General features: G+C 41.6%; 6 protein-coding genes across 12 annotated transcripts; 3 read left to right on the top strand and 3 right to left on the bottom strand.

Annotated features, from left to right (window-relative positions):
* The first annotated feature begins 41,024 nt into the window (after positions 1–41,024).
* On the top strand, positions 41,025–104,589 carry LRRK2 (leucine rich repeat kinase 2). Of its 3 annotated transcripts, XM_040061722.2 has the most exons (51): positions 41,025–41,226; positions 41,319–41,404; positions 45,691–45,797; positions 48,927–49,015; positions 49,422–49,556; positions 51,234–51,368; positions 54,813–54,944; positions 57,258–57,377; positions 58,488–58,612; positions 59,132–59,211; positions 59,961–60,067; positions 61,702–61,831; positions 62,382–62,521; positions 64,122–64,255; positions 65,784–65,928; positions 66,196–66,335; positions 67,669–67,797; positions 67,883–68,053; positions 69,296–69,551; positions 69,778–69,966; positions 71,394–71,515; positions 72,269–72,338; positions 72,782–73,002; positions 73,522–73,772; positions 74,872–75,020; positions 76,769–76,862; positions 77,905–78,091; positions 78,470–78,651; positions 79,169–79,398; positions 80,495–80,622; positions 81,688–81,906; positions 84,056–84,257; positions 84,881–84,969; positions 85,543–85,730; positions 86,626–86,780; positions 87,679–87,825; positions 87,977–88,168; positions 88,902–89,048; positions 89,397–89,497; positions 89,682–89,872; positions 90,537–90,697; positions 91,483–91,653; positions 92,809–92,909; positions 93,364–93,558; positions 94,566–94,759; positions 95,082–95,154; positions 95,955–96,139; positions 96,905–97,057; positions 97,784–97,992; positions 101,078–101,152; positions 102,957–104,589. In XM_040061722.2, exons 1-51 carry the CDS (start codon positions 41,067–41,069, stop codon positions 103,076–103,078), a joined length of 7,614 nt encoding a protein of 2,537 aa, XP_039917656.1. In that variant the 5' UTR covers positions 41,025–41,066; the 3' UTR covers positions 103,079–104,589. The 3 variants fall into 3 exon arrangements, with proteins under 3 accessions (XP_039917656.1, XP_039917657.1, XP_039917658.1); XM_040061723.2 differs by lacking the exon at positions 45,691–45,797 and having other exon boundaries at positions 41,191–41,226; XM_040061724.2 differs by lacking the exons at positions 41,025–41,226; positions 41,319–41,404; positions 45,691–45,797; ... (6 more) ...; positions 59,132–59,211; positions 59,961–60,067 and adding an exon at positions 60,643–60,779.
* Positions 104,590–112,475: 7,886 nt separating this feature from the next.
* ERGIC2 (ERGIC and golgi 2) lies at positions 112,476–136,305 on the bottom strand. 5 transcript variants are annotated; one of them, XM_040061924.2, is made up of 15 exons: positions 133,330–133,423; positions 132,229–132,349; positions 130,940–131,085; positions 128,217–128,325; positions 126,697–126,743; positions 125,638–125,708; positions 125,032–125,072; positions 124,244–124,345; positions 122,699–122,794; positions 121,900–121,955; positions 120,880–120,978; positions 119,671–119,768; positions 116,195–116,357; positions 115,240–115,319; positions 112,476–114,429 (listed from the first exon to the last, which is right to left on the bottom strand). In XM_040061924.2, the coding sequence occupies exons 3-15, from the start codon at positions 131,043–131,045 to the stop codon at positions 114,364–114,366; spliced, it is 1,134 nt and encodes a 377-aa protein (XP_039917858.1). In that variant the 5' UTR covers positions 131,046–131,085; positions 132,229–132,349; positions 133,330–133,423; the 3' UTR covers positions 112,476–114,363. The 5 variants fall into 5 exon arrangements, with proteins under 5 accessions (XP_039917858.1, XP_039917861.1, XP_039917857.1 ...); XM_040061927.2 differs by lacking the exons at positions 132,229–132,349; positions 133,330–133,423 and adding an exon at positions 136,167–136,305; XM_040061923.2 differs by lacking the exon at positions 132,229–132,349 and having other exon boundaries at positions 133,330–133,459.
* Positions 136,306–142,700: 6,395 nt separating this feature from the next.
* SF3B2 (splicing factor 3b subunit 2) lies at positions 142,701–146,924 on the bottom strand. The gene is given in 8 exon segments (XM_040061501.1): positions 142,701–142,892; positions 142,894–143,193; positions 143,195–143,496; positions 143,499–143,594; positions 143,597–144,202; positions 144,205–144,408; positions 144,441–144,758; positions 146,744–146,924. Coding segments are annotated over 8 exon segments (2,199 nt in total).
* An 8,618-nt stretch (positions 146,925–155,542) lies between these two features.
* Positions 155,543–195,750, top strand: LAMB4 (laminin subunit beta 4). Its single transcript, XM_040061416.1, has 34 exons — positions 155,543–155,576; positions 157,453–157,610; positions 160,633–160,768; positions 162,397–162,470; positions 163,098–163,286; positions 163,435–163,498; positions 164,037–164,251; positions 165,253–165,373; positions 165,987–166,175; positions 166,780–166,959; positions 167,666–167,775; positions 168,237–168,316; positions 169,269–169,419; positions 170,337–170,468; positions 171,204–171,389; positions 172,558–172,679; positions 173,350–173,470; positions 174,393–174,570; positions 175,904–176,047; positions 176,217–176,448; positions 178,042–178,199; positions 179,719–179,943; positions 181,026–181,246; positions 182,386–182,482; positions 182,808–183,183; positions 183,549–183,709; positions 186,859–187,064; positions 187,943–188,146; positions 189,715–189,859; positions 191,711–191,912; positions 192,523–192,661; positions 192,897–193,073; positions 194,074–194,227; positions 195,592–195,750. Exons 1-34 carry the CDS (start codon positions 155,543–155,545, stop codon positions 195,729–195,731), a joined length of 5,421 nt encoding a protein of 1,806 aa, XP_039917350.1. The 3' UTR covers positions 195,732–195,750.
* Positions 195,751–200,374: 4,624 nt separating this feature from the next.
* LAMB1 (laminin subunit beta 1) lies at positions 200,375–242,405 on the top strand. The gene is made up of 33 exons (XM_040061415.2): positions 200,375–200,521; positions 200,700–200,869; positions 203,003–203,138; positions 205,124–205,197; positions 207,043–207,231; positions 207,337–207,400; positions 208,895–209,097; positions 210,380–210,500; positions 210,653–210,841; positions 211,117–211,296; positions 211,716–211,828; positions 212,672–212,751; positions 215,071–215,206; positions 217,317–217,475; positions 218,208–218,335; positions 218,778–218,901; positions 219,434–219,638; positions 219,797–219,940; positions 220,037–220,268; positions 220,782–220,945; positions 221,395–221,619; positions 222,474–222,691; positions 222,798–222,894; positions 231,612–231,981; positions 233,635–233,819; positions 234,996–235,237; positions 236,665–236,868; positions 237,260–237,404; positions 238,141–238,348; positions 238,516–238,657; positions 239,499–239,675; positions 240,911–241,070; positions 241,962–242,405. The coding sequence occupies exons 1-33, from the start codon at positions 200,485–200,487 to the stop codon at positions 242,096–242,098; spliced, it is 5,358 nt and encodes a 1,785-aa protein (XP_039917349.1). The 5' UTR covers positions 200,375–200,484; the 3' UTR covers positions 242,099–242,405.
* A 3,020-nt stretch (positions 242,406–245,425) lies between these two features.
* On the bottom strand, positions 245,426–260,249 carry DLD (dihydrolipoamide dehydrogenase). The gene is made up of 14 exons (XM_040061418.2): positions 260,133–260,249; positions 259,122–259,197; positions 258,348–258,427; positions 254,748–254,816; positions 252,835–252,904; positions 252,374–252,474; positions 251,922–252,065; positions 251,666–251,767; positions 250,394–250,584; positions 248,936–249,106; positions 248,372–248,561; positions 247,855–247,992; positions 246,520–246,609; positions 245,426–246,419 (listed from the first exon to the last, which is right to left on the bottom strand). Exons 1-14 carry the CDS (start codon positions 260,169–260,171, stop codon positions 246,354–246,356), a joined length of 1,527 nt encoding a protein of 508 aa, XP_039917352.1. The 5' UTR covers positions 260,172–260,249; the 3' UTR covers positions 245,426–246,353.
* Between the last annotated feature and the right edge of the window lie 988 nt (positions 260,250–261,237).

Genomic DNA, 261,237 nt, shown 5'->3' with positions numbered 1-261,237 from the left:
TTCTGCTGAGGAGCAGAGAAGAAATAGGGATGAGAGGGGTCACAGAGCACTGCTTAGGCTGTGGGGGATTTGTCACAGGCTGCAGCAGTCGTGAGGTGACAGGTGTAGCAGAGCCAGGAAGGAAGCAGAGCAACAAGAGTCTGGGTGAGCAGATTGACTTATTCAGGAAATAGCCTATGGGAAGCAGCTGTGAAGGGGAAAAGTCCCTAGAAGAGCTAATTGGTTTTTAAAGAGAACCTGCTGAGAGCTCATGCATTAACTGTACCATTGTGCAGGAGCACAGGAAGCTGCAGCTGACAGCCTATGGGCTAGGCAAGGACCATTCAGATGAACTACAATACAGACAGGGAATATGCAGGAAGCAGAAACAAAAAACACTGCTTAGGCACTGAGGAGTAAAATCAGGCAAGCTGAAGCCCAGCTGGAACTAAAATTAATGAGGGACATAAAGGGTAGTAAGGTAAAAAGAGATAGCGTGGGTATAACATGGGTCTACAGGTGGATGGGAGAGACAACACAGTGAAGGTTGAAGTAATCAGCAGCTTTTTTTGCATTAGTTGGCACACATGAATCGTGCTGTCTGGCCTTTGCATGTACCAGCACAGGGGGAACAGAAGGGCACTGGGGAAGCAGCAGTTAGGGAGTGCTGAGACGTATCGTGGGCATTCAAACCCATGGAGTCAAGTGGTGGTCAGTCAAGAGCATTGATATTGCTGGCCAGCAAGGTCACTGTCTGTCATCTACAGAAAATCATGGCAGGCAGTCTGCTGACTGCAAGATGGTTATAGTTACATTTATTTTTAAAGGCAAGACAAGATACAGGGAACTGTAGGTCAACCTGAGTGATTCCTGGACAGGTCATTCTTTGTTACTCCTGGACACTTACCTGAGGGAGCACAGGGGTGCACTGGATAAGAAGACAGCTTTGCCCTCTGCACAAAAGGTGTTTGTTCATTATCAAGAGCATATTACATTCATTACATTTGGCATGAGTAGTGCTGAGACTGCACTGGAGGACTGTGCGAGACAGAAAGCCACAACTGGTGCAACCAAGTTCATACTGCCTGCTGGGAACGGTCCCAGGAGCAACCTATCCCCAGCCACTCCCAGGATTTGTCTCAGATCCTGCTGATTACTCCAAAACAGAGACCGAACTGATCTACAATCTTGCACTTAGACCTTTTATGGATCAGCACTGGGCTTCTCTCACTAGTGCTACTTCATTCAGCAGAGCAGAAGAGCCTCTCTGCTGACCATCTAAGCAGCTGTAGCTCCTGCCTCAACACTTCTCCTTACATGCTGAAAGAGGATGGTGTGAATACCCACCTTGATGTAGACAACTGGGCATGCTGCCTGTACTAAAGCATTTACCACAGAAAACAATGTCCCTGAGAGGCGCAGTCCAGCATGTAATACAGACAGGAATGTGAGGTCTTGGCTTACAGAAAACAACATATGGTATTGCCAAGAGAGACTAAAGCAATGTGCACTTTATGTATAATGTGTTAATATGAAATATATGAGGTAAGAAAGGATGGTGTAGCAGTCAGTCTCCTCTAAGACATTAACAATGCAGCTTAGGATATGTGGCGCCTCTAGCTCAGATAGTAACACATGTAGGTGACATTAAGTGATCAGCTAACACAGAAAAGGCAAATACCTAGTGTTAATCAATAGTAGAGGTATCCCCAATATATCCTAGGGGAGCCCAGCCAAACAGCCCAGTGGGAGGCATGTTAAGTGTACAGGTTTGGGGAGGTAGCAAAATACATTAAGAGTTGTGCAATGACACTAGTATTTTTCACAAGACTGTGAGAATTTAAGCACATTAAGAAAGTGTGAAAGGTTTGGCTACATTGAAACGTGTGTGCTCACTCTCAGCACTTAGATTACTAAACTTACATTATTGTTGCAAATCTGCACCAGTAAGCTAATCTTTGTGATCATTTGATTTCAGGGGAAAATACCTAATTAAGTGGGAAATTAAGTGGACTTTATTTTCCTAATGGTAAACAGATGGACCTTTTCTAAATGAACAAGAACTATTCAAGGAACACAGTTTGGTGAATATACTTACCACTGTTATCAAAGATACAGTTCTGTGAATAATGGGGTGGTTATTTATTAGGACCAATGGTAAGTGAGAAAGAATCATCATTGTATCGTCATTTGTCTTACACTCATCTCTCCAAAACTGGCAATTAGAGAAATTTGCATTGATAGCAGTATTGTAGATAACATAATATAAGAGTGAGAGGGAAAAAAAATAAAAAGAAACAGAAGAGGTTAAAAATGGCAGAAGAAGAAAAAAAGAACTTAAAGTACCAAAAACCAACCAAACAAAAGAAGAACAAAAACCAACCAAACAAACAAACAAACAAAAATCCCCAGCTAAATAGGTCTGTGGGCTTCTGGAAACTTTAAAGTAGTGAAGATGGAAAAAAAGAGAGACAGGGAAAAAAAAGACATGGTGAGTAAGCAGGTGGAAATCTAAGTTTTAGACACTGATTCCAGCTGAGTGGGGTTAGGTCAAGAGAATCAAGCTCTTGAGGCAAAAAACTCTGAACATCAATAGAATTTGAAGAAAAAGGAGTAAATAAACAACTGTTTGTGGCACGATCCCTCCCTCTACTCGCTCTTGCTGTTGGGATTGACATTGCTTTAAAAGCCCAACACCATGTGTTTGTAATATGCTGAAGCTGTGTATCGAAGCGCTTCCAGGCTGGTATTGGTTAAGAAAATCTTCTGCTGAAGCACAAGAGAGCCCTTTTCTAGGTGTCTTTGCAGGAAGAGTGTTACCCAGAGTCCAGGTGGGTGTTTTTTAGATCTGTGTCCAAGTGTCAACCCTAAATCCAGCTGGTTTGTGGCCTCCAGACTTGTGCCCCAGTCTTTCTATGAGGGAGGGAAAATTTGGTTTTTTATTAAAAATTTGAAAGAAAATAATTTCCTTTCAGGAAAAGGAATGAAATCTTGAAATCAGAGAACAAAGTCTAACAATTGCTTTGGAAAGGAGATACGATCAAATAAACTGCAACTGAAAAAAAATCAGAAAATTTGGAAATGGGTTGACTGCAACCAAAAGGACTGAGATGAAATAAAAAGCAGAGAAAAGGACAAAATCTTGCCAAAATTACTGTAATTGAAATCATAAAATCAGGGAAGAAAGATAAACAAAGAAAGAGGAGAAGAAACTAAAGAAATGAAATGTTAAAAATAAAAATCGAAAAATCTGAAACCAAGTGAAAACAATAAAAGTGAATGGGATGACAAGAAGTGCAGGGAAATGGACCAAAGCTTGCCTAATTAATCCTCAGGGAATTCACAAGATTTCATTCTCTTTCCTGAAAAAGTCCCGATGGGTGTTTTTTAGATTTGCCTCCAAGTGTCAACCCCACATCCAGGTCTACAGGGGGTTTTCCAGTAGGATCTCTCCCAAGCCTTTATGTGAGTTGGGCCCTTTGTGAGGCACAATACAACTGGTTATTGCTCTCCAGGGTTGTGCCCCGGGCCCCAACTTTCTATGAGGCGGGGACAAGGGAACGGAAACTTCTACTTGGAACCTTCTTTCTCTAAACATCATCACCATCTTTTACCAACTCAAATAATAGCTTGCCTCAGGAACAGCATTTATTAGTGCCCTCCCAGCTTGAGAGTCCAACCCATGCCTGAAGGCTGAAATTGCTGGAGGATACCGATACAAGCTGGCTCAGCACCCACATGCCTTCTTTTTGGAGCCATTGCAGAGCACATGGGAGCAGATCAACTCTTCCAGTGGCCATTTGTAGTTAAAGACTTACCTGCTCCTGCCCCACTCCTTAATGTGGGTGCAAGGTTCAGAGCCCATTGGAAAGGGGCAGCTCACCTGGCCTGTGTACCTGTTGCAAATCCCTCCATCCTGGACCTCCTACCTGCCCTTTCAGCCCTCTCTTGCTGCTGGAAGAGGGTAGGGGACCACCAAACCAGTCTTGGGTTTCTGCAACCATTATCATTAGACACAGAGATGGAGCCAGTTTGGGCTTGTTCCTCATGAAGACAGCTGTGAGCTGGGCTCTGACCTCTCTACAGGGATCAGCCTCCTCATGAGAAACGGCTTTCCTCAGCTGCAGCTTCCTTCCAGCCAGATGCACTTTGGTCCCTGCAGACCAGGCTGTCTGCTGCTCTCCACACAGAAATTACCTCTCCAACAATGCCTTGTTCTCTTCTGTTCCTCCAAGCAGCACATTTTGCACAAACCGGTGTGCTGACAAATTCTGTTTGAAAAGGAAATATTACTTCAGCATCACAATGATCTCAATTTTCCTTAGTAATCTTGCTGTGTGCATTGCATTGTGTTTTGAGGCCAGCAGAGCCTCAAAACACTGTTAGGTTTTTGAGCAAATAGCAGTATTAAAAAACAGATCCTGGTCTGAAAGTTTATCATTTATACAAAAGCAGAAATAGGGAAAATGGAGTTTGCAGTTATGTTAGCTAAACTGTACTCCTTGTTCCTCACCAGGGGAATCGAAGGGAAAGTAGCTAGTCTGTGAGATGGATTATATTTTACAGGCATGCTGATTCCTCAAATTCCTTCATGAAAAATGATCAGGGAAGAAAGGCACAGCATTGAAGCACTGCAAATTACACTGGAATTTTCTGTAGTACTAATGCATCAGTGCCTGTCATTTGAAATTTCTGCATCAGTTATTTGGTAGTTACATGAATGGAGAAAAAAGTTGTGTTTAGTCATCAAATTCTTATAACTGATTTGAGTAATAGGGTTGATCAACAAACATGAAAAGAGTATCTGACACCTAGGATAAGAGAGGAGATGAGGGGATCCCCATGAGTGTGGGGAACCTTCAAGGAAAAGAATTACTAATGAAAGAAAATAAATCTTTTAAAGTAGACCACTGATTTGTTGTATGGGGGAGGACTTCAAACGAGCAATGTTCTTTCCTCACAGGTATTACATTGTCTGTGGCCATCAAAGCTGCCACTGTCAGCCTCTGCCTGACAATGATCCTTGAACGTAACTCACTAGACTCAGAGGAAACATGTTCAGGACTGGTACCGTGGGACAGGACCTGACTCTATCCCCTATTATATTGGGTGGACAGCTGGAGCTCTTCTGGGGGATGATCCTAGCTGCTGAGATGCCTGTGTGGGTACACTGCTCTCTAGGAACCTCCATTCCCTCCCCCTTTCTCATGCAACATTAAGAACCATTACCCTGTTCTAGCTTTTTTTTCTAATTGGTCACCTCAGTGTGTTGGACCATTGATTTAAGGTCTCTTCACTGATGAAAGAGATGAACTCCCCATTCTAGGGAGACTTTGACCCACTCCTTGAGAAAAAAAATTAATTTATGAAAAGCACCAAAGCAGACCTGTTGCCCAGGAGCAATACAAATGCCTGCTTTAGGCCTCACTTTCTGGACTAGGGCATACTCACACCAGGTTCATCTTCTGAGCAGCTGAGAATCTCTCACTAGACTCTGTTATAATCTTTTTTCTCAACCATTTTTCCCAAAAATTTTGTCTCTTTTAAAAAATCTCAAAACAGACAGCTATTGGCCTGAAGTTGTGTCAGGGAAGGTTTAGATTGGAGAAGGTTCTTCAAACAGAAGGTGGTCAGGCACTGGAACAGGCTTCCCGGGGAAGTGGTTACAGCACCAAGCCTGACAGAGTTCAAGAAATGTTTGGACAACACTGTCAGGCACATGGTGTAACTCTTGGGATGTCCTCTGCAGGGATGGGAGTTGGACTTGGTCTTCTCCATCCTAGGATTTTTGGGATTGGGTATGTGCTTACTGACATGGTCAAATCAACATATTTTTCTATAATTTTCTCTTTGGAAAAATTTACTGACATTTTCAAGAAAAAGTCCAGACTGAGACAAATGTCAAACTGAGGTCTAACAGTTACAGCCATGTTTTATTTCCAGTGGGCAGCGCTGAACAGCTTTAACTGTGGCTGGCATCTGAAAAAGTGAGAATACATCCGCAGCACGTGCTGCAGCTTCAAGCACATGTATCTAAACTAGAGCAGGGCACACTCTGCCACCAGAACACAGAGCCCTGCTCAGGCTAATTTGTCCTTCAGACAGAGGCTTTGGCAGTGTAGTGCTGAACACCACATTAGTGAAGGCAGGTTGAATAGCCCAGGTACCACTAAATCTCTAGATATTTAGTAGCGTATCTGCACTGGTTCTTGTCTCGTGTCCTTCCATTTATGGTACTTCATGTAAGCCACTCAACGCACCCCAACTTCAGATAAGCAACATGAGATATCTTCTATTAATAAGCTTTGCCTGAAAATAGTAACAGTTGGTCCTCAAATTTCCCTGTGCCGGGAGAGTAATTTATTAGTTTCTTTTTTATTCAGTCATGAGGGACGTTGTGGCCCCAAACTATATTTGATAAACCAGAGTAAAACAATTGCACAGGGGATCACATGTGCTGTATGCAGTGATGTTACAACAGTGAACTGCCACACCAGATGTGTTCTGTGGAATTCATCCTTTAAATGGGGACTGATCCCTTTAAAATATTCAACCAAGAATTCACAATTGCTTCAAGGGATTCTGCTTATATGTATGAATATTTAAAGGTTCAGATTTACTCATACCGGCTCTCCTGCAGGAAAAAAGCCCTGGGGTTTTCAACAAGGCTTTTAAATGTTTGGAAATACACTTGGATACAATAATGGGCCAAAGGAAATACTGCATTAAAGGAAAGTATTAAGTTATTTAATCAGATAGGCATTCACCAAAGAAAAGTAGAGATGAAGGCATTGCATTTATGCTGTGAGAAAAGTTTTAGCCCCAGATCCTTGGGGAAGGGGAGACCAGACCAGAGGGAGAGAACAAGGCAAGCACAATCAGGAACATCATAGCCAAGGGTGCTGTCCCCCAGTACTTGAGCAAGATGAAGCAAGCAGTTTGAGTGGCAGTAACCACAGTCAGCCAAGGGTCCAGAGTGTCAATCCACCTATTTAAGGAGGACAATCAAGTCAGAAAACCAGGGTCAGGATCAGTTCCAGTGAGCCAATAACCAAGACAGCCAAGAGTCACTGGTAGCTAGACAAGTTCATGATAATGATGCTGATCCAAGGTCATGCCAAGAAGTCAAGTGCAGAGTGACAGGGGACATGGATATGGTTGTGACATAGCTCAGGCACAAACAAGGGCAGGGGCCTGAGCTGAAATGCAGCTCCAGACTGCAGGAGCTGCTGCTCACAGCTTTCTCAAACAACTCACTTAAAAATAATTAACCTGATCCAAGGTTACGCAGAGGCAACAAACCTGAGCACAGGCACACAACCCACCAGTGATAAGGGTGCTCAAGGCCTGACTACGAAAAAGAACAAGATGAAAAAACCCCCTAACTGGTGTGGTTTATGCCCCATTTGTCATATATTCTCAAATATAACTGAAAAAAACCTTCTCAAACATCCTTCAGATGGGACTCCAAGCACCATGACTGAGAGGGAAGGAAGCGACAAATGGAGATAGCTTTTTGTAACTCAAGTGCACATTTCTTTAGTTGTAGCATGTGGTAGGACTTTACCTGAACAAAATTATGCAGGCCAAATATAAACTTAACTATCCTCCAGCATCCTAAGCTAGTAAAACAAACACAAAAGTGTGCCAACAGTTTTATTAGCTAAGTTCTAGAAGCTGTTTTATAAGAGGTTTTGAATGTGTAAACTGCTGTAGACCCTTTGTGCTACCATCTATTACTTTCAAGGCTTGAAAAACAGTAACACCAATAATAACACTAATAATGTTGACACTTAAGTATTACTAATCCTTAACAGCATTTTCCTTCTTGATTCAATGTAAGAATATGGCATTACAGCTGCTATTTTGATATCAACATCTGCCATATGGAGATTCTGACTTTAAAAAGAAAACTAACCTAGTGTATGCCAGATACCAGCATGAATGAACAAGCAATAAAAGCTGATTTAAAATTGCAATATATGAATGAAAAGTGTCAGGTGATGAAAATAGAAAAAAAAAAAAGCCATGAAATTCTGAAATTTTATTTACACATAATTAATTTGTAATGCAAAGCCCCATGACTTTCAAGTCAAGTTAAACTTATGGAAGCCATTTGCAGGTGTGGTGGGTTAACTGAGCATTTTCAATTACAGAACACACAGACAAATGCCAGAGGGGGCAATTCTGCTCTTTTAGACTTCCTTGCACTGAGCAGTCAAAGGAATTTTAAAATGGTTAGAACACAATAATTTTTTGAAAGCTGTCTAATCTCATTTTAAGTCCCTAGACAGTGCACACACATCAGAAAATTTACCTCACGTGGAGATTTTCATCTACTAGATTACAGCTCCCACCTGGAAACTTCACCTGCAAGCTATTGTGCGTTTTTCTAAAACACTGAGAAGTTTGTAATTTCTCATTCCCACATGTAAGCATTTATATGACATTATCAATCACTGAAGAAATCGCTTTTCTTACATTTCATATTGAAAGATTTATTTTAATTTTTTTTTTCCTGGCTTTTATTGTTTCTGGCAATAACACAATTCTCAGTCTATACACATGGATGCACTTCTTATGTATAAATATTTTTCCTCTACTTACACTTCTGTCTGAAGGTGACACTGAAAACATGTTGGGAGGCAGCATAGCCAAGAAACTGGGAATAGGTGTGTACCTTTAGCAGCATTTTAAGATAATATTTAGCCGTGAACTAAATAGTGGAACTTTCAAGCAGCCCTAAATAGATATTCTTGAGCATCCTGTCCAGCAGTTTGAATGTCCTATTGAAAAAACAGAGCATTCTCATGACACTCAATATCTCACTGTCGTACCCAGTAAGAGGCACGTGATGCCTTTCTACTGTGTGCTTCACTTTGCCATTTGAAAGAGTTGTTTTGAATGAAAGGCTAAAAAAGAAACAACTGAGGTCAGGGCAACATTTTTGTTGCCGGGAATCAGCACCAAGATTTGAGGCCTTGAACCTCTACCTTCTCGACTGACAGCCTTCAAAGACAGCTGTGCTGGCTGGTTGTGAACGCAGGGACTCGGTATGGAGCCCTGGCTACTCCCAGGGGCTGGAGTGAGACTCAAGATAGTGCCCAAGGGCAGTCAGACAACCGTCTTAGGGCCTACTTCTAAGTTTGGCATTTCTTTGGGAGTACAAAGGAGGTGCTACACCTATAATGTATACCCTTTTCCTTAAAGAAAACCTCTGCCACCCCGTATCATTTTCAGTACAGCTGTTGGGTCTGGCAGGCTCGGAACCAGGGGTGCCAGCTCTTGTGTGAAATGCAGCATTCCTATGCAGCTGCTAAAATTATCATAAGGACTGAAAGGAAGAGAATGGAAATAGCAATTAACAGCTTACAGTTCCCCAAATGCTGATCAGAATTCTGTGCAGTGCAGAAGAGGCATTCCTGGAGCACAGTGCATTTACCCTGCTGGACATCAAAACCCTGTTACAAACTGAAGAATTATGAGAAAGAAAAGGCAGCAGCAGCCCTTAGAACTTAAATCTATTGCTGGTACTCATCTTCCCATCTTCCCTCCTCTTCCTCCACCTTCCTTAATAAATGCTTGAAAGCATTAAGTGTTTGAACATACAAAGCATTACATTTACACTGAAGCCACTAGGATTATCTTCCTTACAGCCAGAACTGCAGCAAAGGCTCCCTGGAAGCAAGCTTTCAGACACCAGAGAAAATTACCCACAGGTTACAAACAAAAGCACCTTCATGGTACGTAAAACCTCCTCCTAACCTCCTAAAGGAGACTTTGCAGTGTGTTCATAAGGCAAGGTCTGGATCTTGCAGACAAGCTGAGGGATCTATTTCAAATCATAGGATTTCTGTAAGACAACCTGCTGTTTCAATCTCTTTTATAGCAGGTAATTTCTAACTCACTACTTTGAAGAATGGCTTATCAAACAACTCAAACAAGGTGATTTCACGGAGTAATACTGTCTCATTTGCATTCTCTTCAGCTATTCAGAGCATGGAGTTCACTTTGCTGAACTTACACTTGCTTTGTAACCTTGCTCAGCTTCTTTCAGGCAGCTATTAGTGACAATTAATCCTTGTCAGCCTCAGGCATAAACCCAACACCTGCCATGCATCCACGTGCTTCCTTGTGCCTTCGCAGGTATTTCTACCTTTTGCATGGCTCTGACAGACACAAATACCGTTCACATCACGTAGCTACAAAAATATCTCAGGAAATAAAAGAAGCTCTTAAGTAACATGTTTGCAGTTTGTGAATAGTAAACTACACAAAGAGAAAAAACAAGTATAAAAGGTGTGATATATGTGCTAAAGTTAATTCGTGTTATCAAATTATAAAGGGTAAATGTTCACTGTATAAATATGAGTGTTAAAGATTTGTTCAAACTAATATGGGTAAAAGTAAAATGAAAAAACCAAAATAAAAGAATTTCCTCAACTTGGGAAGCACGGGAGGGACACGAGGAAAGTATGATTGGAATTACCAGAAAGGGGGCCTAGAAACTATCGCTGCCGGGAATCCCTGAAAGGATACAAAGGACAACGGAAAACGGAGATACAAGTCCGGAGACCAAGATAATCACTTCAGATGGATATCTCTACTCGTCTCCGTCAAAATTAACATATCCACGACACACCCGGGCCCAACCATCAGCTGCATTGTTCCACCCTACCGGTCCATTCAAACTCCCGATACCGGGACTTGCATGATTAATGAAGACGCCTCGGAGGGAAGAACGTCGGAATCCCGGACTTCACTCCACGATCCAGTGTATAAAAAGGGGCGGCTGGAGACCGAAGTTGTGAACTTGGGGGGTAACAGACTGGCAGAGTCTGTTATCCGTGTTCACCCAGCGGCGATCCCGGGCTCGACGCTGTCCTTTTAATTGTGGCTTTCTGAGACTGATATTTTGTCTCACAATAAAATTCTAAATTTCTGATAAATCGAATCTGGTCAATTTTATTTATAACAGAAGGAAACCCATATTTCTTCTCCCATTTTCAAGTTAATATTTTTCTTCAAGGGAGGAAAGTATTGATAGGAAAAGTTTGTGAATATTGCTTGCTCTTTAGTATACCTGCCAAGATATAGATTGTCTATCTCACCCTGAAATGATACATTGCCTTCTAAGTGCCTCATCTTCTGAATACTGGGAGCACAGAGAAATAGAAGCAATAAGGTGCAAGTGCTTTATGTCCCAGCCTCCTGGAAACCCAGGAAGACTGCTGGTGAGAGGAGGAGATGGTCTGAAGGCCTCATAGGGGCCAGCAGCTGATCCCCTCCTGGCAAATGTCTTGTGGAGGCCTTGCTGGTGACACATGGAGTACATTAGCCAGGTATCTTCATCCCAGGGTTTTCAGGGCCTGGGTCTCCCACTGGATTCTCTTATATTCCTCTCCTTCGCAATACGCCTTCCAAGATCCAATACTGCCTGGTCCTTTGCCATTTGCTGTATTAATAGGACCATTTCTGTAGAAGAGGCCCTATGAAAGCAAAGGCAGGTTTGATGTGGGGTTGGAAATGTCTGTGCAAAGAAGTGTATAATCTAGCTTTGCAGTAACATGGCTCTAGGGATAAGATGTTTTTCAGAATAAAATATCCATCATTATTTGTGGATAAATGTTAATGAAAATCTTGCAGCAGTGACTGAGTATCTTTAGGTTTCAGTTTCTGGTCATGTAAACTGTTTCAGCCTTACTGATTGCTTCTTAAAATCTGGAAGTTTCAAAAGCAATTGATATTAAAGTAAATTCTAATTTGGAACACAGCCTATGATGCAAAGGAATTAAACATTTTATGGAAGAAAAATATGAAAATCAAAATAAATGGTGGGATTTGATATACAGTCAAATACTCATTGCCAGAAATAAGAAATTCCCTCCCTACCCAGCAGTGTAAACAACCACCAGGCAGGAGCCACCACAAGCAGGATTCTGGGGAGTCTTCTGGTACCCCTGTGACTGTGCCAATGTAATCCATGGGGAATCATTATGGTCCCCAACCCTGTCTTGGTTTGGAAAGACAGGTATCTGCTAAGGAAAACAGGAGCCTCCCTTGAAGATGTAAACCCCTCCCTCCAAATTATTATAATTTTGAAATTAAGGGGCTCTCAGGCAAAGATATGGGAGTAGGAAAACCAGTTCTTTACTAGGAAAATTTTAAAAAAATGCAGTAGTACAAAAAACCAACCAACCAACCAGAAAACAATGACAGAGTCAGAATACAACCTGACACTCTGTTGGTCAGGGTGTTGGTAATGATGCCTTAAGTTTTAGCTTTCATGTTTTTCAGATTCTGTGCTGCCTAGGGGTGTAGTTCTGAGCCTCAAATTAAGTGCCAGTAAGGTCTCTTCACAGAGTAGGTAGACAAAACAAATCCTTTTTCTGCTGAAGACCAAGGATAACGAGTACAGCTTTCAGGCCCAAAAGCACAAACAGCAGTGGACTGAAGACAGAAACAAGAAGGATGAGACCTCACAACCTGAAGCTGTAATTGGACAATTGGGCCCCAATATGCAAATGGACCAAAACTTATAAAAGTGTAAGACCTCGTGACTGGTGGGACATTTTGTGACCATTCTAAGTACACCTTGAGTGTAGCCCTGGTCAGGCTCTTGTCCTGCCCCAGGTGTACCCTAAAAGTCTTTCAATAAATATCTACTTTATTATCTAGCTTTGTCCAGTCTGTTTCAGGTCAGCCTTCCCAAGGCATCAGTTTTTGCGACTCTGGGACAGTGAGGCATCTGAAAAGTCCAATTAAATTGTGGCTGCAGTCCTCCTGGAGTGACCTCCTGCTCTGCCCGAGAGAAATCAATGGTGAGGGGTATGTTAATCCTATTGTGAAATACATAGTAGCAACATCACCCCAACTATACTATCTGGCATTGCCCCTCTCCTCATCTCAGTTTGCTGCATCAGTTTCTCTTTCACCTCTTTTGTTTAAGAAAGTAGCTGACATGATCTTTCAACCAAGTTTACTCCTTCGCAGCTGTAAGTAAAGATTTACACACAATGTGAACCTTATGTTCTCAGTCCTATGCCATGCAATTGTTCTTCTGTGAGTTCTTTCATCATCAGGTAGGGTATAGTTTGGTTTTAATTTTTGTTATTTTAAAATTCTTTCTCTTACTCTGTTTTTTAGTAGTTGTTTCTCCTTTTCCAGCCTAGGTAGACACAGGTCCCAGGCTCGTCATTCCGAAATTACTAGACTGTCTGTACCACTACAGCAACTCCTTCACTTTTTCCTTTCCATGATGATTTTTCATAGCCCTCTCCCAGCTACATGTCTCCCTGGATGAGCCACAGGCTGTGGCCAGAAGCCTCTATTAGTATTCCAGGTCTGGTGCTCATTTGCCTCAGCAGCAATTAGCTTAGCCTAAGGCAACAATATTTGCAAGTTTATAAGGACAGCTCACACTCTGATGCCTCTCCTTCATGCTCAGAGAGCTGCCTGGATTTTTGACTGAATGTAGAGTCAGTGAAATATGTTTATAAACAATGTAGCATATTATAAATGTATTTTGTATTGAACTGAATTTATATTTTACTTACTTCCTGTAATGTTTATCTAACACTGTCTTTTATAAATACCATGAAATACACCTGACATAAAAGGCAATAGAAAGAGAGACAAAGGAAAATTAGTCTCTCCAATAAAATTTAAAGACACAATGCAGATCCTTAATTCACTCTTATTTATTTCAAACTGCCCAGAAGGTCCACCCAACTTGCCTATATTATTAGTCATCACTGTAAAAGTTATTTTCTATTGGTACTATGGTGGCCTCATCTGCAAACCCAGCTTTGGAGTGAACATTAATAATCATTATGAAAGCAAGTGATCTTAGTCATTCACAGAGCTACTTGGAACTGTGGAGATTAAATATGGTATTTACAAAAGAAGTATGCCTTTCCTTTAAGCTGAGTGTCAGAAGGAAAGTTTAATTCTACACTTGACTTGCCTCATTAGAACATTAATAAAATTTCATAGTACATGAACCAAGAGATGGACCTGACAGAGCAATGCTTGGTGTTACAAGCAGTCTGGTTCTCAATATTTGGAGCCCCATGTGCTTTCCATACTATGAAACCAAACCAGTAAGGGATACAAGTTCGCAAGGTTTTTTTGGTAATAAGATTTTCTTAATCCAATCATTTTATATTTACGCAATGCAATACTATTTGTCAGATATTAGGATTTTGCTATGAGAAAGCCTTTATTTTATGCTTTATTTTAATCACATGTCATTTAAGAATAACAGACATGAACAAGTGACTTTAAGCAGGAGAAATTACCATGCAGAAGGGCAAACCCTTTTTTAAAATCTTGTTGCCTGGTGAGAGGGTGAACTTAAACTTTCAGAAGTTTAAGTTAAAATGAAAAACTTAAGAAACTCAAAAACCAGAATCTCTCATTATCTACTTTAATGCACAGTCATAGCCTGAGCTAGTTTAAGTGCTCAGGAATTATGCTTCCATCTCATTCCAGATCAATAAATGGGAAAAAAAAATACTAATCAAGACAGCAAGATGATTCAAAATCAGGTTTCTGGTATATCAGCTGATGTAGGTAACATTTAGCCTAAGATAGCTCTTAGATTTTCACTTGCTATTGTTTAATGGTTTTGTTCTGCCACTGACAGATATTTTAGATTACTTTAATTTTAAGCCTTTGAAGTATGCTATTAAGAAATAACTCTGACAGCAGCAGTAGCAAAGAAAAGATATGACAAAGTTATGCTACATGTTAATAGAAATAGACCTAAGGTCACACGTTATCTTTGTGCTCTCGTCCTTCTTAATACAATGGTTCAGGAACACTGAAAGTAGCAAAACTGAAAGGAAAGAAAAGAATAGGGAATATAAAATGCACATCATGGCAGGATAATTCATCTGGATTTTTTCTCACCTTCATAAGTACTCCAGCAATTTTTCTGCCAGCTCTCCATCCATTACAGAAGAGATGCAATTCACCAAGAAAAAGGGCTGTATACTGCCTGTTAAGATGGAAGAAAAGACTACAAGAGCCATGCTTGTATGGCTGTAAATCACAGGGCTTTGATATGAGCTGTACAAGTCCTATCAAAACCTATGCTAGAAACCATCTTCATAGGAAAGGAAACAAGAGGAAGAAAGGAAGGAAAAAACTACAACCTAAATTTCAGTGGTCTCAATTGCATTTTTATTTTAATATTTTCTCTTGTACATCCAGTCAAACATATTTTGTAATAGAAGAACAGAATTCTAAAAATTGTAGTTTTCTGTCTACAATAAGTGGGTAAGAATATGAACACAGACTATCCAATTGGATTGTTCAAGGTAACCTGTACATCAGCAAAAGTAATTTTGTGTGATTAATCTGAGGAATAACAACAGCTGCACTCCATGTTCTAGCAATACAATTCATTTACCAATTTACAATCTATTGATAACACCTGAACCTAACAGCAACAACCAGAAATCAGTGTGACTGTAAATGATTTGAATTTGACCTGGCAAGGATAGTATTTACATAGCATGCAGGAGACTATTAGTTAAATCATGCAATCAAAATACTGACAGAAATGGTGTATTTCAGAATATATTGTGTTAAGGCATGGCAAACATCTTCTTCTGTGTCTAACAAGTCCTGTGCAAGAGTACATGCTTCAATATCTGAGGTCTTTTAACAAATCCAACTAAAACTCCATTAGTTTTTGTACTTTGAATACTCCTGAACTAGGCCTTAAATTGAGCAAAACACCTCAAATGAAAAAGTGTAGTTTTCCTTTTAGTACTTAATTCACCATTCTCTGCATGAAAAACATCATATGTTCACAAGTACCAGAGTTTTTCACAGTAAAAGACTGATCCTTCACTTTATTTCCATTCACTTAGTCAAAAGCCACACATGAGAACAGATTCACCAGAAACATTTCAAGTGGCAATAGGAGCCAGAAAAAGTCCTAAACAAATGCAAATGGGCGACTGTAGTGAGGCAGATACTCACATTTAGGAATTCTGTCATTATATCTACTTGGAAGTGGTTGCTTTTATAATGTCAGCAGTTAACCACAATTCAAACAGAAAGACTAAAAAGATATTTAGGGTGGTGACAGCTTCAGATTCAACAGATACAGAGATATATGGTTCCATTTTCAGCTGTGATTGTTGATGCAGATAAGACTATTGCAAGCCAAATTACATCTTTAAAAAATTATGCCCAAGCAGGTTCAGAAATACCTCAGTTCACTCACCCAAACTGAACAACATCCTCTATGCAAATAGTGCAATTAATAATGATGATGCTTTCATCAGCTCATTGCTAAGGCAGTATACTTCTGTGCTCTATACCACATTACAATCTGCCTTTTAACCTGACATTAAGAAGAATCTTTTCTTAAGTTTTCTTCACTGTCCTGGCGAAGTCATAGTAACAAACAAAACCACTTGCCGTTTAGACAGTCCACTCTTCTATGCATGATAAATATGTTGTTTCATTACAGATTATTTTGTCAAGTGAAGGAATCCTCCTTTGACATACATGGCCCTAAGCACTAACATCAGACAGAAACGTCTGAACAGACAAAGGCTCGTAATGTGCCATCACTGAAAACTAGATGTTTCCTCTTCTAGCTGAATTTCCAGGATTGGGTAATTCTGCTCAATTTTGGGCTCCTTTCAAAGAGTAGGAGGAACTCAGTGCCTCACAAAGGTAGAAAAAGGGGTATCATTCAAAGGCTAAGGCTTAAATTCCCATTCTTTATCTCCCTACACAAGTAATGTTTTATCATAGCAACCTAGCATTGCTGCCTTCTAAGTAGGCGCAATGCTTCTTCAGCAACAAGGAATGTCACAGACTCTGAAAAGAGGTTTCCTGCTTTGGTGCCACAAGCACAGTTCTTGCACTGCACAAACTACCCAAGTGGTCTGTGAGACCAATTTAATAGCGAGCTGAAATATGATCGATCTTCATCCTGTGCATACTTGCAGCACCATGTGCCGTATATCACTCCAAAACTGGTACCCCACTCATTAGTGTGATCTGCTATTGTCCTAATGAGTCCACTGGCTTGTCAAGAACCCTGGATCCTCTGTTATCTCAAGCATAAAATAATTGTGTGCTTTTCAAAACTGCTCTCTCAAGAGTACACGAAAGTAGAAAAGCATGGTTCAAGATGATTAACTCACAGTGAAAACATTTGAGCAGTACATTTAATAACCTAGAAATTCTCAATTTATATCTACAAGGAGACAAAACCATAGTCAACACTTCCAGGAAGCAAAGAAATTCTCAGGTTTTATCTCCTTCTAGTGGATTTCAATAGCCAAAATTCTCAGTTTCCCAAAGTTGGATAGTTCTGTCACACTGTCTGCCAAAGTTCCCAATGCAATGCCAGTTTTTTTGATCAAGTTGAAGAATAGTCCAGCTGACGCTGACACATAACAATAGTTTCACCAGCTTTAAGCCCACAATGTTACTTCACTAAAACAGGATTTTGCATCAGTCTAAAAGTAATTGCTGCTGCTTTTTGGCATCAGTATGGTTTTAACATGAGCAAACTCAGTCCTGTATCCTAGTTTGACACAGAACATGTGGAACTTCTCAAATTAAATTTGCTATTATGCTTCAACTGTGTCATAGAAATTTTTAGTGTACTTCAGAGAATCAAAGAATGGCTTGGATTGGAAATTACCTTAAAGGTCATCTAGTTCCAACCCCTCTGCTGTGGACAGGGACACTTTTCCATTAAACCGGGTTGCTCAGAGCTCCATTGAGTCTGGCCTTGAATAGTTCCAGAGATGAAATATCCATGCCTCTGGGCAACGTGCTCCAGTGCCTCACCACCCTCACAGTAAAAAATTTCTTCCTAATATCTAGTCTAAATGAGATATTCAAACTGGATCAGTTTGAACCATTCCCCCTTGTCCTGTCACTACATGCCCTTGTAAAAAGTTCCTCTCCATCTTTCTTGTAGGCTCCTTTCAGGTACTGGAAGGCCGCAATTAGGTCATCCCTAAAACTCTCTTTTCCAGGCTGAACAAACCTTATATTTATACAGACTTTCATAAATATTAATGCTATTCTATTACTATAGTAGTAGTTAGCATTTATATGTCTTTGCTATAGTAAAATTTTGCCTTATGAAGGAATTCAGAGTTCAGGAAGAATAGTATAAAATAGGATAGAAGAGTTCTCTCAGTTTGATTTATTGGCATGCAAAGCTTAGGCTCTAACCACAATTAGCTAGCTAATATCCTTCAGAGTATACATTTGCTTTGAAAAGATAAGAAAAACAGAAAATTATTACACATGCTGATGGGTAATTTCAAACCGTTTCATCATGACAATGCACAGATTTATAGATTTATCCAGTTCTCCTAGTTGTCTTGTCTGGCTCTAATAAACCAAAGATGTAACTGTTTTCCCCAGCAGCAGTATCACAAACAAGTACTCTAAAATCTGTCTATATAAGGCAGAGAGATAAAAAGGAAAAGGGAATAGTTCTTAAGGGAAAGCTTTCCAATAATTTTCCAATTAAATCCTAGCCTTGAAACAGTTCAGAACTTAGAAAATGAGACTTACTAAGGCAAGCTGTTAATTACTTTTTATTTCTGTGAAAATTGCAAGATATTTTGAGCATAATTGGTACAGCTCCTCTACAATATTACTCCAAAGGCACTAGGAGGAGCTCTAATGGTTCCCCAAAAGACCCTAATTTCCACCTAATAGCTATTAAAGTAGACCCAGTTTATTGGGTTTTTTAACACAGATTTTGCATAACAAGCATGCATACATACATAGCACAGAAATGCAACTTTATTACTAGAGCTAATAAAGACTTCCATCAGAACAAATGTTTCCTGTTACTGCGATCTTTCTCTGTACATATTTATCTTTATGTCTGTTAACACGGTTCGTCCTGTACACAAACATTATACTCCTTCAGGAGCTGAAAGGTGATGGCTACATGTGAGTTGGCCTACCAGGCTAGTAATACTGCCTCCGTGGATATATAATAATGTACATGTATTATATACAAATTTCTTGTTTGGAAGAGCACTATGATGGCCAGAAGTAAAAGGCAACTCTCTGTAGAAACCTGATTTAAAACAGACATTCAAATAATGCCTTTAGCTCATTAGACACACATATTTAAGCTGGATGTGGTTAGGTACCAAGAACTGCATTACAGTTACCTTAGGTTACATCTACATGACCACAAACATCTCCCCAGGCAGCGATTTCCTCTTTGCAGCCCAAAGAGCACCATACAGCACCACATCTGCTGTTATGTCCACTCTGCTCTTGCAGAGAGACAGGGTCTCTGGCTTCCAGAGGGTCTTCTCTCTCCAGTTTGTGGGCCTGGTTTTTTCTGCAGATGGGATCACAAGAATTGCTCCTCACATCATAGGTTTTACTCCAGGTCAAGGGCCTGAGCTGACCATTCAGATATATGGTACTGCTGTGGTAGGCCAGCTCACCTGAACCATCACCATTCTATTTCTGATAGGAATGACTAATTCCTATTAACACAGGTTCCTATCAGCACACAGGTTGAACAGCAGTGGGACCACAAATTTCTGGATATCAAGGTGCCTAACATTTTCTATTTAGCACTAACACTGTGAGGGTTTTGGCTTCTTTTCTTCTCTGCCAAGGTCAGGATGAATAACACGGGAAACATAGAGCTTGAGTTTGGACTTGGAATGTTTATTATCTCTTATCTATTTATAGTATTTACAGGCTCACGAGCTGTGAGCTTAACTAGCAAGCTAGGAAAATGAGGTAAAATTGAGTGCTTCTAACTCTTTCCAAGGTCTTTTAAGTGATAATTACCCAATACCAAGGTGACACCTATATTATTTATAGTTTTGACCCAATAATGACCACCCAAGGCCTGCAATGCAGATCTTTCCACCCAATTACAGAAAAACACCTAAACCCATGAAGAAGAAGGTGAAGAAGAAGGACAAAGACAACACCCAAAATCCTCCATCTTGACTCATATGTATTTCTATACACTGAAATCTTAAATCTAACTTTCTAGCATTCCAACATAACACCCCATTTTCCAGGACACTATACTGCCCTCCAGTGCGATGCCATTATTAAAAAAAGCGAAACAAACTATGCAAGTCCACAATGAAAAAGTTTGGTGGGGAAGACTGAGTAATTTGAATGTTGGAGGCTCCATCACCCTTGAAGACCACTGAGAAAGATGGATACAGCAGCTGCACTTGAGACACCAAGGTCAGAAAGGTAAAGCCAAGATCCTTTTCCCAGGCACAGACATACCAACCTACCACCCACAGTTCAAGTACCATGCTAAGGCTTGGCAGACACTGTGTCTCCTAATATAAATACACAAGCACTCACTGATGCACTCCCACTAGCCTTGAATCACCTCAATACCTTGACCAGCGTGTGCGTTTGTCAACTGACTACACAATGGGAAACCTTAAGGGGCCAGATGAATACCAATAGGCCCAATCCCAGGAGTGTCTGCTTCCCCAAATATGCAAAAGTTCTGCAGCAGTTCCTGGGATAGTTTCCTAAAGGAAATTACTATGATTTCAATTTGAAAGGTCAGTTTCATGAAGAGAAGATCCATTTGCACACAATTCTAATGCTGAAAGAAGCAGTTGTCACAAGGAGAAAAAAACAGTTTCAGATGCCTAGCTCCAGATATAATTTGTACCTTGAAGATTAAATACTCTGCAGCTGGCATTAGTAACAGTCTGGCAGCCATGAAAGCTGCAGAGAATCCTGGCAGTCCTGAGGAGACTATATTTCTGCCTACATTCAGAGGCAGAAGATACTGCTATACACATCTGTGGTTAGGAAAACTGAATTTTAAATAGACAGCCTAGGCAGGCTGAGACATCAGTGAGGCCAGTGTCTGCCCATGCAGTTTGAACAGATCATCCTAGACAGCTCTAGGATGAAAAAGAATCTCCTCTCCAGTTGTTGTAGCATCCATTTTTGGAATTTACAGCACAGATCCAATCACCTCTACCTTGAAAGATGGTGTCTCAGCACAAATCCAGTCACCTCTACCTCAAAAGTTGGGCTCTAAGACATTCCATCCTGCATCGAAGAGAAGCTTAGGGGTGCAGTGAAATGCCAGCATCAGTACCCACTGTGATATATGTGCTAAAGTTAATTCGTGTTATCAAATTATAAAGGGTAAATGTACACTGTATAAATATGAGTGTTAAAGATTTGTTCAAACTAATATGGGTAAAGGTAAAATGGAGAAACCAAAATAAAAGAATTTCCTCAACTCAGGAAGCACGGGAGGGACACGAGGAAAGTATGATTGGAATTACCAGAAAGGGGGCCTAGAAACTATCACTGCCGGGAATCCCTGAAAAGATACAAAGGACAACGGAAAACGGAGATACAAGTCCGGAGACCAAGATAATCACTTCAGATGGATATCTCTACTCGTCTCCGTCGAAATTAACATATCCACGACACACTCGGGCTCAGCCATCAGCTGCATTGTTCCACTCTACCAGTCCATTCAGACTCCCGATACCGGGACTTGCATGATTAATGAAGACGCCTCGGAGGGAAGAACGTCAGAATCCCGGACTTCACTCCACGATCTAGTGTATAAAAAGGGGCGGCTGGAGACCGAAATTGAGAACTTGGGGGGGTAACAGACTGGCAGAGTCTGTTATCTGTGTTCACCCAGCGGCGATCCCGGGCTCGACGCTGTCCTTTTAATTGTGGCTTTCTGAGACTGATATTTTGTCTCACAATAAAATTCTAAATTTCTGATAAATCGAATCTGGTCGATTTTATTTATAACACCCACCAATACACTATTATTCTCAGTGCCCAAGACATAAACATTTTATTCCTTGCATGCAGCTGATGATCACTAAGTGCTACTGACATAGAAGTGCAGGTTTTCTGCATTCTACCTTGACCTTCATCTTACTATCAGGTAACTCACCTCTGCATATACCTTCAGTATCCAGAAGGAATCTTCTCATGCATGAGTGACTTGGATATTTTGTCCAATTCTATGTTATCTCTGTGTTTTTCTAATCTGCCTCTACTTTGGCTAGATAAGGCTCCAGAGAGACTATGGCTTCTGTTTCCACTAGCTTAAGTATCTTTGTCAAGCTCAACATTTCCCCCCAAAAGCAGCATGCTAACATGCCACCTTGTCATGCATTGTTGTATTTCTCCACGAGACTAGACGACTACCAATGGCAAAAAGAAAGAGCCTGCTCTTTGTCTGGGGGGAAAATATTGCTTTATTTTCCAGTCCTGCCCTGCTTGGCTGGAGATCTTCCCAATAGCTCGATGGTGCCAGAGAGCTCGGCCCTGCCCGTCCGGGGGCTTTTTCCCCAGGGGGCAGGGCCCAGAGGCAGGGACAAGACACCACCCAACCAGGGAGAAGTGGCTGTGGAAGAGAGTTAGGTTACAGCTGAGTAAAGACAAACCACATGATACAGATTACAAATCCGATAAAACACAATATAAACCCAATTAATGCATTACAACAATGCATCAAGGCAGCATTCTCCTCCTCCTTTGCTACAAGTCCTTAAAGTAGTTAACCTGATGAATATCTACAAATTCAAGCTTAACTGCTTAACTATATTGAGTAGACACTCTCCCAAGCTACACTCCTCCAATAATCTGGGAAATATATGCACAGGAGAAGTTAGTCTTTACTTACATACCTTGGAGTCAGTGGATATACTCTAATTCTTGCAGCCTGCTGCTTTCATGCTTGTGGATCTGTTTTTGCAGCATCTGGAAGAACATGGCCATTACCAGAAGTCAGGAGTTAGCACAGTCAGTGGTTGATGCAATTTTTTTTTTTTTTTTTTTGTCAGCTGAACTGTCATCTGTGGTAGCACAAGGTAAAGCTGAGAAAGCAGAGAAGCAGTACTTCTCTTAAGAAATATTGCAGATGTATTGGGTGCTTGTGACACTGAGGAAGAGCTGGAGGAAGCGAATTAGAATAACTTTGTGGTGTCAGGGCTGTCACCCAAAACTGAATTTCAGGTAGGAGAATTTAGGAATGGGAAAGATAAAGAGAGCTGTTTGTGGGCAGGTCAAACTGAATAAAACTCAGAATACCAACAGCATGAAACTATAAAATGACAGCCTTTGCTTCCATCTGTCCAAACAGATTACTCTGTTAAGTTTGGTTTTGGCAGGGAATAAAAATTAAAGAGCTTAGACAGGACTCTAGTATGAAAACCTTTTCTCTTAAGTCAAGAGCTGCACTTGAAGTCTGTTGACGAGCAGAAGAGGGTAGCTGTTCGCTCCAGAGTGTCATTGTGCTGTCCTTCAAAGCCAAAACTTGCTGCAGCTGGCAGTAACATAATTCATGCATACAAATCAAGCTAAAAAGGCCAACTGAATGAGTTTTCTATATTGTCTACCCATATCTTCAGTAACATCCAGGAATTCTACCTGCTGAACTGCTGATGGTTTTGATACTATTTATTAACTTCAGTAGTGATTTTAGCATAAACATTGCACTTACCAATTCCAGTTTGAACTCATTTGTTATGTGTCAGTAATTTTCAACCACTAGCAATAATCTCCCACTTCTCAGACTTGCTTCAGTGTTGCTTGTTTCCTGCTTCATCTTACAAGACAGAGCTGCTGCTAGAGTTCCCTTTTAGATATTGGATGGCCCAAATATCATGAAGTTCTTCCTGGGGATGGATAATGAACTGGAGAGAACTGCCTGATGCCATTGTAATGCTACTCTATAATCCTTGATTCCTCACAAAAATTGGGAGGAGTGCCTGAAAACTAGAAAAAAAACAAATGTCATCCTGTCTTCAAGAAGGAAGACCCAGGGGACTACAGGACAGTCAGATTCAACTTGATCCCTTGGGAGGTGGTGGCATAGCTAATCCTGGAAACCATTTCTAAGCACATGAACAATAAGAATCATATGGAAGAGTCAGCATGGATTCACCAAATGCAGGCCATGCTTGACAAACTTGACAACCTTCTGTGATAAAATGACAATCCTGGCAGGAAAGGGTGGAGCACTGGGTATTTAGTAAGGCTTTCCAACACTGCCTGCTAGAATATTCTCACAGGGAAGCTGCTGAAGTATAGGCTGGATGAGCAGCCAGGGAGGTGGAGCAAAAACTGACTAAATGGCCAGGCCCAGAGGGTGGTGATCAGTGGCATGAAGTCAAGCTGGAAGCCAGTAACTGGCAATGTACCCCAGGGGTCAATACTAGCTTTAATCCTGTTTACCACCTTCATTAGGTGGTGGTGCAGAGTGTATGCTCAGCCAGTTTGCAAATGACACAACACCGAGAGCAGGAGCCAGAGAGCCAGCTGCCATTCCAAGGGAGCTTAACAGGCTGGAGAAACAGGCCAACAGGACCCCCAGGAAGTTGAATAAGAGGTGCAAAGTCCTGAAGCTGGAGAAGAAGACCCCCCATGCACCAGGACATCAGAGGACCCCCAATTAAGAAAGCAGCTTTCAGAAAATGATCTGAAAGGAGTGTGAAAAGGGGATAGAGTCAAACTCTTTCAAGATGTGCCCATTGACAGGCAAGGGTCACAAACTGAAAGACAGGTGACTCTATTTGAACATCAGGGAACATTTCTGCACTATGAAGATGACTGAGCACTGGTACAGATTGCCTGGAGAGGCGCTGGAGTCTCCCTCCTTGGATGCAGAGTCATAGTGCTGGGCAACAAGCTCTAAGTGGCCCTGCTTGAATAGGGTGGATGGATCCCAAGACTTCCAGAGGTTCCTCACAATCTCAACCATTTTGTGATATTTATTGCTTTCCCCTCAACTTCACTGAGCCATTGGGAAATTTTCTCATTGTGATGACACCTTTCATTTCTTCAGCTGCACTGATATTTTGGGACAAATTTCTCCCCAGCATTTGCACAGTAGAGCCCCGGGTGTTGGATTACAGAACCACACATATGAGTAAGAACAGACCTGCCAGATGGTAAGGTTTGACCTGAGCAGTGCATACTTCAGCACTGCTTCCAGGAATCATCATGTCAGGGACTTCCTGAGTCAAAAGTTAATCTTTGTATTTAACAGTAATTGAGATATTTTTCTTGCATGAATTAATCCAATAGTTTTTGGAACACGTGTATCCTTAGCTTCCACAATGTCCTGTTCCACTAGTTCCACAGCTGAATAGCATGTCATGATAATTATATTTTGCACCCTACCCTGGGCTAGGTGGCTCTGACACCCACTAACTCCTGCACAGAATGAGAGTGGAAGAAGTTCCCTACGTCGTTTGTGCCAGTCACAGCTTTACATATGCGTAACCCAGTTCTCTCTTTGAGACCAAAGAGCCTAGATGAGGATTCAGCAAACTGTCCCCCCCACCCCAATGATTCAATTCCTTGATCACAAAATCAGCCACATATAAAGCGGAAACATAGAATATTTCCAGTTTTACTATATTCTTCTTGAGATAACAGGACAAATTATAAAGTGTTCAAGATGTCAGTACACCACAGATTTATACAGCAGTGTATCCATTTAGTGATGAACAGCTCAGGACAGGAAAAAACATGAGTAGACAATATTGCTGAGAGAGGATGATGGTAATTGCATCTAAGATTTGCAATGGAGCATGATGGCTTTAGAACTGTGAATAAGCCTGGGAAATGCAGCATTTCTACACAAGGCAGTGAAAAGGACTCTTAGAACAGAAACAGCAGCTGCAAGGAGAGGAACAAGTAGCATCCACAGAATGAAACTATTCATGAGATAAGTCATAGCTACAGTGTTGATGTTCAAGACCATAGAAACAAAAGCTAGTGCTGAAATATGCAATGACTTTTTGACTGTGTGTATAATAAAATAAGAACATACAAAGACCAAGTGAATTTTTTGTCCTCTGTGTAGAAAAAAAAAAATAGTACAGTCTTTTTTCATCAACAAATATATCAAACAAGAGGCCAATTACTTACTTTTATAAGCAAGAAGGCAGAAAGGCTTCAGATTTTTGTGAAGACATTCATAAAACCTCCCTGACTCTACCACAGAATACAGGCATGTCCCATTCATAAAAATGCTGGCTACTTTGGTCTGTAGCAGTATTAGGTTTGCTTAAAATTTGGAAACCACTCAAATTTTTACTTATTTTGACTCCAGAAGAACAGTTCTTCTCACAAAATTTACACATTTCTTTTATTTTCAGACTGCTACCTTCATCAGTTTTATGCTTCCACTGTTTGTCAGAGCAATTGAAGCCTTTAAAGGATCATGATAGCATGGAATGGCAGCAGACACTAGAATTTCATGGTAACTATCTCCAAAACAAGCTCATATTATTCAAAGATGTATTCATCAGCAGGAAATGCGGCCTGTCAGCAAATATATGGTGCTTGAAAGCTCTTGCAAATAAACAATGATCTTAATTTTCTAAAGATAGTTCAACATATTTATGTAGCAATCTCACAAAGCAATACACTGATTATTTTCAGCAAGTCCTGCAAGCAATGTGCCCGGTGAGCACTTTTGCCCTAATAAACACTTTCAGAAGTAGAACAGAAAATCTCAAAACAGAACCATGCTTAAAATAAAACTTCAGGTTTACCTCTGATGTTTAAAGAAGAAGTGAAAAAACAATGTAACATTGAAAAATAAATACAAGGCTAAATACAGAAATTATGGCAGCAAGTGTAGTGAGGCTGATGAATGAGGATGAATGGCACAAACATTTTGTTAATCCCCTCTGCACTAAGAGGATAATATGGATATGTTAACATGGCATGTTTAAGTCTCATCTGTGAATTTTTCAATCAGCAAAAAAAGGAGGGAACAGTAATAATTTTGGCATCAAAACCAGACTTTATATGTTTGGTTTTTTTAAATTCCGAAAGAAAAGCAATCTGACAGAAACAATGCTAATGTCAAATCACTGCTAGTGACAAACAATGCTAACGTAATACTTACATCATAGATATCTAACACTTTTTGCAGCCCTAACCTTGAAAAACCTTATATTTGAATACTGACTATATTACTTTTTTTAATTTGTGATAATGACTAGATTTAGTATTTACATGATTGTTAGAGAGATTTGGACAATCTAGACTGTTAGTCCACAGCCTGTCAGTCGTACATACAACTGCTGCCCTGCTAACTAAGTTTCATCTGCAGCAAAGAGATCTTTTGTATATTGATTTACTTCTAGCAAGCTGGAGCATATTTGTTTTCTGTGATTTCTGACTTCATAAAGGGCAAACAGTGCCTGACTAACCTAGTGGCCTTCTACAATGGGATGACTGGATCAATGGACAAGGGAAAAGCAATTTATGTATCTACCTTGACTTCTGAAAGGCCTTTGACAAAGGAAAATAATCAATATTTACATGTGTCACGATCCAGATTTGGATATTTCTGTAGTCTATGTTCCACTACAAATATTTTGTCCTATATACTTGATTTTCAAAAAATTCCATTTGTGTTGGAATGATGAAAAAGACAGCTAATTACAGCTTCTTTAATTAAAATAACTCTGTAACAGATATTTTGAAGGAGCTGATTGTGATACAAGTGCTTTACAGTCTCTCTTTATGACTCTGTCCCAAGTCAAAATCTGATTAATTGTACAGTAAAAACCTTGAACAATCTCCAGACAGGCAGAAAATAGGATATGCTAAAAATGGTTAAGTCCAAAATCTTCCAGTGCTCATACTTCAAAATAGCTCAAAGGACAATTTTTTGGCTATAAAAAGACTAAATAAAAGCACAATTGATCAAATAGGAATAACATCTACAGCCATTTGTAACCAATGTGATCAAAGGCAGAAAAGTAAAGCTATAGTAGCAGTACAAGGAATTCAAACATTATTTCACTGCAACAAGCAATACAGTCACACGAAGAAATATATTTGTAATAAGAGTGAAATAATTTCAGCTCATGAGTATTCAAATGAACTCTCAGCCTCAAAGACTTCTTAATGATTGCAAATCCATTGACATAGTACATTCTATCCACTGTTTTGTGGGAAAAGGTTAGCAAAATACAACTGCAAGGAGCTCCACAAAACAGTGGATTTAATTTAATACATGACAAAAAATGAGCAAAATAGTTTTCCAACTAGAAATTAATAACTTAAAGACAATGCAATATAATTTGAAACCTCTGACAGACTCCAAAGCAATGCCAATCAGCAAGACTGGACCAGGGATGTTGGATATTGTTGCCTGGCTGCTTACCCTGCAATTTGGGTGACTGGCACAAAACTGCACAGAATTAAGAAGTGATACTAAATCTTTGAGTATAACACAAGTGGAGATTAAGACTTACTGAAATTTGTCAGCCACTAATACACACGAAGTCAGCATAAAAGAGGAATTTTTTCTGTTCAGTGATTTTAATAAATATTTTAATACCTTATAAAACTTGAACTCTTTTTGCTTCACTAATACTTTAAAAATAGTCCTAACAATAATAATTCATACTAATCATCTATGTTAAAAATTTTGCTCATGTCTATTTTGTTTTTGCATGTGGACCGGACATAAGCCCTACTGTTCATGAATCCTGAGAGATCAGAAAGGAAATGCAAATAATTAATGAAAGACCAAGAGTTTTTAATCTACAACTAAGGGATGAGATTATCCAGATGGAGTTTGGGACTGACCTCTTTTAATAGAATGGATATATTTGAGATTTGGGCTTTCCAAATGAGCCATAACTAAGAAAAGAGAACTTTTGCAGCGAGAGAAGAGGGTTTGGTGAGGTAGCTGCTGTAAATGAGACTCTCTCCAGCACTGGATAAATTTTGTTGGGACTAAATTATTCTGTGCAGAAAAAATGAGTTATTATCTGAGAGTATTTATGAAGGTTTATCTTACGGAAAGTACAGCTACTGGCCAATATATTGATAACACGGGCATTCACTCCTGTCACTATACTCTAAACTCATGCATCTAAATATGGCCTAATTTCAGCTTTGCAATAGACATGTTGAGACAGTATTCATCAATAGGTTGAGGGAATACATCAACAGTGAGTCCCACTTCAGTGATTACAAAAAGTTATAAAATAAATTGAAAGTCTTATTGCAGGAACCAAATCTCACTTTTTACCATAGAGGGAGGAGGATGCCAGACCTCCTGCAACTGTTAAACACCAAGATCAAACACCCACCTGGAAACTCTTCAGGGAAATCACCATGCTTTGAATAGTAAAAGAAGTCTGTGAGTCCTTAGTATTTGTCTATTGCACACAGCAGACAAAATCAGCTCAAATAATACTGTTAAACAGTACTTGTGACTGAGAAATTACCTGCTGGTTTGTGTTGTGTGGTACTATTGGCTGACTATCCAAGTGAAAGCAATGGCACATATGTCTGTACCAACACATACCTTCTAAAACCAGTGGTGTTTAAAGACACTGGCTACATCAAAACTGTGTCTGATTCTTCGAGCAAGTCCAAAGAAATTTGCCAAGTAGTCTACAAATGGATTTCATGACCCAGTTGGAAGGAAGGAAGGAAGGAAGGAAGGAAGGAAGGAAGGAAGGAAGGAAGGAAGGAAGGAAGGAAGGAAGGAAGGAAGGAAGGAAGGAAGGAAGGAAGGAAGGAAGGAAGGAAGGAAGGAAGGAAGGAAGGAAGGAAGGAAGGAAGGAAGGAAGGAAGGAACATCAAATACAGACTTGCTCTTTTGGGGGATGAGGGGAGTAGAAAGGAATAGCTCTGCTTTTCTCCTAATCTTTAGAGGAAGAAGAGAAAAATAACTACGAGGTACTTTGTCACTCACAACCTCATTCGCCTTGAATGAGACACATCGGAGTCTCACATGAACAGCTGCAAACTGCTGCTGGTTCAGAAAGCTGAGTGTCACTTTGCATCCAGTTGCAAGAACCCCCAATGGATTAAACCATTCTCCCAAAGGTAAGAGAAAAAAGTCCTTACAAACTGTGTTCATGTTACAAAATAATCCTAAGAAGCAAGCCTGGGAGTAGCCAGACACCTCATCTACATATTAAATACCCAAGAAATTCAAGTGGCTCAGTCTAGAATGAAAGCCCAGAGTGATCAGGGTAAGATAATAGCAGGGATTGCTTTTCAGAGGTTGCATGGACAAGATCTTGCTAATATCACATCACCGTGTCTGTGCCAATAGATTTGTGGCTTCCCAAGCTCTGATATATCTCAACATCATAGTCTAAGGCATCCTATATTCCTTCTTTCCTTCTTGAGTCACCAATTTAGCAAACTGCAAAGGGCCTTACCCATTACTTTGCAGCAGAGCCTTTCTCTGCAACCATAGCAGGAGACCATCAGAGCCCAGTGCTGCAGTCTAAACCAGCATCACACAGAAGAAAACGAATAGTGAGCTACTAACCCACCAGGAAGGATGGTCAGATGCCTTTCCCTGCTGTTTAACTGCAAGCAGATGCAGAGGCATTTGACTGTGCACGGCCCCTGGTCTGAGGCCTTCTGCTACTATTGAAGCCCAGGACTGGAAAGGGTGACATGGCCTCTACATCAGGCCCTCAATTTGACCATGGTCTGAAAGGAATCATGTCCTCCAAGCCAGGCCTGCCTCCCTCTCCTCAGAGCAAAGCCTCTGGGTTTCCACAGTGCTAAATTTCTTTGGTCCTCACATCTCTTTGTCAGCCATCCACAGATATCGTGTGGGCCAGGACTTGAGCAGTGGCTGGGGAACAGTCACCCCTGAGGCATCACTGCTTAGGCGGACAGGGCAATGACCAACACATATGGAGGCCTCATTTTCCTTTCTATTTAAGAACTCATCTGGGAAAAAGCTTATTTAAATTACTATTTTTCCCTAGTGAACATATGGCTAATTTTTTTCTCCTTTAACAACACGACTGAAAAAGGACCACTCATTTATTCCAAATAAATGTTTTGTTCCTGTGATCTTGCAGAGCCTATTGTTCCCTTTCTAGCAGGTACTGCTGGAAGCTGGTGGACAGGTCCACTACTGCTGTAAGTAGCCAGTCCCTGATATGACTTAGAGGGCTGTTCAGTGGCTGAAGTAAATGCCAAATCAATTCTGAGAGAGGCTTAATTACACTGGCAATACTGAGTAAAATAATAAGGACTTTGTACTCAGTACTCTTGTTAACAGACTGCAAGGGAAAGAAATAAAATTGTACCCTTTCATTTCCAGAGCTGGAACATCACCCACGGATGTGGTAGGGAGCCTGCCAGAAAGCCATCCACAGCCAGTATTACCAACAGGCCAAGATAAATGCACATTAGAGCAAGCAGCTGTGCTACTGGATGTTGCACCCTTGGTGCCAAAGGCTCAGTTGTCTTTCTTATGAGCACTTTGATACACATACCTTCTTTGGAAAGAGGCAAAAGCAAGGAGGATTTGGCACACTTGCAATAAACATTAACTGAGATATCTGACTGACTTTGTTGTGGCTCATGGTTTTTATCTCACTGCTAAGATAAGAACAGCCAGAGTAAACAGCCTTTGTAGTCTATTACCACAAGTACAGGAACTACATAATTGTGCTATGTTTACATGCTCAGTGTCAGTGACAGCATGCTGAGTATTACAGTATACTGTTCACGCAGCAATGCATTTACTGAAGTGATTGAAGTAGTTTTCTAGCAACTGCAATGTAATTTCAATACTGCAATCATTTACAGACAGTAGATGGAATTGTACCATTAGAAAGTTTATACACGTTAATGCTTTTCAAATCAATTTAATAGTGCTATATCACAGTATTTGACAGTGCCACAATAATTTCTTTTTCTTGTATCAGCATTGTGGAAGATCCAAGACAATCAGTATTAGGAGTAGCAACAGAGATGGCAAGCACCTGGCCAAGCAGGAAGAGGGAGGGCACTGATGCTGCAGCCAGATGTGGCAGTAGGGCTTGACCTTCTTGCCACACGGATGCCTGGCACAAATCCTGGCACTGGGGCAGGCACCACTTGTGCTTGCAGCAGTCTGGTGAAGGACCACAGGAAACAAACTTGGAAAAGTCAAGAAATGTCTTAGGTAATAAGGAAAGTCCTCTGAGGGACAAGAACAGGAGTAGAAAACAAAGATGAGAGAATCTGCTGGAAGCTGGACTGAGAATATGCAGAGACTTTCTTTGAAGAAAAGAGGGATTCTGACATATCCTTGGAAAATGATGAACTGGGGCTAAACCAGAGGACTATTCCTTTCCAGTCCTGTTATTTGCTTCACCCTTGATTCGCTACTGGTGATAGAAATTAAGAATTGCTGTGAAATTAGAATAATGATATTGCTTAATCTGAGCAGCATGCTGGTACACAAAACCTTGCAAAAATAATTATTGTGTTTGATACAGTAGGTAATTTGTCAAAAGATTCACGCAGTTCAACTTATTGGTGCTAAAGCTGTTCCAATTACGAAGAGAGAAAATATTGATTAGAAGCCTCTTGCAGTGACAAGAAACAAGCACTTAAATTCTCAGTTTCTCAAGAAAATGAATGAATTTAACACTAGTCCTGCTACTTTAACTGAGGAAATAATGAGGACAGGCCTTACCACTGTCACTGCTGAGAAAGGCTAAACCAATTTTAATATTTTAAGAAAAGTACTTGGCTAATTAAGAGCACTACTAACTAGTAATCCTTTATGTTACTTTGAGAATGTTAGTAGATTCAAATTTTTTTTCTAGTTTGAAAAAGGCAATATGTAGATAAGCAACTAATTCAGAAAGAGGTCCACTTGGTAAAACAGAATGGGAAGTTTTATGCTATTTCAGTGGTAAGCTAGGACCTGCTATGTGATAGCTCAGCTATCATGTATCAGTTACTTGATACAGCACCAGGACACTTGGACAGACATAGGAACTGTCTGACTGTGTCTAGTTGTCTAACTGTCAATCATTTTAGCTACTTGCAAATCCAGTGAGTGCTGCTTATAACAATTTTTACATTCAAACTAAGGAAATAGGCTGTTGTAAAGAATCATAGAATCAAAGAACATTTGGGGTTGGAAAGAGACCTTAGAGACCGTCTAATTCCAACCTCTCTGCTGTGGGTAGGGACATTTTTCTGCTAGATCAGGTTGTGCAGAGCCCCATCCAACCTGGCCTTGAACACTTCCAGGGATAGGGCCACCACAGCTTCTCTGGGTAACCTGTGCCTCACCACACTCACAGTAAAAAATTTCCTCCTAATATCTAATTTAAATGTATGCTCTCTTTCAGTTTTAAGCCATCCTCCCTTACCCTGTCACCAAATACTCTTAAAAAAATCTCTCTCCAACTATTTTGTAGGCTCCCCTCAGGTATTGAAAGGCTGCAATTACGTCACCCTGAAGTCTTCTCTTTGTTCTTATAAAGAAAATTACTTTAATTTATAACCAGTGCAAAAACATGTACTGGACAACAATGCATTCTCTGGAAGAACTAAAAAGATCTAGTAAATCTGAAACAGTTTGTAGGAATTAGGAAGTTTATATTTTATCACCGGCAAACCCAATAAGAATTTTTTTCTATGAACTGCCAAAGTAAATAATTAAGCCATATGAATAACTTTCCATATAACAGCCAAGAACCTCCTTCCTTACTAAAAACAGTGTGTTCAATCCACTAATAACTGAACAGCCAGAGAGGGGAAAAATTATATCGCTGGATTATGATTTACCTTGGCACCACGTTCTTGAATTCTGCTTCAGGGATTTACACTCATTTGCATTACCATCTTTATTTGTACTCTTTATAAAAGCTGATGACAGATAGACATTATGGTACAATGAAAGAGACCCATAAAAATTAAATTAGAAAAGATATGCAAAACCCTAGACACAGGCAAAATGCATCATACATGGCCCTGTAAACCCGCTGGTGCTGTATAGTAATAGCTACAGTTATTAAGAAAATAATTTAAAATTAAACAAGTAAGAAGTAAAATAATCCCAAGATGAGCCATGCTACCCAGGTCATACACAGTGCTGGTCTCTATCTGGTGAGCAGATTCAATTCTGTAGGCATTGTAGTATCTATGCTATAAGGAAGGAGTATGAATAGAGGCAGTACCCTCTAGGAGAGTTGACATTATGAAGTTCACCATATTGCATAAACCAATGGCCTTTATTATATCCTATTATATCCAAGGTTTGTCACCAAGACACACAAAGCAATCACACGCAGACAAGAGATTTTCGCAGAGGTTCTTCTGATCCAGCTCCCAGCTGAAAGAGCGGAGAGAAGAGGAACCCCTTTGTTTATTTTTTTACTTTTTATACATTTCTGGGTCTAGCAGAAGATTGGCTTTTTGGGGTTTCCACCCCTCAGCCTCAGTGGCCAGACCAATTGTCAGTTACAATTGTTTTCAGGTTAGAAATATGCAAACAAAGGACAGAGAATGAAAAACAAAGGATTTATGTTACATCTGTGAGAAAGGTAGAAAACTGCTCTTAATATTGTACAATAACTAAAAAGATCTGACTCCATTTAAGAAAACCAAAAGGCTCAGAAAAACCAGGGTAACAAAGGTTCATATATTTCAGCCACTTTAAAAGTGATGATTGTTTCATACTCTTTTTTTTCAAGCAGTCAGTGCTGTTTTATCCTCAGCTGTGGAAGCCTCCTTTTTAAACCTACATCACTTTGCTGGTTGTCATGGCCAAGTGCTACATACTCTGGGATCAGGCAGCCCCTAACGTTCCTTCTCGCAGCTCTCTTTAACATAACCTTGAAGCCAGTGATCCAGAAATTCAGGCTTTCTATTACACCTCCTTAGAGACCAGTCACAAGTCCACTTCATAACTTTACAACTGAGGGGTCTTTTTTCCCTTAAAGGCCTGATCATCTTCAGGAAAGTAAACACCAACTCCTCAAGGAACTCATTAATATAATCGCCTGGGAAATTTTCTTCAGGGACAAGGGAACAGAACAGAGCTGGCAAATTTTTAAGGACATCTTCATGGAGCACACAAATTAGTGATCTCTATGCACAAGAAATTTGGCAAGGAAGGCAGGAGATGGGAATCACTGAGTGTGGACCTGCTGGTCAAGATAAAGGGCAAGAAGTATGTATGCAGGGAAAGGAAGCAAGAGTGGGTAACCTGGGAAGAGTATAGGGATGCAGTCCAGTTGTACAGAGATGAGGGCAGAAGGCCAAGGTGAAGTGGGAGCTAGACTTGGCAAGGGATGCAAAGAATAACTGGAAGGGATTCTACAGGACTGTAGGGACTTTTTTCAAGAGCATGTAGTGACAGAATAAGGGGGAATAGCTTCAAGCTAAAAGAGGACAGGTTTAGATTAGACATTAGGAAGAAATTCTTTACTGTGAGGGTGGTGAGGCACAGGAGTAGGTTGTCCAGAGAAGCTGTGGATGCCCCATCCCTGGAAGTGTGCAAGTTGGATGGGGCCCTGAGCAACCTAGTCTGGTAGAAGGTGTCCCTGCCCATGGCTGGGGGGGGGTCAGAACTTGATGGTGTTTAAGGTTCCTTCCAGCCCAAACAGTTCCATGATTCTATGAAGTGAAAGCTTTGTCCCTTTAACAGAAGCTGTTTAATCAGCTGGATACTGGCAGAAAACATCCTGAACATCTCCTTCAGTTTCTAATTTAGAACCACAAAGTGCATCATCAGCTATTCAGCAGGAAACAGCAGGAAAGCTTACTTAGGCTTTGAAGTACTCATCTGCTCTGTTAACATATAGACCATACAGGGTGTATAGCAATGCAGTGTACCCCAAAGGATGATGAGAGGGGAAAAGCAGGCAGAGGGAAGATGATTTATCAGGAAAGATAAAGGGCAGGAACGCCAGGGACAGCCCTTCTTTTGAGGAAACCAGGTCTTCTCTGGCCTTCCTAAGAAAAACATAGTTTCAAGGCACCTTGTTTAACTTAAAATACCTACAGAACCAAAGGAACCATAGACCATTTACTCCTTTAGTAGAAGTATTCCCACCACTAGGTGTCAGCCTAATTTAACATATGCACAAATTTCTTTAAACAAAATTCACTTTTGTTTTACTTTAATCTTTTAACTATATAATGGAAATGTTCATGAATATTTATATAATTCATATGTACACTTATAACACTCAAGCTCACTTTATGGAACATACCTAATGACAATTTCAAAAAAGCATGTTGAATACCTAAAATCTTTTTTCAAACTCAAGTAGAGCACCTGCTTTCAGAAAGGTACATTGCATAGAATCATTTAGTGTGGAAAAGTCCTTTAAAACCATTGGGTCCAATCTTTAACCATGCCCCTAAGGATCACATTAACAGACCTTTTAAATATCCCCGGGGATGGTGTATTAACCACTTCCCTGGACTGCCCATTCCAGGGCTTGACAACACTTTCATGGAAGAAATTTTTCTCAATTTCCCATTTAAACCTCCCCTCACACAACTTGAGGACATTTCCTCTTGTTTTATCACTTGCTACTGGGGAAAAGACACTGACCCCCATCTGGCCACAGCCTCCTTTCAGGGAGTTGTAGAGACTGATAAGGCGTCCCCCGAGCATCCTTTTCTCCAGGCTTAACACCCCCAGCTCCCTCAGCTGCTCCTCATAAGAGTGGGTGCTCCAGACCCTCCACCAGCTTCATCACTCTTCTCTGGACTCCCTCCAGCATCTCGGTGTCCTTCTTGCAGTGAGAGGCCCAAAACTGAACACAGGGTTTGAGCTGCGGCCTCACCAGTGCTGAGTACAGAGTAATCACTGCCCTGGTCCTGCTGGTCACAATATTTCTCGTCTAGGCCAGGATGCCATTGGCCTTCTTGGCCACTTAGGCACACACTGGCTCATGTTCAGTTGCTGTTGACCAGCACCCCCAAGTCCTTTTCTACTGGGTAAGTTTCCAGCAACTCTACCCCAGCCTTCAGCATTCCATTATTGAGGGGGTGTTGAGAGTAAGGACTCAGCACCTGACCTTGTGGAACCCCACACAATTGTTCTGGCCCATCAGTTCTGTCCAGTGTCCTCTACAAAGCCTTCCTACCCTGCAGCAGATCAACACTTCTACTTTGGTCCCAGCTTGTTGCAAACTGACAGGAAGCACTGGATCCCCTCATCCAGATCATTGATAAAGGTATTAGACAGGGTTGGTCCAAATACTGACCCCTGGGGAACACCTCTTGTGACCAGCACCACCTGGATGTATCACCATTCACCACCACGCTCTGGGCCAAGCCATCAGCCAGTTTCCTACTCAGCAAAGAGAGTGCCTGCCTGAGCCCATCCATTTGGAAGCTGTGAAGATGATGCACCTTCACATACAGAGAGCAGTGAACAAGTATGGGCCTATGGACGGTACTTAATCTTTTTAAAATTTAAATCCCCAATAGCTAAAATGAGAACTGAAAAGGTCGAGGTAGAATACCTGCTCTGCCACTGTTTTCTGAAGCAATGAATTCATTAACACCACAGAGCCCCTGCTGGTTATGACATAAAAGCAGATGGACCATTTATCAGCATTTTGTCCAGGGGTGAATCGAATAACTGTCATATCACTTCTGAACAGGCTCTGTCTGAGCACTTTCTGTCATTCAAATTAACACCACCCCTTCTCTAGCTGCAGGGTTAAAACACACAGAATGGGGATGTAACACTGGAAAGAATATTTATTCAGAGTATTATGCCTTCAGCGATAAATATGCATGGGTTCTTCAAAGCAGATTTCAAAACCAAAAAAAAAAAAAAAAAAGGTGGTTATAAAGGCTCATGTAATTAAATTTTCATTCTCCTCTCTAAGGGAAGCATGATTAGACAAAACTGAATATGAAAAAATGGACCCAGCTGACATTGCTCTCAGTCAGAAATAGCTTGCAAAGGAGAGTCCCCAGGCAATACCTAACGTAGCTTCTGCAGGCTCACCAGGTGGTGTAAATCTCTGCAACTAAAATAACGGGAGAGCAGAAAGGGGTGGGGGGGGTGGGAGGGGACACCAACAAAAGACAAACAAAACAAACCCTCAGAAAAAACCAACCAAACAAACAAAAAAACATTCAGAACCTCCCCCACAAAAACCCAAACTCATTCTCACATACATTCCCCCCTGATAAAACTAAACAGAAAGAAAATCCAAAGAGAGTTCCACCCCCAAAAATCCCAACTGAACTAGCAATGATTCAGGGAAAGGAACTGTTCCAGAAAAACACCTTCCTTCCCAGCAATGCAGAAACAACAGCCTACAGTCTTTCCTGGCACACAGCCTCCCTCTCCTGTCAAAAAGATGAAGTTTCAGTTCTGAAACCTGCTTGTATCACACTGCAACATACAGTCCTTTCACAGCTGACCCAGAATATCTCTCTGCATCCTGATATCTCCCCCTAGAAGCACCATAGAACATTTAAATCAGTGTCAACACCAAAGGTAGGAAGGGTGAAGAAATGAGGGACCTGCTACACAGCTGGTAGCAAAAGCCAGTCAAAGATGGCTAATGTCAAGGACAGACTGAATTAAAACTTGAAGCAGAAAATTTTATTCCAAACATGAAAATGTATGTAGCCAAGAGAGGGAAATGGGCCCAAGACAAGAAAATTACTTTCAGAAGAGACATTAGAGATGACTGAGAACAGAAGGCAAAAACGGCCCCTTTACAACCCAAATAATCCTGGAATTCCAACCTAGATTTCATTTCTAAAACAATTCTGGGATGAGCCTTCAGGCCATAACTCAGACAAAAAAAGCTCTTGTGGGTCTTCTGGTGTGTTTTCCAGCAGCTTGCCCCTTCCTCTGGAGTCCTCTTTGCAGCCTTACTCCAACAGAAGCTCCTACCCCAATCAACTAAAAACTAAAACAAAATACAATTACAGTAGACTCAAATCTAACATTGTGTTCACTTAGAAAGTTTCTGTAAGGGTAAATGCATCCTCCATTCATACATAACATTACACTGATTTCAAGAAAATATAACAATATGCATTATACACTGGATGATGCGGCCATGGAAATTGCTATATCAAACCAGAAAACTGTACAACATGGAATAATAGCCTGTGGCCAAAAAGAAATCAACTCCAGGTCCTTGGAGGTGTTCAAAAGAAAAAACTTGATGTGACACTTAGTGCCATAGTCTAGTTGACAAATTGGTGTTAGTAATAGGTTGGACTCAATGATCTCAAAGGTCCTTTCCAACCCAGTTAATTTTGTGTCTCTGTACAGTCTTTTCAAACTATGTGCATAGAACAACACAACACGCTACAGCTGGTAGAGAACAGAAGACATGGAATAAACACTCTGAGACCCAACAGAAAAAGAACAAATTATTTAAATTAGTTAGAGATCTGGGGCCCTTCATTGTGGTCTTCATGGTAAGACATTCACACTCATTGAAAGAACATTAGAAAGAGGTCAGAAACATATGAAACTTCCAGAGCAGAAAAACGTTTAAGAGGTGCTCCAGAGGTGATGTCCTTTGTCCTTTTCTCATGCTCTGGTAAGAATGACATTCAGACAACTATAACTTACTATCAGAGATCAATTTTCCTGCCAGACATCAGCACAACTCAGCTCAGTCACAAACTCTAATCAATGGTTTGGGTTGGAAGGGGACCTTGAAGACCATCTTGTTCCAGCCTTCCTTCTGTGGGCTAGATACTTTCCACGAGACCAGTTGCTCAGAGTCCCATCCAACTTCGCCTTGAGCACCCCGAGGGATGGGACATCCATAACTTCCCCAGGCAGCATGTTACAGTGCTTCACCACCACCACAGTAAAGAATTATTTCCTAATAATTCAATCTAAACTTACTGTCTTTGAATTTGAACCCATTCTCCCCATTCATTGTGGTGAAGATATATTGATATCTTCACTGGATTTTCCTAGAAAAAATCCAGGAAAACTACAACACAGATTCTTACCAAGACTACCACATTCTTTCCATTCTCCTTCTATTAGCTAGTTAATACACTTCTGAAGACTTTTGTCAAACTTCTACCAGACTTCCAGAGACTTAGCAGAAGCTGGCACCCTCTCCTTCCAGCACTCCAGGGAACTGCTACCTGCAGAGGAATGAACCTTGGGAGACATGGTGCAAGGTTAGTGTTTGAGACACTTGATCTCTAGAAGCTAGTTCCTGTATTTATTCAGGAACTTCAGAAATACTAGCACAGTTTTTTTGTTGTTTTTTTTTTCTTCATCAACGTTAGTGGAAAGAAGAGAAAACATTAACTCTCGCTCAAGCTGTCTAGCTCAGGAATCTACAATTGCAACAAATTATTTACTGAAGGTACTACAAGTGATCCAGGACTTTGAGCCAGCTGGGAGCTGGAACAAGCAAAGAGAATTCAACTACACAATATTTATGATCAAGGTGGGTAAAAGATACACACTGAGGATTTCAGACATCTGTGGTTTCAGCAAAAGTAATGTGGTGGGGGCCAAAAAAGGATTGTGGTGGGTTGACCCCATCTGGACATTAGCTTCTCAGCAAAACCACTCCCTAACTCGCCTCCTTATCTAGAGGAGAGAGAGAAAACATAGCAAAAGGCTCATGGGTCAGGATAAGGACAGGGAGAGATCACTCACCAATCATCATTACAGGCAAAACAGACTCAACTGGGGAAAATTAGTTTATCTCCAAACAAATTAGAGTAAGGCAATTAGAGATGGAAATGAAGACTTAAGACACCTTCACCTCACCCTTCCCTTATTCCAAGTTCAACTCCACACCCTTTCACAGGAATAGCCTTTCAGGAACAGGCTGCCTCAGTGGAGGTATCCCGCGGGGTCACAGAACCTCGCCCCCTAAAGCTCATCCAGCCCATAAACCAAACCCCCCGCCACGGCCAGCGTTTATACCGGGGCACTGCTGGGCGGACCCCGGCTCCAGCTCGGCAGCTCTATTGGGCAGCTGCTTCGTCAGTCACTGTGAGGGGGAGCTGCCCGCGGGTCTGCTCCCTTTGCCGGGCGCTTGCGCGAGGCCCTCGGGCGTTTCCCAGGGATTCCCGGGGCCGCCCGCCCGAGGGGGCCGGTCCCTGGCCGTGTCCATGGAGCAGCGCCGTGGGAGGGGCCGGAGGCCGCGGCAGGGGCGGCTCGGGAGGGCCGTGTGACGGCGGCCGGGCGGCGGCATTGCGGGGCTGCGGCGGCGGGACAGGCCCGCACAGCCCGGCCCGGCCCTGCGCTCGTCCCGCCACCGGCGGATGGGCACAGAGAGGGCAGCGGGTCGGCCATGGCCAGCGGCGGCCCCGAGGAGGGGGAGGCGGTGGCGGGGGAGGAACAAGCCCTGAGAAAGCTGGTCGTCCGGCTCCAAAACGTCCAGGAGAGGAAGCGGCTGGAGACGCTGGTGCAGACCCTGAGCGACCTGCTGGAGCTGGCGGCCCGGCAGAGCGGTGAGCGCCCTGCCCTGCCCTGCCCTGCCTTGCCTTGTCCCGCCCGCCGCCGGTCGCTAACGCGGTCTCTGTCTGTCTCTGTCCCCTCGCAGCTCCCCGGCTCTTCAGCGGCAAAAACGTCCACGTGCCCCTGCTGCTGGTGGTGGATCTGTACCCGGGAGCGGCGGGCGTGCAGCAGGTCAGGGGCCGGGGCCGGGGCCGCTTCCCCCGCTCCGGCTGCGCTCCGCGGGATGAGCGAGCGCGCGGCCTTTCCCGGGATAAAAGTTCTCGTTCCGCTTGTTGATTTCTCCTTAACTTGCTGTCTGCCTGCTGGGCCGCTTCATGAAGTGCTCTGAGCTGTAGAAGGGCGCTGTCACCGCTGGCATTTAAAGGGACCAAGCGTTCCAACTTATTGCAGACGCCACTGGCTGCGTCTCTGTTTTTACCGGCAGAAGGAGGCGAAATAGAAAATAAAACTTAAGCCATATGAACACTGTGTCATGTAGGGTTCTAAATTACCAGTAATGTTATCTAGTGTAATTTTGACGTGTCCATATTGAATTTTGCCGTGCTTAGAAAAACTTCCCAAAAGCACTGGTTTTTTACTATTAATTCATATATATATGTAACCATATCCTTGAGACTTGTGCCAGAACAGTTTTTTAAAGGCAGGGGAGAATATTTTAGCTAAGGGTAAGTTCTGCAGTTTGAGGTTCTGCCTGCCTGCTCCTGTAATTCAGCATTGGCCCATTTGGACTAGGTGTGGCACTTGCACAATTTGATGTTATACTTATGGTACAGCTGCCAGACTTGTCATACAAAACAGGTCCTTCCTGGCAGGCATATATTAAATTTCTGACTATGCTGTGCGTAGAGGCTGTTTATAAGCTCCATATTTCTGTACAACTCACTTGATTTTTTTTTTAATTATTATTATTAAGCTTATTTATATAGTTATGATGTTTTGGGCATTTTGGGGTTTTTTTTCAATTCAGCTGGAAGGCAAAACATTAATTATATTGCAAATTCCTCTTAAATAATAATATATTTTAAGGGTTTTGGTTTGAGGGTTTTCCTATGTACTAGACCTTAGCTAGAGGTCAAAAGACCAAAATCCAGATTAAGTATGAAATTGTATTTCTGTAGTGATTAATCTGAAAAAACAATGATCTCGGGTTTTCTTTGAAGGCTAAATATTTGTACAGTGTCTCAAGGTTTTACTTTACTATTTGATTATCAGGTTGTTAACAAATACAGGAATATGAATCAGCAGCTTTTTCAAGAAAAAGCACATTAGATATATAACAGCTTATAAAACCTCTGCCCAGAAGTCTACATTTGGGAGTAAAACATTTATCACAAGAAGTAGGGGTGAAATGATAGCCCAAGGCTCTCAGGATTGCATAAGGAAGATAGTGATTAATTTTCGTTGTAACTCTCTTAAAATACTTCATTCTAATGCAGAATTTTAATATTAATTTTAACCTTCTACCTGCCTACACTTGCAGTCATACAGTGTTTCAGTTTAGAAGTTCTGGACCTCCTTTGCATTACTGTATCTGTGTCGCAATGGGAAATTCATAGCCAGTGCAAAGCTCAAAACCCATTCCTCGTAAAATGTCTTGGGCAGCTCTTCTTTGACATTCAGTTTTAATGTTTACAAACATTCACACTATGTAAGTAGAGCTCTGTCTTCTTTCTTCATTCACTGCTATTTGTTTGTAATCTTTATGAATAAATTCTTACTTTACAGCAGTGGCAAAGTAATGAGGTCCTGATTTCAGTGCAGTCTCTTTGCACTATTAATGATTTTTTATTGAATAAATAATTAATCATGCTCCTTTTACTTCTGGTTTTGTAAAAAATTGACTGACATAAGAGAATAAACACAGTCCGAAACATACCTGAAATGAGGATTTTCTTTTACCTCCCCTCCTTAACTGGTTACAAAGCATCAAGGGTTGCTGCTGTTCCACTAACTTGTACAGGATTAATTTGCCTAGTAGATCAATATTGCAAGTACTGGCCCAAGTCAGACTGCAGGCAAAAACTCTGCAAGCTCCTTCAGAAATAGGAAAGTACTGGTGTGGAAAGCCAGTAGTTCCTGTAAGTACAATATATATCTTTAAGTAAATAGCGTAGTTTTTTGCAGTTTCTCTGGCAATGATTGGAGCAGCTGAGAAACTCTAGAGCAAAATATGAGTGCACTTGAGTAAAGAGCACTCAGCAGAGCTTTATTGTCTAATGTAGATGGTGGGACCTAATGTAATATCAATTAATTACATGCTAGCAACAAAAAGGGTCTGATTTAAAAATGATGAGTTTCAGTACTGCTACCAACTGCTTCTGTATCTAGGGACCTCTTTAAGTCTTTATAAGGACATCTTTGTTTGCTTTATTTCCCTTCCCTGTAACCTTTGGGATTTTTGTTATTTAGAAGACCCTTGCTTTCTTACTTAAGAAACAACTAATAAGCTCTCTGTTACCTCAGGTTGTGATTTTAATATTGCAAAATAGACCACATATCAGCAGGTCAAATGTTTTCATTGGTCTTCTCTGGATCTGCAGTTCTGATAAATGTTTGTCAATTCTTGGAATCCTAACAATCCAAATAAAAATTTCAATGGGAATATAAAATTCATCAGAAACAGTTAATACAGAAAAAAATTTTCTAAAGTAATTAAGCAAGTTTCCGTCAGATTCTAAATTTTATGAGAACAGTTAGGATGATCTTACAAAGTGGGACTTCTAAAATAAAATGTTTTCTAAGGAATAAGCAGTTCATCAATTAATAGTCACCTCTATAATGTTTTTGAAATTTGTACTGATTGACTGTTGCCAGGCAATCAGTATTTTGCTTGGAACATGGAAAACTAGGGAATTATACATCCTCATCTTGGACTGATGGTTACTAAGACTATTCATTGTACCTACACTTGGTTAGGACTGAGTTACACAGGCCAGCCTTAATGTCCATAGTAAGTGACTTGTAGTCTCATGCAGAGCAAGGCTTCCCTTCCCTATCCAAGGAAGAGAAGTACATGGCAATTGGCTCATAGTCAAGTTCAATCTGCAAACATTAAGATTGTAATGGCTTAAAACATTCGTCTCTGCAAATCTAAACTGCAACAGAAACAAAAGTACTGCCGATATGGGCTATGCTCACACTGCAGCCGAGTATGTGAAAGAGCAGAAGCAGAATTCCGGTCCCCAGGGAGCTACATCCCCTTTTGCATGCTCTACAGAGCTGTCAGAAAAGCTGTCTAGGTTCAAGCTTATGCTGTTCCTGTGGGTGACTCTACACTGCCAGACTTGTAATTCCGTGTCTCTAGTCTTACTGATTGCAGGGTTAGGCATCATGCACTTTATATGAACTTAGCTGTTAAACTCTTTGGAGGTAGCCATTTACATTCCTCTCTTTGGCTGTCCCATCTTGACCTCTTTGCTTTACATAACTCTTCTGTGAAAAAGTGATCCAGTTATGCATAGAGTCTTTGTGACTTATTATCTTCTGCCTTGACTCTATTCTTAAAGCACAGAGTCCTGCTTCCACTTTATTATTTACGTATAGTCTCAAGGAAAATCACATGCCTTGTTATAATTCCTTTTTGTAAAATCTGCTTCATCTTGACTTTTGACATTTCACAGTTTACGAGTTTTCTTTCAGTGCAAAGGGATTGTCTTTCATCAGTTATTTCTTTGTACAGATTTTGCTTACTGCTTCCTCACTGCAGCCTATTCAGTCATATCAGCCTGTAAACATTCTTAAGAGAGCAGTGTTCTCCAGTACAGAAGATCAAAGAGGAGCATTTTTAGCTTTTGGCATTATTTACAGATGTTTGAAAGTCAAAGACTTTGCATAGGATGGAACAGATAGTTATTAAGAACAAATACATTGGGCTTAGTTGTCTTTCACTCTGTATGATCTCAAAACTTCTGGTGCCTTCGTTACATTTTGGAAGCACGCAGTACTGAGGGTTGATGGCAAGAATATGAAATGTATGGTAATTGTTTATGTGCCTCATCCCCATCTAAAATATTGAAGACCTTTAAAAACGTATACTTTATCCTTACAATTTGCAATTAAATGGCAAGTTCTTCTGAAAATGCACATTTTTTAATTAAAGCCGAAGCCCCTGTAATAGTGCAGGGGTTTTCTCTGGTCAGTGGTAACATAGTATGGATCACATTATATGTTTCTGTCTGTCAGCAGCTCATTTAACTGTGTGTCCTTTATCCTCAAGCAATGCTGAAGCAGATTGAGAGTGATGTGTTCCTGCAAGCAATGCAGCAGAATCATTAGCATATGTTCTACTTCCATCTTTTTAACTTGCCATGCCATTTGTCTTGTGTTAATTAATTTTCCCTTACTGATTTAGCTAGGTAGCAGAACAGCTGTCTTGCAAAAGCCAAGGGTATTAGAAGACAATGTAGAAGTTCTAAGCAGAATATCTATTGTAAAAGAGCTGCATTTTTGTTTTACAGATGGGCTGGTCACTCCTTTGTAAATTAATAGAAATTTGTCCAAGTACTCTACAAAACATAGCTCCTAAGGATGTTGGGAAGGACTGGGAAGTACTGGGTGTTCACCAGTAAGTATTTTGAATACAAAGAGTCTTCCTGAATGCTTGGTCATTTTGACAGCATATATATGCAATGAAATATATAAAGTTATTACATCAACTTTTTTGTGCATTTTTTTAGCCTTCAGAATGTGACACACAAACAGGGATCTTATCTGTGTGTTAAATACCTGGTGCAGAAAGTAAAGGAGGTTGAGTCAGGCCTTTTTTGGTGACACTTAGTGGCAGAATGAGAAGCAAAGGGCCCAAATTGAAATATAGGAAATTCCACTTACATCTTTAAAAAAAAAATCCTAAGTAACCTTCTTGGCAGAAGCAGTATTACCTGAATGCTCGTCTGTGTTTTTTTCAAATGTGAGGAATTATATCCACAAACCTAAAGTAGTGTAAATCAAGAAGAGGAGGTTTTGTCACAGCTGTTATTATCTTAAAGTATTTACACTAATCACCTGAACTACCTGTGAATGCACTGAATAAATTAGCTTTAGAAGGGGTGGTTGGTTCTGTCTTTTTAGTAAATGGAACTAATTGTGGTTTGGACTTGCTCAGCTCTCATCCATCAGCTGTCAGGGGAAACCTAAGCAAGTGTTTTCTGGATGTCTGTGGTTAGATGGCATGAGCACCCACACAGGTTGGCTGAGTTGCTGCCCGATAGCACAAATGCTAATTGTAGATGCAGGCACGATGCACATGTGGGTTGGTTTGGGGGCTTGGTTAGGTGTTCTCACCCCGGGACAGATTGCTGCCTTCAGGGCTGATAGTGACAGCAGCAAGCACTTACAGCCTTATAACCCCATGAATCTGCCTCCATAGTCCTCACCACACCCTTCCTCAGAAAGACTGCTGTTGAAAAAGAGCATGAAGATGCATTTTCATTTTGTGGGAGTTTGTTTATTTTATAGGAGCTAGGATACATGGTCAGTAAGGGAATGAAATCCCTTGAAAGATGTGTTGGCAGTTCTTGTTGGAAAGGAAAAGTGATTTGGGTTGCTTTTCTTAAGGAAGAAATAACTGAGCTGAAGCTGCACATGTTAGTTACAATTTCTTTGGCAGCTTAAAAGCTTGTAAATTGACTGAAAGTTATCCTGAGAGCTGGAGATACTACTGCTCATTCTCAGGTCCCTGAAAAATTACTTTCTGGGACTGATCTTTCCCACAGCCTCCTCAGCACCCACGCTGTGTGTGTGGTTAACAAAGCATCCTCTTCAAGCTCAAACTTCACTAAAGATCTGATGATAGCCTTACTGTACATTATTCTTTCTCAGTACCGATATTTTAGCCTGTCTGACATGTTGCCAGTTTTCCTTGCTGAGGAGAGACTTAGTGGGGGAGTGGGCTCAGGCATTTCTGTCAGTGCCAAAACAGAACAAGCCAGCTAAATTATGTTTCATGTTCCTTGAGCATGGATTGTACAACAATTGTAGTGAAGTAACACCATAATGAATACATGCTGTTTACAGCAAGCAGGAAACAGTTACAATAGAGAAGAAAAGGTCATTTTTTTTTGGCAGGAGATTTTCCCTTTTGTGTGTGTAACTATTTTAGGAGAATAAGAATATTAGACTAGAAAAAACATTTCTTTCTTTTGTCTCTCAGCTATGATTTAACTTGACTATGCTGCAGTTATGTTTACAAATGGTAGTTTGCTATTGATTTAGGTCTTTTTGACAGACAGTGTAATAAATAATAGTTGCTATCACTCTGAGGAGAGAAAGAATTTCCTTCAGTGTATTTGCATTCTTTCCACAAGCTTAAATAGACTTCATGAGATGTTTTGTAATCTCTTACGTTAAACTCTCCTACAGCAGAAAAGGTTTAGAAAGGTTTACATCCTTCTTGGTTGTACTTGAAATGGTAGGATATATGGGAGGGAATTCTCTAAAGGTAAATTTAGAAAATCGATGTTATAACTGATGTTGTATCTCTCATCAGATTTTGCCTCTCATGTCTACTTTGGTCATCCTAGCTACAGTACTAGTGCTACAACAGAGGAGAGAAAAACTAGTAGCATCATAGTATGAAGGGGAAACACTGATACATTAATTCCAGCATATAAATTTAGACTTCAGCAAGGCAAACAACATCCTTGCCAGAGCTGGGATATGAATTTTGGATGAAACTTCAAATGCTGCTTATGTTTTTCAAGACAAGTCAAGAATATCAACTAAAGTATCACAAATTACTGCACAATCTATTTTTATTAGATAGTATATATGCAAAGAGTCACATTTGAAGATTATTAAAAATTGCAGAATTGAGCTCTCCAAAATAAAGAAAAGTTTTAAAAAAGTTTCTATCATTTTTTGTGTGTAAATGTATGCATTTTAATTTAGTTTTTAATGACAGTTCCCTCCCCCATTTTGAGATACGCTTCATTCAGTGTTATATCAATGCTTTTAAAATTTCATTTTTTTGAAGCGGTGTTACAGATTTTTACAGATAGTATTTTGAGTAAAGTATGTTAAAAATACCTACAGATTTTTAAGTGCCCAGTTTGATACATGACCTGAGTTTTGCAGTACTTTGCATTGTTTGGCTCTCTCTGTTTAACAAGTCAGAACAGACAGAAAGTAGAGTGTACAACTGGCACTCTAGGAAATGTTTCTTTTTAGTGATTTGTCCAACATCATGTAAGTGCTGTAGGGCTGAAAAGTAGCGTAGAGTTCATCAAGATGCTGTTCAAGTTCTTCAGCTGGAAAACCGCTGCTTCTCTTCCACCAAACCCTTGGCTGTTCAGTGTAACTGAGCTCTTGCTGCAAGCAGAGCAGTGCTTTACTGTCCACGCTCCGTGGTGCTCCACAGCCCGGTGCTCTGGAGAGTAACCACCTCCTAAATGACCCTGCAGAATTAAGTTATGTAACTGACTAAAAATTAAAGTAAATTGGATAAATTATATATCAGTATTTTAATGAACTATGACCATATGTGAAGTTCCAATATTACTTCATTGGTAACTTGAAAAAACATAAACTGAAATAAAAGGGGGTTTTTTAAATTATTTGAGAGCTTTTTAAGATTTTGCTAATTTCTGTAACTACCTCTGTTTTCAAAGTAAATATTTGATAAAAAATTGTGTGTGCCAATATTAGTTATAACTCCTTTTTCCCTTTTTTTTTTTTTTTTGTCTTTGATTTTTAGGCAGATTCTTAAAATGCTTACGGTTCACAAAGGAAATATAAATCTTTCAGTAATAGGACTAAAAGCATTAAATCTACTCCTCATGTCAGGTATGATGTGCTTTACTTTTCTATTTTATCTAAGCCTTTAAACACAGAGCTGATACGAAGTGTGTGACTGTACATGGCAAACTGGATTTTTCTGTTTACTCCGTGAAGTCACTTGTCATTTATGCGTGTGTACAAAATAATAAGAGCACTATTTTACACCTTTTTTACCAGGTAGAAATGAACTGTCTATTGGTGGTAAAGTTTTAGAATATCAGTACAATTGTAAATATTTTACTATTGTAAAATGCTTCCTTAAGAGATGACTTTGTCATGGGTTATACAAAGCTGGATTTGAACTGTCAGAGTAAATTTTAAGGACAATATTAAAGAATTTTGGATTTTATTGTGTTTCAATTAAAATGTTGAGAAATAATCAGTGCGACATGTAATCTCTTCTGCTGTTCAGATATAATTGCTTTTCTGCTCTTGGAAGAAGAAGTGGATGTGTTTTCCTTGGTATTTCATGCCATGCACACCTTCCCTAAAAATGAAGAGATCCAGCAGTATGGATGTAAAGCGTTACACAAACTTTTTGAGAAAGGTATTTTATCTTGTAGTTTATGCCATTAGAAAAATGTATCGATTGGGAGAGATGACTGATAGTAATTTAAATGCAATAAACAAACTTTTGCATTCCACCTTGGTCTGTGAATTATGTCTGTTCTTAAATGAGCCAGCACAAAACAGACTTTCCAAGCAATATCACAAATTCTATAAATTAGAGCAATGAATATGACATCTTTTAAAAAAATCAAAATGTCCCTTTATTTCTAACTCCAGACTTAACTGAAAAGATGGATTTAACATTGTTCAGTAACTGGAATAAAGAATAATGGCATTTGATTTTAATTCTCAAAAACAGGGTTGTGTATTTAAAGGCTGGTAAATTTTAGTAATGTGAACAGTTCTAAAATCAAGCCATTTTTTTTTTGCTTTAGAAAAATACTTGACTCTGCTTTTTACCCTGACAGTGCTAAAAGGTGATCATGTTTCCATAAAATATTCACATTTTTTCTGAAAAATGAAGTCACCGTGTATTGAATTTTTGCAGAAATCTCAGGAACTGTGCGTGTTATGGTCAGAAGTCTCCTTGTTGTAGTCCCCTTGCTTTGAACTGAGTTTTCTTGATTCAAATTAAATATTGAGAAATGCTATCGCTCCACTGTACTCCTTTGCTTCAAATATAGTCTTCAGTTCTTCAGATTGGTCTTTTTGGCAACATTCTATATTGCTTTTTTAAATCTTTCTCCCACATGTGTGCTCAGAATTATCTTCTTTGTTCATTTCCCTCTTCCTGTCCATAAATACTTTTGCCCTGCTATATTTTCTCTTAAGTCTCCACAAAAGTCTGAACTTCTTATGTCTTCTGTGCATGTTTAAGTGCCAGATTTTCACAGATCTGGCTGCAGGTCACAGACCTGCATACCTTCTTCTTGATGGCAGCACCAATGTGACAACTTCCTAGGCTGCTCCTGCCTCGTTTTCTCTACCTCTGAGCCACCTTGTCAGTTTTAGTTATAGGGATGTTTGCATTGTCTTCAACCAGATTGAGAAAACATTTCTGCTTGTGAAATTTAAAAGGTGCTCTTTCTCATCCTGGGTCAGTTCCCTTATCTGATTCATTTCACAAGCCACACAGTTATGTCAGTATGAATAACAGGGGCCAGGAAAGGAAAAACCTTAAGCCATTAATGTAAGATATTATTAAAGCATGGCTTTGTGGAACAGAAGTCCATTATAAAGAAAAAAGAATAATTAAATAAAACCAGAGTATGCAAAATGGCATTCCCTAATTTTTTTTTTTTTTTTTTTTTTTTTCACTGTATGCTTAGCTTTTCCCTCACTTATATACTGTCTTGGTTTGGACTATCTGTGGAAACTTGGTTTGGACTACCATTTTCTGAAAAAGTCTAAAAGACTTCTAAAATACAGATTCATAAGGTAGCATCTAAAAGTCAGAACTCTATTACATAAAATGTAAGCTAGAAAAAGGTGTTTATAAAGTGGGTCGGTTTTTTAGTTAAAAAGGCCATAACCATTTAGTTAAAAAAACTTTTAACTTTTTTTTTTTTAGTTAAAAAAGGAGAGTAGTTTACTTTGTTTGAAACATAGAAAATAAATATAAGGAAACTTGTAAAAACAGTTGTCTTTTCTCATTATGTACCAGAATAAGAATTATTTCTTCAGCATATACTGTATCTCTTGCTTTTCAATTTAGTTCCAGAAGAGCAGCTGACTGAATTTGTTGAAAGCAAAGATCATATGATCATACTGAAAATATTTAAAGAGTTTCCAGAGAAAGAAGAGGTGATTCTTCCTGCACTTTATTCATTACATTCCTTAGCTGGTCCACGTAAGTATTAGAAGTTATTTTCAATTCCTTTTCTCCCACAGTGTGCATCAGCTCATGCTTTCTGTGATTGTAAAATGTAATCTTTGTGTGATTGCAAAAAATCATTGACAACTGGTTGGGAGTTGCCAGACAGATCACCTTCCTTTTTTATTCGGGAAATACCTTTTTTTTTTTTTTTTTTTTTTTTTTTTTTTTTTTTTTTTTTTTTTTCCCCCACAGATATTTTTATATTTAACTGTTAAGGCAGAAATCTCTCCTAAATGACAGAAAAATACTTTCTTCCACTTGGAGTAAGTGGTAGCAAAGATGCTTATCATGGTTGTAGAGACTGAAGTTCAAGACCCTGCCCTCTCATCTTTCATTACTTGAAAAATGAGATATATTTATTGACCAAATAAATCTTCAATGAGTTTAGGTTACAGGTAAAGAATATTCTTGGCAAAGTCTGTCCCACAAAGGGAAAATTGCCTGTACAAATTCAGTGGCCAGGCCTGGGAAAAGATATCTGAGTTCAGGCACCTGCTGTGGTCATTCAGTGGTGGCTGCAATGGCGAGCTTTGGTAGCATTGTTCATGTGGTAGTGTTACAGTGTCCTCAGTTGTTATGCAGTAAAACTGGAAGAAAACATCTTTGTTATTTCTTGTCTTCTGGTAACAGAATTCCCTGTTATATGCAAAATAAGAGCCTGAGAAATCTGTTTGATGATTTGTGTCAATTTGTTGACAGGATCTGATCTTGTTGACACAGAGGCAGCTTTTGTCAGCTTCCTGCTGACAAACTTTGGGAAGCATAGAGCAGGGTTCTGCTCTCCATGTCTTTCATGAGGTGCATGATGTTGTACCTCCTGCAAATGTGTTTACTTATATCCTGTCTGGCTCTATTGAAACTGTGCTGGCCCCATGAGTGCCCACTGAACAAAAACTAGATGGAGTGTCCTGCATTTCATCAGACCCCAAACTATGTAGTTCCTGTTTCTCAAAATTCTTCCTGTTCTGATTTGTGTTTAAGAAGTTTAGTATTCCCTGAGTCAAACAGTAAGTAGTTATACAAAGTGTAACAAGAGAAGGCATGAAAAAGACCTGCTCTAAAGTAGGTATTTAATACTCTTATTTCTAATATGAAATATTGAAAATAGCCAGAGGAACAGCGACTACTTGCACATGAATGTGCAAAGCTGGTGTTCATACTTTTGGTTGGTGACATCCCTCAAGAACTTAAATATATTCCTTTAAGGCCACCACGGAGAAGATAATTCAGTGTAAGTACACACTATAACTTAACCAGCAGCAAAATGTCTCCTCATACCCTGAAGTTCAAGTCTCTGTACTGAATGAGTACCTCACTATGCCTTCTTTCATTAATACATACTTAGACTTGTTTCTGGCTCATGTCATAAGAAAATGTAGGATAAGGATTTATTTCAGCGCTGTACAAGAACTCTTAAATCTCGGTAGTATTTGTGGCATGAGAAAAATGCTTTGCTGCTGGCTGTCCTCCAAAGTGGAGTGGTGGATCACAGAATGTTACCCATCTAAATGGCAGGCACAGGGAGCCCTGTTCAGTAGGGAGAAATAGTCACCTCAAGAGGAAATTTACCTAACACTAACCCTAAACCAGCTGGGATGATTTGCCATACAGAATGCTCAGATCTCATCATCAATTGTTGAGAGAACCTAGATGACCAAATTTTGGTGGTTAAGATTAAATGAGATATGTTCCATCTCCTTTTCTCTAACTTGCTCTGGGAAATGGTGGCTCCCTGCAGATGTGCCATTGCTTGGATCTTGCAGATTTCAACATGCAGTTCATTATGCCATCCCCGTAGTGATCAATTTTGGAATTGTCTGGCAGTTTCACTATATTCATAAGTATCACCTTTGAAGTCATAACTTACTGTGGAGTGCTGCAATACTGTCCTGTGGAATGTGTGTTTTCAGTTGTGAATGACACGATAAATCGCTGTCCTGTTAAAGCATTGTGAAAGGTACCTGCCTTCACTATCAAATAGAGTGCTTCAGAAGTGCTTCCCACTCAGAGCTTGCTTTTTCATCCAGTAGGTTGTCATTATTTAATATTTAGAGATGTATTATTTTAAAGATTTGCTGCTCTTTTAAAAAGGGTAATTATCTTTAATAATGCAGTTGTGAATATTTCTCTGATGTTGTATCCAGGGAAGCCAAGCTGTTGAAAGAACAATTAAAAAAATTTATAGACCTCAGCAGAATAATGCTATCTCCCTTGAAGTCAGTGACAGAGTTCCCTTTCATTCATTTGGGCCAGGCTGTTGGCCAGGATTTCTTGGGTTCATTTTCTGTCTCATACCCTGGATAGAAATACTACAAGGATGCTTTCATACACTCAGTTTTAACTACCATGATGCTGTTTTGCCTGAAATTACTGCATGGGGATCACTCTGTCCTCAGTTGGAATGGATACATTCTGTCTTTGTATGGACTCACGTGATTGTCCTGTTGGTTTCTGTATCTGGCCTGAGAATAAACAGTAAACAAGGTGAGAGTGACCAAGCTCTGGCACGGTTTTCTTGGAGGGGCTGTGACATTTCCACCCTTGGAAACTCAGAAGCCATCTGGACAACCTGCTGTAGGCAGCCCTGCTTGAACATGTGGGTTGAATATGGTGACCTTTTAGCTGTTCTTTCCAACATCAGCCTTCTGTGATTCTGTGAAACACAAGGTGTGCAATGGCTTTCAAAATATTGCAGGAACATTAGATGAAAATTTCAGTACCCTCAGTATACAACAAGTGTACAGTAGAACTAATTTATATGAAAATAATAACTTCCTAACTTGCCCCCTAAAAAAAGAAGGAAAACTTAGAAATGCATTATTAAATCAAATACATTCCTACAAAATAAATTTTATGAGAAAAAAAAAATCTAAAGTGTTTCTTAATTTTATGCCCTGGGGATATTACTTAAATACTGTAAAATGTGTACTTGATCAGAGTCACGTTAGAAACATCATTTATAAGATTGATAAAACAAGTTTGTTCACATTTAAGAAAAAAGTTAGCTAAGATTAGTTTGGGAGGAGGTTTCTGTTACATGGCCTGGGAGAAATGGGAAGAAAGATTGAGGGAAAGAATGGGAGAAAGCCAAAAATGTTAATCTGAATTTTGATTGCACATTGAAAACCACTGGCTAGATAGGAAGAAAAATCCTAGCAGTTAGATTACCATTTTCTAGGTGAGAAAGCATTGTTTTAATGAATAATTTCCAAATTTACATTGTCGTGTGTGTCTTTTATGGCCGTATCAAGAAATAAAGCTAACTTTCTTTGAAGATGCAAGATAAAAACTGCAATATAGTCACAGTTCTCTAAATAAATCTGTTTAACTAAAGTCTGAATTAGCATCCAGTCAACTTTTTTTTTTTTTTTTCCCTCTCCCTTGACAAGCAGTTTTTGTTTCTGTTTCTTTCTTTAGCCAGCAATGTTGAAGTGCTCATGTCGGGAAATGTGCGCTGCTACAATGTTATAGTGGAAATGATGAAAAATTTCCCCAGTAGTGAAACAGTTCAGGAAGTGAGTTGCTGTTTGTTGCACAAGCTTACATTGGGTAAGTTTGCAAAGTTGTTTATATAAAGTTGGCTTATTCTGACTGAGTTGGAGTTAACTGGGAGTGTTACAGGCAACAGCTGCTATTCCAGTAAATCCTCAGGGTGCTGCATAGATCCTTGTGTCTAATGATGCAAAACCCAGGCCACATCAATATAGTGTCCTTATGTGCTAAATATAAGTAACAACGAGAAGCTGCCATAAAAGACTCAAGTTAGGGGGAAGTAATGAGACAAAAAAGGGTGAGAAGCACAATGCGAGAACAGGAAATCAGTAGGTCTGATTCTGTATAAAAATTCTTACTCTTCTTACTATAGAAAAGAAGAAAAATACTTAGAGATTTCATTTTTTGTAGTGCCAGTGGTGAATGTATGAGAAACAACTGGTGCTACAGAACTAGTTGAGAAGGGTTCTCCAAAACTCTGATTCTCCTCCTTGCAATGCATTTATCATCAGACCTGTGCTGCATTTCTGGCAGCGATGATGCCTGTACTGCAGCAGTGAATGTATCACTGGGCCTTGAGCAAAGGAACTTTGGTTGTCTGGGCTAAAATGGGCTGATGTCACATCAAGAGAAGTTATGTCAATGGCAAAAAGCCTCTTAGCAACTGTTCTCACACTTGCAACTGTAATGAGTCCATTTGAGCACTTGCACGCACAGTAGGAAGTTCAAATGAAAACAAAGATATTTTTCCCCCACTGCATACAAACCCACTGTGAGCAGCTGCCTGAGCAGCTCTGTGGCTGGTTCTTCTTCATCAAGAGTCAGACTTCCAATTTTTGCAGGTGGTGACCACAGGCTACTGCAGATGCTGGTACCAGTGCATGACTCACCAGAATAAAGTCGGTCCCATCCTTTCACCATCTGTTTCCACTTCTTCATGCGGATATGGTAGAAAATACAGATCAGACCTGAGTCTGCAACTCAGAGCAGTTTCCCATTCCCCTTCAGAAAGCCAGATATGATTTTTAAGAAAATATGGTGGCTGCTGAGGTGGTAATTGCAGGGGCTTTTGACAAGAGGTGATGCTAACTTTGAACAGTTTGCTGGGCAAGGCTAACTGAAGACAGTCAGGGAAACCAAGCACTTGTGGGGACACAGCAACTTAGTTGACTGCCTTGATCTTGCCATGAGTGCAACCAGCCTGGTTTCAATCAATGTTTGCCCTGTGTTTATGCTGACCAGCAATGAAGAGTGGCAGAAAAGCAGCCACAAGATCCATTTCTCCTGGAAAGAGTCTGGAACATTTTCATTTGTATAGCCAGTGCTGCTTCCCAGACTATGCTGATGGACACAGTTTTCCTAAACCCGTGTTAACTGGCGGTGTTACAGTAACGTCAGCATCTACTAGCTTCAAAAATCACCATCATGCATTCTTGCTAATCTGGTAATGACTGTCCTAGATTTGACTGTCTTTGGAATTTTTACTGGCCAATACCTGTTTGGCCAGCCACAAGTCCGACAGAATTACTCATCACATGGACTAGGTTTATTAATTTCTTTAGGTAAGTAATGCATTTACACAGACATACCTTTTCCATTAAAATATGTTAAGAAACAGCAATGCTGAGATAACCACACAACTGATCTTTCACATTACTACTCTGATTCTTATTTTTGCTAATCATGATTTAAATGAAATTGAATATCAAAATAGAAGCCATAGCTATCAAACCATATTTGACAAAGTGAGTCTGTTATTTGGTCTGTTATTTTCTGTATGATACTTCCAGTCAAGGAAGTTTGATTTGAATTTGCTTGCTTTTTGGAGAGTGCCTTTTATTCAGCCTATAATACAAAATACTGTACAACTTATAAGAATTATTATGCTTTAAATATACTTATTATCCAAAGGCTTTCTTCTGTTCCAGAAGGAATCTATAATGGAACCTTGATTTATTTATGAGGAGGGCAAAACCGGAGAATAAACTAGGGTTAAATTACTTGTGTCACAGGATAAATCAAATCATCACAGGAATTCATGACCAGGACTGCATTTGCTTCCTGGCAGGAAGTCTGCAAGTGGTACACCAACTGTATTTTTCTTATTTTGATGGTAATGTGTGTTTCATTTTGCATTAAACCTCTGTCTCTTGAAAAAAAAAAAAAAGCCCACAAAGAATGTACATCTCAACTATTTTTTGTCCTTAACTTCTTCTTTCCACAAATAAAAATTTGGTGTGTCAAGCCCTGTAATAAGAAAACCAACATTCGTTACAAAGTTTGTGCATTGTGTGCTGAGAAATTTATGTTAAATGCATGTAAAGCTCTAGATATGTGTTTGTATTAATTTGATATCTTATCTGGTTTCAGGAAATTTTTTCAATATCCTTGTATTACATAAGGTTCCAGAAGTCATTGTGAAGGCTGTTACAACATATCCTGAAAATGCAAAGTTACAAGCTGCAGCTCTCAGTTGTTTAGCACTTCTAAGTGAGTAAATCTCTGTCTACTTGTTAACTTTTTCATTCTAGTAATTTCCTGTAATAATATTAAACTCCATTTCTTTAACACAAAAGCCTGAGGCGTGACAGCTTCAACAAAGCTGGGTTTCCTACATGATTACAGTTTCATTATGATAAGGCTGTGTTCATATCATATGCCCAATATTTGCAGTGTTCAGAGCTGGACAGATCTGTACAGAGCAAACTGTTTATTCATAGACAAATTTTGGACAATCCCTTCTTAACATAAAGTCTCCAGTGATAACAACACTGATTTGATGTTGTGTTTGCCAGGTATGACAGAACTCGTATTGTGGCAGTTGATAGCGACACAAAATCAATGCTTGTGCTTGACTTCTGAAATCAATTAAAAGATGTGCACTTTTCCTCAAGTACAGTTCAGACAGAAATTAGGTGGCTAGTAGGGAAAAGCTAAGAATCTGATCCTTTTTGTCCTTGAGTAATTGCTCCATATAAAAGTCAGTAGAAATGCTGTTTAAGAGTCCCCAAAATAGCAAAGATTAGAAATCAATACACTTTCCATTTTGCCTCACATATTATGCTCAGTGTTGGTATCTTCTTCTTTCCCTTAATTGCTGAAAATTCACAGGTAGAAAATTATGTTTCAAATTCTGTTGCACTTTCAGGGACCAGATATTTCTCTCTTAGCAACTGCAATTTGCATTTTGTTTTTTGATGACATTGCTTCAGAGTGTAGATGGCTCTGTAATAAGTGGTTCCATGCAAATGAGTCACGGTTGTATTTTTTGTCAGTGGTATTCTGTACGTAAATACACAACAAAAAGAGGCACATGCAGCTCTTTTCAGAGCCAAAGCCTAGACTGATCTGTAACTATATGATTCATTTACTACACTAAACTTAAGTTTTTAACTCCCTTTATAACCTTGCAGACATTTTACAAGTCTGTCTCAGAGTTTATATCAAAAGATTTTTCCCTTCCCAGAAAAGGATTATCTTCCCACTGATTTTCACACATTGCCAGTGTGAGTGCCTCTATGACTACAGAAAGGTTAAGACATTTGTTTAAGAGGTTTGTTTTCACAGTAAGAATTTATTGTATATATTTTATATTTCAAGCTGAAACAATATTCTTGAACCGGGACTTAGAGGAAAGAAAAGAAGAGGAGGAGGAAGAAAAGTTATGTTGGTTGGAAGCATGTTACAGAGCATTAGAACTGCACCGAAAAAATACAGATGTGCTGGTGAGAAATTATGGATGATGGGAATATGGAAAGGCTGTATTATGTATTGAATAAAATGTTCAGAAACGCACTTTTCTCATCTGTCTCCTCAGGCAAAAAAGGCCTTGATGTCTCTGGATTAGATTTAGAATAAATCTTACCTTTGTTACCTTTCTTTGTTCATCTAGAGAGGTTTTAGTTCTTCAGATCAAATGAAACTTTGGCCATGTAAATTTTGTTGTTTACAGACCTTCTTTGTATCCAACAGCCAAACACAGGCCCATCAGCAGAAGAATTAATCTTGGCCTAAAACACATATCAAAATGCAAATCAAATCATAAGATTGCCATACATGTTTGTAACTTGGGCCTATCTGAGCTATAAAGAATGTTACAGTCTACATTTTGTTCTATTTCTACATAAAATACCTTGTACCTCTTTTGTGAACTGAAAAGCAGTCAAACTATTTAAGTTTTTTCATATATTTTTAATCTTCTAGAGGTATATTTTTGTAATCTTTTTGCCTTGGCTTCTATTTAGGAGGCTGCGTGCTGGGCTTTGAAGAATCTCTTTCTGTATCAACGCGACCTTCATGAGAAGATTGGAGATGGAGATAATCAGTCAGTCTGGTCTTAAATTGGATTTTTGGAAATGAGAAAATAATGAGTGCCTGTTATTAAGCCATTTGATATTTCACTTTTCAATTATTTTTAGTTTTGTAGTAGATGAAATGCATGATGATCAACCACACCTGGGAAACTTTCTCCCAAAGTGTGCTAACCTTGACTTAGGAAAATCTGCTAGTGTTTTCATAAAGGGTCAGAACACAGCCTATTAGAGCTAATTTTTACAGTTCATAAGGAATTTTGTCTTCACTCGCAACAGGGATAAAGAATGTAAAAATTGGGAAAACAGACAAGATTAAGATACCTAGCATGTAAGGAGTATAGAAAAGTAGTGCTCATTTTCCCACAAATCAGATGAAAAGGTATTGTAGGGGAAATGCTGCCTCATTAGGGAGAATCTGCTGGGCAAGGATAAGACATAAATTTCCATTTTACTTAAACTATTTCTCAGAGTTCCTGAAAATTATAGTCACTCAATTTTTGTAAGCCTGTTCATACCCCATTCTGGACCTCAGGTCCTTTGGAAAATGTGGTTCCAAGGAATTCAGTAAGACTCAGACTAGACAAAGTTGCATAGGTTACAAAGGATTTTCTATCAGCTGTTGCTCTGGAAACATATTAGAGACCAAGAGCAATCACTCTTTTCGTTATGTTACGTAATACCTTTTTAGGAACCTGAACTGCAGTTCTGAAGTAAATGCTGTAATACAGTCTGTGTGCTGTGATTTGTTTCTCTCTGAAAGGTTCCCAATAGACAGGGCAGTGATGCTCTCCATGCTGATGCACTCCTCTTCAAAAGAAGTGTTTCAGGCAGCTGCTAGTACCTTGGCAATTTTGTCACAACAAAATGGTAAGGGACTTTAATTATCTTTTCTTTCTCATTCAGCAGAAAGTTATTGCAAAAGTATTAAAGAGAATTTAATGTACTTTTGAATGAATACTCCCTGAGATACAATACTCCCTGAGATTAGAATATCATGTTAAGTAGGAAGTTTATTCCTTGCTTTGAAAAAGTTATTGTTGGCTAGTATAAAAAAATACGATGAAATAAAGAGCTCTCTGCCAGTTTATGTGTTGCAATTGCTACTTTTTGCAGCAGGAGATGTGAAAAAAGTGTGCTCACTTTGTATGCTTGTTTAAATATTTATCACATGTTTGAATTTCGTCAAGAGCAGCATTTGTCGAAAAATCACATGAATAAGGAACACAGCCCAACAAATACCACTTTCTTGCTTAACACAGTCCTGTTGACTTCAGTGATCAGATTATGTAGAAACTTAAGCATGTGCATGACACTTCTCAAGATTGCTTTGCTCCTGATCGTGTCCCTAACGTGGTTTCCTAACTTTTTTCAATTTGCAGACCCCCTCAAAATTTTTCAGTGGAGGTGTGGATCCCTGAGTAGAGTATTTAAGCCTACTGACAGTTGGCCTGCTTTTATTAGATAACTTTCACAGAATCCTTTGAAATGGTCATGGACCTCAAGTGGTTTGCAGACTGCACATTGAAAACCACTGGCTAGATAGGAAGAAAAATCCTAGCAGTTAATTACCATTCTCTAGGTGAGAAAGCATTGTTTTATCACCAGTTTATTGAGCCATCCAAGTACATAAAACCTAACACAGAAAGGTTTTATAATTATTTATGAGATCAGTATGTATCTATACAGAGAAATAGATCTCATAAATGTATGCCTACTATTGTCATATCCCAGGTACTTTCATAACATGTTACTGACAAGGAATCAGAATTCCTTTTGAAAATCTAAAGCAAATTTTTCTTCTCTTTTTTTAATTATTGTGTTGTTTTGTTTTTTTCCTGTGAATGAATGTGCTTACAGCAAAAATGATAGACATAAAGAAACTTAGTAAAACCTTCTGGCATAATGCACTATTGCTTGAACTAACCATCTGAAATGAATGTACTGAACTGGGACTGACAAGATTTGCTAGTAATTACTATGATAATTTTAACATTGTTCTAATTTTTATTAGTTACAGTTAACTCTACAACATGTGCTTGAATATTTTAATTTGCAAAAAATGAATTAATGAAGTAAATTGAATGAAAAATATAAGTTCATTTTTTAAGTTTAATTTTGGAAGTTAGAAGGTTTTTTAAAGTTTTAAGCTCTAGCTTTCTTACATGATCACAGAACGCAACTACAAGGAAAAAGTTTAAGAATAAACATTTCTGAAAATATAAGTACGGCTATACATTCTCCTTCCCATATGTTAACTTTACCTAAGTAAAAATAGTAGATGTATAGAAACTTACTAGACAGTGAGAAATTGTAATATGTTTGATTAAGCTATGCAAACAGAAGTCAGCTTCATCTCAAATTATTTCCCATTTTAATTTATACTATTATGTCTGTTTGGTGAAGCAAAAACATTGGAGAAAAAAAACAAGAAGGAAAAAAGTTGTTTTTGAGAACTACACAGAAAGATTTACTTACAGGATGCTTGCTATTTTGTGTTTTAGTAAATATTAGGAAGACACTTCTGGCAAAAGGCATACATATGAATGTTTTGGACATACTGAGGAAACATCCACATTCTCCTGAAGTGGTTGAAAGTGCCTGCAGGATTCTGAATCATGTTTTCGAAGGAAGGTAATTAAATTAGAAATGTATGTCCACTTCCATAATGAAGGGTTTTGAGATTCTTTGCCATGAGTGATTACATTTAAATTGTTGACTGATAGTAAAATTGACCACAGACTGACAGCCCTGTTTAAGGCATGGAATTTTGTAAACCCTGTAGTCAAAAGCCCAAGTGGGTTTGTGTAGGGAGCTGCATGTTGTTGCCTTTGTGGTCTTGAGCAGTGAGATTCAAATAGACAATCACTGGGTGGCCTCCCCTCCTGTTAGCCACACTGAATTCTGCTGAGAGATAAGAAATTTCCCTCAAAATTACCTCTGATTATTAAAATAGCATTTTGTTAATACTACTTTCTTGTTGGCTAGGATGCAATTATTTACATAGACTGAATTAATGGAATGGCATGAAAATAATTTGCTATGATGAAGAAAAGTACCACAGTTTAATTTATGTTTCAGATTTAGTGTTCCAAAGGGTTATCACATGGTGTTAATTAAGGACAAAAACATGTAAAATTTGGAAATGCATTTTTAAAATTTAGTTTATAAAAATTATTTTCAGTTTCCTTCATCTGGATGTAATGACAGTAGCAGTATCAGAAGTTGTAAAAGCCATGAGGAAGCATGAAAAATCACTCTCTGTACAACTGGAAGCACTTCGAGTCCTTTTACACTTCATGATGCCCAGTAGATCATCCAAAGGTATACACCAAATCAGAGAATAGAATCAGATAGCAGGATTTTAGTCTTTCTTATCTAATGAGACAGTTTTAAATGGGACTTCAAAAAGTTATTGCAGTTCTGTACATAGCAGAGGACAGCTGTAAATCTTTAGGAACGTACAACATGGGAGAAAATATTTGAGGTATTGAAGGTAACAGACCAAAATGATCACTGCTGATTTCCCCTTGATTTCATCAGTGAAGAGTTAGCTCCATTACTTCTAAGGAATTCAGGGAACGAGTGTGGAGCTATCAGTGTCAATGTGGTTTGCATCATCAATTCCCTTTAAATGGGAGCAAACCATGAGTATTGTTGTACCACAAAATATAATTGTTTTGATAATATCTCTTGGAAGGAACATAAAAACTGGATAGTGATCTTTATATTTAAAGATATAAAATATACAATTATGTACTACTTTCTATCAAAAAGGAGAAAACAAACTGACTAATTAGAAATTCCTTTCCAAAAAAACCCTCTTCATCAGCAATTCAGAGTGGGGAGAAATGCTCTTTATTAGTTTTATGCCTTTAGTAGAATTTTGGAAAATTTTTAACTCTTTTTGTCAGTGTTCTGCTATTTATGCTGCTTTTTTCCTCTGATATTGAGTGTAGGAGTACAGACATGGGGTACTGATTTTTTTTTACACAGTAACTTCTTGCAAGCATCTTTCAGCAGTTTTAGTTGAACATTTACAAAACTAATAAATGAATAGTAATCTACGTTAATATGCAGACTGATTGGAGATTTTCAGTTTCCTTCTATTATTTGAGTTCTAATCCTAATAATTTCCTCTTTTTTCAATGAAGAGCAAGATTTAGACTTGATATATGTGTTCTAACATGGAGGCAAGGCACTTTGGTTGCCAGTATCCTGGAGGCGAGGCCCTTCTAAAGTGTAATCAAACACAGAGAGCACCAACTGGATGTTGAAACTTGCAGGTTAATTAGGGAATAAAAAAGTAATTCATGGGAAAAATACTAATCACAATAAATATGAATGCTGAAGTGACTTTGAAAGGATCTCTGGTTACTTTCTGTAGTGTCACTTGACTGCAAGTGCCAAAAACTACAAGAAGTGTAAATCTGAGTGACCTTTCTCTGTTTTTTTTTTTTGTACATGCTCACATTCCACTTAATGTCATCTGTGTGTAAAATTTGTCCTATGATGTGCTGCCAAGTGAGCAAGAACAAATAGTTTATAGCTTCTCTATCGTGTCTCCCTACCAGAAGGAAGAGGCATTCTGAAGTGGCTATCAGAAAACTCCATAGCTCAAAAAAAGGAATATATTGCAATGTACCTTAGAACAGAGTCTTTGGCACGATTTTGTATTTTCATAGTAAGCAGTGAGCAAATATGTGGTGAAATTTTCCTTTCAAACATAATGTACTCACATTACAATGTAAATCTGGAAGGATTCCAGTCTCTGCAATAAGAGTTCTGAAGGTACCATAAGATCTGAAATGTGCTCTCTGAGTCACCTCAGTGTTCATTTGATTGTTAGAGAGTGTTATTGGGGTAATGGTGGGGAGAATATGAAATCTGCTGTTCTGAAAAAGGCTGTTTTCCATTGTTGCAGATACAAAGAATGAACACCAGAATGGTTCTTCCAGAGATGTGGGAGATGCTGCTTTTGCACTTACAGGAAAAGTCATTAAAAGCCAGTGTCTGTTGGAGGGAACTCACTCATTGGTGCTTAATGCTTTAAACAGGGTATAGTTAAAGTTTTATTTTAATGGATTTTGTCATTATTTTACACTTGAAACAGTGAATCATTTGAAAGTTTTAGTTCTGCATTGATTTTCCTACTGATTTGGTAGAATTAATCTTAACTCCCAAGTTTCATTAATCTTTACTCCCAAGTTTCATTAATCTTTTAGGGTTTCTTTTTACCTTTTTACTTCCTTTTCTGGAGTGTATTAGATGATTCTTTATACCATAGTTCCAAAGGATATTTAAAAAAAAAAAAAAAAAAAAGCTGTGTTCTTTTCAAAGATACAGTTTATTTGGTTTTTTTTTTTTTCTTAAAATGGACTAGTGTATTTATGAATAGTGTCCTCATGCCTCAGCTACACATAGAACTGAGTGGACAGCTCTGTTGTCTGCACTCTTTTCACTGTTCCATTTTTTCCAGCCTCTGTAAAATAAAATGATCACAGCGTCTTGAAGGAGAAACTGAAGAAGGAAAGGCTGCAGCAGACTCAGTTTATGCAAAGGAAACACTGGGAACTTTGCAGAGCAAATTAACTTTAAATCCTAGTGATCAGAAATGTTTAACTTCATGGCCTTCAGAAGAGTCCAATCTCTACAAGGTTTTCAAGGTTCACATGAGCACAATCAAAATGTAGCATTTCCTCATTTTTAGAAGTCCCTCTCAGGGATTTTACACTTGCCAAACAGATTCAGTCAAGGAAGTTTATCTGTTACATTTATTATAGAAGTCAGAGTAAGTTATGTATCAGTGAAGTAGTTCTAGAGTGTCTAAAGGACGTTTTGACCCAGAGATATCAGATATAGGAGCTAACAGAGGAGGTAAAATAACTTTTGCTTCAGAAAGTCTTCAGTATTTCGTGATCATCCTGATTGTGTTTTCCAGTGCAGCTGGTTTGTGGTTTGGGATACTACAATATCAGCCACAAGTGCTAGAAATTGATACATTTAATTAAAAACTAGAGACAGAATAAGGAGGAAGGTGGGCATGACTCCATTGAAATAATTTTGCAGATTTGTGATGGCTGTGACACTCTCAGATCTAGGCCTTGTCTAGGTTTCCTCCATGTAAAAGTGGGGGTGGTAATAGGTATGTTGCTTCAGATCTTCTTCTTTTCATATTTTTTCAGTTGCCAGCATGTTTATTAAAAAAAAACCCACATATTTTTTTCATTTTTAACCTCAAAGGAAGTACATTTTCTCCCTCTGCTTGACCTAGGAAAATGGTGTAAACTTACCAATGGGAATTTGAGGGAAAAATATCCAATTTTTCATCAGAAAAGTAGCTAGGGAATATTTTCAGAATCAAAGATGAAAATCTGGAGAAGTTATGAGCATCTCAAACTGATGGTTGATAAGAAAATCTTTTTGGAATTGTGATTGTTGTTATTTATTGCTACATCAGCTGTAATTTCACATACTTAAGAGCAACATTCGCTTGTTACAGAGCAGCTTTGAGAACAAGCAACTCTTCTGTTGCCATTGTAAGCAGAACAATCTTGATGTGATTTTATCTTCCTTCCTCCATTAGTTTATTGGAAATCCTAGCATTCAGAAGTGTGGATTAAAACTACTTGGTTCTGTAGCTGAGTGCACTGGTGCACTAGAAATTTTAACCCAGCAAGGAGCTACTGACACTGTGCTTCACACCCTGCAGATGTATCCAGATGAACAAGGTAGGGAAGGTCAGCAGAATGAGAATGACATGGCTGGAGGGTTTGTAAAAGATCTGTTGCTCTCTTTAGTGCTGGATGTGATGTAGGTTGCACGGCGAGAGAAGGCTGCAGTGCTGCACAGTCCTCAGATTCACCCACGTTTGTAGTTATGCCTGGCCCTATAATAGCTTGTGCAAGTAACTTTCTGGAATGTTACTAAAAGACTACTTTATTCCACTCAGAATGTCTGATTTATTGGTGTCTGAATAATATTTATTTTTCTTCTAGACATACAGTGTTTGGGTTTGAGTCTTCTACGCTCTTTGATTACAAGGAAGAGTTTGTGTATTGCAACTATGCATGTCCTGTCAACAGTTCTGGTTTCTACTCTGCGACGATTTAAAGAAGTCATTGAAATCCAGATGCATGTATGTGTCGCTTCTGTCTATGAAGATGAGAACAAAACTCAAAACCGCAGAAAATTATTTTAATATAGTTATATTTGAAGTATAATTCCATATTTTACTTACTTGATTTTGATTTTATTGAAATTACTAGATTAGTATAAACCTTTGTAATTAAACTGAGACATTGGTTGCAGCGATGGTTTTCTTGGAGGCATGTGTTCTATCCAGAATGTGTAAGCATAGGTTGTTTATCTAAAACTTCTGAGATCTGCAGACTGGAAAAAATTTCTCAGTCATGATCCATTGTTCTGTCAATCTCTTAACCATTTCATGAAGTAACCATCATTAGAGTACTGATTGCCCTTCTTTGAGAAGTCATGGAAGATAACTTAGTTCCCAGCCTTGTTGCCAGGAATAAATGTAGTGTAGGAATGCTGTATTTAAGAAAAGATTCTACTGAAATACTATCAGACTTTGGACCCACATCTGTATATGGCAGAAAAGTTTTTTGTCTGTAAACACACCTTTAATCCTTGTGTAAAGTTCTGTTTCCTCTGCTTCAGAAGTTTTCCCTATTTGTTACCAATTTCATTTTTCTAGTGGGATAGGGTTTGCATGTGACATCAGCTTTCTGTGAGAGTTTCTATGTTTGTCTTTCAGATGAATATGAAAATAGCAAGAACAGCCTCCCTTCTTTGCTGCTGCTTTCCCTCCAGCCTTCCCACATTTAGCTTAGGAACCGATGTAGAGAGAAATATAATAATTTGCTGGAATTAGGAAGTTGCTTTAAGTGATTTAGTTTCAATTGGGTTTGGACAAAGAGTCCATAATTTACTGAGTTCACCAGAATCCCAGAATCATGGGATAATTTTGTGTTTCTTCTTAGTTTTTAGATAACACCTGTTAATTTTTCATTTAGTCTAATAGTTCTTTTCAAATTCAGGGATTACAGAGCAATACACTGGAACAGGGGATGTATCTTCATTCCATATCCTTAGAAGGGGATCATTTCCTCTTTACATTTTCAGGAAATCACAAGTACATTTGTCACTGCCGGGCAGGACATTGTCAGATATTACAGTGCATTTTTGACTTTTCAAAATGTCAGTTAATATCTGTTAAAGTGGATCAGCTAAACAAGCATGAAACTTCAGCTATAAAAACAGAGATACCTGCTACTTCTGCCTTCTCTCCCAAACTTCTCCTGTTTGTTAACTATTGCATGTTTAAAAGTTAGACAAAAAAAAGTTAAGGCATGAATCCTGTGGTTGAAATTTGATTTTGTTGCATGACCTGTTTTAAAGTGACACTTTTTAACACTGTACTTCTTTCCATGTTCTCATTGTGTTCTTAGGGTTTTCATGCAATCTTGGCAATTCTTGGTTTGTCACCATGTTTTGCAAAGCTGCTGGTAAATGAATCATTTGACACAGTCATTTTCTACCAGATGTCTATGTGTTTCACTGACCAGCGAGATCAACAGGTATTTTCTTTCTCTGACAGTCCACAGCTGAAAAATATTAGTGGTTTTTTTTGTCCTAACTTTCATTGTTTGTCTTCCCATTCAGTTTCAAAGCCTGTGTTGTAAATGTTTTGCTAAAATAGCTGAAAATGATGACTTAAAAAATACTATGCTGGAAAAAGCATGTATGGAATACAATAGTATTATGGCTGAATGTTTACTTCTGCTGGGAGCTGATATTAATAAGAAGACAAAGACAAACTCTTTGATCTATCAGGTAATACATGGAAATATATATATATATATATTTTTAATGCTTTAAAACTTGTGCTTTTGGGTTCCTTTCTGTTGTCATTGTAATATTTATTTGGCAGAACACTGAGAGCACAGGCTGCTCCCACTTGCCTACAAGTGCATCTTTCTAACTGTGACCACCTTTAATTTTTTTTTTTTTTAAGTGATATGCATAAACACTTCTTTATTTTGGTTCAGTGTCAAAATTTTAAATAGTCTGGGAGGACCCCACTAATACTGCCTGAAGGGAATTAGGAAGTGTTCAGTTCTGCTGGTAGAACTGTCTGGGGGATGAAGCACAGTTGGATTTGGAACTGACCATCCATTCATAGAGTGTGAGGTAGGCAAATCAGTGTTAGCAAGCCACAGTGGACATATTGAAATAACTGAAAGTATTTGTAGAAAATATTTTTAATATTCACAGTCAACCCTGGTCTGTGTAGCAATGCAGACTTGGAGACTGGGAGGAGCTGACTGAACCATATAAAGGTTGGAAAAGACCTTCATGATAGTGAAGTCAAGTTTTGGCTGAACACCACCTTGTCAACTAAACCAGAGCACTAAATGCCACATCCAGCTGCTTCTTGGACTTTTCCAAGGATGGGGACTCCACCACTTAGGGTTTCAATGCTTAACCACCCTGTCAGTGAAAAAAATTTTTCCTGATGTCCAACCTGAACCTGCCCTGGAGCAGCTTGAGGCCATGTCCTCTTGTCCTGTCACTGGTTGCCTGGGAGAAGTGGCTGATCTCTACCTAGCTTCACTCTCCTTTCAGGTAGTTAAAGCCAGTAGAGCTGAGCTCACTATCATTAGGCAAGGCTTGATGAGACTGACTCTTGTTGCCAGTTCATTAAATACCCAGATGATAACCCTTAAGTGTCTGTTTTCCACTAAACAGATAAATAAATGGAATTGCAATAGATCACATGCAATAACTGAACTAGATAAATTACCATTCATTTCTGCCTGAAAATTGTGTGCACTCATGATAAAAATTACAATTGCAGATCTAAAGCATTTGATACATTTGGGCAAAGCCTTCATGAACGTGGGAATTGATACTCAGACAACTTAGGCATATGCTCCAAGGAGTAAGGAATTGCATAACTGAGAGACACAATCCTTAAAATAAAGTCACTCTGAATTTGAGACAAGTGTCTTAATGTAGTCTGAACTGTTTAATGCTTCATATTCTTGGCTTGTTTTAATTGCTTTTCTCTATTAGGTTTGTGAGAAAGGAGCTAATCCTAAATTGGTGGAATTGTTACTAGCCAATGGTGCTCGAGAGCAGGATGTTCGGAGTGCTTTGACCATCAGTATAAAGAGAGGAGATAGCCAAATCATCAGCCTGCTCTTAAAGAAGCTTAGCCTTGATGTCACCAACAGCAGTATATGTCTTGGAGGATTTGGTTTTGGCAGATTAGAGCCTTCCTGGCTCATTCCTTTGTTCCCAGATAAGCTTACTCAAACAAGAAAACAGAGTGAGTATATATGGAAATTGCTGTACAAAATGTGTCAATATCTTTTGATGATACAATGAATGTGTTTTAGGTGAAGACTTTCAATTGAGAATCTCTTCATAGCATTCAGCTTGCTATAGAAAGTTTGTCAAAACTTGTAAATAAGTCAAGTTATTTCTGTTAATTTTTTGAAGCTACTTAGATTTCTTGGAGATTATTTTATCTTTTCTATTTCTTGTACATATAGATGCAGGTTCTGCACTGGCAAGGATGGTGCTCAAATTCCAGATGAAGAACACTTCAGAAGATAGATCAAGAGCCTCCTCTGATCCAAACTTGCCTGAAGATGGCATGGATAGAAACTATGATTGGAATTTCATACCTGACCCATTAGTGGAAAGTATTTTTCCTTTGAGTGATGATATTGATAGTGAAGGTATTTGGGGGTTTTTTGTGGTTTTTTTTTTTTTCTTTTTGTAATCCCGATCTAATGTACTAGGGCTAGACTATAGCCATAAATCAGTTGCTTATTTGTATTTGAGATTTAACACCTTCCATGAAGAAAAAAAACAAGTATCTAAAATTTCGTTTGGGGTAACATTAGGAAATAGTTTATGCTGAGTATGTGCTTCCTCTACAAAACTAAGACCTTGAAGAATTTTATTCAGTTATACATTTAGGACTAGTTTGTCATGCATTCAGTTTTTTGTAGAGAAAAAGAGTAAGATTCTTGCAACTGAATTTAGATTTTGACTTTTTCTGTCTGCTTCTGAGCTGCCTTTATAGTCTATCACAGAAAGCAAGAGCTTCAAGAGCCTGATTTATCTCATCTTGAAGTCAGTTGTATTGTGATCTAGAAACCCTTCTGTTCCCTGGGTAGTCTATAAATAAAGTTCATACAAGCAGATCTGGTGTAAAGGACTATGTTATTAACAAATAAATTAAGTGAAACAAGCCCTATCCCAAAGATAACTAATTGATCAGAAAGTGTAAATGACAGATTTATCTTCAGCCCAACACCATTCTTTGTCACCAGGACATTTGAATGCCTTTAACTTATAGAAAGACAGCATTTCTGTCTATAGTACCAGCAACTTAATAATTAAAGTAGCCTTAATTTTTAACATATCTTTTTTGTTGTTCAAGTGTTGCTCTTGTTTTAGAACACCTGGTTACTTTAAATCATCACAGATGAAGAATTTGAATTTTGGAATGAGAGAATCCTAAGGAACTTTTTGATTCTGCTTTTTTCTTTTCCTTGTATCATTCAGCACCACTTTCAATTTCTGTAGGTCAATTTGTCGCCCCATGTAGAAAAGTTGTTGTCATAAAAAAAAAAGCAGCAGTGATTTTAGGAGTTTTAAAAGTAGCTTTGAGAAGGGGGTCATCAAATGTTTCCAGATAATGAGACCAAAAGTCTCCTAAATCACCAAATCCAGAGTGCCATTTGATGTTTCATTCTCAATAAATGTGGGAGTGCAAATTTATCTATTGAAATGTAACCCCTTTCTATTTTAAAAATTTATAAAAAATATTAAAAATTCGAAGTAGCAGAAAGATGTGCTATGAAACATGCATAATAATCCCAACCCAATGGAAATTTTATATCAAATCATCAGTGCAGGTCCTGCAATCACCTGCATGTCCGCCTTGAAGAATGTCAGGTGAGTATGGCCCCTCTGCTCTGAAACACCCTGACAACATTTCTGGCTTATTGCACACAGAATTGACCAGTGAGATCCTGCCAGTATTGATGCTTTTAAAATGAATCTCTTCTTTGTATGTGAGCATCTGTATTACAGTTGAATTCTGAGCCTCATCTTTAAATGCATTTTCTTACCTATTTCTGCTCCTGTGTTCAAGGAAGTGAAGGTTCCCTTTTTACAAAAAAGAAGTCCAATTCCATTGCAGTTGCCGATTTATATTGTAGGGAAATGGCAAGTCAGAGGGGTTCTCCTACTTTGCTGCGACATTCCTACTCTGTGGTAAGTCAGATCCGAGCTCCTTCCCAGTTTTTAAGTCCATCTACATAGCCTACTCCAAAATTGTTAACAATCAAGTGTTAGGAAAGGTCATGTAAGCATATGGGCTTTGGCTCACTATTGCCATTCATTTTTGTTTCCTTCTGTTGTGGTACACTGTATAGATGAGTTTATGTCAGCAAAAATTGATGATCACTAAAAAGTAGACACCCTTTTGAAGTGCTTGAATTTCCAGTCTGGTGTTCAAATGGAAATTCAGGGATCATAGGTCCATTCACAAAGACCTAACTTCCCCTTAGAGAAGCTGATCCTCAGTAATGATCAGTGGAGAGAGACTGATTCCCTAAGAAGACATAAGAGGACAAATTGATGGAATCCAAGTCAGGTTCCTTTGGTAGGAGCTTGTCTCTTTCCATTGACTGTAAAGGGAAACTGGAGAGACTGGCTTTCCTAGAGAAAGTTATGTCTTGTAATACTCTGCTCCATCCTATTCCTGCACCCTAGTGAAATTCATTCTGGATTGCCAGAAATGCACTACTTCCATTGCACATTAAATCTACCATTCTTTCATGTTGCATGGATTAATATGTTTGATAAAGATGTGCCCTATTGTTATTTTGAGTTCAAGTGTAGTTTCTTTGTGTTCTCCCTGTAAGCTCTGATAAAAAGAAATCACAATAAAAAGAGTTTTACTGAATTTGGATGATTTCAGAACATGCATATGTTCCTAAATGCTTTTTCTCTTTGATTTTTCAGGGACCTGGCTCAGATTATGAACCATTAATGAAACAAAGACGAAAATTCTTGCTCTCAGATGAATCCCCCAGTAAGTATACAATTTAAGGTATATAACAGATTTTGCATTCTTAGTGCTTTCACAAGCATGGCATGCAAAGATATGAGACAGATTATATATTTGTTTAACAGGAGGATGCATTTTGGAAATACTACAGTGAAGTAAAAATAACGCATATAAAGGGATTTTTTTGTTTCTTGGGCTCCACAAATAATTTATGTAGGCAATGGAATCTCATCAGTGCCCTTATTAGCTTCCAAAAGCTCCTTCTGTTGTGCAGTGCATAAACATTCACCTCTTCCCCTTCCTGTCTTATAAATTTCTCTGTCTTAATAGAATTCTTATGGATTTGGATCTTAACCAATATCCAAATACTCAGTCTCTTCTGCATCTTTAGATTCCAAATTAAATTATCATAATTCTACCTAAGCGATAAGTGAAATCACGGTATTTTCACATTTTTGTTTTAATAGAAGGCATCTCAAAATTGTCATCACATCTAAGACCATCAGACAGTCTTTCTTCATTGATCTCAGAGAAAGAATATATTAAATCACTAGATCTTTCATCAAATGAGCTGGAGAACATTGATGCCATCAGCCAGAATAGCTGCTTAACTAGTCATCTGGAACACCTTGAGAAACTGGAGCTCCACCAAAATGCTCTTACAAACATTCCAGAACAACTGTGTGAAGTAATTCTGCATAATTCTATGTAACACAAGTTAAAATTAAGTGTTTATCTCTAATAATGTAATCCATATATAGTAATAATGTATCCATAGCTATATTACTCAAGAATATGGATATATATTTTGGCATGCCTCGTACATTTACTCAACTTTCATTCGGTGGATTCATGTTCATTAGAAATTAAAATGTTTTCATGGGATTGTTTTAAGTCATTTACTGCAGAGAACTGCTTTAAGATGTGTGATATTAAGTAGAATAATAACGGCAATGGAACAGAGAGCTGCAGGCAATTAATATCTTAAATTTTATTAAATGAGGCTAATTGTTTTTGAATAATGCCCTATATTTTTGTATTTTTTGTAGAAATACTATAGGTTATATTGGCATAATTATTATTTTCTGCTACTTTTCCATGTGAGATAAATAAATTAATAATTTCTAGAAAAATATAACTCAATTACAAACATATAATTTCTTATTTTCTTTTAACTTTTTACAAACAAACTATCCTTTTCTTTCAGAACTTGAAATGCTTGACTTACTTGGATTTGCACAGTAACCGATTTACTTCTTTCCCAACTTACTTACTGAAAATGAATTGTATTGCAACTCTTGATATCTCGAGAAATGACATTGGACCTTCCTTCGCTTTGGATCCATGCCTCAGATGTCCAACTCTAAAGCAACTTAACCTTTCATACAATCAGCTGGTGTGCACCCCTGAATTTCTTACAAGTGTTGCTGAAAATCTGGAACAGCTCTTGCTGGAAGGGTGAGTAGCATGAGTAAATGGACTGTAAACAAACATAATGGGAAATAATATACAGAATGATGACTTAAAGCATGCAAAGGATTGAAACACTGACATTGTCTTCCAAATGTGTAAATTGCTACAGTTTTTGTAGTTGGTTTTCAAAATACAAGACATGAAAATGACTTTGGACCTTGATAGAATCTAATAGCATTGCTGTTCCATTAACATACTAGATATGTTGTAGTTCAGTTTCTTTCTGCTGCCATACTATTAATCCACAAGGCTGTGTAGTCTGACATATTCAGCTAGGTTCTCTGTATACACAATAAGTTTCCACTGTATTTCACATGCATAAAAGCTTCTCTGGAAGTAGTAGTAATGTAATTTTAGGTATTGGTATGGATATGTTTTAAATTACAGAAACAGATTAAAAAGTAGTTTTTTGTTTGCCAGCACTTACTATCATATTTCTTAGTGAGGTAATTTGTACCTATGTGGAATTCTTAAGAATGCAATTGGTGATAGCTCTGTGAACTGCTGAGACTGTCTAATTTATTTCTTACAGTTCATGCTAAATAAGATGGTGAATTTTGCCAGGGTAATACTACCCTGGTAAAACAGTGGATGTATCTTTTATCTCTGTATTTTTGGGATCTTTCTCTTCCACTTCCTAGTGTTCTTCTCCCCAGAATACATTGTGTGAAATTATATACTCATCCCAAATTGCATTCCATACAAGAATCCTTAAAAAAAAAAAAAAAAGTTGTCAGTAATTCTGTAATTTTGATATTTTAAACACGTATTTTTAGTACACAGAACCTCCCACAAATACAACAGTCCTCTTTGTGTGGGATTGAGTTCCAGTATGTCATCAGAGAACCTTGCAATACATTTTGACACTTGGTCTCCAAATTGATTAACTGATGTTAATATCAGTCATGTTAGTCCATGTTGCCAGATATACTAGTGGTTTTGCTGACTGGTCAGTCTTTATGTAGATAAAGCTTTCTTTTTGTTTTACTGGTGTGAGAAGGATTTTGTCCGATCAACACTACTTTCATCTTTTACCTAATAGTTTCTAAATAAAACATGGATTGTTTTTTTCTTGTTATCATAGAAACAAAATTTCATGCTTATGTTCACCCCTATGCTTGAAAGACCTGAAAGTTTTAAACATTAGTAAGAACTGTATTTCATCCCTTGCTGAGAATGTCTTCATGGGCTGTACAAAACTGGAGCAGTTCAATGCCAGGATGAATGTTCTTGGTAAGTATCTGTGATAATAGGATTCACCTTCTAGGAACTATTCCAAATCACAAAATTCCTCTGCCACCAACATTTGGAATCTTGGGAGAACAGAAAAAATAATACCACATGTATTTGTTCTTGTTTATTGTTTCCTAAGCATTAGCTTTTGATCACTGAAGCATAGAGTACGCTTCCACTCATTTGATCTGACTCACCTAACTCATCTTGTTCCTACATTTGGAGTGCATGCTGTAAAAATGATTGAGTGTACTTGAGATTGTACACACTGTTGAGGAAGGTTCAAAGACAAGAAAATCATTCAGATTTAGCTTGCAAATCTAGTACTAATACAGCTTTAATACTGTACTGTAATGCATAGAAGCATATTGGCTTGTACCAGCAGTATTGTGCTCAGCAGGACCAGGGCAGGGATTGTCCCCACGTGCTCCGCACTGCTGAGGCTGCACCTCAAATCCTGTGTTCAGTTTTGGGCCCCCCACTACAGGAAAGATGTTGTGGTGCTGGAGAGAATCCAAAGAAGGGCAAAGGAGCTGATGAAGGGTCTAGAGCACAAATCTGATGGGGAGCATCAGGAGGAACCCTATCAGTCTCTACAACTGCCTGAAAGGAGGCTGCACCCAGGTGGGGGTCGGTCTCTTCTCCCAGGGAACAGGCAATAGGACAAGAGAAAATGGCCTCAAATTGTGCCTGGGGAGGTTAGACTGGGTATTAGGGAAAACTTCTTCACTGAAAGAAGCACTGGAATAGGCTGCACAGAGAAGTGGTTGAGTCACCATCTCTGGAAGTTTTTACAGGACATGTGAATGTGGCCTTTAGGCCTTTAGCTGTGGACTTGGAAGCGCAGGGTGAATGCTTGGGCACAATTGTCTTAAAAGGTCTTTTCGAACCTAAATGATCCTATGATTAAATATTTACCACACTATATCCAGCATTATCTTCAGAACAAGAGAGGATGTTTGGCTGAGTTGCCTGCATGCAGGTGTCATTTGAGATGCCCTGAATCATCCCCTTGGGCTTACAGCTTCTGCTCCAGGAAAAGCAGATCTTCCATTAGCTCCTGTGTTTGATCTTTAAACCTTGTGCAGGCAGCACAGGGCACATCCCCTTCACTAGAACCCAGTGTTAAGGAACTGAATTGAGTCCATCCAGAGTGTGTGTCAGTGGCTTAGCATATTTTTTACAAAGGTGGCAAAATTTATGCAAATTGATTTATGCAAATTTAAAATTATACAAATTGGATTTTCAATGATGCTGTGAGAGTTCATAAGTTATTGTTACAATTTATTCTTTCTTCAAGACATAAAATCTTTCATTTGGAAATTATTGTCACATTATTTCAGAAGGTGACTCTTAGAATTGCATTAAACACAGCTGAACCACTAGACTCATTTTTATAAGAACGAGTAACGATGAGTGGGCAAATAAGACCCAACAAATTCTGGGTCACATGGGAATCTTTGTATATTTGAAGTACAGTAAAGTGTAAGTAAGATTATTTTGGTGTTTAATGCCACTAGGAGATGAAGGATAACAATGTATAATTTGTTAAAAGCCAATATATAATTTAATTTTGGAAGTTTCATTTTTAATAAGCTTTAAAGTGAAGGATTTGAACTCTGCTTTTGGTAGGTGGTACCTTTGTATGAAAATTATACACTGACCGTTTAGTCTGTCTAAACTCCAGTCTTAAAAATAATCTAAATCATTCTTAAAAATCATAGGATTAACCTATTTTTCTACTCTAGAAAAAATACCTGACTTGTCATCCAGCATAACAAGTTTAAAATTATCCCAGAATTGTTTTATTAATGTTCCAGAAGCAATTCTTCTTCTACCACAGTAAGTTACTCTTGTATTCATTGACGTTAATGTGAAGTTCTTGATAAAGAAAATCTGATGACAAAATTGTTGTTAAGCAGAAAATTCTGCATGTTTTACTGATTTACAGGGAATCCTCACTGGTTAAATCCAGAATTTGGTAGCTTTTAAACTGAAGACAAATTAGTCACATTTTCTTCATGATTCTGAAAAATTCTGTTCCTCAGATTCAAATCACTATTGTTGAAAATATATTCCTTGACAGCTGAAGCTCACAATTCTTGCTGAGAATACTAGAATTAATCTCATATTTCCTTGGACCCAACAATAAAAATATATCAGCAATTTTCCCTTTTTGAGTTCTGCAGATTTTTGCACAAGACTCCTGAGATTAGTTTTTCATTTCCCAAATAACATGAGATACTTATTCTCAAAGAAAAACACTTCCTCTAGAAGGAGTTGTGATAAAGTTGCATTTGACATTTATTTTGCTATACCTTCAAAACATTACTTATGTGAAAATTGGACTTCAGCTTTTTTAATAGAAATTGCTGACCTTAACAGATCACTAGAATGGGATTGTGGAGGGAGTGCTTGGAAGGAGTGATCCAATAGATGTGGGGAGATGTGAGTGCTGATGGCACCATAGAGAGAGCAGATCCACAGATTTGGGAATTTATATTAGTGAAATTAACATGACATTGCACAATTTCAGCATGCTAACATTCACAGCAGCAGATTTAATGGATGTGTTAAGAAAAAGCAGTTTTCAGGTTCTACATCTCCCAGCTCAGACAAATCAAGGTGTTGTGTGCATATTTGTATGCTTCATGTTTCATAGTAACATAAACAGCATATTTGTCCAACAGACGTAGGTGAACCATATAATTTCTGCACATGCATGTATTTGCAAATGCATGTACTTGTATTTGGATTTCAGTCAGAAAAGCATCTCTTCTAATCCACTTGTTTATTAAAAATTAATACAGCTTTGGTTCCAGCTAATCTGGGTTTTATTTTTTTTTCATTTGCTAACTTCTCTTTTTTATTTTCATGTTTTCAGTTTGCGATCAGTAGATTTAAGCCAAAACAAGATCGTAAGCCTGCCTGGACCGATGCACTGGAAATCACTAAATTTAAGAGAGCTGTTATTTAATCATAATCAAATAGGTGTCTTGGACTTGAGTGAAAAGGCATGTTCATGGTCTAGGCTAGAAAAGCTACACCTCTCCCACAACAAGTTAAAGGAGGTAAAGATTCTACCTAAAGAAAATTTAATTGCTTTTCAGTTGAATGCAATTTTTCAATGCTCTTTTGATTTTCATGTCACCTCTCATACCATTGTACACTGTATTAGTGAAATGGTATGTAAGTGCAGATAATACTCTGTGAAGGAAAATCCCTGTATTCTACTCAGCTTTTCTTCCTGGAATGTGTCGTATAATCAGTTTGTATATTGAATTACTTATAAGGTCTTTTCTCTCTTACTGTGGGGTATTAGGCCTGTTTATTAAAACAAATTAACAGTAGCAGTAAAAATAATGCCTAGTTCTGTTAAATAATTAATGTATTCACGTTCCTCATTTTTTTAAAACACTTAATTGCGTGCTAAATGCTCTTTTATTTAGATTCCTCCTCAGATTGGCTTCCTAGAGAACTTGACTTCTCTGGATGTAAGTCATAATCCTGATTTGAGATTCTTTCCTGATGAAATGGGAAGACTGTCCAAAATCTGGGATCTTCCTTTGGAAGGACTCCATCTTAATTTAGACTTCAAGCATGTAGGATGCAAAGCCAGAGACATTATCAGGTTTGTTGCCCTATTGTTGTAGAATGTTCCTGGTTTGCTTTCTTGGGATTTGCAGTAAGCATTGAGAAAATACCATGCTGTTTTGTAAAGACATTCTGGTTTGTCATATGAAATCCAGCATGCTGTTCTGTGGACAGTTATGATATCAACACACAGAGATAAATTAGATTAGAGTGGTTTAGACCATACTAGTATTACCTCTTGAATTTGATGCTTCTATAAACTTTGCAATAAATGGTGCTTACCAGTTATTTCTAATAGTTTTATCGTGTTCCCCAGTGCACTGTACAGAGTACAGTTTTGGGATAGTTACAAAACAAAAAGAGACATATTCTGAATTAAATTTTAGCTTTCAAATCAGAAATTAGAGCAGACAGTTGAAAGAACAGTAATATCAAACAGATACTGAAAATTTGAAGAAAATGGTATGGATCTAGATTTTTCTTTGTTCTTGAGTTCTGTTGGTCTTTTTCTCTGTTATACACTTCTGTGAGTTTTGCAAACCTTTTTCTGCCAGATTTCTTCAACAACGACTGAAGAAGGCCGTGCCTTATAACAGAATGAAGCTCATGATTGTTGGAAACACTGGCAGTGGGAAAACTACCCTGCTACAACAGCTAATGAAAAGCAAACGAACAGAATTGGGCTCTCCAAAAGCTACAGTAGGCATTGATGTGAAAGACTGGATCATTCAAGGGAAAGGCAAAATGAAGAAGGAGCTTATATTAAATGTGTGGGACTTTGGAGGTATTTCCTGAGTTTATTTTCCTTTACTATTGTCTTTTCTAAGATTTTAATGCATTACTTATTCTTAGAGTCAGCCTGTGGTGATTCAAACTGGGGACAGTAGAATCACAAGCACACACCGAAAGTCTAATGACCACTTTTAAATAAGTAAATTCTGTAAACTAGTGGCTAATCCCTCAAATTTAATATAAAGCCTCAGGAATTTCTTATCACCAAATGTAGTTTTGCACTAATTTCAACTACTTCAGAATAATCATTTCAGAATAGTAAGAAACTGTACAGAATAATTACTTCAGAACAGTAAGAAACTGCTTGAAGTATCAGAATAATGCTTCAGAATAATAATTTCAGAATAGTAAGAAACTGCTTGTAATCAGCAGAAGAATCTTTCATTCAGCTCTGTTTCTCCCGTTTGTAGTCTGGGTCTCTCCAGGCTCTGCAGTATCACAGGTTTGTAAGGTCACAGACGACAAAGCACTTAGGACGAGTCTTTGAACCTTGTGTTTCTGGAAAACTTTCTAAGTCTTGGGGGACTACAGAAGCACTTCTAAAATCGAGGGCTATTTGAGGCTACGGAAAAGTTACTTTTAAACAGAGGTCAGTCATCATTTAAATACAGGCTATCTCAATGCATAAGCACAGACCAACGCCATTCAAGATGGATGTCCATCTTTAGTTGTAATTTTAAGTGCTTCATTATGTGAATTTATTTTGAAGTTGCTGAAAGTGTAGGAGAAAGGAAAAGAAGAAGGTGGAAGAAAAGGAGAGGGTGAAGGAGAAATTTAGTACTGGAGCTTTAAAAGAATTACAGCCTTTTAAATTGTCTATGCAGCAACCATGTTTATCCAGTTAAATCTTACATTTGATCTAAAACCAATGTATGTGTTTTAACATTACACTTCAATCAATGAGTTACCACAGAATGCCTTCTGAAAATTTGTAGTTATCGTGGTTTCCTGTCAATTTATATACATTTCTGCAAACATTAATTTCATTTGTGAACTCGTGGTCTGGGGACATGTGTTCCTCTGCCTTTTTGTGGACTGAAGATGTTCAGACGAGGAAGTACTAAGCAATGGAAATTTTTGATCATTAGGACAAGAAGAATTCTACAGTACCCATCCTCATTTCATGACCCCAAGGGCTTTGTATCTCGCTGTTTATGATCTCAGCAAAGGACAAGCAGAGGTGGATGCTATGAAGCCATGGCTTTTTAACATCAAGGTAAGACGCACAGAATGGAATTCTCCTTTCCAGGGAACTGCAAGTGGACAGCAAATTAACCATAAATATTTATATCGGGGAAGAAAAAAAAACCCAAAACTTCAGAAAGTAAGAATAGTAATATTAACCAAGAGCTGAAAAGCTGAAATACATCATGTATTGGATATGAAAGTATTTTTAGACATAAAAAGACATGATCAGCACCATTTTGGACTTAAAATTACAAAGTAATGTGCAAAAGAATAGTTTGTATATTCTGGCAATATTTTTAATTTACTGATAAAAAAAAGAAATTAATAATAACTCATTATTAAAGAAATAATGAGTTAAACTTGCATTTTTCTTTTGCACCAGTATAAATTTTTGGGACATCAACATTAGACTGATCTAAAACTGACTAGATACAGGTTTGAAATCATGCTATTAAGTGTATGCTTAGTATCCTATTATTAATAGGAATGATTCCAGAACTATGGTAGAGAATTGACTTGAGAATCTGCCTGTATATTTGTCATTTTTCTAAGTGTTTATCTCCATTTCTGGAGCCATTCCATGGTGACTGAGCATTACTTTTCTTTTGGTAGGATGCTTAGCCATGCCTGGGTAATACACTCACATTAAGAGTTTGTTTACTGATCCTGTTAATGAACTTGTCTTTCTCACTCTTTTCACCTTGGGCAGTGGTACAGGACAGAGTGTTGCAATCAGTTTAGTGTTGATGAAGATCACTTCAGATGTGTTCTCCTTTGCTATGCAGTACTTGCTGATGTTTCACTGCTGCCCTGTTCCAATGACAGTTAGCAATTTCTTTTGGCTTTTCCATTTTGTTGGATGTTCTTAATGAATAATGTCCCTCTGTTTTACTGCCAATAGTGTTAATCTGCAAAGAATGAAATCCAGATGTACACTCCTTCCTTGTAGAAAAAACTGACTTTTTGTTATTCCTGTTTTGAAATAGATGGCTCTCTGAATGTTTGACTAAATTACTCACATTTTATGCGAATGTGAAACACTAAAATCAACATTCACTCTTGAGTTAATCAACAGTACGGATCTCACTAACAGGCTCGAGCATCAACATCCCCTGTCATTCTTGTTGGCACTCACTTGGATGTTTCTGATGAAATGCAACGTAAGGCCTGCATGAGTAAAATCACTAGAGAGCTGTTGAACAAGCGAGGCTTCCCAGCAATCCAGGATTACCACTTTGTCAATGCTACAGAAGAATCTGATTCCATTATCAGACTTCGGAAAATCATCATAAAGGAGAGTCTTCACTTCAAGGTAAGCAACATACTGTTTTGAATGTTGAAAACATCTTTGTTTGACTTAAGTGAATATATTTTTGAACATTAATACATAATTAAATAAATTTCCATGTGATAGCAAAGTCATCTTGCCTTCTATAAAATGTTACATGCAGCAAAATAATGAAGGAAAATCACCAGGTTTGATTTAATTTGATTTTCTTCCCAAAAAATCAACATAAGGAAATCCCAGCTAAGTTGTGTTTTCAAGTACTAGGGCCATAAATCAAGTATTTAATTTAAAATGAGCCATCTTTGTCTTACAAAGAAATTTTATTAAAACCTTGGTTTCTTGGGCAGCATCATGTAATTAAAGTAAGTATTGCAAGATTTCAGGGGACAGGAAATATGATATTGTGCTTTGTGAAAACCAACTGATTTCCCATTTACTGATTTCATTTTACATAGCATGAAACTATTTCTGTAAAGAGGAAAGTGAATTAAAGCGGGAAAAGAAGATCCTGTGGACTTGAGTCATCCTCCTAGATTGGAATATCTGCACTTGTAATTCTGTTGTCTCCAAAGTCATCCCAACTCATTCCCTGCTCTATCCTTAGCCACAGCATGAAGCCCTAAGTGTGAATAAAGAGACCAGCCCAGGCATGGAGCTTACAGAAAGACAGGGTCTTACCTGTAACAAAAAGATTTTTTTTTTTTTTTTTTAATTTAGGCAACAACACATTTTTCATTTATGTCATAACACATTGAAGAGAAAAGGTGATGTCCTGTGCTTCTTAAATCAGTGGCAGAGCTTCATAAATTGTACCAGAACCCAAATTTCTCTTGAATGACTGCTTGGAAGATTTTATAGAGCAAATGATGTATTTATGACTAGCCTCAAACCAGTGGTGTTACAAATGAATTAAAGTGTACACACCTCTCTTGTTTCTTTTAGGAATTAGTAGTTTAGCCATATCCAAAATCTCCCTAACTTCATTCCACAGTGCAGGGAACAGCTAACCAGTCCTAAATGTGAAGGAGGTGCCCTCTTCAAGTGAAATGGGTTAATTCCTCTTCTCATACATCCAGTAGGCATGAATAGAGCTGGTGTTTTTATGTGGCTCTGTCTCACTGTACTTATTCAACACTCCAGAGAAGTTCTGCTTTTTGAAAAATGTTCCTTTAATGTCTGCATCTCTTGAGACTGACTTAAACTGACGTTTAAACTTCTACACAGATGTAAGGTAGCCTGAAGGAAATGAGATAATTACAGTAAATGATGTAGGTAGTTGGTGAAAGGAATGTTACAAGGTATCTGCTTAGAGGTTAGACAAAGTGAGTTAAGTATTCTGCGTTGTCATCAAGTACTCTGAAGTCTTTGAAATTGCACAAGGTACTAATTTCGTTTGCACAAGGTACTAATTATATTTTTGACACATTAAAAACATCACAGTGCATTGGTGAGAGAAAGATTACAGTTAAGAAGCCAGTTTGTAAACATTGGGAAAGTTGTTTCCCATTTCCTCAATAAAGTTAGTAGGTCAGCACACATGGAGAAAGGAAAATCCTGCTGAGTACTAGTGATTACCAAATATCGAAGGGTGTCTGCAGGAAGGAACAGAGGCTCAGGAAACGGGCACAAGGCACCCATTTGTGTCACTAAATTTATTTCGTTCTATTCTATTGTCCACTGACTGCCAGCAGTGGAGACTTTTAATCGAGCTACTGCCCTCTTTCTCCCAGTATACCTAAAGACATGGCTAGAGATATTACATATTTCAAGAAGTATAGGGTTTTTTAAAATTAGTTTGTCTATTGTTTTGTGCTAACTGAAGATGTATATCATCTGTTCATAGAGTGAATATTTTCCTTTCACTTTGAACCAAAGCTTCTCTTTGAAATAACCTCTTCTGAGAGACCTCATTTATTATTTTTAATGTACAAGTAATATGGAAATATTTTCTTCTCTGAGTATTTATTTATAGAAAGATATTATAATTCTGAAAGAATAATTAATTACTTGCATCAGCCTTTCAGAAGCCATGTTAGTCAATAAATTAGGGTTCTTGTTCCTTTCTGCTGCTATTGAGTGGAATAAAGTGGATACACTTTATATCTTCATTTTATTTTCTGCATTTCGCATAAATAAATTAATACATTTAAAATTATTATTCCTAATTTTACAGATCAGAGATCAACCAGTGGTTGGTCAGCTAATTCCTGACAGCTACCTGGAGCTGGAAAAGAGAATTTTGCTGGAACGTAAAAACGTCCCAGTGGAATTTCCTGTAATTGATCAGAAACGCTTGCTGGAACTGGTACAAGAAGGCCAGTTACAGCTGGATGAAAATGAACTCCCTCATGCAATTCACTTTCTGAATGAATCAGGTAAAATATTCTCTCCCATGTGTGTTTGTTAGCACTTTGTTGTAAATCTGCAGCTGACAGATCCGTACACATTTTTAAGTCTTTCACGAGGTTGCCACAAAATAGTAAGCTGAAGTGTCTAAGATTGGGTAACATTAGTTTGTTAAACTATATTGTTGGGAAGGAAATTCCATGATGTGAAGGATCAGTGCTTTAACAGTTTTTATCTCTTTCTCTCTCTTATCCCTCCTTGGAAACATTCTACTGCTGGTTTTGGCAGCACAGTTGCTGAAGAAAGTTGCAATTACTCTGATAGCTGAAATCGAATAGTGGTCAGAGGAACATATGTAACAGCTTATCTCAGTGCAATACTGACTTCCTAAGATGAAATAATAAATTACACAGAACTTAGCAAAAAAGCAAGTCAAATTAAAAATCTAACAAAAAGTCTGAAAATAAAGGTAAAGTTGAGTAAGCCACGTGTGCACTCTACTGTTCTGAGATATTGACATAAATACAACTGTATTTATTATTCAAATTGTTTATGTCAAGTCATATAATAAAAACAGCCCAGAGTGGAGTGCTTACTTCGCTTAATATTGATCTTGAGCAATGTATTGCTAATTACAGTATTCTTTGTGCAGGTGTTCTCCTTCATTTTCAAGACCCAGCACTACAGCTAAGAGATCTGTATTTCGTAGATCCAAAGTGGCTGTGTAAAATAATGGCACAGGTGAGACTGATTACTTTTTGTGTATACATTTATGATACATTTTCCCTTGTCTAAAGCCACTGTAACTCATCAGTGTTCCTTCTGCACCATTTCTTTATTGTTTCATGATCTAGAATTTTCTCAAGGCCCACATTTTTTTCACCTGATTCTTTCTGTTTCTATTGCGTTCTGGACAACTGACTGTGTCATTGCTTGTCTGTTCTTACATTGTAATGTCCAAAATAATTTAAACTGCAATGGACACCAGAATACATGTACAATAGAAAAACCCCATGGATGCAAGGTAATCCTGCAATATGTTGCCACAGGTTGGGATGAAAGCAGGAACTTTGGGCTAAAAGCTGTAAGAAGGGGGAAGATTTGTAATTGTATGTTAGGTACAGATGGCAGAGAAAAGTGAGTGGATATTGAGTTGGAATGGGAGAGCAGCAGACTGATAAAGTGAGACCATCATTGAAATGTTGATCTAGAAACACTCTCAAAATTTATTGTATATATCCAGATTTTCTAACCTCTGAAACTTCCATCTAATGATTAATGTACACCTGAAAATGTCTCTTTTTTTTTTAAAAGATTCTGATGGTGAAAGTGGAAGGCTCTTCCAAATACCCTAAGGGAATTGTAAAGCGTTCAGATGTGGAAAAATTCCTTTTGAAGAAGAGCAAGTTCCCTAAAATCTATATGTCACAATACTTTAAACTTCTGGAAAAGTTTCAGATTGCTTTGCCATTAGGAGAGGACCAACTACTTATCCCAAGCAGGTAAGCAGGGAGCTAAACCCACAAATGACAGCCATAGAGATAGATCAAAATAGAAACCTCCCATCAGACTAACTAGTTTCACTGATCATCAGAGCAACTTGGTACATGAAAGCGTGACATATTCTTTGTATGTTACATTTTACAGAAGATCATGTCAAGTGGATCTTGTAGCTGATAAAGCTTATGTTGTATCAACATGGTAGCTAAATGGAAACTATAAATGGTCGAATACTTTGAGGATAGTATTTCTTTTACAGTTACCATGCTTCAAGACTACAGCAAGGAGATTATAATTAAGCTTCACACAGTAGTGTGCCAGCATTGCAGATATTTATTGCAATATGAAAGATAACAAAACACTTCCATAACCTATTTGTGTGAAGTGAGGACCACAGATAAGTTACTCAGAGGCAGTATCTCCTTCCAAAAGTGTAGACACTAAATGTGGTGACAAAAGAAATGTTATGACAATTAATGTAGTTTTTTGTTTTATCTGAAGCAGGTAACTCAATTTCTCTGCCTCAGTTACAGATTTCTCTAATGTGTTTAGTAGTGTTTACGTTGCCAAATGGAGAGAGTGTTGCATGGCTGCACTGATTAGGATTTTATGTCCTTCAAAACCCTGGGCTAGGAAGATTTTATCTGAATGTCTCAGATTTTTGTCATATTTGCATTAAATATCTAATGCTTCATTAGTGAGGTGTTGTTGGGTTTAAATTACTGTCAGAACTTCACTTTGACACAAACAAGTAGAATAAACAAACACACTATCTGTTAGATCCCTGACCATCCCTGACCATTCACTAATAAGTAATGTATTTTACACGATAAATAACGTCATCAGCTCAGATATATTATATCATCAAATACTGTCGTAATGTTTTTATTCTTTCAGCTTGTCTGATCACAGACCTGTTATAGAGCTTCCTCACTGTGAAAATTCAGAAATTATCATCAGGCTTTATGAGATGCCGTACTTTCCTATGGGATTTTGGTCCAGGCTGATCAACAGGTTGCTTGAGATATCACCTTACATGCTGTCAGGAAGAGGTACAAATCTTTATCTTCAAAAGGAATAGTGTGCAAGTTTGCCTCGAATCCAACACCTGTGTTAAAGCTTTAGTCCCCAACACAGTTTTGCTTTAGCTAAATTCTGAACACTTCACAAATGTAAGAAAAAGACTGTTCATTTTTGTAACTTAGAAGTAACCAGGAACAGACAGCACCTAATCTTCAGAGTGGTGTGCAAAAGAAAGTAAAGGTTGTAAGTGGTCCATTTCTCTCCTTCACATGCTAGAGACAGAGGAAATCCTTATATTTATGTAATATTGCTATTTGCTTCCACAAAGAATTCAGGAAGGGATGTGTCTTCCACACAGAAAAACAAACTGCTTTTCTTCAGGTTCATGAATTCTCCCTTTATTGAAGTCTCAAAGCTTTGCTTTTATCAGAAAGAGGGGATTTATCTTTACATTTTTCCCAGGAATTTCATGCTTTCACATGCTGATGCTCTGCAAATATCACTTGTAAATGCCTGATGTCCTGGCATTCAAGTTTCTTCTGAGCATCAAATTCCAGTTGCATCCTACTATTTCATGAGTGTGTGACAGGAAAAATTTAAATCACACCTTTTTTTCATATTTTGCCTGAGATATTCTGTACTTGAACCTGAATGTACCTAAGCATTTCTGTAATGCTTACCTGCTGCATGACTTACCATCTGATTAAACGCTTACAGTTTGTGGGTATGCCTTCTAGAACTGAACCAAGTTGACATATATTTAGTTTTTGTGAGGCAAGACTGTAGCCTTTATTTTGTTTGTTATTTAGCTAAGTATAACCCTACAATCATAACTATAAATTCAAAGTACTGTGAATTATTCTGAATATTTTAAAATTGACATTCATATTGAAGATCAGACTTTTAATCTAATTTTGTGTTTTCTAGAGCGAGCTCTTCGTCCTAATAGAATGTACTGGAGACAAGGCATCTACTTGAACTGGTCTCCTGAAGCCTATTGTCTAGTGGAATCAGCAGTATTTGACAACAACCCAGACAGTTTTTTGAAAATTACAGCACCTTCTTGCAGAAAAGGTTAATTATTCCTGAGCCTGAATTTTGCTCCAGTTTGATTGCAGCTTGGCATTTTGGTTTGTTGTGCTTTTGCCTTTGGAATATAGTTTATCTTTGCAATTGAAAGTATGGCAGATTGGGTCTGTAATTTCCCTCTTTTTGTTCCTTAAAGGGTGCATCCTTTTGGGGCAAGTTGTGGATCACATAGATTCTCTAATGGAAGAGTGGTTTCCAGGTTTGTTGGAAATAGATGTGTGTGGTGAAGGGGAAACACTGTTGAAGAAATGGGCTCTGTACAGCTTTCAAGATGGTGAAGAACACCAAAAAATACTACTTGATGACTTGCTTAGGAAGGCTGAAGAAGGTATATATTTATGCCATTTGAGGTATACAGAGGTACACTTGTATCTACACAAATGCTGTGCAGCATCCCCTTTATAACATTTGAGTACTTCATGTTATTTAAAAATGTTTCATTTCTGTAAGAAAAAAAAATCAAAAGAAACTTTTTTAATGTAAGAGCTGTCTATTATATAATACATAAGTATGGAATATGAGGCAGATTGCATCTACTCTGTGTAGTTATATAAAAATAGCAATAATGGAAAGAATAATTTTGTTGTAATACTGATAATGCAGCTTCAATCGGGAACTGAATCCAGCAGACAGTAAAACTGGTACTGATCTCATGGCTGGATCACATAGCACAGTAATTTAAAAGACAATGTTCAATATGGCATTCTACAAACTAACAGCTTTCTTTATTTTTACAGACAGAAAAATGGGTTAGTTTCGTGGTGTTACATAGCAGCAAATTTTTTAACATTTGATTGGTACATATATAGAACCTTGAAAATATTTAAATATGTAAGAGCCAAGAATTTGAATGGCAAACTTAGTTAATATGTATGTCTGTGTGCCTGCATATGTGTGTATATATATGTATGTAAGCACATATATGAATCTGATTTTGGTTACATTGGTCTTACACATTCTCGGAGATCCTCATGCCTTTCAGTGATTTTTCAATGATGCCTACCCTTCTTCTTCTTCTTCTTCTTTTTTTTTTTTCCCTTTCTTTTGTTTTGTTTTCTTAGGTGACCTTCTGGTAAATCCAGATCAACCAAGACAGACCATTCCAATTGCTCAGATTGCTCCTGATCTGATACTGGCTGATTTACCTAGAAATATTATGTTGAACAATGATGACCTGGAATTTGATGAAGCTCCTGAATTTCTCTTAGGTAAGCATTATTTTGTAGAATGGTTTGTTGGGGTGTTTTTTTACATAGATTATGTAAACAAATCTATTGAAGTCAGTTCTGCAACATATAAGGAGCATTTAAAAGATTTCTTTTCTGAAGAAATTTATTATTTTAAGGTATTCTTAATTTCAGGTTATTGAGTTTCGAATTTTCCGTTAACTTGTGCACTAAGACACTGGGTTTTATGTGTTCAGTTTACTGATCATGAATATTAACACAGTAGATGATTCACATGTTTTTGACACTGAACCCTTTCAGCTATTTTTTTTATGAGAAATGGCTGTTATCCCTTTTTTTATCATACTCTTCAATTTTATTGTTCCAAAGGTGATGGTGGGTTTGGATCTGTGTACCGTGCATCCTATGGTGGTGAAGAGGTTGCTGTGAAGATTTTCAATAAACATACTTCTCTCAGGCTCCTAAGACAAGTAAGAAACATTGCCTCTGTATTCTGTAGTATTTTCTGTGGTATTCTCTTGGAATACCAACCCTAGCGAAAAGTTTTAAAAGTTTAAGTGAACTGCAAGACCTCACTCCAAAACATTCCTCAGTTTGCTTTAGATGTTGAGATTATGCTATTTGCACTGTTTCATCTGATTTTACAATTTACAGGAGCTTGCAGTGCTTTGTCACCTCCACCACCCCAGTTTAGTGTCTTTGCTGGCTGCTGCAATCCGTCCCCGCATGCTGGTGATGGAATTGGCCCTCAAAGGATCTCTTGATCGTTTGCTTCAACAAGACAGTGCAAGTTTAACTAGAACACTTCAGCACAGGATAGCTCTACATGTAGCAGATGGCTTAAGGTAAATGGGACTTCTGCATTGCTGTAAAAACAGGATATAGCTTCAAAGATGATATACTGCAGATTAAAGGCTGCTGTTCTCTCACATCTCAAGCAGAATATTTCCTGGGTCAGACAAATGCTCATTTTTATGGTTGATTGGCTGATACGTAACATGTACTTCCATTACCTGTTTTTTTTTCCTGCTAATGAGTGATGCTTATATAAGTAGAGAAATTGCAAGACTCTGGGTGCAATTTCCATGTGGCTGATGATTTCTTACTGATATGTCAAAGAAATTATTATAGTGCATTTTTCAAGTTCTGAAAGTCCATGAATCACCTCACCTCATTGCAATGTGATTTTAAAATGATAAAACCTGCAAGAGGGCTAAGCTTAAGGTTCTAAGATGCATTTTTCAAACTATCAGTGACTCTTCAGATAGAACTTGGTACTAAAATACTGCAATGTAAATAGTAAAGCAGTAAACAGGAAGTAGTATTTCAGAACAATTCCAAAGTCATTATCCAGAAAGGCTGTGTCGTGCTGGTGACGTTTGACATTTTTAGCACAATATTTCATGTTTGAAAGCACAATTTACTGTTGTGGGAATAACGCACTCACTGTGTGTATACAGATGCATCTCTAACTTGTGAATGCTTTCAATAAATATTTTTGATTACTAGGTACCTGCATTCAGCAATGATCATCTACCGTGATTTGAAGCCTCACAATGTGTTGCTTTTCACCTTATATCCCAATTCAGCTGTTATTGCAAAAATAGCTGACTATGGCATTTCCCAATATTGTTGCCGAATGGGAATAAAAACCTCCGAGGGCACACCAGGTATGGAAATATAATTTGATTTAGAGTCCATTAGGTCCAAAAATAGCTAATATATTTTTCATGTCGTCTGTTAGAAGTAACTCAAATCTATATTCTAGTTAAAAATCACAAAAAGGAATCCTAATCATATTACAAGTTGTGATGCCAGATTTATACCTCTTGGCCTTTCCTCCTGTTCATGTTTTAACACCTTTTAGAAGAGTCCAGGAATATATTAAAAGTTCAAAAAGAAGAAATTAAATTACTTGCATTTATAATAATTTTTCATTGTCTTGTTTTAATGTGGTTATTGTTTGTAAATTATACTGCTAAAATCTTTTGTTTTAATTTCCAGTAATACACACATAAATCTTAATTTTTTAAAAAAACACTAGATATCTTCACTGTTCCCCAGCTTTAGAGAGAACCTATTAGCTTCCATTCTAAAGGACTGAACAATTCAACCACTCTGAAAAGTTCCTTTGGGTCTTTTAAATTGTGCATCACTTCAAGTGTTAAATGATAAACGTTCAATAAAGACTGCAGACTTGCCCTTGATTTTCAGCATTCATTGATAAAATAATTGTTTTATATTAAAAGGGGCAGGAGCTCTGTAACTGATGTACTGTTCCCTTCCTTTATACTTAATGCTGATATTTTTGGACAGTTGCCAAGCTCAAAAATAGTTTGATGTTTTTCCTTGCACTTCCTGTGTCATTTTTATCAATAATTGCTTACTTTTTAAAGTACAAAGATGGCTTCATCTTGATGTGAAGCATACTTATTAATGAATGATTTATTTGCAGGGTTTCGAGCACCAGAGGTTGCCAGAGGAAATGTTATTTACAATCAGCAAGCTGATGTTTATTCATTTGGCTTGCTGCTTTATGACATTTTAACAGGAGGAGGTAGAATAATGGAAGGCTTGAAGTTTCCAAATGAATTTGATGAATTAGCAATACAAGGAAAATTACCAGGTATGCCTTGTTTCTAAAAGTTTTAGCATTTGTCCTGCCTCTTTCAGAAATAGCATATCTTAAGAGTTATGCTGTATTTAATAGTGGTCATAGAAGGAGACTTAGAAAAATATAACATTCTTCATATTCTTTGGCATTACAATACATAATTATTGGCTGCTGGAAGGAAGATTAAACAGGCTATCAGGCTGCACATGATGTAATCATTTGGACAGTATAACTCAGGACAGTGTAACTTCGGCAACTTTTATAGCGCTACAAGCTTAATGTCTGGTTTTCTTAAGTTATTGCCCAGCAATAGTGGGTATACTCATGAAACATTCTTTAAGGAATAAATATTTTGCTCCATTTAGGAAAGAGCAGCATCACTCAGTCTGGCATAGCTTCTCCATTATGAGAGACAGAGTGTTCATACATTTTCTGCTCCTTAAGAAGAACAGTCCAGTTCTAAGCTCAGACAGTTTCCGCCCCCAGGCAAACAGTGCCTGTCTTTTGCTGCACTGAGTATGTTCATTTGCAGGTATTCATCACTAATGTTACCTCTGTCTGAAGTAGAACTGGAATATTTGCTGTGGATTATGATGAACTAAAAGGAAAAGCAATACAGGCACCGTCATGAATGACTTTTTCTCAGAGAGTTCAGCAGCTAGTCATAAGATACACATTCCAAGCAGTAGGTGGGAATTAAAACTTCCATATCTTGTAAATGCTATATGGAGCTATTTGCTATATCATTTATTGGAAGTTCATCTGTATTCCATTTACTCAGAAGAATAAATGTGGAAAGCGGTGTTTACAGGAATTTGAAAGACTGTTGGCTGAAGTGACATACCTTTGAATGGTCAGTGTTAATGGAAACACAACCCTTGTATATCTGCAATTCAGTCCCAGGCACAGGGACATCAAAGAAAAAGATAAAGCAAAGTCCATTTGCTTTAACTGCTGTTAATTAAAGGGATTCTAGTTCTAGTATTTTCATGCTCTAGCACATAATGGCAGATGAGCAATTCCAAGCTGTTCATGCTGACATTTTACCTAAGAATGTGATATTTCTCAAAGCAGCTCAGTAAGACGTTAGACGAATTCTAAAAATAGGAAGGTTTGCTAGAACTATGGTGAATGCTGGTTAATAAGTAATGTCATTTTACATTCTAGATCCTGTCAAAGAATATGGGTGTTCCCCCTGGCCTGAAGTTGAAAATTTAATTAAGAAGTGTTTGAAGGAAAACCCTCAGGAACGACCAACATCTTGTCAGGTATTACTTATACTTAGTTTATTTTTTTTTTTTTTTTTTTTTTTAATGATAGGTGGCAGTACAAAGTTGTGGTTTCTGAAAACGAATCAGGCATTAAGTTAATGTTCTTTTCTGGAATGGAAACTGCCATGAAATACTGCCTGCTCTCACCATCCAGAATAAACTGTTCCATTGAAATCTACCAACCTCGTGCTCTAACTCGCTATTTTCCCCTGTGTTGCTGTGTAGCAATTGTAGTGAAACACAATTCAGATTACTTATTGGTCTTTACTAGAGCTATGCAAAAAAGAGTTTGTTAAATAGTATCAATGCAGTTACACACTGTTCTATGGTACAAGTGACTGGGCCTGCTGAGATACTGTGTCCATATCTAAAACATGTTATCTGTTGTTTGTTATTTATCACTGTACAAGCCATTGTTGTCACCATGGGCATGCTGTGGCTTTCTTTATAGGTTTACGAGATCCTGAATTCTGCAGAGCTTATCTGTTTGATGAGATATGTCTCCATACCCAGCACATCTACAGCGGAGTGCATGGTGGCTGCCAATCAAAGCTGCAAGAAGGCAGGAGTCTGGATTGGCAATGGGAACACAGAAAAGGCACAACTTTCATTTGTTAACCTGAACACAGATGGACATACTTGTGAGGTATGAAAGCTGGGAAAGTTGACATTTATTCTATTTTTTCTGGCAGACAGATGTATTTCAGAAAAATTAATTGCATTTTTACAGCGATATATTCCTTCTGGAAAGCTAAGCTTTGAGAGAACAAAGATGGCTCGTGAGTCATCATTGTATCCATGAAATGAAATAGAAAAGCAGTTGCTTTTTACTCTCTTCCTGCTATCCAGCCCAAACTTTCTCATAATACTCTTTCCAATACTGTATTACTTTCTTCTGCTGAGATGGAAACTATTTCTAGCATGAAGACCACAGAAAGGTGTTAATAGTTAGGCAGACCTTCGTATCTCTACCTCCTTTTAACAATCCAGGTTGTCTCTTAACAGCTTCATGCCATCCCCTTGTGCCACTTTGGTGATGCCCTCCAAATGCTCTTTTAATTTGATTTTGGTAGTCAGTTCTATTCCATGAGCAAAGGGGAAAGGTTTTACCCAGGACTGATGTGCTGTGAGGAACATGTGTGCCAGAACTGAGCGTGATTCATCATCAAAGTTGTTTCAGTTCTATTTCCATCTGCCATCAGTTGACCATGATACATCTGAATTGGCAGCTTTGGTATAAGTTATATGGGTTGTTTTTCTGAAATTAAAATGAGAAAAATAAATATTAGGCCAATACTTTCATTGTTAGCAATTAGTATTGCAATAGTTGCATTTGTTCAATTCTCTGATGGCTTTGAGACCTTGGTTAGAATAAAAAGAATATATTTTTTGTCAACATTCAGCTGAGAGATTTTCCTGTGTACTGTTTGAGGGGTCCTTCCCAGCATTTTGAAGATAGGTGACCCTGTTGATGATATATTTTGCTAATTAGAATTCTTAAAGGGGAATTAGATTTCTTAAAGGGGATGTTAGGCCAAGGGTCTATCCAGAGTCCATGAAGATTGTGCTATATTTTTATCATCGGTAATTTACTAGCATTTACCAGTATTGAAATCATGACCAAGTTGTTTTTCGTCTTCTTTTCTGACTCAGGATATTGCAGACAGTAAAATTATAAGTTTGGCCTTAGTGACTCTTCCTACTGAGAAAGAAAACTGGATTGTAGCAGGAACACAGTCTGGTTCTCTGTGGGCAGTTAACACAGAAGATGAAACAAGAAGGCATCGTCTGCAGAAAATGTCAGATTCCATCACTTGTTTGTACTCTAATTCTCTTTCAAAGCAAAGGTATAAGCAAATTTTAAATGTTTTGGGTTACATTTTGAAAATACTGTTAAGCTGAGGTGTTCAGAAAATGACATCTGTACACTCTGCAATTTGTTCTGACAACTGCTTATTTTGCCTGTGTTTCCACTTAATTTTGTACCCAATGCAGCTGGGAACTACATTCATGATCACAGGGGTTGTGTTTGCTTTTAGTGTTTAATTGAATATTTGACATACTAGAGATTTCTCATTTTCTTACCTGATTAAGGCATTTCTAGAATTAATTATTTTATTTTATTTTATTTTATTTTATTTTATTTTATTTTATTTTATTTTATTTCAGCAAACAGAAGAATTTCTTCTTGGTAGGCACAGCTGATGGCAGACTAGCAGTTTTTGAAGACAGAGCAGTAAAGGTAGACTTGTTCTTTGCTCCCTGTTCTACAGAGTGTTATCTATAATATCTAAAGCAGCTACAAAGAGTAGCTTCATTTAGTGACACTTATTTTTTACTTGCTTCTTTACAACTAAAATTAATTTTCTACTGCAGTCTGAGAGGAACTGCACATTTTACAATAACTGCTTTAAACAAAAGAGTTAAGAGGTGTAAAATTCCTTTGAAAGGCCTGGCAAACTGGCTAGAGACTGACATTATTGGTTGTTGTTAAGAATAAATATTCTACCAGTTTTAATCTCCTTTATTTATTGCTGTAATAGTTCTTTCTCTCATTCAGTAGATTTTTGTAAAACAGCTATGTTCAAAAATAAAATATTGTTTAGGTTTTTTGTAGATCAGAGTTCTGCTCAGAACAGATGAAGGAATGCTGGAAGCTGTTTATATCAGCTGGCAGCTGAATGTTTAGTTCCTGACCATATGCCTTTGGAGCATTTATGGAGTGCATTGCAGAATTAGAATATGGTCTGATGTAGGACATCTTCAGAGACATAGATGGATCTTTCCAACCAGTTCTTGAATTGTGCCCGGGGTTGCAGAAAGTGTCAGTCCCTGCTCTGGCCTGTTCCTGCTCACAGGCTGTCTGCTATCTGTACTGGGAATATGGTGCTTTTCAGTCAGTAATGTTATGGGAATGTTCTGAACCATCAGAAAATCTAGATGTGTAAATTTAATTCAGCAGGCTGTGTGGTCTTGTTTTAACAAGATTCTGAGTGTCTGCATCCTCCTTGTTTCTAAGGCAGAGTATATTTTTTCTTGCAGTGTAAGGGTGCTACACCTTTGAAGACACTGACTATAGGAAATGTTAGCACACCCCTGATGTGCTTAAATGAATCCTTATGCTTGTCTGAAAAAAATGTAATCTGGGGAGGCTGTGGAACAAAAATCATTGCCTTAACCAGTGATTTCTCTGTTCAAAAGCTCATTGAAACAAAGACAAGTCAACTGTAAGTTTTTGATTTTTATAAGTGATGTTACTTGGCTCATTTGTTTTCATTAAAGATTCCTGACATTACTTTGATGGAATGTCTTGTTCTAGAGCACGTTCTTTGAGTTTGTTTGTTTCTGTTATTTTCTTTCCATAATGCAGATGGAGTATCAGTGAGTAATGTTGAAAGCATTTCTTGCTGCTTTTAAACAAGGAAATACATTTTTGCTCCATAAAGGATTGATGAAGTCAATATCTGTGCAACAGATCAGTTTTCTTCTCCAGCTGGGCTAGTCCAGGCCCTGTTTACTTTACTTAGAATTACACATACATATTTATCATAGCATTTGTCCTTCCATGTTTGTCAGCACGATATGTGTGCATATTTTTGCCCTATATATATTTAATCACATCAGATTGCTGACTTCTCACTATTTAGAAATTACTGGGAGTGTTTGATGTAATTCTCTCATGGACAGATCACACTCTGAAGTTAAGGGGAGTTTTTCCTGAGCAGGGAAAACAGTGTTTGATGAGAAAGATTTATTCATAGACTTTGAGCATTAATGTGCCTCCAAGGGAGTCATCAGCCTAACTGTGTTGCTGTAAGAATTTATGTTGAACTGTAGGAAGATTAAAGCAAAGCCTTTCAGTTGTATCTTAGCCTTTGATTTTTAGGCTGAATGATTCTGCAGGAGTCAGAGGGAAACTGATCCCACTCATACTAGTCAAGTCTTCCTACTAAGTATTTTCTGTGTATCTAACTGGAGTTCTTCTCTTCTAGGTTCTGTCATAATGCTTACAGTGATGCAAACATTATTTCAATAGCAATAGACAAATCCATCTACTTGGCAAAGAAAAACAGCCATTTTGTGGAAATCTGGGACAAGAAGACAGAAAAACTTTCTGAGTTAATTGACTGTGCACATTTTCTTAAGTAAGTGTTTTATTTCACATTGTTGGCCTGGTGGATAGGAAGCTGAATATCAGATTGCCTTCTCTAGCATGGTACCTAACCTGCCAGAAGTAAGGGATTTGCCCAGTTTGTTGGGCAAGTACAGATTTCCTATCCTGTCCTGTGGCCAGAACTTCAGAATCTTCCATGCAGAATCCCCCTTTTTAAAGACCCTTACTGTATTTCCCAATTTCTCTACGTCATGGAGACTCATTTAGCTCAAGAAAGAAGAAAGCCTTTTGCTGTCCTTCAGGTACTAAGGCTAATCCAGCTACTTCCCACATCCCCTGAACAAGAGTGTCTTTTCAGTGCACATATTCAGTAGGAAATCAGATTTTTATTAACTGCAACAACTTTTTCATTTGCATTTAAATTGTTCCTCTGCATTAGCATGCCACATCCATTTCTTTTTTTATGGTGAGGTTAGGAGCAGGTGTAGATGTGCTCTTCCCTCTTTGCTGTGACATTAACCTCCTGCAGACTGGGGGAGAACTGAGAAGAGTTCCTGCCTTCTTCTTAAAGGTGTTCTGAAGCAGACCAGATGGCTCTTTGGAGTCCAGTAGTTTTCATCCCAGTTTCTTTGGATGAGAATTTTGTAATTTGATTTGGTGAATGATTGCTTAAACATCTGGTATTCAGAGTGTTGTTTTAGTAGCTGTCGAATAGGGTGCCACCAAATTCCAATGCAAATTTTTTCTGTGCTTGTAGGAACAAAGTGGAAAAATTAAATAAGGAATCAAAACATAAACTGGCTTATTCTGGAAGAGTGAAGACCATTTGTCTGCAGAAAAACACTGCACTGTGGATAGGGACAGGAGGAGGACATATCTTGCTGCTTGATTTGTCAACGCGTCGTCCTGTACGAGTTATAGACAAGTTCTGTGATTCTGTTCGAGTCATGATAACAGCTCAGCTGGGTAAGTAAAACCTTGAAGTGATGAGTACTTGGAAATCACTGCTAAGTTCAGGTTCTCTCTGTACTCCTTGTTATAGTGTTCCAGGAACAGATCAGCATTATCCAGATTTGTTAATTCATTCTACTCCACGGCTGTAATTTTCAATCAGTGTCAGACTCTAGGGTGTAAACTGAATCCCAGCAGGCTGAATACCTGTGCCCACATAAAGCAGCAGCTCTTCCCTGACTTGTCACTGGTCTGCACATGAACCCCCCACCTTCACTGCATCCATGTCCTGTGCTTCACGTCATGCTCTGTCACATGGTCTTCTCTACATTGTCTGCCTGTGTTCTTTCTCCATCTCACGTGTTACACTTGTGACTTCTCTCTCTGTGGACCATGTTGGATTTTAATATTTTTTCTTTCAGTGCTTATTGCCTTCTCCCATCCTCATTCAGGTTCTTTTAGATTTGGGTCACAGGTAGATCACAGCTGAGCTGGGAAAGTGCTACACACCTGGACTTGGGGTGTGGACTTGTATAGATGTGCTGCTGCTGTCATCAGGGACAGTTGTTTTGAGCTGCTGTAGGCAGACAGGAGTTGTGAGGTTTCAGCGGTGACCATGAACAGCCTCAGGAATGCAGCTGAGGAAGGGACACTCCTTAGCTGTTGAAACTTCCTTCACCTGTACATTGTCATGCACCTCTCCCAAAAGTAATAAAGACCATATCAACTCAAGTTTGTGATACTGCTGTGGTGAATACATTCAAAATACACATTACTTCAAAAAGCACTTTGTGGCATGACATGAGAATTTCCGTCATTTTCCACTGTGTTTTGGAAAAAACTCTGGAGTTTCCCCGTCAGTGTTATTTAAAGTGTGTTTACTGTCCAAAAAAACCAACCAACCCACCAACCAAAAACAAAAACAAACAAACAAAAAAAAAAAAAACAAAAACAAAAACAAACAAACAAACAAACAAACGAACAAACAAAACCACACACAAAAAACCCCCAAACACTGCTGAAGCCATTGTGAATTTGGCAGCACAGTGTAATTCTGCTAGAAAATAGCACAGTTGCAGGGCTGTGGATGTTTTCTCCTTACCATCAGGAACTTCTGTGGGCTGTTTCTTCCTTTCTGGCGCCAGAAGATCCATAGACTCCAGTCAGGTCACACTGCTGGCGATGCTGTATGAGTCAAACATACCTCACCTTCCTCTGACTTGCCTTTGCCTGAAACAGCAAGTGTTACAGTCTGCTCAGAGCCCAGCTGTTAATGGTGCCAGCTATAGCACAGCATTATCATTCCATCTAGTCCTGATAGCTACAGTGTTAGTATTACAAAGGGATATTTTATTTTTAGCATTTTGTAAAGAATAATTACTATGAAAATGGAATAAATTTTGCCTTGCTGCTGTTACTGATAGGGAAAATATGTTGTATAGAATATCATGATTTAAAAAACCTTGAGCTTCAGTCACCTGTATATTTTTAATCAAAATTTTATTTATAGAAAAATTAATATTCAGGAGTTAAGCTGCATTTGCACAAATCTCAGGAACAGCAAATAAGATTGATATGTGCTGTTTGATGTGTACTTTTTTCATTTGATCATCTTTTTGCAGCTAGGTTTTTTGCCCTCAGTTCAAGGACTTGGTTTCTGCTGGAATCTCTGGAAATGGCACTGAGGCTGCTGAGCAGTTTTTCAACAGTACCACATTGCTTATATGAAATAAGAGACGATAGAGGGAAATAGTTTAATTTAAGGTTAAAACATATAATGTCAAGCAGAGGTAAATATTTCAGGAAAAAGAGATTGCCAGACTTTGAGACATTAATTTTATCTGTACTTCATATATGAATATGGAAATACAGTGTCATTTTCCAGTTCTGTCACCTAACACATTGATGTTCAATAGGCATGAGACTTACCATAGAGAATAATTTAGATGTAAATCTGCAGTTTATTTTGCAAGTGCAAATTTAGATTTCTATAGGGTAAGACAGGACCTAGGTCTAAATAAGTTCCAATCACTTTTGTAAGTAGTATGGATAGGAGTGGCTATAGAAAAAAAATTAAATTTATGAAAAATCTGAGTATGGAGGATGTGTATGGTTCCCACCATCCCTCATCTGCTATAACCAGATTTACACCACTCTCAGAGGAGAATATTGTGCTGACCACCTCGGGGCAGGAAAGACCTCTCTACCGTGCAGAGGTCCCGCAGCACGTACAAAACTTCCCAACTGCAGCTTTCACAGTTCAGCTGTACTCCAGTCTATTTATGCCCCAGAAACTGCTCCCCTCCTCATCCTTGCCCTGAGAGTGTAAGGCTCTGTGTATGAAGTGGTGTGGGGCGCGGTGCTGCAGTGGGGTGTCTGCACAGTGGGGCTGTTCCTTTCCTGGCCTGATCCTGACCCAGGGACATAGGCTGGGTCTTTGGTGGTCTACAAAGTATCTTTGCAAGACATTTATCGACATGTCTTGTTGGAAATAAGCAGGAATTTGATATTGAAACACTGGGACATTCTGTTTATCCTGTTGTGATCCAACCAATCCTGTCTTCCAGGTCATTTTTGCATTATTCTGTAGGTACCTTCTTATGATCTATCCCCTATTCCACTTCCCACCCATATTTTAAACTTATCATAAGTTTAAAACTTTTAGTTCATAATTTTTACTCAGTTTTTTGGTCATATTTGGTTGGTTTAGTTTTTTCGTAACTGAACTGGCACGCTTTGCTGTGCACTGGGACTTCACTTGCAGCCTGTCCTTTTGCTGTGACATCTGTTTCCTGTGACTCTAGCACCTCTGCCTGTGCTCTATAATAGGGGCTTTGTGCTTGGGCTTGTTCAGCAGGCTGGTCAGCTGATCCTGTGCTTATGCCTTGGAACCCTGATAAACCCTGACATTAAATGGAGATGGGAACTATATTGTCTTCGTGTCTGGGTTTTTCACGGTTAATGATTTTGAATAAAGGGTCTCATTGACTGAACTCTGCTTTCTGTCCTCTTAGTGCCTTGATGTCATTTACTCTTTCTGTCCTTAAATTACAAAATTCACATTAAAATTAAGATTTGACATTTTATTTCTTTTAAAAAGGGAATCTCAAGAATGTGGTCCTTGTTTTGGGATATTGCTATAAAAGTGACACCGAAGACAACAAATATCACAAAGGTATCTGAATTATGTTTTACTAACTTGTGTTATTAGTGAAGGAGACACTATTGTGTTTGACTACTCACTGAGAGTGAAGAGCTTGTTATCATTTGATGAAATTTTATTGAAACACTGCTATTAAATAGTTTTTATTTTCTTTTGCATATCTGGGCTCATACAAAGTAAAAGTAACTTCCAAAAATGGTTCCGAGGAGGCCACTGTTTGAAGGATACAATTTGTTGGGAAAGTATATTTGGAGAGTAAATGTCATTGTCTAATTGGATAATGTATCAAATGGATTTCCAGAGGTGTTTGTGCTAGGTTAGGAATCCTCAATGTTTTCATGAGTGATGTGGATGAAAGAACAGTGAATGTACTTTTCAGATTTGCAGACAACTCACAGCTAAGACAAGCTCACTGGAGGGCAGGATAAGAACTCAAAGTGACCCTGACAAATAGAACTAATGATCTGGAAGGAAATAGGATACAATTCTGTAAGAAGAAATGCAAGACCTTTTATTTAATTAGGAATAATCCGCTGTACCAGCATGAGGAAATGATCAGCAGTGCTGCAGAAAAAGGGTCAGAATTGATCAGAGGCTGGTCATGAATCAGCCATGTCACGTAGGTGTAGATGAGGCAAACACCAGTCTCACACCATGAAAGTGGTGTCTGTGAGACATGAGCTAATCCTTATCCTCTGCTGAGGGCTGATGTGGCCTCTGCTGGAGGAGCCTGACCATTTATTGCTGAATGATCTGGACTATTAGGAATAGTCCAGAGAAGACAAATGCAGCCTCTGAGGAAATGTTGCAGGGAGTTAAATTGGTTAATACAAAGCTTAGAGAGGACATGATATTAGGATGAGCACTAAGAAATTTTTGTTACACCAAGGGAGATTTTGGTCAGACATCAATAAAAGCTTCCTGACAATTAGGATAGCAAAGTGCTGGAAGATAGAAAATCTGCATATTTAGATTTTTCTAAGAAACAGTTAAAGTAGATGCTCTGATCAATGCCCTTCTCCACCTTTACCTCATCCCAGTTTCAGTGACTCTAAAAATGTGGCTATGATAGTATAAGTTAAGGAGAGTAAATGTAGATGAGCTGCCTGAAATGAGTCAGACTTTAGAGCATTGTGATAGTCCCCAGTTCCTGTAATCATAAGAACATTCATTGGCTTATTAGCATTTTTATTTATTTAAGAGTGACATTAACTACAGAGAAGAATCAGAGACTCCAGAATCCTTGAGGCCTTAGTTTGTAAGCCTCAAGTCATCTAAGTGTTCTCAGTTATCCCTATTCTACCAAAACCAGTATGAATTCTTCATGAATAAAGAGTTGTTTGCATGAATGGAGATTGAAGAAGTGACCTTTTCTCAGTATATTCACTAGCTTATGAAATCAGTTTTTATTTTACAGTGAATGAGGTTTGAGTCTCACAGGCATTTAGGGTATATCTGCTTGGAAAGATAGAGATGAAATTTTAGCAGGCACCTCAGTATTAGCATTAGCTGTAGCTTAGGTCATGACCTTAAGGCCCACAGGCACCAGAAATGGTTCTTCAAGTACTTGTAAATGGGATACTCTAAATTTAGGACTAGAATCCAAATCATTGTCCAAGTCTAAAGAGTTTGCAGCCCATAACTGCATCACCTCACACATGAAGTGTCATGGAACTTGTCTTCTGAGTCCTAAAGATCATGCTTCATTGGGTAAATTTATGAGTAAGTGAGAATAAGCAGATAAGCAAAATAATTTCTAATTATGCAATTACTCATCTCTGTTGCAGATTTCAAATTTTCTTTTTTTTTCCTCCAGAGTTACAATCCTGCGTGTCAGTGTGGGACATTAACCTGCCCCATGAAGTGCAAAACCTGAAAAAACATGTAGAAATTAGACAGGAATTAGCAGAAAAAATGAAGAGCTTTTCTTTGGACTGAAAAGTCACCTTGCAAGTGCTTTTTTTTTTTTTTTCCTAGTGTTCCAACCTAACATACTGTGCAATACTTACAACTTCTTCTTCCTGTTGTTTTTAACTTAAAGCAAGAAGAAAATTACCATGAGAGTATTCACAGAATACCAAGAAGAAAGAAGTTATTTGTAATATTTGAAAGGACAGAAAACTGTTGAGAATTTCTGATTCTAAAATGGTATCATGTGTCTATTGTTTACCTGTGAAGTTCTGGTCTCTGCAACTATGGCTCAACTTCAGTATAACTTTGTTCATCCAGTTTTTGATCCCAGTTAAACTGGGAATAAGCCAGGAGACTATAAATGGCTCTAATTTACTTCATTATCTCTACTGAGTTGACACTCTAATAAGAAATGAAATTTAAGCCTCTGTGTGTTTACTGCAGTTTGCATGTATGAGTTTGCTCCTATGATTCATGGTTTAGTAATGTCAGAGCTCATGACCCTATGAAAAAAACATCATATTCTATCTGACAGCAGTGTTTGAAGGAACAGATAATTACTACATTACTCTTTGAAAAGAAGAGGCAGAATTGTCTGTGTTTCTTCCGTGAATAATTGACTTTATTTTTCATTATGACCAGAAAAAAACCCCACTGTGCTACAATAATAAAATAGCTCCAAATTAAACACACCATGAGGCTTCTGCATGTGTCCTCCTGCAGCCTGCCTGCTCCTAGGAGATGCAGTGACACCACTGGGATGGCTGCCAGTCACGTAGCTCTCTTGGGCAGCTCTCTTGGAAGAGAGAAGAGAAAGCACGGGGTGAATGCTCTGATCTAAATGCTGCTATGACTTGCTCTTAGCCCAACTTGCTTGTTTGCTTACCTCAGTCCAAAAAAAAAAAGGGGAACTTTTGCTTTGATTTTTCTAACATGAAAAGTTTCCACTTACTCATTCTTGTTTGAATTTATGTTGTTTTGGGGGATAATCAGGGGAACCTTGAGGAGTGTAAGAACTGGCTGCCTCTTCCAAATTTGTTTCCACGCATCATTCAAGAGTCATTCTTTGCTCCTTTCTAGCTGTAAGTCCCAGCTGCTGCTTACAGCCCACACTGACCTGCTCTAAGAAAGTGCCTTATTTCTGTCCACCTGAAGACAGGTGCTGTTCTCCTTTTTTGATACCAGAAGAATCCACAGGGTGCTCTCCAAATCTCAAGGAGTGGCGTATCCAGTGCCATTCCTTTGAGGAAGGTTGAGCAACCAAAAAGTTCTCATTTTTTTGTTTGGTTGGGGTTTTTTTAGAAAATTATGTACTGGGACAACTGCATTTCTTGTGTCCAACTCTAGCATTGTTCTATTTTCTGCCAGTTGTGGAATGCATACTCAGGATTCTTTTTAGATATGCATCCCAGTTTCTATGCATTCTTGTAATCCGTGTACTGAGAAGAATTTGCTATTTATATGGGATTTTATAACTCATAAATATATATATTATGTTAGAATGAATGTGGTTAGTTTTTTTTAAAGAAAAGAATATATGCATTGTGATTAAGTTTATTTGTAAGTCATTTTGAAATGTAAGCCTAAACATTTCTATTAAAACTGTGCTTTGTTAATAATGCAAGCTTACTTTCTCATCATTGAATTTTTAAGGAGGGGCTTTTCTGTGCAGCTTTTGTGGCATTTAATTCCTTCAGGATGATGCAAAATCCTGGCTCTGTAGGTATTATTGACAGCAGCATTCCCACTTGTGCTCTGTCTCAGTGCATGGCCTGAGCCCTTTTCCCTTTCTCTCTTTGTCTTCTGCTTGGTGTTCCTTCGGTCTTCCCCAGAGATGGGAGGTGACCTGTAAAGAGTCCCTTGGTCATTCCTCACCTCTTTGAGATTCTGGACAACATTGATCCATAGCCTGAACTGGGTCATGTATTAAATATTACAGGGAGGGTGAGGAAAGGAACAGCAGACAAAAGAATGTCAGGAGCTCATTGCAAACCTGACTCAACCGGCCACTGCAGATTTATCTGTGGCTAGAGAGAAAAATTCTGTCATGGTGGTGACCCACTGGGACTGCTGAGCAATACAGCACTCATTCACACAGAGCACAGTGATCCTGCTGCATCCTCACCAAACACTTTTTAGTACTGCAAGAAGATATTTAGAGAACATCTTGTGTAGGTGCTTCTTGTTTGAAGCGCTCAGGGACTGGCATCCCCTCCCCGGCTGGCACCTGCCACCAAGGGCAGGAACAGCACTATTGAAACCTGCACTATAAGGAAACCTGTTCCCAGAAACATCTCTACTGGAAAACTATAACAAAAAAGGGAAAAAAGTATCGATAACTTCATGTTCATCCTGGTTTCAGTGGAGCTGTTTGAAAACCTGTGGAAACTGATCACATAAGAGGACAAGTTCTGTCAGATACAGTTTTTTGCATACTTAGGATAACATTCAACATGTAAAAACAGATAACCCTTCCTTCAGAAAAGAGCCTTCTGCTCATGGAAAACAAGCATGTGGTGTGATTGAACACCTGAGCTGGGTGAGTAACCCCGTGTCCCTCAGTGCAGGTAGCGGGTACTGGGGTTTAAACCTAAAGACAAGGAGACTAAACGTACACAGTGAGCTGAATACTTACTTGGATACTGTTGGGTTTTTTTTAAAGTATTCTTCCCTTCCTGTGCTACTGACTTTAATTAGAGTAATTCTCTTTTATTGGTTGCTTGCTCTGGATAAATTACATATGCAGATTCACCTGGTCATTAATTTTAACATAATTTCTTTTACAAGCAGTTCCTGTCAACCCCACTGTAAACAAGCTGCACAGCCTGATTTAATGCACTTTTGGTATTTTGTCCTGGCATTCCTCTGAACTCTCATACTGCCTCTAGTGTCCCATATTATTACCCTGTTACTTCTTCAGGCACCACTTTGGGGCAAAACTGGGACACATAAGGGAGGAGAGAGACTGAGGCCTCTTGGGTGTGGCTTAACCCCCAAATGTGGGGATTTGCAAGACAAATAATCCATTTTACAATGAAAACTTCAGATACCAGAGACATGAGAAAGTAGTAAGGGAAAACAATGAGTCTCAGTGAATGAGGAAAAGACTGTGACAGTCATATTTTTCTACTAGTCTTTCAAGTACAAAAGCATATGAACAATTTTTCTCACCTTCTGGCTTCTGTCATTAAAAAAAAAAAAAAAAAAAAAAAAAAAAAAAAAACCTGGGAAGAGCTCTCCTTACCTCTCTTAAGAGAACCAAATCTCCTGATCAGAACTAGCAAGTGTTCTGTTATTTCTGTCTCAATTAGTTCTTCATCCATATTATGAACACATCCCAGGACTGTACTGACCTGCTCATTCTCTTATATAAAGCCTTCTTCATGGCCTTGGAATAAGTCACTACTCACTGTCTGCCAGCATGCTATCTAGTAACTTCTTTTTTTTTTTTTTTTAATTTTGGTTAAGTCGGCATGTGTCTTTGCAACAATTAGTTTATAAATACAGAGTAGCATAATCACATGAAAATGGAGAGCCATACTGCATATCTGTATTTTAACATTATTTTAAGAGGAAGAAACCACAAGATGTATTAATTATTGTTGTATTAGCAAAGGGAAATGTCATTTAGCAAAAATTTAGAAGTGAACCCAGGTGAAATTTCTAACAGATAGTTTCAGGAACGTTCTTTGCTGCACCTGTGAAGTCAGCTGTGCCTTGAGCTTTAGGCGCCTCAGCAAGACTCCTCAATACTTACACTGGTCCTTGTTCGATTAAGTAGCAGAATTACAAGAATTATCAAACAGTGATACAACTTTTTAGCCTGCAGTGACCTCAATGCTGACTAGTACCTACCTTTTTACATGGATTGTTTGGACTGAGCAGTAAACTGGAATGATTTTTTAAATGTTATTAAAATTTATAATATACCAATAGATCGATTTAAAAAACAGTAATTTTTTTAAACCATACCAATATGATTCTAGTAAAAATGTGATGAAAGTCAAAAAACCAAGTGAAGACCTTTTCTTTTTTCCCTTTCTGCTGTGTTGCTTTGCCTTTCCTGCTGCCAGAGGTTTAAGTGCTGCCGTCAGTCCCTACAAAGGCTGTCACTAATTAGTGAGGAGAGACTTAAAAATCAATGTGCTGTCTCTGGCGTACGTAATTATTTACTTCACTTCCACCACAGCCCATTAGTGTCACTGGCCTGAAAAGTTAAAGCCGACAGAAAAAGGGAAAGAAATTAAAATCTCCTGGGTTTTGTCTTTTCTGTACCGTTTTTTCCCCGTGCCTTTTCCGTGCTTTTCCCTTGCCATGTCCTGGCGCTGGCTCCTGAGGGCACAGCTGTGCCTGGGAGAGGGGCAGGCTCTGCTGAGGGGACTGTGACACCGCTGCCACCCAGCCGAGAAGCACTGAAACCATTCTGCAGGAAAGCGGGAGGGGAGACAAAGCAAGGGGGGAAAGAGAGAGACAGAGAGAAATAAATAACAAGCAGAAGCCGGCAAGCGTCAGTGCTCAGCAGCCGAGCCGGGGCCCCGCTTTGGTGCCGCCAGTGCCGCCTCACGGATCCCCTCCCTCAGGGCTGTCCTCAGCAGCGAGGTCCGGGCAGAAAACGCGGCCAAACGGTGCCCGGTGCTCATGGATGGCCGGACAGGAGCGAGCGGGCTGGAATCCCCTCCAGCGGCATTGAGCTGCCTCCCACCGGGAGCTTCCAGCTCCTCCAGTGCCGGAGCACCCCGGCTCGGCCGCCACGGCTCCTCTCTGGGCACGCCGGGCCGGCCGGCGCTGCCAAGGGGACAAAACCCTTCGCCACAAGCTCCCTTTTAAAGTGAAGGATGAGCCACAACCAGTCACAGCAGGAAGGCGGAGGCCCCGGGTCAGCCCCACGCAGTGACCGGGAGAGCAGCGCCTCAGCTGACGGCGTCACACGGCTCCAGCACCGCCGGCCCCTGCCCTGCTCGGGGTCCCGGCCCAGCGCCATCGTGCCGTGAGAGCACAGCGCCGTGCCACAGGCCGCATGGAGAGTGACCCGGGCAGCAGCGACGGAAACACCTGGCGCTCTTCGCTATAAATACACCAGCGTTAGGTCGGTGAGTCTCAGTTCTGCTTTGTCTTGCCACGACACCTCTGCAGTTGCCTTGAAAACATCTGTTTTCTGTGGAGTTACAAGAAACATCCACCCCCACTACCATCTGCCAGGCTCCTGAGCTCTGCAATTTGGACTTTAAATCAACTGAGCTAAGGCTGAGGCTCAGAAATGGAGACTTCATATCAGTATCTTCAGAGATCACAATAAATAAGAATTTTTTTAAAGCTGCAGAACTGCTCTCAAAGCTATCAGCCCTTGGATGAGCAGCAGCAGAGAGTGGGTTTGGGTGCTGTTGATGGAGGACTGAAAGCGAGTCCATTCCCCCTGAGGTGATGTTGGCCATGTAAAAAGTATTTTCTCTCTCCAGAGCCTCCAGAAACTGCTACAGTGACCACTCCTTTGCATTAGTCAAGCACCATTAGGTTCAAGTGAAACTCAAAGGGTGCTGTTAAACCACATATGCATAAGTAAAGGTTTAATGAGCTTCCTATTATTCCAATGAAGTTCAAAATTTGCAAAGTGAATTTCAAAACTTCAAGGAGAGGTGCCCACTAGAGCCCACCCTACCAGCTGAAGCAGAGCAACAGCAGCACCTGATGTGTGCAGAGCCAAAGGCTGGAGCCACCCTGCCCTGTGCAGTGGCCCTGCTCAGTTTAAATGCCACCGTTGTTCACAGTCACTTTTAATAACCAACCACCAACCAGGGAACTAAGTGTCGGTAAACAGTAATTTTCAAATATTATCCACGAGTCAAAACTCAGCTCAGCCTGCTTTTGTTTTTTCTTTTCCAAAGTAGTCCTACGTGTGGAGCACTCTACGACTAAAAAAAATCTCATGGCATAATAAACTCTTACCTTGTAATTACAGGAAAACTCTCAAGGGGTAAAACGCAACAACCAACCCCAAACCCTTTCAGTTCCATTTTTATGGCTATTAGAGCTAAATGCAGGAAGAGACACAAACACCTGGGCTCTGCAGGGACTCAGAAGCAGCTGCAGCAGAGGAACTGGTCCTGCTGAAAGAGTCTGAAATCTGCTTTGCTGGAGCTGTGGATGGAAGCGGGGCAGGGGAGTGCAGGGTCCAGCTCAGAGCAGCGTCCATGGCAGCTGCTGTCTGTGTCTGTGCAGGCAGAGACACGGCCACAGCAGCCTGGCTGGAGAAGCTCTGTTCATCCTGAGCCTGCCCAGCAGCTGTTTGCCATGGCCTCTTACCCCTAGACCACACCAGAGTCCACCTAACCCCAAACCAGTCTGTCTTTCTGTTTCATTTTTCACAATTCAAATTACTGGTCCTGGAACTCTGAATATTTCTATGTATATACACAAAAAAAAAAAAAAAAAAAAAAAAACAACCAAAAAAAACCCCACAACACAAAAACAAAAAACCAACCAACCAAACAAAAAAAACAAAACAAAAAAAAAAACCACAACCACCAACCAAAAAAACACCACACTACCAAAAAAACCCACACAACACCAGGCCACAATGAGATTTTGCTTGAATTTTGTAAGTGGTAGTCCCACAGAGACATATGTTTTCAGAGCATGCCTTCAGCTCTCACCCAGGGGAGGCTGCACTACCCAGCCTTGAAGGTCCGTGTTTTGATGAATTCATGGACCAGCCCTCACAAAACTCCTCTGGTAAGCAGGGAAAGGTGACACTGCCTTTCTCCTGGGCCAGCAGCAACCAGAAATGCTTTGGAAATGATGCTAAGCTATGGCAGAAGGAAAAGATGAAGTATTTAATATGCTTTTTACTAAGTCAGCTCAAGTGCATGCCAGTGCACAAAAAGGTATGCAAGGGCAGATGGTGGACAGACCTACACCATTAAACCCTTGCCAGTGTACAAAAGGCAGTAGGCAAAGTCCCTTAAGGCTTCTTGAAGCATTAATTACTAAACATTAACTTTATATTACAAGCATGGACATTTTCTCTAACCACCAGGCCCACTGCCAAGGCCAAATATCAGACACAATTTGCATTCACTGAGCATTGACAGACAAAAAAGTCTTTGGAAGAAGTATCTTTGCACCAATCTGAGTAAGGAAGAGATAAATAAACCCCAACTTCTGGGGAGCATTTTAAAAACAGATATCTTAGCAAGTATCCCCAAACAAGCTGTTCTCCTTTCCCATCTTCCCAGAAGAAAGCAGCAGCACTTGGCTACCTATGAAGAAACAGGGAGCAGAGAGCTTTAGTATCATCTGTGCCACTGGAGATGTGACAAGGTGAGCGCATCCTGCTGCTTCAGTGTTACTGCACCATTACACAAGACACCCATAGCAACAGATCCTCTGACAGAGAGCTCAATAGCAAAAGGACAAGGCAACACCTGCCTCCCTGACCTTGGTTTTGTCTGTTCAGTTAATCACAGCTGCATTTATACACCAAATATAATCTGCCTCTGACCCTTCCTAAGCAACTATGCCCTCTACTTAGGGCTTGGTTTGTCAAATCAGTCCCTGAAAAGCTTCAAAAGATATTGCACAGGGCAGGAAGGAAAGTCGTTGCTCAGTTCCATGCAGGACTGACTCTGTCAGCACATGTCTATGTCCTGCCATGGACCACCCCAAACAGCCACCCCAGGCAGAGCTAGCAGCTGCAAAGAAAGGCTGAGCCCCAGACCTGCAGTTCAGGTCCCCACCACAGAGCTTTTGAGAGGGGAAAAGGTGAATTTTCTTTCAAATTACCCACCTATTTCTAGGATGAGAATTTCAGGGGAAAGCAAACTTGGGTTTGCTTTTTTAAAAAAATGTCTGCTATATCTCTTAACCTAATTCCTTTCCAGCTACAGAGAGACACTAATTTCTTCCCCATCTCTACTAGCAAGAACTCCAGAGCATCTGCTAGAAAAGTCAGGGAAAAGAAAGAAAAGAGTCTGAAACAGGGAAATTTCCATTCCTATACCCACTTCACTGTCTTCTTGTGCTGTGTCCTACAGTAGGCACCAATGCACAAAACAGAGGTGGGTAAGAAAGACAGCAGCCATACAGTGACATCCACACCAGCCTGACTCCCACAGCCTCCCCATCACACTGCCCACCCACACCCACCACAGCCCCTTATACACAACTCAAGGGCACAGCACACTGGCCTAGAAGCACCATTATTATTATAAAGAACATTAATTGACCCCTTCTCTCAGCTCATGATCAATTTTCCCGATGTTCTCCCTCACAGCTGCAGGTTTTGATCACAGCCTGTCTCTGCTCTGCCAGTTTGCTTTTGCTGTCCATAGAGCAGGTACCTGCCCCAACAGCCTCGCTGCCCACTGAAATGTCTCATCCCACCTTCTGCTGTACCATAAAGCAGCAAACCCTTACTGAGGGACTCCTGCAGTACCAGGGCTGGCTAGAGTCTTGCCTTTTCCTCTCTCTAATCAGAAATCTTTTGTGAAATACACCCAGAACACGGTAGGGAAGTGTCATCGTAACCCAGAGATTTTATAGCAACTTCTTGCAAATGCTGTGCGGTGCTGGCTGGCAGGTGACGTGGCCAAAGACAGTCTGTTCTGTTAAAAACCAGGCTCGGCATTTCCCCTTGAGCCGTAAAGCCGGCACTGGAGCAATATCTGTCCCTATCCCATCCCATCGGGGCTTGGCTCCCACAACCCTGGGGTGAGGCTCAAGGGCCCCAGGGCACAGTTCCCCCAGGCACAGCACTGCAGGTCTCAGAGGCAGGCACGGTGACAGGGCCCAGCCTCGCCCTGGGGGAGCAGAGCAGCAGCAGGACACAACCCAGACCTCACTGGCTGGGGTGGGGAAGAGCTGTTGGCCAGACAGACACGGGTCTGCAAAGGGTGTGCTATGGACACACCTTAAAAAGGTTAAAACTGTCTTCCTCTGGGCTCTCTCTCTTAACCATCATGTAAGAGCACAAGATAAAAATACATTTTGACCATCTTTCCTAACCCAAAAAATGGTATTTTCATCTGCTATCCCCCTTCCAGATAATACACATCACATTAACATCTGGATTTCTGTTTCCCTTGGGACACCCATTCCTCCCAGTTTTTCATCCTACACTCACATTTGCATAATGTAAATAAATGTGACCCAAAAAAAGTCCCTGCAATAAACTATTATTTTCTCCAGGACTTCCCTGCACATGTTGGTTAAGGTGCTGACAACAAATGGTACCAGGGTCAGCAGTACTGGTCCAACTACCAAACCCGCTGTGGAGAGAAAACAAACAGCACAGGGTCAATTGATCCTGCATTCACCCTGCAATGCAGCACCTCACATCTGCAAGCTGATCATAAATGTTCTTCCATTAGCAACCAGCCCTCACACAAGCTTTTTTTAGACAAAACAACATGAATATGCCACACAAGGATTTAAAACACATCAAGCTGCTTGGCTCTTTTATGTGAGAATAGAAAATAACATTTAAAGTTCTGCTACAGAAAGTCAACTGAGATCAGTCTCTCCCACCAGTACAGTCTGTTCCAGGCAGATAAGAAACAAGTGTTAGGAAAAGCCCAAAGCAGAACCAGTCTGAGCAGAAGTAGGAAAGAAACCTCAGAAGGAAACACCAAAGAGAAATGGGAACCAAAGAGTTTCTCAAGTTGCTGGAGTTTTAATCAGTGTTAGAAAAACAAAGCACAAAAGAGAAAACCCCAAATCTGGCTGTCATCCCCAAGGACCTGGCTTCCTTTAACTTTCTTCTCAATAGCCAAATTCAACAAAAGTCTTTCCTTATTTCCCACATTTTATTTACTATTTCATTTCTTTTCAGGAAGCCCTTTGCTTTGCATAGCAAATCAGCTGTGTTATTAACACTATGCTCGTCAACAAAGTCCAAGTGTCCTATAAAGTACATTAATGGAAGTCAGCAAAATCTGACACCACCACAGAGATTTTTATTTTTCTGTAATTAGTCTTCTAATTAAAATATTAATTCCACAGGGAGTAAGGCCAGGATCAGCATCACCTTCTAACATATTATTAAATCAGTTTTGCCGAGAAAGAATCATATTAATAAATTTTTACACTGGTGGAGTAACGTTCAACCACAGGTGTACACCAGTAGTTCAGCAGTGACACGTTCCATTTCTCAAAGCACCATTTGCATTAATAACATTCTTTCTCAGCAGCATATTTACAATACAGTATTGCTCTCTTAATTTACAAAAACCTTCATGAACAGCAAGGACTAGTTCTGCAGATCCTTCATCACCTGTCTGCAGCCATATGATTCAGATTTCCCGGAGTCACCTACTACCAGCTCCACACTTCCTGCCTGGCCTAGCAGACCTCCCAACTGCCCTGAACTGGCAGCTTCTTGCCCTTCTCCCTTCCCCTCTCCATTTCCAACACGTGGATGCTCCCATGGCTCCCACATGAGCAGCACAGCTACAACAAAGATTCCATCAAAGCAATTTCTTTACCAAGAAAGAGGCATACAAAGATATCCTGATTTTTTTTACTAGGGAGTCTTTGCCTTTTATCAAAACTACAGTCAAATGCCTTATTCAAAAGTCCAAAAGCTGCGCAGGCTGGAGCACATTCTTGGAGTCCTGGGGCACTTCCACACCAATGCCAGAAGTGACACTTACTTTGGGCACTGTGGCTGTGTGGGAACACAGAGGAACACCTCTGCTCCATGTTTCTTCCACTAAGGAATGGTGGGGCTGCAGAATGGCAGTGCCTGTGACCAACATCATGGCTTGGGCCCCACCTTACTTACTCTCTTGTTTTCCCCTCTTCAGCATTTTCTAGGATCGCTGCCCAGCTGTATGAAAGGCGTCTTAGCCCCAGCCCTGGCATTATAAAAGAACAAGAAAAGTCAATCCCCCATTTGCACACTTAAGAGAAACTCCAGCTCTGTTACTGTCCCTCTGTGGCTGCTGCCAGCCTTCCACACATCCCACTTGTACTCTTTTCTCCTTGGGGCCTGCAGCCTTCCCAGGCATCACTAAGATGCTTCAGCGGTCACAGGCAGCCACCACGAAGATGTTCAGCTTAACCGCGGATACTGTATTGGCAGCACAACACTCCTTCACTCCCCAGAAGATCATCAACCTCACTGGTCTCACAATTTCCTATGTCTCCATGTGTCCTCAAAGACAAAATATTACACAAATGGTTTTGTTGGAGGTTTTTTTTGTAAAGGCTTCATTTCTTTGCTGCCCATCAGCACTGTCTCAGGATATTGCACAATGTTTTCTTTATTATAAAAAAAGTCTGTATCAGGCAGGAAGAAAAAAAAATTTCTCAGGAGGCTAATGTGTACTATTGTCTGTAGTTAGAGGTAAGTGGTTGCTTGTGTGGCCATCAGGAAGTGGGACCTGGTGAAACAAAAACAAAGTGGTATTAATGGCTTGACCAGCAACAGAATCTCCACCCTCCCTCCTCAAAAACCACACACTTCTTTACTTCTTTATTCTTGCACATTTCCTGGATGCCTTTTACCCGGCCTCTCACAGAACTATTATACAAATTTGGTTGCCTTGTTTCCTCTCTCCCCACTCACATAACCTTGCCAGCTGGCAAACTTCAACCAAATTTGAGAGAAATTTGGAAGGAAGCAGAGGTCTCAAAGCCTATCTACAGGCTGAAATGGGAAAAATAAAAGTATGCTAAAATCAAGTAGTTGCTAGAGAAGCAGTTCTCTTATTGCCTAATGAAGGGAAGGTGAAGGCTCAGCTCTTTCACACTGCTTGGCAGTAGCCTGCAGAGCAGTAGGGAGCACCACTGAACCCCTGCAGCACACAGTGCCGCTTCTTCAGTGTGCAGGCCAAGCAAAAGCATGTGTGAAACCAAAACCAGGACAGGGAGACTGACCAGGCCTGGGAAACACATAACTTTTGGAGCAAAAAGAATGTAGTTTCTTTTTAAAAGAGAAGGATAATGAAGGGAATGTAGGACATCTAAGAGACTCAGTGGCATTAATTCAGTTTGTTATAGAACTCTGCTTATTTACATTTTAGGTTTTCCAACTATTTTTAAAAGCTGTTGTATCTCTGCTAATATGCATGTCAAGGGGAGGGTTTATTGCAAATATCTTAAATTCTCCTGGGACCAAGTCCCAAAGTTGTCCTTATCATCCATCCTCAGCTGTAACATTTAAAGAAATACTTAGAGGAAGTTTTCCTTACCGATGTGGATCTGTAAGAGCCCAGTCTGAAACGGCAAAAAATAATTTCTGCTACAAATCTTCCAAAGCCATGTAAAATTCCTGCAACGTCAACCAAGATTTAAACTGTCACCAGTAGTAAAAGTGTATTATTTATGGAAGCATTACAACAAAGCTATGCACCATACTTAGATAGGACACAGTGCAGTAATGTTTAATGTATGGGTATACATTAAGCACAGAGAAATTAACAGTAAGAATGGAAATAGCAAGGGCACGGCAGAGGAGAATTCTAGCATTCTGAAATGCATCAAGAATGTAAAGCTATCGAGTAAATGTAATTCCCTCTGCCAGCTTTCATGGGTGAAAATACATTGTGTGGGACAGAAATATCTACTCTGAAAAGCAGCTCTTAGATTGAAGCCTCTTTACTGAGCTCTCTTCAAATGAGAGCCAAGGAAAGAAGTAAGTTGTAGGCCAGATACCCTATTAAGTCTTGACCGGTAAGTGAATTGTGCCTTTTCAACTCAGTTTACTTTCTTTCATGAAGAAATCCAGCAGGACATTCACAAGAAAAATCTTCCCAATTACTTCAGATGGTAATTTTATCTCAACTTTTGTCACTGATTTAATTATCGGATCCCAATAATAGGAAATACACAGAATATCGGTTTGTGTGTGTATGTACATACATATACATAGATATCTATATATCTATAGACAGATACAGCCTTGCTCTTCCAGAAGTAAATGAACTTTGCTGTAGTCACCAAAAAGGAAACAGGCCCTTAAAACACCAGAAATGCCATACTGGGACACCAAAACTGAGTAGCTTTCACGGCACATTTCAATGCACACAAACGAGTACTTTGTCTTAAACCTGTTACAAGGACTCCCTGTAACTTATCCATAGAAATCACCACAATTTAAAAAAAAAAAAAAGTGATAGAACTTAAGAAGGAAGGTGTGATAATCACCTGTAGTTGAAAAAATTCCACCAATAATGCCACAGAGCCTCACTAAGAACTGCCAAAAAGGCATGTGTTCTTCTGTCACCGTCACCATGAGTGAACTGATGTCATATTTCATGAATATTCCTGACACCCCATGGCTGCCAGCTGCATGGTTAATTACTCTTTCCTGAAAGAAAAGACAGGAACACTCGTTAGTCACATTTGTTATTAGTCACAAGAAAACCAGCCTTACAAGATGGGATGACAAAGAGTTATTTAATCAGAGTTAGCAATGAACAGAAAACTGGAGAGTATTAAGGTCACTTTGACCAGTCTCTTCTAAAATTCAAACATCCTGAAGTAAAAATTTACTTTCCTGGTCATTGGTCTGCTGTGCTGCGTATCAATATTCGCTATTGTGCTTTGGTACTGTTCTCTCAAGACTTGCCCATATGGTCCTTTAAAGAGGATTTTTATAACTGGATTGATGTGGGTACCCATGAGGAGAATGCCACAGCCTTGGCCTAGACTGTGAACTCAGGGGTGTGCACTGGTGTGATAATTGCCACAGCTCCTCCTACTTTATCAGCCACTATGAATCACTTAATTCAGCGTGAGACCTTAATGAGATTTACATTGTTGAACAGCCTTAGCAATGGCAGAATCCCCAAAGGATTTATACAAACCATAGAATAGTTGGAAGGTTGGAAGCCACCTCAAGGAACAGCCAACCTTTCCCAGCAAAAGCCTCTTTTCAAACTTTTTGTCAGTTACATCCTATCAGACAACAGTCACACAGCAAGAAATACACCTCAGTAAATAAACAAACACCCCAAACTCACTATGACTACCCAGCACCTCAGTCCTAATCTGAAGAATTTCTAGTTTCTTTTTCATTTTCCAAATTCTCAAACCAGAAGACACCAAAAGAGGAGAGTGTGGCAGCTATAAATATCTACTTTTTTAAAGAGGTTTCAGGAGAGAAAACACCTCAACACAAGCTTCTTTCAGAGGTTTGCTGTAATTCTGTTGTTAGTGAAAGGTGTTAATAACTACACTGCCAGGTAAGTCTGGCTGAAAATATCTAAGGACAGCAGAAAAGAACAAAGCAGACTGAAGACAAACTCAGCCATGCCTAAGCCAGTAAGAACCGAGAAGATAAACAGGACTGAACAAAAAAGCAATATATCACAGCTCCATTTCTCTGTATATTTAGCAGCTTGTTCTCAAAAAGCATGTGGAATATGGCACAAAATAAAAATCAGAATACCACTTTGGAAAATGCAGGTTAAGCAACTTCATCAGTTAACTAACATTGTCAAAACCCATAATGCTTTCTATGCTACCACACCAAAATTAAAAGGATGTCAAAATAACATATCAGTAATGATAACAGGTTCCAAAAACTTTGCAAAGGTTAAATAAAACAAACCAGTAGAAAATGCTTTCCGTATTTCAAAGCATGAAAACTGTCAGCATTTGGAGATGGATGAGCAGTCATACTAAAAAGGAAGAGAAGACTGAAGGTAAACAGAACCTTGCCACTGGCAAAGGACAAAACTCTACTTTTGTTTGCTTTTTCTCTGTTATTTCCCTATGCCTTACTGGTCTTTTGAGGTCAAATGGTGGAAAAAGAATATAAAGTTAAATAGAACACACAAAACTCCACCCTTAAAAGAAACAGAATTCTTTTTCTGCAAACCATTTTGATCTGTTTCCAGCTTCTACTGCTGCAGAAGATTTACCTTTTGATTGCTAAAATCTGCTAAAAATTACTAACCTTGCATCAGTGAAGCCTTGCTGGAATTAAAACTTTTTAACATAAATAACTACAGTATCTCAACCATCAAGAATAGCTGAAGCAGAAGATTCAGCCCACACCTCTCAAACTCTGCTTCTCCACGTGCCCAACAACAGCTTCATTCAAGTTTGAGCCATTGCTGTCTGACCACCTTTTTCCATGTCTGCATATGTGCCTACTCGTTGAAAAGAAATGCACTAAGGTGTTGAGTGAATAGTTGTTCTTAGTAGTCTGTGCCAGCTCATCTAATAGGAGTATTTGGTTCCCTAAGATTAAACAAAAATAAGCTTTGGAGGCAACAGGGTTGCCTACTGAGGCAGTGAGAGCAAACACCTACAGAATGGACTCTTTATCTCCATTATTCACAGTCTTCTCCCAAGCAACTTGTGGTTGTGGCAATTTTTATAAAAATACATCCCCACAAAAAACTGAAGAGCTAGCTTAGACTGGACAGTTAATTGAAAGAACCATTGTTACACAGGAAGAGAGAAAAACTGAATACAAGATAAAAAAAAGGAACAAGAATAAGATAAACTGTTGACTGACATACAGAAGTTTAAGGAACACCGTAGTTGCTGCAGATTATGCAGAGAAAACACAAAGCAGATTGCTAAACCAGCAGGAGGTGGGGGTATCCTGCATTACGAAATTCTTCATTCTCTCTTTAATCCAGAGTTTTGGAGCAAACCTTTCTCTTCAGTGGCCTGCATGTCGGAAGTCGAACACCAAGACATCACATCTATCCTACTTCCTCTACCTCAGTATTTTTCAGAAGCACAATGTGGAATTGTGAGGAAATAAAAAATTCTTCTCCCTTAGAGAACATCACAAGCTGTAATACAGTGAAATGCCATTCTACTAATACCCACATTTTCTTTCAACCCAAGGCTTTCTTCTCACCTCTCGCATTATCTGTCATTTTTAATCAAACTTTTCACAAATAATTTTTTTTTGCTTTTGATAAAAGATGAAAACAGAGTTCAGTGTCTGAAAATAAGACATGTAGTCAGTACACCCAACATTTTTTTCCCAGTCTTTAAATTAGTACTTAATAATATATACTATGCTGCATCAACTATCCTCATTATGGATTCAGAATTAAAAGCTACTCAAAACCCAGAAGTGGAAGCTCTCTAGGCTTGAGAGTAATTAAATTTGGTGGTTCAACAAAGATTAGACAAGACAACTGTGATCTGAGATACTGTGTGATCATTTTTTCATACAAACTACCTGTTTCCAGTTCTTACACTCCACAACCAAGTTCAGGATATTCAAGCAAGCTGCATCTTTCTTTGCTTTCCACACAGATAAAAAGCTAAAGGTGAATTAAATATTTGTAAAGCTACACGCTGGGTTACAGACCTAAAATTTGGAGGATTCCACAACTATTAGCATCCAGTGAAGTGGAAATTATTGTCTGTGATTAATTCTAATATCAGACTCCAGATCTACAGATGTAGAACATTAATAGAAGTTTGCATGTGTCACCAAGCATATATATATATATAAAAATATATAAATATATAACCATCACTGCTATATGATTTACAGAAAAATCTAGTGTACTAGAATATTCTACAAAGAGTACTTTTTAAAACCATGGTACTATTTTCCATTTGAACTTTTGTTATGAACAATCACTTTTAGATTTTTTTCCTCCATAAAAAAATCTAAAGATTTTTTTCCTTCTTCTACTTACCCTTTCTGTCACTGAAAATTGATGGGTTTCTGCTGAAATTTTGTATGTATGGAGTTTGGTTGGCACAACTGTGATAAAATATTGGAACATCTGATTGTCTAGAAGAAAAAAGAAAACAACTTACTGTTGAATCAGGAACAAAGGCCATCTGAGATATTCACAGATAAAAGAAATAATAAACCAGCTAAGCCATTTGCACTAGGGACAATCTTCAAGGAATGCCAGCACTGCCAAAACTGCTTCAGCACCATCTGCACAAAGTTAGTTTCCATGGAAAAGACCCGTATGTCCCATTTATACTCAGAAATTTACATTCTTCCCATGTAATGAAAAGACTCACTAAGGTTAGGCCACTCAAAGATTCAAATGAAACACATAGGTAGTGTTTTCCAGGGCTCTAGAACAAGATTCACACTGTCACATGTTTCATGATCTATACAAATCTCAGAGTGGTCTGACTAGATTTTGCCACTGAATTGTATACACAGTGCTGGAAGTCCTTCTAAACTGATTTTCTCTCAATTACACTTCTAGAGAATTCTTCTAGAGACATCAGCTTGTTCATGCATCTGATTGCTCTTTGTGCAATTCCCTAAGGGAACAAACACCAATAGACTGAAGCAATTTATTTCAACTCCACTAAACCATTCTGGCTGCAAGAGAAGGTTCTGGGGTTCACTCTCACAGGGAATGCCAGTGGTGGGATGAAGCAGGTTACTACTCTCCCTTATTTATACAGGAGGAAACAGTGCTGCACAAACCATCCAGCTGTAGTCTCACAAAACACACTGTGGAAGGGACAACCCAAATACAGGAATAGAATCCAAGACTCCTGGTGCTATTTTTTAAACCAAATCAGGTTTGTTTTTCGCCATTATTGTTATTGTTGTTATTACAACAATCAGATCTTTGATCTCCTCTGTAACATACTGCTGCAATATGGTCAGACATAGTGTAACTTCAACATAACAAACCTGGAGAAAATGACAAATTGCCTTCAAGGAAACAGCTCAGAACAGCAGTGCAGATATTAAAAAGAAATGCCCACTTAAGATGTCATGTAGATAACTGAACAGGGCATTGTTCATTACCAAATTTAGCCTGACATGCTGCTTGTCAATTGCAACATTTACAAAAAATTATAATATTTTCAATGTAACTATGGGGAAACTCAAGAAAACAAGATTTTTTAAAATACACAACACTTACGATCTGATGCAATTTTTTCTGTTCCATCCAACGGATTAATAATTCCTGGAATAAGCTCTCCAAATGACAAATGATCTATTCTATGGGAGAAGTTATAGGCTGAAAGACAATATAGAGAAATGAAGCATTTTTAAATTATAAGATTCTCTACTTAAAATATTCTAATTAATGCATTTACCAAATACCACTGTACACATCATTGAATCTACCCACACTTCAGAGAAAATTCAAATCCAAAATATTTAACAAAAAAACTTAAATGTTTCTAGAAAAGAGCTTCTGAACCAAATTGTAACTATATTTGAACCAACGGTGGAGGCTGAACAGAATTATCATTTTATAAAAGAGAATTTCTAGTTGGCCAAATACTTATACTATTCTACAGTTCACGTTCTTGTAAGCAATTGCATTAAAAAGACTATAATTTCGTAAATCAGATGTACAGAGGAAGTATAAGGCAGCTGCCAAGTTACTACACTGCCCATTTTGCAGGTACTTAAGATGTAAAAAATTATTAAAGTTGTGTTAACATAAATTCATGGGCAGACATTTGGAGGCTTAACCAACTGTTTAATCAAGTTAATTTCTCCCAGTAAGTAACCCTTCCCTCACATTAAGTAAGGCAGCAACACACATTTAATATCTAGACTCATAATCCAAAAATTAAGTTTCTAAGGAAAAAGGTCAGAAAATTTTAACCTTTTAAAAAGGTCTTCAACGAAAGAGGTAGTTTGGACTGAAATACAGGAATTTTGTATGGTATCTATGTTACAGCAAAGTACATCTGAGAGTCCAGTGTTACCATTACTATAGAAGCAACCTAAAGATAATCCTAATAGTGTTTAATGTATGAAAGCAAATTGTTATGGAGCCAGATCACTGCAAAGAAGATTCTTCACTTTTTTTGGAATGCAGTTGTATAGCTAGAACATCCTTAAAACAGCAACCTAAGATGAACTAGGAGACAGGAATCTGACTGAAATGAATCATGTTGGTATGGAGATGACAGAAGGAACTTACACTCATGGCTTACAAGGGCTGCCAAGTGTGCATGGCCTCGAGGGTGTGGTATTGCCCTGAAGAAAGCAACAAATGTTTTATGAATCTACACAGGACTATGTAGAAAAACTACCTTTCCTCCTCTATTTCAATAAAACTTTTAAAAATATGTACATATCCTCATATGTATAACATAACTTATAATGCTTAAATATATGTAACATATATATATATGTTTTTAAAACTGATATCTATTGTGTATCTCTACATAAACCCCAAATATGATATTTTTATTACTGTCAAATACAGACAGACTGAACAGTAAGGTCAGGAATCTTGGACTCACAAAAACCCTCTTACACAAAACTAGTGTCTTGCATTTTTAGAAATATCAAAAACTCATCAAGTCACTATGCTTTTGGAAGAGTGACCAAGTCCTACTATATGAAAAGCTGCAGAACTGCTCAAGTAACTAATAAAAGTTTGACCATATTTGTTCTATGAGTAAGCAAGTTAACTGCACTCTGTATTTGCTCCCTGACAAAGCAATTTTCAAGAGTTTCCATCCTATAAAACACTAAAGTTCATAAAGACTACATTACATGCAACAATGCACTGCACGGTTTTGGTAACTTATGAAGAAAATTAACAGTGCAAGAATAGGTATTACATGGAAAAAATACCAAGCATGAGTACAGGAAGGTCAATCAAACCCAATCATTAACTGAAGCATAAAAGCACACACACATATACATACATGCACTATACAGAATGTAGAAGTCAAGCGATTTTTTATTTTCAGGAATTGGACAGAACATACTTGCCCACAGTTATGTGAAAGTTCCCTGCCACTTTATTGACATAGAGATGACCATGAATTCTGCATGCATCTGGAGATTGTAATGAATTATCTTCCCTGTTTAAATAAAAACAACATTGGAAGTACTTGAGAATATTCATTGTGTAGCAGAAATGACAGCAGTACAGTTAGACCTCTTTTTCCTAGCACAAAGCATTATTATCTACCTATCCTTATTGTATTTTTCTGGAAATATAGCAGAGATGGTGGAAGGGAGGGAAACTAGTAAAGGTCAGTTTGATAAAACCAATGAGCTTTCATTCATACTTGTATTCAGAGATCTGGCCTATAAGACTGGCTAAGGACATCTGAACATGCCAACAGAGAACATTAGACCATATCTGCCCCAGGGATTTTTATCTTCCCACTTCCTTCTACCAAAAATGGCTCAGTGGGAAAATTTTAATGCTACAATGAACAGAACCAAATACATTCTGGTCACACTAACAACACTGTAGCAAGAAGAGCTTTCAATTTTTACAAAAGCTTCCACTCACTCAGGTTGTGATGTCCTCAAAAAATCTATTTCCAATATCAGCTCCTTAGAGGGAGATGAAAACCTATTTTTTTTCAACACATCTCAAGCATAAATACCATTTCAAATACTGCACTAACAAGCAACACAAAGACACAGAAGGACTTAATTAATCTGAAGACATCAAGCAAATGAGAAAAAAAGATTTTTAAGCCATCTTTAGGCTTGCCTTAGGAAGAAAAAAATCTATTTGATCCTCAGACAGGGAGATTACAACACAGGAAGTGTGTATAGCAGCTTTGGTGTTTGTTTTGTTTTATTCAGTTTTTGTTGTTGTTGGTTTGGGTGGGTTTTTTTGGTGCTGTTTCTAAGTGGAGAGAATTTCAGCTTTCATGTAGAAAGTGTTTTTCCCTTGGGGGGAAAAAAATAAAATCACATAGCATCTAGATTCAACAGACTAAATGTTCTATGCACTCATCTCTTAACATTTCTGAGTAGCTGGAATTAAGTGAAAACAGTAAGGTTTCTCCATACTATCTTAACTGTGCCACTTTAGAGACAGGAATTTTACAAAATACATTTGTATTCAAAGGTTGATTCCTTTAAAATTATGAAGCATGATGACACAGGTAATAGCAGAAATGCTTTTAAAAGCTGCTGGACAGAAAACTAGTTTTAAAAAAAGACTCTTGTTTAGTTTTGCTCTGACATTACTAATTCCCATTAAGAAGGAGGCATCAAAGCACATGGAATAAAAAGGTGTGTGCATACATTTACTCGTGTCTGTATGGATATATGTAAGCACACACAAAACCTGGAAACCTCCAGTTTGGAAACCCCAGAGGTTTTCATAACACAACAGCTCTCCAAAGCAAGTATCAAGTACACTATTTTAAAATTCATTAAAAAGCAGTGAGATCTTTTCTTACAACCTTGTCTTCTGGGGGTGGGGTAGAATCATAACCACAGTAAAATCTTAGTTCATAGGGTTGGAAAGGGGAATAATGACACAAAATCCCAGTTTTTCTTACCGTGGTGGCAGTGCTGTAGAAGAACTTTTAAATGCACTTTTGAATATCACATCTTGAAGAGAGTGTTCCTCCTGCAGCCTACTCTGAATTATTTGCAGCATCCTAGAGATTAGAGACAAGTGTGAACGCATGCCACGGTAAAACAAAATCTAGCTTCACAATTCATTATTGGCTTCAATTGCAGGTTGCAAATCAGGAAATTGGAAAAGTTGATGACAGTAATAAAAGTATTACATTAAGCTTTGGGAATAATACTTTATATAGAATTTGAAGCTCAGGTGTTCACAGCAGTTAGTAATCTAAATACCAAAACTAGCCAGACCCCACATAAGCTTCAGTACTATTACAAGACTGTCAGTATAGTGGGCACACACAACACCAAGATAATCAACTGATAAATACAGTGTCAATTAAGTTATAGTAAATAATTAATTTGTTTTTGCAAGAACGTGCCTATTTGTTACAACGGCTCAGTTTTGACATTTAGAAATCTATTTTACACATTTGATTCCATGATTTTAACTTGCACTACCAGGCATTCATTTGAAAACAGAAGCTGAGTGAATCCATACATCTTGGCTTGCAACTGCTTGACCCCATTGAACAGGTAAGTCCAAAGCAAATTTTCTTTTTCCATAATAAAGAGGAAAAGAAAGTAACTTAGTATCTTAAATTACAAGCGAAGATAGTAGACTCAAGACATCGTTGTGTCATGTGACTCTGATGTACTTCAAATTCACTTCCAGTACAAATAATACAAACCATAAACATGCCTCCCAGTGCTTTACCTTTGCAATTCTTTTTGTTGTGGGGTGAGCTCAAATGGTACCTGAAACAAAAATAACACATGTAACAAAACATACAGTAAAGCATCTCTTCCATGAAACCCAGAAGAGAACTGGGGTGTGGGTATAGAGTTATAATCAACTTCACACTTGGTACCACATAGTAATTTATGAAAGGACTTTGCAGTTTAAATAATACATCTTGTGCTCAAATATAAAAATTTCTGTCCCTTCGCACCAAGAATTGCACTGGATTTGCAATCTTTGAAAGACAAGGGTCCAGGTGCACACTGCTTACTTCTAGGCTCATCCCACATGAAGTACTAAAGACAAGCTACCAGACCTGCTATACTGCAGCAGCATTACAGGACCCCTAGTAATACCTGCTCACCAAGTTCAAACCTAAATATTTGTTAACACAAATGTACTCAGTAAATTCAATTGCAATTAATGCTCAAATGTACCCAGAAGCTATAGCCAAAAGAGATCAACTACAGAATGTTCCTCTGAGAAGCTTGGTGGAGAAAAAAGGCACAAGCAAACCAGCCCAGTAGTGCTTTGCACCAAGAGGAATTAAATTTTTAAATAAAAAGGTAAGAATCAACTTACTGGTTCATAGATTAACCCATCTGCAGAGGCAACCATTGTTTCTGCTAAATCCAGAACATCAGCTCCCACATCTATTTTAAACACAGTGAAATATTAAGTCACACAGATGATCAAAGACAAGCAAAAAAAAAATTCAAGTTGAAATGAAGTTTCACAGTACAGTGATAAACTTCAGTATACATTACTGTTCCTTCAACCTATTTAACCTTCAACATCAGCTGATGGGCACTGACCAAAAACTCTGCAGACTTGCACTACTTTCTCATTGATTCAACACTTACAGAGAAGTTGTATGAACCACATACACAAGTTTACTATTATCTGCTATACATAAATATTTTCTCCTGTTTTACAAGCACTGAATAGAGATCACGACTAGTCAAAACAGAGGATAAAAGTCTATTTGCAAACAAACAAACTGAGTAAAAAAAACACTGATGTACTACACAATTAATGCAAGGTTTAAGCTAGTCAAAAAAAGTGAATCCTGAAAATTTTCTTGCATTCCTGGTAGAAGTAGTATTCTCTCTTCTCTCAGTCCAGGACAAGCAAGACTAAACACAATAAAGGTTCATTACCTAAATGATGACAAAATAATATTAAGTATTGCCTTTAATAAGGAAGGCTTCCTTCTTATGTTCACAAGAAAGATGAAATTATGCAATGGTTTTAGCGCTGTTAAACAGTGGACCAGCTTAATATATCCCAAGTTCATAAATAAATAAAAATTGTTATAAATTCCTGCTTCTGAGTTGTGTCTCACAATGAGCTTTTAAAATATTTCAGCTAATGAGAGACTGAACAACAGATCCTGTTCCTGCTGACAGACAAAGCAAGGTTCTGCAACATGTGAATGACATGGCACAGATAATCCTCTTTACATTTCTTACAATTCCTTCAATGAGTCACATGCCATCATGATCACTACATGCCATTAAGATCAGAAGAAATGACACTGGTAAAATATTCTGAACAATATCCAACTATATTGTGAGCAATACAATTGCTCTCCGAAGAGGCTTTAAAGTATTTAAACACTTTCATTGATGGAATACTTACACTGACACCTCATGGCAACTGTAATATCAATATTGATCCTTAATTTACTGGAAAGAAAAAAAAAAGGCAAAAATCCATTAAGTAACCCCAAGTACAAGTATCAAGAAAAAAATCTCAGGACTACTTGCAGAAATACAGTCAAGTATCAAAATTTATATGAATAAACATAAAGCTGTTTAAAATCTGGGTAAAGTAACATGGATTTTTAAAGCATATTAAAGCTCTAAACTTGTAACTTAAGAGATAACTTTCATCACACCAAAAGTATGATAGTGTGGCATTCTCCAATATTCTGGGCATTTCCCGTTAGTTTTCATGTTAGTTTCCCAAAAGTCATTTGAACTATAAGGAATAAACCCCCTCACTATAGTCACAGGGTTCTGTTCTCAGGGAGATTCCTCTGGGACTCAGCTGATCACAAGCAAATCACATAAACAAGGGATTCAACACTGGCTCAACCTGGGGTCAGACAGGGTCAATAGAGAGGAGAAAAACCGTTAAAATTATACCAGTGTCTATTGGTTCAAATTGTCAAGAACCACAGGTCGAGTGATTAGCCCACAATCAAACTGGGGAATCTGTAGTAGGACATACTCTAAATCCCACAACGGTCTCTTAACTGATAGACCACCCTTCCCCTGTGATAGCTTCACTTGGGATATAACCTACTTTAGCAAAGACGTAAATGTGAAATCCCAGCTGTCTGAATGGATTTACTACCATTTGAGCTTTTGATGCATCTCCTTTAAATTTTTCCTTTTTTTTTTTCATTACAGAAACCTTAATTATTCCTGATGTACTAGACATCCAATTACTATATCTATCTTTAGCTTGTTACCACAGCAACCACCCGAACAGCTTTTAAAGTTATTTCAGTTCAGTTTCAGTTAGTTCAGTTCGTGGGTGCCTGGCAATTTGGCAGGGTCAAACCATAACACAGACACACGACATTTAAAGGGGGTCAGGACACAAAATCGGCATTAACTTCACTGGGACTCATGGGTGCCTGACCAGCTCTGGAAAAAAGGCAAACACAGTCCTGACAGGCACATGAAATCATCAGCAAACAAATCTTCAAGGGGGGCTGTATCTGGAGTCAAAATCAGCGCCAACCGCTAATAACGCAGTCAGTTCACCTCCAGCAGCACAAAGTACGATGGCAACATACTAACTGTATGAACTAGAGAAAGCCTCCAGCCAAAGTGGGGGATTTACCTAACTGATGCTGAGTTACAATGTTCTCTGAACTGTTAACAAGTAATTCCCAAGGGAGCAGCTTCAACAACAAACCTACACTATTTTGACTTCTTCATTGCAGAAATCTCAATTTATCTTCTTCATAGATTACACAGAAGAAAAAGCCCCAAAACAATCAACAGAAGAAAAATCAAACCCTTGTAGTATTTAATTTGTAATTTTAATTATAAATTGCTTTCAAGTCACATGAACATTTTAAATCTATTCTTTCTTGAAATGCAAGCAAGTAACATTTTAAAAAGAATTCTAACAAATAATGTTACCTCGTAAAATCCTTGTCTACTTCATATTCATATTTCATCCACGTGTCCTGGTACACCATGAACTCCATTATAGTCAGGAAAGCTATTGTTGTAAATGCTATAAGAGAAACTGGTCAGAGAAAAAAAAAAAAAAAAAATAGAAATTCAGACTGTGAGAAATATTATTCAGAAACATAAGCAGAACAAAATTCTAACAATTCCAGAAGTTATGCATTACCAGTACAACACTGGTATCTTTAACTTATAAATCCAAAAGTGCTCTTAGAGTTATTTTTATACTGATAGTATTTGCTTTTAGACGGGATTGGAAAAGAATAAGTCCTACCTTGCATCAAGAAAGTACTTTTTAAGTACAGTCAAATACTGGAATGATTAGGAGGCTATGAAATCCCTGTATGGAAAACTTAAGAACAGGATAGATCTTCCTCCACGTATAAAATGCACACAAATCACTGTGAGGGATGGTCTAGGAAAACTCAATCTAACTTCCAGCATGAAAGAAGGAGGAAGTGCACCTTGAAATCCCTTCAAGCCTCCACTGGTCTACAAGTTAAGTTTTTATAACAATTTTTTAATATCACGTTTTAGACTCAATAAGCTAGCAGATAACAAATAAAATCCATTATATTACTTGCATATAGCTGCATAGTCATGACTCCCACCCCAATATTTCAAACAAGTCTCCCTCTGGAAACAAGCAACAGGCAGCTATCCATTCCACCAATAAGTGAAGAACTTGAAATTATTTTTAGGATGAAAACTAATTGGTGTATTTTAGTGATACATGTGCTTCAATCATCTCCAAGGCAGCCCACTCATCACACTTGCAAAGCTGTACAATGCAAGGGGAAAATCACCCTGCTGCACAGTCAGAAACACAGTAACAGATGCACAGAAGCACCTGCTGTGCCCCTTTTATTAAATCATGGCTTTTATAAGCTTGAAAACACTTCAGTTATGGAGCATAGTAGCAATTTGTACAGCTTATTGGCACTGTAGGTTTTTTCCATTTACATTCTGTGGAATGTCTCTATGGAATCCGTGAAGGGCAACTTGAGAAACAACAAGCTTGTTGTTGATGAGCATCAACTCTCTACACAGTGGTCCACAAGCCAGAGGTGGGAGCAGAGAATAAAGGAACTGTCCTTGGGGATCAGGAAAGAAGCTACTGACTGTTGTGTCCATTAGCAATGTTTCCAGTTCTAGCTTTCAGCTGACATGGGGTAACAATCACACACATGAAACCCTACATGTCCACTGCACTAATCAGTTAATTATTCTGGCTCCCAATTTCCTTCTGGAACCAGTAGGTCAGACTCACCCTGGATATGCAACAATAGGAAAGCTGGAGCCATATTGGCCATCCAGATTCACACAAACACAATTAGAGCCACAGCTGCTTTATGGGTAATTCTGAGCAAACAAACAAATGTGTGGATCTGGACAGGAAAATACAATCTTATGGAATTTTCTTTCCTGAAGGATCTCCCAGCCCCAGAGCTGGAGTCTCAGACTGTCTGAGAGACCAGTACTTCTTCTGCAATGGGTCTGAAAGCCATGAAAGTCTGAGAAAAGAGTCTTGGTATGTTTTAGATCCCTATCACATCAGAAAGTAAGCCTGACACTTTAATCCTGAATGAAACAGGAACACTATATTCAGGTTTCATAATGGCACAGAAAAAGACAATCCTGTATTTTATATGGTTAATAAGCTCATTTATAAGGTTACTAGGATAAAACCAAAGAGTGTTAAACTAACTTCTAGTGTTGAGAAATCCTTAAGGCACCATTCACCAAAGCAAAAGTCTCACGAAGGATGGTGCTAGGCTACAAAAAAGGATTCTTTAAGCACTTGGTGTTTTCATGCAAATTAGAACATAGAAACAGTACACCTGTTTCCTCAGGGACTGGGACTAAAGTTAAGAAAGAATTATTTAAACACTTCTTAGAGATTATGTTATATACAATAATCCTTTTATTATTAACAGTGCACTTGAGGAGACAGCAAAGTAATATAGAACCTTCTGATATTTACTTCTACACTCTAAGTGGCATAACAACTTCAAAGGCTTATCTGTAGATTGCAATTGCTTCCTGAACATTTTATTCAGCTGAGTTTCAGGCATAATCACACATGAGAGATATTTGTCCTCCACTTCTAAGTGCTAGCAGTTTCTTATCTGCAAATAATTCCAACAGTCCAAGAAACGAAGTCACTATGTTCAGATCAGGCTACCTCTAACTCAGCTCAACTTAAAGACACAATTTTATGATCAGATACATAAAGAGAGATCTTTCTTACAGCTCCAGCTTTTTCAGAGAAGCTCAAGTGACTCAAGTGACAAGCACATGTCCTGATTAAAGTGTTTAGTTCTTCAAATGGTTTTCCTTACTCTTAAAATCAAGTACACCTTCAAGAGAAAAGCTTTAGAAAACTGCTCTTAAATCCTGATGCTCAACTTATCTGACTCTAGACAATATTTTTTCTACTTTTGCAAAAGCAAGAGTGTTGAATCCCACCATCATTTCAGGTCATGCCCACTCAGTCTCACCCAGAAACCTAACACCAAGAAAAGATACTATGTCTTTACCTGGAGGGGATAAGCTCAGTCAGTCCACCAAAGAACTCAAGAAACCAGTTTTAGCTAATTTCAAGCGAATACAGATGCCTGTCTTCCTCATGCTAAAGTTTCTATCAATGTCAGCATTTCAACAAGGCTTACCTGTGCCACCACTCGCTGAAGTCTCCACATAGCTTTCAGGAACCTTTGGAAAGGCATCCAATTCTTTCATCAAATTCAAGGTCTTCTTCCGATTCAGTCGCCTCATCTTCAGCAGACTCCTCCACCTCCTCCTTCATATAGTCCCTCTAATTTGAGAATAAATTATTGTGATTAAAAGGCACAAGCAATACTGCTCAAACTGACTGGCTCTAACATAAAGCAAGAATAAGGCCATTCAAACCCCAGAAATATGTTCTCAAGAAACACATACTAGACAACTGAATGGTCACTTTTGCTTCAAGAAAACTGTTAAGACTGGCCTGCACACCGCTGTTTACAGTCCAGCCACATCAGTACATTCACCATTTAATTATTATGATTCACTTCTTTCTCAGTTAGGCTCTTATTGGTAGTGAATATACCACATTTTAAATTAAAAAAAAAAAAAAAAAAGAAAAAGAAAATTCAAACTCGATCCTGAAGTAAATTTGCTAAACAGACCTGACAGTGCATGGAAGTCACTGACTTAGGAGGAAATATCTAACAGTCTCCATAAACTTCAGAAACATCAGACTGCCCTGGGATCCTACACTCGGCCAATGTGGGCACAAACTAGATCTTAAAGGAGAAAAAAGGTCCATTTCGCATTTTTACAGGTGTAGAATATTATGATCATAAAATGACCATTTTTTTCCTCTATAAAAATACCCCAAAGCAAGTTACCGATCAAATCCTAACTACATCCAAATGTACATCATTTCTGTACATGACATGATCTCGGCTTGGAGTCATGTTAAGCAGCAAGATGCTGAGAAAAGAAATTTCCAGCTTGCCCTGGAAATACTATCTTAAACCATTTCCAAATCATGCAAATATGCTCACAGCCTGGTCCTGCCAATACACTGCAAGTTTTAACAAGTTGATACTCTTGTTTTTCTTCTGGGGAACTGCTAAACTTCACCCGGAATTTCTGAAGCTATGAAAACCATCACCCATTTACTGCATTCTGAGAATATGTCAATTTATTGTCCCCTATTTAAACACTATAAGCTGGGTAAGCTAACCCACACTGCCAACACATGAGACAGATCTCATCATCATCTTGTAGAAAAATCTGTGAACTCATCTACCCTGTTTCAAGAGAACATCAAGTCTCTGGCATATCCTAGCGAAATTACTCAAGATCTGCTCCCTGCTCTGCCCCCTCCTGGCACTGAGCAGGCTTTGTACCATGCAATAACAAAGCAATAGGCTCTACTGGAAATTAAAGTTCATGCAAGGAAAATTACCTATGCCTGCAACTTTCTCATTACATGAATTGACTTCAGACACAAACTCTGCATTTGGCCAGGCTGCAGAGATCAACAAAATGGCACTGTGTGTGTTGCATAGGATTCAAAGAAACACCAGCTGGAGTGGGCAGAGAAGATAAGTATTGGAACAGGCTTTTGGTTATACAGCATAAAAAAAAATAATCAGGAAGCAAGGTTCTGTCCTTATTACATAACATAACTGTTTTAAAGAATTAACTCCAAGTAGCTCAAGGACAAGTTGGAAAACTTCAGCGCACAGATATGGCAAAGCAGCTGCTTGGACACAACTGAAGTCATAACATTCGTTAGCACAGAGGAAAACATCAGCGGGGCTTGCCTGTTACCCTATGCAGGATATACAGCAAAACATAGCACCCTTTCATTTTCCGCGTTATCTTCCCTGCTATGGCACGTGTAAGAGCACATCGTAAAGAGGTGCAAGATAAATCCAGCGAATTTGAGAGCACTTTAATAAAAACTTTCTAAATCACCCTGCATCAGTAAGTATGCGGATTTTTGTAATCCACCTAGAAATATGCAATCTGTTAATCGGTTTCTTTAATCCCACACACTCACTTTCAGCTACAAATCCAGATGGAGACCTGATCTCTTCCCATTTCCCATCCCTGCCCATCTCCACACATGTACTACAGACACACCAACAAATTTGGACTCTATTGCTAGGAAAGTAAAGTAATATGAATCCAAGAGCCAACTGCTTTAGGAAACAACGATTACTATTATTCCCGATACATAAGGGACAAAGCACAGCACAAATACCACTCAAGACCAGAGACCCGCTCGAAGCCACGGCCACTCCGACCCCGCTGAGGGGCTCGGGCAGTTCTCTCTTCCTCAGACAACTTGGCAGCGACGCCGCTACCGGCGCGTCCCAACACCCGCTCCCACGGGCACGGAGCGGCCCCGCGCCTGACCCCCACGCCGAGGGCAGCGCCGGCCGCCAGCTCGGAGCCCACACACCTGTACGGGCCGCGGGCGCTCCCCGCCGCCGCCACGCACCGGGCAGCCACGGGACGGGACAGGCCGCACCCCCGCCCTCCCGTCGCCCTCCCCTACCTCTCGCTTCTTCCACCGCTGCCCAGGCCCGCGGGCGAGGCCAGAATGGGGAGACGAGCCGCAACGCGCTGCCCGGCGCCCGCCCCGCTGAGCATGGCACCGCCGGCCGGGGCGGGCTCGCTCCGCCGCCGACGCCCGGCGGGAGCCGCGGGCCGACGGGAGCGGCGGAGCGCCCCGCCCGCCCCTGCGCGCATGCTCGCAGCCCCTCGCGCATGCGCCGGCCGCCGCGGCCCGGGGAGAACCGGAGCGGGACCGGGAGAGCGCGGGCACGGCGGGGGCCGAGCCCCGCCGGGACGCCGCAGCCTGCCGGAGCCTGCCGGAGCGCGGAGCCTCCGGAGCCGCAGGGAGTGCGGCTCCGCGCCGCTCGCAGCCGGTCCCGCAGGCGCGGGGTGGGCTCACGGCCATGGCAGTGCCGCCCCCGCCGTGACAGAAGGGACGTGCTGCTCTGGAGAACCTGTGACCCTGCGAGGTATTTAGTGATCTTCTAAAGCGATGAATGTCAAGTACCTTCCAAAGCGAACTGATTAAGAGCTGTCACGCGGCTTACAGTGTTAATACTGGTTTGGACACTCTGGGTATAGAAGCAAGCAGCGTTTGAAAAGAGGCAGCATCTTGGATTAACTATGAAGGAAAAGCCTTTAAGACAGTGGCCTCTAATAGAGGGGAAAGAAAGATTTTAAGCTCACAAGCCAGTCTTCAGATTTGAAGTGAAAAAAGTAAAAGGGCTCCTGTATACCCAAAAATCTCAGTCCTTTTCCCTGCACTAGTGGAATTAATTAATAGGCATTGGTGTCTTGTGCTTTATGCCTTAGTTACTGCAGCATTAGTTTATCTCCAGATTTTTCTTTACATTCCTAGCAACTCTCATGACGCTACTGCCACCCTGCCCACAAGCAGCTGACACAACCTAGACACCTTACGGCCAAAAAGGGAGCTCTCCCAATATCTTCCAGGGAGTACTAACATCTTAGATGATATCAAAATGATTCAGAAAAAATTGCTCAATATAAGGTTTTAAAAAGCTGAAATTATACCAGAATTTTATCGTTATAGATCTGAAAAAAACCCCAAACCTGAAGACTCCAGTATTTTTTATAATGAGGCAAGCAAATAAAACCCACACCCTAAAATAGAGATAATGGTGAATTCCGCAGCATTAATTTAGATTTGCTCTTTTTAATGGTTTAGAGGAAAAAGTAGATACATGACAAAAGAGTTTCAATAGCATGCTAAAATATACACTAATTAAACAACTCTTTGGCTAACTACAGCAGTGGAGAATAAAAGCCTGAAATAAGAAAGGAGTATTAACAGATTGAGAATATTTTTGCTTTTGAGGGATAGGCAGGAAGGAAGGAAACAAACATGCAGCAACATGCCAGTGTTCTCACTGAATTGTGATCAGTCTGTTTCCATCACTGTAGCAACTATAATAACAACTGGATCAGACAGTCAAAAAGAAAAAAGGGGAGGGGGGAAAATATGATATTGCAAGAGATATATAACCAGGCTAAAAATATGTTTATTGTACATTTGTTCCCTCATCTCAAAAAGAGCAGGCAGCTTTAGCTCCAGCACATAAAGCTCTTACTTTGACATGCATAGGTCCTAGAGTATGATTTAGCAGCGAGGGATTTTTCTGGCTGAGCCCTGTTTTCCTTTGAAATGCTCTTGGCATTGAGGCTTGGAAGGAGAAACTGATAGATCTGGTTATTAGCTGTGCAGCAGAGATGCTCAACAGATGTTTTCACAGGCAAACAATCTCTTCTGCTTACAGACATGGGCTCAGCCTTTGTGCTCAACATCACACTGAGATGCCTCTTAGAGAGAAGTGGCATGGGATAAAATTGCTTGCAGCTTTGCACCACCATAGTCTCATTTATAACTGCAGATGTCTCCATGAGATTTTATGAGGGAAAACACAGGAAAAAAATCAGAATTTAGGAAAATCAGAGAAAAATTATATAGTGATAGCATTGCCCATTGCAATAACACTATGCATTTGACTGCACTGTGCTAAAGAGACACAACAGTGATTGTACTGCACTCCATCAAGTACCAGACTACTCCAATTCAAACCGTGCTCCTTTCCTTATGCCTGTTTGTTTTCTGCTCTCCTGATCACACCTAAGTCGTGGCAGCTGATAAGGTATCTGCCAAATGACCTCAGGGAACTTGATGAGGAGGTAGAAATCAAGCCGCCAAGAACAAACCATGCAGGTAAGCCAACAGGCTGCTCCTCAGTTGCTGCTTTACACATTTGCTTCAGTTCAGTATTTAACAAGATCACAAAGCAGCCCAGACTTAAATGCAGCCACCTATGCAAAAACACAACTGCCTTCCCAAAAACCCCAGGACTTCTTAACACTGGTGATTTATGAAGTCCCTTGATGTGTGCAAGGAGAGGAAACCACGTCTCATAGCCGTATGGTTTAGCAAACCACAAATTACATAGGATGGAATGGGCTATGAAGAACAATTGATATCAAAGACAATAACAAAGAGGACAGTAGTAGACCAAACGAGAGAAACAAATGTAAGCATGCACGGATACTGCCCACCTGCACTTCAACACATTTCAGCATTAGTTAAAAAGCTGGAAACTGTGCAGGATAAACAAACTAAAATAAAAGCCTGCATAAAGCATGTCGAGACTAAACACAAACTTATCGTTTACTGCTGCTACAGTTGCCTGCACAGGTGGTTCACGGTAGCTGAAAAAGCATTTTGCTAGCGCGAAAGGGCAAGGGAAAGGCTAGATGGCACGAGTGGGATCGGCCAGGAGCGCCGGCAGGGGGTGAGGCGAGGCAGGGATTCAAAGAGAGCAGCTGCTTTACCAGAACGTGGAGGCATCGAGGTGGCATTTAGGAAGGAGGAGGAGGAGCTGAGGAAACAGGTGCAAAAGAACGAATATGGAGATGAACGGTGGGAGTGGCTGGAAAGGAGGTGGAGGAGGAGAAGGTCCTGGAGGTTGAGAGCTGGGATTATTGGAAAGGATATAGCGTGAAGGAGGAGCAGCGAAGGCACGGTGTCGGAGGGCGGCTCGGAGGGGCTCGGGCCCCGGCGCCTTGGGGCGGGATGGGGCGGGAGCGGCCTCGGCCAATGAGGAGGATCCACGCTCCGGGAAGCGGGAGGAGGCGGCGGGGAGCTGCGGCCGCCCGTGGGTCCGCCCAGGAGGAGCCGGGCGCGGGCCCGGGGCCGGCCGGGAGCGGCCGTGGAGCGGTACCGCGGCGGGCCGCCATTCCCTTGGCCTGTCCCTAGCTGGTGTCGATAAAAATAAGCTGTTGATGAAGGATTTGATCTCTCTCATCTTTAACATCAGTTTGTGGCCTTCTGAGAGATCCTTTTAAAAATTATCCTACGGAAGATTTCTTGTCATAGGGTCTCAAAAGAGGAATCGTCCTGCTCAGTGAAAGGAGGACGATGTTAAAACTACTGAGGCAGTCTGAAGCAATCCCATTTCCCGTTAATTCATCGTGTAAACAGAATGGCTTTGTTCTACATAGTCACCACTGTTTTCATACATAATTACTTACCACTACAATTTTTTAAAATTATAAATTAATCCAAATTCTTATATGGAATGTTGCTGTGCTTTAGCTAAGATGCAATTTATACAGCTGTTTCACCAAGTTTACAGGGAGCTCAGAAGGCAGCTGAGGTAAGAACTGGGTTGTGCTGCAGCGAAGTACAGTGAAAGCTGTGGTTGTAATATGTTACAGTGTAATCTTCCTGGGTTTTTTGTCCTTTTTCTAAGAGTTTAAATTGTTTGATGCAGGCAGATAACCGACTGGAAGTTGTGTCTTTCATTTGAGACAGAGAAAATAAAGCAAGGGGGCCTGGCATTGGTCTCTGCACATCACATTCAGCAGAGATTTGCTGTATGCTGTTGACAGATTGTATGGTATCTGTGGGGAAGATTGGAGCATCACTCACTGAACTGAATTCCTGTCCAGATTACAAATGTCAGGTTGGTAATAAAGCCTGCTCTTTCACTGCTTGGCTATTTTTAGTAATTAGATCATGATTACAAAACATAAATATTTTGATAATTGATCGAGTTACATAAAAACACTAATCCTTCCACATAATGTTATTATCTAAACATTGAATGAATTATCTAAACATAGCACAAGGCCATACATATGAGCAGACAAAAACACTAGCATATGTTGTGACCTTCAGTATTTCTTTTATTTTAATGTTCTATTTTCTTTTCTTTGGAACACAGTTTTCCTGGAAAAAAAACCCCACACATGACCATCAAAAACCAGGTTTCTGAAAGTTTCTTTGAAGCTGTACTCACAAATATACTATATTGTGCTCCTTTGCTACAAGTTTGCTCAGTCCCAGCATAAAACTTAGTCTTGAAAAATATCACTAGTCTTAAAAACATGGGTGGTAGGAGGTATTTGGCCTTCTGCAAGGTTGCCTGGTTGAGAATAGTGTTAGCTGGCATAGTGGAGGGACAAAACCCATTTGCCTTGATAGAGGAAAAGACATTGCTATTTATTAACTGCATTAAAGATACTAAAGTCTTTCTCAGGGTTTGGGAGAGGTCTGGATAAGCCGTATGTGAGGTGATGGTGATACTAGGATATTCATAAATAGTATGACAGTCTTACTAGTATTTTATTTTAAAAAAATCAACACATGACACTTGTGGTGTTAGAATTATACTAGTAGTGTGCATATAAGATGATGCTTAGTCAGCAGAAACTGGCATATTTCCCCAAAGTTATTGTAAATTCCATGTAGTATGCACATTTGATTGTTTGGGCTCTGTAAGTGTCATAGACAGGTAGAAGAATTCTAAAAGAAAGGCCTTATGAAATCAGGCCTCACTCTGCTAAAATTGCCAAAACTGGCCTGTGGTTTCTTCTAAGTACAGCTAACAAGCAATTTGCAAGTTCCCATGTAAAGCTGTTTTGAGAATGAGAAGTTCCTTTAACACAACAATCTGTTCAGAGGGTGAAAAACAAATGCACCTGTGTAAACAATGAGATCTGTCCTATGAGAACCACAAAGGAAAAATGTAGACAAATGTAGAGAGAAAATTTGATAGACGTATACAGCAGCTCTTACTGGTCAATGAACAGAGTTTCACTGTATTGCTGACCAATTAGGTTTAACACAGTGCCTTCTGATATTTCCTATAAATATGAGCTTTGTGAATAAAGAATTTGCTTTCTGCATGAAGAAAATGGAGTCTTGGCTGATTTATTCCAATATATGGTGACCTCAAAGATGTGATCAATGTGAGATGAACAACCTGTCACAAAAGAAGAAAGAAGAAAGTAAAACAAGCCAAGCTGACTGCAGGTCCAGGCAGTGAAACAAGACATAGCAACGGAATATACAAAGTTGTCAAAAGAAGATTGCAGCCAGCCACGAGTATGGCCAAGGCGAGAATGAAGAGCAGCCTGCAGTGAAATGAGACACAGCACATGAACGCAACCACCAGCAGCATCGCTGGCCACAGAATCAAGGCTGAGCAAGGGCTGGGGATCCTGAAACATTCTCCAGCTTCTTACAGAGTAAGTTCCTCACTGGTCCTGCAGCTGGCTGTAGCTGTAGCGTTTTGCTACATTGTATATTCACTGCTTGAATTTCTGCTTTTGCTGATCTAGCCTGGTGTCCGTCAGGGGTCTGTGCTGGGGCCAGTTCTGTTCAATATTTTTTATCTTTATTGATGACATGGATAAGGGTATTGAGTCATTCATTAGTAAATTTGCAGATGACACTAAATTGGGAGCATGTGTCAATCTCTGCAAAGAGACCTGGAACGATTGGATGGATGGGAGTCCAGTAAGATGATGTTTAATAAGTCCAAGTGCCTAGTCCTGCATTTTGGCCAAAAAACCCCCCTGCAGCATTATAGGCTGGGGACGGTGTGGCTGGACAGTGCCCAGGCAGAAAGGGACCTGGGGGTACTGGTGACAGCAGCTGAACATGAGCCAGCAGTGTGCCCAGGTGGCCAAGAGGGCCAATGGCATCCTGGCCTGGATCAGGAATGGTGTGGCCAGCAGGAGCAGGGAGGTCATTCTTCCCCTGTACTCTGCACTGGTGAGGCCACACCTCGAGTGCTGTGTCCAGTTCTGGGCCCCTCAGTTTAGGAGGGGTGTTGAGATGTTTGAGCATGTCCAGAGGAGGCAACAAGGCTGATGAGGGGCTTGGAACGCAAACCCTGTGAGGAATGACTGAGGGAGCTGGGGTTGTTTAGCCTGGAGAAAAGGAGACTCAGAGGTGACCTTATCACTCTCTACAGCTTCCTGAAGGGTGGCTGTGGTCAGCTGGGGGTTGGTCTCTTTCTCCAGGCAGCACTGACAGAACGAGAGGACACAGTCTTAAGCTGCACCAAGGGAAATATAGGTTGGATATTAGGAAAAAGTTTTTTACAGAAAGGTTGATAAACTATTGGAATGGTCTGCTTGGGGAGGTGGTGGAGTCACTGTGGTGGTGCAGAACTGTTTTATTAGATTTTTGTAAGAAGTTTATGTTATGGTTTGTTTCACTGTATCCCCAATTCTGTATCCCTTTTGTGTTGTCTGTATAATAAGGTGTTTTGTGTCAACCATCCCATACCTCACATGACATGTAACATCCCCTCTGCCCCAACCCCCCTCTCTGGGGCAGCTTGTCAATCACTCCCGGGGTCCCTCCCGGATTGTGAAACCTCCGGGAAATGGCTTCAGGTGATAGGTAGCCTGGGGGAAATTCCTTTGGCTCTGGATTTTAGTGGTCTGAAGCTTGGGGGTGGGCACACCTTGTTACCCCCTGAAACCCCTGATTTGTTGTCTCGTTGTATCCTCCCTGGGACCTTCCCCCGCTTATAAGGGGTAGGAGGGAGGGAGAAGCTCTCTCAGCCGCTGGGTTCTCAGCCTGGAATCTCTCAGCCGCTGGGTTCTCAGCCTGGAAGCTCTCAGCCGCTCGCCTCAGAGCTTGAAGATCTCTGCTAATAAACATCCTTTAACCTGCTAAGCTGAGAGCCAGCCTTTTCTCTTCTGCTGCTGTTGACTGTCACCTTTGGGTCCAGCTGCTAAGCCGAGAAGCCAAAACAAACTGGAAACTTTGTGTCTGTGTTGACCCGAGCTAGCTGGGGGTCAGCTCCCACCCGGAGCGGGGACACAACCGGACACAATTCACCATCCCTGGATGTGTTTAAAGAAAGACTGGATGTGTTTAAAGAAAGACATGGCACTTGGTGCCATGGTTTAGCTGAAGTGTTACGGCTAGGTTGGACACGATGATTTTGGAGATCTCTTCCAGCCTAGTGATTCTGTGTGTGAACAAGCAAATTCGCCAGCTGGAACCCGGGGGGCGAATGCAGACAGCGCGGAGGGCAGAGAAACGAACACAACTCCCGGGAGAAAGCGCGCACCCAGGGTGAACAAAACTGCGAGTCGCAGAACGAAAACGCGGTCCTGAACCGCAGAGGAAATGTGGCCGAGAGTCACGGAAGGTGAGACAACCTAAGAGAGACCAGTCAAGAACCAGAAAATACATTGCGCCTGTTGAGACCTGGGGAAACAAGCCGCAGAATAGAACCACGACGTGGAAATGGCACGCTGGAGCGGCGACCGCGCGGAAGTGTATGCATCACGGAAAGAAAGCCAAACTAAGTTAAAAGAGGCAAAATATGTTGGGAAAAGGAGGGAGAAAGTAAGAGAAGTGTACGCTGATACCTTTGTTACTGTGTTGTGTGATCCAGGGGCTGGTCCCCTGTGAAAAACACCAATCACTTGTTTTTAAAATTTTGAAAGTTTAATAGTAAATAAGATGGTTATAAAAATAGAATTAGAGTAAAAAATTGAACAATTAGGGTTAGGACAATACGAGACAATAAAAACAAAGTTACAGACGTCTAGGTGCCTCCCCAGCTAAAAAGCTCTGGAGAAGGACTCCTGTTAACAAAGGATTATCTCTTAAAAGCAATAGCCTGTTGAATATTCATACATTTCATACATGATGCATAAATTCCATTCAAACAAAGAATTGTCTCTGGTTAGTATCACTTTTTTCCTTTAATCTCTATGGCGTCTTCAGGGCTGAACAAGGCAGGAGAAGTTGGTCTCTTCTGATAAGGAAGTAGTAAATTCCTTTTTCTCTGAAAGATTTACATTTTCCTGTGGTTGGTACATAAAAACTACATTTTAACTACAAAACTACATTTACCATACTATTAAAATATTAATACAACATTAACAATCAATACAACATAATACATATAGTAAATATCTTGCGTAGAGCCATGTAATATGCACTTTTCACATCCCCGATTCGGCAAATGTATTAAGCGGAGCCCGAGCCTACACTGCGGTTCCGAGACAGCGCCTGTGTGTGTGTGTGTGTGTGTGTGTGTGTCTGTGTCTGTGTCTGTGTGTCTGTGTGTGTGTCCCTGCGTGCGGATGCTCGGGAGAGCGCGGCCCCCTTTTTCCTTTCTATCCCGGGCCCGGACGCGGCGGTAGGGGTGGCGAGGGTCAAACCGCGTGGAGAAACAGAGAAAGAACAAGGAGCCCGGAACCGTAACTTAGTTGCATGCGCTTGCAGAATTACCTCCGGCGCGATTAGGTTATTCCCCGCTCCCCAGACGGCGCGGCCTCTCTGGGGAACCGAGGCGGCTGCAGGGGGCAGCGGGTGGTGGCCGTCAGAGCGGCTCTCGTCCTCCAGAAATGCCCCGGGCCCCGAACGGCGCGGACGCTGAGCGCTACGGCCCGGCGCGGAACTCGTAAACTGCGGGACCGACGGTGGCTGGAGAGTGTTTTTGTAGCAAAGCTTCTTTATGGGCCGGGCGGCTCCAGCGGGGCTGGGCCCGTGGGTCGGCGGTCCCGGGCGGAGCTCACACTCTCCAAAACACAGAGGAGCAGGGCCGCGGGCGCTTTGTGCCTTTCTAGCGTTTTCTATTTTATCTTTTGGTATTTTTCCCCTTACTGTGCGCAGTTTTTAGGGTTTGCTTTGCATTGCCTTTCCCCCTCCCCTTATTCAACCACAAGAGTTTTAGGGGGCGGGAACAGAGGCGCAGCGGCGCGGTGCCGCTACGGGTCCGTATGGCTTCCACCGCAGCCCAGCCACTCCAGAGCTGAGAATCTAATCCCTACGGATGTGATACGGTACGGCGCGCTCATTGCCGCGGAGTTTTCCCTTCCCTAGCTGGCGGCAGAGCCGCTCACACTCTTCCTACACGCCCTTCCCCCCCACCCCCTTTTTCGGGGCGGTGCCTGCCCGTCACTTGGGACTGGCTCATCTATATTTAATCACTGTTCATCCAAGAGACCTGTTGTAGATATGGGACGGCGCGGCTGGCCTCCCCCCGCCCCACCCTCGGCAGCTCTGTTGCTTTTTTCTTTTGCGGTGAGGATGCCACCTTTTATTTAGGAAACAACGGGGGCAGGCTGGGGACAGTGCCGGGGACAAGGACAGGGAAGAAGGACGGGGACAGTGACAGCGGGATGACCCCTGCGGGGTGACAGAGAGCAGTGCAGGGGGGATAACAGGGAGGTGACATGGAGAGGACAGCAGTGACATCTAAACTTGAGCTCCTTGTACTTCTTGCCCCCGCACCCAGGTGTCCTGGGGCTGTGCCTTCTGCTTCTGCTTTTGCTTGGCGGCATGCTCGGCCACCCTGTCGCTGAAGTCCTCCTTCTCCACCTGTGCCTGCTGTTCCTGCACGTGCTTCTCGTACTTCTGTGTTATGGCCATGGGCTCCAGCTCCTCGGGGCCAGTGCCACCATCATGCCCTGTGGCCTCTGTCACTGGCCTCTCGTGCCCTATCACTGCAGACATGTCGTAGATGTGGGTGGACCCCATCATGGCCATGCCCACAATCACCATGCGTTTTTCAGGGACCACCATGAACAGCTGGGGGGGTCTCGCTCCTGTCCATGGCCTCCTTGATTTTCTTGTGGAGTTCAATCAGCTCTGGGGTCTCCATCCTGGCTGGCACTGAGGAGAAGCCTCCTGGGGTCATGAACCCACTGTCAGCAGGGGTGATGAACCTGGTCTTGTCGGGTTTCTCTTCATCACTCTCCTCCTCTTCCTCTGAGGATGCCCCATCCGATGGCTCCAGCTGCCCCCAGGGTGTGCAGTCAATCTCCTCCTCCTCTTCCTCCATCTGGAACTTGGCAGCATTGGTACTGAACACATCCCCATAGTGCGGCTTCCCATTGCATCCATGGGGGGCCTCCCCCACCCCCCAGCACGGTACCTGAAAGAGCAGCCCTCGGGGATGGGGGAGTTGACCCCCAGGATTCTGAAGCTGGGGTACGAGGGGGCGGTCCATAGCGCTGCATGGCAATCAGCCACAGTGGGGGAACCTTGTGGGTCTTGGGCCCCACTGGCATGCCCAGCATGATCTGCAGCTCTTCCAAGAGGTCACCCGGCTACATCTCCTTGACCCGTGTCTCAAAATCCTTCCCCTCATAGTAGAGGTCCCTGTGGATGGTCAGCTTGGGCTTGGTCTGCCATTTGAAGAAGGTGTCGTGGAGTCTCTGGTAATCAATGTCAATCTTGCCCATTTCGTGATGAACCTTCTCCTGCATCTTGGGCTTCATCATCTTCTGCTCCTTCTCCTGCAGGGCCTCACGTGTCTCCTGGATACCTGTGTGCTGGATGAACTCACGCAGCTTGAAAGGTGGCTTCTCAATGCCCCTCTTGCCCTGCAGGTATTTCCTTGTGACGCACCAGTGCCGCGGCACCAGCACTGAGTTTCGTGTGACCTTCAGGTGCACCAGCAGCTTGGGGTCCGGCGTGGTGACATCATGCATCTCCACTACATCAGGGCGGGCCACCAGCTGCTTCAGCTTGGCCATGGTGAACCTGTTCATGCACCTCAGCTTCTTCTTGGACAGCTTGGAGACCTCCTGGTTCTTATCCGCTCATCCTCAGAGGTGTCCCCATCACTGCCACTGGTGCCATCCTCAGGTCCCTTTGTCGGGGGTGCCCTGGTACTCTCCACTTGCTTTGGCTCCTTCTCCTTCACCTTGTCCATCAGCTTGAAAGCCTCGAAAATCCTCTTGAAGAGCATGAAGTTGGGGTTGTGGATATCAGGCTCCTCAGTCACATACTCAATCTCCACCTTGGGGACATCCCTGGGGATGGGCTTAGGATCCCCCCGGGGGGGGTTGGGGACCCCTCCCGAGCCCCACCTTTCCCCCGCTTCTTCTTGTGGTTGTGGTGCTTCCAGTTCCACTCCTTTTTGGATGTCCCTGTGTCCTCCTCAACCTCAGAGGTTGATGGCAATGCCTGGAGCTCCGTCTCCATCTTGTCCTTGGTCAAAAGCCCCAGGACCATCACCAGCTCCTCCTGGTGGCTCTCCTTGAGCTGCAGGATCTTCTCCAGAGCCTGTGGGATCTTGGGGCCCACCCCGGAGTCCTTGGCCTCTCTGTTGCTGTCACTGGGGGGTGGGAGGGGGTCCACAGGGCAGGGGGGCTCTCATGAGGCTGCCTTGGGGGGCCAGGGGGTTCCTGGCACCCATGGGAGCCCCCTCGGGGTGGGGGGCAGGGGTATCAGCTTGACCATCACTGCCACCTTGTCCGGCCATCTCCTGCATCCAGCCCACAGCTCTCCTCCAAGACTATTTGCAGCAATTAATTTTAAGGTCTTATTAAAGTCCTATAACCTTGAACTTTATCTGCAGCAGTTCTTTAAAGTTCAGAAATAATTAGCTCACAAAAAAAAATTACTGCTCAAGCAGACAAAGCCAGAATACAACCTGACACCCTCTCAGTCAGGGTGTTGGTAGCAGTCTGAATAAACGGTGGCTGCAGTCCTCCTGAGTGACAGATATGGGTGTGTTGAAGCAGTGATCCTGTAGAAGGATGAAGTTTTCCTCTGAAGGTCCAGTGATGCCGTTGAAGGGTCTGGTCTTCCTCTGGGAATCCAGTGGAAAAATGGCTGCCTGCGGTGTTCCAAATCTCAGATTATATTCAGGTAGGAATGCTTGGCTCCTCCCTCTGGGTGGAGCATCTCACAGTGGGATGATGTAATTTTATCAGTCGTGCAGTGAGACTCAATGGCCCATTAACAGAAGATATCTCCTGGAGGGAGGATGGGTCATGGAAGAGATGAGGAACACTGCCCCACCTGGTTTTAACACCTGGCCCATTAACAGAAGATACTCACCCCCTCCTCCCCAGAGCTATAAGGAATGGGTCATAGAAGAGAAAAACACCTTCCTAACCAGTTTCAACAGATGGTGATAGAATACATACCTCTGGTTACATCTTGTATTCATAAGATAGCTGAATATTACTTTTCTACATTTTAAGATATATATGTTTTCTTTTAAGAGATAAGACCACTCTGACTAAAACAGCTGTGAAGAAACACTGACAAACACCTGTTTGTGGATAAAGATACAGTGGGTTCACCTTGATTTTGTTGAAGATTCTATTGCTCTTTACAAACTCTGCTCTTTTATTTTCCATAGATAACACAGAAGAGTCAGCGATGATTCTGCATTATGGCTGTTATTGATTGTAAGCTGTTTTAAGTGCTTTCCTTTGTTTCATTTTACTGTCATAGGTACATGGCTGTTTAGAAAGGTGTTATCTCAACTTCCTAAGACAGTTACCACTGATATATTGATTACATGATGTGATTTTACTGATTTTATAATAGGCTTTATTAATGAGATGTTATTACTGTATTTATAGCCAGCTTCTTATATGCTTTAACATCTCTTTGTTCAATTATCTAAAAGACATGTGTCATTTCAGGATCCTTCTTTTTTGTCTTCTAGCAGCTTATGCATCTCTTAGACCAGGTTAGCTCTCTGACTAGTCCCTGCACTGGCTCTATGGCTTGACCCAGTCCTGTCTCATAATTTTAAGTATTTCTCAGAGTTCCAAGAAAAGATATCTGAGGTTCATTGAAAGCCTCCTCTGAACTGCTAGTCTTGTGGGTTTTCCCAGTTATTATTAGAGAAGCACTCCAGCAATTTGCTGTGTTTGAAGTATCTCTGTCCTGGAGGAAACTTCGGAGGGATACAACTACTAGATGGTTTGATTAGTCTTTAACCCCAAGGCCTTTACTCATAACTGCTCTTCTTAAGAGCCTTGTTTCAAAGTGTGTTTAGGGAATTCCCTCCCAGTTGGAGCTTGGGTAGTGGCTAGGCCCTGGCTCTACCTGGATGGAGAATTCGCCAATAAACCCAGATATCTTCTGATATTTCCTATAAATATAAGCTTTGTAAATAAAGAATTGGTTTTCTGCATGAAGAAAATGGAGTCTCTGCTGATTTATTCCAACATATAAGAAATCAGATTTTAAGTTTTTGTTTGGGGTTAGATTTCTTCCTTTCTTATTTATGGATTTTTTTTTTCCCCAGGAGTTGCTAGGAGACTAACAGCTGGATACTTGTGAGTGCTTCACCAAAACAAAGAGGTGGCCAAAAGTCTGGAGGGGAGTGTAGCACCTTGCTCTACTTCTTTGGTCTCTGGGAGTTTCCCTCGGAGCGGGCAGGTAAAGGACAGGGGTGGGGGCAGCTGCAGGCGCTCTCTCGCTCTCAGCATTGGAAGGAGGACGGCCAAGCTGTTGCTTATTACGGGGGAATTCACTGTCACCACCAAGTACAGTCCTAGGAAATCTAGCACCATCTGCTCGTGTGCCCAGGAATTCTCCATCTCCTGCTGGAGCTGGGCCGGCCCAGTCCTGCCGCCGCTGCTTTCTTTGGCGCTGCTCTGAGTCTTTTTTGCTGTGTCGTAGCCCTGGCACCTCCTACACTGCCGGGACATCCTGCTGTTCCAGCTACCACCGTGGAGCTTCTGGTGCATCTCATCCACCAGCCCGGGATTTCTGCTCCTTTCCTGCTCATTCCTGCACCTCCAGCTTGGTGCTCCTCAGTCCTGCAGGGGCAGCGGGATCAGACTGCCCCGGGCTTTGTGGAACAAAGCCCCTCGAGGTTCCTGGTTCTGTTTTGTCGTTAATGCTGTAGTTGTTGTTTTATTTGCCTTGTTATACATACTAGTAAAGAACTGTGTACTCCTATCCCCATACCTTTGCTTGAGAGCCCCTTAATATCAAAATTATAATAATTCGAAGGCAGGGGGTTTATATTCTCCATTCTAAGGGAGGCTTCGGGTTTCCCTGGCAGACACCTGTCTTTCAAACGAAGACAGATTTTTTGTAAATTATTCCCATGATGTTCCAGCAGGCCAAACAGATTATAAGGAACTCCTGGCAAATTGGTAAAAAGGTTTTGCTTTGTAATAATATTATTTTCATTTTTATAATAAAGAACATGGACTCCATATATTGCTGAGGGATTTTTAAATTTATTTTATCATGCTTGTTCCTTTCTGTAACAATTGGAATATGATTGGTGAGAGCTGAACCTTGCAAAAATAAGAACTGGTTATTAAGCTTTTTCTAGTCAGAGCGTAATCTGGCAATCACCAGGTTTCAATTAATTTTCAGGACACTTCTGCAAGGCATTCTGAAGGTGAGCACTTCGTCATGGACCTCAGTAGGTCCAATGCATTCTAACTCTTCAAACAGCCACTGTATTTCTTGCCCACTCAGGGAATGGAGACCCTGTAACCACGTGGGTGGATTGCCTGGGTGCATTTTTAGCCTCTGTTCCTGCATGGCAATACTTTTTTATGAACTGCTAGCACATGGCACTACTTTCATGCCCATCTGTCTAAACCACAACTTTCAACCACAACTTTGAACATATTCTCTGTAAGCCCCTGCTGAACTCTCTTCACATCTTCTTTGCCTAGTCTATGTCTCTATGATTACCTGTAGACCTTCTAAAAACATTAAATCCTTTGCTGCCAGGGTACCTGAATCATCTGTTTCTCTTCCCTCTCCCCAACTTCAAACTGATCCTCACTTCCCCAAAGCGCTGGTCCTTTTCCGTTTTCTGTTGCAGGCTACTTACCCTGTGAGATATAGCAGAGACCCTCGAAGTGCCATGTGGCTCAGGGTTCACAGACACCTTACTCCCTTGACCCTGCTGCCAGGACCTTGGGGTAATGGTCACAAACTCCCTGGCGAGAAAGGTCAGGAAGCATGAGCAAACCAATTGTTGAAATATCCTCCACATAGGTGGTCAGCAGGGGAAAGATTGCTTCCTGCCTTCTGACAAAAAGGAACTGCCTCAATGATGGCTTTTGAATGCAAGAGGCATTTCCTTCTCCAGCTTTGCTGTTGGCATTTTCTGTGCTTGGCTGGGTTTCCATCATACCCAGCTGCTCCCTTCTGGTGATAACACTTTCTTTCCATTCGACAAGCGAAGATCAGCAAAGTGAAGACAATTTTTTTCCACTTTCTTCCATCTGGTATAATTAAATACTTGAGAGAAAGCAAAGCTTATATATATTCTTGATCCTGGGGAAGATACATAAATCTGTCCACCAGTTCCCACCTTACTAGCATGCAGTGTTCTGGCTGTGCTACTGTTATGTTGGTTATATCATTAGGGTCCATGACAAAATCTATTCTTCTCTCTTATGTGTGACTTCTGTGTGATGCTTCCTGTGTTTGTACAGATTCCAGATGTTACAGGATAGACACAGTTGAAACCAAACAGCTGATAGTCAGCCAGCCAGCCTTCTGTTGTGCTTTTAGGTAATTAGCATGCATATGTTGGTAGATTTCACAGAATCTCAGGAATAGTCTGAGTTGGAAGGGACCCAGAAGGATCAAGTCCAGCTTTTGGACTGGCCCATATGGAAATTGAACCCACAACCTTGGCATTATCATCACCATGCTCCCACCAACTGATACCTCTGGAAGCCTTTGTATCAAAGTTCATTTGGGACTGAAAATGAAAAATCTCCAAAATGTCAGTTTAGCTGTTTATATTGCCAATAGCTCAGGATCATCTAACTCCTGTCTGCTCTGTTCTCACTGTCTTCTGCAACCAGGAACCTTGTGGGTGACCACAGGAGAGGGGCTGTGTGAGGATGGTGCACAGCCAGACACCATGCCTGTCACAGGTGTTGGTAACATCAGATTTATCAGTTATTTTTCCATGCAGACAAATCTTTCTGAAGCTACTGCATCTTTGTAAAGATTTATTAATTTCAGCCTAAATGTGCTTTTTCTGTCTTCTAGTGATATGTGCTACTTTTATTTCCCCAGTTATATGAGAAAGAAACAATTTCTTCCAGCCAATGAAGTAAGGAGAAAGAAAAGTGATTTCAGTCCATTTCACTTTTACTAACCGAAATGAATGGAAATGAACCAAAAAGGTTTTATTCCATGTCAATCTGAAGCATAATACTTAATTTTTAAGTCTTTGTGAAAAAATAAAGAGAAACTATGAGGGCAGATTTCTTTCATTTCAGAGACCAGTAGTTCAGGTGCTTCTCAGGAGTGTGAAAAAGCTGATTTCACTTTGTGCTCCTGACTGGAAGATTAGATCCAGCGGCTCCCATGGGAACTCCAGCCACTGAGCTCTGGTAGCTGTGCAGTGAATGCTTTTGCTGGTGCTGTCTTTGGTGTTGTCCTTCAGTGGACTTGATCTCTCTGCTGTTTGCACTTCTCAAACTGAAGCTGTCATCCTTCTGTCGGTCATGTTCTCCACCTGACAGAGAACCCTCAATTTCCTAGGGTTTTTTGGGGGAGTTTGTGGAATTGACTGTTTTTCCTTTTATTAATTTTTAAATTGTGGTCTTTTGGCTTCTGAATTTTGTTTATCCCCCCCACCAATAAAACCCCCCAAACATACATCTGACTTCCCTAACAGACTGTAGAATTAAAGTTTTCTGCATTGGTAAGAAAATGTTTCTAAGCCAGTGGGCCAGAGAGATTTCCTGAGCTCAAGAAAATTTCTAAACAACATCAATTTAACCTTTGCAAAAGAATTTACTTTGACCTAGAGAAAAATACTTAGGACAATTTAGGCTGACATGTATGGAAAATCTAGTAATAAGGACATAAAACAGGACATGGCCACAAATTTGGACAAATAAAAATAGGACAATCTTTTCTTAGCATTTTCAGCAGTACAGAGACTATTAGCAGAATAAGAGCACTGTTATGCCCTATTAACAGATACTGTGGTGCAAAGAGCTTTCCAGTGAGAAGCTTCATGTTTAAGGTTGCAGTAGATAATTCCTTTTCTTTTTTCTTTCTAGTTCTCTCTGCTATGCTTTCATGTGCAATAGTCCATTTTTTTTCCTTCTTAAATTTAGGGAGAATAACTATTTCTGATTAATTGGCCAGCAAAGCAATGAAAAATTTAAAATTTCAAGCCCTTGTTTATTGATATGAGAAAGTTCCTAGAAAGAGTCTGGTCCAGTTGTACTGCGTGAACTCACTGAGAAAACTTAACATGAGACTGCAACAAGGTGTGTGATAGATTTCTCATCCTCCCAGTCCTACTGCCAGCAGGGAAATGCCAGGAACTTAGAAAATGAAAATACGAAACATTTTATCTTGAATATATATAGCTTGACTAGCAGTTTTAAAACCCCACTGGTATTTTAAGATAAATACACTGTCTTTTTCTTTGTTATGCTTCAGGAATGTTATTCTCCAGTTTAGTACTCCTGCTATAACCACACTGCTGCTTCCCCCTCCCCACCCCTCCAGTCTGCGGCACAAAAGGCAAGGCCTGCAGGCTGAGATAAGAGCAATTTACTGGAAACAGCAATGAGATAAGAAAACCAACAGTAAGAACAACAATATTAACGACAGAGACGTACAAAAGAGGGAGTGATTCACCAGCAAAAATGCTCACCACAGACCCCTTGATGAATAAACAATGCTGGAAGGATTCCCCTGCCATGTTTACTCGACTGAAGGAAGGAGAGTCCCCATCTCCTGCCCCCGGCAATGACCTGAGCTGCTCTTAAATAGTGTGAGGGTCCTGGCCTTGTCCCCTCCCAGCTACGGCAAAAAATTAACCTGTCCTGGCTGAAACGAGGACAGTCTTTAGTGTTGCTTACTACTATCAATACCGTGCCTGCCAGGGAGATAATATTTGAGTTGAAGCTGCATTTCTTGTTTGTGATGGAAAAATCAAACTTGCACACTAAAGTTGAAGGGCACTGTGAAGTGCTGTGACTTGTAAGAAAAAGAAAAATATTTCTCATAAATTACAAGTAGACTTGGCATCCTTTTGAATTGTGAAAAAGCTCTTTAAAAGATTTATTAAATACAAGTTTAAAAGTAGTTGTTTCCTTCAGGGTGCACAATATGGAGGAGCAGCCAGCCAGTGGGATACGGAGGCGAGGAGGCTGAGGGGTAGGGTAGCCTTTCTCTCCCATCATGTCAAAGTTCTGTAGCCTATCCCTCTGGTGTCCTAGCTCTCTCCTGATCAGATTTATAAAAAAACCCAAAACCTTCTCTTAACTGATTGTACACTTACAATTCATTCTGGTTTTATTATTCAGTGCTACATCCTCCAAATATGTAAATCCGCAAACACCTCAGTCTTTGCCTTTGAGAAATTGTACCTTAGGCATAAGATAGGTTTGAAGAAATGAGGGCAGAAACAAAAGAGGGAAGAGAGAATATAGGAAGGTAATTTTGATTTTCAGACCATTAGATTTTGTTCAAGATTTTGGCCATGGATGGGATTCATCTCAGTACATTTTAGTTGCTTAAAATACAGGCATCTGTCCTAAACTAAGGAGCTGGGCTGCCCATTACCAAAGGAAAGCAGCAGGTACCCCCAAAAGGGGATTTATCCCTTCAAGGTGTCTAAAGAAGGTGGTGGGATGCACTCTGTAGTTCTCCATCGACATGAAGGAAGCCCAAGTGATTTGTTCAGATTAAATACTTACTTTTCACACAGCAAGAATAATCTTAGGCTGAAATAATTTTATTTTTTATTGAAAATTTAAACTAGTGGCTCTACTCCTGCCGCTTCCTTCACTGCTGGTTGGTGTCTGTGAAGGGAATATATGTTGCAGTGGTAACAATTCCCATCCTTTGTGTGTACTGAGGATATGCCTTGAGCCTAAGCAATGACAACCCTCGGACCTGTGATGACTTGAAAAATCACACACCAGTGCTGTCTACCCTCCAGCCAGCATGGGACGAGTGATGCATTATAAATCCAGATCCTCCACCAGTGCAGAGATTAAAGAAGCAAGAAAGGAGTTTCTTAATCCCTGCCTCAAGCAGTTTAAAGCCTCCTTCTTGCTTGGGGTCCTACATAAATCAGAGCACAGGACTAGCTATATTCTGCAAATAAATCTTCCTTGATATTTACTTCTCACATAACTTCTCTGTAACAAATTCTGAATACGCCATGAAATATGCTAATAAAATGTCAACCATTTTATAATTTAGTAGCATCATAGTAATAATACTTTCTTCAATTATATGTGTCTCTTTCAGGCAAAATTTGACATACTGCTTGCACACAAAAAGTAAAATTAATATCTTAATATATCATTTAGTCATTTTCCTAATACCACAACCCATTAAGTATAAACCATCTGTACAATAATTAATCATGCATGAGTGCAAACCAAATGCTGATAAATTGGCCTGAAAAAAAGTCTCTCACAAGTAATTTCCACATACATTTGAGGAAAATAATTTCAAAAAATTTAAGTATAAGAATTATTTCTGCTAGAGTTAACAATCATAATAATGGCAAAGGACACTTAGTACTGAGCATTGCAATAGGAGTAAAGGACACACCTTTCTTTTTTTTTTTTTCTGAAAGAATAGGAACAACCAAAAGAAAAGGCAGCGATTAATTTATAAAATATATTTTGCTCATATAGAAAACCTGATTAAGGATGTGTGATACTTGTCAGACTATCACGAATTAAGCCTTACAGTCAGAGGAGAACTGATAACAAATCAGGTTTTGATTTGTTAACAGATGTCACCTCTAAAACTGAGTATCAAGGCAACCTGCCATTGTGAAAACTGGAATCACAGTGCCACAGGTTCCAAAAAAGACACCAGAAGAGTGGCCAGTTCTGTGCATGGGCTGTTGAACACCATTTCAGAGCTGCTCCATCGCCTTGTTGCCTGTGACTGTGCTGTACCCCACACATCAATCCCTGTCCTGTGCTTGCTGCTGGGGAGAGTCACAGGCAAAAAAACTGTGCTGAAATGCAAAACCATGACTCAAGTTGCCCTGTTGTCTTCAGCTTTACATTGAGAAAAACCTAGTGCTCACACTGATGATCCAGAGTTTGAACGATTTCAGATTTGGCTCAATATGTCCACACAAGTGCAATCACAGCTGTGTGGCAGGCATTTTTACAGTCACCTCAGAACCCCAAACAGCCCTCCAGACCATTCACACTCCTGCTGTGAGGAGTTATCTTTTTTAGCCCATGCTCAAATAATCCAGAGCCACTAGACTTCTGATGTTAACTAGCTAGAAAGACTTTGATGTTTGCTTTCAAACCAGACCAACTAAACAGATGTTTAATTAAACAACAGACAAGGTATTTTTTGCCAGCACTTTAAGGATCCCAGCCTTCTGCTTTCAGTTGCATGAACTTTTTCTGCCATGAACTTAACTTGTCACAATCGTCTTTCAATGAATATATTTGCTGATGCCAGAAGCAGAAAGAGTTCACAAATCAAGCTTTTGACAGGTTGCAGGCTGGGTCTCATTCTCACCTACACCTTGGTGCCTCGGGGGACGTGCTGTCTTCTGCAGCTGGAGTGCACAGGTATGCCTTTGCTTGCTTCCCTCACTCAGCTCTGCTCATTCCCAGCTGCGACACTTGGCTGCCTGGAACACAGGTAAGATCTCTTCAGTATTTATTTTTCCTTTAAGCATGGAACCAAAGTAGGTTGGGGTTTTCCTGGTCCTTGTTTCTCTGGTAAAGGGAGTCAGGTTTAGAGAGTGTCACTGACGTTACATGTCACAGTGTTAGGGTAGGAATTGGATGTGTACCTGCCAAGATCACTCACCATGGGCACCTCTATTTCACTACAGTGCTGTTGCAGTGGTTGCAGCTTAAATTGTCTCTGAGTCTGTCCATTATTCTGACAGAGTATAAAATTTAAAGTCCAACACAGGAGGAAAATATTTGCTCAATTTTGCCACAGACAGTGGAGCTATGGCCAGGTCTCTCTGTAGCCAGGGAGCCAGGCACAACTGCATGGATGCTCCCCAGCATCATCTCCCTGTCACATGCCAGGCTCGCTGTGCTGTAGCAGGTGAGAGTAGCTACAGCAGGATGAAAGCCTGGTGACCTTTGTTAGCTTTCCCTGCCTGTGGTTGTACTTATGTAGCTACAGCTGTTGTGTCATGTGCTGTGTAGAGCTGTATGCACCAAGCCCATATGGAGCCTGTAACATCTGAAGTGCTTTTGTTTATGCTCCCACTACTCTGGGGGTGTATTTCATTTAAGCTCACTCAGTACAGTGGTGGCTGTGTGAAGGTGAGGAACAAGAACACAGCTGGGAAGTGGTGCTTGGGGCATGCTGACACAGGGATACCCCAGCAGCTGGAGCTGTTTCAGGGCTCACCAGCCTCACTGGTTCCTACAGGTGGAGAAAGAGGTGGAAGATGCAAAGACAGGGGCAGGTTTGGTTTGGGAGTTCTACTTGGTGGCAGGATGCTGGATTGTCTTTTATACCCCTCGCTGCCTTCTCTTTATCCAACAGAAGTTTTGTGTTGGGAAGTCTCACTTTCCTCCAGGTAAATAAGAAGAGGAAGGATGCCACAGTGCCACAATCAACCTCTCTTGGATTTATGCTGAGGTTCTCCTGTACAAGTTTTTTGCATTGATGCTGACATTACCTGGTTTTCTTCAATACAGCTTAAGATGCACTTATGTCTCTGGCAAAATTCATAGCACCTGACATCAGGCTTTTCTCAGTGGCATCTTCATTAGGACCTTTGACTATGTTTTAAGTTAATGAAAAAAACAAGAACCTCCAGAGAAAGATCTAGATCTGTGCAAACATCCCTGCTGAATCCACTTAGAATTAAGCTGTTTTTATTTGAATGCTACCGTATTTTAGCTGATAGCATTCTGGTTATATTTTACAGTAAGTGTGAATATGTTTTCACGGTCTTCTCTGAATGCCTTTATGAAGTGCCCCTCTGCTTTCACCACAGTTTCAGCACCAAAATCTCCATCTTGGGATTTTCTTTTTTCTAAGCTAAATCAAAGCCAGGGTTTCCTTTCAGTCTTTATATTTTTATTATGTCTGTCACTTTACCAAAGGCTGGTTCTGGGTACCTCTGTGTGCCCTGGTGAGAGAGAGCACCAAGTGATGGACCAGTTTTTCTCTTGCAGCAGTACCAGTCAGAGTTTGATGGGGAGGCATGAGGCTGGGGCTGGCCATCCTGTTACACCTCAGTAAGTACAGATGCTACAGTTACTCAGGCCAATTTTGAAATATTATCATGTGATTTACACACCTCCCCAAGATTTTGCTGAAGCACTTCTTTTAAGGAAATGCTATTGAGAAACACGTAACAGTGAATCCTTGTTTCCCACTCTCCTGCCAGCGAGGGACCTACGAGTGATATGAAACAGTTAGGTACAAAGAAAATGTACATGTTGTAATTGAGTCTGATTCAAGTCCTGAAAGGGGCAATCAACATCTGCTAATGAATAATGAGCCTGGATTTGTATAACTAATAAGAACAGGCTAACTAAATATAAGCACTGCTTTACACCTAGTGAGTCAAGTGGCACTCATCTGAATGAGTGACCTGGTCTGAGCCACAGACTGAAATCTGGCTATAAAATGCTGTATTTTTACTGTCATAGTTGTATTTCTAGTGTTCTGTGGGATCTGCAAGTATCAGTTGTTGGGGTTTTTTAATTGCACCTCCTCTAACAAGTTGAGCCACGTAAAGCTGAATGGATATAGCCTCCAAGGTACCCATTCCTTTTCAGAGTTTCAGGACACAACTTGTTTAAAAAGAAAAGCCCTGTAGGGGAAGTATTAATATAATAGGGAGGATACTGAAAGTTGTTTCAGGCAAAACAAACAAAAAGTCCTGCGATTATTCAGAGAATTCAAAATTACTCTATTTATTAATGACCACTTCATGGGGTCTGAGAGGGTTCTGACACTGCACTAGGGAATCATTGCAAATTAAAAGAAGATCTGTGGGACCTGTTGTCCTGGTTTAGGGCAAATTTGGGAGGAAACCTCCTAAACAGGGTCCCTCTGGGAAGCAAACCCAAACAGCCCCACTCCCAGTTGGTGGGGGGAAAAGATCTCCTTAGAGAAAAGTGGAAAAACTATTTATTTAACAAACAAAGTGCCCACAAGAATAAAGAATGGATAATACGAAACAATAAAACCTCTTGTTGCTCTGAAGAGAGATGGCAAACTGAGAGGAGTCCTTGCCGTGGGTGTAGCTCAGCTCGCTCCGTCTCCCATCAGTCCCTCCAGCCCTGGAAAATGCCATCCTGGGCCCCGGTGAGCCACAGGGGTGAGCTCCCAGTGCTCTTCTGGGTTTTCAGTCCCAGGTTTAAACAGTCCCAAGAAAAAGGAAGAAAACCCTAGTCCAGGGAACTTCTCTGCCTCAGCTAGCTAAACTAACTAAAAGCACAGGAGATCTCTGTCCCGCTGTCTGTCCGTGCTGCCGATGACACAGTCCAGGAGCAGAATGTGTAGGAGTGAGAGCAGTTTCTGAAAACAAACCCCATGCTTCTCCTTTCCTCCCTTCGCTCTCAGAACCAGTCTTAAAGGTACAGAACACAATATCCAACACAAACAGAACAGACAACTGGGGATACAAACATCATAAAGTCAACCTAGGACACCCCTGATGTCAATCCTGGTCTCATTTCCACCTTTTCTATCTTGGAAATCAACAGAAATAAGTGGAATTAATTCAAATCACTCTCTGTTCTCGGAGTCAATTGAAATGCTCACGGTTCTTTTGTAGGATTGCTGGCAATGGGTATGTCAGGGTGAGAAGCATAATAAATTATTGCTCATGGCAGACTGGCATTTTTACTGAAAAATAATGTCCCGAAAATTTAAGTTTTAGCATAGATTTGCAATATGCCGGCTATATTTTTTTATTATTATTTTGCAGCAGGTGTGTTCATTACTGAAGTTCTTAAAAAATGTATAACTAAGGACAAAAGGGGTACAGGCACAGGATAATTGAATTTTCTGCTTGTGTTGGGATTTAACCGATTTCATCTGGAGAATACTGCTGGCTATACAAAACAATATAATCTTTCTTTGATCTTCTTTTACGCTCAGTGCTGATAAGTCCCCAGCACGCACAGCGTGACTGTGATGCTGGGTCCTGCCACCCAGCCCTTGGGGACCTTCTCCAGGGCCGCAGCAAGCAGCTGACAGCCTCGTCAACCTGTGGCATGAACAGCCCTCAGAAGTACTGCATTATAGGCTACCTAGAGGTTGGTTTGCACTTTCTTGTTTAATAAGCTGAACTCTTTTATCTGTATAGGGAATTTGCCCAGACTAGGAAGAAGCTCCTGTGGGAGTTGTCTGAATAATTATCAGACAGTGTGACACTAAGTCTGGTGGAAGGCTGTGCCTCACTGCAGCACATATGGAGGGTTTGACAGCAAACTGCCTCCAGAGTGATGTGTATCTTCTCCAGGGGGAGAAACGTCCCTGAGATGCATGGGGATGGAGCACAGGGATCTCTGAGGGAGCTTTGCTGCACAAGTCCTCTCCCCACTCAGGCCGTGGAGGAGAAGCCCACGGTCTGTGTGTGCGAGTGCAGGGGCAGTGTGGTCCCACAGGCTGCAGGACTTTCTCCAGAGGACATGTCTGTATGGTGCTGAGACCTGAGGCAGCCTGTTAAGAGATTCACCCCATACTCTGCTCCCTTTTGATCTGAAATGAGGCCAATGTTGTTGAAAGCAGAAAGCTGCCTCTGAAAAGGAAACCTAATGCTGTGGTCCAGGCTTTGGCCATGTGGGTGGGTCAGCAGAGCCAAAAAGTGTCAGATCAGAGGGATGCCTCTCACTCCCTGGCTGCAGTGATGAGGGGGAACCACTGGGTATATGGAAGATGTGCAGAAATGAGGCTTCTCCCAGTCTACATCCTGGAAGACTTGGCCTTACTGAGCTAATAAATTGTCACAAATAGAAATATTTCACTAAATAACTGCCTAGCTGAAGAGGAAGTTAAAACACAGCTTAATTTATAATCAATTGAAAATAATTACAGTTTATGACCTTCTAGCTTAATGTTGTGACACATTTGCCAAGTAAAGTATGGACATAGAACCAAACACTGCTTCAAGTTGCACATTCTATCCACAGTTTTCTGCAAAATGTAAATATCTCTATCCTTTGCTGAAATAGCCTGAATCATCTTTCTGGCCCTGAAGCTGGATGATTGCCTTTTATTCTTGCTTTTCAGGAGCAGATCAAAGAGCAATTAAAAAAAAAAATTTCATTTGCCTGTACTTATCCTTTGAATTGTGTAAACACAGACTCATTAAAAGGAGCAGCTGTTCCTCAATAATATTTGTAATTTAATGCTGCTTCAACATATCTTGACCCCTGGTGGCTGTCTCCTGAAGAGGGTGAAAACTGCAAACTCTGCTGCTTTGCAGAGCTTGAGAAAGACTCTGGTAATGTGTTCTGTTCCACCAGCTTGCCTAAAATGTGTTGTCACCTACAGTGCATCAGAGTCCCACTTCACTTTCAATTTGCTTTCTCACCAGCATATTTTGAATGCTTTGCTGGAGGCAGACCAGGAAGTTTTGCATCTTGCAGCTTGTAAACCAAAGTTCTTCCTCTCCCAGTTCCCCTCCTGATGACCTGTGTCAGGTTTCATAAGAGCAAACCTTACTCAGGAAAGTGGGTATTAGTCGACATGGCAAGCCACCAAGAGCCAGGATTTAGCTGTGATTCAGATGGGGAGAAAAAAAAAAAAAAAGAGATAGAATTCAACTGCTTTGTGTTTGGAAAGAAGCACTACAAGTAATTTTTAGTCTTTCATATGTCTTATTGTCTTTAAAATATAGGTTAAGTGGGTTTTAGCTCAGTGACTGGATTTACTACTTACACATGTTTTGAAAGGCAAAGACAGGGCTCTCAGTGTTGAGGAGAGTATAAAGATGCACAATTCACAGGCAAATGGGATCTGCCAGACATGGACATGCACATGTTTGTCCTTTGGAGCAGATTTTTATGGAGCAATTTTAAACATAAGTTGCCCCAGTGTCATATTGTATGTCTATATAAACCAGAATATGAGTGTGCACTGTCCTTCCAACTGCTTCAACAATCTGAACTCTCCTTACCAGAGCTTTGTGAAATGAGATGACAGAATATTTTTTTAATTTCTCTCTCATCTTCTAAAATGCGCATTTGTACACTTGTCAAGTGTAGTACAGAATGACTGAATACAATATATATTTACCAGGTTTAAAATACATTAATTATACCATACCTGTAAATCTATATCTCTTCATTTATTTAAATGCAAATAATTCCCAGGTGATTTCATAATACAAAAAAATCTCAAAGCCATTACCAATTTTTCTCTGTGGATCCTGAGTGTGCCAAGTGGAGTGCTTCTCCACCCATTTCCTTCTGGGTCATTTCCAGCCGCCCAGCCATGGGCACTGAACTCACCCCTCCTCCTTCAGCTCCCTCTGGGGTGCTGTGTCATTCCCTCTTCTTCCTGCCACTGTCCCCACCAGCCAGGCACACAGCTTGGGCATCACCTTCTGCTGTGGCTTATTCCCACATCCTCACCTTCAGGCTGCCCAATCTCCTGGGCTCAGCCTGCACAGTGCATCCACCCCTGCCCACCCTGCTGAACACTTCCCCAGGATCCTGCTGGCTGTGATGGCTGCTCAGGCTCTCCACATGGCTCAGCACAGGCCATCTCCCAGCCCAGCATGTTAGCCTCTCTCGCCCAGTCCCCACCTTATCACCTTAAACAGGAACTCCTTGCCCTCACTATCAAAGCCTCTCATTCAGAACTGAGATATCGGTTAATGATTGCTACCTTCATCTTTTGCTTGTAACATTTTCAAACAAGACCCTTGTATCCTGTTGATGTCCTGATTTCACTTCTTTGCATTGGTTTTAAACTTTCCCAATTTCCCCTATGCTTCCAAAGACACTGACAATGGTCAGGGTGCTGGTGTCATTCCAAACCAACTACTCACCTCGTACCTTGTCTTACTGAGATCCCTTCTCCACAACTGAAAAAGTGTAATTTTCATAAAGTACCTGGGGAATACTATGAACAACACTTACTATGTGCGTGCTTCGTGCATATGATGGTTCTCTTGGCTTTGTATATGAAAAGCCTGAGTGATTAAAAGCACAGGCATCCAAAGCAACAAGACAGATTCAAACCTTGCAAAGGCATAAATATATGTACATCCACCTATTTTTTAGTGAAGAATCCAAATTAAGCTTTTTTTCTGCTCATTTTGTTTTCTAGGCTGAAGAGAAGTGCTTTCTCTGTGATTCCAGATACCCATATAATCCCTATACCCAGCACAACAGTCACATGGTGGAAAATGTTATCACAACGTTTGAGCCTGAAAGGAAAAAGAAGTGGTGGCAGTCAGAAAATGGTGAGTTTCTTAGAGAAAATATTACTGCAAAATGTAACTGTGAGATTTTTTAATGTAATTGGCTTTCACAAAGTTGCCTTCATGAAAAGATGAAAAAAAACCCCTGCATCAGTTCTTTGATTAGATAACACCAAATGATTTTAACCCATTTGTGTGTAGCAAGATTTCAAAAAGTCTGTTTTTCTATGGAAAAGTTTTAAACTCAGCACCTCCAAGAGCTGACCAGAGGACCTGTGGCAATGCTGTGTTTTACATGAAAGCAATATATTTTCCACAGGGAAATCTGTGGATTTTCAGAGAATTTTCATTTGGGGCAAAATATACATCTGCCTACAGATGTAAGGTAAGGATAGTGTGTAAAACACAAATACCCATTTAGAAAAAAAAAATAAAATTAAAGCACTAATAGCTTAGGGAAAAAATTTAAATAAAGCCTGGCTATCAGTTCCATTATTCTGATACTCCCAAGTTCCCTTTCTGCAGGGCTGTTCTTGATCCGTTCATCCCCCAGCTTGTGTTGATACTGGGGTTATCCAAACCCAGGCGCAGCACCTCGCACTCAGCCCTGACAAATCTCATCAGACTCCCTTGGGCCCACATCTCGAGCTTTTCCAGGTCCCTCTGGGTGAGGGACCCTCTGATCCTTCACATGTGTCAACAGCACCACTAGCCTTGGTGTCCTCTGCAACTTGCTGAGGATGTGTGGGATCCCAGGATTGATGAAGATAGCATCCTTGCAGCTTCTCTGGGAAGACATGCTAGGAGGAATAACATTTACTTTGTCCTATTTGACATACAGCGATTATGTGAAAAACATTTGACCGGTTGGAAATTAAGGCATAGAAAAATAAGATATGTTACTGGTTTGAGTATCCAAGTGAAACCCCATAAGCTTTTTTTTCATTGAGTTTAGCAAGGATCTGTCACCGGCTTTGGGCACTGCCAATAAAGCTGTGGGCCAAGGGTAAGAGGAGGTTTCCTTGTTTTCCCTTTCTTCTGGGATGAGGTCTCATGCACAGACTGGTCAGCAGGAGTCCTAAGATGGTGCATGCAGATGTGAACAACGGGGATATCAGCTGAGCTCCTGCAGCTCTCTACAAAGAATGTGTGACTTCTGGAGGTTTTTTCCCATATTTGTTGCAGTTTTGGAAGATGCCTGGTGCAGTAGCTCTGCTCATGATAAATTTCACATTTGGAAGTACGGAAGGGTTTAACAGTTCTCTTTAGCATGAAGAAAACACCTCATTTTATTAGTTCTCTTTTTCTTTCTTAGCAATAAGTAAATTATTTGATTGCATTTTAAGAAAATAAACCTAACTGGATCTAGAAACACACAAACCCAGAACCCTACCGTGACCGTCATTTACAGTCTGAATTATGTGAGCAGGACCTTCAGCCATGCCCTGCAGTCTCAGTGACATGCAGCACTGCTGGTGACAGTGCCAGGAAGGCAGCACATCGTATTGCCCCAGAGAGAGCAGTCCAGCTGCACAGGTCTGTGCACGGGGGATGCCCTAAAGGGTCTAGCTGCTCTGCTGGAAAAGGCATCTTCAAATCCCCCATGGGAAAACCGTCTCAGCAACCCTTCACTGTACACATTGTGCACTTCATTTTCATTCTCTTTTCAGGCATTGACCATGTCAGCATTAGATTGGACCTAGAAACTTTATTCCAGTTCAGCCATCTTATCCTGACCTTTAAGGTATATATTTTACCAGAGCTTTTATGTAATGTTATACACTAATTACTTAACCACAGGAATAAATTGCTTAGAGAGGCAATGAAAGTTCCATCTTTAGAGGTTTGTAAGAACAGGTTAGATAAACACCTGTCAAGTATGGTTAAATTATAGTTGATCCTGCCTTAGGGGAAGAGGATAGACTGAACAGGTTCCTATTCGTGTGCCTTCTGGTTCTATTTTCTGTAAATCCAAGAATTAAAACTGAAAAAATACTTTGCAAAATTAAACTCTAAAAATGTAGGGCATATCTGAACTGCAGTTGCTCTTTCAATTTAGTTCAGCTCATGTGTATCTATTATGATTCAGACAAATACAATTTTTTCTTTTACAAAATTCCTATTGTTATGGCCAACTTCCTTACTTAGAAAGTAATCATATATCTATATGAAATATTACCTTTCTTTTTTGATATAGAGAAGTTCTAATGCGTTTTTTCAGAGACCCCTGTAACAATCACAGTACCTGTAACAAGCCTATAAGCTCTCAAATACAAAATTTTAACATCCTCCAAAGAGGAACATCAATATAACAACCCCTGAGGTGTCTTATTAATGCCTGCTTAGGCAATTCTTGAAATGTTTCTTGCAGACATTTCGTCCTGCAGCAATGCTGGTTGAGCGCTCTACCGATTTTGGTCAGACCTGGAAAGTGTTTAGATATTTTGCACACGATTGTGCAGCTTCTTTTCCCAACATCTCTTCTGGTCCAGCAAAAACCATTGGAGATGTTGTTTGTGATTCAAGATATTCAGACATCGAGCCCTCCACTGAAGGCGAGGTACTGTCAAATGTCTGTTTGTATGAGTTCAAACCATATGTGGAACTGAAGGTCTCTTGTCTGTGTCTGCTGAAAGCAGAGGCCTGTCCTTTGATCCCTTTTGTGGCTGCTCATCCCATCTTTAGAACTTTATTGATTTTTTTTGCAGGTTGTTTTAAAAGCTTTGGATCCCAGCTTTGAAATAGAAAATCCGTATGTGCCATATATCCAAGGTATGGACAGTATAAGTTTTATCCAGAGACACTTTGCTGGTATTGTTTGTTTTGTACACTGAAAGGGTTGACAGCTCAGCTGGTGTAAGTCAATGATACTGAAAATTAGGTACCTAAAGATCTTAGGGAGACATTGTATTAATAAATGAAATGGGCCAATCTTGTTCTCTAGCCCTGGGGGCAAACAGCAAAGCCCTGCTGAGCACATCCATGAAGCTGCACTGTCTTTCCCTCTGGATTCAGGCCCCACCCACACAGTTTTTAGAGAACAGCCCCAGAGGTACACATGAACCCATGAAGACAGTGGCTGGGAAAATGCAGAGCCATACCAAACAGGATGCTAACACTTCTGCAGCTGCGTGCCAGGAGTGGGTCCCTGCACTGCCACTGTAGGCATTACTGATCTTGGCCAATAGTGGATAATTTTTATTATTTCTTCACTGTGACAAAATTCTTGGATGACTGATTCAAGCTGAAGATTTCATACTGTTCATTTTAGACTGAACTCGGGCTCCTAATCTCTCTTCTTTCCTTCCAGATCTCATTACGTTGACAAACCTAAGGATCAATTTTACTAAACTCCACACCCTTGGAGACGCTCTGCTTGGGAGGAGGCAGGGTGATCCCCTTGAGAAGTACTACTATGCCATCTATGAGATGGTTGTGCGGGGCAGCTGCTTTTGCAATGGCCATGCCAGCCAGTGTGATTCCATGCACAACTTACGGGGAGATGTTTTCCATCAGTCGGGGATGGTGCGTCCTTACTGCTGTCTCCAAAAGGGGGAGTCTCGATCCCTATTTTGTGAGAAGGAAGAGATGGAGGGAGGGAATGAAAGGAAGATCTGATAATCTCTGGATTGACCATTTGCAGCTGCTAGTTGTTAAGTGTCTCAATGCAGACTCTTCCTTTAAAATCCTGGGCTGGAATGCACAGAAGCTGTCTTTGCTGGCACTACTGTGATGTTTGAAAAGCAACTGGGACAAGACATGTAGATAATAGCAGTGAAATTCCGGAGCTGTAATGGTGCAAATGTAATGCAGTAAGTAGCCTGTGGCATGTGCAGACTTGAATGGCCACTTGTTGGTGCATTCCACACTCCAGCTGGGCCTGGAGGCTCTGCAGTGGGAGAGGAGGCACTGGCACAAAGAATAGTTGATAATGCAAAGCTAACCCATGAAAAATGGATTATTAAAAATTACAGGAATGTGATTGCAAGTTCTTTCCCTCTGGGAAAGAGAGATTTTTCTCCTGGAAAATATGTATCTCAATATGAAGACATGTAGGGAGACAGAGAGAGAATCTAAAATGTTGAAGTCTTCTTTGATATCTCTATAAATAATTTTTCCTAAATGTTGCTCAGTGGCTTTAAAATTATTTGGTTAAAATTTGCAGTTCTCCAGACCTTTTATCCAAATAATTGAAAATTATGTCAGCTGAGGGAGCCAAAGAGCTTCAAATTTTACTGATCTTTCTGACATACCTTAAGCAGATATCTCTCCTCTCCTCTCCTCTCCTCTCCTCTCCTCTCCTCTCCTCTCCTCTCCTCTCCTCTCCTCTCCTCTCCTCTCCTCTCCTCTCCTCTCCTCTCCTCTCCTCTCCTCTCCTCCTCTCCTCTCCTCTCCTCTCCTCTCCTCTCCTCTCCTCTCCTCTCCTCTCCTCTCCTCTCCTCTCCTCTCCTCTCCTCTCCTCTCCTCTCCTCTCCTCTCCTCTCCTCTCCTCTCCTCTCCTCTCCTCTCCTCTCCTCACATTACAGGTCCATGGGAGATGTATCTGCCACCATAACACTGAAGGTTTGTCGTGTGAAAGATGTAAAGATTTCTACAATGATGCTCCCTGGAGGCCAGCTGAAGGAACACAAGACAATGCTTGCAAACGTAATTCAAACATGATATTTTACTTTTTAATAGCCAGGAGTGGGTGTGGCACAATCCTGGTCCAATCCATAATGGGATGGCCAGGTTTCTGAGAGGGAAAATTTTCATGCCTCATCCAGAAAACCACATTCCTGCATTCGTAAGTGCTGTGTTAGAGGAAGAGCTGTTTCATGTTCTTATTCTTCAAATAGAGAAAAAAACAATAAAGAGAGGAAAAAGCACCTAATGCAAAAAAGATAATTCATTGGTTTGGACAATGTTTTTTATGTGAGTGAAAGAACTTATACAAGGCTAAATTATTTATTTCCACAATAACGAGTAGTGTAGTATACAAAAGAATAATACATTAGGGTCTGTAACAAATATTCAGCTAGAGACTTCTTCAGCAGAGCAGTGTTCCCCACTGCATATCAGGCACACTCACCTGCATTTCCAAGTTTAGGATTCAGTTCTGTCTGAAGATTCCAATTTTCTTCCCCTAGCTGTAACACACGAGGCCAGGCACTGAAATCATACAAGTAGCCAGTAACGCTGTGTTAAGTGTAGACAGCAACGTGGCCAGACCGCAATATTTACATGGTGTGAAATACCCCACTGTCTGTTTTGGTTTCAGGTTGTAACTGCAACAGCCACTCCAGCAGATGCCACTTTGACATGGCCGTGTACCAGGCCAGCGGCGGGGTCAGCGGCGGCGTTTGTGAGGACTGTCAGGACAACACCACCGGCCAACACTGCCACAAGTGCAAACCTTCCTTTTACCAGGATCCACTCAAAGTCATCTCAGATCCTCGGGCGTGCCTCCGTGAGCTTCCCTTCTTAACTTCCATGGGAATGACTCAAAACAGGCTTGTTGTGGTTCTCTTTGCTCTGAGCCCTATGGCCATCCCCATGCTTAAATGTCCACATGGTTAGAAAATCTTACCAAACCTATAACATCCAAACTGCCTCACTCAGTAGCTGCATGACAGTATCCTCCAACCAGCATTGTAAAAAGAGCTGCATATTCCAATTCCTTGCTGAACAGAGCTTAGAAATCCAGCAAAGCTATCGTTTTTCTTGAACAAGGTCAATATTAATATGAATAGCAGTAGTGATGTTGCTTCTGTGACTTTCAGCGATTACAGAAGAGGCTCCAAAATGATGGGAGGAGTAAATAACTTTTGCTAGATACCTGCCATATGTAAGAAAATTAATCTTTCAGACTTGAAAGCTCTTCTTCTGAAAGATGACCTAAATTCATTAACATAGGATGGAGAAAATGCTCCGAGTGTTATTTCATTGTAGCAATTAATTGGCATGAAAAGCCCTTAGGGAGCCAAGGGCAGATTACCAGCGGCTCTGTCGTTGCATTTCCATGCTCACATCTACCTGTGCTTTTTCATGTGTCTCTTTGACCCTGCCTGTAGCATGTGACTGTGACCCAGCGGGTACCCTGCACCAGGGCGTGTGCGAGAGCCGCACGGATCCCGCGCTGGGGACGGTCGCGGGCCGCTGCCCTTGCAAGGAGAACGTGGAGGGCGCTCGCTGCGACAAGTGCAGGGCAAACTACTACGGGCTGAGCAGCAGCGACCCCCTGGGCTGCCAGCGTACGTAAACCACCTCTTCTAGTCTCCTTCCCGAAGCATTCTCAGGCACGGAGGCAGCTGCGTGCACAGACGCGCACACTAATGCTCCACTCGAGTCACAAAATACACTGGTGCCTACTGTAGTTTCATGTCAACATAATTCAAGGTTTCTGGTGCAGCATCCAAGACCGAAACACTGCAAAAGCACTTTCAGAATGCATAGTATAATATAACAGATCAGGCTACTATTATTAATAGAAGAGTTATTAAATATGTAATTTAATTGAAAAGGGATATTGGGATGACAGGAGCTGGTGCCTTGCCAAGAGAACTTCCAGCCAACCACTCCTCTGAAAAAGGCTTGGTGAAAGCACATCCCACCCGTGCCCGGGTGCACTGTGTGGTTGTGAGCACATTGTGCCCACGCCAGCTGCCCAGCCACACACGAGGGCTGCAGCGCAGATCAGCACACAGCACTTGGCAAACCACTGCAGAGGCCTTCTGCCAGTGCCTCTGCTCCCCCCAGAGAGGGACCCACCGAGGAAATCGTCCATTTCCAAGGGCAGTCTGAGGGCTGGTGGGTGCCAGGGCACATTCATCTGCAGAGTGTTCGTGTGAAGGATGGAGACTGCCTGTCCTGTCCTGCTGCTGCCCCATCTAACATAAATCAAATCCTGCTGCCGTCACTGGGGCCTGCGGAGGTAACTGCACTTTTCTGTCCCTGCAGCCTGCAACTGCAATCCCTCGGGCAGTTTGCCTTTCTCCATCTGTGATCCTGTCACGGGAGAGTGCCTCTGCCAGAGGTTCACCACCGGGCAGCGCTGTGAAAAATGCCTGGTACGTACTCAGTTTTGGTTTTCGCTTCTGCATGTGGTTTTGGAAGTCTCCTCACCCATCTCATACCTTTTCATTGCCAGACAAGTAAACAATTAGTTAAAACTCAAATTAATTTTATAGCTGTATGATCCCATTTTGCATTGAGATGTCTGGTTATTTCTCACTGCTCCCGAACATTTGTGCAATCAAATTGCAGGGGAAGGAGCACTCCCAGGAAGGAAAGGAAATGCAAAATTATGTCCTTGATCCATCTTTGCTGTTTACAGAGCAATTTGCTTGCACAAGTGGGTAAATATCTGGCTCTTGCAGTGGCTGAGCACCCCTGCTATCCGGTAAGAGAAGCACTCTCACACAGCCAAGCACAGTAGTGCTCCAGAGCATTGTTCATCCAGCAGAACGAGTTTTGTTTTGCTTTGCATACTTAAATATTTGCTATAAAAGAACCCTTCTCTTTATACCAGGCAGGATACTGGGGTCTTGGCAACAGCTTGTATGGCTGTTCTCCATGCGACTGCGATATTGGTGGATCCCAGAACAACTTGTAAGTTAAAGTTCCTCAAGTTCTTTCTTGGTTTTAATTTTTATAAACTCTTAGGCTAGATTTTCTGGCAAGGTTAATACAGTCACATAGGAAAATAGAATGTAGATGGAATTTCATCATATACAAACAGTGTAAATTTGGGTAGAGATCTTGAAAATTTATTTGTCGTAAGGGGATTTACCTATTTCCTTTGAAGCCCACCTTGAATCAGGTTAAGCCAAGATGTGTTTTATATGAAATATAAAACATATGCCTTGAGAGATCCAGAGGCCCTAATATTAATAGAAGTAAGTTAGAGGCAACACTTTTAACCTGGCTTCCTACACCAGCCTTAAATGTTAGAATTTTTTCTCTGGCTCCTATTAAAAATGTATGATTTTAGAAGCAAGATTGGTTTCAGTTGGACTCTTGCAAAAATCTGTTGGGCAGGGGTCTTCACTACTGCTGTTTGAGTTCAGACAGAGGAGCACAGTCCCGTGCTGTAGAGCAGCTCCTTGTGAGCAGGTAAATCACATGTTGTGTTAAATACACAAGAAAGTATATGAAAACATTCCATATCCCATCAAAGGTCCTTCTGATCTCATTCTGCCTCCATAATTGTGTGAGACAGATTATTAACAATCATGATATAGTGATTCTTATAGAAAAAGATATAAGAAATTATACAGGAATAGACAGTAATAGATTCTCAGGAAACAAAAGGATCAGTGCTTCAGGTATGGAACAAAGACAAAGCAGGTCATGGACTCTGAAGTCATGGAAAAGTAGCATTAAATAAATCCAGCATCAGAAACAGAGGAGGTGGGTGATAGGAAGAATTTTAGTAATGGAGGTAATCCAGCAATGGGAGGAATTAGTCAAAGGTGGAGCGAGGGTGGGTCTGAGCTGTCCTCATGCTGTGAGGACCCAGCTGTGCCACACAGATGTCCTCCCTTTACCAACTGCTCCCTAGGTGCTCGCTGAAGGAAGGTCAGTGCGAGTGCCTGCCCAACATCGTGAGCCGCCAGTGCAACCAGCCAGCTCCAGGATACTTCTTTCTGCCCCTGGATTATTATATTTATGAAGCTGAGAATGCAAAGCCCCTTTCTGGCTCTGCACCCTTGGTAGGTATTTGACTTTTTAGGTGTTGCACTGAGAGGGGATCACTGCTGTGGTCACACAGGCGCTGAGGCTGAGGAGGAGCTCCTTTGCTTGGGAGCAGCTCTTTAGCAGGAGAATGCAAAGCAAGTCCCTTGACCATGGTCAGTTTGTCTTTGTTTTTCATGGACATGACTATTCCATAACTGTGGCTGTTAAAAAGGGACCGTCACTACAGCGTGGTATGACCTGCAAAGCTGCCCTTGCTGCTTCTCAAGTGCAAGCTGGTCTAGCGTGAATTAGAGAAATTAGTTTAATTATTTAAATTAGAGGAAAGTGAGTTGCCAATAGCTCTCATGAAATGTTTTATTTCTGGGAATCTCCAACAAGGGAGGAATCAAATTACTCTCTGCTCCATTGGACTAATTCCTGCTGCCTTATGTAAAGGCATTGATTGTAGCCTAATTTCCTCAAGAGTTTGGCATCCATCTGTAATGTTTTTAGAAAATTTTTTTTTTTTTCCTCCTTCAGCATGGGGGTAGTTGCTCCCCATGTTGAGTGCAGGACAGGAATGTATCCCTTCCTCTGTCTATGCTTTTGCTAACATTTTTTTCTCTGGCATGCTGTACAGAAACTATAGATAAGGAATAATTTTAAAAAATGCTTATTTGCAGGTCACATCCACAAATATTTAGCTATAATCACAGTCAGTAATTATCTTACAGTCCAATAATTAAATGGAAAACAGATGTCTGGGACATAGTTTATGCAAGTTAATTTTAAGGGAGCAAGGGAAAAAGGTTTCCAGCAGCTGCTGGGCCACAGTTTAGAGTTTCTCCCAGCAGAGAATAGATCTTGTTTTAAGAATGTGGATTTTCATTTAGTTGCTTATGACCCTTCAACACTGTTGAGACAGTGCTGCCCCTCTTTTATTACTTCATAGGTTCAGCCAAGCACTCTTCCAAGGTGTGACATCTACTTCCAGAAGAAAGGCTATGAGTTCATGATTGAAAATGGAAAGATTGTGTTAAACAGGAACAAGAAACGAACTGTAAGAAAATCTGGACTGGAACAGGTAAATTAGTACTTGAGTAGTTACTTAAGTTTACGCCAATAATAAAATTTTATTTTGTAACAAAGGGCAAGGAAATGTCTAAGCGCATGGGATTCACAGTCTTAGACATTACAATCCTGACATAAATCAATTTTTTGGTACACAGTTGGGTTGGACATTTTACTATTCACACTGACAGGCTTGCTCTGCTATTCCATTGCCTTTGTAGTCTCAAGTTCCATGAATTTTTGGAAGAGAAAATCCTTATGAGAAGTAATGTTGTTGTTGTTGTTGCAAGACATTTCCAACAAGTTTATACCAAGACATTACCAATACATTAGCATGGAACCTCCTGCACATAAATGTGGCCATTTTAAGTATTGATATTTATGTATCCAGCTTATAATGAAAGGTCCAGCCATGTATGAAATCAGGTTTACTCTTTTTAAGGTTTGAAATGTGAATGTTTGGAGATGCCAAATATTCAGAGGTGAGTGGATTATTCTAGTCCCTCTTATTGTTGTTGCTACAAAGTTATAGGAAGCTTTTCTTTGCACGTGACCCTAAATATCCTACCTTCAGGAGAATTCTTGGGTTGTCGATCTCCAGCTTGTTCAGAAAATGGGACCGATGGCTCAAATAAGTAAAGAACGTGGCAAAAAGATTTCCTTTATTTTTTCAGAGTTTGTTTTGTTGGTTTTTTTTTTTTGTAATTTGACTCTGTGTGTTGTTGAACATGTCAGAGTGTCGTTGCAGGGTGCAATGCAGTTTGGACAGGACTGGGATTCAGCAGTGGTGCTCCGGCAGCCCAGCGCTGGTCGGGCTGTCACATGGACAGGACACGGCTTCGCCCGCGTTCCCAGCGGAGCCGGGCTGAGATTTGCCATCAACAATGTTCCCTTTGCCATGGACTTTGATATCACAGTTCGCTATGAGCCTGAGGTACTTGTGATGTCTTGCGTGTCTTGTGGTGTTGTGATAGGTGCAGGGTCGCTTTTGTGAATAATAGGATGAGCAGCTTGTCCTATTCTTTACATCTAAGATTAAAATTGCTTGCCTTTTCAACCAGTAACAAACTGCCTTACCAAACAAGTAATATGCTCTCCACTGACCCCTTTTCCACTCAAATATGAAAAATCAGCACTAGAAGTGTCTTCTAAGCATCAGCCAAGATTTCATCTTCTGAATATTTCTCTTTTGGACCTTTTCTTGGACTGGACTTTTACTCAAAAATCAAACACATGGAAAATGCAGTTCCTTTTAGACAAGCATCCTGTATTCCTGACTAGGATTTTTTTGACAGTAAAATGTGCACAGGCAGGAGTGATTTGCATAGATATTTATCCAGGCCTTTTGCAGGCATCCTGCTTCCTAGTTGTTCCAGCTGGACTCTGAAATGTGCGAAAATTGTAGGAAAATAACCAAATTACTATTTTTTGCTTGGAGAAGATTTCTCAGTGATGATGACATGTCTAGGGAAATCTGATTAAACACAGGTCCTCACCCATGTCTTCAAAAACACAAGTGTTTTATTGGTACCAGCTTTTGTACACGCCTTACTCTTTTGCAATTCTCTGGGACAGTCCCACAACTCAAGATTTTCCTGCTGTCTGTTGTATTCTGCTCTCTGACTGTTACTCTGAGGCAAAACAATCTCACAGTGTCTTAAAACATGGGAACAAATTTTCAGTGGTCTGGTTTGAGGTAGCTTTTTCTCTCTAAGGATTGAAGAGTTGGGTTTTAAATACATTTGTTTCAAAGTCTTTTATGTTTATTATTTCTTATTGGATGAGTGAGAAGGCAGCTAATGAAGGATATCTCCAGAATAACACTGTGCTAAGAAAAGAAACAACTCCAAAGACTCTAACAGAGCTGTTTCCATTTGAACCAGCTGAGGTCTCATTTCCGTCTCTGCTTTTCATTAGCCATTGCAAATAGAATGAATTTTTCACAAATAACATAGCTTTTCAGTGCTGTATAGAATAAAGAGAGAATCTGTTTTGTCACTGCCGTGTGCAGTCATTCAGATGGCTTTCATTAACTCTTGCAAAGAGAAAGCAGGTTTTTTCAGATACAAAATATAGCCATATTTTTTGTCTTTTGTTTATAGTTCTTGGAAGACTGGCTTGCAAGTGTTGCCATCCAGCCTGCTGGTATCTTGTCAGGTCAACACTGCAAAAACAAGGTCCTTTCACAGGAGCCACATGAGTTGCCTCTCCCAGCTACAAAGAGGTCTGGCTGTTGCTGTCTTTTTGCCTGTAGATCTTCCGTGTACAAATCATTTACTGAAGCACTGCAGAGCAACACACGTGTGGGAGAGTGGGAATATCAGAATTCTATTGCTGGCACACCACAATAATACATAGGCTTTAAGGAAGAGTCATGCCCCAGTCCTTAGTCTGGCAAAGGTTTGCCAAACCCAGGAGAGCAGGCTGAGATCCAGCTGGGGTTGGTCGTTGTTCTGGTGAAGAACCAACTGCAGCTGCTTCAGTATAGAAAGGAAATAATGACTTAAAGTCACCGTCCTACTCTATTTTCAAAACCAGCTGTTCAGCTTGGCCCTGTGTAAAGAATAGAGAGAAGCTTAGAGGATGAGATGAATGTCTTGATCAAATAGGGACAGGAAAGGATGAGTGTGAACAGTGAGTTAGTAAACCCCCTTGCTTGGAGTAGTAAAACCTGCCATTTTCAGTTTAATCTCCCCAGGTTTGAATTGTGCTTGGTGAATCACCTTTCCTGAAGCCTTCGAGCATGGGGCTGGGTGTGCTCCTCACAGCAGCAGGGCTTGCTCCAGGCTGCAGGGATCACTTTGCAGGCACAGAGGGAAGAGGGAGAGCTCACAACATCCAGTAAACTTGCCTTGTCCTGCTGGCTATAACTGTGTTTCATTTCTGCTAAACAGGATTGCAATTCTGCAGACTCCAGTCTGCCTGGAGCCGGGAACAGAATATCTTGTGGATGTGTATTTTTCTCAGCTCTCTGCCTCTGACAAAAAGGCAAAATCATTCATCTTGATTGACTCAGTGAGTAGTTCTGTCACAAGTCCCTTGAGGTTGTATTTATACACAGTGATTTTTTTTTTTACAGACTTATTAGAAGTATTTTTAAATAATATATAGTGTGCTTTAATAGAAATTCAGCTTCTGTTTATCTCCATTGGCACTGTTTGCATATTTTTGTATGGAAAGGCAGAATTGTATCTGGTTAAATTTTCGCGGAGCAATACAAGAAGTCGTACTTGTTGCATACGTTGCATGTATCTCTATCTGTTGCTCGCTGATTATGAGCACAGTCCATATGCTGATAAGATTCTGTGGCTATGGATATGAATTTGTGCAGCTCCTCATCACTTAGGTTTTTTAAATTATCTCTAATTTGTCAGGATCATGGATATTTTTAAAGAAGATATTGGAAAAGTAAAATTAGTCGTGTACGTCCTGGGAATCAGGTCCAGATATTTCCCAAGTTTCCATCATGTCAGGAACTGGGTGTTAGTTTTGGGTCCTTCTCTTGAGAAAAATATTTTTAGGCCTATTTCTCTAATTATTCCTGTAGAACTGGACCTGGCAAGGGCTGGCTAGACTTGGACATAGAACCTTCATCTGATTTTTCACTATCACAGTAGTACAAGTGAAAATTTTGGCCAGATACTTCTTTTGGAGTCACTAACTTAGCACAGCAAGACCAGTTCTGGGCATATATCAGAGGTCTTATTATAATTTTATTTTTTTAAACACAGTCTGTCTTATTTGAAGAACTCAGGGAATGTTTAGACCTTCAGAATAAATGTGAATTTAGATGGTGGAATGGCACAACTGCAGATTTGGAAAGCCAGTGCTCCAGGCCTCTGTCATTGCAATGGAAAGCACATTAAGAGAATGTGGGAAATTATGGTTTTCAATATATCTAAGCAAAAATATTTTCTTTTCTCTCTTAACAACAAAGCTTGGACTTATTCCCAGAATCAGCTCTGTGGAGAATTTGTGCAGTGAGAAGGATTTAGATGAGTACCAGAAGTACCACTGTATCGAAATCGCATCTGAAGTTGTGCCTCACGTGCTGCCCGAAGCGTGCGCGCGGCTCATAGTGAGCTTGTCAGCCCGAATCCACAACGGCGCCGTCGGTAAGGGCCGGCCTGCACAGCCTGCTCTTCTGGGAAGTTGTTGGCTTTCCCTTGAGTTTGTAGGATATGTTGACAGTAGAGCTCTCAGCCCGCAGTGATGTAGAGGGGAAGCTGGTCAGCATGTGATATCCATGGGTTATATCCCACTGAACCCTCTGTGTGCTGCAAACACCTCTTGGTGGCATGAATCTTGGAGCTCATCACTCCTGATGGGCTTCATGGAGCAGTGTGACAGAGACCATGGCAATGATTTTGTGTCTTCTGAAAAGCATTTGAATCAGATGCCTTTATTATATGGCCAAGGCAGTAACTTTCTTACTTTTGTAGCTGCTGTAAAATGACAGAGAAGTTTCTAAGCCCTCTCTCTAGATGCTGTAGGCCAGATGAATGCCTTGGTAAGATTCCAGACATGATGGTACATAAGTTGGTGTACTGAAAGAGATTCACCAAGAAAACCTTGATGATATTCCAGCAAGAAGGCAGTGGCAGGCGGGGTTTGAAATTCCTAGGCAGCCTCCTGGACCATGGAAAGATCAGGTGGGCTCAGGGAGTTCCTCAGGTATTTGGCCCAGAGGAATGGAACTTCTCTGCACTTTCAGTAATGGGAGGAGCCTTTCTGGACAACTTCAGCGGCCAGCTTCTTTCAGGGACCCTAGCAGCAATGCCTCTAAAGTTAACAGCATCTCCTTGGGTAGGGTGATTTTTAGAAGGATTGATGCCTCACTCTAATAGCAGGTGATTAGTTCATAGCTGTGCAATCAGTGAACCCCTCATTTAGGCTTGGGCTGTGCTAACTCCCTATTGGCCTGATGCTTAAAGTGATGAGATTCTCCCAATGAAATGTGGCACCTTGGTTTTCTGGTGCTTTCCAGAGCATCCTAGGCAAACAGCCTCTGTGAGTTAACAGCATCTTCTCTCAAAAAGTTAGTCCAAGGTGTTCAGAAGGAAACAAACAGTACACAGATGCAGACTAAATACAGCTTGAAGGTTATGTCCAGTGCTCTGGCTAGATGCAGATTTATAGCAAACCTTTCTAGACTTCAGGATGTCTCAATATGGATCTACCCTTTCTGTCCTACCCCAAATGCATGAAGGCAGTGCCTTGAATGTGGCAACTGCAACACCAAGACTTGTGCTGGTGCCTTATATACCACCACTGTTGATGCTACACCATCAAGTGATCTAAACTATGGCCATCATCAGGTTAGTGAACCCCTGAGAAGAATAATCAAGCTCTTTCCTACCTATTTTAAAGTGTGAAAACTGCAAGCTGATAAGAGCAGTAAAACACATTGACAACCAAACCAGTCTTGATTTTCTTTCCCCTTGCCAGCATGTAAGTGCAATCCCCAAGGGTCTCTGAATGCCAGCTGTAGCAAACTGGGGGGCCAGTGTCAGTGCAAAGCCAACGTCGTGGGACGCTGCTGTGACACCTGCTCTGCAGGCAGCTATGGCTTCGGCTTCCACGGCTGCTACGGTGAGTGCAGCATTTAGGGCTTTCAATACCGGGTTTTGCGTGAAGCAATATAAAAAACGCTTCCACGAATAACAAATTGTCCGTCCCCGCTGCCTATGAGCAGCGTCGGCGATGGGATGGGTCGGAAGGAATGCTCTAAGGACGCGGCTTTGCTCCCGGTGTTTTGCAGCATGCGAGTGCCACCCGCAAGGCTCGCTGAGCACGCTGTGCGACCAGGTGACCGGGCAGTGCTCCTGCCGCCGGGACGTGGGCGGCCAGCGCTGCAGCCGCTGCCTGGCCGGGCACTTTGGATTTCCCCACTGCCGTCCTTGCCCCTGCAATGGCCGTGCGGAGCTGTGCGACCCCGGGACCGGAGAGTGCCTCCACTGCCGCGGCTTCACCGCCGGAAGCCACTGTGAAAGGTCAGCTGGTGGGCAGTGCTGCAAAGCTCCGCCAGACACTGGGGGTCTCCAAAATGCCTGTGGGGCTGGGGGCCTGCAATTCATCAATGACCTTAACAGGAAACGTGTACCTAAACCAGGATGAAATGGGCCTGGCTGCTGAATGTCAGGTACCTCTTTCTTCGGCAAATGCACGTGGGACTGTGCATGCAGTGCCTGTGGGTGGATTGCGGGCAGGACACGCACCCAGCATTGCAGCGGGGTGCCTGCGGGAAGGCGTTTGAGACGTGGGCACCATGGCACCGTGTTCTCGGAGACACGCCCAAAGCACTGTGTGTGGGACGAACTGACTCCTGCCAGGTTCCAAACTGCCAGCTTTCAAATGTAAAATTCAGCATGAGGCTAGCCAAGAGGCTGAATATTGTGCTGAATACTCATTTTAATACCTGCAATTACCTCTAATGAGTTTACTAAGTAAATGTGCCTGATTTGCTGGTCATATTAGTTCCGTATCACCAGCAAATAACTTTTCCCACATGTTCCAGCTCCATTCCACTGCTCCACTGCTCCACTACTCCACTGCTCCTCTTTTTTATTTTGTACACTGGCAGCAGTAACACAGTTCAACATGGTCATCGAAATTAAGTTTGTTTAGTTTGGTTTGGCTGGACTGTACCTTGTAATTCATTCTTAAGAGGATTTCCTCATGAAACCTGTTGATCTTTTCCTGCAGTGCTTTTAGACAATACAGTCTTTGGCTGTTCTGCTCCTTGATGGCAAACAGATTAAAAATGGAAGACTGAAACACTTCTTGCCCTGTGGCTTTGTAGGATCTCCAGACCCCAGGGGGAGGATAATCAGATAGCCAAGTCTTTTAGCCTTGCCTGTATACATATGGAGAACTGTGCTCCTATTTGCCATAGTAAAGCAGATCAAAGATTGAGGATGATTCAGAAGCTTCTGTGCTGCTGTTGTCACAGCTGCAGGACTGTGTGGGGTTGGGATGCGGAGGCAGCAGTGGTGGGCAGGGTGGCTGAGCCCCCAGGGAGTCCCAAAACCCCCACTTTTCAGGTAACAGCACAGCCACCAGCACTTCAAAAAAGCCATTACCCTCGGTTTGCAGAATGTGTCAGACAGAGCATGGCTCAATACATATGTTGCATCTAAAATATGCAGTGTTCTCTGAGTACTCTTAAGGAATTACTGCCTTTTTTTCCTGTGCCAGCAGTTTTTACTGTCATGGAAATAGATGAATATATGTGCTGATAGGTAAATATACACAATTTTTATATGGCAGCTTTTAGCTGTCTATGCAGAGAATGTGTGATATGCCATATCATAATGATTTAGATTAAAATTGTTCCCGAGTAGGTGAAGTCTTCACAAACATTTCTTGAAAGGAAAACATATGTATTTTTCTTTTTGCTTCAGATTTTGAGAATGCAGCTCTGATTTTCTATTTTAGAACACCTTTGAAGCTTGATATATCTCTACCCATTGATGGAGATAGCACTTCAATTTTCTGGAATACTAATTTCAATATATACATATAAATTGATTCACTTGCATGAAGCATTTGTCAATTTGTCCTGTTTGTGTCGACTGCTTTGGCAGGTGCATGGATGGCTATTATGGAAACCCTCTGGATGGAGAACCCTGCCAGCCATGCATGTGTCCAGGGACACCTACAAGCAATAGGTATTTTGCACACTCCTGTTACCAGGACTCCCAGTCTGCACAGCTTGTCTGTAATTGTCTCGAGGGATATTCAGGTATGAAGCAAAATAAGAACTGGTTTTGATACTACTAAAATTAATGTAAGAGAAAAAAAAATTATCATCCTCCACCTGTCATATGTTCAGAAATGAGAATGAAGTAATGCTAATAAAACAACTAAGAAGAGTTAGCACTCAAGTTTACCGAAATTATGTGGGTAAGTTCTGACTAGGAAGAATGGGAATTATGCAGTTAGTGTTTTAAAAAGGGATTTACCTATGTGGATACAGTGAAGTCATTAATTATTCTGATGTCACTCTCTGGAAATCTCCTCCTTTCCAGGGGCATTACATTACTCTGGTAGGGAGAGGTGGGGAGAACTGCAGTTGCTTGTTACCTCCGGAAAAGAAGCATTGCAAGCCCAAATGGGAACGATTAGGGCATCAAAAAGAGCTGATAACATTTCCTAATCAGAGGAAGTCCTTCTCTGTGTAGAGGAAACTCTTTGACATTGTGCCTTAAAGTGACTGCTTCATGGTTCAAATAGTCATTCTAGAAAATAGGGTTTCTATTCTCAGCTGTCTCAAATGCAGATATTTTTGCAGCAAACTGATTCCTCATTTCCTACAATCTTGTTGATTTAGGTTGAATTCCTGAAGGGAAAGCTGAAGATATTTCCCTTCCCTTGGACATTAGAAAAATCTCCTCTGTTGGAAGCAAAGCTTAATGGGAAGCACTGCTGAAAATTAAACCAATGCTGTCATCTTACTTAGGCAAAGTTTCTTTATAAGTCAAGAGTGGTTTTGCTCAAGTAATTGCTGTAGGGCCAAAATTATTCATTTTGATGCTCACCCAGGGGACTTCTGTCCTCACAAATCACTGCACTCCTCAGTTTTGGACTTTATTGCTCCTGCTCCTTTCCAGCAAGACTTTTGGTCACCTTTGTAGCAGTGGTCTCACTTTCTCAGAGATGGAGAAAGGCTCTGGGTCCTGAGGAGCACGGTGAAGGAACGGAGTCCTTGGCTGAGGATGAACCAGCAGATGTTCCAGAAACACCAGTCTGCCCAGATGGTTTCTGAGATGCAGAGGTAGCCCCCAAATCAGGGCAGGCATTGAGACTAAATGCAGAAATAGTTGTCAACAAGCAATGACAGAGCATCAGAGTCCATATGAATTCCTGGGTACCCCCCACCCTCCAATGCTGCTGTTGGAGTGAAGGGCCAAGGAAAATCCTGCAAATATGGCTAACCCTGACTACTGCCATTGAATGGACTTTGATGGAAAAACATGTTTGGAGGTGTTGTATGATGAGGCACCCATTTGCTCTTACTGAAAGGACTTGCTTGGTATAAATGGCTTGGGATGAGGAGGGTGTATTTCCATCAGATTTCAGTGGGGAAGATATAATTTAAGCTCATCAGAGGATTAAAGGGCAATGGTCTCAAACAGGTGGATATTTTCCACTGGAAATGTGCATTTGAGCAGACAGTCTGAATCTTTTACTAATATTACTGGAAATTAAATGTTTCACTTGAGTTCCCATCAGCCAGCAATATTTTTACTTTCCTCTGGCAGGCAATCAGTGTGACGAGTGTCCTAGTGGCTTCTACAAAAACCCCAGCAGCTCTGGGCTTGACTGTGCACCATGTCCCTGCAATAACAACATCGATTTGACAGACCCAGAGTCCTGTAACAGGGTCACTGGTGAATGCACCAAGTGTTTACACAACACCCACGGAGCAAACTGTCAGTTCTGCAAACCAGGTTATTTTGGCTCAGCCCTCAATCAAAGCTGTCAAAGTAAGTAACAGCACTACAACAAGAAAATGTTTTTAAAAATAGGCTATAGGGAAAGGTTACACCTTGGAGGGAGGACAAAACTAAAGCAGAAATAATAGAGAGAAATATAAGAATAGAGAAAAATATAAGAATCACTAATACATTTCTCTATTTACTAAAGATACAAATAACTTAACATGGCATCTATTAAATTCTTTGTCATCCAAATCTCACTAAATTTCATACTGAATATCACTCCTACGAAATACTCAATTGTGAAATGAAAGCAGTACTCTCTGTTAGAAAAATAAATGTGCATTCAGCTTATTCAGGAAGGAATCTAAAGTAAAGGAATCAGTGATAATTGCTTATCCATATTGCTGGCTGATGCCAACTAAGCTCAGTTAGAGCTCAGTTAACCAGATGATACCTTGCTGAACTTCCTGCCTTAGCAGTTGTTTTCATTAAGTGGCTAGAGTGAGAGCATTCAGGAAATTTAGTATATTCCATGAGGACACGTCAGTAACTCAGAACTTTGAACAGTAGGAGGGTAAGGAAAAGCAAGGCGCAAGCTTCTTCCCTATTTTTCTCTATACTCATTTTCACAGATGGGCCTGATTGAGGATTTAAGTTTTATGGCCAAGATAATTATAAGTATAGTCAAAAAACTGTTTTTCTGGGAATTTCTAAAATACGGTCCAAGCCCATCCCTTGTTTGTTCTTGGAAAATGTCTGTTAGAAATCACTAAGCAAGACCTTTTGACTCCTCACAAGGAAGGTTTCTTATCTTACTTGGCTTTCTGGGGATTCCCACGCTGGATAATGCCTACTGTAAATCAACATATCCTTACCAACATATTTAACATTGCATTCTAATAAGATTCAAAACTCACTGAGCCTTCATTTTTTGTGCCTGTATTAAAAGTGTTGAACATTCACAGTAAGATTTCTCAAAGCCACATATAAGTTATTACAGAAAGACAGGTCACGTGTATGAGATTAAACACGTTCAAGGTCACTAAAAGTAAACCTACAGTGTGGGCTTTGTATCCATCAGCTGTCTGTATTACTGTCTGCTGCAGTAATTGTCCTGTTTTTTCCAGGCTGCACGTGCAATCTGGCAGGTGTCCGTCCTGCCATGTGCCCGGGGGGGGACGCAGCCTGCCTGTGTGACCCGGCCACAGGAGCTTGTCCCTGCCTGCCCAACGTGCTGGGCGCCACATGTGACCAGTGTGCCTCTGGCTACTGGGACCTGGCTAGTGGGAAAGGATGCCAGACCTGTGACTGTGATCCAAAAAACTCCCAAAGCAACCAGTGCAACCAGGCAAGAAAATTACTCTGCTTTCCAGGAACCAGGCTGCTGGTGTTTTCACATGGCAAAGTGGGGACCCTCTCATAAATGAGGATTGCTTTTTTGTCATATTCCCTGAAAACAAAAAATTCTCTGGAAGTTTGTAGTTGGTGCAATCACATTGTGAGTCATTAAATCAAAAGTGTTGTTCTGATAATGTGGCTTTGCATGTTGGTCAGGAATTTCTCTTTGCATGTTATTTCTTTGCCAAGTGGATCTTAGAAATACTTTGTAAATTAAAAAATTGCCTCATAAATATGCATATAGGGAAGAAGGAAATAGAAGCTTGGACCCAAGAGTCTTATGAGTATTTTTAAGTGTTTATTTTCATAAAGTAGCAGCTGTGGCCATTACATTGATCATTCCTCATCTATCATACTGCTAGAGTACCTGTTCTCATCTTTAATTTCTGTGCACATTTTAGGGATAGAATGTAGAAAAAATTAAACAGCATTTCAGAATAGAGAGGTGAAATTGTCCCATGAAACCAACAGCAATTTCGCCATTGACTTCAGACCACCAGGAGCTTATCCTAAAGTCTTGCTGACACATTTGCACATTTTTCTTTTAATATGCTCTCTGTTTGTTCCAGTTTATTCAGTAGATTTATTATTTTTTATAGTAAATTTAGTTCTTGACCTCAAAGGACTACAAGTGGTTATCAAAGTTGTAATTCCCTGGAGTTTAATTTAATAGCTGAATTACAAAGTAATTTTTCTAGAACAATATGCATAATATACCCTCAAGGTTTTCAGTTATAATTGATATACTGTGTAGTTTAAAGATGAAATGTTAAGATGAGTACTGAGATCCAGCAAAAATAAAAAATAAGTCTGTTTTGGAAAGGAAAAGAATCTTCTCAGATCATAGCCAAAGGATGAGTTCTCAAACAGCATCAGTAGACTGGATCATACAAAATCTCTGATGTTAGTAAAAGTAAAGCCATTTTTCAGAGTGCGTTTTGTTTTCAGGACCTTCAGGAGGAAGACAGGAAAGTGGGGCCAATACTGTATAAGCCAAGCAGTATTGCTGCAGTCCTTGTGCAGCTGAAATAATGTATATCCAGCCCTATGGTTCTGCTGGAAGTTATTCAATCCTAACTGTCTTTACAGCTTACAGGCCAGTGTCCATGCAAGCCAGGTTACAGCGGGAGATGCTGTAATGAATGTGAGGAAAACTACTTTGGCAATCCCCAGATGCATTGCATTTGTAAGTATTATTAAGTGGGACAACTGGATTATAAACTGCCTAGATAGAAATGCTTACCTTTTATATTCCCAGGGGAGACAGGGCATACATGTAGAGAAACGGCCTTTCATATGTTTGTGTGTATGAGATGGACAAATATTTAATATTATTTATCTATATTGTTATTTCAATGGTTAAGATGGAAGTCTGAGGTGGCTACTGTGCACTCCACCTTGCTCCAACTCAAACACTGGTTTGCTTCTATTATGTTTAAATGCACCTTTGTCACGCACTAATCCCACAGAAAAGGAACAACTGGATGTAACCTGCTGTTCCTTTCTTGCAGCGTGCGAGTGTAACCTGGAGGGGACCCGCCAGCCCACGTGTGACAAAGCCACTGGCGCGTGTCACTGCCGCGCTGGTGTCGCCGGCCGGCTGTGCGACCAGTGCGGCCGCGGCTTTGAGAAGGACTTTCCCTCCTGCCGTCAGTGTCATCTTTGTTTTGATCAGTGGGATACTGAAATTGCTGCTCTTGCTCAGACTGTGAAGGGGTTAATGAGGTTTGCAGCAAAGCTGGAAGATAAAGGAGGACGAATGCCCAGCTGTGACATGCGTTTCAAAGCCTTTGAAGATGCCATTTCTGAAACTGAACGCATTTTGAGACATCCTGTCCTTTCACTGGAGGCCCTTGCAGGCATCAGGGATTTTCAGGGCTACCTTCAGTAAGGGCTAGGTTGCTCCTGAAAAAAATCCCTTAGCTAAGAAACTGTCTTCCCCCAGACTCTACCAACCATCCCTACATATCAATTCCCACTTCTGATCAGCACACAGACACTGGTCCACTAAGTCACTGTTTTCAATAGATCTGTGAAGAAATTCATCCTTAATATATGCCTATCCCATAGAGACATATACTTAAATGCTGGTATTTTCCAGTTCATACTAAGGATTTTCTAAATAAGCCGTACAATTAAATGTTTCTGCTTATTTATAAATGTATCTCTTGCCCTCTAAAATATTGTGTAACTCAGTTCTAGTTTAAGAACAATCTGGTCTGACTTCTGCGTAACTGTCTTTTTCCCTTCAGACAAAAAGTTGCACAGATGAATCCCCTTCACAGTTCACCCTTTGAGTTTCCTGACCTTAACAAGAACATAGAAGATATTGGAGAAGAAGCCAACCTAGTGTTTGAACTTCTACGACAGAAAATACATCTGCATCAAAGTTTTCAGTATCTGAACTTCAAAGGTAAGCCAGCAATGAATTAAAATGGGTGAACATTTTCCCTGAAATTTTGGAATGCTTTCTCATCATTAAACCATACAACATTTCAAAGATCCCTAGATTTTAGCTTCCTATGGTAGCACAAAAATGTTGACACTAACAACATTTTATACCAACTTTCCAAATTCTCTTTAGTGTTAAAATGATGTGATCTCTAGCATCTCAAATTTCTGATGCATGTGCCAGGGTCACATCAGTCAGAAGTCTCATAAATCCAAATGCTTACATCAGGATATAAAAGAAACACAGTTTCACAGTACAGATTCACATGCAATAGAACAGCAAAGGCTTCCCCCCGCCCACCACATTTGACTCCTCTTGCTCATAGGAATACTTAAAGAATCTTGTACAGGAATGTTTTGTTTAATTAAAGCTTAATGTCATAGGGCAGCTTCTTAGTGTTCCCATGGGAAAATACTTGACTCTATGTGGGACAGAAGTAGCTCTCCATCATCAAAAAATGTGAAAGCAGAACTGACCTCCTTGGCATTTTTGAAAGAATTACATCCTCTGTGCTTAGGCTAAGTATAGTCTTCATAAGCTGCTAATAGCTGTAATGATGATGTCCCACACCGGTTTATGGAGAAAAAATGGGGATGTATCAGGCAGGGATCTTGAACAGATTAGATCACCCACAATGGCAGGAGATGGTCAGCAGAATTCTCTCCAAAGAGATGGCTGCCACTCTGTGAACCCCCAGAAGATAGGGTGCTCACCACAGGAGACACAAGTTACAAGCAGTGCACTCCCACTTACAATTCCTCTGTGTTTCATTCAGGCAAGAAAAACTGGGCCAAGGCAAGATTGTTTGTTTGGTTAAAAAGAGCAAAAAAAAAAAAAAAAAAAAAAAAAAAAAAAAAAAAGAAAAAAGGAAAAGTCAACAAAATGCAAACTGGAAGGAATGGAAGAGGGGAAAAGAGGGATTAACTAAGGTTAAGGGTCCTGTGCCCTGTTGTACTTTGCAGCCCCCTGGGGCAGTTCCTCAACTCGGGGCCCTCTGCAAGCAGCCAGCACAGTTCTCCCAGACTCCACTTCTCAATTCAACTGAGCTTGCACAGACTGAGAAGGGCAGAAAGGCAAAGAAACAATAAATCCCAGGGAGGGCAGTGGACGCAGAGCTGAAGCATCCATGGTGCTCTCTGGTCACATTCCAAACCCACTTCATCTTTTGGCCTCTGGAGACAGATAAACAGCCCTATAAAAAGCACATGGGAGTCTGGGGAGGGAAAGACCTTGAATTTAAGATGAATTTCCTATCAAGGCCACAAATATTCATTGGTTCTGCTACCAAGCATCTAATAGCACAAAAATAACATTTCCCTCAAGATAGCCAGCTTTTCTGATACCCAGGAGAGAGACTGGCTCCTCACTCCATCTTCCTTTCGGACAAGCAGCATATCCTATATATGGCTCTGTCTGCTTTTACCTCTCCTTTTTGCTGGGGTAGAGCAGGATATAGCCACATACATCATCTGGGTCACATCTGGCACTTGTGCCCTAGACACACACGGGGAATGAGCTCCTGCCTACATCTCTTTGCAGTGGATCAGGAGTTGGAGTTTTCCTCATGGGCACACATTCAGCTAGATGACCTGGAAACATCAATATCTAACGATAAATTAAAACCATTGGAAGAACTAAGACACAAGTCTCTTTAAAAGAATGTTTGCAGTCTGTGGGATCTCATTAAATTATGGCTTTCCAGCACTGGCCCCTGGCTTTGCAGCCGCTGAGGTACAGTAATGCAGTGAGAGAATCTTCCTAGGCTGTAAATCAAGCCTGGGCTGGGACACTGTGTTTAATGTAAAGGAACTTGGAATTGCTACAGCTCCATCAAAAACCAAATGTGGAAAATGCATTTAGGCCACTTAATGGAGAGCTGAACCACTGTGAAATATTTCTGCAATGGAATTGTTGCACAGAAAAAAGTCTCTGGCTTAGATGAGAAGTTACAGCAGTCTCTTGCCAGGTATTTTGTATTAAGAGCTAACTTTAAACTGTATATTGTTTCCAAGAATTACAAGATAAATAAATAGCCCTGGTTCCACATGATAACTAAACATTGTTCAGCTTCAATCAAAGCACAGCCAAGGGCTTTAGAGTCTGAATCAAAGCACACAGGACTTAAGTGTCTTGTCTTTGACTTTAGCTAGTAACTGAGTCAGTTACCAGCACAAAGAGAGATGTTAATCAGAAACTTCTAATGCATTTTCATTTTCACATCAATTCTGGCTCTGGACGTATTTCTGCCTAGGAATGTGGGGACAAATCTGGGCTCTCTGGAGATATGGGAAACCTCGACAGCAGTAACAACTTTAAATTATGTGTGTTGCAAAGGGCCTGAATCTTTTTCTCAGGCTATTAATCCACAAAAAATGTAATATTCTCCAACCCTTTTGAGCCTACTTAAGGAAAAGCTTTCACTAACCAAACAAGACTTTCTGGAAAGCATTTTTTTGCCTGGCCTATGAGCTTATCGTGGAAATGCTTTTTTTCCTAATGCATCTGTCCTGAAACTGGATTTTCCAGAGACAAAAAAGCCCTCATATATTCCCATTTGTAATGTCAATTTTGGTCCCAGTCTAGGAGACCACTTAATTCTTGGGTGTTATGCTGAATAGAAAGAACAGAGGCTTTCCTGCCTCACAATCAGGGAGCTGATAATTTCATGACAACTGGCAGAAATAGCCTTCCTGCCTAAAATATAATGAATGTCAGGAGCTTTTATCCAATCAACAATAGCAGCAATGCATGAGCTACTGATCAATTCAGATCAGTAGCCGTTAGTGTCAATAAAGGGATCTCCTTCATACTTTTGTGTCTTCTGTTGCCTTCTCAAACACCTTGGCATCCTATGGATGACATAGGATCCACCATACATTCATCTAATTTGGCAGGTTTTATGAGCCTCCATAACTATTCCTATTTGGCAACTGGGTAAGTAAAGGATGGAAAAGCTTGGCTAAGGAAATGACAGTTCCTGTCCTGGCCTGCTGTCCCAAATCAAACTCCAGTGAATCACCTGCCACTCAGCAATTGTCCAGAATTCAATTAAATGCACAAACTGAATGCAACTAAATGCAGTGGTACTAAACCCTATTCTGTTGGTACAGAGGCTGTCAGCAACATTAGGAAACACTCTGAAGTATCATTGCTGGCAGAACAGAAGACCAGGGGGACCACCCCTATTGTTAGGCACTCAGAGCACACCAGGAACGATGCACTCGCTATGTTGGACCATCAGGCCTTAAATGCAAGCAATGTGCTGCAACAGCTCAGAATGATCAAAAGCCCTGACATCCAAAACTTGAATGAAAAGGTAGGTGCTGTGGATTTTGAATGAAAGCTAAAAAAAAACACCAAAAAACTCTCTTTTTTTGATGTTGTAGTAGGTTTTATTTTTAAAGGGTGCTTACATGAATTTTTAAGTCTGGAAAACAGCACTTCCTCACCACAGCCATGCAATCACATTAAAACCATCTGCACTTCTCAGCTGTAGTTATTTCCAACCTTTTGGAAGCCACTGCTCCCAGAACAAGTAACTGTTTAAGCACTCTCTAGTCTCAAGAGGACATCAGAGTAATTTCGGAAAGATTAACACAAACCTCCTCCATGAGTAAGTTAAACTAAGCAAAGTGACTTTGTCCTGGAGTGGGCAGGGAGTGCTCACATGTCCTTTCTGTCACCTATGGGAAAGAAAGAGATTCCTGTTCTGCAGGGCAGAAGTAAATACCTGATAGTACCAGTTCATGACAAACCTGGAAGAGATCATCCTCCTAAGCCTTTAGGTTCCATATCTGTGTCAAAATACATGGAGGACTAGACATGGCACCTTGTTCTGTTAGAGGTTATCTGGATCCTATAGAAGAAGTCATTGACCCATGGGCTGGATATAGTTAGGGAATGGTTCGAGCCCTTTTGCTAAAGAAGAGTGAACCAAGGGTCTTAGTGCAATACATGGAGCCTAACAAAAGGCAAGGATGCTCAGAGCCATGGGCTGCCATTGCATCCTTCAAATCAGGGGACAGGGACCTGCAACTGGCAGTGATACCCATCTTTATAAAGACCAGATGCCATGTCTTAGGAAAAATCCCGTCCTATATTCAATGTTCATGTGATGTCAAACATCTTCCTTCCCTCAGGAATGTATCTCAGGCCCCCAGAGGAATCCTGACATAAACATGTTCCTTATTGCAGATCTGTGGTATTCCAGGAGACCAGCCATGTGCCACAGCAGCCTGTGGGGGAGCTTTGTGCCAGGACAGTCATGGACTAAGGCAGTGTGGTGGCCCAGACTGCACTGGAGCTCTTCCTCTCTCCTCTGAGGCCTTCAGGAAAGCTGAGGAGACTGCTGTGTGGCTAAATAACTTGACTACTCAGCTACAGGAACCTGAGAATCAGGTGCTGTATATCAAACCTACATTTGTTCAGTGAAATGGATGGAGGATGACGTTTGGGAGGTCACAGATCTACAAAAACTCACCTGCTCTTTGTACAAAGAGTGGTGTGGTAGAGAGGGACTCTGTCCCAACATCATAGACCAATTCAGTGCCAGGTGCCAGCCCCACCAAGAGATTGGCTTTATCTAGATCTTCTTCCTCACAGCTGCTAAGATTTCAAAAGTCATGGTGCCCCGTGTCTATGGGAATGGGTGGTTTCAGGCTGGTATTGTCTGTATTTTTACTGAGAAAGATTCAAATGGCGCCATTTGTCAGTAGCCTGACATGCTTATTGCAATGGGATTACTGCTGTGCATGGCAGTAAACTCTATTTATACAACTGCATACTCCTCTTATGTTTGCCAATAAATTACTTCTGAAAATAATTTCAAGATGAAGCTTTTCTGCCCCCAATAATATTTAGGAGGACATCAATTAGTTGACTATACTGCACAGTAGCAGTGAAAAATAATTCAAGCAAACTGTGGCCAATGCAACATATGCCAAGGAAACAAAACAGACAAATCCCAAAGCAGCAGTAAAGAGTTTGTTCTTATTAACAGTCAGAGATGATGCCTGTTACAGTTATAGACAAAGCACATTTTCCAGCAGAAATTACTTTCTGCTGTGGCTTTGTCCTGTCCCTGCAGGATGCCTGGGCATCCATTTCCTCTTTCTAAAATACACGAGACACTGCATCCCAGCCAGCGGGCTTGGAAATGAGCAATTGGGGCACCGCCCTGGGGCCCCAGGACACGGAGAGGAGGCAGCCAAAGGCATCTGCGGAGCCGGGGAGCGCCAGCCGGACGTTGCCTTTGGTGTGCGCCAGCCTCGGGCACCGCCGTGATAGTACCAGTGAGCTATTCTGAGACATTACAGAAATAAAAACGTCAGCATTTTTCTCATCGCATGGGGAAACACCAAATCTCTTCCCTCTGCAGACCACAGATGTACCTGGGCCATTCTTGAAAGCAAAGCCCCTACCAAAGTAAAATACTGATGGAATTTGATAACTGATCTAAAGTTCTCATTTAAATTATCAAGAATACTAATTTAGTGGTGAAATTTAACTTTTAGAGACAAGACTTGAACGGTACCTTCTGTGTATCCTCTTTAAGTTTTGGGGTTTTTTTAACAGCAAGTCCAATATGAAATGACATGAAATTACATTTTCTGTAATCAGACCTGAATCTGATAAGATCTTCTTTGATCTGAATCTGGTGATTGACATGCTACAGTACTGCAATAACTGTCGGTACTCTTTTTTAGAAACAGAACAGGGCTGTGGTTTAGCAGTGGTTGCAGAGAGAAAAAAAATGGTTGATTTAGGCTTTTTCTGAGGTAAGATGAAGACCAAGATGTGGCAGCTTCTGAAGTTCCCCAAAAGGGTCTCCTACTACTTTTCAAAGCCGCATCAAGTGATTCCAGCTGAGGCTTGGATCAAAATTACCTTTGTGTCAGAGCCCAACTTGCAAAGCAATGACGGTAACCTCCAGAAAATGGCACTGCTGTTTCTAATAATATTTCCAGGTTGAAAGCATTAGGAAAATGGCAGAAGACAGCAAACTGAAAGGCTCACGATTTAATAGGCAACTGGAGACGGCTATGAATCAAACTGAAGTTGATAGAGAGATCACTAAGGTGTTCATCCAAAAAGTGAAAGACTTCTTGTTAGGTAAATATTCAATGTTCTTTTTGACTAAATTTTCATAAAAATATTCCAATATAATAGTACATTATTGCAATATAGTAGTATATTCCAGTATAATAGACAGACGGAAGATGATCTAGCTGTGTATGCATGAAATTTCTCATATACCTCCTAACTTGTGTTAACTTTTTCAGTTTTCCTTTTTTCTAGTACTTCTTTCTCCCAGGTGACAGTACTTTGTATCAATTTTACAATATATCTGTTACATTTTGATTATCATATTTTATTACTGTGTTTAATTTGAAGTAATTCCCTCCATTCCTGGTTTATCTGAGTAAAGGACTACTAAGATAATTTCATACAATATATAATGGCCAGGCATGTCCAATGCATCCTCAAACTGTTATTCCACCCCCTTCTTCCAGGCACATAAATAGAGGCTCTCAGTAGGGAGCGTGGGAATTAGGACACATCCCACTCCATCGTCTCCCCAAAGCTGTAATTCAAAGAATCAAAGGATTCTGGTAGAACTTCACAGCTTTCATTAAAAAACAAAACAAACAAAAAAAAACCAACAAAAAAACCAACACCAACTGTATATACCCTAAAAATTGTCCACTCTTGGGATTGCAGAAGAATGCTGTAGGAAACAGATCCTGAATTTTTTCACCAGATGCACATCAAAGGGTTCAAATGTGGCAGGATTTTCTTTATCTCTTCAGTGTAGCTGATCTGATAAATTTCTATGGATTGCAATATTTTGGCATTCATACATCTATATCCAAATGGGAGCAAGGGCAGAGGACAGAGGACTTCTTTCATTCAGAAAAATTTACATTATTTTATTGAATTGGAAGATTTAGGTCCATTTAATTCCTTAAGAGCCTCAGATTTTTATTGATAGCACTGAAAAGTCCATCTTTCTTCTTTTATGTCTCTTAGTAGACACAGAGCATTTATTAACAATTATAAAGGAATGTTTTCAAATCTTTGTTTTGTTAATTGACGTTTAAGAGCAGGAGAAGCTGAAAAGCATACAGTTACATTAAATCTGCTGTACTCAACATTGATGTGAATGGTGGTTTTGGATTAATATATTTCTACAGAGGATAGGTCTCAGGAATGCACTACTGTTTGCACACTAAGTGTCTTCTATTTAACGCTTGCTGACTTATTCTGGAGATTAACACAACCATTTAATATATCTCAACTGCTATATCACACAAGGTCTTGTCTATAAATGGAAGTGAGCAGAGAACAAAACTGATGATGTGACTTCTCAAGGCATTGACTAACTGTGTGTGCCTCTGCCTCAGCAAAGAGCAGCAACAAGCTCATTTATAACGGGAATTGTCAAAATATGTTTTTTTTCTATTGTAAATCCCATTCTATGCAAGTCTGACCCAAGTTCCCTCTGCAGTCTAGCCTTTCTCATTAACCAGCAAAGGAACCACTTTCTCAATATTGTGGCAACTCCAGGGAAGGGATTACACCCACTGGCCAGCTTGGAAATATCCATTCACACCCCGGGCTCACCAGCACCTCTTTGATCTGTGGGTCAAGGGAGAAATGGGCTCTGACACATCTAGCTGTGCTGGGTAATGATTTAAAACCCTTCATGGACTCTGTCCTACATCAGAATTTTAATAACTCAGTTCAAAGTGGGTTCAAATCCTCCTTTCAGCCAGGTCTGACAACACTAACAGCAGTATCTGGAAGCATAATATTAAAATGTTGGAGATAATTCTCTTACCCCCTTGCTGTGCCTGTCAGCTTTATTCTCCCCCATAACTCAAAGGGTAGGCAGCCATAATGACCATTTGCTGGGAGGAAGGAGCTACTTCAGGATAACTCTCAGCTCCATTTCTGTTGCAGATGAGAGTGCACCTCCAGAAGACATTGAGAAGGTGGCAAATTATGTTCTGCAAATAAACCTTCCCCTGACTCCACAAGAGCTCACAGGCATGCTTGACAACCTCAAAAGCATGATGAACCACTGTGAGAAGTACAAACTGAATAAGAGAAACATAAAAAAGGAGGCTGCTCAGACACTGCTGGTGGAAGCACAAGAAGCTGAGTAAGTAGAGTATTCTCATACCGGTGTGCCAGCTCCAGCTGGGTGCCACTGTACACAGCAGCACTGCTCCATACCCCTGGCAGTATCCCACTAACACTGGAAGGAGAGTTCAGATGGAGATTTCACCTTGCCTTTTCCACAGAGCCTCTCCAGCAGGAAGGAGCCATCACTGCTCGGGCCGCAGGAGCCAACATGCTGAAAGGAAGCAGCTCCTGACAGCTCTTGGCTCCTCTGCCTGTTGAGTCAGAGAGGCCAAAGCAGCTACTTAATTCCACCTTGGACCTGGCGGAGCATTACATCTGGCTCACTGGGTGGTTTGAATAAGGGTGAAAAAGACCCAACAAGAAGAAAGAACATGTTCACCCATGAGTCTTCCCTACTAGCGATGCACCACCAGGCAGCCAGCAGCATCCAACCTCACCCTGAGTACAGCAACTCAGGTGCTTCCCCATAATGTCCTTTTCTGAGATTTTGCTTTACCAATTTACCACAATTTTAATGGTGGTTGTTGAGGAAGGATTCTTGCATGACAGCACAGTGCATTTGAAACATGTTCTTGTTTTTCTCACCACACCACAATACTACACACTCTTCCTTTTTTCCATTCTAGCAAAGCAGCTAAAGCTCTTCTGCCAGTGGATGAAATTAATAATAAACTAAAAAATGTTGTGAAATCCCAAGGGCACTCCAAGAACACCATCATAAAGTTAAATGAAGAGATACGAGGCATCAGAACACAAATCTCTCAGGTATCTTGCTGCAAATACTTTCATTTATTTGCTATATTTATTAAAAAGAGATACTTCATTCTGAAGTTTCCTTAACATAAACTTAAATAAATAAAACCAGAACGTGGTACGGATGTGACACCAATTCGATACTGCTTGAGGGTCTCTTAATCCATTGACAGTCCCTCATTACCACGCTCTGCAGGCTGGATGGACATTACACAAGAAATCACAGCCTTGAATTGCTCTGTTTTAGGCTGAGAACCAAGTGAACAAGACAAATGATAAACTAAATGACTTGTCAGCCAAACAGACTGAGATGGAAGATGAAAGTGCCACATGGCAGGCAAAAATGCTGATGAACAAGAATCAAGCTACAAAGGCAAGAGCAGAGGCAGAAGCAGCTCACAAGCGAGCCCAGAATATTGATAATGTAAGCCCTTCTGTCACATGTTAAGGGGAAAAAACCCTCCTCCATGTTTAATAGTGGTTTTGCCTCAGAAGCATTGCCCTGCTGTCATCAAAACGTAACATTTTCCTTATGCCATGCAGTGTAAAATGTCACAGGTTAAGAAGCATTTGTGTTTTATTTTAAGGCTTCTGGCATACACTTCCATTTGCTTGAATGAAAGAAAGCACATACATTTCTCTGGCTACTTCATGACATTTTTTCTTGCACTGTGTAGAAGACTTGTAGTCACCATGGGCACCAATAAACACAACAGAACAAATCACAAAACCAGATATTAAAATACATGAGTGATGGAAGCACCCAGAGAATTAATCCTGTGCTGTTCTCCTTCAGAGAAAATTGCACTTGGAGGTTTTGGTTGGCTTGGTGCTTTCTAGCAGTTCAGTTTTTTGAAAATGCAGCTAGAAATTTGCTAAAATGGCAAGAACCAAGTACCCACAGCACAAGCTTGGAACATGGCCATACTTCCAAGTTACAAGAACCGTAGGCTAAATCTAAACTATCTAAACTGTAGCCTCAACAGCAACCTAGATCAGCAGGGAGCAGATTAGCCAGGAAATATTACTCCAGTTGAAAATGCAACCCCCCCCAGTGTTGCAACAGATAATTCATTGAATTTGAATTAAGCCTCAAGGCAAAATGAAATTTACAGGAATGCCCTATCAACAGAAGTAAAACCAGCATAATCTTAAATTTTCTTTATATCCTTGCCCTTCCCTCTCCTTTAGATTACTCCACTGGCAGTTTGTTTTAATTGATTTCTATTGCACTTTGCAAAGCATTTTCAATGTCTACACATTATGGATATATTTTTTAATATTTAAGAAAATTAGAAACCTAAACTTTGGTTCAAAGAGGATGTTAAAAGGAAGTATTAAAAAATACTGTACACCAGCTTAATTATGTCTTAAACTAAGATTAATTCATTACTCTTAAACTAAGTAATGGCATTTTGTTACAGGAATTTACTGACGTTAAAAGAAAGTACACCATTCTTCAAGAAAAGCTAAAAACCCAAGGACCTCCAAAAGTAACACTAGAAAAAGTGATGCAGTTGAAAAAAGAAGCAGAAAAACTGGCTGAAGAGACTGAAAAGAAGATAAAAAGAATAACAGGTGATGTTCTCACTTCCACAGTGAGTGGTAAGCACTGTGATAGTCATGACTTCAAGGCTGAAGTCCTTGCCCACAGACACTAACACTTTAAGTTCACCCAAAATTAGGTTTAAATCCTGGTGAAAATCCCTGCCTGAAGCAACTAATTTTAAAAGTAGTTGAATTGATTTGGCTTATGTACTTTTTCTGATTTAAATAAATTGCTATAAGTGAAGGTTAAGAACTGTCCACACAGGGACTTGAAGTGATTTTCTTCAGTTTATAAACAGGGCAAGTGCAAAACCTGCATAAAACCTGGCTGCAGATTTAGCTGGAGGCCCTGATTTATGCATTTGCTTTGGGCACTTGGACCTTCAATCCTTCCTCTGCACTCTGTCTTTCCCCACATCACCCAAGCGAGGGCTTGTGTGATAGAGCTGAAGGACAGCTGTTTTCCATCAGTCCATACTTCTTCCTCTTCAGACATTATCTCTGAGCAATGGCAGAACACAGCAGGTACAATTACCAGCTTGTGGAGACTGAAGCTGATGTGCCCTGAATCGGTGGGGTCATCACTGTCAGGCAGAGGGGTCGTGGGCAGTGGAGACCACGGCTGCTGTGGCTGTACCGGCACCGCTGCTCACACAGGCTTCGAGGTCACCAAAAAGAAAGAGCTCATCTCATGTCCCTGCACACAGGGAACCTAATTCTCCTTGCAGTGAAGGTCTGGGCATTCCCCCTGGGACCCCTTAGGCCTAGGATCCTGCCAGGCTCAATATCAGAAAATACCACGTAACACCAGCAAAGCTAAAGCAGAAACTCTATCCCAGAAGAAAACTCTTCACGACAGGTTCCAAATAAATATTTTGAGCACCTACCTTGAGGAAAGGCATTAAGACCATCCCAGTCACTCCAAATGCTCAGATAAGGACATTAGAAACAGACAGTGAATCCTGTGGATTTAACTCATTACCAATATAAGCTACTCATTACTTTGGTGTAGCTTCATAGGAACAAGCAGAAAACAGTTACACAAGTGAGGGAGACCTAAGCCCCTCACACCCAAATTATCTAGACTTTACACACATCAGTTGATGCACTGTTCCTCTGAATGTTTCCATTTAAACCAAGTCCTTTAAGAGCTCCATGTCCTGCCCCATCTTAGTTGATGGACAAAAGCAAATCTGAGAAATTAATTTCTTCAAGGCTGTCGTGCTCCTCTTGCTATCCAGAAGCCAGACTTTTCCCTCTAGTTGCATATATAACATTCCCCATTCAAAATAGGCTTATTGCCTCTAAAACTTCTGGGAAAAGAAATGCTGCTAATCCCTGGATTTTACTTACACAACAAATGTGAGCATCATTGCGTGTCTCTGCTCTTCCAGATTTGGAGAAGAAGCTTCAGGAACTGAATCAAACCAAACAAAATAAGGCAGAGCAACTGAGACAACTAGAGGAACAAGTGATAGCCATTAAAAATGAAATCATGGAGCAGGAGAGCAAGTACGCAACATGCAAAAGTTAAGGTCTGAACAGACTATAAGGTAAAATGAAGCTGAAATCACCATGACTACCACGTCCTGAGCATCCTGGCACAGGCCACTGTCCTCTGGAAATATATCTGAAATGGCCTGGCAAATAATGTTATTTTATCTTTTTTTTCTTTTTCTTCTTTTGTCCAGTGGAGTTTATATGGAAATAGGAAATACCTTGTAATAAACCACCTGATTTAGTAATCAGGTGTAGTTTTTGAGGGAGCTCTATATACTCCTGTGCACAGTCTAGATCTTCTGGTGGCTGGGGAGTTGGAAATGCAAAAGGAGGACTGCTCAGAGAGTTGCTGGTAGCTCTCTCAAAGACAGACTCCCAGCACCCCACGTCTTCTGCCAAACCCTAAAAAACGTGGTTGCGCCACGACCCTGCACGGGGCCGCCCGGACCCGCACGGGGCGATGCAATCAAACCCTGCGGGCCCCCGCAGCCACCCCTGCTGACAACCAGCAGCATCCCCAGGCACTGCCACTGCTCCAGCCCCATCCCTGCTCCGAGGCAGAGCCGGGTTCCCTCACCAGGAGCCCTGGCGATGTGGAAATGCGCCGGGCAGCAGCTCCGTGCAGCGCCGGGCCACTGGCGGGGCGACAGAGCCGATTCCCCGGCGCCCGCTGGATGGCAGTGCTCAGATGCTTAACGCCGAAAGCAACTTCACAGGCTTGGTTTGAAGGCTCCTGCAGTGCACATTTTTCTTACACTTATAAGGGGTTTTACACCTTTTTCATTAATGCAACCAACAACTGGAGAATAACTCCTGCTCTTAGGTTCAAGCAGTGAGTCTGAAGGGCCAGAAATGTTGAAAACCAGTGTCTCCGGCTCTTCTCCCACAATGCAGCACTTAACAGAAGTCAGGGTTCACTCAGCAATTTCTTTTAGCCATCAAGGACACATGAATTGGCCTAAATTTGAAGCTGTAATTCTTCTTTTCCAACATAAATAAAGAAAGAATCTGTGGTTAAGCAAACATTATCGACATGCCAGAGTTTTAAAAAGACTGAAGTGAGCTCCGCCTCAGTTTTGAAGTCCCACCCTTGGTATACATGGTCCTGCAGGACGCAGAGCAGACGAATGAGGGCTTTTCCTCAGTCCAAACCAGTCGTGTCATTCCTGACTGGACTGTTCCCCAGCGAGGGTCTTCATTCAGCACGGTGCTGCTCCAGAGCTGGGACGAAGCCCAGACCACGTCTGTAAAATGAGGAATGCTCTGCGGGAACACAGGGCTCTCAACATTTACCCATGCCAGCAGCACCGTGAAACAATCCTTATCGATCCAACGGAGATAAACACTGCATAGTTATCACCCTGTGTTTACAAGAGCTAAAGTTGCACTGGTATGCCTGGGGGCTTGGGTGGGAATTGCTGGTGGATGAGATTTCAGAGATACTCCTCTAACTCAAACCAGCTGTGCTCCAGGGCAATGTGCAACATGCATTACACTGACACATTCTATTGTGAAAATAATGGAATCCAATTATAATTTTGATGTAATCTAACAAAGCCACCTGAACGCAGGAATGCATGGAATTTGTGGGTTAGCATTTTCTGAACTTCAGCAAGTAAAAAAAATCATCTGTGAGGTGTGAGGCTTTTAAGTTACTTGGCTGTAATCAGATGCTTGTATTTAGACTGACTTTGAGGTAATGAAATCAAACATCTCTGTTTCACTCAGAGCACACACCAAGCTGCTCACATGTGGGTCTCCAGGTAATGAAGGATTTTCTGCAGTTTTCAGTGCATCTCTGCTGGACTGCACCTAGAAGAGCAAACTGAAGCTCTTAGGCAGAAATTCCCAATTGCATATAAACCAAAATGATTTCACTCATGGCTTTTAAAAATATGAATTCACAAGCAAAAAGTGGAAAGAGAACTTCCTCCTAAAATCCACTGTTGACTATGAGAATTGCTGTATGGCTTTCCACAAGCTGCATGGATGAGAAATTTGTAAACACAAGGCAGTTAAGCAGGTCTGGAGAGGAGATGTATGCATGGGGGGAAACAGAAATCGCTGGAAGGAAAGCGGAAGTGGGAACAAGAAAGTCAGCACAGAGTCTAACCTCCCCTGCCTGCCTCCAAGCATGCTCAGACACACAAAGGAAGCAGATCCGATGGGACCAGTGGCCACAGAACTCCAAATCCATCCTGTGACAGCTTCTGAGGTTTACAGCTGTGCAGCATTTCCCCTTGGAAGTGACGCAAAAACTTTCAAAGTGTTTTTTTCAAAGATAATTTGTGGGGGAAATGCCATCTCTAGCTAAAAAGTACCTATTTGTAGTTCCCCCTGGACCTCCTCATTGTGGGCAGAAATGACTTCAGAATACTGTTTCTTGAAAAAGAATTGAAATACGTTTCTTGCTGTAGAGCATTTTGACTTCAATGGCATTAATCAAAATGCAAGTAACACAACCAAAATGACATATAATCAAAGATACACTTAATCATTTAATCAAATTCATATCATCAACTCTGCCTACCAGGCATTTGACCACTAAGGTGTTTTGAGAAAATGGGTGATCAAGTGAGTCCCACTGTGGTCTAATTCTGAAATTTTGTTTTTCCAAAAGACTTCCACCCACACACAAAGACTCCAGCGCTGTAAAGGTGGTTCACCAACCACAGGGATAGGTCATGACACAAAACCAAATTTTTATCATTTGAAGAATCAAATTAAAATACTCCCACTCACTATTTGTCACAAACACTGCAGAGAGGGAAGGACACAAGCTCTCTGTTCCTAATTACTCACACACTAAATGTGGTGGTTTTGGTTATGTCTGAAAGAGTACCACAGTTATGGGTGATGGTGGCCTCTCCAGTCTGTGGCTGAAGTTCCAGCTCAATCCCTGATGTCGCACGGCAGGGTCACCCCCAGGCTGGAACAAAGCGTGTTTTCATGCTCTCTGTGGCAAGGCACAAAGGAGCCTGTAAGGGAGGATAGGACTTCTACAAGGCTATGAAACAGGAGAGAAACTAAAAGGATAAAACTTCAATAAAATTGAAAAAATACAGGACAGCCAGTGGCAATGAAAGAGTTGCACTTGGGGTGATGCTGCTGCCCATCTGCCATGGACCAGAGGAGGCTCTAACAGCAGCAAAGTAAAACATTTTCTGTTAGTGGGGAGACAAAAACATTTGTTGTTCTGAAACTTAAAAAATATAACGGGGTTTTGAAACTGAATTTGTTTTGTGAATTTAGAAGGCAACATAGCAAAAGAAGTTTAGACTATTACAATTCCTGCCCTGAAAGTTTAGAATTATTTAATTCCGAGGGTATACTTAATGAAACAGCTCCACAAATTCTTTAATCCAGAGTCTTGGGTTATGTTTCAAACCTGGTGTTTAACCTTTAGGGCAAGTCACTCGGTATCTCTCTGTTTCTGCTTATCCATCTGTAAAATGAGAATGAACATATTTACCTACCTCGGCAGGGTTTGCTGGGCCAGACAGACCATGGTGTGTTTTCATTCTGGCACTGCAAATAGGGAGGGCAAAGTGTTTTGAGGGACGCTGGTACCTAGTAAAGATTTACACAAGTTCACGTGCGCAAGCAAAACCTGGGTACATAAACCCAGGTATTTGTCCCAGCCACATCCATCCTTCACACAGACTCCTAGGTGTTTATTTACTGGTAAACCTTTTCCCTGGGTGCTGAGGGGACTCTGCCACCAGCCAGTGAAACCCTCATGTTCCCCAGCAGAGGCCAGGGAACTGGTGTTGGGAGGCAGGTGTGCAGGGGCAGCTCCAGCAGAGCCATTCATTCCTTACAGCTGCGCCAGTGCCCCTGCGTAAGCAGCAGCGCCGTGTGCTCCCGGTGAATGTGACACAGCCTGGCAGTGGCTGGTCTAGGCCTGTTGGGCCTCTCTGCCTGTGCCAGGGCCAGGCCTGGCCATGTATGGCAGCACAGCCACTATCCCCAGGAATGGCACTCCCGAGCCACATGCGCTGGTACCACAGCACCCGGCAGAGTAGGGCTGCTGAGCCTTGCGTGTGACAGTTGCCAACCCCCTGCTTCTTTGCTGGGTTTTGGGCCTTACCACACAAGTATGCACCACTGTTCCTCTGTCCGTCCATCCATCCATCCATCCATCCATCCATCCATCCATCCATCCATCCATCCATCCATCCATCCATCCTTTCCTCGCAGGGCCCGGCTGCATCCACACTACCGGCAGAAGGCAGGATTATGTCAACAACCCCGTTCCTTCATTGTTTGTCCACCGACAGGGGCAGGGAGGGGGGCACCCGATTGGTGATTCCCCCCACCTACCGCCACCCCTTTCCCATTGCCGCACCCTGCCCAGAGCCCGCTCCCGACGCTGGGGAGCAGGGGGAAGGGCACAGCCTGTGGGCCGGGGGCTGGAGTCCCCGATCCCCCGCTCGAGGCTCCCTGGCTACAGCGGGACAGGAACCCCCAGCCCGCTGTCCCCCAGCCTCCCACCCCGACGGAACTGCGCTTCCTCGACGGCTGCTCTCCCTGGCCCGGCTGAGGGCCGGGCTGCCCGGGGCGGGGGGCCGGGCGGGAGGGGCTCGGCTCAGCCCTGCGGATGCGAGGGGCGGAGGAGGAGGAGGAGGAGGGCCGGGGGCACCCGGCGGCGCGGGGCCGCGGTCGGGAACGGCAGCGCCTGCGTGGAGCAGCCGGAGCAGCGGCTTTCGGCGGCGCGTGGAGGGGCAGCCGCGTCCCGTCCCGTCCCGTTCCATTCTGTCCCATCCCGTCCCGTCCTGCCGCCCGCCATGGGCCGCCTCCCGCTGTACCTCTGCTGCTGCCTGGGTAACTCCCGCTCCGCTCCGCTCCGCTCCGGCCGCCGTCGGGGCACGGCGGGCTGGACGCGCCTCTGCAGCGCCCGCCAGGGCGGCTCGGGGCGCCCAGCCCGGCCGCGCTCCCGCTTCCCTCTCTCATCCTCTGTCCCCCCCTCTCTCTCTCTCTCTCCCCCTCCGCGGCCGCGCAGCGCTGTGGCCCGCGGCGGCACAGGAGCCCGAGTACAGCTACGGCTGCGCCGAGGGCAGCTGCTACCCCGCCACCGGCGACCTGCTCATCGGCCGCGCCGCCCGCCTGTCCGCCTCCTCCACCTGCGGCCTCCGCCAGCCCGAGCCCTACTGCATCGTCAGCCACCTCCAGGTGAGCGCCGGGCGCGGGGGGCAGCGCTCCCGGGCGCCGCGCCCGGCGGGGCGGGCATCGCCTCCTGCGCGGGGTGCGCGCCCGCGGGAAGCCATCCCCGGCGGGCAGCGTCCCCGTGCGGGACCCACACCCCGGGTTACAGCGAGTCCACACCCCCCTTTCCTGATCGAGGCCAGTAAGAAAGAATGTGCCCCAGTAAGTTCAATTAATGCTTTATCTCCAGGCTTGGTCGGAGCCGTCTAGACAGCTTCCTAAAGGAGAGTGGGCTGTAGGGCCCGGCAATGTTTTGTCCACAGTCCCCGTAGTGTAACTGTGTGTCTATGGTCTCGGAGTGAAAGGGTGCAGATAAGGTTGTCTCAGCACATCTGGTGAGCTGTTGCTTTTTAAAGCCAGAAGCAGCTCACCAAACTTAAAATCTCTGAGGCAGAAAGGATGCTGGAGAAGAATAAACTATCAGTTATACGTGGGACTCTGTTGAACTGAAAGTAAAGGATAATCTCCGGACGAATTACTGTGGAGACAATAGGGCCGGATTCTGGCACTTGGAAGGAAAACCACGGGAAGCAGGAGGGGCTGTAGCACTTGACCCGTTTGTGCCTTGAAGTTACCAAGTCTCCCCTCAATCTTTCCCCACCTTTAGTTTTACCGTATAAGTTCTGTCTAATAGAGTTAATACTTTATTTGACGTGGGATTTAGCTTCACTGAACATTTTCAGTGTATGTTGGGATTGACTTCAACAACATAAGCATCTCTGGTAGAACAAGATAACAAAGGTACTTTGTTACATTTTCTTGTCTCAAAAAATGTTGTAAAAAGCATCACTTCAGTGCCCATATTTTCACGTGCCCATATTCCTGATCTCCCAGCCCCAGTTCAGCATTTGCGATGTCCCTGGTTATTCTGAACCACAGTGTGTGAAGAAATCATGGAAGGTGCCAGTATCCTCTTAGTAACATGGTGTGTGGCCACACTGAGTGCTTGGCAGAATTAGGTCTTCTAGGGTTCAGTTTTGGTCAGAGAAGGAGTAAATTGTGGCATGAAGTTCAGGGGGAGAGAAGCGTGGAGCAGACCCCTGCTCTTGCTATTCTTTCTGCTGGAGGAGTTGTTGGAGGGCTCGTGGGAGGTGAAGCCCTGAGCTTGGGAGGAGCTGCTGGTGAAATGGAAAGCCTGTGTGGTGCAGACCTGCCAGCACTCACATTCTTGGCTGATAAAGAATTGCGTTTGTCTCCATAAACGTGCTGGAGGAATGATGCCTGTGTAGCCCTCAACAGGGATGAGTTGCTGGTGCCTTGGGGCTCCTTCGCTGCCATCCAGTGCACTCCTCTCCCTCATCTTCCCCCTCCTGTTGGTCTGGGCAGGAACTCTCCTTTGGATCAGTTTGCACCCTACCTTGCAATCAGAAAGTGGTGGGTTTAGGCAGAAGGACAATGAAAAAATAGTGCTGTTTGTCCATGAAGGGGTTTTGTCCCCCTGGTGAAGAAGTTTCCAGTTTTCCCAAGCAGCACCCAAGCAGTTCCGAGCTGGTTTTGCTTGGGCAGACTTTGTAATGTGTGCAAATGGACTTTATTTACACAGTTTGGGGTTGCAATACCAGCTGAAGATGCAAGGTTTGGGTAGGAGTTTGACAAGCTGAATTCAGAGAAAAGGGCTAAATAGCTGAGGGCCCCTTGATGTGCACTGAGCCTCACAGGAGGTATCCCTAATGCAGGCATTTTCCATCTCCAAGTCAGCTTCCAAAAGCTAGAGTTAATTCACGCAAGTTGTTAAGATGCAGTTTTGCACGTGTGCATTTTTACAGAAGCAAATCAGCAATTTTCTGTAGTTGCTGCCATTGGTTTTGAATTCCGCTGGAGAATGCGTGCACTGGAAGAGATTTCCTGAAACTCAATTTTCATTGAAAACGTGCTTCCCCTAAAGACGAAGTTTATGGAATTCCTGGCATATTTTCCATTTGGCAATTTGCATTAATTCATAAAGGTAAAAACACTTAGCATTTCAACAAAAAAAATCTTTGATGACTCCTGCAGGCAAAATGAGTGGAATGTGATATGGATGGAAAATACTCTTATCTGCAGGAAACAACTATTGCCCCATGGATAAAATCAGTAATGCTGATTATCGTGTTGTTTCAGGAGGACAAAAAATGTTTCATATGTGACTCGGAGGATCCCTTCCACGATACTCTCAATCCCGACAGTCATCGCATTGAGAATGTCGTCACCACGTTCGATCCAAATCGCCTGAAGCTCTGGTGGCAGTCGGAAAATGGTACGCGGTTTGTCCCGAGCAATTTCCGGGGCTGGGAGCTGTTTTCCTTCCTTTTGTTTAAGGGTACCTGTGGGTTTGCTGTTATCTCTGGCCTGGTGATTACTGCCTTGTGAAGGATCATGCTGTGTGAGGAGCCGTGAGTAAAACTGGCTGCTTTTGTGTGCCCTGGAGCGGTCCTTAATCCGTAACAAAACCCCTCCGAATCCTCCAGGAGTGTTGGAAACAGCCGTGCGAGCACTCTGCAAGAATCCTTTCCTAAAGAGAAGAGTTTTCCACACTGGCCTCAGATCTCCCTCATATTTGGGCAGCAGGAGCGGAGCAGCCTTCCAGGAGTAAATATCCCATGGCGGCGCTGCCAAGGCAGTACAACTGGGCTTCCCCACACCGGGGCTGGAGGCTGGGGGAGGAGGGGGTTTGGGCACAGAGCTGTGGGCTGTTGCCCTGCCTGCAGACCTCCAATTTCCTTTTCCTACCTCAGGACAGTAAAGCCAGGGATATCTCTTACCCTACAAGCTGCCTTCTCCCTCCTGAGCTCTCTGAATTTCTGCACCATTTGCCAAACAATAAATGAACTGCAGAAACAAGCGAGCCAGTTAAAAACAAAAATTGTATATTAGTTTGGTGGGGTTTTTGTTTTTTCTTTTAATCCTTCCTCCGCCTGTTTTGCTTTTTTGGTTATACTTTTGGCATGCCTTCATACACAAAACAAGGCAGCGAGGGTTTCTCAAACAGCAGTCCTACCCTGAAGCCTTAAAGCCAGCTGGACAGGATGGGATTTCTGCAAATGCATTGGCAGTAGCTGCCTTACTGTATATGAAAGAAAAAAGGTAATATTTGTAACAGTTTGCTGCCTGTTAAAAAAAGGTTTTCACTAAATCCTTTTTAACCATTTAGGTCAGCCTAGCAAGCTGCTTGCTTCCAGCAGTTCTCTTCCAACATTCCAGATAATTCATGTTTTTTGCAACAGGCTTGGCAGCATTCTCACAGAAAAGTTTCTTAGCTCATAAGGTCATGAAAATGTCCTTCAACAATAAAAAACAAATGATTCTTTCTGTCCAATTCATGTTTTCGTCTATTCAGGCATACAGCATAAGGGACCATTGCTGCATGCTTCACAGAAGGTTACAGCTGGTCAAAAATTTAAGTGTCTTATTGTTTTATTATTTTCATTTCTTACCCTTTCTCCTCTTTGTAAATCTTGATTTGATTTTTTATTTCTAACTACAGTATAATTAGTATCCAGCTGTTTCGAGAGCTCTTTTCACAAGGCAAAATAATATTTCTAGCTGTTTTTCTTCCTTTCTGTGTAGAGTCCTTGACCACAGGTAGTCATACAGCAGTTTGGAAAACCTTTTGCCTTTCACCATTTTCTCAACCCTTAGGATTGCAAAGCAGGGCTGTGATTTGTTTCAGGAGTGTCTCAAAACCAGGTTATAAAGGAGCTGTTCTTGTGGACAGGAGAGTCCAGAGTGGGTGAAAAATGGTGGGGAATGGCCCCCACCAGGCATCAGTGAAGACTTGGGGGTGTTAGGGCTGCAGAAGGTTGTGCTGCTGCTGCTGCTACCAGAGAGGCCGGGCTATGGAAGAACAGCCTGCAGCCACCACACAGGTCTGGGCTCAGCATCTCCAGCTGTACTGGTGGCTTTGGTGCCAGGACCCAGCTTGTGGTGGTCCTGTCCTTGCCCCAAATCCAGCAATGTCAGCCAGGGTTCTGTCTCAAACGGCACTGCAGGCTCACGCTCCGGGTGTAGCGTGTTTGGTGCTGATCACGCGCAGGAATCCCATGCCTGATACTCTTCAGCAGGTTCTTGGTGTCTCCCCCTGTACTTGAGGCATGCACTAAACCATCATATTCCTTTATCACAATGGAACCAAGTGGTAAAGAAAATAGTCTCATGCCAACAGAGTGAAGAGCTTTGGCAAAATTTAGATGTAGAGACTGGCAGGTGTCATGTTTGCTGAACACCTTTTGTCTGTCCCTGCAGGTTTGGAAAACGTGACTATCCAGCTGGACCTGGAGGCTGAGTTTCATTTCACTCATCTCATTATGACCTTCAAGGTAAGGAGGCCACAACTTTACCCCGAGCCCTAAAACATGATCAAATGAGAGGTTTCATAGTCCTTCACATCTATTTGATATTTGGGATTTGGGCTTTGTCTGAACTGTTAGGCCTGAATTTTTTAGAGCTGCTAACCATTTACCAGTGCTGAAGTCATTCAGAAAGGCGGAGTTCTGACTTGTGTTTGAACTCAGTGAGGCTGCAAGAAGGAGTCATGCTGAAGCTGGGTTTCGTGTTGGTGTGTCTCTGGTGGTTGTATTCAAGAAGATTGTTAGCTAAGTCATATAGTAGCAAGGGTATTTTTCCTGAAAAATGTTGGCCATGGTGTCAGTTTTCATTTGGCAAATGGAAAGGTCTTCAGGAAGCAGGAACATCTGTACACAAAGAGTCTTTGTTTTTTTACAAACAGATGTCTTGGAATGGTAGCTTATGTCCTGTACATCCTAAATGCTCTTCCCATGTGGACAAATTAATTTTTACGCATCAGCTTTCTAGGACAGCTGGTTCCTCTTTCTGTGGCGTCAGCTGGGGTTTGTCCCTGTGCCTTAAGGTGGTGGCTGAGGTGGAAGGTGGTCATTTCTACTGAAGTGAGGGACCCCCAAAAGACCCCTGACGTGATGTGGGTGCTGCAGCCATTGTACCCCCGTGCTGGGGCTTGTCTGCTGTCAGGAGGAAGACTACAGGGGAAAGATAGATTTAACGATGCTTTGTGGACTATGTGTGGTAGGCAGTTGAGCTGCCTTACTTCTGGGTTGCTGAATTTTTTTGTTGGGTGAGATACTGGTTTCTAAGTTGGGTGATAGTTTCAGCCAGGAAGCAGAGAGAAAATTTCTTTCCAGCTGTGACTGAAATGCTTTTGTACTTGGCTCTGGGAGGTCCTTCTCTGAATACATAAAACTAGGGAAGAGATTGTTGGCACTTCTTGGTAGGTACAAGCCAGGGTTAAATAAATATCTGGTTTTTAAAAAGCAGAACAACAATTAAAACATTATTTTTTTAGGTCAGAGGGATTAAAAATCTTTTCAAAACTTCATTTGTTCATTGTTCTAGAGTTGAATACATGTAGGTAAGGACACTGCTTTGTGTGAAGCAAATGCAGGCTGCCATAGTCTGGGCAAGGCCAGCTGGAGGACGGTCACTGGGAACTGGGGGAGTCAAATACAGCATGAGTGGATGAAGCTGAACCTGTCAATCTCCATAAAGAAGGTTTTCTCAAGGCAGCGCAGAGGACAGCTGGCACTGAACGTCAGAGATGCTGCAAAAGGTCACATGGTCAGACAGAGAGGAAATGCTGGGGCTTCTCTGAGCATCAGAGGTACCTGCTCAGCAGTAGCTTCCGGACATTAGAGCTGGATGGGAAGCACTGGCAGTGGTCTCCTGCTCCCTGGAGTAGGAGAAGAGGCCCATTAAGTCCTTTGTTAAAAATCAAGTGCAGAAGTACATCAAGGAAGAAGGCTCTGCTGCTTTCCACAAGCTGTGGGAAAAAGTCCTTTTGTCTCTGTAAGGCCCTGCTTTAACCCCCCCACTTTTCAGAAAGGGTTCGGAATCAAAACATCTTACAAGTTTTCTTGCTTATTTTAAGTGTGTTTAAGCACTTGGCCACTGAGTGCCATCTTTTGAAGATGGGTGGTCTGTGGTTTGATGTGTGTCATTTCATGTATCTTCCTCTGAGAAGAAAGTGAAATCTCATCAGAAAAGTATTTCCAATATTTGCCCGTATTGAAAATAGTTGTGCAGGGAGAGAGATTAAAATCCAGACATGTGGATTGCTCACACTAATAAGACTCAATGTAAATGCAAGTAATAATTAACCAAATGAAATTTCTTGTTTTTCTTACTATTAGACATTCCGTCCTGCTGCAATGTTGATTGAAAGATCATCTGACTTTGGACAGACTTGGCAAGTTTACAGGTATTTTGCATATGACTGTGAGAGCTCATTTCCTGGGATTTCAACTGGACCCATGAAGAAAGTGGATGATATAATTTGTGACTCCCGATACTCTGACATTGAACCTTCCACAGAGGGAGAGGTCAGAGACTTTTTTTTCTAATATATTTATTGTGTAGACTTCCTTACAAATTCAGATTCTCTTATTTTTGATGCTGAAACTTGCGTTATTTGATTTTTCCTCCAGGTAATATATCGTGTTCTAGATCCTGCTTTTCGAATTGAAGATCCATACAGTCCAAGGATTCAGAGTATGTATACAGTTACCTTTCAGGCTGATTTGAGAGCATTTCAGTACTTACCTGCTTACAAAAACCAATAATCCACTAACAAAGTCATGCATTAGCCCCAATAGCAGTTTTAAAGTCATATGAATACCTTTGTGTATGGCTCCTTTTCCTGACCCAGACAGTGATGTGGTGGGAAATAAAGATCTGTGTTGTGAACTCAAGGGATTGCTCTTGCACACTTCATTAGAGCTGGTCCTTTTCTTAATTGATCAGGGTTTTATTTTCATTAAAGACCCCCATTCCCCCAAAATACATGCAGTTGCCAAGGGAAGCCTTGGAATGCGATCCTGTAATTGTACAGTATTCAGAAAGCAAATAAACAGAGCTATAAAGGTAGTTATTTCTTTGTGCCTTTAACTAAAATCAAAAGGGTTGTGTTTTATTTTTCAGAACAAAGTTGTGACTTTGGAACAGTTGGCCATGGTAGCACTGCATGGCCGGACCACACAGATGTGGTCATAAACCACAACTCGCCGTAGTGCATGGTCGTGGCAATCCATGAATGCAGAGGTGGAAAGATCTGTTGCTCAGTGTGGCTTAGAGGGAAACCATGTGGGGCATTTGGCCTGAGGGAACTGCAGTGCTTGGCCTTAAGCTGACCTCTGATTTAATGTGCATTCTCAGGTTGGGTTCATGTCCCTCAGTGTAAAGCTACCTGAGCAAAAGGAAATATGTGAAGTAGAGGAGTGTCTGCTGTTTGCTATGAGTTTAATGTTGGTTTTTTTCTTTACTCAACATTTTAAAGGACAGACTGCTTTCATGGGCTTGAAGTGCTTTGTCAAGCCTAGTTCAAGGCTATAAGAAATTACAGAGGATTCACAGTATCAAAGTAAACATGTGGATGGTATTAATTACTGCAATATTGTATTCCCATGGATTATCCCTCAGGAACTTCTTTGTATTTGGTCAGTGATGGGGTGTTACTTCTTTCCACAAAATGTAGCTAATTATATTTGCTAGGAAAGTTGGGCGTGTACAAAAGAAGAATTATTTGTCTTTGTTTCCCGCTAAGAATTTTTCCTAAAGCCTCAGAACTCTAATGACTCCTGATCCATTTGGCAGCAGTTTCTTGATATCAAGTCCTTACCCATCTTATGTTTTAAAACTCCAAAGAATCTGTGTCTTTTAGATGGTGCTTTTCTCCTTGCCTTTAACATTTGTGTATGTGCCTGTGAATATCTATAATAAAATAGACCATTATTTTAAATTATGCTTAAACTTACTTATACAGTTATCAACCTACAGTAAAATAATGTAATTTTTTTTTTTTTTTTTTTTTTTTAAATTTGGGGAATATGCAATGATGTGTAGGTGCTGAAATTAAATCTGATCTAATCTGTCCATAGGAAGCACGCTTAGGAAGTCACTCCTGGCTTCCTCCCATTCAACATATTATCTGGTAAATAATTCCAAACCAGGCTTGCTGGTTAGGTATTTTGTGTGTGTCTCCTGCAGACCTATTAAAGATCACAAATCTGAGAGTCAAATTCGTCAAGCTGCACACGCTGGGAGATAACCTCTTGGACTCCAGGATGGAGATCCGAGAGAAGTACTACTACGCCATCTACGACATGGTGGTTCGCGGGAACTGCTTCTGCTATGGACACGCCAGTGAGTGTGCGCCCGTGGAGGGCTTGGATGAGGCAGTGGAAGGAATGGTAAATATTCACACTTTTCTGCATAAAGCTCTTCTTGTCTGGGCCTCTTTTAAGTGATTTGAACACAGATGTGAAGATGACACTGTCCCTCACCTCTGCACGCTTGATTTTCAAACAACAAAACTGTTAAAATTATTCGTCCTTGGCAAACATATCTGTCATTATTGGTATTAATCAAGCACAGATCTCAGATTAGGTGGTAATTGTTTTAACGTTCCTTTTCTAATTATGTTAAAGAGCTGATGAAACTGAAAAGTAGGAATGAAGAAAGGGAATGTAATCTTATTAGGTCAGAGACCAATGTATGAGTTGACTTGGTTACCTTAAAACTGAAGTGGAATAGAGGCATCAAAGGCTGAAACACCTGTGAATCAAACGTAACTTGTGTTTTTATTCAGTGTTACCAGCTGAAAAGGAGGTTGTAGCCCTAATAAACACAGGCCCTGGAGGAAAACCCTGATTGCCTCCATGGTATGCTGCTGCACAACTGCCTCATCCCTTCTGGGGTCTTGTTTTTCCCCATGATTTTTGCAGGACAAGCAGTAATAGCACCCTGTTAATGGGTGAGTTATTAACTGGTTGGAGATGTGGAAGCATGTGGGGTGGTTGTGTGGGTTGTCCAGGGCTGCAGGATGCCGTCGAGCCGGGTATGCTCCACTGCCCTGTGCTTGAGTCAGTGTCTCCACCCAAGCTTTGCCTTGTCATGGCTACAGTAATGGTGGTCTGTGGCAGCAGTTGTCACACGACCACTGTTGGTCTGCTTGGTGCTTGTTCAGTACACAAGGCAAGGCAAAGCCTGGGTCTGATGGATAAATTCCATCCAAACTCACTGCTGTCTTTGCTTTGAGAACCAAGGCAGGGCTGGAAAGAGGGCACTGGGCTAGTGACCTGGTGATATAAATAGATGCATGTTAATAGCTAATTAACAGCTAACTTTTAGTTCCAAGAGGCTTCTGTGATTATGGGGGCAGAACTGTGCTCTCCTTGTTTATTTCTGAAAGCATTTGTTCAGGCACTAGTTCCAGTAAGGAAAGAAGGACAAATTTATATGAGGACACCTGGGCAGGTGAAGGACATTCCTATGGCCCTTTATGCCATTTCTAAATGCAGTTACATAGATTAAAGTCTCCAAAAGTATATGGTCATTATGTGCTAGCTTTGTTTTGAATTAATTTTAAAATGGTTTGGATGTTTTTCCTTTTTTGTTTATAACCTACTCATTTTTTTATTCTTCCCCGCCCCCCCCCCCCCCCCCCCCCCCCCTTTTTTTTTTCAATTACAGGTTCATGGTCACTGCATGTGCAGACATAATACCAAAGGATTAAACTGTGAGCAGTGTTTGGATTTCTACCATGACTTACCCTGGCGCCCCGCTGAAGGTCGCAATAGTAACGCGTGCAAAAGTGAGTTGGAGTAAAATGCAGAACTGGGTGCGTGAGTGTTACATGCTGTTACTTGGGCTCATGTGTAAAATCTTTGGTTGACACCGGTGTGTCTTTTCTGCAGAGCTGCACTTTCCCCAAGGCTCTTACTCTGCTTTCTGTCTTTGTCACAGAGTGCAACTGCAACGGCCACTCCAGCCAGTGCCACTTCGACATGGCAGTGTACATGACGACGGGGAACACCAGCGGGGGAGTGTGCGACGACTGCCAGCACAACACTGTGGGACGCAACTGCGAGCAGTGCAAGCCCTTCTACTTCCAGCACCCGGAGAGAGACCTGCGGGACCCCGACGTCTGTGAGCGTAAGTGCAGCCCCGCTCCGTGGGGTGGGAATGGCCTTGGGAGCCCTGAGGAAAGGTGGTTGTCTTGGAGGCCTTGAGTGAGCCTGGCCAGGTTTTGTTTTGTCTTTGAGAATCTGGGAATTGACCTGGTCCTTGTGTGTCCAACCCATGTCATGTCTAATACTTGCAGGAGTGACTGCCTTTCTGCGCAGCAGCTGAGTTTCAGTAATTCAGCATTAGACTTGGCCTTTAATTTTGTAGCAGTTAATAAAACACGTGCGATGCTTCCTTCTTAGCTTGCAACTGTGACCCAGCTGGCTCCCAAAATGGTGGGATCTGCGACCGCTACACCGATTTCTCCACCGGCCTCATTGCTGGACAGTGCCGTTGTAAATTATTTGTCGAGGGGGAGCGTTGTGACCTCTGCAAAGAAGGTTTCTATGGCCTGAGTGCTGATGACCCAGCGGGCTGTCAGTGTGAGTGAAAACATACGTTCCTTTATGTGTGATCAAAAGCTCTGTGAGGAGCTGTTAGTGCCAGGAGAACTTGTTTTATGGGATGGGGTTTTTTTCCCCCCTTTTTTCACGTTTTGGCTAAAGGAAAAACGTTACTGTAGATTTAATATAGCTTGGAATCCACCAGCCTTTAAAATGCAGTTTGCATTTGATCCTTCTAGTGTGTTCAGTGGGAATAGCATAATCCTCCTTATTTCTTTTCAATTTTAAGTCTCTAGGCCAGGGAAGTTTCACTTGGATGGGTGGTGGGCAAAGAATGAAATTAATTTCTGTAATGGGGAATTCAGGGGAAACTTTAATGTATATATTTAAGTTGAACACTGTCTGAAATACGACTCCAGTCCTGCTTTTGACCTGCCTATTTGTATTTCCCAATCTAGCTTGTGCGTGTAATCCTCTGGGTACCCACCCCGGGGGGAATCCTTGTGATTCGGAGACAGGAAACTGCTATTGTAAGCGTCTGGTGACAGGAAAGCAGTGCAATCAATGTCTGGCAAGTAGTTCACTGTAAAATAAATTAAGAGACACTATTGTGGGGGAGGCTGGAGTGTGGAAAGCACGGAGCAAGGTGTTGGCCACTGTCTCTGACTGTCTACTAGCCCATGCCTGGCATTCAGGCTGTAAAGGGCACCTCGGGATGTCAGGAGCCATGAGGAGTGCTGTGTTTTGGGGAGCTGGGATGCATGTCAAGGCAGACAGGAGCCCCCAGTCTAATTCCTGGGACCATAAGGAGTGAGACATTAGGACACCTATGGTTGTTCTGAAAATGATCTAGGGCTGTTCTGCTGAAGTCGGTGCTGGGGTGAAAGACAAGATGGTCAGGGAAACAGTGTTACCAAAAAAATTGCTTTCTAAACAGGCCATAATTTTAGGCAGGGATTATTTCGTACACATATATTTCCATGTAGTGTTTATGCATGCTGGAGTGTTAGAGAAACACACTGTCAGATAACTGGATGTGTTTATACAAACACTGAGAAACTCTTATCTAGGAGTGAACTGCATGGAAAAACCAAACATGTCTGTCTCTCTCTGTCTGTCTTTCTATCCAGCAAGCAAGTTGCAGAGTAGCAGCCATGCAAGGGCAGTGCCCCACACAAATACCTACTGCCTCATGTGTGGCTCTCTTGCCCTTGAAATGGTCAACAAGGTGGGAGGAGGCCAGGTAGAGAGGTGGTGTTGGTGCTTGTAGGGGTAGATTCAACCAGGGGAGCAGGATTCACGGGTTGTGGGGCAGTCTGGGATAGCTTGTGCTGAGTATTTAGAAATGTGTCTTTGGGTTAGATGGAGCTAAGTCTGCAGCAGGTTACAGTGCTGGTGATGTTTTCTCCTGCAGCCTGAGCACTGGGGCCTGAGCAATGACATGGATGGATGTCGGCCGTGTGACTGCGACCAGGGAGGAGCGCTGAACAACAAGTGAGTCTCAGCCCAGTTACTCTCCTCTAATCGTTCACCCAGTTTCATGTTTTTGCAACCACAGCATCCAGGGCTCAATATGCTCTGGGGCAGGATTTGATACCCATCTTTCTGCTTCAGAAGTTGGTAGATCTTGATTGCAGCAAGAGTGACAGGGGCATCCAAGTCTTTTCTGTGCTGAGCAGCCTCTGTTTGCTGCCAGATCTCCCTTTGGCCAATCTTTCTGCCCATCGGTGCTAGGGGAAGCACGCTAGCTGCATAGTACTGCTCTGTTGCCCCAGTGGTGCTGCATGAGGTGGGATGTGGACCTTGAAGTGCCCGCTGGGGAGATGGATGTTTTTTAGAGAAAATTGTACATTTTGAATATACATCCATCAGTATCAGCATGGAAAGTCGTGGCTTAGATGCCCTGTCAGTGGGGTGCTGGGTAGCCAGGTTGCTCCTCTGACCAGGGCAGTTCTCTGTGTGCTAGGTGTGTGTCCAACCCCTGGCTTGTCAAGAGCAACATGTTCTTTTGCCTTTTTTTTTTTTTTTTTTCCCCCCTCTCCCCTTCCTTCCACAAACCCTTTGAAATGTCATGCGTTTGTCTAAAGCCACATAAGTTTCCCAAGGGGGTCAAAGAACTGTTTCCCACTGAAGCCCGTGGGACCACGCTGGGGGAGTGTGGGACTCATCTTGGTGCGACTCCCATAGGTCGTCACAGCCTCCGGACACCCCATCTGCATCAGGGATTGCCGTGGGAATGTCCCACGGGCCGTCTCTCCTGTCTGCTCCCGAGTGAATTATTAGCCCTTGGCAGACAGCAGTGTGGATGTTAGGGATTATTTACTCCCCCGTGCTTGCTCCCTGCGCACAGATGGGTTACACCACGCAGCCCATAACAGCTCCCCCAGCACAGCTGCTTCCAGGGCTTTGGGGTAACAGCCCAGCCGTGGCCCAGCCTGTTTCCCATGCACTGAGCCTGGTGATTGCAAAACCATGTGGGGAGGGGACGTGCAGCATCCTGGCACGGGCAGGCAGCAGCTGTGCTTTCCTCCAACCGCGGGAGAGCCGCAAAGCCCAGCTCTGGCTCCTGACTTCGCTCTCTCACGTCATTGGGAAGGGAAGCTTTGCCCTCCTTGGGGCTCCTCTCCAGCTGCTGAATTGCTGCATTCTGGCTCCCGCTCAGGGTGTGGGATGCTGTGCCTCGCCCAAAATTCATCCCTGTGCTGTAACCCAAGTGGTGGAGTTACTGCCTCCCTGGAGGGGAAGCTTCCCAGCTCCTCTTCTGGGATAGCTAAGGCACTTCTGGCATCTCAAGGTGAACATTTAAGTGAGTCTCTGCAACTTCAAAACCAGTTAAAGTTAAAAACTATTCCTTGTGTGGAGGCTTGAGGAGTCTGAAGATTGTTCATGGAAACCAGAGGCATTTACCTTTAGAAAATGTTTCTAAATCCCACTCAAATTTAAAGAAAGACTTGTATTTTGGTGGACCAAAACACCTTCCTTTGAAAAAGTGTGATTGGGTGTGTGCAAAATTGCAATGTGCTCAGGGGTTCTTCATGATGCAGGGTGGACACTCTGGGGACAGCTGAAGGCAGTTTGGGAATTGAGCTGTATCGAGTAAAGAAAATGGCTCTTTATGAAAGAAGGGTGTTTGGGTGAAATCTGTGTGTCACTCTGGACAGAACTCCTGGTAGTGGCCCTGACAGCCATGTCACTAGTTGTGTCTGTCCTACTCTAAAGCAGCCAGGGGTGTTTTTCCCCCCTGTGTAACTGCTGATGGTGACCTGTCTGGATGCTTTGCAGCAAATGAGAGCAGCTCAGCCTCCTGGAGCATGTAGGGTTATGCATGTTCTTGCTCTGCCTGAGACCATACAAACAGATATGCTGCCTGTGTGGCTTGCAAGCTTGGAGCCAAAGGCTGCCCTCACCTTCAGGGCAGATGTGCCTGTTGGCTATGTCTGGTAGCAAGTAAAGCTCCCAGAACTCCTGTGTCCCAGGGAACCACTGCATCCATAGCATGAAATCCTCTTGCCATCCAAACAGAGGAAACTACTTGCAAACTGCTCACTGGAGATGGTCTTGGTCCATGCTTGCTTCCAGCCTGAGCCTAGATGTTGTTTTGGAGAATGATTGTTGGGTTGAGCCGGGTCTGTACCTATAACTGTGCTGCCACATTAGTGCAGGCAGACCAGCTGCAGAGCTCCGGAGCTTCTGTCTAATGTGCTCAGAAGTGTTTCTCCTCCCGTGTCATTTAAAATATCAAGCAGAAGATAGCTCCAATACTGTTTCAGCATAGCCAAGATCTGTTGTAAATTCATTGCTCTTTCATTTTAGCTGCTCAAGTGAATCTGGCCAATGTGAGTGCCGGCCCCACATGTTTGGACGTCAGTGCAACCAGGTGGAGCCTGGCTATTACTTCATTTCACTTGATCATTACATCTACGAGGCAGAGGAAGCCAACTTGGGTCCTGTGAGTAGCAGTTTTAGTGGTCTGGAGTGTCTGGAGAGATGTGGGGAAGTTGTTTCACGAGTTGACTCTTGGAAGTGTCTTTTACACCCTATGTGTTTTGCAATTAAAATGTGGAAAACACGAAACTGAAAACCATCAGAAAACCATTAACCTGTAGCTTTTCAGTCTTAGTATCAATAAATAATGGAGTAATTGAGGGGGGAGGAATTGCAGTTTTTCTTTTTAAACGTGTTGTTTGATCATGACTGTACAGTTAGTTTGATCATGACTGTACAGTTAGTTTTCTGTCACCATCCCTCTCTGTACCCCACTGCACATGTACCCACCACACCCACTTCTCTTATCTCAAGAGAGGTGGGACACAGACACTGGCTCTTCTCTTTGGTGCCACTTCACTGGGAGCAAACAAAGCACACATTTAAGTACATTGCCACAGTTTTTATAGTTTCTGTACGTCAGTAACATATCTTTTATTAATGACTAAAACCATTTTGGTTGTGCAAAAAAACCCTTTTGTAAGTGAGGTTGCTTCTAGCTTGTTTTGCCTGCCAGCATGGTACAACAGGGTCTCTGGCTCTTTCTGTTGCCCATCACACAGCCTTGCTTTCAATTCATTTACAGCAGCTAGGTGATTATATCAATCACTTTTGCCTCCAGCAAGGAGTCAGGGAAATGGAAATAATGGTTTCTCTAAAGCAGCAGATCCTTGTCTGCCTACAATCAGGGCACTTGGTGCCACAATTTATTTATTTTGACCAAAATGCAGCCACTTTGCCGTTTCAGCCAAGGCAGGGGATTTTTGGTCTCAGATAACTGCAGAAAGGGAAGACAGTCTAGAGCAGAAGTTGCTCTACAGCAGAGGGCACGTGAGCTGGCACAGGGGTTTTGGTGCATTTGTGTCTGCCCAACTGGAGAGGTGGTACCCGAGGTCCTTCCAAGGCTCAGGGATGGAGCAGCCCCGTACAAAAATCCACCCTGCCAAACAGAGCCAAGGGGATGTGCTGCTGGTTTCCCTTTTGAAACCTTCAGAACAACCAGTTTTAAAAACCACCAGTATTGAAAAGCTTTTTCACAAATTTGGTAATAGAATAAAACTCTGAATTCCCAGGTAGGGGCCCAACGCAAGACAAAATTCAGTGGCACAGAGCTGCAGGGATTGAGAGGCAGTGCCAAGCCCCTGTGCTCCTACAGCTGCACACTCTTGCTCACGTCCTGCCTGCCATCCTTTCTGGGGAGCTCTGATCTTTGTGCAAAGCCAAAGGCTAATAACTTATAGCCAGGCTCTATTCAGAGAGTGTGAGAATACATGAGGGGACATCCTGAAGTGATATGTATATATGTAGACATTTCCTTGCATTTTATCCCTTTCTACTGAAGCAGCTTCCTTAGGAATGCACAGGATGTTGTTCAATGGAGAGAACTATTTATGGATCCAGATACATTTGAAACAGGAAATTTGAGCACCATGTTTCTATTTTGTTACCTTTTTCCTCTTCTTTGCTTTATATAAAAAACCCCAAAAACCTGGCACCTCAGACTGAAAAGGGTGACCATGTGTTGATTTGGCTGTTAAACATCTATCAATGATTAGGATCTCTGTTCTTTAGTGACACCCTGCTCATTAAAGCCATGATCTGCTTTTCCAATGTTATTTTGAGAGGCAGTTTGGTTTGAAAGAGCCTGATATAGTCAGGAAGCAGTTAACACTCAGGTTTGGGTGGTTAATGGGACAGTGATGTGCCACTGCAGTAAATCCTACTGCTACAGGTGCCATGTGGAGATCTCTATGGTGAATGAGATGTCAAAGCTGGTGAATACTCTCAGCAAGTTTTTAAATTTAATTCTGCACCATAGCAGAGAAATAAATGAAGAGTTGTGCAGTCTTGGTTTTGCTTTATCTCTCTTGCATTTGTTATGTTATTAAGCGAAAGGGCAATGGTGTGCACACGTATGGATGGATATAAATGAGAATTTGCGTTGTCTGGGATGCAAACAGTGGATGCTGCAATCCTGGAGTCATCCATCAGCAGAACCCCGCACTTCATGTCCTGCCATGGGACTTGCAAATTTAATGGATCAGTATGGAAATATCTTTTCCCTGTTTTTGTAGGGAGTGAACATAGTAGAGCGCCAGTACACACCAGACCGCACACCGTCATGGACAGGCATAGGGTTTGTGAGAGTCCCTGAGGGGGCGTACCTGGAATTCCACATTGACAACATCCCCTACTCCATGGAGTATGACGTTTTGATCCGCTATGAGCCGCAGGTGGGTCTGTGAGTATGGGCATGGCTGCCTCCCAGCAGGTGCTGGCTGTCCTGGTGCACAACTGACATCAGCCTGGCACTTTAAGGGCTCAAAGTCATCAGGGCTCAAAGACAGGGACAGGCGCTCAGTTAAATGTCTGAGATCTGTGAAAATCCAAAATGATGTTGACTTTTTCTAGTACTGTTTGCTTTAGAGTTTATTTCACTATTGCATTGTTTCAGCAACTGTTTACTGAGCAAATTAAAAAGCGACAAGTCCCATCAGGACAGATCAGGCAATTTGATACAGGCCAGATGGGCATCGTGTACCTTAGGAAGCAAATTACCCAATTTGGGTGTTGAATGCCTGCAGCCGAGAGTTTGCAAGCAATTGGGTTTGATAATTCAGAGTGAAGGGAAAGAGCAAAATCCCTCCATCTCCTTGCCTAGAGTTTGGCAGCAACTAACTGCAGTGAATACTCAGATACAGGACCCAGAGTTGAGGGGAGAGGAGATCACCAAACCACCTGGTGATGTCATAATGCCGATGAGGCTGCTGGCCACCTGCTCCTTGCTCTCAGCCCACATCTGCAGCTGGTAGATGCCCCATTGATGCTGCAGCTGTAGCCCCATCCTCCCTGAAGCACAGTGAAGCATACCCAGTCTGTGCTTACACTTTTCCTGGCCTGAGCTCTGGATGCTTCCAGGAGTTTGTGATTGTTACTTGATACTGATGAGCCTTTTTTTCCCCTAGTTGCCTGATCAGTGGGAAAAAGCTGTGATCAATGTCTCGCGCCCAGGCAAGATTCCCACAGGTAGCCGGTGTGGCAACACAGTTCCTGATGACGATAATCAAGTGGTCTCATTGTCACCTGGATCCAGGTTGGTATGACTGGATGGGCAAAAGGAGATTAAAAAAACATTTAAAATTTGAAGTACAATAATGTCGCATTTTAAGTTTGCTGTAGCCTCTATGAAAACAGGCAAAAATTAATTTCCAGTGGGTTATAAAAATCGCATTTAGTAGTGTGTCTGTAGACTCGAAGCTTTTAAGTTTATTCTCGTTTTCTGATACAGTTTGTTCACTGAGTAGAGGGAGGGGGAGGTGTTTGCACAGCCTGTGAGTGAACACCGGTTTGACTCTTTACCTTGCTGATAACCTTTTCTGGTTCTGACTTCCACAAACTGCCTCTCTCACATCTCAGCTTTTGTTCTGTTGAGCCTTGGCTGCTTTCTGTTATCTCGATTACTTTATAGGGGCACCTGAAATGCTTTATGGTGCCGTATGTTTTGAAGTAAGGAGTGTTTCCTGTTCCTCATTCAGATACGTTGTTCTCCCACGGCCCGTGTGCTTCGAGAAGGGGCTGAATTACACCATCCGCCTGGAGCTGCCCCAGTACTCCTCGGTGGATACGGAGACAGAGAACCCGTACACACTCATTGATTCTGTGAGCAGAATTTATTTCAGGGATGCTCTTAAAAGCCTGGAAGTTTGCATCTCCCATGGCATATGTCTGTGTGAATTCAAAGTAGTATTTTGCAGCGTTGTTCCTTACAGCTGAAGTCAGATTTCAACTGAACAATGTAATACAACATAGGTTTCTTCAAAAGTTCCTCAAAGTATGTGAGTTGTTTTTCTGCTAAGAGGCTTTTGAGGTATTTTGCAGGACTGCAGCTAGTCCACAGACCTATTGTTTCTTTGGGGAGGCTGAAGTATGTCATGTAGGTCATGAAAATCATTGTCGGTGTCAGTCTTCTTTAGAATGGATAGAACTTGGTGGATTTGGTAAGAATTTGTCAGATACCAGAAGTAATCCACCAAAACTAGAGAAATACTGCCATTTACCGTCCAAATTCTGTCTGGCTGTTTGCTTTTTAGCAGAAAAAAGGTTAGAAACTGGGATAATACTGACTTTTCACAATTTTGGTGGAGGCTATTTATAGGTAGTGACACTTTCTCATTGCAAAATTGTTTTGTAGCTTGTTCTCATGCCATACTGCAAATCGCTGGACATATTCACAGTGGGAGGCTCGGGCGAAGACGTGGTCACGAACAGTGCTTGGGAAACTTTCCAAAGATACCGGTGTTTGGAAAACAGCAGGAGTGTTGTGAAAACTCCCATGACAGATGTCTGCAAGAACATAATATTCAGCATTTCTGCACTACTGCATGAGACTGCGTTATGTATGTAACCATCTATTTGTAGGGCGAACTGTGCCTGGGAGCTGGATGGGGCTTGCAGGCAGAGCAGTTTGCATGGGGAAGGTGTGTACATGGGATGAGGCAGGGGATTCACGTCTTGTGCCGCAGTGCTCACTCTCTCCAATGTTTTCTCTGATCAGCATGCCAGTGTGACCCACAGGGCTCCCTGAGTTCAGTGTGTGACCCCAATGGAGGACAGTGCCAGTGTCGTCCCAACGTTGTTGGAAGACAGTGTGACAGATGTGCCCCCGGCACCTTTGGGTTTGGGCCAAGCGGATGCCGACGTAGGTTAAACCCTTGGCTCTGGGCTGTGCTGTGGTTGGGGCTCTGAGTTCTTGGCTTCTCACGGAAACTCAGCCCCTCTCCCGCTCTCCTTGCAGCGTGCGAGTGCCACGTCCGCGGCTCCTACAACGCCTTCTGCGACGTGGAGACGGGCCAGTGTCACTGCTTCCCTGGGGTGTACGGGCGGCAGTGCGACCGCTGCCTGCCCAGCTTCTGGGGCTTCCCCAGCTGCCAGCCCTGCCACTGCAATGGCCACGCTGATGACTGCAACCCCTACACCGGGGAGTGCCTGAGCTGCCGGGACCACACAACCGGACACAACTGTGAGAGGTACGGCACGTGTGCCCTTTCCCTGGCCCCTCTCCTTCCCCACGGCAGGGTGTGCGCAGCAGCCGTTCCCTCTGGTGCTGGAGCTCAGACAGGTGTTAAGCCACAGGGAAAGTCCCTGGGCCCATAGCTGTAGAGAAGCACTTGTGGAGACTGATGCGAGTAGGGATCCCCTCTTCCCTGCCTGTAGCCTTGCACCTCCCAGCAGTGCCTGCATAAGTGACCAAGAGCACGTTGCAGGACCCCAGGCCTTTAACGAGCCATTGCAAGCCTTCTGAGAGGCCTTGCAGTGGCAGGGCTGACATCCAACCTTGGGTCTCCTGCTCCTACGCTAGTGTAAACCAGGCAAATTTGTGTCTGTGGACACAGCTGCTAGGAGCGTGAGTGGTAAGAGAGAGCCATAAGGATGTTTCTGCCCTTTGCTTCTTCACAGTGGTAGAAAATCTGAGCTTAGTTACGGCAAGGCTGCAGCGTGTTTGCCTGCAGTCCCTGCATGCTGTGTACCCTGTTGTGCAGGTGCCAGGCTGGCTACTATGGAGACCCCATCCTGGGATCAGGTGACCACTGCCGCCCCTGCCCTTGCCCCGACGGCCCCGAGAGTGGACGCCAGTTTGCCAGCGGCTGTTACCAGGATCCAGTCACACTGCAAGTCGTGTGTGTCTGCAGCGTGGGATACATAGGTACTTGGGAGTATGGAGGGGTGGCTGGTTGGGTTGAACCTCTCAGGGAGGGGCTATGTTCATATGGGTTAGATGTGACCACAGCACCAGCATCAGTGGGTTGTTGCTGGGAGTTGCCTCATTGGGAAGGTGCCGGGGCAGAGTGGCTTGTGTGGGTGATGCCTGCAGGACCATGAACCTCATCTCCAGCAGCGGGGTGAGGGATGACTGGTGCTCAGCAAAGGGTGGACAGGACAGCGCTGGATGAGCAGCATGCCTTGGTGCCCTGGGTGGTACCATCCATGCTCTGCACCAAGTTGCCATGGTCTCACCAAGTGCCGTTTCTTTTCTTTAAACATGATCCTGTTAATTCCTCCCCCCAGTAATGGTCTTCATTGCCTTGCCCATTCCGGGACTGCGCACTAGGGAGCTGTGATGGCAATTCCCACTGTGCCTGTTTGTTCAAACAGGCAGCCGATGTGATGAATGTGCGTCTGGCTTCTTTGGGAGCCCCGATGAGGTTGGTGGCGCCTGCCAGCCGTGCCAGTGCAACAACAACATCGACACCACTGACCCAGAGGCCTGCAACAAGAGGAGCGGAGCGTGCGTGAAGTGCCTGTATCACACCGAGGGCGAAAACTGCCACCTCTGCAGAGAGGGCTACTACGGGAGTGCCCTGCAGCAGGACTGCAGAAGTGAGTGGGAGACACGGCTGCAGCCCCAGCACCAGCCTTGTCGGGGGCAGCAGTGGACACCTGAATGCTTTTTACCTGAGAGCATTTGGGGTGGAGAGAAAAACCTAATTACTTCCAGCTGGAGTTGCCTGCAGCTGCCCTGCAGCTGGGTGTGGCTCCTGGCCGGGAGTGGGGCTCTTTACATTTGAGAGGGAGGACAGAGACAGCACTTATATTTGCTGAAAGGAGGAGGATTTTGCAGAAAGAGGGGCTTCTTACCCTGTTGGTACTGCTCTCTATTAATTTCTTCTCCAGAGAAGGTGGTGGGAGGAGGGTTTGGCTTTTGTTTACACTAGGTCCCTGCAGGTGTGGTTGGGCAGTGGGAGTGAGGGCCATGAGAAGAAGCTGAAATGGGTGATGGGGAGGCAGACCCACCTGTCCTGTAGCATCAGGCACAGCCCAGCAGGATGGGCAGGTCACTGAGCAGGTGAGCTCACTGTTGGCTAGTTGGCCACTTCCAGCCCATCTGCCACCATAGCTGACTGATGAGAGTTGGGCTTTGGTTGTACAGAGGGAGGAATGGAGAAGAGCAGGGAGGGCTGGGCTGCTTGACTGAGGGACCTGAGAATGCCCTGTGGCATTCTGTGTGCTGGAGCAGGAGCTGTAGGGGTGGCCAGCCATGGGACATGAGGATGGCTCTTGGGCAGTGCTGGGTGTCGTTCAGGGTTGGGTCAGCCAGGCCTGCCGCTGGCACTGGGACATGCCAGCGTCTGCCCACACCTCTGGGGACTCAGAGGATAAGCGAGATGTGAACTCGGGGCGGTCTGGTAGCGGGGGCAGGTCGACAGGGAGGTGCCGTGCTCTTTCCCTCGCAGAGTGCGTCTGCAACTACCTGGGCACCGTGCGGGAGGACTGCGAGGGCTCGGAGAGCTGCCGCTGCGAGGCGGCCACGGGGCAGTGCCGATGCCTCCCGAACGTGGTGGGGCTGACCTGCGACCGCTGTGCCCCCCACACGTGGCGGCTGGCCAGCGGCACCGGCTGCGAGCGCTGCGACTGCGACCCCGCGCGCTCCCTCGGCCCCGCCTGCAACGAGGTGAGCGAGCACGGGCCCGCGCCCGGGGCTCGGCTCCGCTCTGGAGCGGGGTTGAGCTGCTGAGGGGCCCACGTCTCCTGATGGGTTTGTTCTCTGGCTTTGGCAGTTCACGGGGCAGTGCCACTGCATGCCGGGTTTCGGAGGCCGGACCTGCCGGGAGTGCCAGGAGCTCTTCTGGGGTGACCCAGGCGTGGAGTGCTTAGGTGAGTCCAGCCCCGGTGCCTGCTGCCCCTGCTCCTTTTGGAAATGCCCGTGTGGCTGGGCGCACCATCACACCCCAGTTCACTGGGACACCCCTGCCAGGAGCAGCCCACTAGAGCCTTGGAAAAGAGGGAAAGCGGCGTGGCGGGGTCTGCCCTGGGGTTTTGGTGCCTTGTGGGATGGAACATGTGGCAGGAGCCCAGCCCTGTGCTTGTCCGTGATTTTCCTGTCTGACCTTTATTTAGGAACAGACCTCTTTGTTTAGGAGCAACTCTTCTTTAAGGGTAAGGTTGCAATGTTGTCAGGTAAGCCAGCATAAGAAAACATATCACAAGCATCTGAGTTTGAGAATTAGTCTGGAAACGAGTTTCCTTTGCCTTTCAATTGTATGTAGCTGAAGACCACTGTCTCTTGTGTCTTCTTACAGAGACTGGAGGTTTTTTTATTTAGTAGGAGACTTTCCTTATGTTTCAGTTGAAAATAAAGGAGAAAGCAGAGACTATGCAATGGGTTAGCCATAGCTACATGCTGCAAAACAGAGCACCACGAAGTAGGTTGTTTAGAAAACTGGTTGGCCTCTGTCCTTTCATTATAAACAAGTCTGTTCATTAGCTGGAAAAGAAACTTCAAACATTGTCCAGACCAGAACAAACTTGTATCTCTGGTCTGTTCAAACAGGAGCCTTTGCCAGGAGGGTTTGCAATAGATTAAGGTATTTTTTCCTGCAGAGAGGAATGTGCTTGCTGTGGTCTTTAATAAATCCTTTACAATAGAGATACCTTAGAGCCCATTATCTTGGTAGATAGGCAGGTCACAGCTACTTGGTTACTGCAGCAGATGAAAGGACTGGGGAATTGTGTCAGTTCCTGAGTACATATTGAGTTTCTTGGGGGAAAGGCTGCCTTTGGAGAGGCTGTGTGTGTTCTGACTTGGTAAGGGGTGTGCTGACCCTGCTGGCTCCAGGGCAGGCATTGTCTCTTGGTATCAGTTGTCTCCATCAGGGTTTATTGATGGAGTCCATCTGCATACCTTATCAGCAGGATTTTTCAGCATACCATCATTTCTGATCTCTTGTGGAGTTTCTGCTATCTTTTGAACATGTGAAAACCTGTTTTAATGTTTCTGAAGTAAAGTGAGAATATATTCTTCGGAGCCTGTTCTTACCGTGCAAGGTCTACACTCCCCTTCCAGTCTGCCATCCCTTCTGTGCCCCAGTGATAGAGGGGACTTCCTTGGGTGGAAAGGCAGATTTTCGTTCAGGATTGCATCCAACAGGAGGTCTCTGTGGCAGGTGGGGAGAGCTGCTGGCCAGGGCTGAGCAGTGGCAGCCTGCAGCGTGATGCCCTGGGCAGGCTCCAAGCGTGTGCTTGCCCGTGGAACACATCCAGCTGGGTGCTGCTGCAGACTCTCCCCGCTGTGGTGGGGTCAGTGCCTCCTGCCTGTCTCCTGTCTTTCCTTGGCAAGAAGACAATTGACTTCTCAGCCCTCATTTGGCCCCAGGGAGTGAGTGGTGATGTTCAGGCTGGCGTACGGCAGCTGCTGTGCAGGCAGGTAGCCGTTCTCAGGGGTGAGCGGGTTGCAAGTGAACTGGAAATCCGTGCCGCTTAAGGAGCAGTGTCCCTGGAAAATAGCTGAGATCTGGCCTGCAGCCAGAGTGAAGCTGGAACTGAGGCAAAGCTTTGTCACAAAGACGTCTGCTCCAGTTGCAGGGAACATGTGGACTCCTGCCATGGCATTTGCCACCTGGCGTGTTCTTGCTGGCCCAAGCAGCCAGTGTGGCCACATTTTGTGCTGCATTCAGGAGCAAAATAGAAACCAATCTGGATGGGGAAGAGCAAAAACTCTGAACCATGTGAGCGTGGACAAAGTCTTCAGCAAGCTGATGCAGAGGTGTGGACGTTGTTCCCAAGGACTCCAGCGTGGGATCCTCCACTCTTCAGGGCAAGTGGCTTCTGCTCAAGGTTGGAAACCACAGGGTGAATCAATTACTCCAAGGACAGTGATGTGTGATCTCTTCAGAAGTCTTCAGGTTTTGGGCATCAAGAAACACAAGCTCCTGATGAGAAATGGGGAGCATATTGCTCATGTTGTTTTGACAACTTTTACAACAGTAAAAAATCCCAAGTGCCTGCAAATAAGCTCTGGACATAGCTGTGTGGGGGTGTACACTCCACTGGAAACCAGGCGCTAGGGCACTCTTCCCTGCCATCCCGATTGCCAGCTGCTGCCTGTGATGTCTTTTCTAGAAACCTGGTAAGATCAGACATGGGGAAGCAGAAGCCAGGGAAGCCAGGTTTTCTTACCTGGTCTGGGTGATTTGGTTTACAGTCTGTGCCCTCTGCTGTGGAGAGAAAGTGTCATCCCATGTCTCCTCTCTGTGTCAACAGAGATCACACTGGCACCACACCGCTGGGGCAAGCTGAGGTGGGTGCCTGTATTTGGACAGCATCTTGAACCCACAGCACTGGGTGCACTTCAGCACCCACAAATGTCCACTGGGGATTACACACCACAGAGACACTGTGGGCAGGGTCTTCAGAGACGGCTTACTCCCTGTCCTTTGGAAGAGAACAACATTCTCTCACTGGATTTAACATAATGGCTGAAACAAGCACAGCAGAGGCATAGAGCATGGGGAGGAGCCCAGCACTTCTCTCTTGGCCTCATGCAGGTCCCTGAGAGGATTACAGTGGGCAGGAGCTGTGCTGTGAGCATCACCTGCTCCAGGGGCACTGCCATTCCCTTGGCAGGGCTCTTCTGCCATTCCTCCAGCCTCGAGCTGTCTGCAGCTCTGCTTCAGCCTGTGGGTGCACGTGTGTGTGTGCATAAAAATCCTTCCTAAGGCAGTAAATAATAGCACTACAGGGTTCATCAGATTCAGGTCTCCCAGGCATTATGCTGGAGCCTTTCCAAAGCCTAGCAACTAAAGTGCAGGACTCGGCATGCTGAGTTCTGCACCAGCTTCAAGCCACAAAGCACGTCTCCAGCAGAAGGCTCAGGCTCCTGGGAAGCCTGAGATGTGGAGTGGTGCAGATGCAGCTCAAACAGTGCCTTTGCACAGGAGATACTTAAAGTTTATGTTTCATCTAATATGAAGGAGATGGCAATTTTACTGTCATTACTGTTGTAATAAATTGAGCAAGCAAACCAGAGTGCAGTTAGGAGGTACTGTGTAGTTTGGAAGTTGGGTGGTGCTGCTGTAGCCCCTTCACAAGAAGTATGTCCTGTGTTGGACATGAGTATCAAGTCCTGTTGTAAAATCATAGAGTTTAATTGAATTACAATGAAAAAAAGTTGGTTTTTTTTGTCAAAGACACACTGCATACATTGACAAGAATGTTGTTTTTCTCAGTTTTTAGTCTTTGTCATGTGGCTGGTGCAGAAACAGCTGTTCACTGAAAATTACCTTATTGCCATTTAAGAATAAGTTTTCTAGTCTTAAAATTTAACACCTGGGTCTTAAACTAGTCACATAGGCTGCTTTTATAGGAGGGGGTTTTTTAGGTGTTGAGAGAAGGTTACCAGATGTCTTGTTTCCTTCTGTGAGAAGTGTCTAAAGGAAGTCAAATTCTATACCATAGAAATACTAAAAACTTCACTTTGAGTTTCATAATTTTAACTGACCTAGGGTCATAAAATACTGTAATGTGTATTGGTTGTTTCCAGAAAACTATCCTTTTGGCATGGTCTGCTAGCATGTTAAGATGTAGCAAAACTCCTGTAATTTTAGGCTGGGATCTTAACATTCCTACTGAAAATCGTAATGCTGAGGAGTTAGCACTGTTCTTGCAGGGTAACTTGAATCAATAGCTGATTATTCAGAAGAAATTTGCTAGCTCTGCAAAACTTTCAGCTTTACAAATCGTTGAATGGTTTTCTTATCACAGGGCCTCACTACCACTGGGAAATGATGCCAGGAAATCATGTTTGAACAAAACCTTTGTGTTTTTCTGTGGAGGAGTTAAACATTTGATGCTCGCCGCCCTCAGTCTCAAGCAGTAAAAAAATATTTCTGGAAAAATTATTTCTATTTAGTGTAGGATGATGTATAACACTTGGGTTTTTTCCTGGTATCCCCCAGTAAGGAATTGTGCACTGATACTGGTCTTCACACAGCCCATTCAGTATCCAGTCTATCACCTCTGCTGTAGTATCAAGTGCTCTGACACACCTGAGTTTAAATTAAATGATGTACAAATATACTGCATATTGAATTACGGTAGTTTAAATGGAAGTGAGTTCTAAATATTTAAAACCAGAGGAAAAGATAGCAGAGCTATCAGAACAGATGAAAGATAAAGAAATTCATAGATCCTTTTGAGCTGAAAGCAAACCTCTCTAGTTATTTGCTTCTTTTGAATTTCTCCTCTTAGGTTTTTACGTGGCTGCATTTGGTATACATATTTGAGTGTTACTTCTATCTTTAGGATCAGGAAAAAGAAGGAAGAGAAATGCAGTGATGAAGGTGATCCAAAAATTACCCATGGATATTCAGTTTGTGCATGCACATACGTGCACATGCATTTGTAAACAAATACAGCTACAATCCTTTATACTCATAATCTGCTAATCAGCAGATCCTGACTAAAGAATTTGGCTAAAACTTTTCCTGTCAAAAATATGATTTCTCTAAAGTTGAAGTATGCCACAGAAAAATCGCTGATTGAGTTACACACTCAATTAAAGAAAACAATACGCCCAGTTCCAAAATGACATTTCAAAACAGAAACCTATTGTTTAATTTAGTAAATGCTCCTTTGAAAACCCTTAAATCTTGGGCCAGTGATTTCAAAAGACTTCTTTTCCTCCGCTGTGTTTTCCATGGGAGGTACTGCAATGTCCTGCTCTGCGTGCAGATTGGAAGCCTAACACTGATCTTCAGTGCAAGCAGCCATATCAGCATTAACTTTCAGCCCTTCACCTTGGCTTTGGGCCATCTGTCTGCATGGAGGGAGACTAATCAACCATTTGTCTTGAAGGCATTTCCAACTCAAAGTGGTCAAGGAATCCAAGTATCTTGAAGTAAACTCATCATTTGTTTGATTTTGCAGTGCAAAATGACCTACTTTCCTAGTTTCTTGTCATAGAAACATAGGGAAGCCACATAAAAGGAGTTTACAGGACTTTGTCTTTCATATACCACATGTACTATGATAAGAGTATAAAGCTGTTGGTAGCTACTGAGCCACATCTGAAACATTTCTGCATCTCTAGATGTGTCTGTTTCTTGTTCTTGAAAAAGTTCAGATTAATCAGACATATGCTGACACTGGATGTGTTGTATTCCTCAGGTCTTACATCAGACTTAGGAGTGTGCTGGTTGGAGCCAAAATCTCCTGAGCAAAGCAATACTTTGAAGGCTGTGTTTGAGTTACAGCAGAAGCAAAACTGCTGTAACAGCAGTCTCAGTGCTGGACTGCTTCTGAGTTACACAATGGCCATAGGAATAGCTGGACATAACAAAGGAGGTGTTGGAGGAACAAGAACTCTGCTGTGGCTAGAATTGACTTTGGGTCAAACACAGTACTGGGCATGATGTGCTGGATCACTCTGATACGGTGTTTGCTCTGTTTCTAGCAGGTGATAGGAATCAAGGTCTCTCTGGTATTCACATCCCAGTTTGTTGGCAGTGATCATTGAATGTCACAGGAAGTTCTTTTGTGCATGTGCACCCACTGTCATGAATGATGGGTGCGTAACTCAGTTGTTCTTCCATGAGCAATTTGCCAGTCCTGTGCCACTGTTTTCCAGCCTGTGCCAGCTTGGGGATCCTCCTTTCCTTTCACATACATCCTACCACTGTCACTATGCTTTTGTTCCTTTAGGATGAAGTCATGTGCTTCATTCAAAGAGACTGAAGCCAGCTGGTTCTTGGCTGGCAGGCTTTGCCTGAGGCAGAGGTGAAAGCTGGCACTGAGCTATTTGCCTGGTGCACTGCAGTGTTCAAGGTGCTCCTCACTACCTAGAAGGTTTTCCATGATCTTGGCTTGTGCTTGCTTTCCTTCTCTTGAGAATTGGCCACAACTGAAGGGGTAGTAGAGGGTTTGTTCCCCACCATGGCATAAAGGGAAGGTGCTCTTCTGCAGTGGCCTTGAATGTGCTCCTTGCTGGAGGTGGTGTGCAGGGCACAAGGTACATGACTCACCCACTAGAGGTGTTAGAGATGGTTAGGGGTGAAAGTGTGGTCCTATATATGGTTAATCTTCATTATCTTGGGAAGAAAATGAAGAAGAGGAAGAGCAATATGAAACCAGCACTTTTGAAAGCCATTTTATATACATTTCATTCAGGGGACTGAGGTAATTTAGAGCCAGGATTGCCTGCTTCTGGGCTTTATAAAAAATCTTAAAATAGAGAAATAACACAGTTAGAAATGTTTCTAGCTGCCTTGTACAATTTTCTCATGGTCCTGCAAAGCTCGGTTTGGGAGTTTTGTAGGACTGGATTCTTCCAACTGTTGTGCTGCATTTAGAATAAATTACTTGTTTGCTCTTATCATCCCCCAGCAGACAGCTGTGGAGTTTGGGTTTTCACTTTGCAAACACTATGTTAGTACCTAAATTTTTTCCTCTTCTTCCCTAGTATTTTCTGGTTCCAGAGATTTTGGAATCCACTTTACCATGTAAATGCTACTGAAGCCATGTCATCTGCTTTTCCTGAACATGCAGTTATTCAGGAGCAGAATTACCAACATGGGGTTAGGGTTTTGGGTTTTTTTAAAAAAGTTAAACCTTTTAAATCCGCAAGTAAATATAGTGATCTGATTTGCCAGCAGCAAGTATTCATGTAACTTGATCAGACCTCTGGATCTTTGAGAAAAACCACATGCCATTTAGCTTCTTTCTATACGGAGGAATTTGGACAATTCATCATTATACCGAGGGCCTTATTAGTTGACAGAAGGGTTAACTGACCTTCAAACAGGACCTCAGCAGTTTGCCTGCAGGGAGCATATTCCATGGTGAGTTGACTACTTAAGCACTTTCAATGTAAAGTAAAAACAATCTCTTGTGTCAGGGTATAATTCAAAGAACAAAGGGCCGTTTTGCTCAATTATGCAGGCAGCAGAAGTTATTTTTGTCTCTTGCCTATCATATTCACATTGTACAAGAAAGTAGTTTTGTTGAGGAGCGATTTGTTCTGCTGAGGCTCTTTGTGTAATTTTTGAACTGAAGACCACCACTGTGTTCTGGCATTGAAGCAAGCAATGCACAGTCTTGAAAACAGCTTTGTGTTTTGCCCTGTTTGTAAGGGGGCATTTGCTTTGGGTGTGTGAACTGATTTATGGGCCCTTTTGAGCCATTTAACCTCCTTCAATAATGCCTGGTAAATGGATGTGTAAGTGAGGGGTTTTATCAGGTATACCAGTCCTTTTCCTGTTTAAGGAACATGTGCATGACCTGTTCTGGGTGCACGCTGCCGTAATGATAGGTAGATGATGTTCACATTTTCAAAGCCTCTCTTTTTGTTGCTTGCGGCCGTCTCTATTAAAAGCTTTGCATGTTGGTGGTGTCCTCTGCTGCTGCTGCCTCCCGTGTAATTAAGGAGGTCAAGTGGCAGCCCTGCTGCATGGAAATGCATCTCCTGATAGCGTTATTGTGTACAAAGTGTGTCTGTGCTTTCAGCAGTGACAGTGCATCATTAAGTTAATTGAGTAACTTCTCTCCGTGGTGGGTTAGTGCCAAAGAAGTGCATTTCATGAAGGTGTGAATACTAATTCCGAAATTGGTGCTCAAAGTTTGAAATTACTTAAAAAAAATTATAAATCTGTTAAGTGTCCTCATTTCCACTGAGGGTGACATTAAGGGTGACGAACAGTGTGTAGGCTCTTGGTCATTAACAGCTCAAACACTGCAGGGCTGCCCATGACCACATTCTTTGTTCTATTCTACTTTTCACTGCCAGATTTTTTCTGTATACCCAAAATGCCAGCCCAGTGCCAGCCTGCTCAATATGTGTTGAGAATGTTTTCCCACTATCCATGGCAGGAGCATATTCTGAGCCAGTCCCTGTATCTCTTCCTAGATCTCACAAGGGCTTTTGCTCCATGGATTTGTCCTGTTCTTGGAAGCCAATTCAGCTTTTAGCACCCACAGCACCTTATGGACGAGAGCTCCTCCACTTAACCAAGTGCTGTGTAATCAGCTCTCACCTTTTACTGGGCTGTTGGTGGGAGGTGTAGAGAAAGGTGGTTGAGTTTTGGTCTGCAGGATTCCTCACTTGACTGTTATTCCTCTGCTGGAGGAGACAGTAAATCGTTGTTCCTAGTTCAATTTTCCTTTTTCACTCATGGTTTGCTCTTAAACCCTCTGCTTGTGCCTGCCTGCCATTTCTTTTCCTGTCCCAAGAGCCTTGCTCTACTCACTCTTCATTGCAGAAGAGAAACTGGGATCTTTGTTTTCAACTGCTATCCAGCTGACATCTGAACATTGCAACAAGTGGTATCAATCCTTGTTCCATTATTGTTCCTATTTCCAAGATATGCAAATCCTGGTCTCCCCTGAAGTTATTTCCCCATCTCTCTCTCCCCTTTTCTCACTCACATTTGCTTCTTCCCTACACTAGGGATACATCCATAATTAGCTTTTTATAATTCAGACACTGACTACGTCTGTATTAATTTCACCACTTTATTATAACTGATTTTTTTTTCCACCCTGCCAACATCGCAGTCATTTCCCTCTCCATGCCCTTCACATTTGCCTTTTTCTCCTCCCAGCGTGTGATTGCAACCCTCGTGGCATTCAGACCCCGCAGTGTGACCGTGCCACCGGGCAGTGCATCTGCAACGAAGGGGTGGAAGGGCTGCACTGTGACAGGTGCTCCCGGGGCTACTCGGGCGTCTTCCCTGACTGCGTGCCGTGCCACCAGTGCTTTGCCCTCTGGGATGTGATCATCAGCGAGCTGGCTAATAGGACCCAGCAGTTCTTGGACAGGGCTAATACCCTCAAAATCACTGGAGTCACTGGCCCATACCAGAAGACGATCAACACGCTGGAGGAGAAGCTCGCTGAAATTAAAACCATCATCGCTCAAAATCCGGCAGCTGAGCCCCTGAAGAACATTGGGAATCTCTTCGAGGAAGCAGAGTGAGTACGGTTGTAGTTACATGAATAAATGTGTCGCGGGAAGGAGAGGGAGTTGCAGTGAGCTGGGATTTACTTGAGTGCCCGATGTCCCCAGGCTGGGCTGAGGGAGCTCCGGCTCCTCTGGCTGGGCCAGGGTGCTGTGGCTGCTGGAGCACCTCGCCGTGCTCAGCACTGGCACTGAGTGCCCATCCCGGGAGCAGAAACCTGGCCAGGGCGGGCAGGAGCAGCGCAGCTGCCACGTGCTGGGCTGGGGTTGTCCTGCTCCCGCTGCTCTCCAGGCAGCTAATTACCAGGGAGCCACTCATGCTTGCCTTGTGCTGCCCCAGGGCAAAGGACAAACGCTGCTATTATGTGAGAGAATGAAGAGGGGGAGAGATTAAATTCCTGGATTTCCGGGTGTAGCTGATGAGTTGGAAACTTGGGCTCCTTTCCACACTCTGAGCACGTGTGGGGGGAAGCACCAGGTTTATAGCAAGGATTGTTTCCATTTTTTTCAGAATAGAAGCCTTGTATTTTCTTTTAGGGCTAAGCATACAAAAGATGGTAGTCTGGAGATGGGGCAGTCTAACATGAAGTAGGATTACAGAGGCTTTCTAGCCCTGTCTGCAACTGCTCCAGCGTGCTCGTGCATTGTAAAGGGAACTGCACAAAAGCGAAGGGGCGAGGATTAAAGCACAGATGTCTCAATTAGGAATAGTTTGTGTCTTCCAGATCCCCTCCCTCCTGCTGGAGAGCTGGGGGTTGCTGCTGCTTCTGGACTCTGTATGTATTGAGGGAGGTCAGAGCAGCTGAGGAGCTGCTTTTTTCTATCATACCTTTTGTGTGTCTGTTCTTGCTCCTCTCTGGCTGTATAGAAAAGTACTGGGCTTTGGAAGAGTCCTGGAAAACAGCAGGCTGTTGGGCTATTGAGAGAGCTGTTAATTGATCTTAGATCTTACATACTGCCTTGATTCTTTCAGAATGAGGAAATGCTGGGCTTGATGGGATCACCATGGATGGGAATAGATTCCTATGCCCACTTCTGTTCCACAGCAGCCTTGACATGTAATACTCACTTGCTTTTCCTTTTAGGGTTATCCCACTAGCTAAAGTCTGCTGCATGGCTCACTGAGTGAATGCTTAGAGCAGGAGGTTTTCCTTCAAAATCCTGATGAGGAGGGATCTTTACAGAAGAGTTTAAAGAATCCATTGTTAAAATCAAGGCTCCCCCCTCCCTGCTTCCTGAAGTCCAAATCTGTCCGATGAGCTTGTAATAATAAAAACTACATTTGAGCTGTGTGGGATAGGAAGCAAATTATGTATGGATCATACTAGTCAACTCTGACCTATTGCAGTTGCCATGATACTGGAGCATTACACCAGTCCTCTGGAATCTGCCTCCAGTTAATCTTACACAAAGCAGCTGTTTTCTGAGCAATTTGGTGCTTTGGGTTTATAAATGTGCTGTAGATTAAAAAGTAGTTTTGTATAATAAAGGAAACAAAACAGTATTCTAGGTAGGAATGTTGTTACAAATCACTTGAAGCTCCACTGAGGGAGGACAGGTCCTGCCATGGGAGAAGCTGGATACATCTCTAGCCACCACGCTCCAGTGAAGTATGAGGCGTTTGACCCTTTTTCCTCCCCACATTGAGTCCTGTGCCTGTTTTACAGAAAGCTGACAGCAGATGTTACAGTTAAGATAGCTGACATAGAAGAAAACCTATCAGCCTTAGCAGCAAAGAGTAATAGCACAGATACAGACCTGAGCGCGCTGGAGACGGATGCCAAAAGCCTTGACCACGTCGTGAAAGAACTTGCAGAGCAGCTAGAGTTCATCAAGATCTCTGATGTTCGGGGTAAGTTTTACAGGGAGCAGAAGAAAGCTGGGTGGCCAAAGGTTTAATTAGTGCATGGGTTTAGGTACCAAATTAATCTTCTAACTTGTAACAAAACAGTTTCTCAGGGGCAGGTTCTTTCTGTGCACTAGGAGAGCTGCCCCCACCCTGTCTCTCTTCCTCTGCACATTGCAAAGCTGGCTCAAATTCTTGGGGCACAGAATTGTCTTAAGGTGTCATGCTGAGCACATTGTAGATGAGACACAACAGAAGAAAGTGCACCACAGATTTCAAGACATGCCTGGACAGGCCTTGCTCCCCTCAGTCTGTTAAATTGCTGTTTCTGGGTGAAAAAGGAGAGCTCATGGTAAAGGCTCCAGTTCTTCTGAGCCACCCAAGCCTGCATGTCCATTGGTACTGAAATGGGCCGAGAATCAAAAATTGCTGGAGGAAGAGGAATGTCACCAAATTATTTGGAAATTTGGGAAGCTGACTTCAAAGAAAGTATTTTTAATATTTCTTATAAATTTCCTGGTTTGCAGAAAGTTTGACATTGTTTCCAGTGCACATGGGAGATTTCAGAGTGAGGCGGGTAGCATGTAGAACAGGGGAGTCCCTGAATTTTGGCATTCTGCAAAGGAAAGCTGCCCTGAGGTGCAGAGTTTAGCCAACCCCACAGGGTCCCTCACACCCACACAAGGCCTCTCCAAGAGTTGTCCAAAATCAACAGATCCATAAATCAGCATCTTTCATCAAGCAGTTGTTTCTTAGGAAAGCTCTGACCAGTTTCCAAGCAGTGACTCCATAAGCCAGCCATCCCAGGGCAAGCAATAAGAATTAATGAGATATGGGAATCCTTAGAAAACAGACTGTTCCCCTAAAAACCTTAAAAGGTCGTATCTCCTTTTGCCCTTAAGGCAAGCAGAATTCAGTCATTAGGGTCAAAAAAGGCTTAACTTCAAAGTCCAGCTTGACACACTGTCCACCAAGCAAAAAAGCAAACTTTTTTTTTTCTACAAGAGGCCAAATTCTGTCATCCTTGCAGTGGCCCTGAGCACAGCTGCCAAGGCCAGCGTTTCATTTAATGTGATGTGATATATCGCTGACTCTGAAGTGTCATCCACTAACATCTATAATACACATTACTTTGGGGTACTGAACGGAGTTCTCATCAGAAATCGTATCTGATTTCTGCAGGAGCCTTGGATAGTATCACCAAGTATTTCCAGATGTCCCTGGAGGCAGAGGAGAGGGTCAATGCCTCCACTGTTGATCCCGATAGCGCCGTGGAGCTGTCAGCGCAGACGCGGCAGGAAGTGGAAGACTTAATCAATGAGAAGGAGGCCCAGTTCAAGGCCAAGCAAGAGGAGCAGTCACGCCTTCTGGATGAACTCGCCGGAAAGCTGCAGAGCCTGGATCTCTCTGAGGTGGCTCAGAAGGTACACAGCTGAGCACTGCTGGGATGAAACCCCTAGCAAAAATAGAGTCGGGTTTATGATGAAGCCACGGGCACAGAGGAGCTGTGGGGTGTGACAGTGTGACATGTGCGGTTGGTCCATGAAAAATGGACCTTGCTTGGTTGAAAACCCCTTCGTTTTGTGGGCTAGAACTGCGTTTAACTGGTGGGCTCTGACACTACTGGCTTCCAGCCTTTCACGTTGGTTTTCCTCCTACTCTTCCCAGCCCCAACAGAGCACCTGTTTTTGCATCATCCTGTTCTAATCCAATGTCCTTTGCTAGGGACAGAGTTCCCACATGCAGAAAAGAGCATGGCAAATCTGTTGGGCTGAGAGCCACCCTCTTAAGCCTGTCCTGAGTACAGTGCTTGCTTTCCCTAGGCTGCCCTCTTCCCTTCTGCAGCTCCATTGGGTACACTCTGTGCCTGTACAGGGCCCGGCCAGGCTGCGCTTCTGCTCACACCCATGGGCCTCAGCATCACCCCAGGCTCAACCTCCTGCGCGAGGCAAAGCAGAATTTACAGGGAGCTGGAGTCAAAAGGGCATTTTCTCTGTTGAAGGTGCCTGCTCATCTGTAAATATGATTAAGGATGGCTTTTTCTTGGGAGAGGCTGGGTGTTCCCTCAGTTTCTCTTTGAAGTTGGCCAGCTGCATTCAGGGAACAATCCCTGAACGACCCCGGGTGAAGGCAGGCTGCAGGGCATCGCTCATTACCGCCCCTGGGGAGGCCAGTCCTTTACAGCTAGACATCCCTCCCACTCCCTCAGCCCTTCTTTTTTCTCTGGAGGGAAGAAAGAGACATCTTTTTGTTTAGTTTCCTTTCCCCTACATTCCTGCCCTGACTGTTAAGAACTGAAATCTTGGGTAGATGTTTATCAAGGCAGTAAATTCTGAGTTGCTTGGAGGTGTAATCATCACACTCACACACACACACACACACACACATAACTTTCTGCTTTCTAGCTACTGCTGGGTTACATGCCAAACAGGTAAGAGGGACTCATTTACACTTCACAGGAGACAGCTGCAACTAACTTGGCTCAACCCCTAGGTTTTCCCAGGGAGGCTTTTTGGCTGCAAAACCTGAGTTAGTGACTATCATTTGGCAAAAAGAGAGCGGGGGAGGGGCATGAAAAGGTAAAAGAACCTCACAAGAACAGGGAATTTTCTCATTTTCCCTCTGGTTAAACCAACATCCTGTGTTATTTCATTACCAAACAGTTGACCGGGTAGGGGATAATTCTCAGTGCAATGTTGCTGATAGAAATAGTTTCACTTCTTAAAAAAGAAAGGCTTACTCTGAAAAGGCTTACTCTATGTGGTAGAATAGTGTCCTACTCCAGCCCCCACACAGCCTAGCCATGGAAATCAGGCTGTGACTGCTTCCCTTGTCTCCTGTGTCCCCGCAGACATGTGGCACTGCTCCGGGAGCCTCCTGTGCCGAGTCCGAGTGCGGGGGTTTGAACTGTCGAACAGAGGAGGGGAAGAAGAAGTGTGGAGGCCCCGGCTGCGACGGGCTGGTGACCGTAGCTCACAATGCCTGGCAGAAGGCTATGGATTTTGACAGAGACATCCTCAGTGCATTAGCAGAAGTTGAGCAACTCTCCAGAATGGTAATATGCCAAATCAATTGTTAAGATAGCAAAGAAGAAAAAAAGAAAAAAGAAGGGGGGGAAAAAAAAAATCTGTCGGTTGTAGCAGAGATGCTAATTGACAAAGTATGTGCAGAAAATAATTCTTTTGAGTTGTGTAACTTCATCATGCTTGTAAATATCTTCAGAAAAGGAGCTTGCTAAAGGGAAGCTTCATGGATAACTAAACATCAGCCTGAGTTGTTTAAACTAGCACTGGTGGTATGGATCAGGGCCAGCTTCCAAGTGTTCTGTGAGTTTTATGAGAAAAAAGCATTCCTTGTTACTATTACTTCTGACTCCAGATGAATTGTTTTAAAACAAGCCCTAAAGCATAAGAAGATAAGCAAGCCTTCCATTTTCCTGTCTTTAGGTTTCTGAGGCAAAACAGAGAGCAGATGAAGCAAAACAAAATGCACAAGCAGTTTTGCTCAAAACCAATGCCACAAAAGAACAAGTGGACAGAAGCAATGAAGATCTGAGAAAGCTTATTAAACAGATTAGAGACTTCCTAATGCGTAAGAATGTTACATTTTAATTATTTTTTTAATTCTGGGTTTGTGGAAACTAGCTTTACATTTGTATTATCTTCCAAGGGTTTGTGCAACAGTTGTCGTCATTCCTCCCACCTCCCCTAGACAGTGTGTATGATGAAATCTGGAAACAGGAGAAAAACTAAGAGAAAACCAAGATAATAATAAAGTGAGAGCAAACTGTAACATGTTCTGGTGTGCATTTCAGCTGAGGCTGTTGTACTGCTGTACTTTTCCAAGTATGTCTGTAAGTTCTGGCTAGAAAGACAAAAATAGTGTTAAAGGGGAAGGAAGTCAGAAACTGCATTTCTCTCTCTGTAAGAAAGCAGGTAAAGGTTAAATGAGAGGCTTGTTTGCAGCAGCCCATTCCTTGCCTGTTTAGTCAGGGCTGACTGTGCTGGGAGCACAGATGTGCAGCTGTTGGTTTTGTTTCCTGTGGGCTCGGGTCCCCCCCCCAGAGTGGTGCAGCTGAGCACCAAGATCTTCAAATGGCTTCCAAAAGAGCTGTGCCAGCACTGCCTATACATTAACTGGGCCTCTCCTGAGAGGGAAGTTTCGCCTTGGGAAGTAGTTTTAACACCTTGATTTTCCATAACTCTGGGGAAGGAGGTTTTCCCATGTTTTTCCTTCTTAAGGAAGCAGCTGAACAAGAATTTGAATGCTGAAATGTGACAGAGGGAAGCTTTTCCTCACATCTTTGTCATTTGTGTCCATCTGCTAGAAGACAGTGCTGACCTGGATAGCATTGAGGCAGTAGCTAATGAAGTGCTGAACATGGAGATGCCAAGCACTCCCCAGCAGCTGCAGGCCCTGACAGAAGATATTCGTGAGCGTGTAGAAAGCCTTTCTGATGTTGAGGTCATTCTGCAGCAGAGCGCTGGAGACATTGCCAGAGCAGAAATGCTGCTGGAGGAAGCTAAAAGAGCGAGGTATGCAACCCTGTTTCATCTCATTGTATCAGAAAATGCAGTTTAACTTTCCCTGATGAAAATTCTCATTCCTTCAGTAAGGGGCAAAACCAGCCCATTGCAGGATATGTTCTTTTTTTCAGTTCCAAAGTAAGAGCATTTTTAGCATTAACAGTCTTGCTCCACAGCAAAGGTGCAACAGATGTTAAAGTCACTGCAGACATGGTGAAAGCCGCACTAGAAGAAGCTGAAAAAGCTCAAAATGCAGCTGAAAAAGCCATCAAACAAGCTGATGAAGATATTAAAGGAACTCAAGACCTGCTGACTTCAGTGAGTCCTTTATTATTTCTTAAGAGAATAGAAACAGCACCAAAGCTGATGCTTAGAAAATTATGTAAGCCTGTCTAGGGAAAGCCCTTGGGTGTTGCAAAGCAAAGGCTGCAGTTAAAATGCATATAAACCATTTCTGCCTTCACATCAACTTTTGAATGAGTGGGACAGATGCTAGGGGACTATTTGCTCATGAATAAACCCAACCAGACAACAACGAAAACACCAAAAGGCTTTCCTCACCCCATATACTGCACCAGCCAAGTTAAATGAGCAGGACTGTAGCCCTCTAACACAGCAGGTCTGAGAAGACCCCTGGCAAGACACACCTGTCAGCCACACTGGTTGTGTATTGGTGTTCTCTGTGTCATCCACCACTGCAGCACCAGACTAAAATCAACAAATGCTGGATTGAAGTGCCAAGTGCTGCAGTCTTGTCAGATAAAATATTTGCAGACTTCATCTCAAAGCCTTCATGAGACCACAGTGCTATCTATACTTATGAAGCTTGGACAGTTTAGAAGTTTCACAAGTCCATTATCACATGATGGAGTCAAATGTCTGAAGTTTTGTCAGCAGATTAGTCAACTCTTGCGTGTATAATGCAATCAAATACTTTTTAACCATGGTCTTTAATGCTTTTGCAGCCCCATATGTACCATTCTCAAGCACTTAGCTTTTTCAACCTGACTGCAATGGGCCATTTTTAGTAAAATTAAAACACTGTTTTTAACTTAGATCTATGGATGCACACTAATTAGTTGGACAGAGTTAATGGAGAAAGTTTAGTATTATATCCACTGTCTTTTGAAAGTCTGACTCTCATTCTTCTTTCTCTTAGATTGAATCTGAAAATGCAGCGTCTGCAGAAACACTGAACAATGCTACCTTACGTCTGTTTGAGCTAGAGAAGAGTGTTGAAGACCTTAGGCAAAAGGCTGCTACAAATTCAGGGAATGTGGGAAATATAGAAGACAAAATTATTAGTGCAAAACAAAACGCTGAAGAAGTTAAAAAGGTGAGAAGCTCAGGAACAATCCTAAAGAGAAGCCAGCAAAACTCCCCCAGGTTTGGCTAAAGGGAGATCAATGAGTACATGTGATCAGTCACATTTATTGTTCATATCAGGGGGTAGAAAATACTCCAACATTTATGCTCTTAGCAAAGATAGCTATTTTTTCTTTGGTATCAGAGCCTGAGAGAGATGTATTGGGAAGTTTTCAGGCTCTGAAATAGCTGCAGGAAACCTGTCAGCCTTTCACAGATAGGTTTCTGTTCCTCAGCTTTACTATCTGTCACAGGAAAACTGGAATTCTTATTTATGGTTCTATGACAATGATAGGTTCAGGACAAACAAACTAGAATTTGGCATACACAGAATCAAGCAACAGGAAAAATGATTATCTTAACATAAAACTGAAGTAATTGCTAAATATCAGAGATGCGAGATTTTCTCTGTGAACATATGGAATTACTCCCGATGTTTGCTACTTTTGTAATTGCTAGTTTTGTAATAGCAAAAGAATGTTCATTAACAAAACAATCGACCAATCTGCCAAAGGAAGTTTCATTGCTCCCATCTCTTGTCTACCACTCTCAAGAGAGCCATTTTCTGACAGGAGAGCTGCATTATCCATCAACTCAACAATATCCAAGCACTAAGTAGTATTTCAGGTGCTGTCAAGCAAACACAAGAGAATTCTAGTGCTGCTATGGTTTGTTATCTTGCTCAATGGTTGAATTTAGTTGGGCCATAGGACTTCTTAATCTTAACCCCACACCAAAAAGCACAACTGAGAAACCAGCCTCACGACTTTCCCAACACTTTCACCAACACCAACTGTTCAGTTGCAGCTAGTTCAGTCCTTGTTGCTGAAAGGGTAGCAAGCGTATTCCTCCCCAGATGCAACCACTCAGCCAGGAGCAGAGCCAGGTGTAGCTTTCCAGTGGTTCTAGGGGCCATGGCTTCTATTAGTTACAGAACCCTGTAACTGAGTCCCACAAATCTGCCAAGTGCCAGTACTGAAGCTGTAAAACAGCCACAGATCCGCAAAAGAGTAACTGATGAGTCTTCACCACAGCTCTTCGTCTTGGACAGGAAGTAGGAAATACGCTGACACTTTCTGCTTTTGTTAACTGAGCTCCCAGCGTAGTCTCCTTGCACCCGGCTTGGTGAAGGACAGAGGGGGGAAATGCCAACTCCGGCTGTATCGGCTTCGCATGAGCTCCATCTTGTGCTTGCATTCGGAACAGGTCCTCAACAGCGAGCTGAGCGGCAAGTACAGAACTGTGGAAGAGCTCATTGCCAAGAAGACAGAGGAGTCGGCAGAGGCCAGGAGGAAAGCAGGCGTGTTGCAAGATGAAGCTAAAGCCTTGTTGGCTCAAGCAAACAGCAAACTCCAGCTACTCAAAGGTAAGGCTGTTCTGAGGAGGTCATTTGACACCTTAGAACCTGAAGAAATTTCAGTGTTAAACTATTATTCATCAGCAGAAGGGGAAAAGGTACTTACTTGTTACTGAGGCTTGATCTGCTTTTCTTATTCTTATAATAGAGTCTTTTGAAGCAAAGATTTCTATAGAATAAGCTGAAACTTAAAGGTGAAACACAATCTTCTGGTATGGCACCTCTCACTGCCCCCAGAACCACCACAGGGAAGGAACAAATCTACTCTGCTCAGGATGAACTCATCTGTTCTAGCAAGACCCCCATCTCCCAACAGTACTCCCTTCACCCCACCCTAGAAAGCTCTTAACACAAAAGCTAATCAGGACCCAGGAGTTCCAGTTTACAGATTAATTCAGCCTTTACTGTTGACAAAGTTGATTGACCCATAACGAGGCAGTCTGCCCCTTGCTACCAGAGACAATTACATTTTCCTTCTGGTTTTGCCAGGCCAGGAACTCATTCTTCCCCTCTTTGCTGCTTCTGCACGGTTACTGTGACTTGCTAAGTAGTCTTAATCATGACAAGCTAAAACATTTCATTGTTCTGTAAAAGCCACCATAGAGCAAAGAATGACAATTATTTTAACTCTCAAAATATGCTTTTGGATTTTCACTTTTGGAAAATAACATCCTTGATCCTTTACATCCCTATGTTAAGGAAACAAAAAGGTGCCATTCCAGCCTTTGTTGATTTTTCAGGGGTTTTTTGGTTGGTTGGTTTTGTTTTTTTTCCCCCCAGACAGAATATCTTCCACAAGAGAAATATATTTGAATAGCAGTTTATCTGTAACTATAATTATTTACATGCATTGAAATACCACCAATTAAGCTGGGTTTTTTTGCCTTCCTTTGCCTACAGATTTAGAAAATACATATGAAAGCAATCAAAAAGTTCTGGAAGACAAAGCCAAGCAGTTGGTGGAGCTGGAAGAGACAGTTCGCTCCCTCTTACAGACAATCAGCCAGAAGGTTGCCGTTTACAGCACTTGCTTATAAACAGGAGCGGGAAGTACTTGTGTTCAGGGTGGGTTTTACAAGTATTATACTAGTTCTTTTTGACATTACACTAAAACCTGGTAAGGTGAACAGGTTTTATATTGACTTTAAAGCCACAGAACCAAAGAAAAGTAACTTTTTGATGTTGAAAATAAACAGTACTTTTGTATCACTGTATGTACCTAGTATGAGTCATTAAGCTCCTTCCTATTTTCAGTAGCTGCAGTAGTATATCAATTAATCCTTCAGCAAGTCTTGTTCTTAAACTGGTTAGAGATCTAATAAAATCTTGGCTTGAACTATGTAACTCTAAAGAAGGATTCCTATTACTATGAAATATAGTATGGTGACTCAGACCAAATTACAGTGAATGAAGAAATACCATCCAGATGTAGTTAGTTATGCCACAGTACTCAGAGAGGATTGTGTACCCCCTGCATGATATCTGTTTAAGCTTAAGACTACTTTCAGGTCACTGAGTATGAAACATTTAATATGTAGAGTGAAAACAGGTCAGCACTGAAAGTATGAATGCACCAAATTTATATGATAAACCAAGCTCACACTCACAAAATAAGCAGAGTTGGAAGGGACCCACAAGGGCAACTGAGTCCAACTCCTGGCACGGCACAGGACAACCCAAGAGTCATGCCCTGTGCCTGAGAGTACTGTCCAAAGACTCCTAGAATGTCAGGCTGGTGCTGGGACCACTTCTCTGGGGAATCTGTTCCAGTTCCTAACCACCCCCTGGTGAAGAACCTTTTTCTAGTATTTAACATCACCCTCCCCTGACACAACTTCAGGCCACTCCCTCAGCACTGACCAGAGAGATCAGTGTCTGCCCCTCTTCCCTTCATGAGGAAGTTGTGACTGCAGTGAGGGCTCCCCTCAGTCTCCTCCAGGCTGAACAGACCAAGTGACCTCAGCCACTCCTCAGACAGCTTCTCCTCAAGGCCCTTCACCATCTTTGTCACCCTCCTTTTGGACACTCGCTAACCATTTAATGTTTTTTATATTGTGGGGCCCAAAACTGCCCCCAGGTGAGGCTGTCTCAGCGCAGAGCAGAGTGGGACAATCCCCTCCCTTGCCTGGCTGGTGATGCTGTGTCTGATACCCCCAGGACACTCCTGGCTGCCCGGGCACTCCTGGCTCACGTTCACCTTGCCATTGACCAGGACCCCCAGGTCCCTTTCCATGGCTCTGCTTTCCAACCTCTCATTCCCCAGCCTTTCCCTACATCCAGGTACAGAATCTGGCACTTTCCCTTGCTGAACTTTCAATGGTTGGTGATTGGCCAGTTCTGTAATTTGGCAAAGTCTCTGTGCAGGGCAGCTTTGCCTTCAAGGAAGTCAGTAGCTCCTCCCTATTTTGTATCATCTGCAAACTTGCTTAGTATCCCTTCCTGTCCTGCCTCTGTCATTAATGAAGAGCACAGGGCTGAAGATGGAGCCCTGTGGAACCTCACTAGCAGTAAGTCACCACTCTGATGTCACCCCATTCACTGTAACCCTTTGTGCCTGACTAGTGAGTCAATGATGCCTTTAGCCAGCCGTGTGCTGGACATCCTGTCCAGAAGGCTCCTGTGAGAGACAGTATCAAAAGCTTTGCTGAAATCCAAAAAGGGTCCATCAACTGACTTCGCTTGACCAGCTATGTGGGTGATCTTGTCATGAAAGGAAATCAGGTTTGATAAGCAGGACTTTCCTCTCATGAAGGTATGATGGATGTGACCAATGGCTACGTTGTCTTTCAGGGGTTTTTTGATACCTCCCAGAATAACGTTCTCAGCTGGAGGACATCCTGCACAATTCCTAGTCCTCATGCTCAGAGCACTGAGATCCCCTTGGTCCATCATCTGTACTGAAGACAAAGGCAAAGACATTGTTAAACACCTCTGCCTTGTCCCTGACATGGCCATCCTCATCCTGCAGTGGGACGACGTTATGTGTTTCGCTATTACCGTATTTGAAAAAACTTTTTATTGTCCACCCGTTCTGGCAAGTTCAATTCCTGTTGAGCTTTGGCCACATGAATTTTCTCCCTATAGTAGCCAGCAGCAGGTCTGTATTCTTCCCCTGGCACCTGACTATGCTTCCACTGGCCATACACCTTCCTTCTATAACTTGTTTCCAAGAGAAGATTCCTGTTCAGCCAAGCCAGCCTGCTTGGCTCACCTCACCTGCTTGAGTTCCAACACTTGGGAATTGCCTGTTCCTGTGCCTGTAGGAGGGGATTATATCTGTATTACAGTGCATCTTCAGAGAGCTGTACAGTATGGCACAAACTGATATACAGCTACAAACATTCATCAGCTACACAAGTCAGCACACAAAACTGCAATGAGTCTGCACATCCTGACTGCTAACTCTCAGCTCAGGTTTCTATCTGTCCATGTTCTTTGATTGACACCTCACCTAACCTTGACTAACATCAAAAATCAGCACAACTGTGGCAGAATACGGCACCAGCTAAGCAAACTAAAGGGCATTATGGTTAAATAAATAATTACCCTAAGCTCCAGAGGTTACAAACGTCACAAAAAAAATCCTTTGAAGGAACTGATCATCACAGCAGCGTCGCGCACTGTTCACTGCCAGTACACTCAGCAGCTGCTACAAAGTGCCCATTTGGCAGCACTTGGGCCTGCCATGAGACCAGACAGGTGGCTCAGCAGCTCATTCTGTACAATTAATTAGAATGGGAATGACAGCAAGAGAACAAAAATAATTTTAAGGCCTTGATTTTTATTTTTAAGTGTCTGGAAAACTATAGTCTCCAGTACAGACTTAGTAGTATTACTGATTATAAGTTTCCCTAGCTTTTCAAACTGCATTTAACATAAAATGAAATACAAACTTTGGTTAACTGTGAACCTCAAGAACGAATTGCAGTAAGACTGCTACAAGTATTCAGGAGGGAACACAAAACTGTTTCTGAAAGACCAAGGCTTCTGGGAAGAACTTGCAAATCACATGGTTAACACTTAACATTTACCTGTGTTAAGCTAGAAGTGCTTCTGAAATGCCAAGATCTATTGGAAGAATCAACCTTTTCTGCCCTGTTGTCTCACCTTTGATTTCCATTCAGCAGCTTCCTACTAATACCTGAAAACAGATCCACATTGATTCACTAACCCAGCATACCCATGAACCAAAAAAATTGGCACCTTGGAAAAGAAGTTAAAATGAACTACTAGATTTCAGCATGCTTCATATACATGTTAAGGATCTTCCAAAGATGCCATCTGTTTATGAGTTTCCTCACATAATCAACAACCTAAACACTACAAGGATCCAATCAGCAAACAAAATCCAAGAAGACCCTCCAGCCATGTCAAATATTTATTAAGCTCTCTTGCTACAGAAGAGACAGAAAGAGAACAGAATAGAAAACAGAAGAGAAGAAAATATGTCTTAATTGTGTAGAGAGCTGACACTGCAGCCCTTATGTGTGGAAGGTGCAGAATAACCCTCATGTCATAGCACTTAACAGCAAACCGCTGCTTCACTACCCAGTTTTAGCATTTTAAGTTTAAGAGAGCTGGACAATGGAAGCTTTAAAACAAAAAAAGATTAGGTAGCAGTACAATGAATTTGTCTTCAATCTTTCATTTCTCAATCAGCACTCATTTTTTTCCCCTTACGAGTTTTCAATATGAAAACATGACGTGGAGAATCACACAGAGAGTAATTTTCTCTTTAAAAAGTGGATATAATTTTAATTGATCTACATGAGCCCCTCTTCTCCCACTGTCCCAACACTACTAGGTCAAAAGAAGTTTTGGTACTCATATGTAAGAAGTAGGTTAAATACCAAAGTTAATCCCATCAGAAGGAAACATTTTTGTGCGCAAGTGACAGTGGCGTTTTAAGTGCCAGCATTCAACTGGTTTATTGTATCACTACTTCAAATAAGAAAACACAAGGTATGCTGGACAATTATCCAGAGATCTGACCAGCACACCTGGTAATCCCATGCAGCAGCAAAATGTTTGGTTTCGAAAAAGAAAAAGAGTTGTGTCATGCTGCTTTTCTGCAACATTCATTGTGTAAATAAACATGTAAATTTAAGTATTTAATTTACAGAGACTGGATTATTCCACTTGTTCCAAACTCTACTTGTTTAAATAGCTGATGTTTAAAATTAAAATATTGACTTAAGTCAGTCCTAAAATCCTCAGACTCAGCCTTCCATAAGGGCCCGCAGTCCATTTTCAGAGATGTACTACATATGTACAAAGATCTGCTCATTCGCTTTAGAAGTTGATAGCTTTGCCAAAGGATGCTGCTAGGTTTGCTTCCCTGAAGGCTTCTGACACTGTCTGTAGAGAGCAAACACAGAAAGTTACAAGTCATTAATAGCTACATGGAGTAACAGCATGTCTCTAACAGTGTTCAAGAGTCCCTTTACAAAACACTTACTGGATGAGCATGGCAAACTCTGGCTACATCTTCACATGATGCTCCATATTCCATAGCAAGGGCAGCTTCATTCACCATTTCACCAGCACCCTGTAATTTAATGGTACTTGCAATTAGCATAAATCCTTATGCAGTTGTCCAGGTTCTGCTGAATCAGTAACAGCTTATTAATAAGCATTTTCTACTAAAATAGAAAAAAGTTATGTTTTAAACAGCACTTCATCTGTGTTCTAATAAGTCATAACTACTTAGCCTCTTTGGTGACTGTGTTCAAACCTAGCATAAATTTAAACATTAATGAGAGTATCTGTTCTCATTCCTGAGAGTTGTGCAAAAGCTGGGCATTTTTCCATGAAAGCAAACCTACCCCAAACTTCAGTGCTTCCCTGAAAAGTTAAATAGGTAACTAGATTTAAAAAAAAAAAAAAAAGCATGTTACTACAACTACACCCTCACTTATTTTCTGTATTTATGTATATTTACTAAGAGAATATATCTTTGAGGAGTCAAAAATAGTTAAATCTCCTCTCATTTTTAGCACTCAGATCCACAGCCATAAGGCTTCCCCCAGAGCCTTTTCCCAATGAAGAAAATTATATTTGTTTGTATGAGACAAAGTTGTGCTTCCTTTAAGGCATACTGGTTTCTAAATTACTGCAACTGCAAGAGAAAGTAAACCAGCATAGAATCTTACTGAGAGCAGTTTAGTGTTTTTCCTAAAGAAAGCTGTACACAAAAATGTATGGAAGTGTTTCTGCAATCATATTTTGAAAAAGAAAAATATTTACAGCCAAGGGAAAAAAAACCCAGAAAAAATTAGAGTCTAACTTTGACCAAAAACCCCCAAAACTCCCTAAACAGCAGAAGTCCCAATGGGTTTTTTTACTCTAAATTCAATAAATTACTGACCCCAGATTTGGTGACTGCAGCATAAGATTACCACCTTTGTTGAAGTCTTTAGTTGAAGAGAAGGGAAAAAAAAAAAACATCAATGAAAAAGCCACAGTCCTTTCAGCTCCCTCAACTTCCAAAAGTTGAATCAACCACTTCTGCTGTTCTCTCAAGCATTTGGCAGTATTCATAAAAACAGAATGAAAAAATCCCCACAACAAACACCACCACCAAAAAAACCTCACCACACAAAAGTGGTAAAAGAAACCAAATAATCATAGCAATTCAAGAGGGAAAAAAACCCCAAAAAACAGCTGGGCTTTTTTTTTTTTTTTTTTAGTTAAACTAAAGTAACTAAAAAGCGGGAAGGAGGCAAGGGGTGCAGAAAAGAACCAAATAAAAAGAATATTACAAGGCCAAGAAAGCACAATTGATGATACTTACTGAGCCTAAAATGTGAGCACCCAGCATCCTGTCTGTTGACTTCTGACTAAGTATCTTCACCATGCCATCTGTGTCAGCATTTGTCTTTGCTCTACTGTTGGCAGCAAATGGAAATTTCCCAATTTTGTATTCAACACCCTGCAAAACAGATGTATTACTGAGTTAATGACCAACAAGAACAACGTAACCAACTGTTACATACACCAAGAGAAGCAATACAGAACTAAAACAGGAGACACAGAGCAATGTATGTGAACAATCACCAAAAGTGGTGCAAGAGTCTACTAAAAAAAGATTATTTGCAAACAAACAGCATTAAAGTCACAGAATGCAAGTCGCAAAAGAGAACTGTGCTTCTTGGGAGAGTGGCATGCACAAGAGCATCATTCAGTCACACCCCCTAAGCAATAAATTCAAATGCAGAAATTTGGATAATGTAGCTAGGTAAACAACTAGAGAGTGAAACCAGGCCCAAGGTGGAAAAATAGTTCTTGTTGGAAAAGAAAACAAACAGTACCTCCTCTTTCAGCTGTTCTTCTGACTTGCCAACCCAGGCCACTTCAGGGTGAGTGTAGATCACAGAGGGAACGCAGTTATAGTCAATGTGAACTGCTCCCCCAGCCATGCCTTCTACACAAAGAATGCCTTCATCCTCAGCCTTGTGGGCCAGCATAGGTCCAGCAACTACATCACCAATAGCATAGATGCTATCAGACCAATGAAACAGAATAAAACACTGTTTAAAAACATCCTAGCACACCTGGGCTACCTTACATAACAGTCTATTTGAAATGCTACTGAAAACTCTAATCAGAACAGATTAATATAATTTATTTTAGCAGTTTCCACAGAATGACCACACTTAAGAGGTACTTAGTCACATGAAATAGACAGTGACTTTCAAATTACAAAACTTCAAAGGCTGCCTAAAAATTATAGCTACTGAAATGATACAGATATCTTGAGTTTTCTTTTCAAAAAAGGAAAATATGTTCTGTTATTAAAAACCAGAAGTGCTTTAGTAAGTTAAACTTTAAAAATAAATGTTCTACATAAAAAAAAAAAAATTACTCTTACTTACTTTGGAATCTTGGTTTGGAATCTGTTGTTGACTGGAATTCTTCCCTTCTTATCAAGTTCAATTCCAATTTCCTCAAGACCTAGATTTTTTGTAAAAGGACGCCTACCGATGCAAACTAGGAGCACGTCACAAGTTATTACTTCTGCCTTGCCACCAGCAGCAGCTTCAACACTACAGGAAAATAACAAGCAAAAGTGTTAAGCTGTAAACTTGCAGCCTTCTCCTTCTGGCTAGTAACTAATATGACCCAAGATGGTGACCTCCTGGCTGGGCCTGGCACCCAAAACCCTTCATTCAGCTTGCCCCATGCTTCCTCCTTGCAAGAGTACAGCAGTAGAAGAGAGAGGAGGGGGCAACACCTCTTACTACATTTCTTAATAATTGAGAGAAATTCAGGGTGTATTTTCAATAGCAAATAGCATGACCTGAGAGGATTAAACTGTACAGCAAAGTAATTGCTGCCGAATACCTGCCACCCAAAGTATTTATCCTTGGGGGTGGGGTAGGGCCATGTACTCCAAGCGAGCACCAAACACCTGTCAGCAGCTGCCATGCATCCTGCAAGTGCATCTTGTGTTTTACTGCATCCAGAACAAGTTCAGTTCACATACCCTGAGAGCACAAGAACCAAAGCATGGGAAGTGAAGATAATTGGAAGTGTGTTTCAAAAGCATACTCAGAACCATAATGATACTCTAAAAGTAGAAACAGACTACATGAGATCCAACCAGCATCAGCACGGCATGTAAAGAAGCCCAAATCCTGAACCTTTACAATGATGGATGACAGACTGTCCCAAGCTACAGTGATCCACCAGTAAAAGTCACCATATTAAGTCTCCAGTGAAAAAAATTTAAGCTTCTTTTTGCAAAGTAACATCAAGCATTTTTTTAAATCTACAGCTTCTGCATAGAGAACTAACACAAACAGAACTAATGTATACTTATGGACTTTCACAAAGTAAATTTGATTTATGTGTTTCTGTATTAACTGTTCATGTATAAAACCTCAAAGGTCTTGAGTATGACCATTAAAATAGACTCTTCTGGTTATTTAATTTATTTCTGTTCAAGAACAATAATATCTCTGCCCTAAGACAAGATGACCTTTCAGTATGTAGCCAAGAATTAATGGCTTGGAAATGACTGTATGAACAATCCTGATACTTATGATAATTATATCAGAAGCAAGTATCTTCCATGAAAAGAATGACTTAGAGTTTTGTTTTTATTACTGATCTCATTATAACAGTAATTTTATGCCTGCAAGCCCTCAACTCAAGTCATTGGAACTTCTCCTGTATAAGCAACTTAAGACTTAATAAACCCAAAACTATGAGCTCTCTAAGTTACAAAGGAGGATAAACAGAAGAATTAATATCAGTCAGTGTTTTTAAATAGGTTTGATGGATTGGAAGAATATATTTTGCATTCCTTTAGTTTTACATTAAACACTTACGCTACATCTATTTTTCCATCTGGTCTCTTGGTAGCACCAGTAACTTTGGTGTTGAGTTTAAACTTGAATCCCTGCTTCTGAAGAATACGTTGGAAGTTTTTAGAGATCTCCATGTCGATTCCCATTCCACCAACATGGCCCATGAACTCAACAGCTGTCACATCTGCACCGAGGCGCTGCCAAACTGAACCCTACAGTCACATAATACAGGTAAAATGAATTTTTGAAAAGCAAACTTCAGTTACTTTGACCCTAATATTTAGAACAGACTGTAAACTCTTCTAAAGCAGGATAACACATAACAGGAAACTGATCAGTTTCTACAAATATGACAGCATAAAATAAAACAAGTTCAACTTTCCCCAGCCTTTCCATGAAAAGATTTATCATTGTTTATCTGCAGACTCAAAACTTCCAGGACCAAATTCAGGGAATTAGGCTTTAAAAGAAATAGCTAATGAAATAACTAAATATAACTCATGTATGTCTTATAATATAGAAGAAATTCAGAATCAAAGAATCTGAAAGGAAAACCCAAAGGGAATTGCTTGTGGTGCTCTAATAACACTACTAATTAATCAAAACAATACCACACTAAGGAAATTTTATTCAACAAAAGGGAGCCACTGCTGGTCCTGTCTATATTCATAACCTTAACCATGATCATCAGCTTCTCCAACAAAACCCATGTACACCCTATTTACCTGCAGTTATCCACTTCCACCCAACACAGAATTTCACTTTGCTTACTCTTTCCCTACCTAACGGTCAGCAGACTAAGCAACCACTTGGCAGGTGGGCATAGCTTCAAGCAGCTGCAAGACCAGGAAATATAAATTCTTTTTGAAATGTGCAGGTGTGAGGCAAAAGGACTCAGATCATGATGAAGTACAAAGTCTCCAAAGTCTCTTTTGGTTGATAGAATCTGTACTATCAGATCACATTAAACATTTCTTAAGATTAACTACTAAACACAAGAATTTATCCTGACATTCCCTCACATGCCTACTCCTCCAAAAGAAAAAAGCAAATATACAAAGCCCTATATGTTCCTCTCTCGTTTCTCTGCTTATCTAACCAGCTGCAGAAGTACTGACCCAACAAACACCCCAGCTTTTCCGGTAAAAAACGGAGCTAGCAGGTTATGAAGTCTGAACAGATTCACTACAACTCACTAAACTGTTAAATCACAGCAAAACCATCAAGTACAACAAAAAGTAACACCCTTTTCCTTCAAAAATTAAAGGTCAAGTGGTTTAAATATCCTCTCACCAGTTCCACACCAATGACTCCTGCACCAATGACAACCATCTTTTCAGGAACTTTTTTCAGTGACAGCGCACCAGTGGATGACACAATGTTATCTTCATCAATCTAATGATAAAGAAATGCACAAAGGGAGGTTTACAATCTCTTTTACATATTAGATTCGAAAAACATAGAACATGAAGTGCAATCAGGTGCAAACCATTATTGCACATGAAATTGTGTGGCTGTAAGACACTGAAAAGGAAGTTCAAATACGTACAGTAATGCCAGGAAAGGGAGCAACTTCTGAGCCTGTGGCTATGAGTATGTTCTTTGTATTGATAACTTGTGTGCTGCCATCTTCTTTAGTTGCAGTGACTTGGTTTTTGCCAGTTATTTTTCCAAACCCAGATACATGTACAACCTTTAGTAATCAGAACACAGTGAAGTCAGGTTCAAATATGTAAAGTTAGGCTACATTTCACCTGAATCTCACTAATGCTTAGAGATTCTGCTAAAACATCTCTCTGGTACAAATCACAAAGTAACTGTATACTATTCCTTTAAGCAGATTAAGAATGAAGGCACTGGGCATTTAAAAGTTCTCTGGAAGAGAAGCAAATTCTGCTTGTCATATCAGTCATGCTAATGTATGTGGCAATATGAAAATGTAAAAAGTAAGGAATTCAGATCAGAAAAATGGATATAGCTCAGTATACAATCCAAACTAACCTTGTTTTGTTTAAATAAATGAGCAATTCCACCTGTTAGGGCCTTCACTGCACTACTCTTCTGTTCCATCATCTTCTCTAGATTCAAACGGATTCCTGTAACTAAGGTTAAAACAAAACAACTTACATCAGGCATTGCAGTGTGTTAAAGGAGCTAACCTCAACACAGTTAACAGCTGGCACAAAGATGTCTTGAATGGCCCTACTAAATGCTAAAGGTTACATTTAACAACTGCTATGCTGAAAATCAGTGCTGCACTTTTCAACTGTAACTTACCTATCCATTATTCAGAGTTCAAAGAGCACACACATCCCTAAGCCTCTAAATGGCAGATAAAGGATATTATAAATAACTATAAATTTTTTTCTGACCAGAAAACCATACTAATCAGAGTTGAAAGATTAAATTTACTTGTTGGAGGAAACCACGTATGTAACAGTCAGTGATAGCTCTTCACTCACTTTCAATTCCTCTATTAGCAAAATCCTTTCCATGGGCCAAGTGATACAGATGTGAGTTGTTCAGCAAGGCCTAAAACAGACACACACAAAAGTGAATTTGGACATACATTCACAATAATAAATTATTCGTTCTATGGAAAAATAATTATACTATTTGCAAAATGTTCTCACTATTAAATTCAACATAAATGTATTTGAAAAGGTGTATTTCAATCACAGAAATTGTACGCAGTAGCTACTACTGAAAAATTCAATAAAGTTACATAATTTACGTAGAAATAGAAAACAATTAAATCCTTGCCTATCCTTTCTGCTCATTTTACCACAAAAATTGATAATTACTCCACAGAGATTTTAAAAAAAAAAAAAAAAGAACAGACCAAGTAGAGGAAAAGAAAGATAATTCTAACTGATGGCCAAAGACAAAATACAGAAAAACTGGATGAAGAAAATCTACACTAAAATGCCTGTTAAGATTTTAGCCTGTGTAGACATATATGAATTAAACTTTGAGGTTTTGTGAGTTTCTATAACTGCATAGCCAGCCGAGCTGATGCTGGATAGCTTGGAGCTAGCTCAAGTTCATGGATCTTCCAAATTCATAGACATCATTAGAATAGTTTTTATAGGGATGGCTATAAATTAGTAGCTTCAAATTCAGAACCTCAATAATTGTATTTTGATTAGAAATAACAATACAGTTAAAGGCAGGATGTTACTAAGAACTGATTCTTTTGTTATAGCCACCCCAAATATGAAATTATCTGTATCTTTGCAAGAACAACAGTGTGAGTTTGCACAGACTTAAATCTACAGCAGGCACAGTAAAAGATTCAAAGGGCATTTTGAAATACTTGCATTATCTACATATGCTTGAGTAACACTATTACTACAAAAATAAGATAATTCCATTTTTGTAATTTTTATCAACTGTCTTTAAAAGCATTTCTCTACTTCACACAAATGTCACAGACCTGAATCTGTAACATCCACATTACTTAAAAGATGCAACCACAGCTTAAGACTTCAGCAACTAGAAAGGGGAAAAAAAAAAATCCACACCCAATGTATTATTTTGGGTGGTTTTCTGGAAAGGAATATTTGAATCATTTGTTACTGCCTCGATGTATGCAGCCTACATATCCACTTCTTAAGTTTATTGCCATTCAAACAAATTCTAGGGAGCATTTAAGCTTAACCATGGGTTCAACAGCATTTTCATAGGAACTCTAAAGGATAAAAAAATAAAAAGGGACTTGAGAAGTGAGTTAAATAGAAGTTAAATAGGTAATAGATCCTAGCAGAGTTTCAAACTTTCAAGGTAACACTGTGTGGATTCCCATTTTTGAGTGGTGCTTCAATATATTAAGATACTCTGAACTTCATTAAAACATTAATAGAAAAATTAATATAATTTTTTTAAAAAATGTAGTATTTATACTGTATTTTTTTTTTTCTCCCATGCTAATGGAACCTCTTAAGCAAAACTATTAGAAACAGCAACAGAGCTAGGAGGGGTCTTGGTAAGAATATTATGCCTGTTACTACAGCCATCACAAACCTGGCACTAGCAGTGTCTTCCTCCACCTGCTGGTGCTATTGAGGCAGATTCCCCAGCAACAGCACTGTTCTTACAAAGGCCAAGGTCTGAAATTACTTTAAACTAGATTGGCAATGTCAAATATGAAATTCTTAATTTCTTCTTACTCCTCCTTTCTCTCAGAGCACATGTGTTGGACTCAGCTCTCTCTCCTCACATCTGCATTACTCCATACAGGCACCACCGGCATCACCCTCCAGGCCGTTCTGTACATGCACATGCACCTTGAGAAACTCCTTCCTAATCTCCTTCCAAGTGAAGCACATCATGTCAGCTGTTTTTAATGAAGCTATGACAAACTACACACACTTACCTTGGATGGAATACATCCAACATTCAAACAGGTTCCCCCTAACGTTGCATTTTTTTCTACACAGACAGTCTGAGAAAAAAGAACAGAGGAGAAAAAAGAATGTTTAGTAACACTATGCCACCATTTCCTTATATATCTCACAATTTAGAATTGACAAAGACATTTGTCTACTTGCCTAGTACTTCTAGACAAATGGGAAAATTCATTTCTCTACAAATGTCTCATTAATTTCATTCCTAGATTTATTTTATGGCTCATATTTACCTTCATGCATTTTTTTAACTTAAAACCCACAAAATAGCTCATTGCAACCAAATTCTCTACCAAATGACAGTCACAGCACCACTCATACTTTCATACAAGTGCTGTCCTTCTACAAAAATCTACAAAGTAATTAATAAATACAACACTCAGTCCAGTGAAAGATGTCCCCCTAACAATCAGGGAAAAAAAAAAACTGAAAAAAGCAAAACATGTAAATCATGTGAAGATTTATAGAAACAAGAAAACAACAGGTAAGTGAACTGGTATAGATTAAAATCCCATGAAGCAATCTTTTCTTCAAAGAAAATAAAACAGAACAGAATCCCCAAGCCACAAACAACATTTCCTCCCATTGCTATAAAGTTATACCAACAACTATAAAGAAAGAAAAAACAAAAATCAAGTAAAGCAAAACCCAACAAAAATAAAGCCAATACCAAGAGGCATGGAAAATATTTCATCTCCTTCTCATTAAGCTGACAACATCAAAGTGTGTAAAGGACAAAAACAACTGCCAAAACTTCACATAAAAACAGATTACTGGGAGACAGAGTGGGGGAGAGAGTATCCTAAATCATTTTTGTAGAAGCAAAGGATTTGGCGTCTTCTTTGGAAGGCACACACATATTCAAAATAATTGTTCCTTGGTTTACACTCTTGAGAATTCCAGTCCACTGAGAAGCAACCACCTAGGTGAAAGCCTTTCACAATTTCTTTAAATTGCTGCTTTTGCGCTAAGGTAGGGGTGATGATAACAGGAAGAACAAAATTCACCAAACCAAATCACAGGAACAGTCTGAGACGTGCTTATCCCCCACCTCCCCCTCATCTTGTCTTATACACATGAAACACAACGGCTTTAAAAGCTGCACGGTGGATCAAACAGCACCAGACTGCTCCTGCCTTTACCCAGTAAGGAGGTTCTACCTCATTCACTTTACATTTACATTTCACTGACAAGGCCAAGCAAAGCTTTTGGAAAGCCAATACCCAGAGAACACTACTGGCAATAACACGGGATGCTGTGGTGGTGATACAATGACTCACTGTTTGTGCTAGGAGAAATAGCAATAAAATTGAAATTTAAGTTAATCAGTAGAGCAGAATCAGGTGCGTCCATGGATGGTGTAACTATACAATCTTTTTGCCAGTCTGCTAAAAACATTCTACATGTTTATTCAATGATAATGGTGACATACATAAGTATGCCCAAGCATTTTCCCCTCTCTATCTATCTGTGAAACAGTGTAACAAAACTGTTTTTTACTCTGATGAAAAACAGAATCCAGGGAACTTTTTAACCCCCTTGTGTATGGTATCCTATTGTTTATCACACACATTAAGGACAGTACTGTTCCAAGAAAAGCTGCCTTATAGCCAGCCACAAGAATAGCTTTAGAAAAATCAAACATGAACTCACATGGCAGAAGGCCAGAGTCTTAATTAAAACCTGCAGCACTGAGCACCTTTTTTCTCAGGTTACTAGCTAAGTAACATACATCCAGAAGCAAGAGTACTTATTATGACAAAATAGTAATTCACAAAGATGTGTAAAGACAACTCAATTATTTTGGTCACAGGCAGATGTACAACTTAATGGAATCTCAAACATTTATATTTTGGTACAGTTACATATTAGAAGGCTAAAAGATAGCCAAAAAGGTGTTACTGACACCCAGCTGTGGAAGTACTGACCAGTGAGGAACAACACTCAGAATTACATACATATTCAGTTTTGAAGGGACCTCCTCTGGAGGCCATCTAGTCAAACCTCCTTCTCCAAACACAGCCAACATCAAAGGCATCGAGGGAGGCAATCCTCCGCTCTACTCTGCTCTCACGAGACCCCACCTGGATCCTGTGTCCGGCTCTGGGGCCCCAGCACAAGACTGATGTGGACCTGCTGGAACGAGTCCAGAGGAGGCCACCTCCTCCGGTTGATCACAGTGCTGGAGCAGCTCTCCTATGAAGACAGGCTGAGAAGGCTCTGGGGAGACCTTACAGCAGCCTTCCAGTATCTAAAGGGAGTTTGCAAGAAGGCTGGAGAGGGACTTTTCACAAGGACATTTAGTGACAGAAACAGCCTTATGCTGAAGGGCATAGATTTAGATCAGCTCTTGGGAAGGAATTCTTTACTCTGAGGGTGGCAAGGCACAGGAACAGGTTGTCCAGAGGTGTGGATGCCCCATCCCTGCATGTTCAAGGCCAGGCTGGATGGGTCTCTGAGTGACACGGTCTAGTGGAAGGTGTCCCTGCTCATGGCAGGGGAGTTGGAACAAGGCCAGCTTTAACATCCCTTCCAACACGAACCATTCTGTGATTCTATGATGTATCAGGTGGCTCAGGGGCTTGTACAGCCAAGTTCCCAAAATACTGAAAGATGAAGACTGCATGGGCCGCCATTCCTATGCTCCACTGGAATTCATCACCAGAAGCTCTTATCCTTACCAGGTGGTCAAAACAGCTTGTTTCAGTCATGAAGTCTATTTTAGGTAATTCAGGAATATTGTGACAAATCAAACAGCAAAAACATGCTCAAGACTGCTAGCACCACCTTCTCAGAGTTCCAGGTAACTATGAGAACAATAATGCAGTGCCAAGACTGTCAGCTGGTCTCATACTAAGCAGTGAAGGCAAAAAAATATCCTGAAGTCAAATTCTGTATTTTTTTAAGTTTAAAAATGTCTGAAATATATTATACACATATAACTCTCACAATACTTAATTAAATGACACATCACTAGTACACATCAGACACAGACTGCCTGTTCTAAAAGGTGTTCAAAGACAACAGGCAGAGCAGAGATGAACACAAATATAAGTAAGATACTACAGTATTTCTACACATATTTACATTTTTGCCTTTTTGTGTAAAATTCTCACATGGCAGTAGAATTCAGCTAATCACATCCAAAAAGCATAACAGCTGAATATGACTTTTTCCCCTTCTGAGCTCCCTCAGTCTGCTCTTCCAGAATAGTTTTCTACTGGTCTTTTCAGTCATTATCTCTTTATTTTTCCCTTTGTTGAGAGAAAATTTCCTTCCTAGCCCCATTTTCCTACCTGCTCTTTCACAAAAGTATAACCCCACCTCAATTATCAGTTCCAACCAAAAGTAAGCTGTCCTAAGCAGCTCTGTCAGTAGCAGGGCTATAGAGAGTAACACAGTCAGACCTCCATTTCAAAATCTGCATAATCTGTATACACAAGGAAAGGAAAGATTAACAAGAGATGTCAACAGCATCTGGTGGCCCAAGATGTGTCAGAAGAATTACAGCATCACACAGACACCTTTCCAATTCACCTGGGTGAGTATTTTGCTATCTGAGGTCTCACCTTAAATCCAAGCTGAGCTGCTTTGATAGCAGCGACATATCCTCCAGGCCCAGAGCCAATAACCGTGACATCGGCATCAACTGAAAGAGAGAACAGTTATTGTTTTTTCAGCTAAATAATTGCATATTAAGAACTGTGCAAGTTAATGAAATAGAATTAGATAAGGAAACTACACCTCACAACTGAAAGTAACTTTCTGGACACGGGAAAAGGTTGTGTAAAGATATTAATTCCACAAGAAAAAGCACCAGTCTTAAATTTCACAAGGAAAAAAATGTAAAATGACATCAAGAAACTGAATTTCCCATCCCTCTTGTTCTAAAGTCGTTAAGAACTTTACCCAAGATGTCTTGATAGTGTAATGTAACATTTTTTCCAACATAGCTTCTAATGTTTTTTGGCCAAAACATGAACACTTACTGAATGCCACAAATTTATAAAGGGGAAAACAAGGCTGCAATAGGTAACTGTGCAACCTCTGTTGACTATAAAGCAGTGGAAGCTATTACTTTGTACCTAGTTTGTATCTTGTAACCACAATCTCTATTAGAATATTAATTAACAAAAGAACAGTGATGGTGAAGCTCAACTTTTATTTATAGCTTTAGCCTGAAATCAAATTAAGCAAATAAACCACAATTTTCATCTAAATCTCCACCCTGACATGGTTTCATCTGGAAGACTGATTTCTGAGTTTGAAGTATTGCTTAGTTTTTTGTCTGGTTTGAGTTGGTGGGGTTTTTTGTCCAGAAAAGGTTTCTCACAAGAAATTACCTTGATCAGCATAGGACCTTTGTGGCACTGCACAAACTCCCTGAAGACCATGATGAATCCGATCAAACCGGCTTCTCTAGAAAGGAAAATAAAAAGAGCCCCTTAGTTTTACAAGCTTATGTCTATCCTTGAGGGAAAATTAGTATTCAGTCACACACAGAGGAACACACAGTTACTGTCACCAGTTAGCCAAAACAGGAACAGCACGACTGAAGCACAGTGGGCACTGAGTGGAACAAGAGGCAGAAGCTGCTCTGCCACTTACCTGCTCTGTCACCTCAGTCTGTCATCACACCCGTTCTCAGGTCAGTCTCACCTCAGGCTGCCTCTAACTACAAAACTTTCAACTCTTTATACGGGGCTCTCAAACCACATAATGACATAAATTAGACATCCCCAGGAGTTTGTAAAGAGTCTTGTTCTGTAACCAACCCCTTCAGCCAATTCCTATGAACAGGCAGCTGTATCTCACAGGAGGTTCGAAAGGGCAAGTTTTTTAACCTTTATGAGAAAGTAATAGGACAGCACAGAACACCTGCTACGAACATATCGAGGGCCGATCGCCTTGTAACTGATTACAGGATATCCCTGGAAGCATTTGTGAGGTCCCCAGCACCGCAGCCCAAAATCCGAGGCCGGCCGACGGCGGCGCTTTTCGCAGCCACCACGGCCTTGGCCTCCCGCGGGGCGGGACACCGGGGGATCAAGCACCGACAACGCTTATGGCAGCAGGGAGCCAGGTCCCTGCCGCTCACGGACCCTGAGGGCCGCCGCAGCCGCCGCGTCCCCTCCGCCCGGCCGAGCGGAGAGAGAAGGGGACAGCGGAGCAGGGAAGGGAGCGCGGCCAAGGCCCGCGCCCGCCTCAAGGCGCAGCTCCGGCCCCGCCCGTCCTCATGCACGCCCCCGGCAGACTGAGGGGTCTGAAGAAAGCCCAGGCTCGAGCTGCCTGGCGCGGCTTCTGTCCCTGGTCTCCTCCCTTCCCCTCGCCTCACCGCCCCGCCGGTGCCGTACCCGAGCGAGCGCGCAGGAGACGCGGCCCCAGCGCTGCATGTTGGCGGTACCGCCTGGCCCCGGCCCTCAAGGACTCCGCGGACGCGCGCAGGCGCAGGCGCAGTGCCGGGCGGCGCGGGGCGGGGCCAGGCGGGCACGCAGCCCTCAGGGCGGGGAGCGAGCTGTGGGCACGGTCCCGGCCGGCCCCGCCTGCGCTGGGACACCTGCCGCAGGTGACGCGGGAGCGCGTCCGGGCGGGTTTGGAATGTCTTCAGAGAGGGAGACTCCCCGACTGCCCTGGGCAGCTGTTCCACAGCTCCGCTACCCTCAACGTAAAATTCTTCCTCCTGTTGAGGTGGAACTTCTTGAGTTTCAGTTAATGGCCACTACTCTTCTTCCTGTCGCCGGCACCCCTGAAAAGAGTCTGGCACATCCTCTTGGCACCAGTCTTTGAGATATTTATAGAATCAGAGAATCAGAGAATACGCTGAGTTGGAAGGGGCCCATCAGGATCAACTCCTGTCCCTGCACAGGACAGCCCGAGAGTCCCACCCTGTGCCTTGAGAGCATTGTCCAAACGCTTCTAGAACTCTGTCAAGCTGGTGCTGTGCCCACTGCCCTGGGGAGCCTGTTCCAGTGCGCAAACACCCTCTGGGTGGAGAAACTTTTTCTAATATCCAATCTAAACCTCCCCTGACTCAGCTTCATGATGTTGCCCTGAGTCCTGTTGCTGATCACAATAAGGAAGAGATTGGCACCTGCCCGTCTACTTCCCCTTGTGAGGATGTTCAAGACCACACTAAGGTCTCCCCTCAGTCTCCTCCAGGCTGAGCAGACCAAGTGACATCACAAGGCCTCATAAATCTTCTCGTAAGGCTTCTCCTTCAGGCCCCTCACCATCCTCACTGCCTCCTTTGGATGCTCTCTAATAAATAACTCAATGTCTTTTTTATATTGTGATGCCCAAAACTGCTCCCAGGATTTGAAGTGAGACTGACCCAGTGCAGAGCAGGGTGGGACAATCCCCTCCCTTGCCCAGCTGGCGATGGTTGGTCCTCCTGGCTGCCAGGGCACTGCTGATTCATATTGAATTTCCCATTGTATGTATCGATGAAATCTCTTCTCG

This window comes from Hirundo rustica, chromosome 4 (genome assembly GCF_015227805.2).
Source record: "Hirundo rustica isolate bHirRus1 chromosome 4, bHirRus1.pri.v3, whole genome shotgun sequence".
NCBI lineage: Eukaryota > Metazoa > Chordata > Aves > Passeriformes > Hirundinidae > Hirundo > Hirundo rustica.
Note: the sequence above shows the minus strand (reverse complement) of the source record. Positions and strands in the feature narration are given on the sequence as shown.

Coding starts and splice junctions, on each gene's coding strand:
- LRRK2 (XM_040061722.2), top strand. CDS start 41,067: ATGGCCAGCGGCGGCCCCGAGGAGGGGGAGGCGGTGGCGGGGGAGGAA. Junction 87,826..87,976: donor AGCACCTTCTTGCAGAAAAG/GTTAATTATTCC, acceptor TGTTCCTTAAAG/GGTGCATCCTTTTGGGGCAA. Junction 93,559..94,565: donor CAGATGGACATACTTGTGAG/GTATGAAAGCTG, acceptor TTTCTGACTCAG/GATATTGCAGACAGTAAAAT.
- ERGIC2 (XM_040061927.2), bottom strand. CDS start 131,045: ATGAGGCGACTGAATCGGAAGAAGACCTTGAATTTGATGAAAGAATTG. Junction 128,326..130,939: donor TTCAGCGAGTGGTGGCACAG/GTAAGCCTTGTT, acceptor TTCTCTGACCAG/TTTCTCTTATAGCATTTACA. Junction 124,346..125,031: donor CAACAAAAAGAATTGCAAAG/GTAAAGCACTGG, acceptor TCTAATCTCTAG/GATGCTGCAAATAATTCAGA.
- LAMB4 (XM_040061416.1), top strand. CDS start 155,543: ATGAGGCTGGGGCTGGCCATCCTGTTACACCTCA. Junction 165,374..165,986: donor ACAAGACAATGCTTGCAAAC/GTAATTCAAACA, acceptor TTTTGGTTTCAG/GTTGTAACTGCAACAGCCAC. Junction 176,449..178,041: donor GCCGGAAGCCACTGTGAAAG/GTCAGCTGGTGG, acceptor CTGCTTTGGCAG/GTGCATGGATGGCTATTATG.
- LAMB1 (XM_040061415.2), top strand. CDS start 200,485: ATGGGCCGCCTCCCGCTGTACCTCTGCTGCTGCCTGG. Junction 205,198..207,042: donor ATCTCATTATGACCTTCAAG/GTAAGGAGGCCA, acceptor TCTTACTATTAG/ACATTCCGTCCTGCTGCAAT. Junction 210,842..211,116: donor GGACCCCGACGTCTGTGAGC/GTAAGTGCAGCC, acceptor CTTCCTTCTTAG/CTTGCAACTGTGACCCAGCT.
- DLD (XM_040061418.2), bottom strand. CDS start 260,171: ATGCAGCGCTGGGGCCGCGTCTCCTGCGCGCTCGCTCGG. Junction 252,905..254,747: donor TTGGATGTATTCCATCCAAG/GTAAGTGTGTGT, acceptor TGTCTGTTTTAG/GCCTTGCTGAACAACTCACA. Junction 248,562..248,935: donor TTCCAAACCAAGATTCCAAA/GTAAGTAAGAGT, acceptor TTGGTCTGATAG/CATCTATGCTATTGGTGATG.